We start from the raw sequence: 228,162 nt of genomic DNA on the forward strand, positions 1-228,162 counted from the left end.
GAATAGAAGCAGCAGCCACAGAAGCCAAAAGGGGCCGACGCATTCTTTGGGGCCACTGGGCATTCCCAGACAAAAGACTAAGACGCGGGCCAAGAAAGGGTGGCAGGCGGGAAGGGCGAGTGAGTGAGTGAGAGAGAGAGGGGAAAGGGCTGAATAGAAAAAGAAGAAGAGATGGGGTTTGCTGATCGTAGCAGAGGGAGTGTCTGGGAGGAAGGTGGGCCCCCGTCTCCGTAATAGAACTTTAAATAAAAATGTTTTTTTTTTTTTTTTTTTTTTTGCTTGCCAAGAACATTTGTTTGCTTAGGATTCTCCTGCGTTTTTCTTTCTGCAGATGGGCGGAGAAGGGAGGGGGAACTGTTGTTGTTGTTGCTGCTTTAATTTGGTTTATTTTTTGCTACTTTTAGATGCTGAAAAAATGTTGCTGGCTGCTTCTTTTAAATTTTCTAATTTTGTGGGCAAGTGAATCTGAACCCATAGGAATGATCTGGCAGATATATACTACATATAAAGTTAGAGGTACACACACTTACACACACATACACACAAATGTGTAAATGTATGTATGACTCGCTCACTGGCCGCCTGTCCCGTCGCAGTGCGGTGAGGTACGAGGTGTTCCACGGCAGCAACAACAACAACAACAACGGCATCATCAGCCACCAGCAGACAATTTCAATTTCCATTTTTAATGGTCACAGGGTTGTAGCAATTATGGCCAAAATTCCCCAATGATAGACGCCAAAAAGTAGGCAATAGAAGTAAGTAAAACATTCTTACACACTTAACGCGAAAAGGATTATACTTAAATGGGGATCCTGGCCAACCATATTGGCAACCATGGCGACGGTCCAACCCTGGCTGGGCGAAGCGCCACCATTGCGACATTATCGTACAACGTCGCTGCCAACGTCGACGCTGTCTGCTGCTCTTAGGCTATTTTCGGCCAGTCGCTAGGCTATTTTCGTGTTTGTGTTTTGATCTGAAGGAAGAAGACAGCAGCCAGCAGCATTCATTCCGCCACCCTGTAGTACTCTCGCCTCCCTGTACCCACCCCACTCCATCGCCCCCTAAGCGGCAGCAGCAGCGCCAAAGCATTTGTCGATCGTCGCTCGGTCAGTTGAACTGCCTGCTGAAAATCATACACAGAGCAAAAACTACAACTGAATTTATGAAATGCAAATGCGAATTAGTTTCATTTCATCTATCTAGGCATGGCAAAGGGCAACTGTTGCTACTGTGAGTTGCCTTTGTTGCTGCTGTAACTAACAACAATTGTCCACGACAACTCCATTTTCCATCTAAACTGTGATCCTAGCAACGACTGCTCTTCATGAGATGCCTCCGACATCTTGAAAAAAGCTAGCAACTGTTGATAACCGAGATAATTTGGGACAAATTGTAGTCCTTTCCACCTATGCAATTCATAGAATTATAGATATAGAATAGAATTATAGAATTTATATCCGGATATAGGCAATTTTGCCCCTTAAAGTATGCAACAAAAGGCCAAGAATTAAAACAAATAAAGAAAGGTGTCCAATATTATTAACTTTAAAGTTACAAAAGTAAATGGAAAGGCAAATCAGATACTCCTTTGAGGTGGAAGGTCCTGATCATCAACATTAAGGACATATCCTGATAGTGGAAGCGAATAAAAGAGTCAGTTAGGGGAAAAGAGATTTTAGAATCGCAACATTTTAGTTGTTTTTTTTTTTTTAGTGTAGAAGAAAAGTTAGAGATTTTCCTTGATTTTGTTTTCTCTCTTTGTTGTGTTTGTCAATGTATTGTAGTTGTTGTTGTTATTGTTGGTATTTTTGTCTAAACATCTTTATGTGCTTTTAAATATGCTGCGAAGTGACATTAGCTTTTCTCCTCTAAGCAGACAGATTCGTCGTCGTCGTCGTTGTCGTTGTCTGTTGTCGTCCGTCGACTGTCGTACAGAAATAAAATTTGTCACAGACAGTTAGATCACTCAGTTGTTAATGTATGTGTGTGTGTGTGTGTGTGTGTGTGGATCATCATATGCTAAACATAGAAGCAGCCTCAACAGTCTCAGTCTCTTAGTCCTCCTGGCGGCTCTGATAATGTTGATGTTTTGATTGATAGTCGTCTTGGTCGCTGTCTGTCCATCCGTCTGTTGTCTGTCCGGCGGTGGCGCTCGATGAATCCTCCTGGCAACAGAAGCAACAACCGAGAGAGACAACCTTCCAAAAGCGCTGTAGTAGATGGACAGGTCGGTCTAAGAAGTACAACCACATTCACAGGCTAGATCCACATCCGCCGTCATCTCGTCATCATCATGATGATCATCTTCTTGTAGTCATCATCCACATCATGATCATTATCGTCTTGGTCGGCGTTCTAGTTGCATGTGCAGTTGTTGCTCTCTAAGCTCTTTTTTTCTTCTCCTTCTCGGTCTTTCTTGCTTTCTTTCTTTTTTTTTTGCCTTCCTGTGCATTTATTTTCGAATTATTGTAGACACACACACACACAGGCACACACACACATTGATGCACAGTTCTTCTTGAGTCATTCTTCCGCATTCTTGCATGAAAATGACCGTTGGACTTGGCTAGGGCCCATGGAGAGCCGCAGAGTCGGAGTCGGAGTCGCAGCCACCTTATTTGGCAAAAATTAGCAAAGACTATTCAAAACATAGGCGGATCAGACCAAGTGCGGGGCGCTAGGGGCTGGGGCATTTAATTACACAAATCAGAGAATCGAGTTTTCATGAATTTCCTAAGAGACAGAGAGATCGATCACAATTTTTGTATCCGCTTCCGTTTTGATGCGTACGTCAGAATTTTCCTCTTCAGATGATTCACTGTTATCCCCTGCCCTAATTACATATCCAAATCCGAACCTGGCCCATCTATAGTCTTGGAGGCATTGTATGCAGATGAAGATCGAGGAGACTCTTCAAGTGGAGGTTATATGAATGTGTTTATATGGCACACCCTAAAAAAGGGCCTAGGCATTAGACACACACAGAGAAAGAAAGAGAGAGAGAGAAAAATGAGAGACAGAGAGAAAGAGCTGATAATAAAAGAGCAAGACGGTTACTCCAACTCCCATACTCCCCATACTCCATCCCATTCTCCAACTGCATTCATGGCATACCACAAAAAAGCGATGAGCGACGACAGCAACATAGACTACGACAACGGTGACTTTTTGCATACCCTGCATACAGCATACAGACTGAAAGGGTATATTGAGCATACGTTGCATGTTACTTTAACCAAAAGACATTATTACTTAAACGAAGTGTAAGTAAGTGTCTCACAGCAATTGTAGGGGTCACCATTTGGAGATTAAGCAGACGATTGCTTTTGATACGATAATGTAATAAAATCATGTTCTGCTTGATTCCCGACATATTTTCATAGAGTATTGGCATGTTCGAACCCATATAACTACTTAATCTATGGAATTTTTTGTTCATATTCAAATGCCAATGGTCTGAGGTTTGGGGTCTGGGGCCACACTTAACATAACAACAATGCACAATGCTCCATCTCCATGCGATGCCTTGGAATGGACAGAGATGAAGCTGGTGACTTGGTTGACTAAGACTGCGACTGCGACTGGGACTGGCGTTGGTGATGATCATCATCATGATGTCGCTGCAACTTCAAAAGCTGAGCAAACACACCGGGAAAGACGAGAATGAATTGGGGAAAAATGTACACAATGCTAGGCAAATGCATATAAAGATGCTGAAAATGGGGGAGAACGGGGCGAGAGGCGAGAGGTGTAAAGTCGTAAAATATTTTACAAAATAAATCCATGTAAAGTGAGAAATTCCGGTGTGTCCAAGAGAATGATATTGGCTCTGTAGCTGCAACTAGGATTGCTCTCGATCTCTAATGATGGTGATCACATTGATTCATTCCATTGGATCGATCATTTGAGACTACTTTTTTTGGATTTTCTCTGAAATGTTTTCGTCTGGGAATTATTCTTGAGTTTTCTCAAATCTATTTCACAATTCACATGCAAACCAATTAGTTCCAAAAGGATAACAAAATATTATGACGATCATGAATGGGAATCGCTATGGTTATGAATTGTGACATGGGAATTGGAATGAGAATTCAAAATGTGGGATATACATATATGGGAGCAAGAGCATGAGAATCGACACCCACCCCTAAAGATCTATCTCATTCTTTTAGTTACAACAGAAAATATCTCACGCTCTCAACAAGAAAACACACAGAGACAGACGGACAGACGGACAGACTGATGGGCAGATGGACAAGGGGGACAGGCAGACAGACATAGAGCATTCGACCCAAGAGTATCGATAAAAATTGATTGCATATTTACAGTAATCCCACAGAGAACCTTTCCAGGAAAAACCCAAGTAAAACGAACGTCTTTGATGCCAGACCGAAAACAACAAAATGGAAAAAGAGAGACAGAAAACAGAGTCTTTATGGATAGAAGAGGATCTGTATAGAGGTCAATTCATACCGAAAAATATGTCGCCATTCAAAACGACAAAGGCGTAGTCGGGGTACACATCTTTCAAAAAGGATACCTAGATCTTATAGCAAAATAAGTTTTTAGCAAGGGCTATCTAAGTCAATCAAGGGACAATCTAAGCGAATTACCCTTTTTTCCAAGGTTTCACACCTCATTCATTAGCTGCGCCCTTGAAGGTCTGTTTCGGGTTCTGTTCTGGGTTTCTGTTTGTAATCAACACATTACTTCCCACACAATTGACAGGATCTCCCTTCGAGCACTAATATTGCGGCCTTTCTCCTTTGATATTTGGCACACCCACATGGATATGGAGTAGTGGAGGGATAAGGACGACTAATCGCTTGACATTATTCACTTCACTTCTCCTTCGGTCACAGGAAGTTATTGTCATCAACTAAAAACAGACAAAGACCAAAGAGGGGAAAAAAAACACAAAAACTGATTACATTGTGAAATATTTGTTTTGGATTGGTGGTGGTCCAGCAATAGCAAAACGACAGCTTCCAGGAAAATGCAAGTGACCATCGGAGCTATGTATGTAGATGATGTGATTCTTAAGAAGAGTCTGTGTTTGTGTGTGTGTGTGTGTGTGTTACCCCGCTGCTCCTATTTCAAATGATTGCTGCTCCCTACACATACTATGCACCACTCTCAATGACTTCTACGAATTTTGCAAGCCACCAACACACACGCAGAGCAAAACTCAGCATGATCCCATCCCATCCCATCCCCGTCTCGGTTTTAGTCTCTCTCTCTTATCATCATCCTTGGACCCTCATTCCTCCTTAGCTGGGCGACACAAATATGCCCAATTTGTTTGTTATACATCTTTGTAATGTCCCCCGCCCCCGACCGATCCATCCGTATTCCTCGCCTTTTTTGATATAGACCGCGCCGCCTACAATGCCATTTCATTATTACACACACAGAACCCGGAACACTTGAGAATTTGGACTGATGTCTGGTCTGGTCTGGTCGATGGTCTGGTATTTGGCCATCGATCGCTTTACGTCTAGCGGGTGTCTGTGTGGGTGTGCCTGGATGTGTGTGTGTGGAAATGCATTTGTTGGGAGTTCCCAGTATTTGAATGAATGCACTTAAAACTTGGTGAGAAATGCAGTTTAGATTAAATTCACAACAAAATCTTAAGAAATAGATTATTGAAAAACTATATACAATAAAATTGGTTTAGAGATTCACTGGCTAACATCACCTGAATCTATGTATATCAAGCATGCAAAGTAAAAGGTCCTTTTCATTTTTGTTCCTTTAACAAATTACTCCAATTTACAGACTATTCAAAGGATATTTTCCTAAAGGGCTACTAATGATTCTTGTTCTGTCCTTTCAATGGGAGGTTTCACTGTGTATAATCGTAGTAAATTCTAGGACGAAACTTTCTCCCTCTGCCATCTAAAATAGTTAACAAAAATAAGACTTTTTTGATATGATTACGTTCTTAATCGTTATTACATTATGCTGGGTGTGTGTGCTTGTGTGTGTGTGTAAGTGTGTGTGGAGGTATTTATCTGAAAGTTATGAATAGTATGCCATGCTTATTTGTCTATCTATTGGGTTTTGTTTGTCTGTCTGCCTGCTTGTCTATTTGACTTCAACTCTGTCCATGTGTCCGTTTAGCCCTTGTCCCCCCCTCTAGATCCCACACACCCCCCCTACACACACACACACACACCATAACTCGGCCATCTATTTGAGTTTTGTTTTGTTATGGTTGGCCCATTACTGCATTCCACATGCACAGTGTTTGCCTTGATGTTTTTAGGGTGTTGCTGGTGTTGTTGCTGCTGCTGCTGCTGTTGCTGTTGCTGTTGTTTGTTACAAAATCATTCATCGTAGCAGACATACACAGACATAACGACATACCGACAGACATACCGACATATTGAAATTGTAAAAAGGCAACAATAATAACAGCAACGTAGATAGAAACATATAAAAATTCTTTGCATTCCAATGAATCATGCTGTTGCTGTTGCTGGTTGGTGTTGCTGCCGTTGCTGCGACCACGACGACACCAGCAACTACTTCAACTTGATGTAAACTTTAATTAGGTAACATTGAAGTATGTGTAGGTATTTGTATTTGTATGTATGTATGTATGTATGTATGTGTAGCACACATTTGAATCTGACTTTCTGCCTCGGCAATGTATCGTTTATTTGTCGTTGTTGTTGTTATTGTTGTTATGGTATGCAAGTTTGTTGCCGCTGTTGTTGATGCTGCTGCTGCTGTTGTTGTTGCTGTTGTTGTTATTATTAATGTAGCGACAGCAACTGACTTTGCCTTGTGCCTTGGCAAAAATAAAGTAACACACGTCTTCCCCTTCTCATCCATTGATGACACGCAGCAAACGCATGAAATACCAAAACTAAAACCAAGACCAACTCTATGAGTATCTATGCGATATGCCCAATGTCTTTCTCTCTTTACACTTGAAGAATTCCAAGTAGAAAAGGCCTTTACTTTGGGCTTTGAACTTATAGAAAACATGTGTATATAAAATATCGATGGCTTAGTTTGTTCTTTAAACACTCTTTGCTTCAGCCATCCAGATCAATTTGGACGTACTTTCGTTTTGGGAACTTCATATCTGGATAAATTACAATGGAGCTATAACAATTGAAAGCAACTAAACCCCTTTTTTGTTTCTTTCAGTGCAATATGTTGCCACTTTCAAATAACAATTGGTATCAGAGATCACTGTGTGTGCATGTGTATTTGTTTCTCTCTCTGTATGTATGTGTGTGTGTGTGTGTGTGTGTGTGTGTAGAACAACGTTTGATAACGCCAAGTTTACCTGTTGCCTTGCTTTAAAAGGAATTTGGAATTTGGTTGGCAGAGAATGTAAAATAATGAGTTTACTAGGAGTTAAAAATGAAGCACTATAAAGTGATTAGAAATTAGATGGAAATTAAATTGAAATGGAACTAATTGATCATTTTGTTGACTTTAGCCTAGTTTCACATACACACACAGCCACAACTCGAACAAAATTTGTCCCCCTCCCCCCGTTCACACACACATGCAGACCACCTACCCCACCACCACCTCGCAGTCTGACCCCTCTTAACACGTCAATGGCCCCCACACGCTGACGCTGGCTCCTACCGCTGCACCTCCTCCTATCTTTTGCTCTATCTCTACTCTGGCTGGCTGCAACAGCAGCAACAACAGCAACAACAACAACAACAAAAATTGTGAATGAAATGTCGGCGGCGGAGGTCTAACCTCTTTCGTTTGGAATGTGGTATTGCGACGTGCCACCGCAACTGGTTTGCAATGCCCCCTCCGCCGACATCCGCCGCCACCCGCCATCGCCATCGCCATTGCCATCACCATCACTCTCTCGCATTCTCTAGCTCTATCTCATTCTCTCTGCCCCCACAATTATTGAAGTCGCAGTTGCTGCTCTGCTTTGGGTATGCTCTCTCACTCTCTCTCTCTCTTTCTTGTCCCTCTACCACCCCTTCCCACTCTGCTTCTCGTTTTTTCTCTCTCTCTCTCTCTCTCTCTCTCTTTCTCTGATAGTTTAGTCCATGTGCTGCTGCTGCTGCTGGTAGAGAGAGGAGAAACAGAGGCTCTCTGTCTAGTATTTATTATCGCTTTGCTGGCAAGGGTGGCGTTAGGTATCCCCCACATCCCTCCGCCCTCCCCACCTACCACAATATCACCTTTACCATCACTAAACCAACCTCTACCACCCTTCCTCTCTGCCTCTCTTATATGTATGTATGTATATGTACATGTATGTATGTATGTGTGTTCGCACTATGGGGGGACTCCGCTCCACCCTAACCCCTCACGCCCTGTACAAACCACCCGCTCCCGCTTACAGAACCCCTACCCACTACTCACCCTTCGGCTTCTATGTTGAATCTCACGCTCACATATCGCGCAACACTACGTGATCGGACGTTTGTTAGTGTTGCGATTAGTATTTTTCTTAGTATAAGTGCTTAAATGAAAGAGCGAGCATGTGAGCGAGTGAGAGAGGGAGAGCCAAAGCGCCTATGTGTCTGTGTGTAGGTGATAAATTGGCGCATTTGTGTGCGCCTGTGAGCAATCAATTGGCATAGTTGAGCTCCCATCTATGTGTGCGTGTGTGTCTATGTGTGTGTGTGTGTGTGTGAGAGATGCTTAGCTTTTTGTTAGTTTTGACAATCTTTCAAAGAGAGCGAATGAGCGAGAGAGGGCCTCTGCAGCTTTCGTCGTTTGTCGTTTTATGGACGATTGGGGGCGGTGGGGGAGGGTGTTTGAGAAGTGGGAGGGCTATCGCTTATTTTGTTGTTGCGAAAAACAAAAAAAAAACATAATGGCGTCGATTTTATAGATTTTATTAGAAAAAAACTTAAGAATTGCGTTGTAACAAATTGTTCAAACTTTTAATATAATTTTTCTCTTTGTCGCTTTTAATTTTTATTAATTATGCAAAATAGGCAATTATTACAAATACATTATGATAAATTCCAAGTATCAAATACTTAGCCATAACTACCGATTTTTAACTCCAATGTATGCCTAAATGTTTTCATTTGTCAACCATTTTGATGAAAAGTTATGTGAAAATATGTCATTTAGAAATAAACACAACATTAAACACTTTAACACTCAATTGACAATCGTCAAACCAAAGAACTAAGTGCAGTTTAACCCTGACGAAGTTTAAATACTCTTGCCAATTCTTTTACCACCATGGCGTATACGTAACAACATTGCAAACAAACTTTTTAGTTCTCATCAGACTTCCAATTAAGCCGAACTAACCAAAATTCGTTGTTTGCAACAGATTTGAACAGTAAACAAATCGACAAGGATTACATATGCATCTGCATCGATTGTTCCTATGGGACGAAAGTCCTTCGATCATTGACATTAATCATGGATATTGCTACATGCTTTTAATTCATCTCATCTCATTTCGAAATCTCATTTACTTGATAGTTTCGATACAAGAGAAATGTCTCAAGTTCTGGGTCTTCGATCAGATATTTCATCTGAGAAAATGTCAATGGAAATTCCACACAATCAATGTTATTGACATTTGATACATACATAAATAGAAATGTTGTTGATACTTTTCATGGCTTTAGTTCGGTAGGATATTAACGCTGAATTGCAAAAATAATACGAGTAAATCGTTTGGATTAAGTGGCAAAAGTGGAAATATTTATTTACATTACATTATTGAGTATAATATTAAGTTTTTATGTCAGTTTGGAAACTTCACAGAGTATAGAAGACGCTGACTTGAAAGTCCCCGAAACCGAACAAAATACACAAAATGAAAGGAAAACAAAAGAACGATGCGAAATAAGAAATAAACAACTGAGCCGAACTAAACTGAACTGGTCATTCTGGGCATTCAAAAAACGCATACCATGCAAATTCATTTAGCGCATTAACGATCCCAACGCACTGGAAACGCCAACAACAACGGACAACGGTTAAAAAGGCATAAACAGGATATGGATGGGAGAGTGGGCAAGAAGTAGCGAATGCGAGCAGAGAAAGAGACACCCATAGATGGCGATAAGTAGCAGGAATCGACGTTTTTATACCCTACAAAGAGGCCACGTCAAAAGAGAAAGTCTTAAGTCTTAAGGAACTTACAGGAAGCGAGATTGAAAACCTGCCAAAAATTTGGTTTTTCATTCTCATTTTTCGACAAGGTCCATTGGGATCCTTAAGATAATCCGCCTCATTACATAATGCAAATGACAATTGTAGTTGCTAACTTATTTTATCGACATTCAGGAATCAAGCTACCCCAAGCTAAGCTGTTGCTTGGTTGTTTTTTTGGCCTAGGCCCTAGGGTATAATAATTATGTATGGAATACGTCTGTGTGTATTATAATTAACATTTCTGGGAAAATTCGTATGCGAAGAGATGAGCAACAGGACAAAAGGCGGCCGACAGACGTTGAGTAGCAGCAGCAGCAGCATCAACGGCAAAGACGACGACGACGTAGACGACGGACGACGGAAGACTGACAGGAAAGGCAAGAGGAAGGGAAGGGATTTGCTTTTAGCTCTCACACACACATTTCCCCATTATAAATGAGCCTCCCGATTGCCTGAATTCGCATCCTTTTTGGTGTTGTTGTTGTTTCTCTGTTGTTCTACTGGTTTTTCGAGATTATGTGCGGATTTTTCGCACACCACAAACAACAACCAAACAAAATAATCATAATGAACAATATACATACACACACGCACACACAAAGAAATCCTCGCCAAAAACTCCTCTGACTGAAATTCAAAAGAAAAACAAGAAGAAGGCCGCCCAGCCGACATCATCCTCATTCTCATTCTCAGCCTCAGCCTCAGCCTCTTCTGTCCTCTATCCTTCGTTCGCTTCTTTCGTTCGTGGCTAGTGAGGTGAGAAGATTTTCTCTCTACCCCGTAAGGCAGCATTCCAGGCAACTACTTGGAGGTGAGAGGACAATCAACTCGCCATAAGAACAACAGCAACAGAGCAGCATGCTGTTGATGTCAGCAGCAACAGCTACAGCAACGGCGGCACAGGCAACCATTCTGCTCGCCAAGTTCATTCTGGATTCACCAAACTTCAACTATTTAATTTGGCCTCCTTCCGCCTCCCCTCCCCCCAACCATCACTCTCGGACACTATTCTTCGGCACCCTTCATGACCCTCTCTGCCTGCTGCAGGCGAAAACTCTTGCCTCTTGTCTGTGGCATCTTGTTAACGATCATGGCAACAGGATTCTGCTATTTTGTTCAGAACAAAAAAAAAAAAAAAAAACTAAAATCAAAAAAAAAAGAAAAGAAACTTTATGCACATTCCAGAGGCACAGCCACACACAAACACACACACACACACACACATGCCCACCAGCAGCAGCGGCATCCCAAAAAAGAGAGACACAAACATAAAAAGTGGCAAAGCAAACAGAATAACTAAATGCAATCGAATTGGCGGAGCCTGAGGAGTAGGTGGGTGGTAGCGGTGGTTCAAGTATGCTAGTGGGTAGAAGGTGTTGGGGGGTGGAGAGAACCTGCCTCTTCTGCTGCTGCACCACCCAAGCTCTTTACAATGTTGTTGTCTTGGAATTTGGCTTTCTCTTGTCACCGGCTTTATTAGCCAGGTCTGCACACACACAGACAGCGGAAAGAATACAGTAACAAAAAACAAAAAACCAAAACAGAAATTGGGAGAGAGAAGGAAAAAACAGGACACTGTCTACCAGGGCTGGAAGAGGAAGGCTTCAACCCAGATGAGGGGCGTCAATATTCAAGCTACTTGTTGCCCACAAATGGTAAATCCTTCGCACAGGATAAGGACATATAATTGAAAATATTCAAATGGGTCGAATTTCCAAGCAGTCGACTTCGTGAGATTGAAATTCACGGAGAGCTCTTGGTAATTTGAAAACTCGAGTGGAAGCAAATAAATAAGTAAACTTGGAATATTTTAAGTAGTTTTTGAATCAAGTTAATAGGTTGATGCTTTATCAACTATATGAAATATTTCTCTTAAATCTTACATTAATCTGAAATGTAATTTCGAGGTTTTAGAGGAAATTCCTACGTCCGCTTTCTGAAATAGTTTGATCCTTGATGTATAGATATAAGATAAAGTCGTCTGATCTTGACAATAATTCACCAAACAAAGGATTCAAAATAATTGATGGAATCTGTATTTTTCGCACAATTTTGGTTCTTTTTTTGGGTCCTTTACTCTTCCTACTTTGGTTTAAGGCCGCTCCTGTTTACGAGGGTGATCGATCCTTTCCTGTGCCGTCGCCACCTTCGCCTCCACCCAGCACCTTTACCACCTAAGCACACACACACACACATATATATAGGGAAAGAGAGGGAGAGAGAGAGACAAGTTTGCACCGTTTTTGGCTGCAAAATTCTACAAAGAATTTTAAGTGTATACAATATGAGAATGTCTCGGTCTGGGTCTGGGCCGAGACAGAGGCCGCGACTTTGGCGTTTGAGGCAGTGGCTGTGGCAGAGGCAGAGGCAGAGGCAATGGCAATGGCAGAAGCCGAAGCATAGGCAGAGGCAGAGGCAGGCGCTATGCAACTGTGCAACAACTGCAATCAAACAGCAACACAACAGAAACAACAACAACAAACCTGATGTAGGAGCTCAGGGCAGAAGTCTTGAGTCCGACTTAAAAAAAAAACAAAAAAAAACCTGGATGAAAGACAGAGTGAGCGAGAGATAGACAGAGACACACTGAGAGAGCGAAAGGGAAGATATTAGGTTGGAGGCATCGCGTCGTATCTTGAAATGAAATGCAAAGAAAAAGAAAATAACAAAAACAAAGTTTCTCACGTTCCTCTTCCTAAATTCTTGGAATTGCAATACATTAAAAAGAGGTCTTTGCTTCGTCTGCATATAGTTGAATGTGTGTGTGTATGTGTGTGTGTGCTTGGGCGGACAATCGGACAATTGGACAGCAGTTTTGAGCCGCACGCCGCGCCAACGCCAGGGCAGGCTTCCCGTTCCAACGATGGTTCATATACGATATTCCTTTTCTTCTCATCGATTTTGTTGTTGTTGTTGTTGTTTTTTTGAACCTATAAGTGAATGTGTCGATTGAATGCACTGTGACAAAATTCGTTCATCTCCATCGCATCTAACAATTGTCGCAAAATCGCATTAGGATTAAATCTCTTAACATGAACCCTTTTTAGGACCTATCGAGAGTGAACCTCGATACCCGAAAGTCAAAATTAACTTTTGCTCAGCTTGAAAAGCAAGGGCCCGATCATTTCTTTCAGTGTAATGATGTTTATTGGTGTTGCTGTTGCTGGTCTTGTTGCTGCTGCCGTTGCTGTTGCAGCTACTTTGGCAATATGTTTTCTTATTTCTTTGCTGTACTTCAATTTGGTTTTGGGCTGCGTCCCGGCTGCTTGCCCAATGGTTTAGCCATGCATTCAGTTCAGAGCGAGAAAGAGAGAGAGTGAGATGGGAGGCATTGGTGGGATGGTAATCGGGGGGGGACGAAAGTCGTCGTCGTTGTAGTTGCTGTTGTTGTTGTTGTTGTTGTTAGTGCTGGTGTTGCTGTTGTAGTCGTCGGCGGTTTGATCAAATGAATGAATATTATCATCGATGCCTCTTGAATGTTGAACGAGCTGACTTGATGACCGTAGAGCGAGACCCAACGACGAGAGAGAGAAAGAGAGTGAGGCACAGAGACAGAGAGAGACCAAGAGGTTTGTAAAGAATTCTTTTTATATTGTTGCACCCAGTCTGGGTCTCTGTCCCCCTCTTTCTATCTCTCTATCTGTGGTGGGGTGGGGTTGGGAGGAGATGTAAGAAAAGGGAGTTGGTTGCCAGGAAAATTCATTTTGATCTAATTGGTTCATTGAACGCAATTCTTGGAGGTGATTTCGAGCAAAATAATGAAATGCCATACCATCGAAACACTTTTCACCATCAATGTCAACCCTTTTAGGACCAATAATCTTTCTAGATTTGCCATCAAATATTTCCCCCGGCTTAAACCAATTGCAATTCATTTAGGAGATTAATCATGACTAACAAATAGCTGCAAGTATGTTCAACTAGGCCATTTGATCAACTGATTTAACTAAATACCGACCAATAATTATAAGATATCTATATAGAATCTGAAATGCAAGAACTATGCTGTTTCCTTGCCTGTGATCAGACTGACCAAGGATGGAGAGACAAGACAACACTCACAATACGAAGGAGATGAGGAACAACAACCAATGCGACGACAGACCAAGCGACCAATCGACCGATCGCCCGCCCGACCGACCGACCGTCCAGCCAAAATTCCTGGAATTTAGGATTGGTTTTTCGGGTCGCAGAGCGTCGCACGCTGAGTTGGACTTGGTTTCGGGCATAATTAAGTGGCCTTAAATGCCGCTAAAAGAATTTCTCGCAGGCGACATTATTATCAGTTTTTAAGGGATATAAGCGACAAACGACGATGGAACGATGGGACATACACACACACACACACACACACACACACATTTCAATGATAGGGGCTTAGCAGTTTAGTTTGATATTGATGGCATTTTTTTGGGCATCATCGTTTTATTTCATAGACTTGGGCATTGATTGGCCCAGAGCGCAGAAAGAAGAGCGAGATCAAAGAAATGTAATTAACATCAGAGTGTAGCAAAATCAGACTTGATTTGGGCCATTATTAGCTGTAACTATATACTATATACTTTTGGCATCGAAATTCTGGAAAATTGATTATGTGTTGGATTAGTTTGTTTGGCTTTGTTAATTAGTTGGGCTTAGATATAGATACACATTCCGTATAAGTAATTTAATTGCATAAATGCCAACAGGTTGCACAATCAAGGCATTCGTCATCATCATCATCGTCATCATCATCATCATCATCATTATGGTCATCTAGACACAGACACAGAAATTCCAATCTAGTGAGTTCATATCTCTGTCATTGCGAAAAGTATCTGCAAGTACGAGATATCTGTGTGTACTTGTTCTCAGGCAAGTCAAACCAGTTGCCGTTGCTGCTGCTGCCCCATGACTCACAGAGTTGTTGCAACTTAATTGCATATACATATGCATTTTGCATAATCTTGAAGTAATTACAATAGTTCGATCTCTGACAACCCACTAAACCAGCCCACTCCCCCCGACCACCGTACCATTCCCACCCCTTCAGTTCATCCATCGCATTTGGTCACTCCACCCCACTCCCTCCAACCAACCATTCCACAGCAATCACCCAAGCAGGCAAATGCTGGCAATGTTTGTGGCCATTCATTGATGCAGCCAGCCAGCCAGCCAGCCAGCCAGCCAGCTCCCAGGCCCCGGCATTTGCGTTCATTCATAAAACTTGCTGCTGCCGTCAGTGTCGCTGCTGCTGCTGCTGCTGCTGTTGCTGTTGCTGCTGCTGCTGCTGCTGCCGCTGCCCCTGGTGCTACGGTGATTGTGGACTGGTCTGGCTTATAGCTGTCCGCTGCTGGCACTGGCTGCACATTTCATCACCGCCACTCCACACACACACAAACACACACACACACACACGCATACAATCATACTACAAACACAGTCATTCACGTACTTAGAAGTATTTGCCCCACGTTCTTTTTGGAATACTCTTTATAGAGAAGTTTCTTAACTACCACAAAAAGTACCGAAAGATATAATTAGATGAAAGTCCTCAAAACTTAATCTATTCAGGTTAATTCAGGACTTGAACTCCATTTAAGTTAGTTTCTCCTACTTTAATTCTGAAGCTGGTAAATTGTTAATTGTCCAATTTTGGTTTAGTTTCCCATTGTTTGTTAAAGATCGAAGAGCAGTTTCCTCTGATCTTTTGAATCTTTGAATATGACAAAGGGGAAAGTTGATTCTTCATCTTAAACTGATCTTGAATAGCATTGATCTTATCCTTGTTTCTCAAGCTCATCATCGATTTAGTTCTATCAGCGGTCGGTGCTAAATATTCCTTCTTGTAATCTTGTGATGAATCTATCCCTAAATATTGGCACTTTTTCAGATTCTCCAGAATCGTGGAATCGTACCCAACTGTTTTTTAGGGTTTGCATGACAAGTGTATTATGGAATTCGTTGCAATTAGGTTGAATAGTTTGGTTAGTTGTTGGTTGATTCTCTTGTGTGTTTTGACACCAATGCACTTTGGCTCTTATCGCGCATTTCACATATTTCATATCTATCTATCTGGTTTCTCGCACTGCGTTAATCTCTTGTCCGATGTTGTTGCCGTTGCCGTTGCCTTTGTTGCTGATAAACTCTAGACTCTGGTCTATGGCCCTAGAGTATTAAAAATTAAATGCCTGATGCACTTGCATTTGCCGCTGCTAACCCATACCCCTCGATGCCCTCTCCATGACCATCCCCCTGTGGCACTACCGTGCAGTACCGTACCGTACCGTGCAGCGGCGTGCCCTCCACGCCCCCTATTCACCCAGTTGGCGCCTAATACTTATTGTACTTATTTCTACATATATTTCAATTTATTAATTTTTATATGCATAAATCTTGGGGATGCTTTATTTATTCAATTTGGAGTCTTTGTTGTCTGTGCTCTCTGTGATCACAATGGAAGAAGAAAATGTGATGATAGGTGGCTGGGGAGGGAAGAGGGCAAAAGAAGGAGGCAAGTTGGTGTAGGGGTGTGTACGATGTTGCACTATCGTTTCGAGTGTGTGTGTGTGTGTGTGTGTGTGAGAAAGACAACTCAAAAAAGGCACATTCGATCTTTGACTTATAAATTCTTGGAATGCAGTTAGTGGGGCATTTTAATGGAGACTCTGGCTCTTTGCTGGTCGTTGTCCGATTCCAATGCAAATGCAGGTCCCCAAGAATCGAAATCAAATTGATTGGGCTTGGTGCTGGTGAATGCTGCATGAATGTAAGTCAGGGGAGAGACGGCGGAGGGGGGCAGTTCGTAAGTCGAGTTGCAACAGAATCAATCTATTTGTAATTTAATTGGTTAATTGCTTAATTAGTGACCAGTTAAATGGCCAAATTAATTTGTGTAAATAACTCGACACTAATCGTTTGTGTCCTTCGCCGGCATTTAGCAACATTTCTGTGTCTTGTTTTTGTGTATCCATCCTCTAATAACCAACGGACCAACAATTTCTTGAGGAATACACTCGGCCTTTCACCTGTTAGAGTGAACTTTCATTCGGGCACTGAAACTGTCCCATGACACATCCTTCCTAGGCTAATGTGGACACATTTCTGTGCTATTGGAAACAGTTTCCAGTGCATAGTGAACAAGATCTAAGCAAACGCGTGGAAATCCCTATTAAATTCAAAAGCCAATTTCAATCCGTTTTAGGATTAAGGCTTTATAAAGAGTTGTTGATACTTTCTAGAAAGAAATTACTATGCGAAGCATTAAAGAAAGACACAAACTCCTAATGACCATGAGGCAGGACGATCAAATGGCGTATGACAAGGATAAAATAACGAATATTTGGCAAATATTTTTAATGACGAAACGCAGAAAAAGGCCCATTGTTTGAAAATGAGTAACGAAATATGTATCTGTCTGAAAACTGTTGCGGCCGCCATTTTGTTTTGCTATGTATCCATAATGGCGCTGATAAATGGTTGTTGTTGTTAAGACTATTCAGGACTATTTGAAAAACCAAAGGATTAGCTGATTTCGATAATGGCGAAATAGTTTTATTCAAATTTCAACCACGTCTGCACTATAGCACTGGCGGCCATTTTGTTTTGTATTTTGGCGTATATACGTTGTTGGTTTTTTTTTTTTTGATTGCTTGAGTTTCTCTCAGTAAGAGTGAGCTGACGCTCGCTAATTTTTGTTTGTGTTTTTTTCTTGTAAGGGGGAGGGGTCAAAGAGGAGGGGGAGGGGGTTGAGGTTTCTCTGGCACTCACCCACATACATATATGCATATATGTATACAAATCGTGCATATGTATCGGAGTGAATTTTAGAGAGGAACACGTGATTCCTGTCAAACATGATCATTACCAAAAAAAAAAAAACTGAAAAGGAAGTGAAAAGAATTAAGGATATTGGCAAAGGATCAGTGAACTTTTTTTAGGCAAACAAAATGCTAAAAACAAAAAAAATGTTACCATTTTAGAAAAGAGGAAGAGAGAGAGAGAGAAAAGAGGAGACTTTCGATACGGTGTGTGTGTGTGTACATGTGTGTGTGTGTGTGTGTGTGTGTGTGTGTGTGTGTGTGTGAGAAATGGTCCGAAAAAAGAGGCTATGAATGCTTTTTCACGCTGGTATGGGTGGAATGTACACGCCCCTATGAACAACAACGACGACCACGACCACGACGACGACGACAACAACAACAACAAGAACAACAACGACAACGACGACGACGACGACGATGATGATGACGACCCTTACGTCAGCAGTCAAATAGCACGTGGACGTATTTATTAAGACCTTTTTAATTAAAATGGATATTCCGCATAGAAGCATTTTGTTTTTGGTATAAAATTAATAACAAAAACTGTCGTCTTGGGTTAAATGACAATGACATTTTCCCTTATAGCCCCTTCGCCCGCCTGTCCCCCTGCCCTTTTAGCCATTTCCGTTAACCGTCTTAAAACGTTGAACCAACAATTATTGAGTAAGTAACTTTGTTTTTGGCCAAACTGAAGGAATTATCCTACTTTACATTACATGGTAATTACAAGTAATTGTGTCTTTAATATCAAGTATTTATGTAGATATTTGATTTATTTTTTTTTTGTTTTTGGTTTTCATTTCGAAATTAATTTCAATTTCATGCCTTCTATGAGAAAATGCCCCCATGGCAGTGACACGCACACATATAGAGCCCCCTCTCTCTCTCTCTAGCACACACACACATACACACATGTCACACATGCCCAAAAAATTGAAACCCAAAAACAATAAATGACTCTGCCTAGTATCTGACTGCCTCTGTGTCCGTCGTTGTATGCGTATGCGTATCTCTGTCGCTGCCTCTGCCTCTGCCTCGGTCTCGGTCTTGGCTGTCCCTATGTTGGTATTGGTGTTGGTATCGGTGAGCCCCAACCAACCAACTAACCAACCCACCCGGCGCCTTCCCTGCACCACCGCCCATTGCCCTACTCGAGTCGTCGTCGTAGTCGTCGTCGTCGTTACATATTTCATATGGCACACTGTGGTTCTGCTTTTTTGATTCTTTGTGCGTGTCTGTCCCTGTCCCTGTGCCTGTGCCTGTGCCTTTCCCTCTCATGGTATTGGAAGCCAAATTTAACCAGCAAAAGCAGATCCTCGGGAATTCCGCTGCTTGCTTCGTGCAGATCCGATCCGTTTCGTATATTTGTCTTACGTTTTAGGGCTGCCTTACACTGAGCACAAAATATGCTACTGACAAGCAGCAAATGAATATATTGAAAATTATTAATCATAAATACAAAAATTAAGGGCTTTAATGGATAATTCTCATAAATTATAAAAGTTTCAACCATTTTCTTATCGAGTACAAATTACTTGTTTTCGGAGTACCTGATTGTCAATTTGTTTATTTCAGGATTTATCTGGGAAAAGAGGATTTAAAAGAGTATTTATACTATTCAGTTATGCTATATACATCTGGTTTTGTAACTATCGATCACCAACAATATCTAATTTCAATTGCCTTAAAAGTTGAACAGCTGATTTAACGTTAAGATTCGCGTTTTCTCCATTCAAATTAAACTTCTTTCTCTTCATTCGAAAGATTCCGTCTCAAACTATGTATAATTAATCATATTTCATTTAACACTAATAACTTAAAAACCTCGTTTTATTCTTGACTATTTTTGGCTTCTTTTCATACGAACTGTATCTCAGATCATTTCGAACATTATTTGATTATGTATTGGTGTTATCTATAAGGACTAACGTTCTTACAAGCATCCTGCACAAACACATCATAATAATATTAGCAATTTAAATTCTGCGAATTCTGAAAATGAAAAAATGTATTTCAAAATATTTGTATATTCCTTGCTCATGATTTTACTATAAACCGGAAATGGTATAGCCAATTTCCTTAGTTTGAAGGACTCACTATTGTGATCCTGCCGCGAATTCGTAGTAAATATAATGACTTTCGAAGTTAAATTTGAAAGGTGGAGAAGAAGTATAGCCAAATTAGGCAAATATTTAAATAATTTGTACTCAATATTTCAATTATGGATTAACAGTATTACGGATAATTTTCTTCGAAGAATCGAATGGCGGCCATTTTGCTACGTTTCGTCGATGAAATTTTTCACTGTGCTAAAGCACACGCACGCACACACATAGAGATACCCCAATACAATCGCAAAGCTTTTTTAGAAGCCGCTGCGCAGAGAAAGAGATAGACAGACTCTCCCGCTTGAGTGACAGATTTCTCTCACTGAGAGAGCAGAGCAAGTATCTGTGTGTGTGTTTGTGTGAGCACGCGTATGCGTGTGTTGAGTTTTGCTATTGTTTTCAGCTAAAGTTTATATTTTTTCCACGATGGCGTTAACCATTACATGCAAACTCACACTTATATAGCAGCAGCAGCAGCAGCGGCAGTCGGTTCATTCGTCACATTCATTTCATTCAGTTTAGTCGTACTTGTTGCTTGCTCTTGCTGCTGCTGCTGCTGCCGCTGCTGTTGGTTCCAAGTTAGATTCATTGATACCAAGCAACTCTCAGAGATCTCGTCGTGGTTATGCGTGTGTGTGTGTGTGTGTGTGGGTCTGTCCGTGTGTGTGTGTGTGTATCTGTGTGCGGGAACCTTACCGTTGCCGCCGCAAACTAAAGTTTCGTGAGGCATTTGGTGTTTCAGTTTCAGAACGTCACCGTCAGTGCCAACGTCAAGAAGGAGGAGGCGGTAGAACAGACAGAAAAATAAAAAATAAAAAATTTAAAAAAATAAAAATAATAATAATAATAGAAAACAAAACGAAGAACAACTCACTCAACTCTCATTCTAGCTGCTGCTGCTGCTGCTTTCTCTATCTATCTCTCTCTCTCTTTCTCTCCTGCTCATTCCCTGCCTGGAGTCGGCTTGATCAAAGTGTTTTTTTTTTCTTTTTTTCAATTTTTTTTATCAATTAAGAAATTTTTATCTCTCTTTCTCTTTAAGCGTGTGTACTACATTTGTGTTAAAGTATAAACAATTTTAGTTAAATCCCGAAAAGAAAAAAAAAAAAAACAAAAAAAGTGACAGAACAAAAAACACATTTTTTTTTAACATTTTGCGACGCAAAAAAAAAAACTAGCTCAGTTCGTTTGAAAGCTCAGTTCGCGGCGACTTTTGAGCCCCTTTCCTATTCTAAGCCCCCCTCAGCCACCCCGTCTTTGGCCAATGCTGTTGGAGCAACTGAATAATTAAAATTAGAAGCGGAAAAGTAAATACGAAGAAGAAAAAAAAAAAACCTAAAGAAGAAAAAAAACGAAACGTTTAAATGTATTAGATAGACGTACACAGACATACATACAAATGTAGACAAAAAAAATGGCGCACAAAGAAACTGTGAAACTTATACAATCACAAAAATACAAATATGTATTTGTTCATTCATACATAAATACATTTGTATGTATGTATGTGTGTATATAATATATTTAATTTTTTTTTTTTCTGTGTGTAACAAGAACAAGCATTGCAAGAGCAAAAACAACAACAACAACAACAACAAACAAGAACAATAACAACATTAACAAACTGAACTGAATTTGAACTTTGTACCACAGTGCGACAATGGGCAAAAAATGAAGATGATGATCATAAAGTTGCTGCTGCTGCTGCTGATAAAAATCAATAATAATAATCAACGGAAATTAAACAAATAAAAAAACACACACACACACCCATACAGACAAACACAAACAATCGCACATGAGAAATAAAGCAAACAAGAAACAAAGAAACCTAGAAAAGGTAGTAAAAATGGGAGCAGCATTGAAGACTTCAGTGGAAAAGAAACTAGTTAATTGAAACCGAATGAAAACAGACCCATTGATAATCCCATGGATACTGTTACCTGTTACCGATGTAAATCAGAAATGCATAGGAAGGCAATTGTAAACAATTGGCATATGTGAATGAAAGTAGTCGCTGTAATTGTAGTAACTAGTAGTTGGAGAGAAAGAAAGAGAGAGAGTATAAACAAAAGGACGTACATACACACACACATACACACATACTATGAACTACTAATAGATTGAAAGTTTCAAGTAGAAATTTAGTAAGGAGACCATGCTTGATGCTTGTCTCTTTGCCTACTGATAAGCCTGTCGGTCCACTTCGACGGTGGCGGCGGCGTGCATTGAACCAATTTTCTAGTTGTTGTTGTTGTTGTTGTTATTGCCTTTTATAATACCCCCTCTAGATATTTATTTAAAGCGTAAATGTTTTAGATACGCGGTGGCGGCGGCGACATACAGACAGCATGTTAGAGAGAAGAAAGAGTGAACGAGACAGCGACTAACGGGAGAGCGAAAGCGAACGGTACGTTCCGTAAGGCGTAAGAGAAAGAGAGAGAGTGCGAGAGAGAGAGAGAGAGAGAGAGGCAGCCCCAGCCAGACTGAGGTCGACAAATAACAACAAAGTAAACTACAATAACAAAAACAAAAGCAAACTTGCCTATCTGCTGCCTGTTGCTTGCCAACGCCGCTGTCGACGTAGCTGCCGACGCACGGTATGGCCGTGCGTGTGCTCAGCATTTAACTAAACTAGCACACACGCACACACTCACACAAACACACACACAACAGCCATACAAACACACGCACGCATTGTAGAGCCAGGGCTGGCTGCGGCTGCGGAGACGTCGACGGTTGCCGCTTATATAATCGGTTTCATTTTTGTGTAAGTATTAAACATTTAATTTATTAAACCAAATCCTTACATCCACACACACACACACACAAACACACCTACACATACATATATTTATACAAACATATGCATACATGCAACTGTATATATATGGTTTTTTTAATAAACAGCTGTAAATTGCTAACAACAGTCAGCTGATATCCTTAGAAAAAGCTTTGCACTTTTTGCGCCTTAGAAAATGTTGCGTATACGCAACGAGAGCAAAGAAACCGAAGAGAGAGAGAGATAAAGACCTTGTTGCCTTTTCTCTTATACACGTTCACTTACACAAACGAGCAAGCTCACCCACACGCGCAACAAGTTGTCGTTGCTGTCTCTCTCTCTCTCTCTTGCTCGCTCTTGCACACAGATACACACATCCACACATTGAAATCCGTTAGCCCTAGGCGCGTGTGGGCCTTTGGCGTTACCAGACCATTAAAAACTACCCATAACTTGCCATATTTACTGTTATTATAAAAAGTTCCTTTTCTATGAATGACAAAGAAACCAAAAATTTTAAAATCGAACAAAGAAAAAGAAAACATGATGCGCAAAAAAACGCCTTTTAAGACCTAACAGTTCTTGTATCTAAAATCCTCTAAAGGATTTCCAAAGTCGCGATTTTTTATCATTGATCATTCAACTTCATCTCCATTTCTTCTAAGTCCGTCACTGAAGTGGATAATACATAATAAATTAACCAGGGCGCAAAATGCGCAGCTTCAATATATCGAAATGGACAGACAAAATAAAATAGTTTTTTGGAGGACGGTGAATGGAAGAGGTGATGTGTTCGCGGGGAGAGGGACAGAAGGGTACAGGAGGGTAGTGAAAAAGGGTACAGCATCAATAGTTTTCTCTCTATTCCGCACAATCTGTTTTGGTTGTGTTGTTGTTGTTGTTGGTGTGTAAACTATGTGGCGTTGTTTATAGTTGTTGTAGTTTTTCTATTATATTTAAATGCGCAATTAAGATTGGCACTGGCAAGGCTGAACCAGTTCGAAATGTTACGCATTTATCATTCGCAAAAAACACACACAGACCAATAGACATGTGTGTGTGTATGTATGTATGTACATGCAAACATACAGACAAACATTAATGATTGAAATTGTTTAATTATACAAAATCCGCAACAAAAACATACACAAGCAAAACAAAACGAAAACACAAAAACAAAAAGACAAAACCTTTAACAACTTTGCTTAAAATCCCCAAAATTTAGCTTAGCATAGTTTTGGGCGACTTCATTCAGCCCCAAAATGCGAGGACTAGTCAAAGAGTTTAATGATCAAACTTCAACCATGTCAATTCATGGCTCTTACAGGAGCTTAGGTTAATACAGGACTTCAGTGATAATTAGGAAAACTTTTTCGATACTTTGAGTATTTTGTTATGTTTTTTCAGATGAAATTTCTAATCTCTTTGATAAACGCGTGATGCGTTCTTGATGCTGTGTTACCTAACGATATTTATGAATCTCTCAACCCCACAGTGTCCGACATAATTAAAAGAACTCGCACACACACCGAATTGTTTTTGGTGTACAACGTCATTGGGTTTCGCTTTTAGTATAAATGATCTTAATCTAAAAATGATTACAACAGAGCAAAATAGAGGAAAATAGTAAAATAAGAAGAAGGCCTCCTGGTTATAGTTTTTGTTTTGCTGACGTCAAAATAATTTTCATTTTCATTTCATTCAGTCTTCAATGACGTAGTCAGGTACGTGTACGGGTACGGGCACGGGTGGACCCACCAAACCAACAACAACCACCACCACCCCAATCCTAAACACACACACGCGCGCGCAGAACTGGCTGTGTGTGTGTATATTCTTCTTTACATGGAGGAGCATCATCATCGCCATCAGACAACCTTGTAAAGTTTTTTGTGCGTCATTTGGCTTAACGGACGGAACGGAGCTACAGACAATATGTTGTTTGTTGCCTTGTCCGTTGTTTTTCGTTGCCTTTTTCTTTCTTGTTGTTGTCGTTTTCGCGCCACTTTCTGTTGTAATTTTATCGCTAATGCTGCCGCCACCGCCGCCGCATCTTTCCCATAATAATACCAATATCATCAAATCGTAAAAGTCAAGCCCTATAGAATATATATTGTGTATATATGTATATAGTATCGAACCATTTATTTATATTTACATTTTTGCTAGATAGGATCCAGCACGTGCGTCACAGTATTTTAGTACGTAATGTGTTCTCGAAAACCAACAACAACAACAACAACATTGTGTTCTTCACCGAAGATATAATTTATATTCTTTCTCTGTAAAATGTTAGTTCAAAATGACATTTATAGGCTTTACAATGGATACATGTGTATACCCATCCCCCATTGACTATTGTAATTGGCAATAATAGGCAATCGAAAGTCTTTAGTTCTTTCAGTCATGGCACAATTCTTCGAAATCATTTGAATGACTAACATTTCAGCAGATTTCTCTCAACATTGTAGAGTAGATTTGTCATAGGCTTTTAAAAATGATTCACTGTATGCATAATATACCATTACCCGGAACCATTTCAAAAACTTGATCCCCACTCAGTAGATGAGGAAAGAACAAAGTAAAGTGAATTCGCCTTACTTATTGTTCAGTTTCAAATGACTATTGGACATTTATGAATACATATTGACCATGTATGGACCATTTTCTATTTGAAAGAAAATAATGTGCTTCTTGTTGAAAGCTGTTGGTATTAGGGTTGCATGCCCCTGTACCACATACATATGTACATTCATTTAGTATACATACTTACATATGTTCGAATGATGCATGCAGACTAATCCGTAGTAGTTGAAAAATCAAGAAGGCATTCATGCGACTTATTTAGACATACTCACTCACTCAGTATAAGTAGAAAAAAAAGGCAAAAAGCAAACATGAATGAATGGATGTGGTTGTTGTTCCGCTTACTTCCGTTTTTACTATATGAGACCATAAATGGAAGTTCTCTGTATGTGTGCGTGTGTGTGTGTGTGGGTGCATGTGGGTATTATGTTGTCGTTGGGGATTTTCATTCATTAAATGAGTACACACACACACACACACACAGACCAAGAGTGACTGAGAGGGAGAGGCAGAAGAACTGCTGCGACGAAAACGACACACACACACACACACCGATATATACCTCATGTGTGTGTGTGTCTATATCCATATATGTGCATACATATGTACATATACCGATAATACAGACAGACAGACAGACAGACTTTCATTCATTCATAAATTCATGCATTGCCTTAGCCATCGCCTCCATCTCTACGTTCCGTACGCCTCCACTTCCTCTGTATGTGTGTGTGTGTGTGTGTGTGTGTACATTCGTGTACGTGGTCGTAGCAGTCTCGTGTCATCGCTCCAACAATAACAACAACAACTAAAACGCATTGTGGCTGCTGTTAGTTTCACGACGCCATCGCCAACGCCATCAACGATCCATTGAGACCAGCACCACCTCCACTCCACCACTGAGCTATGCACCATGGCTCGTTTTTTCACTCTCTCTCTCCATCTTTCTCTCTCCCACTCTCTATATACATATGTATGTATGTTTGTTTGCTTGGTTGCATTTTATAGATTTGCTCTAAATTTCAATAAAATTTCATTGAGAACACATGCATATCACACACAAACACACACACACACACTAGTAACAATAACTGATAAGTTCAGAACGAAAGTTTTACCATATCTCTTCGATGATTTTGTCGTCGTCGTCATGGACATCGTTATAGTACCCTTGAATAAAACGAGGTATATTTAGGGGATTATGTACCAGGGAGAAAATTGAAAATGGAACTTTTCGAAACAATTCCTTTATAACCAAAGACTACCATTTGGTTGATCTCAACTAGTTTGTATCACTTGTAAAAGAATTTTCCCTTAGATAACATAACATACATACATACATACATATGTATGTATGTATGTATGTATATGTACATTGACACTAGGCCTGGTTTTTACTGTTGTTGGCATTTCTCTTGTGTTACCTGCAGGAAATCTTAAAGTCGGCGCTCTGATTATAAAAATACAGGGTCGGAGCCAGCCACTCAATATTATGTGTTTACATTTTTGTGTGTTTCGTGTGGATCTGTCGCAATCGCCGCTTGCACACACAGCATAATCTCCTCCACCTCTTCCCACCTTCCACACACTCTCACACACTATATACAGTTCATTCAGTTATGAATGGAGAATAGGGTGTACACACACACAAACACACACACATACGCGATGTATGAATGAAACTCGAGGAGAAGTTGCTTTTTGGTTTGGTTAATACGTACATATATATGTACATACATATGTATGTATGTACATCAAATGTATACATATGTATGTATGTATGTATATGTATATGTATGGTCACAATATTTCCGGTCTTTTTGTCGACTTTTATTTTTAGCGTCGTTGCCCCTTCAAGAAGTCAATTCTTTAGTCAAGGCAAAGGGCAGAGAGGGGCGGGTGGGCGATAGGCATGGCAGAGGGGGGAATGGCATTTCCTCATTAGTCTTATACGCACAGGAAGTAAACGGAAATGCTCTCTCTCGAATTAGTCACTTTTGTTTTCAGTTTGACACTTCCTATACGTACGCACACACACACACACACACAGAAATACATATATGAATTCCCCACTTCCCATCATTCTCACTATGGGTTTCCGTTATATGTATGATAAAATGCACATTCCCGCCATTCGCTCGGTTTGATTTTTTTTTAGTCTGCTATTTATGGCGAAAGTGTTTGCTGTGTGTCTGAGTGTGAGTGTGTGTGTGAGTGTGAGTAGTGTGTTGAGTTCAATAGTGCTTTGAACTTTAGCTCTCTGGCGCTTCTTTCTCTCTTTGTCTCTCTCTCTCTATCTCTCCCGCCTGGGAATGCATCAAAATAGAGCGACACATTGTCTGAAAAGAAAGGGCAAGAAGAGAGCGGAAGACGACAACTTCCGTTGCTTACGCAAAAAAAACAACAACAACGCTGAAATTTATGAATATGAATGAATGAATGGAGATGCAACGAAAGCGAAGAGCAGATGGAAAACCATGTAAGATGTGGAGGAGGAGGATATCCATGTGGAGGTGGGATGTGGATGTGGATGTAGGAGTCGCTCACACATTGCATTTTGTTAGGGGGAAATTGTGAAAACTAGGTCAAATGTCATTAATACATCAGAGATCGACGCTCAACATTAACTTCCCACCAACATCCCACACACACACGCATCCGATAGAGCGCCCAACTGGGTCTGCTTCTTGGATGTGTAATCATTATATGGCACCTCACGTGGGCTCAGAGATCGTCTCCAAAAACTCCATTCTGGCGCTACATTCAATAAGGAGCTTTGCTCGAATGCACTTTCTTCTTTCCAATCGTTACATTGTTTGCTCCACTGTGCGAATATCTTTGCCGGCTTCTAATTCTACTTCCTCTTCAATTGTGTGTGTGTGTGTGTGTGTGTGTGAGTTTTCAGTTCGCAGCTTATCTAACCTGCGGCGGCGGCCGGTTGCACTGTTCATTTTAGTTTTTGTTTTTTTGCCCATGAGTCTCTCAAGCATAAAATTGTACACGACATAATTTTTCATGAAAACGGCTATAGGGGGGACCCCGTCGAGACATCGTCTAACTAACTCTCTCTCGCTCTCTCTCTTCACTACTGGTGCCTTTGGCCAGGTTCGCTGCACTTTTTGCCGGCTGGCTGATCGCTCAAGTAGAAATTATATGCAATTTGTCTACCTAGGGGTCTAGAGGTAAAAAACCATTTTCCTAAACGCAGTGACGGATCCAATGGGGGGACTACTAAAGAAAATCTGTGAGATCTCGTGGGGATTATTCCCTTTGAATAATGTATTTACGATCTGTTTCGAGTTGAAAATAATGAACAGAGATTCTCTATTGAATTAAATGAAGTACTATTCAAGTCCGCCGACACTGTACACTTATTATACATACATTCAAATGTACATATGTATGTATATGTATTAATATGCACATATGATAGTCATAAGGTTTTGATTTTTTTAATGAACGGTCAAGTGGACCTAGTGCACGCCATTATTATCATTAACTTTTGTCGTTAACAATTATAAAGCCATGGAATTGTGGGATCTGTAATCGCTTGACCATGCAATCGATCTGATCGATCGACGACGACATACCAAAGTTTCTACGTCATGGCTAACCCTCTGCTGGCACTTTACCCTTCCGATCATACGTACATTTGTATGTATACAACAATTGTGTTTACACTCTTTGGTTTGTTTAACCGTAAAGGGAAAAACTGATAAGATTTTATTATTAATTATTTTTATGGTCTTGACGTTACTACTCCTCCGGTTGATGTTGTAAATAGTTTCCAGCCAGTTCAAAAGTCCATGTTTATTGGGAAATTTTCAATAAAGAAGAAACCAAAAAAATAAACAAACAAATATTACAATTTCCGTTTTCCCCTTCTGCCACCTTTCTATATCGCTTATTACAGCCGTCCGGATCTAAGACTGTGGAAAAAGGGGTGGCATGGGAGGTTTGCCCTCTTAAGTATGCAATAAACAGTTCAAGAGTATGAGTTTTTAACTCTTTTTTGGCTAAAACAAATGATCCTCGAAGGAAACATTGCTTATAGATTTATAAATTGATTGCATATTGCATACTTTAAGGGGCAAAGTGCCCCTATTTCATAGCACTAGCTGCGCCTATGCGTTAAGCACATGATGTGACTCAAAGTTGAAACATTTTATTGGTATGGTTGAGGGTACAACAATGCCATCACATGTCATTTATAGTATTTCTTATGATAAGCCTTAGATTGAGCGCGTGCTTTATTTATTTATTCATTATTTTTTTGTTTCAATGTCTGGGCAGGTGTGTTCCGTATAGACTTTTCCAAATTCCTGACATTCATACGTCAAGTGGACGCCCCTTGAATCTTATCAATGACCAGCGATCGCCCAGTCTTTCGCAGAACGCAGAGGAATCAGGGCCCAGACCAGAGTAAATGTTGTCAATGAATTGCATTCATATATGTACACAAACTTACATACATACATGTGTTACTATATGGCGCCACAGATATTTAAGATTACACATTACAGTGGAGATTATCGACAAATAAAGATGGCAATTTTGCACGACAAAGTAATGTCTCAAAAGGGAGTGACAAATCGGAAAAGAAGCATTTAAGTGACAAAAACCAACGATAAATTCTTAAAGTCTTCTTCAATTAGTATGGGGGTAGAATCATCGGGAAACTCTTGTCATAAGGTTACATTTAAATACTAAAAATTTCAAATGTAATGTCAAGTTTACATATGGTATGTACATATGTATGTATGTATGTATAAACGAAATGCGCCTTGGGTTAAGTTAGGTACATAAGTTCATAATGTGATGGAATTTAGGGCATAGATCACATTTTTAACCTTAGTTTGATTTGAATAAACTAGCTCAAATTTAGATTTCTCCAAATATAAACTTGAGAGATATCCGAGTTGTTTCCAAATTAGTTGTTGTTGTTGTTGTTTTTCAGCAGTTTTATGTCATTGAATCCACTTAAACTATTTGTGGAACACAAAGCAAAAGCAATAGGCACTATTCATATCCAAATCAATCACTTTCTCCTGGTTAATCACTTGAGTAGTTTTTTGGGATTCTCTCTCTCACACACACAAAACATTTTGGGCATTTGATATTCATACATGCATTTGTATGTATGTATGTATGTATAGGGAGAATTTCGAGTAGGTATTCTATAAATAACGCCCTTTCAAACACAACAACAACAACAACAACAACAACCAAAAAGTAGTAATGCCTTTGGAATTTCCTAAAAATAATTTCATGACGAAAAAAAATACATACATACCTCTTCATATTTGTTTTTGTTGGTTGGTTTTTCTTCTTCTGCTTCCACTGCTTCATTCGTTGTAAATGACCTCGTTCACAAAAAGTTCAGAAATTCCATTTACAAAACTTGTAATTGAAAAAATCCACACACATAGTACACAAAAACAAACGAGAGCAAGTGAGATGGAATGTAATAGTGCGAACGAGAGAGAGAGAGAGAGAGAGAAAGAGAGAGACAGAGATAGAAACACAAAGTCAAACACGTTGGAATTTTGAGTATACATACATATGTAGACATGTGTGTGTGTGTGTTGCTTTTTACCGTTCAATGACGAATTTCAAAGTTGTTTACAGACAAAAAAAAAAAAAAAAGAACGCCACCAGCTACATACATACAAACATTCCACAGAAGACACTTATAAAAACCACAAAAACAAAAATGTATTGTCTTTGGTAGATTACAACATTTTCTCCATACCCTGTATTTTTCAAGAACTGATAGAAATGTACATACGTTTGTATGTAACTGTAACTGTGTTAAAAATCATTTACAAGCAGGTTCAGGGGTTTTTTATAGGGTATGTCAAAGGCCTGGGTCCATAAGTAGCACAGATATAGCAACAAAAAACACAGATACAGATTACTATTGTTGCCGGTATTGAAGAGAGAGGGGGCAGAGGTAGAGATGGTATTTTGTGGAATGCCGTTTTGTAAGTTTCTTATGCATGCGAGTCAACAAACATCATGATCATCATCATCATCATCATCATCATCATAGTTGGAAACTTTCTAGCACACACACACATACACATTTCCACACACAAACATCCACACATGCGCAGAGTTTCACATGGGCGACTTCGGGGCATCGGGTGGTTCGATGTGGCTTCGGGTTTACGGCGAAGTACGGCGAAAAGGCAAAAATTTACGGCGAGAGGGCAAGTATTTACGGCGAAAGCAAGTCAAGTTTTTGTTATTGTTTTTTTTTTGTGCTCTTTTGCTCGATTGGATGGTCGGAGTTCGACTCCGTTGTCGGAGTCTGACTCTTTTGCTCGACAGCGTGGTTGGGTCTGACTCTTTTGCTCGACTGCGGTGTTCGAGTTGGACTCTTTTGTTCGATGTGATTTTGTCTTTCATTGTTTTTGTTTGTCTTTGCTTTTTTTTTGTGTTGTTGTTGTTGTTTTGTTTTCGACGTGAACGGACGTGCGCGGCTGCTGCTTAGAATATTTTTTTTTAATTTTTTTGAAACCAGTGAAAAGAAATTTTTTAAAATTAAAGTTTTTTTATTTTTTTAACAAAATTTCCAAAATGGAATATGAGAAAAAGGAGGAGCACCGACAACATATGTACATACATAAATAAAAGGACAAATAACTCAAAGTCGATCTTAAGTGTCTGTGTGTGAGTGAAAATTGGAATGCGGATCAGTTCTAAGAGAATGCCAAAAAGGAGTCAAAGGACACAAAAACAGGAAGGAAGCGAGGATCTAGATTCTAACCTCCAACTTGGTAAAGGGTCGCCGCGCCACATGGGTAAGAAGACGCACACACACATACACAAGAAAGACAGTTACAAATCTGTCTCTCTGTATGTCTGTCTGTCTGTGTGTGTGTGTGTGGCGTCTATTTAGAAATTCAAATTTTGAAATTTTTTAAGCATGAGTCATAAAAATACAGAAAATTAAAGCGTGGGCTAGTTTTTTTTTTTAACCTAAACTCCATGTGCTTGAATCCCAAATCAACAAAAAAAACAACAAAAAACGAGAAAAAGAAAACAAAAAAAGTTGCATCACTCAGCAGAAGTAAAGGGCAAAGAAGAACCGTTTTAAAGCAAATGTGACAAGACGCGAGAACTAATGGACCGGACCGACTTTGTGATACCCTCTCCAAAAGGGAATTTGAGTATTTCATCTCCTTGCAGAAGTTGTCAATTCATAGTATTAATGTGCACAAAGAGGGGGAGACATTACGTCCATAATGTACATTTGTATTTGTAAACTAACGGTTGCTGCTGCTGACACGGTCTGTTGGCGAAAAAGAACTATCTCGCATCTCTGTCTCTCGCAGCTCAATAGAAAGTTTGTGTGCTAATAAAAATGTTATGACGAGGTAAAGTGAGGGGCAAGTATGTGTGTCGAAATATAACAACAAAAAGGCACACACACACATAACAACAAAAAAGAGTGAATGAAAAAATGTTGACCCTAATTTTATGCTGCCGCAGCCGCCGCACCACATACTTTCCCACACACACTCACACTCACACAGCAGCTTCAGCCACGGCCGTTACTCTTCCCTTTCCCACCAGCGGGAGCAGCAGCGGCATCGCCAGCGCCAGGGCTCCCCAACAATGTCTAAATTAATGATTGTTAAATGAAGATGAAGAGTGGTGGCGGGGGGTGGCCACAGGGAGGGAGAGGGAGGGAAAGAGTGGGAGACACAACAAGCAGCGAGCCGCATTCCTTTAGACAAAAGCAGGGCGCGCCTGCGCAGCAGCAAATGCCAGCCAGAGAAGAGAGACAGAGCGAGAGACTATTTTTAAAAGCTATTAAGGTAAGTTTATATTTAGAGCTCTTGTTCCCCCCCGCTCCCTTTTCATTGTCCCCACCTCTCACGTGTTGCACAAGCTGCAGCAGCTGTGATAAGTTTGAAATATTTTCAGTTCTCTCAGCGCCACTAATTGTCCGTGTACGTGTGAGTGCTAAAAGAAAAAAACAAAAAACCGTAAGATTTTGTTTTAGCGTGTGAAATTATTTGGATTTTTTTTCGTCTTCTCTTTTGCGCTGTAAAGTGTTAACCATCTTTTGACATAGTTCGTAATTATAGTTATTAAATCTGAACCAAGATCGGGGCACGTGCGTGTTATTAAAATATAAGAGTGAAAAATGTGTGCCTCTCCTTCCCCTGCGCGTAGTCGCCCGCCCTCATCTTCATCTACCCTGATGATTTGCTTTTTTTTTCATACATTTTTTGATGATTTGACTACGAAACCGGTTTTCGATTTGGTTTGACTGTTTTTCATACAAGTGAGATCATTTTGAAAGCTGATTTTGTCAATGAATACCACAGAAAAAAAAGAAGAAAAAAAAAATAACGATCATCATCATGCCACATTCCGATGGCTCTGGCTCCTAACGAGATATCGTGTAACAAAGCTTTGAACTAATGCCGACGACGATCAGTAAAGGAGTTGAAGGTAAGTGTGAGAGGGAGAGAGAGGGAAACAGTCCAAGGTGAGTTTTCTTATCTTTTGTGTATATAACCAGAAGATATACATACATTTGAGTTCCATGGCAACTATAGCACTTTGGAGCGATGGCATAGATGTAGCATAGCTTTTATTTCTGTATTCTAAGATCCTCACGAAGAATATTACTATCGAGAGATATTTCTAAACTACTTTTTTCCTAAAGATATGACAGAGAGAGAGAGACGGAGAGAGATAGAAGGGGAAGTGTGTATATAAACTATTTTCCATTTCCCGATAAGATTTTTTACTATGAATGAACACTGAGAGAAAATGATCATTAATGAAAACCTACCACACGATTCAAAAGGAAGCCAATAGGGGTTGTCGGGTCGAAAGGGGGGGACGGCAAAGAAAAGTGGAGCATGAGCATTGAGCATGTGAAAATCTAACGAAAAGTCGTGATAAACATATTTACCAATTGATTATTTTCTAACACAAATACCACAGAGATTCACACACACACACACACACACACACACACAGACACATACACATAGATAGCACATGCCATTGGAATTGGTGTGGTATGGTATGGTATGGTATGGTGTGTGTTATATTATGGGGAGAGCTCACGCCAAGGTGTTAATCAGCATGCCAATGTGATGTGGCCATTGCCATTTGGTTTTTGGATTTCGATTTTTGGGTGACGACTTTCTAAAAGGCACCCCAAGACCAGACAGCCAACTAACGAATCAAAAGAAGTTGCTGCAGCTGTTTTCCATGTGTCTCAAAAAGAATTTCCGGGCAAAGGAAGGAACCACTTGATAGATATCCCAACACAGCAAATTAACCAATACAGGGGGAGAGAAAGAGAAAGAGAGAGAGAGTGGGGAAAACGACAGGCAGAGTTTGAAGAGGGATTGAAAATTGGTATTTCTATAATAGATAAATTGATCCAACTTATGTCTAAGGACAAAACTCAAATATTTCATAAATATGTCAAAATTATTGTTTTTATTTTTAAAAATACAATTTATTTTTCGATTTATAGCATTTACAAAGGATTTGATAGGATTTGCAGTTAATCTTCTCTAGTTTTTGTAATGGAACCCCGTTTTCCATGTAAAGTTGTTGCAATTTTTAGCCCAAAACCACTTAGTAAAGTTTACATTTGAAGGACTGTGAAAATATCTTTATAATTCCTTTTATTTCCTACTAAACAAGATCGTTTCTGGCTTTTGGCTTTTACGGTCTACATGGAGCAGAGAAGTATGCAATTGTTTGCTTAAAATGAAATACTTGTTAACTGTATACATATAACTATATAAAAATATAGGCAAAGTATGTGCAATGTATGTATGTATGTATATGTATTTACATCTGATAAGTTTTAAAATGCAGCACAAGTGGGGCCAAAGTGGTTAAAGAAGAAAGAAAGAAGAGGCAGACAGCCTGCAGACGCAGAGAAATGTGTGGGCCTCCCTGTCCCCGCCACCCATCTCCTTCGTTCTTTCTACGTCTCTCTCTCTCTCTGTCTCTGTTAAAAGAAAACATTTCACAATCCCGGATACGCATCGGAATGCGATGGACTGACTGTCGGCAGCAGCGGCGGCGGCGGCCCATAAAGCTTCGCACATGCAGGCAGGCAGCCAGGCAGCTCACGCACTGAACGAGATACGAGATACTCATTCAGATACAGATACAGATACAGATAGAGATGGAGATACAGATATGCAGAGAGAAAAGATACAAGCAACAAACAAACAAAACCAACAAACAGCACGACAGACGGAAAAACAAAAACAAAGCCATAGCTGGCGTTGCACTTTCTTTAAAGTCTTTTGAACCATTTCCGTTTGGCTTACGAATAAGCATTTGTGGTATTGCAGTTTGGCCTTCACTTGGCCTCACAATTTTGGCCGGCAACTCCAACCAAGAGAGATTTCCCACGTTGATTAAAACTCGAAAGTTGCAGCAACTGAATTTTTGTCAAAAACATTATATTTATCTCGTGGTATATCGAAAATCATATATCGCAAAAAGTTCGCCTAATAAAAATCACTTCTCTTTTCGTTTCCAAATCCAAAGATGGATAGAAAGAAATCTAGAAATACATATGTCACTTAAACTAGTTTTATCGTTGCAACTCTGAAGACTGGATTGATGACAATAGAACTGGACGGTTCTCGAAATAGCCGCCTATGAAAGAGCACGAGGCCTTCTTCGCCTAAAGATTGATGGTCAAAATCGCTTTATCCGATATTTTACATATCAGTTATCTTCTTTGGTATCCTGTTAACGCTTTATCAGTATAGAAAGCCTTCTTCTCCAAGCCATTCTCACTTGAACAACTTGATTCAGGTCCTATTACAACAACTGCTGATAAAGTTTACAAACAATTGGCTTTGCTATATCTATACATATACATATACATATGTATCTGTATGTATGTATGTATATGTCCATGTGTGCTGCCTACCCCTGCCTATGGATGGATAATGGTATTGAATCTTAGAGACAAAGTCTCAGCTTTCCAGTGATCTCATTTCATTTGCTGTTCGTTTTCGTTTTTGTTTCTTGTAGAAGCTTTGAACTTTTTTTAGCCTGGCAACAGGCAAAAAAGACACCAAGAGCCGCCAGCAAGAAGAACACGTGTGTCTTGTTTGTTTAGGCAGAGGGGAGACGAGTAGGCAGGCAGCCACCCTGAACGAACGGCAATGGCAATGGGCAACGGGATCTGGGATCTGTATCTACATATATGTACATACATATGTACATACATATATCGAGTTTGAGTTCGCCCCTCATCAGCCCAATTTTCACACACATTTCACCTTTTTACGAGCTATTGATGGCGGTGAAAATGTGCTTATGAATATGAATAGATTGTCGAGCGACTACCTGGTCTTCGTCTTGGTCTACGTACTACTGAACTACTGCGACTACTACCACTACCTGGTCTCACCCTCAGCCACAATTCTTCTTCGGTTCTCCTTAACTCAGTTCAGTTTGCTTTGATGCGGTGCCCATTGCCATTCCCCCAATCCGAATCTCTCTTTTTTTTTTTTAATGGCAACTTAATAAGTCTGCTGGAGGGACGACAAAAGCGCATTCCCTTACCATAGAAAATTTAATTAGTTGTCTTGTTGCCATTGTTGTTGTTGTTGTCCCTGAAGGTTCCCTATTGAAGGGCTGCTTATTGTTTGTGAATAAAAAGGTGCCGGGAATACACCCCGTTTATGACAACGACAACAACAATGAGGACAAAAAAAAAATAGAAAGCAATTGCCACATCTGCAGGAATAATATCCAAAAGAAACGAGAACATGCTCGAACAAGCAAGCGAAAAGGATCAAAACAAAGAAGGATATAACAAAAAAAAAAAAACTTGCCTCATTTACAGATGCTCATTCGAGGCAAAAGAAAGCTTAGGTAAATCATCCTCAATCACTTTGAATCACAAATGGTCAGATGAAAGTTCCGAATTTAGGCCTCAATTGTATATCTCTGTTTTAAGGATTCGGGGACACCCGTTGGAAGCGCATAAACGATTCTTTTGCTCGGATCAGATTTTGAGCTTACTTGTAGAGTCTTTCGAGGAAGATGGAAAAATCTGGTCTGCGAGTTACGAAATGGAATTCCTATAAAGGCCCATATTGAATCAATCAGTGGGGAAGCTAGAGCTAAAGTCACTCAGCTCATGCTGGGGGGGTAAGTAAAAGCCTGCCGCTGTCTTTCCCCTAGCCAATTTTATCATTCCCATAATTTATGACTATGTTTACTTACATATGTGTGTATGTACATATGTATGTATGGGTGTATATGGATATATCGTATGTCTCTGCCATTCGTCACAGTTTAGATAATTGGCTAATTATATGTATGTACAACGGTTTGGTGCGTTATGAATTTCATTTTCATTTTACCATATCTTTAATTTCAGAAATTGAAAACTTTTGTAAACGAAAATTGAAGACTGACAGAGAGCTCGCCCCCGGACCCAGGCCCAGGCCCAGTCCCAGTTCCAGTCCCAGTCCCAGATGCGGGCTTACACATATTCACATAACTTTGATAAACATTTATATATATGTATGTATGTGTGTGTGTGTGTGCACATATAGCGGCAATGTGGCGGCCCATGTGAAAAAAATAAAGAAGAAAAGTGCAGTCACTCACTTTCACCGGGGTTAGTTTTGTTTTTGTTTTCTTCGTTCCCTCTTTTTGGTTTTTCTCTCGCGTTTTTCCATTTGAACTCACACACCAATTGAAGTACATACATATATTTATTAATTTTTGACTGGACTGGCCCGCGGGTCGAAGTGGAGTTGGAGATGGGAAGATTGTTGTGGAAGAATAAAGCTTTGAGAACTGCAATTCTCGCCTCTCTAACAAAAGACACATTTGAATTATGCAATAAGCATTAATTTCAACAGTTGAGATATCTCCACAATGTTCCCAAAGTCGTCACTAGGTCAGCACTTCAAAAGGTCTCTAGTTTTTCCAAAGGGGACGCGAATAAGATGTGAATTAACTATCCTCAGCCCGACGAAAGAGATTCAAAGAGATCAAGAGCCTGGTTTGGGAGCTAACTCCCCAAGGGCAGATGATTAAGTGGTTTCATCTAATTGAAAATCTAAACCGAATACTCCAAGAATTTGTACACATATAAACCAAGCTTAGAGAAGTTTGATTTCTCAAAAATAACAGTTTTCGAAGCTGCTACAGCAGATCTTCTTCAGAAATCCCTACCAAAAAAGGAGTTTTTGTACTCACTGCAATCTGAAATGGATCAATTATGCGTCTAAAGTTACAAATAATCGCTGATATGACTGGAATTTTTCAGTGTTTACTTGAATTAATATACACTACAAAACTGAAGTGGAAAATTTCAGTTCGTTATTGAAAATTCTAGCCAGATGTAACCCTCGAATGGTGAAGATTAGCTCCTTAATCATTTGTGTAAAGATGGATCTATTGATATATTGGAAAATAGTCGAACTGAAATAAAGGCTTGTGGTGTCCTCATGCGAAACTTGAACTGCAATTTAAACATTCTCATCCTAGCAAGATTGATGAGTCCCCACAAATAATACGCCAAATATTTTCATTGGATGCAAAGATGATTGAATAATAATAATCAAAAGAAGAAACAAAAAGTCGCCAACCCTTTGATAATGTCAACTCACCCCACTACCCTCTTTCGTACCCCAAAAATTGTGGCTTTGATGATTATCGTTCCTCGTCCCACCGCCCTCACAACCTGCCTGTTATTCTATCTTCTCTCGGAACTTCGTACGATTTGCGTTTTGTGTGTATAAACATATTCAGTTCAATTCATAAATCCGCGTCCCAGCTCGATTCGCTGATAATTATTTTTATATAAGAATATACATATGTATGTACATACATACATACATATGTACCTGTATATAGACCAAGTATATAAATAAATAACTGTAAGCATGACACCACGTCCACTTCCACTCGTCGACGACGTCGTCGTCTGTCTCTCTGACTGTGCAAATTATTGTCGCACATAAAAAATATTGCAGGCCAGTGCCATCCAGAGAGTCAGAAAGTCGCTTTGAAGACGGAAGTTCAACTCATTTCCGGTTATGTATATATACAAATACATATTGTATTTGTATGTGTGTATAGTTGGCCTGGCTTGGCCTGCCTCGCCCTAGGTACCGCCCCCTCCAGCGCTCTTTGCCATCGCTCACGACGTCGTCGGCACTCCGAAGGGCAGAATCAGCATTCATTTCATTCATATATTTTCATAATTCATAATTCGAATACTATATACAGACATAGTATATATCCCGGTAATGTTCTAAAACACTTTTTCGCTGTGTTTCCCATTCATTTTGTGGATTGGTCGGTTGGTTGGTCGTCGTCGTCGTCGTCGTCGCCGCCGTTTGTCGCTGCTGCGCAAATACATTCTTAATTAAGTTGTAAATGAAACATAAAAATATCAAAGAAGCTAATGTCGGCAGCGCCGAAGTTGATATACCCTTGCCATCATTTAATATCCTTTTTGGGGGCCAATGTTGGGTCAATCCGGGATACTTAGCACCTGAAAACTAATTTGGGTCAAGACGCTATCTCACTCACACATATGGGCAAATATGGAACCTATGGTCTTGTTGGCCAAATTTGTTCTTGTTAAATTTTTTTTTTTTTAAATCGCAAATGCCACATTTATCAGACATAAAGAAAGGCTTTAAGCAACTTCTCATGCTAAACAATACATACATATGTATGTATAAGGAAAAGTGGGAAACACAATCAATTTTATTATACCCTCTGTAAGGGTATGACAAAGTTCTAATTACGTCGTAGGTTTTTCCTTTTCCCCACTACTTGCTGTCTCTCGCATACATATAAATATTTCAATTTTTGTTGTTGTAGAATTTAGTACATACATACATACGTACATATGTATGTACGTATGTATGTTTGTACATACCATGCACTTCCGCTTATCACTAAAGATTACTTGAAAAGAATTTGGGTCACCTCAGCCAACCACTACAACAACAACCAAACATTTTTTGATATACATAAGCATATATGTACATATATATGTAATTAAAATTTGACTTGTGGATGACATAATATATACAAGCACCAACGTAAAAATTTTACTATGTAAAATGTTTCAGTTTTTGGGTACACCATTTCATTGACAGTTTTTAATTTGAATTTAAGTCTTGGCGCCAGCTTCAGTTGATAACACTTTGATCGATTAGTTTTAGCCTTTTTGGCTAAAGTGGCAGCACTGGTCCACTTGGTGCATCGATAACAATGCCATAGTAGCCAGATTTAATGATTCCGACTGAGAGCTAGGCTGTGACGTCAGCGATGTAACCGCATCAGGTGGGAATATTTCTCTTAGCAGCATTGATGACGCAGCTAGTGGAGAGCAGTGATTTTTACTCTCTTTTGCATAAACAGCGCTCTTTTGTTGCATGTTGGATCGAGCTGCGACATCGAGTTGCGACCCCCCCCAGCGTGTAATATTACTTTAGTTTGAGTTGCCCCTTTAAATGATTATAAAAATACTTTACAATTTCAAAAAAATCTTTATGTAGAAATTTTTTAAAACCAAAATAAGCTTTTTGAAATAAGCTAGATTTCAAGCTATAAGCATTTTAACCACTTTCCAAGCTATTTCTTTTGAAATAATCCAGATCTAGCTTAAAATAAGCCAAAATGGCAACACTGTTCCTGCCCGATAGCGCCGCTTTCTTTTTCAATGAATTTTCCCGATCCGTAATTTCCATTGAATTCAAGTGAAAATCAATCAAAATCAATGAATTTAGCAACCGAAAAGAGAATATTATAGGAAAGACAAAGCGCCCGCATTGAAGTGAGTTACAAAATAATTACCATTTCAATCAAAAACACAATTCAATTGAACAGATGCTGTTGCAACTGAGAGAAGAACAGAAACAGAAAACAACTAAACAAACAAAAAGAGATACGCCAAGAAGGCGAACACAAGGTTTCCACTTGCTTTTAAATATTTAAAAGAAGACATAATCAAAAAAATAAAAACCACCAAAATGAAACTATTAATTATTTAAATTTCGTTGACCGTTACTTATTTTGTCATTTCTTCTCTCGCTCTCTCTCTCTCTCTCACGGCCGCCTTCGGATTGTGTGTGTGCGATTTGTCTCTGTCTCCAAGGACGTTGCCAGATTTGGGAATTGAGGCCATCCATTCGCTGACATCATTTTAGGGCCCCCAATCAAGATGATTCACGTAGGCGACAATTCATGGAATCTAAGGATTTTCATCACCGATTTGTCCCTGGAGCGGCAAATGCGTGTGCGTGGCGATCAGCATTTGGGTGCCATAATGCTGCAGCTGGTCGATCCGGAGAATCCGAAAGATTGGTCAGATCATGCTCTGTGGTGGCCAGCAAGGAACATTTGGTTAACCCGCACGCGTCTCACCCTAGATCAGTATGGCGTGCAGGCGGATAGTTTGCTTCATTTCACTCCGATGCATAAGATTTTGCGCGTCCAGTTGCCAGATTTGCGCTATTTGGACTGCCGTGTCGACTATTCGTTGAAGACTTTCGGCGCAGTGGTCAATCTTTGCAAGCAATTGGATATACGTTATCCCGAGGAGTTGTCTCTGAGCAAGCCCTTGGAAGCGGACCATCTTAAGAGAAACTTTGCCCAGGAGAATCAGCAGCAAAAACGTGGCATCAATGTGGAACCGGCAGCGGATACCAACTCCTTTGTGCCCATCATTGCGGCATCTGATCATCAGCATCAGCATCATGGTGGAGTAGCGGATGGCGGCAGTTCTGGAAGTTTGGATAAGCCCTCGTCGCCAGGCATGTTCTTTTGTGCTCCTTTGTCGCCGCACGAGCAGCGAAGCCAGCGTCAACGTCAACGGCCGCCGCTGACTTCCTCGTCGCCGTCGCCCGGCACCTGGCAGCCTAGCAATTTGGGTTATGCCACCTATGATTCGTCGTCTTCGAGTCTGGGAGATTTTCAAGAGAATCTAGCGTGCTCACCCGCAACTCCTAGCAGAGAGGTTAGAGAGCGACTTCTGAGACCGAAATCACTGGAGGAGAAAGCCCGTCTGAATGTGGCTTGGTTGGATTCATCTTTGTCCCTCATGGAGCAGGGCATTAGGGAGTATGATACGCTTCTGTTACGTTTTAAATACTTTACCTTTTTCGATCTGAATCCCAAATACGATCAGGTGCGAATCAATCAATTGTACGAGCAGGCCAAGTGGTCCATATTGAATGAACAACTCGACTGCACCGAGGAGGAGTCTCTAATGTTTGCTGCCTTGCAATATCAGGTGAATCATTATCATCACATTGACACCATCGACTCGGGCATTGAGGAGACATCGAGTCAAGAGAACGACGATGACGAGATCGATTCAGCCCTGAAGGAGCTAGAGATCACTTTGGAAGGCTCTGATCACTTGAGGAAAACAGCCAATATAACCCATATCCCGGAATTGGCCGATTACCTTCTCTATCTAAAGCCGCAGAGATTCACGTGGAGGGGCTTTAAACGCTATTATTTCATCTATAAGGATCTTCACTTGCTCCTGTACAAGAATGCCGAGGAATCGCGCCTGAATAGTGCCAGTCCCTCATTAAAGATCAATTTACTGGGCTGTGAGATTAAGACGGAAGTTAATCAGGCTCAACACAAGTATGCCATACGGTTGGAGGTCGATCCCGAACAGGGCAACAACAAGTCCAATAGTGAGTTGTGGGTAAAATGCGACAACGATTTGCAATACGCCAAATGGTTGGCCGCCTGTCGTCTGGCCTCGAAGGGTCGCTCCTTAGCCGATAGCTCCTATGAGAGTGAAATCGATCAGATTCTGTCGCTATTGCAAATTCAAAAACCTTTGCCCGGTATTCCAGTCGATATCGATCCGATTTCTGTCGATCCAATGGATTATCTCTCGCCCAAAATGCTACGGAAATTATCCAACAAATCGGTTCAACGCATTCTCGAGGCCCAAGCCAATGTTCGCGAGTTGACAGCCACTGAATCAAAAATGAAATACATCCAAGCCTGGCAATCGTTGCCCGATTTCGGGGTCACCCTGTTTATCATTAAATTTGACGGTCATCGTCGGGAGGAACTTCTCGGAGTGGCTCATAATCGCATTATGCGCATGGATCTCCATAGTGGGGATCATTTGAAGACCTGGCGTTACGACTCCATGAAAGCGTGGAATGTCAATTGGAATATCAAATGCATGATGATCCAATTTCAGAACGAGAATTTAGTGTTTTCTTGCCATTCGGCCGATTGTAAGGTCGTACACGAGTTCATTGGCGGCTATATTTTTATGTCCATGCGTTCAAAGGATAACAATCAGACATTGAATGATGAACTTTTCCACAAATTGACCGGTGGCTGGTCTTAGGACGTCAACTTTCCCCAATTATGTAACTTGTTGATCCTTCTCTATATTTACTTAACTTATTTGTTGACCAGTGGCAACTCTACTGCCCTAACCTCAAAATTAACTCACCACATTAATGCAATTAGCCCCTCTACTTATTATTACTTTTTTTTTTTTTGTGTAAACTAATCTTGTTAATCTTGACTAGCCAAAGGTGAAAATGCCTTACTAACTTTTAAGTATCAATAAAAATAATTAAACCCAATTGCTCACATTAGTTGCATAATGATGATTTTATATTTAATAGGTGGGAAAAAACATGGTTCTGGAACTTTTCCAATATTTTATGATTCTTTCGAATGTAAACAAAACTTTACTAGAACCATTTCTTTGGAAAACTTTCATCTTTATTAGGTTTATTCTCGCTGGTAATTAAAGCTAGACAAATTTGGTATCCAAGTAATTCGTCTAATTAGGAACAAGGACACGAGATTCCATTTTACAAATGGTGCCACTAGTCAAATGTCGAAAATTATTAAGAAAGAAAAAAAAGAATCGCAGGATATGATATATCTGTTGATGAAAATTAAAGCTAATGTTTCATGGTTTGATGTAAAAATATTACTTAAGGCAGCGACCTAATTATGTATAGATGGATGTAGGTTAGGAGTTAATTAATTAGTCTTTGGACATGTATGTAGATACTTACGGTCTAGGTATAGGCCTCTATGGGTATTTGATTTTTCTCCTCCTCATCGAGAAATCTCTTAAAGGCGTTCTTAATGTCATATGATTCCATTTCCAGAATCTTAGTGCACCACGGTTGACGCAGTCCAGTGATCTCGCCGAATAGTAGCGATTTTTGCAATTCGGTTTTGATTACTTCTTGGGTGCCAACCGTCTGAGGAGGATCAGCTTTGGCTTGAGGCATTTTAAAAGCGCTCCTCATTTGATTCGGCGAGGGAACCAGGATATCTATATGCTCGTTGGTGATTTTCCAACGGGAAGCTTTCTTACCAATACCCTGGAAAAACCAATCAGATCAATTAACAAAACATTGAGAAAGAGATTGATATCTTACCAAGCCAGTGGCATCAACTTTAAGTACAAACTGCCTGGAAAAGCCCAAAAAGAAGGGTATTTCTGATTTTTCTGCGATTGGTGAGATATCTTCCATCAAGCCATTGACATAGATAATGGCCGATTTGCCATCCCAATGCATAACATCCGTTTGAAGAGATACAAAATCGAATCGCACAGGGGGGCAATTGCATAAATAAACTGATTATATCATCGCCGCCCACATGATACGCAATGCTGGCACGTGAAAGGTCCGCCAATCTCTTGATGTTGCTCGAATGTGTGGCATATGGGCGAGTGCGTTGGAAAAAATTCTTACGTTTGATCTCACAGGTTAATGTGAACAAGGATTTATCCGTATAATATTTACGAAGACTCTCGCGCGTTGCGTGCGACTCATATTCGGTTAGGAACTTTTTGAGAAAAGTCTCACACAACTCGTAGGCGCCAACATTGCAAAGGAAATTCTTTTGGGTGACAGGCATCACTTTGTCACTCAATTCCACATTATCCAAAATGTTGAGACCAACGAAAACTTCTCGCACAGCTGCCACATACTCGCTGGGCATGGGATACTTCTGGCACAGGGGATTGCCATGGAGCGTTAATGACTTCAAGTGTAGAACCTCCAACGGACGTATAGCCTCCAGATCGTGTATCCAGTTGTGACTCAAATCCAGTGACTTTAGATGTACCATCAGGCGCAAAGTCTTAAGGCAATCTAGACGCATTATCTTATTTTTCGACAATTTCAGTTCGGTGCAATGGTTCATGAATTTACGCGACGCCATGGTTAGGATTTTGGTAACAATCGGCGGCGAACTCAAACTGACCACAACATTCTCCAAGCCAGGAGTGCAACGGAACATATCTAGCTTCAGCACACGATCCTGTACATTGAAGCAGGCATCTAAGCATTTCCCAATGCGGTCATAAGGGTCCACATGACTCGATGGCTTAAACTGACTGACATTCATTCTTAAATAGTAGGGTAATTTGCGTTCCAGATTCACTTCTTTCTCCCCAGTCACAAGCTGGGGTATCTTCAATTCCAAATTGCATATCTGCACCAAGTGGAAGATCTGATCATAACAATTGCGCACTATGAAACTATGCTCGCCGTTTTCAAACTGCAAAGAAAGTGGATCACTGGGTTAAATGGGATGTAGGAGAAGTTAAATACTACGCTTACCTTATAGTAGCAAGGATAGAACTCACTAAGAGAATGATTCACAGTAATGAAGAAGTAATCAAAGAGCATATCCTTAGTCAATGCATGACTAGGATCGGGTATCTGCGAGAAAAGTCAAGTTAAATAGGTAATTTTCGATTCGATTTCCTATTCTTACCTTGCATGCGTGCCAATCCTTGCTATCTTGAAAGGCAGCTAATTCATGTTTATTGGACCAATCAATGCGAACACCGTCGCATTCCAAGTCAATCTCATAGTTAAGCGGCGTGTATGTATCATTGAGCTTATCAATTGCCACACCATCGATCAGTTTGAAGTTTTTCGCTAACGGCTCCATGCACTTGGGATATCTGGGGCTTTTGATAATGGGATTATTGGCAAGTCTTAGCTCTTTGGCACGAAAGCGCTCCAAGTCCGAGCAAAGACGTCGATGTGATTTTATCTGGAAAGAGAAAAGATGGAAAACCTCTCTATCTAGCTCTCTTGCTCTCTTACCTGATTGTTCGACAAATCCAACAAATCATAATCTGTATCTCCGAAAAGATTCAATGGCAGCAGATTCGAGATGCCGTTATTGGCAAAAATAAATCCATTGACCATGTGAAACCGATTATTGTTATGCTGGACATTCTGACACACCTGACGCAAGGTGTTCACATTGGCCAAACTGACCACTACCTGTTTGAAGCGAGGATGTGAACCGAAATTCGAGAGATTTAGTAATCCAGTAACACCATCCTGTTGCTCCAGATTCTCCATAAGCGAATCCACGGCTCTGGCAATCTCAACAGGCGGATTAATGTGCGCGGTATTGGGTTTGGACACATTCAGTATGACAAGTACTTGCAGTTCTGCACTCGTTGATAAAGTGATAGAAAGGCCCTTGGCGAAGAGCTTATCTAATGCCGATTTGCAGTTCCTGGCCAGAAATGTGTCTGCAAAGGGACCACTCTGTTTTGAATGAAATGAACGATGAATAAACATTTTTCGCTTTCCGATTATGATTCTATCCCTACTCACTTGATAGGCCACTGGATAGAGTTCCTCTGAGTCGATGGCATTGAAGAGTCCATCGAGTATTAATTTCTTAGAATCCGCTGCATACTTTAGCTGATTACGATGAACCACCCGAAACTCATGCCAGTTCACGCCGGGCACTTCTTGACCTAATCACAATAAAAACGAAATTCGTAGCTCCATATCCCCTCATAACTGCGCCCCTGCCCAGCGGAGCACCCCCCGGCTACACTACTTACCGTAACTACTGCATTTGGAATATATTTTGTTTCCCCAATAATTCACTTCAATGGGCGCAAAGCCATTGCCAATCTCTACGATGCGTTTCTGTGCTGTAATTTATAATTATGTTAGTTCCAATATACATATATGTTTTGCCAAAAAAATTAATTAAACACTTACGCCGACTTTTATTGCAAGCCATCATGCGAGATGACACTTAAATTAGAAATGACACTTGAAGAAAGCGTAGTTTAACTTCTGTTAAAATAGGGGTTCAAATAGGGGGAGCGGGTAAATTGGATTATGGAATAGGGGGAGCCGGGTAGAAATAGAGGGACCGGATAAAAATAATGGGAAACGGATATCCTTTAAATATATGTATAGCATACTTTTGGGAGATTTCAAAGCCACTGTTTTCAACCGATCGCTCCTATTGGGAGCTATGTAGATGATCTTGATCAAATTTGTTACAGTCATTAAGCGGCTTACAAATCTAACAAATATTTTTGACAATATGCTCATTGAGAAAAGTCGTTGTTAGTGATCACTGAAACAGACAGACGGACATGGCCGGTAAGTCTTGCCCAATACGCAATGGGCAAGTTCGTGTCCTAAGTCATTTGTTTTGGCACCTGCATTTCAAGACTTTTGAATAGGAAATTTTGCTCTTCAGGGGGGCCCAATTAGAGGAAAATACTCCGCATTTTCAACATTGACATTGGCATGCGTTGGTCAGCCAATCTGCCGATCTTTCACTCCCGCTAAAGAAAGCGAAATTGAGAAAAATCAATTAGAAAAAAACATAAAAAAAAAAAAAACAAAACCTAACTGACAAGTGTAACAAATTAATGACGAGCAACCACAAAAGTAAACAAGTGGAGCAGTACGTTAAATATTTATTTATCTAGTCTGCGAATGCCAGTCCTGATCCGTCACTTGATTTATCAATGATCTTCAACAATCATAAGAGCGGCCAGGTGACGTCTACCTGTGTCTGTGTCTCTGTCTCTGTCTCTGTCTGTGTCTTTTGTCGGCATTTAATTAAAACCTGATTTTTGCCCATCGACTTATGGCTGTCAATTAATTAGTTGCCGTGCCAAAAACAAAATGGCCAACGTTTTGTGCGTGGTTGCGACTATATATTACAACTTGATAAGGCCAAAAAAATGAGTCCCATACAACACACATATTTAAGGAAAAGACAAAAGACGTCAACAGCAACTGCAACGAAAAAAGGAAAAGGAAAAGAAGCGCTGACCAACCGCATCACATTGAATTTCACTGCTTTCTAACAAAACGACGACGATTATTGAAATACTCCAAAGGTTTTTCTTTTTCGTTCGTTTTTCTCCGTTTCAGTCCGAGAGCCGCGACAACAAATCATTTGGCATCGACAGCAGCTGCCGCAGAAGCTTTTGACTTTTGTCTCGCAGATAATTGCCCGTAAAACCATTGGAGACATGCTGTCAACCGATTGAAGCTGCTCTCACTCACTCTAACTCTATCTAACATGATAATTGGACATGCGCATGGACATATGAGGATGTCCCATGTCTGCAGGAGGTAGCCCTAGATGCCATCTACCACCAGCTACCATCTGCAATCTGCAATCTACAAGCAGTTGCCATTTGTTGTTATCCGCCATTCGCCTGGAGTTGAAAGTGAAATTGTGTACAGTGCGCACACTGAATAACTAATAAACCACCCCCACCCTTCCCTTTCTTTCGATAAATTTCATAACACACAAAATCCAAAAATTCAAGCTCTTTTATACGAATCTGAAATAATAATTATATATCCATTTATATTTACAAGTCCAAGTGCTTATATGCACTTGTGTTTCTTAGCATTTTTTTCCTTTTTTTTTTTTTTTTGCAACTTTCATTTTGTCACCTCATCAAATGTAGAAACTGTTTAAACAACAAAAAGATTGAACAAAATTAAAAGAGTTCATCAAAATGTTTGTTACTCACTCCCCCACCCCCACCCCTACCTCCCGTTTTGGTAATGGGTTGGGCTTACAGCCTACAACATATAAATAGCATTAGCTTGCAAATTGTTAAAATCAATATTAAAGATAACGACAATTACAAGCATTTTTGGTCATTTGGTCAGTTTTTTTTCAGTTTTTTTTTTTTCTTCTGCCCCACTACAATTCAAAAACCTTAAATAAATATTTAGAAAACTTTCATTTTTATTATTTCTCAATGAGTGAAAATTTGAGGTGGTTTTTGATATTTTGATGGATGGGAAACTTTTAAGGTGCCACAAGAATTTCAAAGTTTATGATGTAAACCTTTTTTTGGCAGTTGCATAAGAAAAATGTGTAAATTAATGATAATTTGATTATGAGGAAACCCAAAAAGTTACTTACGAAAACTTATTGACAATTTAAACTGTTTCAACAAGTCCTTTGAATCTTTCGAAAATGTTTTAACCCGATATCCTTTGATTCAAAGACTGGATTCATGATTCGGCTTTTGGCCAAAGAAACAGACTCAAAATGTTGATGGTAACTAAATTTGCTCTTCACATTCAAATGAAAACTAAACCACATCGAAATGATTGAATATTTCATTGAATCATTTGAATAAGTTGATTTGCATTCATTCAGTGAGAGGGCGTTAGAGAGAAGAGAGAAGAATTCGTGTTTGACGACAAACAACCTCAAGGTCGCCTCGTGGAATAATGAAAATGACAATGAAAATGTATGCAAATTATTGTTAAAGTTTCCAAAGAAATGGACAGAAATCGGTTAACCGAAAAACCGAAAGGGATAAGTGAAAGCTTGGTCAAAGAGGATAAAGGACTTTTCGTCGTCAATGGGAGGAACAGCCTTCAGGACGTCAGATATATGAGATTTCTTGCCTCAATTGCAGGGAAACTTTGTGGCCTTTCACCTAATGATAAGTGGAGGAGAATGCACCACATTATTTGCCTACCCACCTAACTGAATGATAAATTAAACGTTTAGCAAACATTAAACTCTCCTCTCTCCATTCCCCCCTCTCTCTCTTTCATTATTTCTTTCTGTTTGTCTCCTTAGTTGAATGAGCTTGGGCTTACGGTAAATATGTGTGGCCTTGTTAGGCGCATCGGGTCAAAGTTGAATGTCTTGGGTCATGTCTTGGCCATGGCTGCTCTTTGATGACACATTAGGAGAATTCTTGCCATTTCTTGTCTGTGTTATGGAGTGACGCTGGCAATGCGCCTAGCGGACAACTTAATTGATGGCATTTGTTCCAATGCAGGCGAACAACAAAACAATTTTTGCTAAAAAAAAAACCAAAATAAACAAAACGACAGACATTTGGCCTAGCTCTAAGTCTCTCTGAACACTCTTGGCCAGGTTTTTCTCTCCCTCTCTCTCTTTCTCTCTATCGCGCGCTCTCGTCTCTCTGTCTCTCCCACACCAGCAAACACTTGTCTCTGGCTCTCTCGATTGAAAACTTTCCAAGAGCGTTACTAACGCTTTCACATTACTAAACAAAACTTACTCTTAGCCATGGCTTTGAGGTTTTTTGGTATAAAACTTCTTACGTATGCTCGTCATGGCTTAATCTTACCTTGAACTTGGTCGTGTTCAGATCGGGGAACACACACACAAACACAGAAGCACACAAATACAAAACACAAAACGAGAATTTCAATCGTTTTTTTTTTCGAAATCAAATTTATTCTACATCATTTTTTTTTTGTTTGTTTACTGTTAACTATTATTGTATTCGTTGTTGTTATTATTGTGGCTGCCGTTGTTGTTGTTGTTGTTGTGTAGGACGAAAATGGAACAAATCGCCGTTGCTCTTTTATGTGATTGAAAATTAAGTGTTTTTTTATGTTAAATCAAATAATATTGAAAACGCCATAAAACAAAAGAGATTTTGCAGTGAATAAAGAACTAACGGTCTACACACACACACACACACACGCACACACCGACACACACATAAACAGAAAGGAGGACAGTTCGGAATGGCTGATTGGCAGCCAAGTGTTATGGCATTAGCCTTGGGCTGTCTGCTCTATTTAATCGCAGCTCTAAGGCCAACATCTGCCTGGAGCTTACCCATCCTTCAATCCTCCAATCCGATCCAAGTGGCACCTGTTGCCGCCGCTGCTTCAGCCGCTCGACAGCTAAATGGTAAGTTCTTTTGATATTTTTCTCTTTACTTTTAATTGATGATGATTCGGTTACCCCCCTTTGCTGCCACGCCCCGTAAAAAACAAAACAGATTTCTTTTCACTGAGCAAAATGTGGTCACTTGGTTGGTTGGTTGCTTCGTGTTGGCTAGTTGGTGGTGAAGTGGTTGAAAAAAAGTCAAAAAAAAGAAGAAAAAACAAGACACAAAAAATACTGTAAATAAAATACTTTTATTGCAGTGAAATTTTTGCTCATTAAGTTGAATGTGAGAGCCAGAGAGACAGACAGCCTGACAGGCCGACGCAGAGTCTCTAAGTTGGGCCTCTGTCTCTAGATAGTAGCTAGATTTATTAGCAATTATATAATCAGGCGGTCAGTACACCTCACTTTAGTTTGCTTTAAAATAACAACAACAACAGCAAAACAAAAAACGAAAGTCTTTTTTGTTAAAAATATACACAAAAAATAAATTTGTTCATCAAAAAAGCAATTAGTAATTAAAACAAAGCCAAGCTAATCACATAAGAATGGGTTAAATGGTAGGTATTTGTTTCATATAAAACCATAAAGAATTGCAAGTCCACAGAAGAAATAAGTACTTGATATAAGTACTTGTAGTTCTGATTTCAATATTTTCAATACTTCGTAGGTAATTACTTTTAGATGAATGTACTTGCAGTAATTTCAGCATATTTTCTTTAGGCGAAACAAGAAAATTTCACAATTTCGGACAAATATTTGAATAATCTTTCCAAAATCTTTAATATAACTGATGTAATTCTTTTAAGTAGTTAGCTAAGCTAATTTAAACTGTGTACTTCAAATTAGTAAATAATTTAGCCTCGATTCCTTTTGACCAATTGTTTTTTAAAGATTTGTTTTATTCTTCTCACAAAAAAGGATGTGTTCACTTCACACTAGTCAAAATTATACAAACTTCGACGTACTTCAAGTAAAGCTTTCTAGGGAGTTTGTAGAAGAGACAAAGATTGTTCCAAAGGATCAACAATAAATCAATTTAATTAAGAAATCTTCTTTATGGTCGAAGATCTACAGAATAGCTTGAGATCTGTAAACAATTTTCAAATTGAACACTTTGCCAGAAGTCTCAATTAAGATCATACAGAAAGAGGGGGACTCACATGATGATGATGATGATGTTGGTGATGATGGGTGATGGCTGCAGGTGTCGGTTTGTGTGTAGTTACTCTTGAATGTGGCCATCAGTTGTTAGCTCGACACAAATCCCATTTCGGCTGACTTTCATGGGCAATGCAGCAGAACAAAAAGCGGCTAAAAACAGAAAAAGAGAAGAAGGCGAAATAAAAAACGCCTCAGTTATGGGTAGGCTCGTTTTTTTTCGTCTTTTATACTTCTTCTGCAATATCTGAAGAAGGCACATATATATATTTTAACAGGTGACATACTGGCAATTCATTTTGACTCTGTTACGTTATGGAGCGACACTTCTGGCCACCCTTCTTTCCCCCCTCCGGCAACTGTCTCGTTCTGTGTCTTTCTCTGCCACTTGAAGTCTTTGTTCTTTCTGGTTTCTGGAAATGCATGTCGAGCAATTAGCAAAGCGACCGCCTCTTTGCCTGCACTTGTGAAAAAGCAAAAACAAAAACCAAGTCAAGAAGATGGGTATACACTTATTCACATATCGTTTAGCTTCACTCAAATGGGTCATAACTAACTAAACCAGAACCCAGAAGCGAGAGGCGCAACGAAATGAAGGTCTACTTCAAGTACTTACGCATGGAGTAAGTGAGTGACAGCAGCAAGAAGGGGTCCCCATTAAGTGAACGGTAATTGACCATTGAGACCGACAACTGGATACCCTCCACAAGTGATTATCACAAGTTATCGATATTCCATTGCTTTGATTATTACAGAACTTCTCCAGCCTAGAATCGAATGGCAAATGCTTAACTAATTAACCCCCTTCGATGTCAATTATGGTTTTTCGATTTCGTTGCAAGAATTTGTGGTTATTCAGATTAACGGCGATTATGGAAATCGAAAGAGAGAATCGTCGCAAGGTATCAATTAAAGTTTCTAATGAAAGTGAGCAAAGTCACAGAGAATTCTGTTATTCTTGAGGGCTTAGAAACGGTTCGAGTTTATGAAATGAATTTAAGAAAAACAAAAGAAAAGAGTTTTGAAATGTTATGTTATCTTAATAGGAATCCCCCCACCATCTCCAGCCACCGTCTCCCCGCCTACGAAATCCCTTAATGAATAATTCATTGAACCCTTTTCAGAAGAAAGGGCATAGAGATCAACAGCAGCAACCAACAAAGAAATTACTAAGTAAATAGAAACAAGTTGATGTCTTAGTCGTGATAGTGTCAGATTCAATTGTTGTTGTTATTGTTGTTGTGTGTGGTAGTGGTGGTGGCGGGCAACAGGTGGAGGAACAGAGGAGAATGGAGCGTACAAATTGCGCCGACACCAACTTGAAAAATGCTCATAATTGGGTTATAACCGTCATATTTGTCCAACTGTCCGAGCCGTGTCCAACTATCCAAGACCAACAATTTATATATGTCTTTCTGGTTTTTTGGTCTTTTCTGTTGGCCAAAAACAATGCCACTGGAAAACAACATTGGCGACACTTCTTTCTTGGTCTTTTTTTTTTGTACAAAAATGAAAAGTGTCTGTCCAGTGAGTAAGTGAGTCGAGTCGAGCCAAGTCGAGTCGAGTGCCTTTGCTTTTCAATGGAATGGAAATCTAATTTCATTTTTTAATTGCCGCCTGCCCACTGGAATCTGGCCTAGTCCAAACCCAGTTTGGACTTCAGCAACATGGCCAAGAGACGAAACTGGTGCTCGATTTGCTTAGCTTAGCCATGGCCAGTGGATGGCGGCTTCATCAACATTGTCAATATCGGCAACATTTGCAGATGAAATGGCAAAGTTGCCTTTTTACTTGGCCAAATACGAGATCCTCTTCACTGATTTGCTTATGGTTAATCAATATTTCCTTGCCATCTTGTTGCTGTTGTTGCTGTTGTCGTCGTAGTCGGCAGCGGCAACGGCAGCGGCAACGGCATTGGCGTCATCGTCTTCAATTCAAATTCTGTGCCAGATCCGATCCATAGCCAGTGAAAGTTTGATTGAACATTTCTTGTTGTTGTTTGTGTTGGTGTATATTTGGTTTCCAGCTCACATGTTGTTGCTGGTTGCTCTTTGCCTCTATCTCCCTCTCCTCTTACTGTCTCTCCCCTCCCTCTCTCTCTCTCTCTGCATATTGTCAGTGGCGTAACGGTAACATCTAAGCCTATAAAATTCTTCAAAGAAATCTTAAAATGCTTGGCCATGAATTTTAAACAGCAATCATTCTGAATAAACCAAACAACAAATAAATATGTAAGTCATTTAATTGAAAACCTTTGAGGCATTTCATTCAAAGTAATTAGCAAAAGTCTAGACAAGCACTTAGGAAATAATTTGCATGATTTGAAGAATTCTGCAATAAAGTAAAAAATAAAGTTACAAAAACGCTTATAAGGAAACCTCTTTTCACCTTTTCCATTCTGTTAGTTTCCGATCCATTTTCAGTAACTACCAAAGGATTTGCCAACACTGGCGTTAACAGAAGAGTATCCTTAAACGTTAGTCAACACTCTTGTGGAGTTTTCATCCTTAAGTAGATTTAATGACTGGCAAATACGTCAACGTTGCAAAGAAAAAATCGCCCTATCGATGTTGATCCATTTACCTCTTTGTCCTAATTTCCCAGAGGCAGTTTTGAAAGGCAAACATAAAGTATGAGATATATTTATATATACGAGTATAGAAGGCATAAACTTACTGACATGTCAAATCGTTCGGGCATTACTTCATACATATTTCACTTTCAAAATAAATGCCACCTACTAGGCAAATAACTGGCTAACAACTTAATCAAAGTGATGCAGATGCAAAAGGGAGGGGAGGGGAATGGAGCCTGAAAGAGAATTACTAGAATTTTCAGTGATTATGCTAATATTTTATGAGCTACTGTTATGCCTTGCCTATGGCTAATTTATGGCCCACTAGCCGCAACCACGGCACAAGCTAGCCGTAAGCCGCAGGCCCAGTTAGCCCAGTTAACCAGCAGGCCAATACGATAATGTACAGTTGGGTTGGTTGGTTGGGGCGCCCATTGGGGTACATGCAAATTCAACGCTCAATAAACATAAAAAGCATCAAATGCGTTTGCGTTTGCCATCGTTTCGCATCATCAAATCGAAACCACTAACCAGCCACGCGGTGGGCCCAGACTATCAGATGCAATTGCAGTGAAAGTTCATATCAGAAAAGGGAAGAAAATTAGCCAAACGCCAATGAAAAGTGAAAAGGCCCAAACAATACAACAAATAGACTCCGACTAAGGCCAAGACTATAAGTAGTAAGTAGTCAAAATGGTCCCAACTTTGCCTGGGTCGTCTTAATGTGCCACATTTATTAGACACCCAAAACGCAAGACAAAGAGATGCTCGCCATGGAACCCAGTTGGCCAGGTAGCAAGACATCGACATTGGCATTGGCATTGGCATTGGCATTGGCACAGCAGTTGCCAGTTGCAGCTTTCTTTCGCCTTTTGGCATTCTTGTCACAGGTTTTCTCGAGTTTTCTCGTGTGGGCAGGATGCTATCTATTGGCTGTTTGCTGTTTGCTGTTGGCCAAAAAGATGTCACCATGAAGCTAAAAACGAATTTCTCACAGGCATCCTCTAACCTAGCCAAAAGGCTTTCACTTGGCCTGCTGGGTCAAAGTACGAATTTGCCATCGTGTTCACTTAATTGAAAGGAAAATCACATTTAAAGAAAATCCACCACACGAGTTGTCATGGCATCTTGTTCCCTTATTTGGCCCCAGGTCGTATTTCGTTTTTCGTTTTCATTTTCGGTAGTCGAAAGGTGGGGCGGGGAGGAGAGCAATTAAAAGGCGACACAATCATAGCAAGTGAAAATATAAAAGAAAATTGCTCAATTTTCTCTCAAATTATGCTTCATGTCATTAAAGAATGATGCCTGGGAGCAATTTTTCAAGAGGAGTCCGATTCAAAAGTCATGCTGAGAGTTTGTTTCTCATAGTTAGCATGTTTAACTAATGGCTTCAACACCATTTAAAGTTCTTAGTTCTCTTTGATGTAGATTCTGTCAATTGTTCAAATGAATTCAAGCCAAGATCATTTCAGCTGGGACTTGGGTCTAATATGTCTAATGAAAGTTGAAAAAGTCAAAGAATTATAGTTCATACTTGAGAACTGCATAGAAGGGTAGGGAAAAGTCATTGATTGAAACGAGTCAAAGTGGAAAATGAGAATCTCTTGTACTATTCTATTCATACTCTTACTTGGAAATGATATTTCAAAAATTTATTTGAAATTGTTGAAGAAAAAGTGAAACAACTGACTGACTGACTCTGGTCGACAATGAGATCAATCAGGCATTGATTAAAGGCAATTAAACGATTGAAATTGAAATGCAGTTTAATTGCCGTTGAATGCATTTTCACCTTGCGGACAACAACAAGTTAATGATGAGTTGATGGCTTGATGGATCGATGATTGGCGGCAACGCGTGGACAAATGGTTAAATAAATGGAAACATGGCTCGAGCCAATTGGCATTGGTAATGCATTGTCCATTGGCATTTCTCAGGCAGACTAGAGCAGAAAGCCACTCAGTGAGCCACCACACAAGGTGCTGGAGCTGATGGTCTGGTGCTGGATGTGAATGTGGTCAGTGGTCAGTTCCAGTGAGCTTATACTTTCACTCAAATATTTGATGATGGAAAAGTCATAGCCATATAACCATGCAGACCATGACCATGTTAACCACCACCACAGCACCACACGCAAGTGCTATGCCGAGTGTGTGTGTGTGTGTGTTAGCCAACCAAATTAGACCAAATTCCCCTGTTGCTGAAATCTCACTTATGGCCTTTCCGTTTTCAACGAAAGTCCAACGCAACTTGTAACTTGTACTTGCATTCAATCAACATTTATTTACCAATTCTTCTCATTTTGGTATATTTTTTTTTGCAGAAGTCTCCCCGTATTTGGATCTGGCCTTGTGCCCCATACGCGCCGAACCATGGTCATGTGCCCGACAGCAATCGGCAAGGATTTTGGATGTTTGGGATGGTGAACTGAATGTTCAGTGGCAGAAATTGAAAGGTAAGAATTTTGTCTTTTCCAAAGAAGAACCAAAGGAATCGAACAGCATTAACTTGGCTAGATACTTTCAAGTCAGTGAAAACATAATCTTGGGTTGGGGAAATCGATCCGTCGATATGGGGAGGGAGGGATCTCACTTTTAGAGGAAAGGGTAAAGATGCCTTCTAGAACGAATATCATGTATGTTGGCCACGCCTGCTAATTTGCTTGATGTTTCGAAATTCCAATTGTGATTTGCAGAGGCATTAAGCAGGTGTTAATTAGGTTTAAGTGGGGGATGGGGAAAGAAAATAAAAGAAACTTGCAATATGAAGAGATTTGACTTTCAGGCATTGAATGGATAAACAAAAGCTTTCCCACATATGATTTATGTAGGTGAAAATTTTAGTGTAGAAACGAGTGAAAATTCACAGAGTTCACAGAGTTCAAAGCGAAGGAGTAGGAGGAGGAGTAGGAGGAGCAAGTGGGGGCAAAGCCTTCTGGCGTAGTGGGAATAGTGAGAAGTTAACCAAAGAATTCTTCACGGCATGCAATCGAAGCGAATTTACATGAAAAGGCAATTAATACAATGTATTCCTGTTTTTTTTGTGTCTTGCTAGTCGAAGCCGATCGTCAGCTGAACGCAACGATTGAGAGGCGTGGCTATAGCGCCTCCGAGTTGCCAGTTAAGGAGAAGCCATCGTCGATATTGAAGAAAATCGAGATCGGCACGAATTATATGAAAGAATACCTGGCCGAGACTATGGATGGGTAAGTTGAGCAAGCAAATAAACAAACACTTAAGGCCAAAACACGCAAAGTTGTGGCCAAATGCCAGCCAGTTTTTCATTTTTGCATCCCCCTTCCAAATATTTGTTTACTCACTTCCTCCAAACTCCACGATAGTTTCCTTGGCCGCGAATACGAGTATTTGCAGACATCCAAAGCGGCTGCTGCCGAAGATGATAGTGAAAACGATCAGAGCGTCAACAACAATGTGGACTATGAAGATGAAACGGATGGAGCGGAGCCAGAGGAAGATGGCAGTGACACTGGGGAAGAAGACAACGACAACGACAACGACAACGACGACGACGACGATGAAGACGATGCCGCCGAGGAGGAAGAGGAGGAGGAGGATGATGACAATGACAATGACAACGACAACGATGAAGGCGAGGCAGATGAGGATAACTCCAATGGCAACAGCAGCACAGGTGGCAACCATCATGCCGCGGAGGATGAGGAAAATGAAAGTGAGACCAGCCTGAATGTGGCCCAATCTCACGACGATGGCAAGAACACAGTTTTCAGTGAGGACAATGGCTCATCGATTGGTGTAGAGTTCATCGAGCTGGAGGATGAGGCTGGCAAGAAACCAGGCGGAGGGGGAAAACGCAAAAAAAAGAACAAAAACAAGAAACAGAAACGCAAGAAGAAGGGTCAACAGCAACAGCAGCAACCAGCCACATTGGTTGTGGTCCAGGCGGCACCCGAACATCATGAAGTTGACTCTGGCCATGAGAGTGAGCCCACCTTTGTCAGTCATGGCGGAAGCAGCGGCGGCGGAGGACATGGCGGAGGCCATGGCGGAGGTCATGGCGGAGGTGGCCATGGAGGCGGCGGCAAACCTTTTAAGCGTCGCCAAAAGGGCGGCAAAGGCAAACGCAAGCGCAAGGGCCAACAATCGTCTGTGGTGGTCGAAGAGGAGTCCAGCGATCTTTTAGGCGGCTTGGGGCTGCTCGACGAACTGGCCGATGTCGATGATGTCCTTCTAGCCGGCGGCGTCGGTGGAAAACGCAAACATAAGAATCCAACAAAATATGGTAGAAGTAACGGAGGTGTGTGTTGTTTGCTGCGTGTGGTTTTACAATGACTTTAGCGCACCCATTTCCAAGCACAACTTAGTGCCCGCAGAATCCCAAATCTTGCCCTATTCTATTCTACATATCAGTGAATGCAATTACAATGCTTGAAAATGATACCAATCCAAAGATGAGCTTTGATTAGCAAACTAAAATTCATTTTGATTGCAATCTCTGTTTACTTTAAACATACATAAATATATTTAAGTGTCTTGGTGTATGGCTAGATTGGTTATAACTGGTGGAGGCATCTCTCAATATGTATACAAGTTCGTTTCCTCTCTATATCAGAGAAACAACAATTGAGTTTACTTTGGTGAACCAAATTATAATGTTCCAACTTAAAATTTCATCTCTTAGGCAGTATTTAGTCTCTCTAAATCTTTAATGTCCGTTCTAAAGCTAAAAAATGATTGATTCATTACATAACTTCTTCTATTCGAATGAATAATATTTGAAAAATTTGAATTTTGCGTTGCTGCCCAGCTTAACGGTTAACATTGTCGCCACTGTTAAGCATCCCCAAAAGCAGGCAGCAATTTTTCCCTTATAGCAGTCAGCTTTCGTCACGCTCAACGTTCGCTTTGAATTTGAATTTGAATCTGAGCAAAGGAGAAGAAAACTAGCAAATCCAGAATCCAGACAAATGTAAATCTTGTATATATATATATTCTGATGACTGAAGACTGATAGTTTAAGTGTTGCTTGAATGCCTTTTGAATGCTTTTGCTGTGTTTTTTTGTTTTTGTTTTGCTTGCTTGTTTGTTGTTTTTTTTGTTTTCTTGTTAAAATTGTGTTGTTGTTAACGCACTTTTTGGCGCACTGCAGTTCATACTAACGAAACACCACCCTCCCAAGCGATAAAAATTTTATGTTTTAATTATTTGTGTTTTGATTGTGTGTTTTCTGTTTTTGTGTAAGTGTTGGAGGCAATTCATAATATTCATTTGTATTTGTATTTAACTAATGTTCTCTTCTTTTCGCTTCACCTTAGTTACCCGCGGCAAGAAGAAGAAGAAGAAGAAGGCTTTGATGAAATTGGTGTTGCTTGGCTCGTTCTTGAAGGCGAAAATCGAATTATTGCTCAAGATATTGGGCGCCCATTTGCAAATAAAATTCTTTGCCATAGCGTTGATCGGTCTCCTGATCAATATAGCGCGTTTCTGGATTGATGTGAAGCGGGGCGGTTCACCATCTAAGGTAAGTCCTGACACTCTTCCATGTATGTAAAGTCCCCAAACCCCCCAACCCACACCACCCAACACAAAGAACACTCCCCCTGTTTGAACGGGGAGAGTCTTGTTTTTGTTTAATTTCTGTTTAATATTTTTTGTTTTTTACACGCTGCGGTATATGAGACCAAAATCTTTTTTTTTGTTTTTCGTGTTTTGCACATTTTGCAACATTTTGTTTTACATTTACATTGTTTTTTTTTTTTTAGTCTTAAGCTCAAGTACAAATGCTCAAGAACAAAATATTCTGGCAACGGTTTGTTGGCGCCTCACGCCCCCCCTCAAAAGTGATTACAACAACAACAACAACAAATCTATTCTGTCTTTCTCTATCTATCTGAGATACTCTAAACTTTAACTCTCTTCACTCTATTCACAAAAACAAACAAAAAAAACCAACAATTTTGTATATAAAATCTAATGTAAAATGCGTTTTTACCCCATACAGTTTAATGCCCTGTTTCTTGATTTTTTTGGCCACTTTGCCTACTCCAGCTGCGGTTTCCTTCCACCTCTATGTTCCGTTCCTTAATGAGAGTTCATCCACAATCACACACAAAAAAATACAAAATATACCGAAACATTTCAACCGTATGCTAACATATACAGACCTCTTTGGTTTTCAGATATGGTAAAAGCCCTTTGGACCAAAAAAACAAACAAATTACCAACCAAAACAAACAAAACAGTTCCCCTGTTACGGAACACAAGCAACAGACAAACATGAAAACAAAACACAAAAACAAATCTGAATCACAAACACTATAAGCATTATACACTATCTCCCAAGATCAGATCAGCAAGACATAGGTTTACATAGGTTTGCCCCCCTTTCCCCCCGGCCAATCACAACACAAACTGTGTAAGTATAGGGCAATCGACTCAGAGACACTACAGCCCTCTCGAAATCCCAGAAAACAAGTCCACACAGTTTCTGGGAATGCAATCGTCCGATGACCTATAGCTAGGAAGGAACAATTGCAAATGAAATCGCATAAGCATCGAATCTAGGATTGCCCCTTACAGTAGATTGGAAAAGTATTGAACAGAGTGTTTCTTAATTTCTTTTAGCGTTTTCCTAGAAAGCTTATTGCATACTTTCAGGAGTTATATTAAAGTAGCAATTGCCCTGTAAATGGAAACATAAAACTATTTTTTGAAGTGAAAAGTCTATCCAAAGTCTCGTTGGAACAGAAGATTATAGAGAATAGTTTTCGTGTCCATGAAGAATCAAATCAAATTCTAAACTATCAAATAATATGTCCACTAACATTCAACCGATATACAGACAATTCGGTTTCCTTCCACCCTCTCTACCAACTTCTCTCTCTCTACCCGCCGAATAAACAAAATGAAAACAAACAACAAAATACGAAAGAAAACCGAAAACTCACAACTCTTGGGTATCTTTGGTACTTCTCCTCTGGTGTTTCACACTCTTCACGACACACACTTTTTGCATTTGCATTTCTAACTAGGTTGTATACGTTGAACATGCCCATCATCAGCACCATTACGAGGATCATGGCGACGACTGGAGCGAGCCCGGTGGCAGCTATTGGAAGCGATCCCTGCAGACGGATCCCTCAGTGGAGGAGATTGACTCGTCCACCGACAGCTATCAGGTCCGTCCACAGCAGCAGCAGGCCCAAGATGCCCATTACCTGGCCTATCGCAATCAATATCAATGGCAATAATCCGCAATCAACAGATCGAGATCGGGATTCGAGAACGAGATTTTATTTGTTTTGCTTATAAAGGGTTTTTTTTTTCTATATAATTTAATGAATGAATATATATACATATATCGTATAATTTATGATTATTAAATAATCCCCCCACCACCAGCCCCCGTGCAAGGTCCTAGCTCAAAATTAATTTTAGCAAAATGCCAATAAATCAATTTTAGTAATTAGTAGAAATTCGTTTTTAGTGCAATCGAACAAAAAACAAAAGAGAATGAAAAAGAAAACAAAACAAGAGAAAAGCAAAAAAATTCAATACCCTAAATTTTAATTATTTATATGTATGTGTATTTAATTAACTAATCTAATGCAATTGTACATTTTTTTTTTGTTGACAATTGAAATTAGTTGAATTACCTTTTAAGTTATTTATTGCAAATTATTTATTGTGCTTACAAACTTATATGTTATATTTATGCATATTATTAATATGAAAATAAACGAAAAAAAGGAACAAAAAAAAACAACAGCAATTTAAAGTAATGCCTTGTCATTTCCTGTGATCCAAGGGGGACCCAACCCAACCCATCCCAGTCCGACCATTCGACGGCCAGACACTTTACGTAGAATGCGGTCAATTCTCCGCTGAAATTCCATAAAATTTCACCTGACGCCCGTGTATTTTATTCTAATTTTCGTGCACAATTCTAGGCCAACCCAGACGACAACATGTGCCCAAAAAAGAAGGCACACATTTGTCAGAACAACGACTTCAAAATACCCTCTACAGAATCTAAAAGCTTGATTCAACTATCGGAAGGAAACATTTCAAGCCTTAGCATTGACAGCTGGCGGAGTTTAGGTTTTGGTGACCCCGACGAAGTGATGTTTCAAATGGAAGTTTTATAGAGATATCTTCAGATGTTCACCCCTTTTTAGAGCGAGGTATTCAAATGCCAAAAATAGACAAAAAAGCAAATAGTTGGGGTGTCATTGTGTCTGGATTGACATTTGCGCATGCTCGGAGCGCGTCTTGAATGATAAAACCTTTTTATATATTTGGCATGATGGCAAATGAAATTGTATCCACATAAATATTTGTCAATGATTGTAATAAGCAATTAAAACTGTGTTTGACAAACGACCAAACATACAATGGCCATACAATTTATGGCTAATAAATTGGTTATTGATTGACATGGCAGCCACCCAGCCACCGAAGGGAACTAACTCTGTTGATCGGAAAGAAAGTCACCCGAGGAGTTCACCTGATAGAAAAATGATTCTAGTCAGTCGGCCAGACATTCTGACACGTTTAGGTGACTGAATCTGGTCTGATATTGACCTTGTTTCAAATAAAATTAAACAGACTTTGGACTTTAATTGAGGGAAAAAGAGGCAAACACATTGAGAAACAAAAGAAAAAAAGTGGAAAAGAAATGAAAACCTCTTGCCAATTAGCATAAAGAAAAGCGAATTGACATGCCACTCGAGGCACATTATCAAGATTCATACCCCCCTGACCCCCCGTCTTCTGACTGTACGATCGTGCAAAGAAATTCTTATCATTAGCAAAATTAAAATCAATGAAATTGGCCATAAAAATTCAATTGCTCTCCATGCGTGGGAGACCCACGTTGTCATGTCATATGGAGGTGTCTGTCAACGTGTTTCACATAATTGATCATGATGATCATTCGCTGATAGAAGAACAGAAAATAGTTTAGTTTCTTCCACAAACACACACACGCACACACACACAGTACTTTCTAAACGACAGTGGGCGGCTCTGGTGCTGTGGGTGTGGCGATTGGTCATATATCATGCAGATACAATCTGTTCTCGATGGCAGCTGAAAACAAATCAATTGAAATTCCCAATGCGAAAATGTTTGGCAAATCTGTTTGGTTGGGGGGTTGGGGGGGATATGTCGGTGAAATAACGGTTAATGCGCCAAAGACAACGTGCAGCGGTTGCCAAAAATAAAACCACAAAATAAAAATCCAAAATTCAAATAAAAAAACACAATAGCAAACAAGTTGACAAAGGAAGTGTCTTGGATGGGCATCTGCCGAGAAGATCCAGTTCATCGATAGATGATAACAGACCCAAGGTGACAACCCTCCCCCCTCCTCACCAGCATCATATTAAAGATCAGTTCATTGTGAAGGATGGCATAGTCAAGTGGTGAGGAGCCTTGACAGAAACTTGAACAGAACTTTAACAATTTAACGATTGCATTTGAATTGTGTTTGCCTTTATTTGTTTGTTTTGATTGTTTTTTGGACATGTTTGAACGCACTGAAAGAAATGTAATTTGAAATTTAAGTGTCTCACTTAGAAAGCTAATTTCACACAATATCACGTATACGCATCGTACGCTAAAAAGGGGCATTTCCAACAGCGGCCACAACGACGCCCACCCTTCGACTTACTTTGGTTTCTTAATTTTTGGATTTTTTTATTTCAATTTGGAAATTGAAAAGTGCTCATGCATTATGTGGATGATCATGATTTTTCCATTGCATTTCGAAAATGATTTGCATTTTAGAAAGTTGAAATGGCTTTTCGTTGCATTTCAAAATATCAGAGGAAAGGCAAGAGATAGAGTGAGAGAGAGAGGGGGGATGGAGGGTTTATTTTTTAGTGCAATTCCTTAATGCCCGATATCAATAAATGACTAAATGAGTGAGTGGCTGTTGCTACCTCTCTCTCTCTCTCTGTCTCTCTCTCTCTGCTCAGTCTATTATTAAATTTAATAATTTTACAATTCCAGTCAGGTTCTTGCTGATATTGTAGAATTTTTGCTTGCCATTGAGCTTATCTTCTTGGCACGATTCTTCTCTCTTTTCTCTCTCTCTCTCTCTGGTCTGGGCAAACATTTCGCATTAAACTTTACTTTGTTGCCAAGTGCAAGGGAAACAAAATGCATGAAGGTATTTTAATGATAAGCGATAAGTACCTAAAGTGCAATAAATGTTTGCCACTCCATAAGGGCCAAGACCTCTAAATTGTCAGCCATATGCAGGGAATATTGATCGAATTAAAGGTGATGGATGCCCTATGCGAACTATCTAAGTATATGTGTCCATATGCGAGTCAAGAGTCAAGTCTCTAGCAACAGAAAAGAATGATGACTGAGCCGCTTTTAGTAGGAAATTGTTTACCCATTAGCATGCCTTACCAACAATGAATGGGTGTCTCTTCTCGGCCAAAAGAGATTTTCACTCGAAAGATTGTCACATCGACGACGTGAGATTGCGATTTTATGTGTACCAAGATTCAAACAAAGAGCATCATCATCATCATCATCGCCACTTCAGTGACAAGTTTTTAACCGAAAATTCGTTAGGGTTCATTGGCTCTAAGGAAAGGATTATGCAACTGAAATGAAATATCATCATCAAATTAAAGAGACTTATTAGTAATTTCGAATGAGCGATGAGGCCCTTCCTCTGTGGCCCTTTAGCTGGGGGGTTCTATCAAAAATCACGTAGCCAGCAAAAAGCGAAAGCTACTAAGGCCAATGGCTTCGGAAATAATATTAGCCCGAATTGCTCCACAGCTCCATAAGGCAAATGGAGGTGCCCACATGTAAGTAAGTAATAATTTTATATACTTCTTATTAATTATGTAGTTGGCCCTCTCACTCCCACTCCCGCTCCCGCTCCCACTTACCTTTGGCGGTGGCATCAAAGTCACCCGGAGGTGTATACGAACACCATTTCTGGACTATCTGGCGATGTTCATCTTGTAAGCGAACATTGTAGTCTCTTGGCATAACAATGAGCTAGCTAACAACCAAGTTTAAGATCTGCTCTAGACAAGAAGATAACTAATTTAGTTGCTGCCATCTAGTGGAATCCGTTAGCCCAACTTGGACAATCAGTTGCAATCGCAGAATGCAAATGGTTTGCTTGAATTGTAGCTGAGGCTCATTACTTGGCTAACCAATTTCAGAGAACTTTTGAGGGGGAAAATTTCTCATTTTCCCCTGAATCACTAGAAATGGGATAAGTGAGAAAGGATGCATGAATGATAGACGAACTTCATCCTTCCATCTACTTCCAGTGACAGCTTTTAACTGTCTCAAGTTCCACATGATGGGATCCACGAACACAGAAGAAGACAGCGGCACACTTTAAGCGCATGCGCGCCAAAAACAACCTATGTGACACTCACACACGCACACAGAGAGAGAGAGACACTGAGCACATGGACTCTCACACCTTTGCGATTGGCTCTCGCAGTCACGTCTGCGCAGAAGAAGCTACAACAATGAGTATTTTGCCATTGTAATTGTATGTAATTGTTGTTGTCGCCTACATTTCTTCTACCTGGCTTTCATTGTGAAGAGCTCACGCACCTGTCTCTGTGCGTGTGTGTGTGTGTGTGTGGGTGTATGGGTTTTTGGGTTTTCTCTGCCTTTTGCATTCTTAATAAATCAAAAGCGAAGAATATATAAATTGGGCGTCGTTGTGGATTGTCGGTGGTAGTTAGTATTTATCAGCCAACGGTGCCTCACAGGAGGAAGCTCAGTGCGAGTGCAAGCTTTGGCTCTATTTGATATCATTCGACGGATTATAACACACGCTTGGATTAGCCCAACCCTGAACCCAAACCCGAACCATCAACAGGATTAATTTGACATTTATTTTTTTTGGTTTTTGAACAAACAAAAAGAAGAGCGAGCAAAGTGCATCAAAGTGAGACAATTCAAGAAACTTGTGAACTAAAAAAGAAGCTAAAGAACTGAAAACTTAATTGAAAATGTGGAAATCTGTGTGCGTTTTACTCTATCTATGCGCCGTATGCAATGCAGGACCATTAGCCGCCTACCAGGTGAGTTTCCAGCCAGACTGAACATACCGACCCAGACCAAGACCGATTCATTGAATTTGGCGAGCTGGCCTCAACTTCCGATAACGGAAACGTTGGAAACGGACAACGCAGAACGGACAGAGGTGGAAAAGAACTGTTAATGAATTAAGGCATCTTTTGGGGAAGTCGAAGTCCGGTCTCTTTGGTTTATGATTTGCATACCACATACATCTGTATGTACGTCGCACTGTCCCTGTCTCTGTCCCGGTCCCTGTCCCTGTCCCCTGAGTTCTTGACGATATGTTTGCTTATTTGGTATGCCAAACGTTTAGCCTTTTAACGGCTAAATACCAAACGGACTGCAGGTGCAACTCGGTGGAGTGGGAGGTACTTTGGTATTTTTAGTCAACGACAACTAACTGCAGGCTATAAAAGTCTCGAGGGAGGGAATAGCCCTAAAGCCGGTAACAATTTTCCAGCCAGCATAAATTTGCAATGAGACATTTTCTAGGAAATGATAATGGCAAATTAATAGGAAAGAGAAAGAAATGATTACCAATAAAAAAAAAATGTACTTATCGGAAAGTATTTACGATTCAAATCGAAATAATAAATGGAAGAATGCTCAAATGGTAATTCATCTTGTATAATTCACTTCAAACTTCATTCATCTAGATGAAACACACTTTGCTCCATCTAAATAGGACACCATGTTGATAGATTCTTCTAGTATACAACGAAAATGTCCCAGAAATAGATTTCACTCAAAGAAAAATAGGAAAACTTTGGCTATGGAGACTGGAAAATGTGTCTGTTGCTTAGGACGATGGAAAATTTAGTTTGGTAACTTTCAATAAAGTAAAGACTATCTGGTGGACATTGATTGACGATCGTAATTATTGTGTTATTAACTAATCCAAACAGAGAAAGAGCGAGGGAGAGAGAGAGACAGAGAGACCAAATTGCATTTGCGTGATTGAAAGTTGTTTAATTAAAATGCATAAATAAACATATCGAAATATCAAAAATGGTTAAAATTATTATGTGATAATATTTTGGTGAGCGCTTTGAACCATTCGAAAGTTACTTCAATTGCAATGGGCCAGACCCCAAAAAGGGCTGGCAGGTGCCAAGCCAAGTGCACAAAGTCCATCCACGGGGGAGGGGCTAGTGTCGCTTTGTGGTAGTTGCGGGGGGACCAATCAATTTTCACTGAAACGTAGACAAAAACTAGAACACAAGTGAAATTTTTGTTTGTAGATGTCACGCGCTTTGCTTTGTACGCCCATCACGTAGATACTTTTAGCTGAATCAAACTCTATCGACATGGAGCTAATCATAATGTTGTTCGATTCGCTTGCAGAAAAGAAAGATAACTCCTACGATGGCAAGAGAGGATCCAGCGATTGCCGTGGCCCACGCCGAGGAAGTAGAAGTGACCGAAATGGAGGAGTCAGAGCCAAGTCACGTCCAGGAAGCGAAACCCCTCGCCCCGTCCAGCACTCTGACTCTGCCCAGTAATGCGACATCGATTCGCGCTGATATAACCGATAACTTCTCCTGTACCAATAAGACTTATGGCTACTATGCCGATGTGGAGAACGATTGCCAAATTTTCCATGTCTGCTTGCCGGTGACCTATGCCGATGGCAAAGAGAATATCTTCCGTTGGAGTTTCATTTGCCCGGAGGAAACCATATTCAACCAGGTGAGTAACTGAAGTTTTCCAATTGGGTGGAGTTGTAATGGGACACCAAATACTTTTAGGAATCCTTCACCTGCATGCGTCGTGAGGATATGACCATTGAGTGTGAGGACAGCTATCGTTACTATGAGTTGAATGGTAACTTTGGTGCCCCAGTGGAAGAGGAGAAGACCCAGGAGAATGAGGGTGACTCCAAGCCCATTGAAACTGAGCCCATGGAGGAAGTGGCTCCTGCTGAATCAGTTAAGCCGCAGCCTGAGATTGTTAAGCCGGTGAAAGTGGAGAAACCCAAGCGCAAGCCAAGTCAGGGACGCCCCAAGCCAGCAGTGTTCTATAAGCAGCCCGTGCGTAAGACTCCTGAACAGGAAGTTGTCCAAGCCAATGAGCCGGTGACTGCCCCCAAGCCTCAACGAGTTTCTGTGCCCATCAGGGAGAAACCTCTTACCCAGAATCAGGCCCAGTCCCAGTCCCAATCTCAATCTCATCCAACCAGTAAACCAGTGCGAGGAGACTTTTTCTTGTCACAGCGCAAACGTAACAAGCCATCAAGCACAACGACAACCACCACCACTGTGAAGCCACTGAGAGAGGATGCCATTACCGTGTCCTTTGAAGCTGAGCCCACTCTAGAGGTAGAGACCCTTTTCGAAGAACCGCAACCTGTGGTGGTCAAGAGTGAAGAACCTTTGGCCGAGGCTTCTGAGCCAGCAGTTGTTCTTGTGGCACAGCCAGAAGAGATTCACATAGAGGAAGACCAAACGAAGCCTCTTCAAGATGAAGAGACCACCAAACAACAGGAGCAGCAGGATGCGCAACCCATAGAAGCAATCGAAGAAATACCCGCCGTCATAGTGGAGAGTTTTGAAGCTGTTAAGAAACCACAGGTCGACGAGGAGGAAGACACTAAAGAAGAGTTGAAAATAATTGAGAATGAGAAGGAGGATCCCGAGGAGGAGAAAGAGATTGAGGAAGAGAAGGAAGAACCAGCTAAAGTCCTGGAAATCACCAAGGAACCGGAGCAAACGCCCTTGGAACCAGCCATTGAGGAATCCACTAACTCTCAAGAAGAGTCGAGCAATCAAATTGAAGAGCTTGAAGCACAGAAACCACAAAATGCGCCCGAAAGTATGCCAGCAACTGAGGCCATGGAACAGCCCAATCCCTTGGTCGACGAAATTCTGAATACCGACAGCCCCAACAACGAAGCCCAGCAATCTCTGGGTGGTTTCAAGCCAGTAGATCCTGTCATGGCAGCCGAGGCAGAGCAATTGATTACCGACTTTTTGAATACCCTTAAGAAAACGGAAGAGAAAACCGAGACTGAGTTAGCCATGGAGATGGCAGAGACCCTGGATAAAGAGGACAAAGAGAAACCACATGAGGAGCCGGAGGGAGTATCCGTTGAAGAGCTTAAATTGCCAGAACCCGAAATTGTCGATAAGAATGCCTCCGTAGAGGAGCAGCTCCTGGAGGAGGAACAGAAACTAAAACAAGATTCACCCATTATCAACATTATGCAATTGAGTCATCCCGAGGACTATCAAATTCCCGTTCAAATCGTCACGATGGAAAAAGAGCCCATAACCGAGATAGATATCAAGCCACTTGACGACAAAGAAGAACTGCCAGCTGCTGCAGCTGAGGTGGAGCCCCAACAGATTCCCATCCAACACGACGAGAATCAAGAGAGCTTGGTAACAGCTGCATACATGCCACCGATTAGCATTGACGACATAGTTGAACTAGTCAAGGAACGCCTCGATCAAACACCAAAAACTGAACAAATGGCGCCAATGGAGCTAGTCCTCACGCCTGGAGCAGAAGAGCCCATGGCCCTCATTGCAAGCTCAGGACAAAACCAGAACCAGAGCCAAGACGACGACAAGCAGCAGGAGTCCTCTTCCTCTCCGATTGTTCAGAACGAGAACGACAACGAGAAGGAGGACATCATTCTGCCCATCTACAAACGGATTACCAATGCCGATTTAGCCATGGCAAATTTGCAAACTTTGCCAGTTACCTCCAGCAAAGGGGACACGGAAACGAAAACGGAAACGGAACCGGAAAAGGCAATAGAATTCCAGCCAGAGGTGCGTGAACCAAAGTCGAAACTGAAAATGGATGCTCGCAAGCGTCGTTTCCTTTTCCGTGCCGATGCCAGCTAAATGAACTCAACGCCTGTGACTCTCCTCGTTCTCATCCCGCCCATTTATATACATACATATATATATAAATATTTACAGCGCCTGCCCTACAAACAGAATCTCCTATATACAAATCTATCAAATGCGCTGATACCCACACTCATAATTTTATAATACGTTTTGATTCCCTAAAATGTAAGTTTAGTTCTTTTTTTTTTATTTGTTTTCCCCACGAGTTAAACGAGTGGTTTTGTGTGTAAACCACAAAAGAGATAAAAATTGAAAAACAAAAAAATTTAAATAAATTTTGAAAAACATGACATGATCAAAATACTTTTGTGTCAAGGTTGGCTGGCTCCATCGTGCTTAGGTTTGAGTGTCTTTGTTTCTTTTCCCTAATGGCATTCAACCTTGGAGCGATAGAGACGGCCAATCGAGAAGCAGCCTAAATGGTCACCTAACTAGAACAAGTTAAGAATTACAACTCTCCTAGAGAAAGAGAGAGTGCAGATGCAGAGCAGCTCATTCAGGTAAGTAACATGACTGACTGGAAGGTCCTTTGTACTTTCGTATTTCCATTTTTTTTTGGCTTTTATTCTTTAACATTAAACTTTGGGCAAATAGCTGTATGAGGCTACTACCAGGTGTGAGAACTTTACACATATTACGTTACGATTACAAAAAAAAAAAAAAAAAAAAAAACAATATACTGGACGACAACATTACAACATACCCAAAGGGAAATCCCCCCAATTAAACCAATTTACAACGAGGCAAAAAAAAAAAAAAAATAAAAAAAAAAATACTGGCTAAGTAGATTTTTGGCTACGCCTCCGTCTCCTGTTCCAGTTCCCCGGCCTGAATCTCCTCGGGTGTACGCAGATCGATGGCAAACTTTTGCCTAGTCGGTGTTATTGTGTCACTGGGGGAGGAGGCGCTGCCTGCTCTCGTTCCTCCATCTCCATCGCCATCGCCGGAGAACTCTTTGACGCGTCGTGAATAGTCCTGGAAGGCGGCTGACAAGGCGAATGTCAATCTGCGGGCCATCGCCCGACTGTCGCAGACGAAGGCATGCACCTCGAACGGATGTGGATTGGAGTCATCTTTCGCCACGATCATGGCAAAGACACGGGTATACACTAGATCCTGTACGCCATACGAAATGGTGTCAATGGGATAGCTCCAGTTATTTATGCTGGCCTTTGGTGAAATGATTTCCAGTTGCACGCCATCGGTGGACACTTTCAGTTCACAATTGGGCAATACTTTATTGGCTGGCAAATTTTTGGCCACGCCCACCATTTTGTCCACAGGGCGACGTGTATATCTAATGCCCCACAAGCCTCTGGCTACCTCTGAACCAATGTATTTGACCTGCAACAACAACAAAATGTGGAGAGTAGGGATAAAGTGTGATTATTCATTTGCTTCCGCTGCGCATGCGTTGCCCAAACCCAAACCCAGACCCAGACCCAGACCCAGACCGAGACCCAGACCTAGACCGGATGCCTTTCTTTGCCTCCCACCACGTAGAGAGAGAGCCAGCCAAGCGCAACGTGTGCGTGCGTCTGGTCTGTATTTATGCCCTGCAATTATCATTCGATCAGATGGTATATCAGACTAGTCAAATCAGTTCTGCCTGGGTCATGGAGTGTGAGTCGAATCTGGGCAGTGGATGATCATGAAATAGGTAAGAACTTTCCCCCCTAATGTATGCAAAAAGCCATCTTTTCAGCCTATTGCATACTTCAAGGGGCTAAGTTCCCACATATCACGATGTTAGATCCGATTCGAGTGAATATTTTCCAAGTGAGGGGTACGAGAATTCGACCGCTGAACTCTTCTTCTTTTTATCGGGTTTATCTTGGGGGTTTTTGTGTTCGCGGGTGACTTACACACATTTCAGACACACATAAGTTGATTCACATTGGGGCTTACTCACCTTGAAGGTTATAGGCAAATCGCCCACGTCCACTTGGCTATCCAGATCGGCTGAACCGCCGGCATTATCGGTGTTACCAGAGGCCATGTCTGAACTTGACGGTATCTGAAATCGTACAACAGCAAAAGGTTAAAATTATTTTCCTTTTTTAGTTTGACAAACGGGAGTGAGAAATGAAGAAAAGAACCCACTCTGTGTGTGTGTGTGTTCGCTTTGCCTTTTTTTATAAACTTTTTACATGGTTTATTTTTAACTTTTTGCTTTATCAGGGAACTAATCGTTCTGTTTGTTGTTGTTGTTATTTGTTGTATTTGTTGTAGCTGTTACCTTTGCCGGCACACAAACCCGACTAAACCGTCATGAACAACAAAAGGTGTTGTAAGACCTCTCTGTACGCCATTCCCTCTCCCTCTCTCCCTATCTGTCTCACTCTGGCTCAGTCTTTCTCTCTGGGTCTCTGGCATTCTCTAGCTTTATCTCTCCCCATATGTATACACATAACACAAAAGAGAATTAGTTTCCTTTCACGCGCTGTCATAGCAACCAACAAACAAATACAACAACTGAAGCAACAGTTAGTTGCTAATGCTGCTCCAGCATTAGTCGGTTAATAATACTACTACATATACATATATATATATATATGTATTAATTTGCATTATGGTTTAAAACATTTTCAATCTGTTTTGGAGACTTTCAAAGACGTTAAAACATTTCAAGGCAGAAGAAGTTACGCAAGGAGATCTTCGAGAGTGGATTTGAGTTTATCCCATTATGGGATTGACTTTGTTCTGTCAGCCCTAGGAAACGATTGAATAGTGTAGAGTATTCCGAATTCGATTTCCGTTTGTATTCAGAGTATTTCAATTTCGTTGTGGGAATTTGGTGTAATTTTTCTTTTGCCTTAATTATGGTTTTTGGCTTGAAAAGATTTCATTGTTGTTGTTGTTTTTGCTTATTTTTTATTAGCAATGCATTATTAATACATATGAACATATATCCCCACGCAGTTGGGGTGGGTGGTGAAATGGGGGTGGGGAGGGGGATGGGATATAACATTAAACCGGACATAATAATATTAACAAAAAGAGTTGCATGTCTGCAAGTTAATGACCATCGTCAAACGCACACACATAAACAGACAGAGATAGACATAGATAGATAGAGAGAGAATGAAATTAGAGATTAAAGTCAAAAGTGTAACGAAATAATTTCAATGCAGTTGTGACGTCACCAGGTGGAAGTGTGTGAAAAGGGGTGAGGAGAAAACACATAAATGTATTTGAGGTCGAGGGAGGGCAGGGCAGAAGAGTGAGGGGGCAAATATGGTGGGCACAACGACCTGACATCCAAGTGACAATGCCAACTAATTGCAGGTCAGCACTCTTTGTGCCTCTCTCTCTCTCTCTCTGCCCCTCGTTGGCCATTTCGCGGTCATAAACCGGCTTCTCAATGTAGAGCATAACTGAGATCTTCTCTCACGGGCTCAGGGTATCAGGGGCCTCTGGATATACATATGTCCGTGTGCGTTTAGTAATACCAATTTCCAGACCATCTGCTCTTAACTCAACCGTAATGAAGTGCGCAACGCCATTTCAATTTTAAGCTATTTACACAAAAATATTTCACTCCCAGACCCATGCGAAATTGTAATCGTTTCCGATTTTTATTTATTTTCCTTTCAGTTGCAATTTGATGGGGTTTAAGTTATTTTGATACAGTCCATATTAGATAAGGCAAATTGAGATTGAAATGAAACGTTTCGAAATCGAGTAGTAGATCGGATCGAGAGAATTGTCCAATTGTGGACGGCCTTTTCGGTCCGAGGTATTCCACAGGTCTGAATACTTAGTATCAAGCACTCATCCATTTTGCTTAATACTTCGGACTTGTTTGGCTTTCCAGATGAAGTCATTTATGGGTGGGGTAAAACTTTTACCGATTACACTTTAAGAACATTCAACTTGACCATGATGGGATCTAGGCTAATAAATTCACAACAAGTTTGGTGTTTCTTCGGAATTTCCAATACTGAAGACATTCTTCGAGAGGGTACTTGTCTCTCGATTCCCTAAGAACTGACCGATTTTCCCATCCTTAGTCTAGAATGGTTAAGAGAGTACTCAGTCTCAGCTTTAGTCTCCCGGGTATCCGTCAAGTCGAGGCCAATAAGGGTAAACATTGTTTCGCAATTCCGTCTATGTGCAATATTTACTGTAGATTGTGCCACAAGACAAATGAAATGTTTATTTTTATGTTTTATTGTAATTTCTCTCCCCCCACACCGGGTCTCCTCCTCGCTTACTCTCTCTCTTTCTCTTCACGCCACAAAACACGGTGTTGGGGCCTAACTGACTGATTGATCGCTGACCAAAGCCAACCAAGCCATAACCCAATTTTATATAATTTTCCACTGACAAACAGTCCAAGCGGAAGCTGCTCATATAAGCATATCTCCTGTGGACTTTTATCATATCGCATATCACATATTGGTGCGGATGATGGTGGTGAACGGTGGCTGGCGGGCTGCCCGTGCCGGTGCGGTGTGGGGCAGGGGTAAACATATTTATTTATTTTTTTAAATCATTATTATTGTCATTCGAAGCGTTTGTTGTGTGTGTGTGTGTGTTTGTCCACTGAGTCATGTCTTTTGCACTTGCATTCTATGGAATCACTTTACACCGCCGGCGCACATCCTCATCGTCAACCTGAACTGGTTGGCATTATCATCATATAATGATAACAACAACAACACTAACAACAAGAAGCCCCGTCTCTCTCAGCGTCACACGGGGATTTTAATCTTATCTTTTAGTTAATAGTACCTCAAGATAAATTTTCACTCTATTTGGGTTATTTTTTTTTTGTTGTTGTTTTTGTTTTTGCATTTTTCATGCTATTTGTCTATTTGATATGAGCATTTTTGGTTATAAATAGTGATATTTATATTATACTTCTTAGCCGATTTTTAATGTTTCTTAAAAGATAGCGAATTGGCAGCCGCCATATATATATATACATATATATATATATGTATGTAATTACCGATCTTATCGCCGTTTGTGTGTGTCGAGTAATTTATGCCCGCTCGCACACCTGATACCTGTTGATACCAATTCGAGGTTGATTGCGCGACTAATGTTTATATTTCCACCAAGCTTTTAAATTTCGAGCCACAGTCAGCTGTTTGTTTCAAATGTAAGACCTCGCCGCGAATACTCTTCCCGTTGAAGTTCGACGTTGACAAAGTTGTTTGACTTATCGGTTCGGCGATAAGTTATCAAGCGCCGGCGATAAGTTATCGATTGTAGGCGGTAAGTTAGCGGATCTGTTACTTAACAGATGGGAACACTGTTAACACAGTACTAACATGGGCGAATTCAAGTTTCACAGCCTGCTGTAAATATATTAACGGCGCTGCTGTGCGCAATTTATCTCCAAACCACTGTTAACTGCAGAAATACTGGGAGTCGACAAAAATAGTGCCAGTCAGAGATAAATAGTGGAAAAAGTCGTGGCGAAGCCATAAACTTGATCTTTGCCTTCTTTTTGGCTTAAAACGTTTATAAAAAATAGTGCAAAAGGATGTAAAATACAAAAGAAAATCAAAACAAATAAAGGTGCGACTGCCTGCAGCAGCTACTGTGTAAAAAACTAATCGGTGAACAAACTGCGTGCCTGCTCACGTTCCTGGGCATGTCTCCGCCTACGGGGAGACACCCACGAAAAATGGCGGTCGTTTTATAGGAGAAGATGATAATAGAAATAAAAAGAAAAGTGGAAGCAAATCGAAAATAGGATGTGACAACAAATCAAAACGTGCATATGGCGTCGCCACGGACAGCGCAGCCGCAGCCAACAGAAACAACAACAACAACTACAATTGACTTTAGTTGGAATGAAAAGGTAAGTAAGTCTGTTTGCCGGGTTCCGTCCATCCCTTGTATTCGTTTATTTAGACACATTAGATTTAGTTGTTTGATTGCATGCGATTTAGGTATTCAATTGAAAATGATCAAATTAACAATAATTAATAATTGTGTCCACTTTCTTCGTTATGGAAAATCTTGAACTTGAGTTCTGTGGTATCTGTTGTGGTTATGAATAGGTGCATAAATGCTTGAGTGACTGAGTGAGTGAATCTTACTCTATTGAGTGGCATGATGCAGCTGTTTCACTTCTATTCCGCATATTTGGGAACCATCCTGTGCTGTGCCTTTTCATAGAACATTATGCAAAATAATAAATAATCACCACTGGAAGCGTTTTTGGGGGCCAGAGTACAGGCATAGACCATCATTTGACATTGGCCACAGGCAGGACAAGGCGAAGGACAAGAAGATGGTGCGCTCTTCTCTCTACAGTTACCGATTCCAAGCTCCTGTTAAGTGTTGAGTGTGATTAATGAAATGGCCGCAAGCTGTGGGCAAGGGTAAGGCTAGCTGAGAACTTTACAACACAGCCACATCACACACACACACACACACACACACACACCTGATAGGGGAATGTTGTATGTGTGTGTGTGTGTGGGGGACAACTTGTTTTTGGGGTTAAATAGAGTTCAGGACCATAGAGTCGTCGAGTGTGGATGGGCAAATGAGAGAGTGCGAGAAAGAGAGAGTTGCTTCGCTTGATTAATTTCACTGCATGGAATATAATTAATTTGGTATTTACATAGGGTCTTGCCTAGAAAGAGAGACCGAGAGCAAGAAAGAGGGAGAGAAAGAGAGCTTTGTCTTCATCTCTGGGTTTGTTGATAAAAAGTCATTAGCTAGATTGTTCAAAAATTTGGTTCCACGGCGACAGGTGTGTATGTTTCTCTTTCTCTTTTTCTCTAGGTGTGTGTGTGTGTGTGTTCGTGTGCTGTGCTGTGCTTGGGTAGAAAAACACTTTGCTTTCAGTGGGTCATTTAAATTCATTACACAAAAAACAAAAACACTCACACAGAGAGAAAACTTGAAGGAGGCTTGAGGAAAAACCGTTTGGCCCGTTAATTGACCACAAAACTGGGGCTCGTCTCGTCGCGTTGCGTTTCGTCTCGTCCTTAGCGTCCCTTGCGCCCTCCCTCTCTCTCTCCCTAGTCTGGTCTCGTCTCTCTCGGCTTAGCGATGTGGAAAACTTTCATGAATTTTCATTGCTCGCGATGCTTTTGTGGTTGCCCAAAACTTGATGCCTTACGCCACTGGGTTAATGTAATGGACCGATTGTCCGACCGTCCGGACAACGCCCAGCCACCCACCTATCCTGGAGGGGGAGGGAGAGGGAAGGAACTAGGTCCAAGCTGTATGACATTGAAATCCTTTCAGCGTTGCCGCACAGGAGAAACAGGCGTCCAACAACAACAACGACAATGGAAACGCGTTTCTCTCCTCCAAACCCTCTTGCTCAATCCCCAAAAAAGTAGTTTACAATAGTTTCCGTTGTTGTCCGCAAAATGCTGTCCACCTCCTGCGTCTCCTCTTTGTTCATTTATCCCTGCGGGGGTGGGCAATGCTAAGTACTTACGATAAGTGAATACTATGGTGGGCCTCTGTCCAACTCTCCCCCTCCCCGCCATTACGTTTCCCACTACCGTCCTTCCCTCCGGTTACGACTCGTTAGCCACAGCTGTTTGACAAACTATGCTTAAACTTAACAATTTAACTATTTAATTAAGTGAACAAACGAACAACTGATATTCCAACTGATTTCCCATTAAAAGGCAAGATGACACCACAATGAAATAATGTTGGCTTTTATCCCTCTCCGGACGCTTACAAAATAATTGTTTTTTTGATAACGTTAGGCAACTGATGGAAACGCCAGTTGGTTAGATTAGACTACTTACTTGGTAAGCTTTCGACAATTCTTACTTGGCAAGGCCAAAAAGATCTCGAATTGACAACACATTTAGTTAAGGTCACTAACTGTAACTGGATACAGGTGAATAAATCCAACTGTGAATCAAAACCAAATCCATGCGAAACGAATCAGAAATCCAAGTCAAACTTAATTATTAAACATGCTTTGGGAGAAGCATGAGCCGCAGGAGACAGAACCACGATGAAAATTCGATGATGGATGAGCTGACGATTGCTACTGTTGATGGAGAATGACAACACATGCCATGTGTCTGTCGACAGAGCGATGGAGCAATGGAGCGATGGAACGACGGAAGCCTCCCGGTCTCGTAAATCAAAAGCCAAATCAGGCGACATACTGAAGTTTCCCCCGAAAAACCCAACCAACAAACAACAACAAACAGTCCATGATAGCAGGCAAATGTTTGCGAATTTTATGCGAATTACGCCTAATTAGCATTCTCCCCACCATCCAACTGGAGAGATCACAGGGAGCGAGCGAACATGAGTTCACTTTGCTGAGGTCCCCAGCTGATTATAAGCACGATTTCATATGCAAAAATATACGCGCCATACGGTTCACTGTGCCTAGAAAAATGCATCAGGGGAACCTCTGTTGATTCTCTGGCTGCCATCGCCATCGCTAACGTCATAGACTTCCTTGTGTTTGTAGTTGTTGTTGTAGTTGTAGTTGTCGTTCGTTGTTGAAGTCAATGGGAAGCCAATAAAATTATGCGAAATCGGAATGTGTGTGTGTGTGTGCGACCGAGTGGAGTAAATTGTATTTACAAGCAACCAACATGGCACCGAACAGCGCAACAGAGCAGTAGAGGCCAAAAGGGACCAACAAGTCAAAGGCGGGCTGTAACGTAACGCAATGCAACGGAACGCAACGCAGTAGACAACGATAACGATGGCGACGACACGACCCGTGGTTCAATTGCCTACGCTGCTCTGCTTCTGGCTCTGGCTCTACCACTGACTCTGGCTGGATGCTGTTGCTCCTAGGCGCCTACAAGTCATCACCCTAGGGGCCATCACCAAATGTTGCAATGCTGTTGCATTTGCTCTTCCTCTTTCTCTATGGTTAGGCATGTGTTTGCAATTTTTAGTTGCACAGTGTTCAGCCCCAAAAAAGGTATGTTGACTATCTTGAAAAGATAAAACCATCAGCTTGATAAATGAGAAGAAATGAGACTGAAATTATTTCTTTTTTTGTTTCCCTGTCCTAAATCCCTTAAATAGAAAAAGATTTGTCTAAAGCATTGCTGAAGAAGAACTACATATTAATTGACTAATTAGTCTATAAAAACTTCAAAACTGTATCTATATTGAGTATCCAATCAAGATCGCCATAAAGAAGCGTATCTAGAGTTCTGTATAGAGACATACATATGACTGAGAAAGGGAGAAAGGGAAAGAGTTTGTATTTTTAGTCAACCACTCTGTCCATGGCAAATGGAAGACTGACTGGGAAACTAGGCGCAACAGTTCAGTTCGTTTTGTTGAGATGAGTTCAGAGAGATGGGTAGGATGGGGAGGAGAAAGAGTTCTTCTGGGTTTTTGGGCTTGCTAATTGCGGCGGCTGGTGCCAGCAGTAGCAGAAACAGCAGAAAGAACGGACATATCAAAGGGTCCAGAGAACTGCAAAGCAATTGCAATTTCGGATTCTGTGATCTGGGGGCTTAGGCCCCTTTTTATATCTCTGCTTTATATGGCAGCCAAGCGTGGCTCTTATTAATGATTAATTAAAAAAACTGCACGCCGTTTGGAGTTTGACGGGAGGTAGCGACGAGAGGAGATGCTTATGACATATGTAGGATTTAATTGGGCAAACAAAATGCTCCATTCTGCCGGTATTTACTTCAGTCAGAGTGAGAGAAAACGAGAGAGGGAGAGTGCGGAAGTGCAAGAGAGGGAAGATATGAGGCAACGTTTCTTTCCAATGTCACACATTTTGGTTGGAAAACTGTTTGGTGCCTGCCACTCTCTTTAGCAAACTAGTTGCGCCTAACAAACAGAGAATTGCGGAACATTCTGGCAATGAAACAATTCTCTTAAGCAATGAGGCAGGTCGTACCCAAAACGACAGAGCGACCGACCAACCAACCGACCGACCGCCGACCCAACAGGCCAACCGACATCGTATATCGCCGACTCCATCCATTCACGCACACGACGTCGACTCCAAGTCGTCTGATTTGGACGAGCGACAAAGAATACGGCACAAGCAGCGGCAATGTGAACGCCAACGCCAACTTGGCCTAGAACAGAATCAGTCGTCAGTTTGTCCTAAGCGGATTTGGTCGACACGTGGTGCTCTATATATATATATATGTGTGTGTTTGTTGTGTGTTTGTGTGTGTGAGACTGTGTATGGGATTGGGTCGTCGTCGTCGTCCTCGTCGTTGTCTTCATCTACTATTACTTGAAGCACAAGATTAGGAATTTTGAAATTCTTTTCAAAAAGAAAAACCAAAAAACCAAAGTCATAGCGGAGACAGGATCTTATTTGGCGCGTAAATTTAACGCTTGGCCTAGGTCACGTTTCTGCACGTGACACGACCACGAGTCGCAGCACTGTATGTATGATTCTGTTTGTGTGTGTGTGTGTGTGTCTATGTTCTTTTAACTAACCATTTGACTGTTGTTGTTGTTGTTGCTTGGTTTTTTTTTGTTTGTTTTTTTTTTTTTTTTTGATTAAGTGTTTCCTCCAAGTCTATATACATATGTGTCTTGGTGTGCGGTTGACATTCGATTTACTTTCGCCCAAAAAACACCAAAGGGAACATGGCATACTTTTTGGCATAGAAAAGCGCCGCAGCATCTTTTTGCAGCAACAACAACATAGAAAAAGGCGACGTGTGTGATTTTCGCTCGATATTTGCATAAATTAAGTAGAAGAGAAGAACACAGAAAGCAAAAAAAAAAAAAAAACACATACAACGCCGCTCAGAGACTCACTGGCTTAATGAGTTTTTAATACGATGCCGCGTTTTTTGTCTCTCCTATGTGTGTGTTCTTGTGTGTGTGTGTGTGTGCATGTGTCTGAAATCTAGAAACCATTGCCACAGGATTTGTGCTTGACTCCTTCCGCTAATTTATTGAGCTGGCCCCAAAAGAATTTTGGCCACTAAAAAAAAAAAAGAAAATAAAACCAAAAAAAAAAAAAAAAAAATCCAACTAAACTGAAAATGAAACTAAAAGAAAAGAAGACAAAATAAACCACTAATTTGCACTCGAGAAAGCGCCAAAGGAAAGTCAGCGTGCGAAAAGCGGAAAACTTTTTTCCCAGGGTAAGTCACAGTTTAAAGTTTTTAAGAGAGAGAGGAAAAAGGTGTTGCAAACTTTTTTTCAGCTCATCAAATCAAAGTAAAATAACAGATTTACGATAAATGATATCTCTCTTTCTTCTCCCGGGGGTTGGCAATTCTTTGACCGAACATTTAAGTTTGACTCGCGATTCTTTGGGTTCTTGATGGTAAATTGATAAACTTAAAGTACCAGATAACTTTTAGGGAACTAATGATTCTGATGTCCGGAACATGGTTTAAGGTTGCTTGAACACTAAACTTTTAGAGTTTAGTGACATTATTTGTGCTTTGTCATCTGACAGAGAAGATAGCAAATTCTCCATGAAATTTGTAAAATTTTAATTAGTCTGCTTTTTGCTTGATTTATTTAACAATTTCTTGAAATATTCCTCTTCACTAATTCCCATTGAATGTGAATAAACGAATTAGTTGAATTGATATTTGTGCTGAATTCGTTTGGCTTTTGAGCAATTGACTCAATTGCAGGATTTGACTTTTGCTTTGTCTACCAAAAAAACAAAACAAAACACAAAACAAAAAAACATTTGAAACCAAAATAAATGTGCTATTCGAATGTCTAATGCAAAATGTATTGAGCAAATTTCTCCTGTCCTGTCCTGTCCTGTCCTGAATATATACCCAAGGCAATTTGTTTATTGCATTGTCAAAATATTTTGCATGGAAACTGTCAGAAAAATTCACATTTTATATACTCTACGTAGAAGAAGAATTATATATGTACATATACATACATATATGCTATAGTCGAGAGTCATTTTCATTTTCTGCTGCCATTCGAGTGCATATCGACTTATCGTTAATTAGTAGTGACAGCCAAACGACAAAAAGCATTTTCGCTTTGGCCAATTCTCAATTCTGAATTATTAATGCAAACTGATTAGTTTATTTATGCATATACATACATATGTACAGACAAACGTACATAAACCGAAAAGGCAATAGCAATAATATTGATAATAATATTGCAACAACAAACACAATCATTTAAGTGAAAGTGTGAGCCAATTTTCCATGGAAATCTTATTAAGAATTATTAATTAATTAAAATTTTGAACTTATCCCAACGAAACATATTGAATGACAATTAGTAAAGACAACAAATCGAATTAGAAACTAACTTTTACCCTACGACCTTTGGCCCATTGATATCAGATGACCAAATTGAAAGTCTAAAGGAAAAAAAAAACTCTCTTTCATTTTTTCTCTCTCTAAGTGCTTGGTCGAAGTCTCTGGGTTTGTCTGCAGTTGACATTCGATTTACTTTTGCACAAAAACCACAAAAAGGGCCATTGCATACTTTTTGGCTGCATAAGACCTTTTCTGAACCTAAATAAATATTATCCATTGATTATCCTTCAGTATAGGATATTAATGAGAAAAAAAAAACAGCAAAAAAATCCATTTATGCCAATTAATTTGCCTATTGATATATATTCGATGTGTATATTGAAGCGGATATTTACTTACTTATTTATTGTGATGTCATCAACATAAATATTTAGCTAAGCAAAAATAAAATGTAAATACTGTTGAAATTCTAGAACAAATATTAATTAAAACTGTTTGTTGGCATATTCCTCTATATACATGTATATCCACAGATAGATAGATATACATAAATATATATTATGTGTAATTAATTTGCTTTTACATGCAAAATCGAAATGGTTTCATTTCACAATAGACGAAATTTTTCGAAATTCACTTAAAATAAAAGTGAGCATATTCGTTATAAAAAATCTTAAATTCAGTAAACTCGAAGGGTTATCAGTTTAATATTTTGCCTTTTCAACTTATAAAAAAAGTATCGAAATGTCCTGAGCGTAGCAAATAATAATTTTAAATACTTTTCCAGCTTTCCACATACTTTTTGGGGCAAAGTTTTCTCATTTCACAGCTCTAGAATCTAGATCTGCCTAGAGTATGCAGTTGTCGTTCCATTGGATTGGCAGGTGAAAAGTTAGTTTGTTGTTTGCTATATTCGATGTGCGATGCCCACCGAAAATGCGATTAAGTAAATATGTCAAATGCATTTCGAGCTGTGTTTTTTTATTTTTGCTTTTGGTTTTTAAGCTATACAATAATAAGTATTTAAGTTAATTTTAATGTTGTTTGCTTAATGCGTTTTTTATGTGCGGCAACAGCAACGGCAACAACAACAACATCAACGACGACAGCAACAACAGCATCAACAATAGCAACAAATGAGGCATATGCGTGATATGCAGCCATGTTCTCATTCCCTCTGTGTGTTTGTGTGTGTGAGAGTGCGACGGACAAGCATATTCCGCATACAATTAAAAATAATTATTATCAATTTACGACGAACAACAATTTTCAATTTAAGTTTTATTTTATTTATTAAAAGTGCTCAATGCTGGCATTTTTTGCCCTCTCTGTCTCGCTCGCGTGTCCTAATGTCAGGTCGGGTCAACTTCAATTTAAGCTGTCCTATCACTGGCAAATGTCGATGCAGGAAGCTGCTAGGGAAATGCCATTCAATTGTTGCAGTATAAAACAAAAAACAACAAAAGTGAAGTGAACGCAAAAGAGAAAGAAGATCCCTTCTCCATATCCTTTTGTCTATACGTATGCAAAGCAATTAAAATAGCCACAGCGTTGCATTGATTGTGAGCTGCAGTCACACCGCAGCGGCTAGTGGCGAGCTACAGACACATCGTCGAGCTCTGCTGTTGGCCCGCGTTTTTATCATCATTTTCTATGGCGCCACCATTTTTACCTTTTTGCACTGTGTATTTTGTATTTGGCCACCGCCGCTGCAATCGATTCTTTTGAATCATCTAGCAATAAGCCAGCATAAGGGTTATAATGTTTGAACAATGTTTTGAAGTGGCGGTACCTAACCCTCGACAAATGCATGAAACCTTAGACCCCACTATTCTCGAAAATAGAAGTTCAAATCTAATGTACGTTACACTTAATGTAGAATACGCGAAATAAGCGATAAAAGATATAGAGTCCATTGATATTTAATACGTACATCGATAACAAATTGGACCCAAGTACCATAGACTGTTTTTTCAACTAATTGTTGACTTAGTTAAAATGAATAGTCATTCATTATTCACTAGATCAGATGTGACGGTTAGTTATTAGAGGGTCTGGCTCTAAACCCAAATACTCTAACCATACTTTGGGGCTTAAGTCCCTGTTTGGTTTAGATTCGTTGAGAGTATTCAATTTTCGTGACTATCTTTCTCGTTCCGTCTATTCTTATCATTGTTGGATTATTTGCTTTTGTTTCTCTCTCTTTATTTTATTTTTTTGCCTTTGCTTTTCATTTTCCACATTTTGTGGAAATTTCATTGAATTTCAATTAAAATGCGCGCCATGATGCAGTTGCGAAAGAGGAGATTGAGATAACTGAGGGCCAGCAATAACTAGTTTCCCCGCATTGTTTTCACAAAGTTCATTGTCTGCGAGAGTAAAAACTTTATGAATGGATCCATATCCAGGACTAAGCAGTTATATGGCTTTATTTGCCACAAAATAGCTAGTCTCTCCTCCTGCGCACCTTTGGCCCAAGTGAACTTTCGAGTATTCCCATTGAAAAATCACGAAACTGATTGACCTTGATTTCGCTAATTCCCTTTTGTGTAGTAGGCCAAACGTTTTGGCTGTCGATTCTGTTTCTATCATTGGGGGAAAGAAAAGTTAAATTTTATGCGTACATATGTCATTTTGGTTTCACTACATTCACTTCTATTGAAGGTAAAGTGGTTTCTTAAATTCCTTTATATTGGTTAATACCTAAACAACCTACCATATCGATATGAAGTTATAAACGTTTTCGCTCTTCTTTGTATGCCAAGTATACCTAATTGAAACAATTGCGGGAGAAATGTTCATTTGAGAATTCATTGCTCTCACTTCAGAGAGGGTGAGATACGGTGACAGGGAGCACAAGGCAGGGGCATGCCCTTAGATCCGTATGCAAATCGCATTTTAATAAACTTTCCCAACGCTGCTGAGTTGCGTCAATTTTCATTTACAGTTGGTCCACTGGGTGCGCCCAAAAAACAAAAACAAAAAAAAAAAAAAAACCAAAAACAATGCCAGAAAAATCCTAATTAAATTTAAATTAACTTTAAGCATTTTGGGGCTTTGTTTGCTTTGCTCCTCTATCTTTCTCTTTCTCCGTTTCTGTCTCCCGCACCAATCTGTTCTTCTTTCTGTGCGTGTGGGGGTCGCAGGAGAGGTTCCATTTAGGTTTATTATTTTCCGGTTTTTCGTTTTGGCTTTCTTTCATTCCTTATTTATTTTTTTCTTATTTTCTTTTCTTTTTTTTTTTTTTTGATAGCTCATTAAAAATGTGAAATTCCTTTACATGTTGAACGTACGGAAAATTGAATTGAATTTAATATCAGTTTTTCTTCAAAGCATCATCACATGTGGATGATAATCCTAAATGCCCCGCACTCCCCTCTCTCACTCTCTTTCTCGCATGATTCCCCAGTGGAATATGCAAAAGCAAATATGGCGTAAGCAGATAAAACGTTTTCAACATTAAATGCGTTAAGTGATTTTTAAAGTACATTTAACAAGCGACATATAAAATATTTTCTTCGCGAAATTTTTGGAGGGGCAAAAACTGGAAAACGGAAGCATAAATAACAATTTTGCGTGTGCATGTGTGTGTGTGCGTGTGTATATTGACAAATGAGTGGGAAAGGAGGAAAAAAAGTGAAGCAAAAGGCAGTGTGGTAAGTGGGAGTATGTTTTGGGGGAAGGGGAAAACGAGGAGGGCCTGGGTGCCGAGTGTGTCTCTACACATGTTTGGTAATTTCCTTGCTGATTGTTGCCTGTTTTTTTGTTTCTTTCTTTCTCTCTCTCTGTTTCTTGTTCCGCCTTCTTCCATGTCTTTCTTTCTCTCGGTCTCCCCTTGCGCTGCTTGTCGCTTAACGGTTGCTAGTTGCTTAGGACAAATGTGCTACAATTTGCCAAACGAATTGGTCGACTGAGAGCTTCGTATCTTATTTCCACATCTTCACATTTCTCTCTTGTTGGTCTGATGGCAAAGTTCCCATTGCTATCACCTGTTCCTCCAAGTGCTTTATCTCTATCTTCTATGTTTTATCCGCTATGTTTTTTGATTTCAATGCCAGATCGGTTTGTGATCTAAAAGGTTTATTTCTACTGCAGATTAATTTGTTTCCGCCCAAGTGGTTTATAGGTCCTCTTCTACAGTTCTTCTTCCAAGCAAGATGATTCTGTTTTGAATAAAAATATGATTATAAACGATAAATTGATGTTGGGTAAGGTTAGGACAAAATGAGATTTACAATAAGTGTGGTTAAGGTTGAGCTGAAGCCTTAATGGATGTAAAGAAAATATTTTGCAAATTCTAAAATAAAGTATTTCCATGTTAGTTTTCAGCTTTAATCCTTTTAGTATCCTTTCAGATGCTAGTTTCTGCTTGCTTTCAACTTTAACCTTTATTTAAGCATTAACTAATCGTACAACGTATACGCAATACGGCCACATGGAAAGTCTAAATGAAAGAGAGAGAGAGAGAGAGTGAGAGAGAGAAAGGGGTAAAGTGGCGATAAATTAGCTGCCAAATACTTTGATTACTTAATCAGCAAGCAAGGCTAAACGAGTGGGTGTTGCTGTGTGTGTGTGTGTGTGGAGAGGGTGGTTCAGCTGCTTTGTTGCCATCAGATGAAACGAAACGAGCGTTTAAATGAGCTTTAAATGTGCCCCTGAGTCAGCACACACAGAGCCACTGAGAGACACAGAGAGACAGGCTATAGGAGAGCCCAAGTGAGAGGTAGAGGTAGAGGAGAGCAGCATTAGAGTAGAGAACAGAGACACTGCAGGCAAAGCAACTGCAGCAGCAGCAGCAGCACCAGCAACGGCAGCAAATTTAATTGAAATTGAAAGCACTTTAGTGTCCTTTTTGCCCTGCCGCCTTGAAACGAGTTTGAGTTCGACTCCTGCCTGCTTGCCAGCCCCTATCCCTTGCCTGTCTCTAGTTGCATGCAACTAATTTGTGCCACTAATGAATTTATTTGCCACTTGTATGCTGGAAACGTGGGTGCAAAAGCAAAAGACAAGAACAGAACAAAACAGAAATATAAAAATCGGGGCAAAATGAAAGGCAAACGGCGACACTTTGCAGGCATCGCTAAGAAATGCTTGGTGAAAGGATTCAAGGCAACGACAAGTCGCAGCAGCAGCAAACGAAATCGTTTGAAAATTAATTTTCCATTTCACAGGAAAAATGCTGTGTGTGTGTGTGTGTGTGTGCGTGGAAGCTGCCTCTTCCATGTGTCGTTCAGCTACAAGAACGTCGTGTCGAATTACAATTTATTGGCTGCTAAGGGGCTGCCAGACAGTCAAACAGTCAGCCAGCCGAATGCCTTTACACTTTTTATATACCCTAAGATTACCAAGTGAAATGTGAAGCGTTTGGGCATTTAGCAAGTTGAAATTTGATTTTGGCCATGTCAAACAAAGAAAAAGATCTAAGAAAAGTTGCCCTGAATTTTTGCATCAAGCGTTAATCAAATCAACCATAACCAGACTTGATCAATAATTATTGATATTATAATATAGTATATATGTATCTGATCTCAAATTTCTTGGGCTAGAGCTTTGAAAAATTGTTCTTAAAGCATCAACGAAGAAAATTCAACAAAATGCAGAAGGAAAAACCCTAAAGAGCTCAATGGAATTGTGTTGCTCGATTCGAGTTCAGTGTGGCAAATTTGCCATGCCACATATCCTAGGAAAGAAATCACGTTACATGGTCGAAATTTTAGCTGACACTTGGCAAAAAAAAGGGGAAACGAAAATAAAAAGAAAACGAAAACAAAAAGCGAAATGAGGTAAGAAATGTGCAACAAATTGGGTTTAGTGTTTGCTAAAGCAAATCAAACAGAAGCCATGGCAGCAGCTGCTGTTGCAGTTGCAGTTACTTTAATTTTTAATTAAACACCCCGCCGGCCGCTCCCTCTCCATCCAGTGGCAATTAATGAAATGTGGCATAGAGTATAATTTTTGCTCTTTTATTTTGTTTTTTTTTTTTGCTTTCTGTAAGGTGGAGCTATATTTTTAGTTATGGCAGCTAAACATGAGTTGTAATTAGGCTTCATATTCCCTTTTTTTACCATTTTTCGTTCTTGCAATGTAAAGTAAAACAATGGGAAATGGGAAATGGTCAGGTAGGGGCATTCTCTCTTTCTCTTTCTCCATTGTGTTGCCACCCAGTTGCATGTGCACAATGCGGTAGTAAAGAGTGGAGGACCAGGCCAAATTCATATTTGACTGGCACTCGTCATAGGCTCAGGACAGGTGCAGGACTCGACGAACAGGACCAGGCTGGTTTGTTGTTGTTGTTTTTGTAGCAATTTTCATGAGTGGCACTCGAGGAAAATATACTATTTATTTCTGAGAGAGTAAAGTGGAGGAGGTGTAGGCAAACGGGCGGGGCACTAGGTGGGTCAGAGGTTGCCCCAAATGAACCACATTTCTAGCTGGGCAACTTTTTAGCGTATATGAAAATAAAACGCAGATAAGAGGCAAGAGGGAGAGTGAGAGAGAGGAAGGGAGGGAGGAGATAAGGCGGAATTGTTGTTGGTGTTGCACTTCTACACTTTGTTGCCTCGGTCTGTGCTTGTGCCTGTGCCTGTGCCTCTACGTTGAGTGAAAAACGTCGAGTTAAGTATGAGACATACACACACACACACACACAGAGAGCTCACATCTCGAGTGGCACTCATCTTGGCCAGGTGAAAAGAAGAAGAAGAACTTGTGCCCAAAAGTATGCTGCTAACATGCAACATACATTTACCCTTATACTCCCTCTCTGTCTCTATCTCTATCTATATATCTATCTCTATCTCTAGCTATGTCTTTGTGTGTGTATGTGTGCCACATGTTGTAGCAAGTATTTGGTTAGTTTGCGTATTCGTTTTGCTTTCATGTTTCTGCTGCCACACTGCTTTGTGCTGTTGTTTTTTAGTTTTAATGAAATGTAAATGTTTAGTTATACACACACCCAAAGAGTAAAGAGAAATAGAGACAGCGTTAAAGGTAAAGAGAGGTGGCGAGGTTAAGGTGCTTCTTTTGTAGTCATCTTGCTTTACCTGGCCAAATAAAAGTTGCGAAGCTGCGGCTATATATTATATATGATATATGTGAACAACATATGTACGTATGAATGAGCCAAATTGACTCGCACACAAAATGCTGCAGTAAAGTACTTACCTGATATATAAGTTTACCGATTTTATAATATCAGATATTACATAGCATTAATGAAAGATAAGATAGATCTGTTCGACTGATTGCTTCGTCAATATGGACCAATGCGTCTTTTCCGGTGCAGAGTGGACAGAAGTCGGAACGACCTATTGACTTATTTATTTTTAAGCTTCTGGAAATTTCGATATAACCATCATCGTGTTAATATTGCCTTAAAATGTAAAAATTATCCATTGCATCAGAGATCAACTTTCTGTTTTACATTAACGGGTCAAAAGTGGCTGGAATCAGTGTTTTCCTATGCTTAAAATGACCATTAAATTAATCCGCAATCCGCTTTGGGGGCCACTTCGAACTTCTCGTGTCATATGTTTCATTTTTCAATTAGCTTTCCATTTGGCTTTTTAATGCGTGATGAATATCGAAGAGGAAATTTCATTCATATTTGAATTTGACTCACACGCATGTTATAATGAAAACGACGGCCGATGACCTATGTATGTAGGTACGTAGGTATGTAGGGTCCTCTTAATGGCGGCGCCACTCGCTGTCGATGGGGCAATTGGCTAATTGGCTCGTTTTATTGGGTTTCAACATCTTCTGGCCTTAACATCCTCCTGCTTTATTTTCAAACTGTTGTAGTATATGCATTAATGCATGCTGGTCATATGAATTTGCACACACACACATACGCATTCAAATGGGTTTTTGGCCCACTACAAAATGTTTCATTACATTTTCCAGAATTGTTTGGCCAATGCAAGCAATCAGCAGGCAGCAATTTCAATTTCAATAAGCTAAAGTGCGTTTTGTGGCTGCAAAAAAAAAAAATAAAAAAAAATTTCTCCATTTCCCCATAAACAAAAACAAAAATAGAAAACTTGTTGTAGCCAAATACTAACTGCGCTAACTGCAAGGCGGGGCAAAAAGATGGGCGACCGATCCTCCTGCCGCCTCTATTCAAATGAAATTCATTTCATATGAAGCGAGAGCTGAGGAAACAATCACAAAAAAAAAAAAAAAAAAAACAAAAACAGCTCACACACAAAAACTATAACACAACAAAACAAATGAACAAACATTGGGCAATTTGTACACATTGATGATGGACATGACAGAGTGATAAAGAGAGGAAGAGAAGGGTAAATGGAGATAGAGATGGGGCGGGCACTTTGTAAGAGAAAGACAGCAAGAGGCGGGGGAAAACGGAGGCCTGTCAACTTCTGGTCGAACGACCCCGTCGAGGGAAACCGAGTGAAGGGAGAATTGCAACAAAATGGCATTTCCTTTCTGACTCTTCTTCGCGTTCGAGTGGCAAATTTGTCAACGGATTTTGTTTACAGGCCGCGCGCTCGTTCAATGCTCGGCGCAGCATGACAACAAATTGAAAATACCCCAGCTACAAGCATAACAGAAAGGATAATAATAGTAGTCACCCTGTGAACGCGGTGGTTCGTTCGTCCGTCCATTTGTTTGTCTTTTGTGCGTTCGCATTGTTGTCAAATTTATTAAGTTACTCATACGCCCAGTGCAACAAAATAGAAAGAACAACAACAGCAACCGCAAACAACTGACAACTGAGCAGCAGCAGTTTTATCTCCTCCTGCTCTCTATCTATATATCTATCTCTTCTTTTTCAATATATATATATATATACATCTAGATATATCTTTCTCATTCCTTCTCGCTCTCTCTTTATGTTTCTGTGCAAAGACCTCAGGTCACACTCGAAGCGGTATTGCATATCCCTTTGGGCATAGGGACAGCAGACAACCAACATGTTTGGCATATCAATGTTGTTTTCGGTGTGTCAAAATGACACACACACATTCACCCACACACAGGCTTGTTTACCCACATATTCTCACACAATGGCAAACGAAACGAAAAATTCCTTCTGGCTGAACAAAACATTGCATAGATCCAAATGCCACCAAATACACTGATTCAACTGCCACTTAAGAGGAAAAAGAGCATTGGACTCGTTTTGTGAAAAACCTGCAGTTGTTTTTAGGCATCTTTTCGTATTCTACCCGAAAGTAATCAAACCAAAACGAGAAGATAAATCAAGAAAAAAAAATTGGAATAAATATTGTTATGCTAATGGTAACGTAACGTAAAACGTAAAAATAAATGAAATTGTCTAAAATTTATGGACTATGATAAATCGTTGTTTGATGATGTTTTGGAACGATTTAGTTCCACTGTGCTGGCTGGTCCATTTACACTTGGATAACATGTATGCTTATGCAAGCATTTGCCACTTGTCGTACTTACAAGAGGTTAGCTAGCCTAGCTCGCCGGAAATCTGGAATGAGACACATGACCATTCTCTACTCCATAGCACTCCCTTGCCCTGACCGGGCCCCTTCCCTTTCCTCTGTAGCAGTCTATCTCTCTATAAGTAGATCTCATTTCCCGTCACAAGCTTGGCTGGCGTTTTGGGTCGCCAATCTCTAAGAGACATTGTTGCCGGTTGTTTAGATAGATGCTGGTGCCGTTGTCCCGTCAATAAATAGCAGACATTTGGCAATTGGAAGTTTGAACCCACACAAACACACACACACACACATACACATACATACTTCACTTGTTTTTGGTTTTGTTGTTGTTGTTGCTCTTGGCAATAAATATGCGACTCAAAAAGGCAAACGCAGCGGCAGCAGCAACAGCGACAGACCGGGCCATGCCTTAGGCCAAGAAAAATCTGTCTTAATATGGTAGAAGCTGAGTTGTTGCCATGTTGTTGTTGCTCTACGTTTCTTTTGTAGGATTTATGTTTTGGCCAAGTTAGTAGCAACTTAAAGATGCTGCTAAGCAAAGCAGAGAGACAAACGCAAAAAAAAAAAAAACAAAAAAACAACAACAAAAAGAAAATAGCGACGAAAACCGTTTTGTGCCGCACTTGAAGTTGTTTTTTGCTCTTCCTTTAGGGCGTTCAACTTGGTCTTGCTCTTAGTCTTTGTTGTTTGTCTTGGCAACAGTTTTTGTTTGTGTTTTATGGTCAGTTCTAATGTTCTTCGTCTTCCCTCCTAGCACCCCTCCCCCTCAGCAACCATTCTTGCGCAAAGTAGGTGTATGTACGCGCGGGTGCGATTATGGGTGTGTGTGTGTGTGTGCCAAAGTACTTAGTGTTAATAAACTTTTATAAATATTCTCTTTGACACTTTTAGCACGAAATAAAACTGACAAATAAATCTGATTAATCATTGCACTTTGTGCTGCGTAATAGCCATTTTGTTGTCGCATTACTCGTATTTTATTTCTTACCTAACGCAAAATGCCATGAACCTTTTTGCGAGGACATGTGAAATGATGTCACAAGATTATACACTCGACAAAAAATTCGTGCGATAAATTATGTTTGAGTGCGAGTGCGAGTTGATTCATTTAGGTCTTGACTGTTTCTGGCAGTGCCTTCAGTATTTAAAATATTTTTCAATTGGCTTCAAATCATTTGATTTGATGTTATTCGATTCGCCCTTTGCATCACAGTTGGCCAAATTATGGGCCATATTTTCATTGATAACTGCAATTGAAGTGTAAAAACTCTTTTTTCCTGGCTGCTGCACTTCACTCATCAAATCCAATGAAAAACACAAAAAGAATTCACTCTAAATCTCCATGTCCGTTGGACATTGCCCAGGCTGCAACTTTTTTTCTTCCTCTTCTGTTGGTCCATCTCTAGTTCTGCTCATGCCAATTGGAATTCTCGCGTATGAACAATGCGCAGGCAAATACAATTTTCAACGCATCACAACACGCAAACACAATCACCAAACAACGATGCGGCGCAGGAGTAAGAGTAGAGGGGTACAATAGAGTGTCCATAGCAGGCTCTGTATTGCAGTTTCTTTCCTTCACCTCCTCCTCCTCCTTTTCCGTTGTTGCTGCTTTTTTTTTTTCTTCTATCTCGTTTCGTTCTGCTTGGTTTTTGTTGGTCGTGTTTGCTGAGGGTCACACTTAATTTCCGCTTGAAGTTCGCACAATGCAGCGTAGCATACTTTTTTGGCATGGCTGTTGTTGCTGCTGCTACTGCTGCTGCTGCTACTACTGCATCAACAATGACAGCGGCAACCTCTGTCAGTCTCACTGAACTTTCAACTTCCGCACACATTGAAGAGGTTTTTGGTCCTGCTTCTTTTTGTTGTTGTTACTGTGTAACATCTGTTGATTATTTTTGGCGCTGTTGCCTTTTTTTCCTTGCACTTTAACCAACAGCCCTTTCTCTATTGGTGTGTGTGTGTGTGAGTGAGTGCAATAAACAAACCACACACACATATACTCAAACACCCACACACTCGCAGAGACGGAATAAAAAAAGGGTAGTAGGAAAAACTTGAATGTGTTTGTCCATGTGCCGTTCGGCTTCTCCTCCCTCCGTCTTCCCTTTCCTTTCTCCTCTTTCTCTATTTCTTTTTCTCTTTCCCTTTCCATGTCAGCAGCAAAATTGATTATGAAATGATTTATTGGTCTCAAAAAATTGCTTCAATATTGATTAAAGATACATTTTGGGCACATAGGGCGTATGAGTAACCACATTGCCTGTCAGTGTATTTAAATGCCTCGCATTCTGTATGGAAGTTACGACAATTTCATTTATTTATTTATTACCAAATGCTAGAAACCTTAAAAAAAAGTATCAAAACTACTCAAAATGTTGTACGAATTATAAAGAAATGCATAATTGTATATAGAATGCTTTGAAAACTGAAACAAACCCACAGTATTGGTTACACCGCTTGATTTTGGATTGTGAAATGGATTAAGTAATGGAAAATAAACCCCTTCAATCATTATAAAAACTTAAAACACTAACAAATATTTTAAAATTTAGAATTTATTCCACTGTTGGATTACAATTTCGGTTGTTCTGGTTAATTTTTACCTTCGTATGTAGGTATTGCATGGTTTCAATAAGGAATAAATCGCTATGTATAGTAAGTACATATGTATATGTCATTTTCGAATTGCTGTAGACTGGTTTTATCTCCCGTTTTTCGAGTGTCATTTAGTTGGTTATGGTCTTGCTGTTGTTGTCGTTGTTTTTGTTTAGTTTTTAGTGCGAGTGAAAATATTTTTTTTTGTTTTGCAAGTAAGCGTGCGTTTTCTTTTGTTGTATCCCATTTATATATATACATACATATATGTATGTTTTTTATTGTTATTATTTATTGTTGTTGTTGTTTCTCCTGTCAGCAGTTGTCAACGCAAAAAGCAGATGTACCCAGGTGTCGCCTGCTACGGCTGCAGGTGCAGGAGAAAAAAAAGGTGTGTGACTGTGGAATGGAGTTGGGATTGGATATGGAGTGAGTGGTAGGGCAGGGGTCAGGGGTAGAGGCACAGAATTTTATGTCGCCCTGCATTTGGAGCGTTAAATCATTCATGTTGATTTAATTATTTTACGTTGTTGATTCAATAATTTTTTATTTGATTTATTTATTTATTTACACATTTGCACATTCGAGGAGCTTAATGTTGTTATTATTATTTCATGTGCTTTTGAGTGACATCATCAATCCATCAATCAATCAATCAATCAATCAATCACGAAACTCACTGACAGCAAAAACAAAATACAATACACCTTTTCATATACATATACATATGTATATGGTTCCCATGAAATCGGTGCAAAAGGGAGATTATTGCAAATGCAAATTATATTTATATTAAAATTACATTCAAATAAACTTTGATTCCGATCTTTTCGACCATCATAATGACCCCAAAAGATTATGATGTGTCAATATTTTCATTCAATTTGCCAAATTAATTAAAAACCTAAATAATCTCATTCCGTTAAATGTTTGTAAACGGCCATTGTAAACCTCAATTACGTGTTGCCATTGATTTTTTTATCCGTTGATGGGAATTGCCTTTATATACTAAAACTGTCAAATAGTCAATCTTCTGCAGTCTCACAAAGAGTAGTCACAGGCAGGGCAAATTCCGTGTTATATGAACCTATCGCACTTGATTTCCATCAAAAATCCATGGGACTTTGCCTTATATAGAATACTTATTGTTGTAATACTTTACCCATTCGAGTAGTTGAAAGGTAAATTTGTAATACTCTGATTCCATCTAACTCAAACTAACTGTATTACCAAAAAGTTTACCAAAAAAAAAAATCAAGAAAATAATGCCCAAAAAATAGGTATATATGCATATACATATATATATATATATATAAATGGGATCTTGTGTGCGCCGCTGATTAAAAGTGCAAGGCGTGAAATGCAGAGCATAATAAAATTTTTAAATGATTTTCGCTCAAGCAAAACCAAATGGCACTTGACGCGCTCCCATTGTTGTTGTAGTTGCTGCTGTTGTTGTTGTTGTTGTAGTTGCTGTTGGCGCTTTTTGGATTTATTATTATGATTTGAAAGTGCATAAACCACTCGAGGGTGATTCTCTCTTTCTGCTGCTGCAGCTTACTGCTGCTTCTTACCCCGATTCATAGCGCATTTCGTTGCATAATTGGCACAATCAGACGAAAAGTCGAGGGCGACCCAACGACCAACGCCCCGTCCCGGCCCGCCGCATTTGCCGCCCTGTGCCACCAACAAGCCTCTTCAGTCCTTTACCAGACGATTCCATAAAAAGTCCCTTTCTTCTGGCGCACCCATCTCCCATCCTTCGCCACTCATTGCATTCAACTTAAAATGCCCCAGACATGACTTTTATACCTAAGAGTGTTGATTTTTCAACGTTTTAATTAAGTGACAGGGAAGAGGTAATGCTAAGACGAAGAGAGAGGGTGAGAGGATGGGAGAGAGGGGAGCGAGAAAGGTAGCTGAAGATGATGGTCGGGCAGTTGCATTATAATGATGAGAATCGGGAGTTGATTCAACAAACAAATCGCTGGTAAAAAACAAACAGACGAAGAGACAGCTCAGCTCAGCTCAACTCAAGCCAGGCTAGTGCCAGACAGTGCACACAGTGATTGAAAGAAGTCTGCACACGTGCCAGGTGCCAGGCCAACTGGGGCACCATCATCATCATCCGTCTCATCATGGTTGTTGCATCATTAAAATGCAACTGTGTGTGGCCAAAAGGAATTGTGTGCGGCAAACGAACAAGGTAAAAAAGAGAGAAATAAGCAGTTGGAAGAATACCTGGACTCAGCGGGGAGAAGTATAGAAAATATATTTCTCGCTTTATGCAAATTTATAACAAACACACACACACACACACACAAAACTCTTCAAACAAGAAACCAAAACAAAAAGAAGCAAGCAAAAATCGTATCAAAAATGAAAACGAGAATGTGAGACGGAGAGCTATAAAGAGAGAATGCCATAAAAATATAAACTTAAAGAGAACTTATCTTTAAAATTTCATTTACTAGAAATCATATCATTCTCGGCATACACACACAAACACACACCACAGATTTTTGGCTAATTATTGGAAAAGCCGCCGGCCAAACTTAGACAACAGCTTAAGGAAAATTGCAGCCAAATAATTAGCTTTAGCCTTTGCTTTTTTCCATCAATTTCTAAAGCTCCGCAAAAACGACCCGGAGGCAAATTCACTTTTAATACCCTTTCAACTATACAAAGATTGGGTATACGGGTATACTGATCTAAATAAGATAAGTTGTTCCATCTATACTTATAGCTAAATCGAAATTAATGATAGTTTCGGTCAATTAGACATTATCTTTTCTAGCTTTATATGATTTTGGAGGCTTCGAAAGGTACACTCGACACATCCTAGTTATAGGGCATGGTTGAGTCGTTTATGTCAGTTTTAATGCTTGAGTTGGCTAGCAAAAAGTCGAAGGCGAAATGGGCCAAACGCTTAACCAAACATTAAAGGCAAATTGCCGAAAGTTTCCTTGGCTATCATGTTTCCCTTTTCTCAAAAACGAAAGAAAGAAAAAAAAAAAACATAATATAAAATGAAAGAAAATAATATTAAGTATTTTGAAGCGAAAAAGCGAAAGAAAAATGAAAGTGGAAATCATTTAAGAAACCACTTTCCGACAACAGGGAGAGAAAGAGTCGGAGAGGGGAAAAAGTATGGGGGGTGAAAAGGCAGAGGCTAATCAGCACAACAGCTGAGAGTGAGCTGCGTCCGTGTTTAGGTCAGACAAACATCAATAAATTAGAAAATGAATAAATAAATAAGCTCTAAGCATGTCTAAGAGTGTGAGAAAGATAGAGAGAACATTGTGGGTGGTGGGCAATGGGTGTGGTGAGGCGATGGGCGGATTCTGTATGTCGAGAAGGACGGTTAGGTGGCTGGGTAAATAAATCACCACAATAAATCTTTAGGACGCAGTTGTGTGTTAGAACAATTTTTCTGCTCTCTAACTATAAATATATTTATGCATGCATGACATAAGTTTGTCCTACAGATGAAAGAAAGAGAGTGAGATGAGTCAAAGAAGCGATGAGGAGGATGAGCTGCTTCTATATAGTGTCAGACCAGGCCAGTAAAATGTTGGCTAGAAAACTTTAAGCAACCGCAGTCAATAGGGAAAATGGCAAGGAGCAACAGCTTCAGCTTGAGCGAGCATCTCCCATAGAGAGAGAGAGGGAGAGAGGCGAGGACAAATCGCATTAATTTCACAAATTTGACTGGCAAAAGTTTCCTTGCCCCTCCCGTTCGTCACACTTTGCTCACACTCACTCACTCACTGCGGCACTTGAAGTTAAACACCACTTAAAGACAAAGGAGGATACAGTTTGAGCGCTTGAAAACAGAGCAAAACAAAAAGTTGAAAAAGTCGGGTGAGACTAGCTTCGATTGCGTTATGCCGCAAATTCACTACCCTTACACTGCTTCCTTTTTACTGATCTCACAAGAGCCATGAAGATGATCAAGTATATATGCACATAAGTCCGTGTAACAGCTTTCTGCAAGTGTATAGAATAAAAGATGTTGGGGTTATAGGCTCTGTGAGTGTGTGTGTTCTCGCAGAAGTTTCAAGTGGCTTAGCAAAGTGAAGAAAATGCCAGAAAACGGATGCCAAACGACATTGTCGGGTTTTTTTCTTCTTTTCTTGGCCTTTCTTGAGTTGTATTGTGTTTCTGATTATGATTCAGCTGAGCTAATTATTGTCTAGTGAGAAAGTTTAACCCGACATTTTTTTCAAGTTTTATTAACTCATGTTGCAGCTCAATTAATTAAACTTGGCGAAACTTTGCTTGTTATGTGGTGTGGCATCATGGGTTTAGGGGCAGGAGAAATGAACAATTTCCATTATAATCCATATATTCAAACTGCTGTAAAAAAAATAATAAAAATAATTCCAGGCGCATTTAGAACCTACATTTCTTGCTTAATTTAAATGCCTTCAAGAAATTGCAGAAATGGATTTCGGCATCAATATTTCTTGATTAAAATATATCGGAATGCTTTCAATTACCCCATTGTGGCCATCGGGGTTAGAATTATGTTGATCACTTTACAACAAAATAGCTAATAGGAAAACTTTTTTAAAGGTTACATTATTTTTTTTGGTTGTTGTGTGTATTAAACTTTTACATGGCCACAATTTCATTCTGCTGGATAAGTTTTTCGCACTCTCATTAAAATTAGAAGTAGGCATATAAAATTAAGTATATTAATCATACGCACTGTCGACAAACGATGCCAACAACTCCCTGCTCATTCTCCTCTCCCACCACACTCTACGGCTCTGCCTCTCACCCACTCTATTGCACAGTAAATTTTTGTATATATTTTGCTTAGTAGAATATGCACTCAATTGGAATTTATGTGATTTGTGGGCTCGAGGACCTGTTTGGGTTATCAACAAAATGCCAGGCTCTAGCTATGGCTACGGCTCGATGCTTGGGCTTGAGTTTTTGGTCCATGACTTTCAACTTATGGCCTACAGAAGAGAAAGTACGAGGGAGAGAGTGGGGTATAAAGGACCGAGACTATGTTAGGTCTTTTAATTAGCAGCCCAGATTGTGTGCCTAAATATAAGTATATATATACACACACACACACAGACATACACATAGGTGTATGCCTATATAAATTGTCGTCATCATCATCGTCATCGTCGTCATAATAATTGAAATAAAGTGGAAAGAGAATCCTTCAACTCTTTTTCCTGCCTTAAGCCAAGGCGTGACACAATTTTCGCTTATATTTTTTTTGTTTACAAATTTTGTGTGCTACTTTTTCACAACTTTTGGCGTTGTTGCTTTTGTTGTTCCTGTGCTACTTCTCAACCAGAATATATATATAAATGTATATGGTAATAAAAAAAAAAATCCAAAAAAAGTGAGGTGAGAAGTGTGTGTTGCCCTGCGTTTTACCTTTATAAGCGGCTTTGCCCAATTTGTGGCATGAATTTCGGAACGAAGTGTGCGGGGCAAACAGCGACAACGATGTGTGCGTGCCCTGGCCACATGGCTGTGGGTTGTGAGAGTTTCCAATGGGATGGGATGGGCACCTGTCAACGCCTTGCTCTCGTTTTACCCAAAATAACAACAACAACAACACGAAAAAGAACAACAAAAACCCAAAAAAGGGAAGCGGTTTATGTGGTTGCTTGTTATCATTTATGGCTTAAACATTTTAGCTTGTTTCCTAATGAAGTTGACTAATTGCTCAGTAAAAACAATTTACAAGACCCAATAATAAAGTAATTTAGCATTCATTTCACCGGAAATGCTTAACGAAATGATATCACAGAAACCAGCCAACTTGTTAAATGGCTAAAAAATATAGGTACCTATACATTTATATATATTTAATGACCCAAAATGTTAATAGCCCAAACCTCTCATTCCTAGAAAGCCTCAACAAAATCAAATGTATCGGTTCTTCACAAAGTCACTGTAGACATTATTTATACGCTAAATGCGTTGACACCGAATGCCAAATTCGATTTCGATTTGACCCACTAAAGATAGCTGGGCTATCTGGATGGTATGGGTTGGAATTGGGCGAGGAAACCGACCATTAAAAGCAGCGAAAAACGTGCGGACACCGCAAAGTTTTTACGACCCAAAAACAACAAGAAGAAAAAACAAGTCAAGCAAAACTTGGATTTGCATAATACAACTCTCACATACACACACACACTCACTAACTATAAACTCTCTCTGGTGTGTGTGTGTGTGTGGAGTTTTGGCCTCTGTGTGTATGTGATTTTAATAGCTGCAACGACAAACGACACAAAACTCAACTCAAACTGCGGTTATTTAGTAAGCAGAGCAGCGACAGACACGGCGAATGCAAAGCTTTTGATGTACTTTATGTGCAAGCAATGAACTTTTAATGCCAAACAGCAACAACAACAAAAACAGCAACAGGAATAGCTACAGCAACAGAAACAACAACATCACCATCACCAACAAGAAGAAGAATAAGTGATATTTCACAGCTAAGCACCCACCATACGAGACACGCCTACACCACATACCATACCCACCTACACACATACAGACACACACGTGTACATACACATGGGCGTAGTAAAAAGGATAACAGCCTAAAAGGGGCCAAATATCAAACTTATCATTAAGAAGTTTGATAGTGGTAGTGATAAATTACGGAACGGCTAAACGATCATGCTCTAGCTCCAGAACTGGAAGAATTTCGATGTTTTAAAGACAAATGACTAGATTAGTTTAGGCTAAGAAAAGATATATTGAATTGCGAAAGCCCTGCAGCTGTAAGAGTATCGGTTCCTTACAACGCCTGTGTTTGCCACCCATGGACACAAAATACAGTGAATAGATAGTCAAACCAGACACATTAAGTTTTACAGTTCTTCTTTTAGTTACAATTTCACGCATTAGATTTATGGGCGCCGACGTTAGGGAAATTTCAACTAGCATTACGAGGTCTTGTCTCTATTTTTTTGGTTTTCAATCTGTGATAGAAAGTTCAGGCAGCATGCAGAAGGCAACCTGCTACTTAAACCGCAGCTAATGTATAAAAGCATTCGCTTTTGCCAAAGTCTTCTCCAACAGATTCTCCTGCCGCTGTGTGTGAGCGAGTGTTTTGTGGGTGACTCTAATTAATTGCCACCACGTTGAAAATATTATTTTTAATTGTGTGTTTATGTACCTACAACCCAAAAGAAGGGGGGGCAAGACGGAGGTACTACACATTCATGTCGTCGGGTTGCGTTACCACGGAAATGTAAGTACAAGCACATACGAAAAATCCAGCAACTGGCAATGCTTTTTGCGTTGCTTTGCCACAAGCTCTAATATTTATGAAAATTATCCTTACGCTGTGGCTTTTTAAGATGCTCATAATTTATATTTAAGAGAGAACTTGGGCAGAACCCAAATATATATAAGGACATACAAATACATATATATGTGTGTGTGTCGACATACATATGTATGTATGTATGTATGTATGCAAGTTCATGTTTAATGGCGGAAGCTGTTTAGTGTCTAACATAAATCTTTACCCTGTGCGCCAGTGAAAAGAAGAAGATGTGCAAGAAATTGACTAGCGAGCAAGCAAATAAAACCAGCTGAAATCCTTCGCAGCAGCCGCCTCTCACTTAAATATTTGACTATCGGGAACCAGTCACTAGCGCAATCCGGCGACTCTTTGACCAAGCTAAGCCATGAACACTCCCCGACCAGTTCAAACAAATGCAGTGCATCGTTTTACAGTGGTTTCTGAGTGTGGCTCCTCCTTGTATTACTTACACCAAATTTATCATGTTTGTGCCAACTTTGTAAACATAAATTAAGTTTTGGTCACCTCTGTCTCGCTCTTTCTCTCTCGCACACTCTCCATCGATCTCTATTCTATCTGCAATTGAAACCAAGAGCAAAGTGTCAAAGCCCATCGAATAATTGGCTACCATTGTGGTTTTACGGTTCATGCAAATAGGTAGCGAATTTCTATTGCTTTAAACCACAAATATACCGAAAATCTAACTACTAAAATTTAGATTGAATGTCAACTTGATTAACGGAATGTGCGAAAAGTTATCACCACGAAGTTTACATGCCCTTACACGAGATCTTCAAGTTGAACCATCTTTAAATTATTAAGAAAACTCAAAAATGTGAGCAACAGAATTACACATTTTTAGTAAAAGCTATCAAAATTATTAGCTTACAATCTCAGCAACGGAATTGTTACAAATTTTAGCCTCATATTTGATTTTAAAATTAATTTTTATGCAATTTAAGACTAATTGGCAAATTCAATGTGGATTTAAGGGCTTTGATTTGCATGGCCTGTAGTGTTTTGTTACCAGAGAAATTAAGGCCAAGTTTTTGTAGATTGATGAAAGAGTTAAAGCCCATACTCCTTACACACAGCAAACACATCAAATGGACTTTAGGGTAAGCTCAATCGAATTGTACTTGTTAAATGAAATTCAAGCAATCAATGGCTAAGCGGATCAATTCGTGAATAGTCCGAGAGTGAGTATTAAGTGTTTTTTCACCGCTCTCTTAGTTGCTGTTGCTGTTTGTTGTGTTTGTGCCTGACTTTTCTTTAATTTGCATGATGGCCCGAGTAAAGTTTTGCTTAATGAAAACAAGGCAAAAAGCAATCGATGCGATTATGTGGAGATGCCATAGAGTATAGAATTGCTGTTGTTGTTGCTGTTTTGTGTAACTTGAACTAAGTGCCTTTTGTTTGATGTGCCGCAACTCCCGTCCCCTACCTCCTACCACCGCCACTCTTTAACCCTTTATCATCGCCTCCCCCTTCACCGCCTCTCACCGTCATCGTTTCTTCTATGTATTCAACTACCTTTGGCCCAGCGGCTTCATCTGTTGTGTATTTGTTCAAGTGTCGTATTGGTTGGTTGTGGCTGTGGCTTGGTTGGATGCCTCTAAATGAGTGTATGAGTATGAGTATTCATGTGTGAGTCTATATGTGTGGGTTTGTGTTCCTTTTTGAATGTGTGTTTTGTGTGTGTGTGGTCGAAAAACGGCAATTCAATTAATTTTCCCCCGGTTGGCTGTTTAAAGCCGTAATGAGCATTTAAATTGGTTTTGAGTGAGGTTTTTGCGGTATTGAACAATTCGAACAAAAGGCACAAGTCTTTAGTTAAACCATTAAGTGAAATTGCATTGATAAATAAATGAACTTGGAGCGCGAGTGAATCGAGTATGTAAATACACTCACTCTATCAATCAATAATAATATCAGTAACATCTTCATTCGAAATCAGCACTTAGTCAAGGCGATAAAGGAAAAAATAAACAGAAACCCAAATATAAATTTAACACTTAAAACACGCTAGAAAACAAAAATCGCAAATGAACTCACCATCAAAAAGTAGAAAGATTTAAAGCGAAATAAAAGTTTAAGTTGGTATTTGGCCACGTCGAATCAATAAACATTAGTTTAGATATAGAGATTAAATAAAATGAAAACCAGAAACCAGAAATTAGGCTTACATTTAATTGTGAATGAAAGCATTTGGTCATTTTGGTTGCCATCAACTTCATAAATATTCGTATGTATATAAGTATGTATAAAATCTAACCAAAATCGGTTAGCTTGACATTTTATTTCATCAAGTTGTCATAAAAAACATGATTTGAGTTCAACAGGCAGGTAACAAATTGATTTGCTGAGAAGTTGGCCATAAAACACGAATATCTTGCATAATAAATGACATTAAGGTGGGATTTAATCCTTGTCACAAATCAACCAACAGCCACAGCAACAAGAGCAACAATTTCGTTTCACACTCTTGAAACGGTTAAGGTCATAATTACCAAGGAAACGCATAACGGTTGATCAGCATAATCCCCAAACTGACCAACGGACGACAGGCGACACCTGTCAACATGCCACACACACAAACACACATACACACACATACACAGAGGAAAGGAAAAGTGCTGCTGCCGGGTTCAAGATTTATGTGCGTCAAATGGGAAATCCATTAAGTCAAAGCTGCTGTTGCTGGTAAACGCGTTTCTAACCTTTTAACATTTTATTGAAGTTTATTGAGGCGAATGGGTAGCGAAAACGATGGGTCGTCTCTCTACTGCCACTCGCTCTCTTTCTCTAACTCATTTGGTATGCGATGGACACAACAAATGGTCATTACTCAATAGTCAAAGAGAAACAGTGAGTGAGACAGAGAGACAGTAAATGTGCGTGTGAGTGTGTATGTTTGTGTGTATTGTCAACAAATTAATCAATGTTTATTTGCTAAGTAAGTTCGCCCTTAAGGCAGGACTAGGCATTTATCCTATCCACGCGTATTGGGCTAATGTTTTGTTTCCTTTTGCCATTTCCTACTTCCGGCAATGCGTATCAGTCCCGCTCTCTTTCGCTCTCTCTCTCTCTCTCTTTCGCTCTCTCTTTATGTCGTTGTCTCTGTCTCAGACTCTATAGGTGCGTGTATGTGTGTGTATTTATGTGTGGTGGCTTTTGTGTTTTTGTATTTGTGTAACTAATCGCGTTAATAGAGTGGATAATGCGCCTCAGGTATGTGAGAGACTCAGCCGACTGCCTTTGGTCTGGTACGCTTTTGTCTAAGGGCATGTGTGTGTGCGTGTGTGTTTTGTGTGTTGGTAAGTGTCTGATTAGACGCTTACAGCTTTTGTTGTCGTTGTTGTTGTTGTTGTTGTTGTTGGTTGTTGGGACCAAGTTAGTAAGGTTTTAACTGTCTAACGAGGCGTATGTGTAATATTCAATTTAAGCAAATTACAGACCTCCCCCAGATGGACTAGGAAAACTGTATCCCTTTACTTTCAATCATTTAATAATTGACTGTGATTAATACATTTGTGATTGCTATCGATTAATGGGTGTGGCAACAGCTCCTTAAAACTAAAAGTAATCGAAAGGAAAAAAACCTCATCAATAAGTATGCAGAATGAAATGGGGTCAACTCTTTAGGGCGGAAACTGTTACACAATTTTAATCACATAATTTATGTTGTATTTTTCCAGTTCTTCCCTCACACACGCACACAAACAAAAGACTTATTAAGTTAATTATAAGGCTACAAAATAAACGAGTGTAATAATGTAAATATTTTCATTAAAAATGTTCAATAAATTGCCAACTGTTTGGAAATTTCGTTGCCTGATTGCCATAATTGATACATAAACACAATCGTTTAGTTTTATATTTAAAATGATAAATGTTTAATGTGAAAAAATATTTTAAATTGCTGTAGCAATATCGCAATGACATATCGCATATCCATGTTCCACATTTGCCATATTTTTAAATATCTTGGTCAACAATATTTTACTCAGCTCACATACGGTACATATTCGATTAGAGGGAACGTAATGCCAAGTAACCTTTGAATTAAGGTGGCTTACCAGTGTTTGATTGAACCCAATGTTTCTGCACTGCACTCATGTTTCAATCCATATCAAAGTGTATTCCAGCACGACATTTGTCCAGTGTATGTATATAAATTTGATCTGAATCGAGCAATCAAGGTACATCGGAGTCGGAATGCTGAGCACACAAACAGGAAGAAAAACTTGACCATAAAAAGGGTTAACAATTTAATCGTGGACGGCCTTTATTGCTTGCTCTCTGTATCAATGAGTATGAAACGTTGGCAACCTCTGCATGTTGGCTTTGTCAAAACCGCAGAAGAAAAACTAACCGCCAATCACTTGACGTCAGACAACATGGCTGGCACCCTTAAGGTCCTTCCCACATAGTTGCTAGTGGCCTTTTGCTTGCTTCTTGTCTCCTGGTTCTTTTGTGTATGTGTGTGTGTGTCTCTGTAGAAAGCGTGCAAGCGAGCATTGCAAATGGGCATCAAATGACGCAGCAACATTGTCAAAGCAATCGTAACAAATGAAGTTAACAACAACAACAAGAACACTGTGAAAAAGAGCATAGTCGGTTGATGGGGGGCTGGGGAGGGGATACAATATTGTCTACTTCTCCTCTTACGTTTCTGAGTTGGACATTTGATGCAGTGTCTCTCTCTCTTTCTTTCTTGCATTCTGTCTTCCTTTCAGCTTATCGTTTTGTTTGACTGGCTGAAATGCAACGCGTGCAATGTTTTCCCCACAGTTTTTGCCACATTATTAAATATGAGGCGTAGGCGAGATGTGCTGGCTATGACACACGATCCACATGAGTTGGCACCACCATCTCTCTACGGCTCCTCCGGTTGCCTCCAAGTGTGGCAAATAGTGAGCAGGGGTGTTGCAACTTTCTGTGCTGTCAATGGCAGGCGCGTCTCATTAAAAAGAAACCGTTGCTAGAGTCACTGTGGCGCATTACTGCCTCCTCCGTTGACCTAATTTTGGCAAAGTGTCAGTCTCAGTCGCGTCGCGTCACCCTTCGTCACCCCACCCGTGCTCCATCCACAACTCGTACTAATATTTTGATATGCATGCGGCAGTTGTTGCAACTGTTGGGGCGAAAAAAAAAAAAACGAAAAGAAGCGAACATACAAATTGGCTACACATTTTTGCCACAATATTTTTACAACTGTGTTGCAACGAGGCAGAGGAAAGGATTTCTAAATATTTGGCTGGCCCATATAATTTTGTGGTCCATGCGGTTTCAGCTAATTTGTCTATCTCTCTCGCTTTATGTGTGTGTGCTACAAAATGACGCAGCAATATATACACTTTGCCATATATTTAAAAACATATATACTATATAGACATACATATATATTACGTAGAAAGTTTTGGGTTTATTTTAAAAGCAGCATACTTTGTTAAATTATAAATTGAAAAACAAATTATCCACGAAGTTGGTAAAAATTAGTGAGAACTATATTAAAGTCTCTTTGTAAATGTCGCTTTGCTCAAAAGCCAAGTTATGTGGCTGACAATGGGTAATGTTTATTAAAATGACGAAATATGGGTGATATTTTTATTTGAGGTTTCACGAAAAATCAGTAGAGACCAAATTTTTTGATATGATTACCTTGTCTTGGTTTCTCCGTTTTGCTGTCTAGAACCCAAGACTAAAAATAAAAACATTTTCTTGATCCGACTGTTTTGCATGTTAATCTACCGGCTATGACTTAAGCGCCTGCAGGCAATGACCTAATTCTGTCAACCAAATATCAAGAAAACGAGGAAGAAAAAAAGTAGAAGCGAGGCGCCAAGCAAAAACATACATATCTTTGTATACACACATATACCTACATATGTACATATACATACATATCTATGTATGTATGTAGGTATGTGTAGACATAATCAGGGGATATGCCGAGGCTCGTGTGGGATCCCGTTTGCCTCTTGGCAACTAGTCACAAGGCTAAGGGCTAAAAGGCTAGTCACATGCCAGCACCACACGGCACCACTGCTGCCTCGTATCCGTTCCCTTCTTTGCTCCACCCTCTGGCCTGAGTTCCCGGATCCCTGGGCCATTTAACACTTTCCTTGCCGTCGTCGGCAGGTTGTTTACCGCCCTGGCTGGGGGTGCCAGAGACTTTTACTTTACATATACATAATCATATAGGTAGGTACCAATGTACATATATGTATATGTGTTTGTCGGTATGTATTTGTGAACGTGAATATTCGCTACTATATTTTTGCCTCAGGAGCTGCCATATTTGTGTCTCCCCGGGTGCCCATTTTGGTGAAGCTAGCTTGGTGGGTTGAAATGGTGGGTTCGGTGCTCCCTTTGCTTTTTGTTTCGACTTTTGGAACGTGGCAAACAATTTATCAAACAAAATATGCACTTGAAATACACGTAGAGCAAGAGCTAGCTACATTTCTCCCAACCTCTTCTTTGTTATTCCTCTCATTCCACCTAGGTCCTGCAGGTTGAGTGCATTTTTATTCAATTTTTGAGCCACCCCAGGACACTGGCAGTCACCCCCATCCACCCCTTATTTTGCTTTGGTGATAAAGTGCTGTGTGCCAGTGAAATGAATTCGTAAGGAAGCAGGCGGAATTTTTTTGCTTTCAAACACAAAAGCCATGATATTTAAAGCCGTCTTCAGATGAGATGAAATGCAAGTTATGCTCTGCTCTAATTCAATTTCACTATAAGGCATTTCAATTTGTGAAATGTGATCGTTGTTGAATGTTTGCTAGACATGCAATTACCTTGTTTTTGTTTTGTTTTGTTTGATTTAAATTTCCATCTAAAAATATATGTTTTCAGCTTTTAGCTCTCGCTTTAAGTCTCTGGCTTCTCTTCCCTAACCCTCATCGGTTCATTTATCGATTTTTCGCTAATGCAAACCAATAAATCTGCTCAATGAGTCGATTTGTATGTGCGGGAGGTGCCTGTGGCTGTTCCTATCTCTGCTTTTGCCTCTAGCCTCCAATATCCTCCTTCTCTTTTGTTGTTGCCAACGCAGACAACTATAACCATAATGAACTGTTGCTTTTGCTGTATGCCTTTGTTGCTATTGTTGTCTTTGTTATTAGTTTTTATGGGTCTATGTTCTGCTTTCTGTTTTGTTCTGCGTTCTGTTCTCTGCTTTCTGTATTATGGCATATGTAATTTGTCTCCATTTTTATCATTAAAATAACAATTAAAGCGAATTGTGTATTGTGTGTAAATGTGTAGAGCATTTGCGGTCTATCCCATACATACGTATATGTGTGTGTATATAAATAATGGAAGGGTTTTCCTGATAGTTTGCCAAAGGCCTTTGCAGTGTATGAGAAAGCGTGACCGAGAACTTTTTGCGTTACCCTCGCAACGTATATCATTTGTATGTATGTGCGCTTGTGCGGGTTTTATGGCTTGTAAACATTGCCTACTTATTGTTAGTTACAGTCAAATTACAATGTAATTGTTAATCAATATGAGTTAACTTTGATTATGGTTAATAGAAAGAAAAATAAAGACATTTATTAAGCCACAAAAAAAAAAAAAAAAAAAAAAAACGAGCTTCATATTTGGCGTTAAATTGGGGAAACATTTCCCATATTAAGTGGACAGCGTACTTCAAAAATACTTTCAAATGGAAAACGTTTGTATAAACCGATTAAAAAGTAACTCAAAATGCATAAATAAAATAAATGCCAACTTTCATTCAAACCAACTTTCACACTTAAAGGACTCAAAGAGCCCAAGACCGAGAAGTCCAGGCAAAAGTTTGAGCTTGAAGCCCATGAAAGTGGACAAAACATCATTTGCTTTTGGAAACAACATGAAAATGCTTTATGGCAATTAAAAAGGCAATCTACAAAATGAAAAATACGTATATACCTATGTATATATGTATAAAAAGCTCAAAAACATGTACATATATAAATAAATATATAATATATATACGTGTATAGGCAAATATGGAAATACGATAATTGCCTGAATGCGTGTTTCTTCTAATATCTACAAATTGTTTGAATGCCAAAAGACGACATGTGAGAGGAGTAATTGCTGCTGGCATGCCCACAAAATTCAAAAAACGAATAAGAGAAAATACAAACAACGACAAAAAATGAAGAAAAATATATAAAATAGAAATAAAAAAACATTAAATTCATCTATCGAATTATTTTGTTTTAAGTGAGTGAGATCCAGAGAGAGAGAGAGAGACAGAAGTAAAAACATAGGAAAATTTTCCTTTTGGCTCTTACAGAAAATGTCAATTTGTAGGTAAAGGCAATTGGAATTAAATGTCAAACAAAAGCACAAACACACGCACATATGTACATATATACATTCGTATATAGCTACATTTATATATATTCATATAAAAGGGCGCGATTTGCGAAGCTAATGCAACGGGGCATGGGATTGGGCGTCATTTAAGTGCTGTAAATTTTCCATGTACAAAAGTATTTGTGTACTGCAAACGATAAGCTCACTTATTGATCCACTGGCAAATATACAGATGCATATGTATGTATGTACATATGTATGCGGATGGACCAGAGAGAGGTGCTAAACGGAGAGTGTGAGCAAACTGTTTAATATTCCATGCATTCCATCTATGTGTGTGTGAGTTGTTTTTTTGGCAAACTTTTAGCGCATCCCGCGACGACGCCATGTTTGAAAATTTTCATAGACCATTGGACAGCGTCTAAACAAATGAAAAGCGGACATAAGTGGGTGTCTGTGTGTGTGTGTGCTAAATAAATACAATTGCATATATATGTGCATATGTGTAAAAGAAGATGTGGGCTGGGTCGGGTGCTGCAGAACGGGGTTAGTTATATGTGTCTAATACTTTGCATAATTTGACTAACAATATAAAGACCGGTTAAGGGAGGTGTAAGCAGAAGAAAGAGAGAACGAGAGAGAGCGCGGGGTATAGCATATTTAAGGTGTTAAGCATACAATGTATACACCCACACATACACTGGCTTATAGACACATACTTAAACCAACATTAATGAAGCTCCGTAAGTTTTGTTAATTAGTGTTGCCTACTTTACAGAGCAAATATGTCTAAGCATTCGTAAGTACTTAGAAGTACTTACATATTTGCTTTACTGCACACACAATGAAATGCATATGTATGGAGATATACACCTATGAGTTTTGACTAATTTAACTAATTATCATACATTTCGTTCTACTCTTGCAGATATTAATGCCACAAGACAAAGGCCTTAGCCCAAGTAAAAGGTAAATTGTTTTCCCATGATATTTCATTTAGTCAAAATTAAGAAACAATGAATGAATGTTATTGCAATTATTATTTGAAATATACTTTTCAGTCTGTTCGCATAGGCATAAATCAGTACTCACTCAGCCTTAAGTGAACTGTTCTTGTACAAGTCTGAAATGTATCTTACTATTATCTTCTCAATGAATAGTTGTGCTCTAAGAACAATCTTTGCTGATGATGATGATATTGATGCTAAAGGTCGAGTATTGAAAGAAATTGTTTTTCTTTTTCTCAAAGAAAATTGTGAAAGGAAGTTATCATTCTTCTAATGAATTGAAATGAAATGTTAACATGTTGAATACACAATATTTCATTTCGATATTGAAATTTAAGGTCTATGAGAATGAAGACATGCGTGGGGTGGCAAATTGGCAAACAAAGTGGCGTTTCCATTTCAAAATCACAGTTCATATTTTTTTAATTAGATGTTCGATGAAATGTATGGAAATTTATGTGAAATGTTTATATTTTTCTTCCACACACACGCACACAAAAACACACGTAGCAACATAGAGAGAGTGAGAGGAAGAGCATCTTCTCGACTCTGGATTGCAAATTTGCACACAAATATTAACTTGCAATCGAATAAATCATTTTGCAGTCAAGTTGAGCCTTTTTGTTTTAGCATATTTGGCCAGATGCAACAGCAACTGCTGGCAATTTCGAATGGTTTTTACAAATTGGAGGGAGACCAAATAAATGCAGTAGAGCAGATGAAATGGATTGAGAAGAGAGTGTGTGTGTGTCCAAAGAGGGGAAGTCGTGTGCGTAGTATATTGAAGACAAGCATATAAATTCATAGAAATATTTTGTACTATTTGCATTGAACAAATGTGAAATAAATAAAACGCAATGACAAACTGAATCTACAAATTTGTGCTTTTTGAAGCTACCTAAAAAGACTTTAGACACATTTTTGCAAAAAATTATAGCAAATGAAAAGTTTGTTGCTTAATTTTTAATTTATTTTTTTTGTTGTTTTTTTTGTTAATTAAGCGATTCCACAGACAGAAAGCAAAAACATGAAAAAAAAACGAAAGAAAGTAAACCGAAACGAAAGAGAGCAACGGGAAAAAGTGGCAACAAGACTTTGTAATGTAAATCAGAAATACGCAAATGTTGCCCGAGAAAAATATGAAATGAAGCACCATTCTGAATCCCCCGACTTACACCCTCCGTGCACGAGTTGGATATCTCTGTCTCTCTCTTTCTTCATCTCTATTACTTTGAAGGGGTCCCCAAACGCAGTTCACTCTCTTCCTCTATGTGTGTGTGTGTGCGAAAAGGGGTTATGCAAAGTCAAGCAACCTGAAAAAGACACATTTGTGATGCAAATTTTTTTTGCCATCCCACACCTCCTCCATCCAGGAGGACATACTGAAAGTCCTTGCCATGCCAACGTGTAAATCAGGCTAAGTACGTGGTCTTTTGGTCTTTTAGCTGCCTCTGCCACTGCTTTCTCTGTTTCCGCCGCTGCCCCCGCGTTGATTCTGCCAGTGCTTTGTAAGCTGCTCCCCGAAAAATATGCAACAATTTTTGCAAGCTCAACGAAACTTCTTTTTCTTTTGGGGTATATTGAATTCACCGAAATTTTCCTAACTAACGCTCTGCAGAGTAGATTTCGTTGGTACCTTACTTTTAATCGTGTCATTTCGAAAATGAGCCCCGAATTGAGATCTCAAAAATTTCGAAGATCACAATGTCATTACAAATGTGTATGAGATATTGTTAGAATGGTAATGCTATCAGCAGGTTATTGTCAAGAGTATGTAAACTTCATGATAGTAAAATTTAAACTACATATAACCATTTTTTTTTTTTTAGCTACAAGAGATGAAGGTAAATGTTAAAAAGGCGAGTGTGTGTGTGTATGTGTGTGTGTGTGGGTGGGGGATACACTCTGTATTGGGATGGTATTCGTCGCTCTCAAAGCTTGTTTACATGGCACAAACATTTGCTGCTGCTGCTGCTCCTCCTGGAATAATTACATATGCACGACAGAGCTGGCAAAAAGAGCGTGTGGGCGTTACCAATATTCGAGCAATAAACTTTGGGGTTATATTTGTCGCTGCAAGCTATTGAAATTGCGCATACGCCATGAGATACGCAGACGAGATCACGTAGCAAGGGCAGCGACAATGGCAGTGGCGGCAGCAGCGGCTGGCAATGGCAATTGTTGTTTTAAATTAATTAATTTCAGTTTCATTAGCAGCAGCCCCTCTAGTGATGGCGATAGTAGAGGGCAATGCTGTAGGTCGTGATGGGGGGAAAGTTGCTGCCTTTTTATGTTTTTATTTGGCCATTTAAAGCGACTAATTATTATTGAAATTTTGCTGCAAAATAAATGGGATTATTTAAATAAATAAAATTCCGAGTAAAAGGCATCAAATTATACATATATACATACACTGAAAGCAAATACTGATTATCGAAGGTTATTTGGCACAAGAACACTCCAAGACAGCATAATATATTCAGATCAATGACCGTAAGATATTATTTTTTCTAACATTTGAAAATTTACTGTAATTTTTTTCGTTCGTCTTTTCGTTTCAAGTGGAAAAATTTATTTAAGTGTATTAAAGAGGAGACCAATTAACGCCCCGCAAATGTGCATTATTTGATGGATTTTTTTTTTGCTGTTGTTTTTGGTTTTTTGGTTATATTGTTCGCATTTTACTAGAGATAGCTCTGGAGAAGAGGCGAGGAAGTTGAAAGTACAACGCCTATCAAAAGTTTTCCCAGTCAATTGCAATTATTTTTTATCTCTTTTGGCAATTGGCTGTAACTGGCTTTCAGTTTATACGGTTTTCGTTTTGGTTCGTTGTTTATAAACTCATTTTGCCTTTGTAATCCGCCAAATTGGCAAGGCCCTACCTCTTCCCTGTCCTGTTTCGTGAGATTGGGTATGTGGGGTTTTAACTATGTATTCGTGTGTGTGTGTGTGTGTGTGTGTGTGCGTGTGCAACAAAAAAGTGCTAAGCATAGAGGGCGCTGCGTAGGCGAAATTTTGTTGGCAGCAGCAACAAAGTGAAATTTTAATGCAAACTAATGCAAAATTTTGCATCGATATATATGTATGTATGTGCATAGTAAAACGCACACGACATAAATAGAAAATGTGGAGGGAAAATCAGCAAGAACAGCATCAACAACAATATCGCTGAAAATAAATTGAAAAGGAAAACGCAAAGTGCGCGATTGCTGCCTTCGCCTCCGTTTCGTTTCATTTCGTCCTTGGGAGAGCAGCAAGACAAATGAGTCTGCATCAATCTTAATTAATTATTTAAACACAGCGGCAACAGCAGCAGCAGCAGCAACATCAGCAACAACAACAACAGCAGCATTAAAGTATACGTATTATGTTGTATTTCAGTGTATGTGTGTTAAAACGTTCTTCTGACTTTTCCCCATTTGCCTTTTGCTTTGCTCCGTTGCTGCTGCTGCTGTTGATTTTTCTGTTGGTGTTGCTTTTGCTTTTGTCTTGCGCGTAATTAAAACGAAAGCCTTTTGATATTTAAATTATTTTTCATAAATTGCATTGCAACATCAGGAACATCAGCAGCAGGCACCAGCGGCAATAGCAACAAGCATTTGCAAACCCATTTATAATATGCAGAATAAACAATACCCTACAATCGATCTCTATATTAAGATTAGTTTGAGTCAGTTTTATATATAGATCGAACGAGTAATGTGCTTTCGCTTTTCCAACTCCTTTTCGATAAATGTTTCCTAATTATAAATGGACCCGCTCCTATGCTCATGTGGTTAGCCTAAGGACTTTACTCTCTAGAAGTGCGTTTCTGAAAGCGCCTGCCACTCACTTGGCTTTCACTCACTTTACTTTTTGCAACTGCAAACACGAGTGTTGACGTCCTTGTTGTTTGCTTGATTCAAATTCAAAGTCCTGCCTGGATGCCAGTTGCCGGCTGCCTGCTGCCTGGCATTAGGTTAATTTGCTGTGGCTTGTGTTTTAAATTAACTCTCGCGCTGCACTTAAAACCCATGCCAGGCTCACCCCATACTAATAGCTGGATAAAAGATAGGAGGGGGTTTGAGGGTGAGGGAGAGAGAAACATACGACCGCACCCACTAGAAACTGTCAATCAGTTCTGGCTCAAAGTAATGACAAAGGCAATGAGAAGAAAAGAAGCGCCCACAATCAGTTCGCCGGTTAAAAGCATAAGGCCACTTACTGTTTTTACCTATGTATAGGTATACATACGCCGCCTTTCTTTATCTACCCTGCCCGTACACCTACACCGCCTTCTCTTTTACTATGTTTATGGCCTAGTAATTATGATTAATCTCATTTAAATTAAATGGCTTAATTGTATGCCTGAGTCGGAGAGGATGAGATGGGGCAGGACTGGGGCGGCATCTTGTCATTAAATGATTTTTATCAGCTAGGCCACAAAATATAATTTGCTGTCTTTGTTGTTGGTAGTTCGTGACTGTTACAGGAAGGGCGACTGTAAAAGGAGGAGAATCGGGAAAGGCGGAGATAGAAATCAAAGCACCTGCCACACAAATTAGCTCACAGTACAAAAACTAAACGAAAAGTGTACAGACAATGACAATGAACCCACCAAAAAAGTGGACAAGAAATGGCAGCTAGGGCCATTCTAAGCCAACTGTTGCTAATGCGAGGGCAAATCAGTAAGTTTAAACAAAAAAATATTGAGCAAAGACCAATTTTCACCAACCAACGAATTTATCATTTCTATGTTCGCAATTTCTATAAAAAGAGTGGATTTGAACTTTATGAACTTTTAATGCCTGATTATGTTAAACTGTTAAACAAACCCTCGCATTGTTAAGTATAGCAACTAAATGTAAAGCGAAATGACATTTGTAGGGAATTAAATTCATGCTTTTAGCACTTAATCCTTTTATCACTGTCAACGGACAACAGGGATTGGGTCGGAGGACGTCGCTTTTGGCATTCTCACTCCCATGTAAAGGATAAAGCTGGCTGAATGGCTCGCTAGCTCGCTGGCTGGCTGCCTCCGACGAAAACGAGACATAGTCTTACACTTTTGGCTTACTTTCGGTATGAAAATGAAGCCATTAGCAGGGTAAATATTATTTTTATCAAATTAAAATGCAAAATTTTGCAGCATGTCACGTAGACAGACTCTTTCTCTCTCTCCCTAGTTTTCGACCCAGTGGCAAAATCTGTTGCATATTTTTATTGCTGATCACCCCGTTCCCCCCTATCCACTGCCTTAATATAGCCATTTGTTTATGCATATATTAAATGTGTCAGGCTGACTCGAATTTTGTGTTATTTTTTTGTTCGCTTAATTTAATGCAATCGGTTTTGGTTATGCCAAAAATGTTGAAAGGGCGGGTTGAAGGGGCAACAAAGTTTTCGATATACATTTTTTTCAGTATACATTTCTGCCAAAAACACCAACACTAAAAAACGAATAAACGACGAAAAACATATACATACAAACGTATTTGTATATGTATTATAAATGTATATATAGGCTTGTATATATGTACATATACCGGAACCATGCCAACCAAAAATGTTGGCGAACGAACAAAAAAAGAATTACAGTAAATTTCCCAAAAAGGAGGTGGAGAAAATCAATGGCCATGTTGATTGGTTAATACACTTGAAGCTATAAATTATTCAAAATTAAGAGAGCCAACTTATTGCAATAGTCTTTGGTTGAGACTCATACAAATAACCGGCAACAAATCTATACCGGATCGGAATCAGTAAATGTCAACATTCATAGGTCAATGTCTGATAAAAAGTTAACAAGAGTTGCCATACACCTTTACCTATGTATCTCAGTGAATATCAAATTGACGACAGTTTTGAATGTTTTCAAGTTCTTGATCATTCATGTTAGAGTTAAGTACGGCAATTGCATTAACTGGTTAAAGTCTTAATTGACACATATATAGAAACATCTCGGATATATACGCATACATTAATAAAGATAAAATAAAGTTTTGCTGACTATTTCATCTTGGCTGGAGTTAAGAAATATTTCATAGGCAAGTCACGTGCCGTTTTGTTGGTAGTGAAATCATAAAAAGCTGACGACAGCAGCTGCTGCTGTTCCTTTTCTTTTTTTTTTTTTTTGTGACTTTCTGCACCATTCATCCTCCTCTGCATCCCTGTATGTGTGAAGAAAACTAAATATAGTTTCTGGTTCTGCCAAAATCAATTCAATTTGAACTTTAAGCTAACAAGAATCCTTTTCCCACTTTAAAGGGCTATGGTGTTGCGCTTCTTTTGCATGGCAATCTCAACCCAATTAAATAAAAAACTGTGAGAAAAAATTAATTGATGAAAAAATGGCAAGGCACAGGAGGCAGGAGATATACTCTAGTAGTTTGAGTCCTATCAATTTTCCTTGTTCTACTTCAAATTCTAGGGACAGCCATACCATCTACCTCTTGGGGGCATTCATCAGAGTGTAAATATGTTCCAAGCATGCAGTTTTGCCAAGGCAGCTGTTTGCTGCTGTGCAAAGTGAGAAAGAAAAAAAATACAGAAACCTTCAACAATCAAAAGCCAAGTCCATATCCTAACAGATTCCATTTCATTTGCTTCTATACTCCTCTTTCCCGCTCTCTCTGAAGTTAGGTTCAGTCTGGTTTCGACTCTGTTCTGTTCTGTTCTTGGCCACAACCATTTATTAACTGGCAACTGGCAACTATCAGTTTCGTCTAACTGCTACGGTGTAAAATAGTTTTCAGTAAACTTTTCTTCATACTCTTACACACAGCAGAGTCTTTTGGCTATTGCAAGTGATGAATGACCCAAACTTGTATGTCGAAAATTTGGTTTCCAAACATTTAAATTTTCATGCAATATTCTCATTTTTAAGGGTGTAGCTATTTCGGTTTTTTTTTAAAATTCTTTAAACTAACAAAATGTCTGGTGGAACAGAGGTGAACGGTTAGGTCAAAGGGTGGAGTGCTCTGGGAAGGGGAGACAGTCGGGATGGTGCTCCAGTCGCGGGGGTCAGTTGGCGTCTTATGCACTCAACTTTCGCTTGCATGCAACTTTTGCACACTTTCCACTTTTCGCTGTCGTTTGACGGTCAAAAGTCAACTCGAAGTCGAGTTCACTTCAAGTTGAATTTGTTTGCTGCAAGTGGGGGAGTAATGCGAGTGAGAGAGAGGGGGCAGTCTTTCTCTCTGGCTTTGTCTCTGTCCTTGTTTCTCTCTCCATCCTGGTGATTCATTGCTTTGACGCTTTGACTTCAATGCACTTAGTTGCTGTTGCTGCCCTGTGTCCTAGTTGCGTGGTTAGTTTTTGTTCTTTTCTTCGCCTTCATTTTCAATGAATGTTTGGGCATGCCTTCCATCGTTTACTTATTTATATGATGGACAGCTCATTAAATAACTTAAAGTTGCCAAATTATGAGTCAATTTTTTGGTATTTTTATGCCTGCTGCCAAAAAATCCTCCACGCAACACACAACGAGAAATTCTCCAAAAAATATGTTTTAATATAAGTTGCCCGATGACAGCAGCAGCAACAAAAATGGTCGGATATGGGGGTTGGGGGCCAAACTTTTGAGCCAAAACTTCTCTAATATTATTAACCGTATAGCATAAATATTTAAATTTCATTGTCACTCGCACTAAGGCGCCCGCATTTTTATGCAAATATTGCTGCAATTTATTTGCCTTTGTCACGACAAAACGCACACACACCCCACATACACACACCACAGAGCTAAATGATATGTGGCGAGGAAGAGAATGAGAAGGAAAGAGAGAAGTAGGAGACTCAGTGCGAAAGGAGTTGGCCAAAATACGAAAGGCCATCAACTCTCCAGGCCAGGCGGAAATATTAGGCAAATGTAATGTAATATCTATACCCTTTCCATAAGCGACACGGCATTAATGAATTTCGGATTGTGTTTGCAGAACTTGGATTGTTGCTGAGTTTAGTATTTGATTTGTAGATTATAAAATCAACTCTTTGGGAACTTGTTAAATCACTAAATAATAGATGATTCTGATAATTTTTCTCATTATCTTTAGAAATTTTTTAGTCTTTTTTTTTTTCCTTTTGAAAACGAGTTTTAAATTAAAAATTTGGATAAATAAATGTAATGAAGTAGTGTATGACTTTGTTCTAATACAACCTTAGCCATTTTCCTTTCCGCTCCCTGTTCAATTTATGTGCGCTGAAAAACAAAAGCCTGGAGGTTTTTCGGGTAAGTAGTCGGCGTCATTGTGAGCCAAATGAAAACATCGAAATGGCTTGTTTTTTATGTCTTTGCCAGGTGGGGTCGGGTCTAGAACTAGTGTGTCCTGGCCGCTAGTAGTTGTTGTCTTTGCGGTTGTCTGGCTGATAACTTGGCAACTCTTGGCTACTTTTTTGTTTTTGTGTTACTCTGCTGTTTTTGTTGTTGAAGTTGTTCAAATTATGCCGCTAGACGCCGGACACGGGAACAACGACCGCCAAATAGTGTAAAAAAAGCAAAAGGAGAGAATAAAATGGAAAAATGAAAGGAGGTGTAGTTAAGGAGAATGAGGAGGAGAAGGAGGAGGTGGTGAACAATTGCCGAACGTGAGCGTCGCGACATGCCAAAATCGAAAGTAGGCAACGGGCAAACGGCAACGACATCAATAGTAGGCGGCGTCCTGGCCAAATGGTGGCACAAAAAGCAATGAACTGAAATAAATTGTACGTTTCCTGAGCAATTTCCATGCACCCCCGTCTCTGTTTGTGTCTCTATCTCTCTCTCTCTCTCTCTCTCTCTCTCTCTCTCTCTCTCTCTCTCTCTCTCTCTCATTCTCTCGTTCTATTGGCCACAGTTGTCGTTGTGGTTATCGTTGTTGGTGGTGGTGCTGCTGTTGGCAGGACCTTAAATAAAACGTCAGCTACAACAATGCTAAAAGTGCTAGCAATCAAATAAATTCAAACGTGACCAAAAATATCCACATATTATCCACTTTTGTTGGGCAGACAAACGAACAAACGAACGAACGCATCAACAAAAACCAAAAATAGAAGCGAATTACATTTGGGCAGATTTGCGTCGCGTCATAAATATTGCAGACTGCGGCTATATTGTCCACCACATAATGCAGCTTAGGCCATATCCTCATCATTCCCAGCATTATTATCATTATCGTCATCTTCAATGAAGTCTAGACGCAGTCGGACAGTCCGACAAAAGGACAGACAGAGCGACTTATCATAATGGGAATATGTACTCATGTTATGTGGGCTGCTCTGAATAACAGTTATTCAGTTATAGTTACAGTTACAGCTACAGTTTCATATTGAAGTGCACAAGAAGGGAATCGACTGGAAACGGAATGTTTGCGGTTCAAGCACTAATATTGGTGAGAAAAAGACTAACAAAAATCAAATTACATGTGTTGGGAAGAAAGTTCTATCGACTATTAACAGCTTGAAGCGATTTGTCATTCACATGATTTTCATCCAAAACATTTTAACTTTAAAAACAATTTGCCACGTGGGAGTCTGCTTCTACACTCTTCTACACTCTAATAGCGTATCTGTAATAGATTTTTCATTATGTTTCAATATATTATAAAAAATGCTCGCTCAGTTCTTTATCTCATCATTATCATCCTTATTTACAGTAATTGTAATGGCTATTATAGCCTATATTTTTTTTTATGTTTGCTGCGCTTTGGTTTTGCCGTTTTTTTTTTTTGGTTTTTAAATTTTTATGATGTCTCTAGGCATTTTCTATATTTGACCACACACACAAATTGAACAATATTCAATTAATTTTGCAAAACAATTATCATCAATTTTCATTAAATTAAATATTTACAAAAAAGTCGTTAAACAACCTGCAGTCACCTCTCGTCACCAACCTCCCCGCTTCAGCCAACCCCCACAGACCATGGCAATTAGTTGTTAATAAACGTCGCATCGTCGAGTCGTTGACTTTCTATGCCTTTGCTCATAATTAACACGGGAAAATAAATAGCTATTAAAAATGGTTTAAATAACTGCAAAATAATTAAAATCTCAAAAAAAATAGAAACACACACACATATAAAAAAATAAACGTTTAGGCAAAGTAAAAAATGGAAGAAAAAGAGAAAAAAGAAAGGAAGAGAAAAACAAATGCTAACCAACTAAAAAGTGGGTTGGAAGGCAAAAGGTGAAGAGGGGATTCGGGAGGACCATTCATGCGCTCGCACAAACCACAAAAGTCACTCATACAACATAAAAACGCTTTTAAAATGTCAAAGCGCGTAAAAAGAAAGAGAACGAGCGAGCGAGCGAGAGAGAGAGAGAGAGAAAGGAAGTCAAAGGATTGATGGCAAAAGCTTAAATAAGCCAAACTGAACTCTGAGTAGAGGGTTCCATATTGCGTATACGCCGTGTGCCATGCTCCAGGTTCACCTCCTCCGAAACACGGTTCTGGGCCTAATCAAAAATGCTTTGCCTGATGCCGTTTGAAGTTTTATTTATTTTTATTTATTTTTTTTTTTCAAGCAGAGGGCAACCAAAAGAGAGGAAGTGGAAAAGCGGGATAGAGAAAGCGAAGTGACTTCCATTCAAACAAATTCTCACGCTTTGACTTTTTGCTAAACGATTTTGCATGGCTCAGGTGTTGGCCATAATGAAAACGGTGAAACTACGAGGGTTATATGACAAGTACCTCTTGGAGTACCCGCCCAACCACTCAGCTGAGCCAGTGATATGCAAATAAATTCAAAATATTCACTACGTTTAGTAGGGATTTGAAAATCTCAACCGTCCCTCTCATCTCATACATATGTACGTATATGTATGTATATATAGCTTATTCTCTTTCATAATTGTTGAGCATTATTTAAAAGGGGCAAAACAAAATGAGATGAAAAAAGAGCAAGAAATTAAAAGAAGAGAAATGAAAAGAAAAGAAAAGACATTTAACACTTTTTGTCACGCCCTGTCAGAGAAAGGCGACAAATTATTTCACTCTTTATCGTGATGATGACGATGATGCTGATAATGATAATGATAATTATGATGAAGTTGCTGGTCTTCAGTTCTCATCTTCAGTCGCTCTCATTGTGAATAATTTGGGTCACTCCCAGGCAGTTAGTCAGCGAGTCAGTTAGTCAGTCGGCCCGTTCAGCCCAGTCAGCCCAGCCGGTTGCATTGTTGCCAGTTGCTGCTTGGCCTTGTTGGGTTGGTGTTGCGGTCGCATTTTTCATTGTCGGCATTTTTCAGGCATCTCCTCTTGCTCCAGCTCCGGCTCAGGATCCAGCTCCTGCTCCTGCTCCAGCCCACCCTTTTGTGAACCCAACTTAAACGCCTTTAAACTGAAAGACGACATAATTAATTAAGCAAGTCGTTGTGACTGATGTCCTGGCTGCGAGCTGCGGGTTGCATTGTTATGCGTGCCACAACAAAAAAAAAAAAAAAAAAAAAAACAAAATAAAAGGGCCGCGAATATTTAGTGTAATGGTTTAGGAGCTGGGATGGGCTGTGGGCTATGGGTTGAGGGACAAAGAGAAAAGTGGAGTGAAGAGGCGAGTAGTCCATTTTTGTTATAAAATGTATAAATGGTCAGAGACGGAGACTCCCTTGTGGCTCATTTGCAGAGCGGAAACAGAAATTTATGCGGCCCAACAGGCCAAAACTAGAACCAGCTTACATACATATAGTCTTTTTTCTCTCTTTCGCTCTCTGTATTGCCATCTCGCTCACCCTGTTATAATTTAATAAAATGCTCTAACAGCCAACGCTTGATGTAAATGTGAAAAGTTTTCAAAACTCCAGTCCGGAAGTGCTTCCAGCATATTCAGTGATTGCCAACATGTTGTTTAGTATGTCTCTGGTTGTATGTGTGTCTGCCATGTGTGTGTGTGTCTGAATATGTGTGTTAATTTTTAAAAACTGCCCAAAAGCCAAAAACTCAAAAACTCCCCGCACTCGATTTTGTACTCTGCTCAGCTCGCCTCTCCTTGACTCTGTTGAGTTTAGTTCCGACTCGGCAAATGAAATAACACAAAAGCCATTGCTGTGATTACTTTGCCTTGGCCTCACTCGGAAAACTCGCAAAAAGCAACAGCAGCCAGCAACAACAACAGCAGCAGCAGCGAGTTTTTCGTATAGCTAGCGGTTAGAAAAAAACACATCTCGCTACTCTATATGAGAAGCTATTGCAATTTTAATGCAGTTTTCGGCTGCTTAGCTTTTTATGCTTCTCCCAGGGAGCCAACCAAAAACAAGGGCAATGAACTCCAGATCTCGGACTCAGGACATAAGTATATACATATATATGTACGTGAATTCTATGTAATTTTGACTAAACTTCTCATTGAAAAAAGTTTGAATTCCATCGAAGTTTTTTTTCAATGCTCTAATTAGTTTAGACTAATACAAAGTTAGAAATAGATAGATGCTGATTTTACAAGGACAGAGGGATATTCTTTTTTGGGTAGAACTAATAGGTGAGCACTTCTCACGTATTCAATCGGTATTGTGCTGATATATTTTGATAATACCAAGATCAATGAATTTTCTCTCTTATCTGGTGCAGACGTGCGAGTATTTTTGTTATGTCGACTCTTTATATACATATATCGCATGTATGTATAGTAATTTCTTCAGTCCATACAGGAATTAATTAAATTTATTTATTCCATTGCATTATCGTTTCTTGTCTGGGCCTTCATCTGCCTGTTTGCATGGATTGCAGCGCAAATTTCAATGACAGCTCACGAGTTGTCGTCGTCCTTTTGTTTGTCTGTGTGTGTATTTTGTGTTTATAATGTGAGGTGACAGATGACAATAAGAGCGAGAGAGAGAGAAAGGGGAGATGATATATTGGAGTGTATATTAATTGCATAAATTAAGTGAAAATACAGGCAAAAACACACACACAAAAAAAAAAAAAAATGGGAAAAAACAAACAGGTCCTTCAAGTGGCAGCCAGGTGATAATTGATTTCAGGAAGTGCGACAGCGAGAAAGAGAAATAAAGGTTGAGCGGCCGAAAGCGAGATAGAACAACTTTTTAACTGCCAACTTGTAAATGTGCAAATAATTATCAAAATAATTGAAAAGGGATACCAGTAAACAGCAACAACAACGAAGACGAGAAGAGCAGATAGACGGACAGGCAGACAAGCAGAAGAAGTAAAAGTAGAAGTAGGGGTGTCAACAGCTAAAGTGAAAGGCAAGTTAAAAGTCCTGAACTTGGAATCCTCTTTATACGCTGTACACATTAAAAGGGCACAAATGAAATGGGTATACCGGGATTGGCCAACAACTGAAGTTCTTGTCCCATAAAAACTTTAAAAATAACTAAGGATTTTAAACCTATGAATTAAATGAATACTTTGCTGAAGGTATTAAGTGAAGACATTAGTGGATAGAATAGGTTCCACTTTAGAATCACATTATTAAAATTTCATTTAAAATCTTTAGGGTATTTTGGATACGTTGCTTAATGCTGTTGTGCGTTTTGAATTTTTTTTTTTATATTCGTGAAATCCTTTGCGATTTTTACTTTTAATTATATACGACAGCAACAAGAACAACAGCAACAAGAATAACAAGAACAACAACAACAACAACAACAACAATAATAAAAGCAAATAAAGAAGAGGCAGCTGGACACGAATGGCTACTTGGCTCTTGGCTGAATGGTTGGTCCTTCTTGTGTTTTTTTGTCTCACACCTTCTCGATTTGCTCTCATTTCTCTTGTTGTTTTTGTTTGTTCTCTCCCACCTCCTCGACGCCCCTCACCGCCCCTCACCGGCCTTTCACCACCCATTCGCCAATCGCCTTTGTTGTGTCTTTATCTATCTCTGTCGAACATTATTTCATTTTAACTTGTGATCTTCTTGGCCTCGAAAGTTTAAAGTGAAAGCGTGGCCAATCAAGTCTTTCCTTTTTACCTTTGCCTTACCTTTTAACCTGTGACCTCTGCTGCCGTCTGTGCTTTTGGGTTGTGTAAGCCAATTAGTTCTTAATTTGCAATTTGTTTTGCTGCAGTTGCCGAAAAAAAGAAATCCCTAGAGTTTGGGGAGAGCGAAAGACGTGGAAAAAAGGAGTTAAAGGCAAAAAGCCAAAGCAACGAGCAGACGAGCATATTTAAAAACTTTTGTTTTTAACTTTTGTTACTCTATCCTCCTCGTACCCAAAAACCTCGTATCCTTTCCATCACACACCCGATTGTTGTGAGAGTTTTTTCTTCCTTTCTGCCTTGCCTTGCCGTATTTTTATTTTATTTGTATATTTTTTTTTTTGTGTTCTTGTTTAATGTAAAACTTTTAACTGAATTAATTTCTTTTACTGCGCTGCTGCTCCTGTTTATCTTTAAGTACAAAATGAGCAGCAGCGAGGCGTTTAGTTTAATCTTTTAATTTTTCGTTTTTCATTACGTTCTTCATTTCCTCCAATCATGAAATTTTCAAATACTTAACGATTTGGCCAAATGCAATGGCTTACATTATATGTACTCGTATGTTTAGGTATCAAAGAGTCTAAGAAATATATTAGTCTGTATTGCTTTGATTATGCCAATTAAAATATGTTAAGCAATTACCAGAGAGCGTTGCAATAAAATAAGCAATCCATAATCTTGGATTAAAATTTTTGACATAAAAAAAAAAAACTAATTCAATTCCTTAAGTTTGACATTTCACATTTGCAATTTTCCTTGTGCAAAAAATTGTACATTTTGTTTGTGTTTATTTTTTTAAAAGTCATAAATCAAGCAGCGGCACATGCTATAAAAAAGAGAAATTAATATTTCAGTTGAGTCAAGAAAAGGGGCACACACACACACATATGTACACATACGTAGTACGTACATCTCTGAATACCCGTCATAAAGGTAAATGTCATAAAACGACGCATGGGACTCACGCACCAAGGCGTTGGCGGTAGCTGCGTGGTCGGAGGTCAGGAGTTTGGGTGGACAGAGAAAAGGGTGGCGCCTGTACCCTGCGACATGGCGTCTGTTCGTCTCATTGCTCAAGTTTATCAGCAACCCGCCGAGAGTCGAGGCAAAAAAACAGAATAGCAAAAGAAAATATCAAATATCGCAACATTAAGTCACAGTCGCGACAATGGAATACCCTGGACCCATTGAAGAAGGACATTGCCTCCGTTGGACCTAAATTTAATTTCCTAAAAAAAATGTTGTGAGATGTTGATCGAAATGGAAAGCGTGAATGACTTCTGTTACCTGTTATGCCCATTCCCTCGTTCGCATTAGAGGGTATCAAAATGTCAGAAGTAAGTGAAATATTTCCAAACAAATAAAATGAAATGTCCCCCACTCACTCCCCGCTCTCACTGCGCTCACCAATCTGCACTCCCCTTTACTAAGAAGAGGAAAAAGGCGCCAAAAAAAAAAAGGCAAACAGAAGCAGAGCACCACAAAAGTAAAGTGAAATAAAGCGCAAAAGGGAAAAGAGAAATAACCGAAACGTAACATGACATAAACATGACATTTGACTTTGCCTCTGACTCTGCCTCTTTGGATTTAGAGGGGTGTGGAGGTAGTAAGGCGGTGCTTGGTTGGTGACTAGCACGTGACTTGCCGCGCTTAGCAGCTCCTGTTAGCTAGCCTTCCACCCCTCTCTCTCTCTCTGTCTTAACAATCTCTCATACCTCACAGTGGTGCAAATTATATGCACCTTTGTCAAGAAATTATAAGCTCCGACAATGCCCGCTTGGCACGCAAATCAAAAATGCACGAAATGATTGTGCGAAAAATTGGCCAAAATGGGGAAGAAGAAACAAAACTGGTCCGGGTACATGGAATAAGCCAACAAAGTTGTCTAACCAAGATCATAAATCAAACATTTCTCATGTATGTATGTATAGTAGAATTTCAAGGTGAAGTTCAAGTTTCTTCTTAAAGAGCTTACACGTCATCTTCTCCCATTCAGTCATTTCGTTTATGTTTGGAAACAAAAGGAGATGAAATGAAAGGAAATGTTTTAACACTCATAGGTTGCCGACACGTTCTTCTATATTATCAATTGGGTCTTGTCATTGTCATACGTAAGGGTATTTAAGCTGCGACTTGCCTACCCTTTGGGACTTTCTTTCAGCTTTCTTTGGCCTTTTCATTAATTTAAAAGCCTTTAGCCAACAAACAAAAAATAATGTCATGGGCAATTTGCTAAATTGTATAGCCTAAACAAAAACCCCCTTTTCGACAGAAAAAAAGAAAAAATAACAACAAAATAAAATACCAAAAATACCACAAAACAAAGAGAGAGACAGAAAGAACAGGAGAGAGCCAAAAGAAAGTGGAAGTACTACAAACAAGACGTGTGGTTGAGCTGAACAAATTTATGTGAGGTGGAAAAGTTTTCAAACCACAAAATGCAGAAGAAAACGACCAATCAAGGTAATCCCTCCCCTCCCCAACCCAATGCTCTTCACATTATTTTACTTTCCAACTAACCAAATCAATGACCATTGCATTTTGATAAGCAAGAGCAACAAAGTTAAAGTGGGCCAATTGTGGGGCGATTCGGGAATTCGGTAAAGCGGTTAACGGGCGAAAAGCAAATCGACCATCAGCATCGGCAATCGGCCTTCGACAATCGGCAGTTGCCATAATAATTTGCCACATCATTAACAGTTCAGTGCATAAAAAGCAATGGCAATGACTCCCCAAAGGACCCCCGAGATCAAAGGCGGCAGTGACTCAATAATAAACTTCCGCCAAGACGAGTCCGACTCCACGTCTGTTCGTTTTTTTCGTTTCGAATTCAGTACAAATTAAAATAGCGTAAAAATGTGCCCCCTTTGCACATTGGGGGGAAAATGTTGAAAGTGAAAGCCCAAGCCAGCCAGGACATTAGCATTTTTAATTTCCTATAAAAATTCCAAAAAGTAGGCGATAAAAAATTAATAAAGCTGCGATTATACCGAAAAGCAAGAGCAACCAAAGTGAGAGACAAGCGATGGACTGACTGACTAAAGGGCCACAGAGAGATGATACAGGCAGGGGACAAGATAGGATAGGACAGGACACTACAGTGCAGAGTATAGCATAGTATAGTAGAGTAGAGCACAGCAGAGCAGGGCTCAATGTCAGTCAAGTGTTGGGTGTTCGGTGGGAATGGTATGGGAATGCGAGACAGAGACAGAGACAGAGAGAGGAGAGAGAGCTGTGAAAATAATTTGAAATTCAATTTTCGACAATGGCACACAAAGGAATCGCGCAGCGAGTCGGAACAAGATGGTAGCAGAAGAGACAGCAACAGCAGGAGACGAAACGCGAGTTGGAACTGGAGCTGGGGCAGCTGTGTGGCCATGGCTCGTTAGAAAGAGGTTGGGCACCTGCAGCACAACTACTACGCTTGTTGAATATGTCCAACAATTGTGCCATGCCTGCGGCGCAAAATGGAAGGCGTGGCACACACAAAACAGAATGGGGCGTCGCCCAGTACCCAAGCGCATTCACTTGTAACATGGCACGGGGAAATTTACGATTTTATTACTCAATAAATGCAAAAAATGCTTCACCACTAGTAGTAAAAAAAACAAAAAAAAAACATGGAGAAGGAAAAGGCAACCGTTGCACTTCCTGGACCTCCAACCGACTGACTGCCACCCCGCCTGCCCAGCTGTTTACTTGCTTGCCTTTAAGTTTTGGTGAGCTCTGTACGAAATTAAATTTACTGCTGAGAGTAAAATGTCCAAAATGCGAGGGTGTACCGAAAATTACCCAAAAAAGCGATCATAGCTGCCGTTGGCCATTATTCATGAAGTTTTCGACTAACCCTTGTTGTGTGGCAATACCCCGGCTGGCGAGGGGTGGCTTTATATTCTGGGTTAATGTTGGCAGGTGAAAATTTTCCAAATCCCTGGCGATTTTGCGTTGCGCTCGCTTTCCTCTCTCCGTCGCTATGTCTCTTTCTCGGTGTCTAGCTATTGCTATAGAGTTATATAGCTATACCCATTCCGGGTCATGCATAATTTAAAATTAATTTCGTTCTATGTAAAATTTTCTGCAATGCTCTTGATCATCATCGTCATCATCATCAGAATGGGTGTGTGTGTGTGTGTGTGTGTGCATGTAAAGGGGGTGCAGATAACAACAAAGCCATAGCCCACAAAGTGAAATATTATATTTTGCCATTTTTCTACTCTTGCTCCCTACCACACCTTCCCATCTAACTCTCTGTTTCTCGTGTGTGTGTGTGTGTGTGTGTGTGTGTGTGTGTAAGAGCGCGAGAATGTTGATATTAATAGCACAAATTGAATTTTTATGGCCATCTAAAATCAGACATTTATATAGCATACATTTAAGGGCGATTTGATTTATTTTTTCGAAGAAACCAAATTATATATTAGAACTAATACGCTATTCGTTCGATTCTTTATCGGTTGAGAGGTTATTTATCAATTTCCTAATAGAAGACCCTAACAAAAGGTCTTAGCCATAACAGGTAAAACTGTAAGATGCAATTTTCGGGCTAGCACTAAAAGGGGAAATAATTATAAAGTTTTGACTAAAGTTTGCTCAGTACTTTGCCAATGAAATTTCATTGCTAGCTAGTTTCTTTTATGCGATTTTCCATTTCTTCTTTATTTTTTTTTTTTTTTTGGCAAACAAACTGTATTCAAACTCCGGGTGCTGCTCCATAAATTGGCAGTTTCAACGAACATTTTTGGACGAAAATTCAAATGCTTTCGCAGCAGTGTCAAGACTTTTAATTGCAAACAAAATAATTATGGCGCGCCCGTTGGCAAAATGGCTTGAGAGCCAAAAAAAAAAAACTAAAAACGAAGCAAGAACCTAAGAAATAAAGTAGAAGTAAAAACTGTGAGAAGAAAGGCAGTGGAGAAGCAGAAATGGCAAGAAAGACGCTAAGCAGACGGTTTACTGCACTTAAGAAGTTGTTCACTCAAAATTAAAAGCAAATGAAACAATAGCGAAAATAATAGCAACAACAACAATGACGTAAGCAAAGTGCCATAGAATTTTGGTCTTGAATTCGGGTAAGACGTAATGATACTCCCTTAGAGTATAAGCTAATGTGGCACTTAACTTCATGGAATTAAAACGCTTCTCTTGGCTACAAAATATTCATTAAGTTGGATGAAAATATTAAACTTTTACTCAATTATACTTCTCTTGAACTAGTAAAATTTTGAAATATTGTCGGTGTTTTCTTTATATCAGTTCTATATCCAGTTGCAGCCTCAATTACAGGGTATTCGACGCATTGGCAACAACAGATGCTGGCCAAACAAAGAAGCTTCACATAAAAGCACATACATATGTATGTACGTACGTCCCTATTTTGGCCAAGTGCGACCCAAAGACCAAAAGTCTTTCCCCTTGCTGCTTAAAAAAAAAAAAAGGTGGCAAAAGGGTCTAGCAATCAATAGTTGGCCTTTTTGGTGCTAAGCACGAATCGAGTCTCGGGCAATTTTAAGTTTTGCTGCACAGTTTCCTACTCTTAAAGTGAACATTTAACAATTTTTATAGTTCAAACATTTTACAGTTAGTTTGGTTTGGGTTTTTCGGTTGTATTTCCGAATAGTTTTGTTGCTTCTTATTTTATGTTATGCCTTTGATATAGTTTTTATGACTGCGGACTAAAGTTTTCCCTTTTTTTTTTGGTAGGGAAGTAGGGAAGGAAGCGGATTTCACTCGTACGTAAAACAATGGGGCAAGGCCAAGTGTTTTGTTTGGGCTGCGTGACGCATGTGAGTCGAGGAAAATGCACTTCAAAGTTGGTTTGGACTGCAAAGTGTTAGATAAAGTTTCAACACCGCTGCCACCACTTTGTTGACTTGGACCAGACCGAAAATGTGTGTGAGCGTGCGTGTGTGTGTGTGTGTGTGTGTGTGTGTGTGTGTGTGGATGTGTTGTATCCTTGAGGAACTATAAAAGGCAAGGAGAAAGAAAGCGGGCAGAAGGAGGAGCAGCTGAAGCAACAGAAGAGAATGGAACTTGATTTGGGGAATCTAAACTTTGTGCAGAGCTCCACTATTTCTACTTAATTTATTAATTAATTGCAAGTGGATAAATTAATCATAGTTTAATATACAAATATGTCCAACAAAAGAGAGAAAACTTTCACGTTCCATAGAGGAACGTCTCAAATTAAATAAATTACGTGATCTTATTAACCAAAAGTTGGGCAAACACTTGGAAAAATCTCTTGTCAATGTCGATTCTTTTACTTTTCTGTATTAACTAAAAAAAAAACCATAGATGGAAAAGAGAGAATACGCGCTTATATCTGCTATGCTACTAAGTTTTTATTAAGCAATTTGATGTCAATATATTCGCTAATTTTTTTGAGTGTAGGCTAGAGGCTAGACAGAGAGTCTTTTGTTGGTCGGCCAAATATAAGTTTATTTCCCTGACTAAACGTAACTAAGATTAACTGTTGCACCTTTCTTTTACTATCTATTTTTTTCTTTTTTCGTGCTCCGCTCTCCTTTTGTGCCATGCAGCACGTGTGTTTATGCTAAAGTCAGTAGAAAATGGTTAGGGAAGTTGGAAAATTAAGTGCCTAGGTTACCCTTAGCATGGAATTTATATGAAAAACAGTTACGTTGGAGTTGGCGTTGGTCGTTGGTGTGAGGCAGAGCGACAAAAAAGGCAGAAAGCCAGAAATGAGGCCAAAATCGAGCAGTCCATTTGAAAAGGCTTTCACCCCAAGTCTGGTGACTCTGCTCGGGCGCGTGTATAAATCTTGTGCCGGTTTTATTTGGCTTAATGACCAGACGTGCACAGCTCCATAATTTACAGCGAGGAGGGCGGGTGGCATGGCTTGGCTTTGCTTGGCTTGGCATGTAGATGAGCCAACACCACCACCAGCCCATCAGAAGACCACCAGACAAAGTAGGCAAGTGTCTTGTCTGGGACTACTTGAGGCAACATGTTGCGCTTTTAGTGTCCTAAGAGAGTGGATAACGGAGAGGAGAAGAAATCGTGAGATGAGGTAAGTTTGGGTGTTAGCTGCCGGTAGATTGGGAGCTTTTCTCTCCACTTTGTCTTACTTTCGGTCTACTACTTTGTTGCCTGGAAAATCCTTTGGCGTTCACCTGAAAATGCGGACACGCATTTTGGATTATCTCTTTGCTCCTGCTCCCTATTCATCCGTCCTGCTCCTTCTTCATAACGGCAGGGTTTTATGGTAATTATGGTAAAGCGAAAACGGAAAAAATTATGGTTTTCTTCTTCTATCTCTTCTTGTTTTATTTTTTTTTTTTTTGGTAAAGTAAATCTCATAATTTATTTAATTGTATTTTAGTATATGCAATAAATTTCTATTAGTGTCGCGCCAGCCCGCATGTGGCTAACCGCGTTGTCAATAGAACCAACAGAAGAACACCAGACCCCAGAACAGACAGTAGAGCGAGTCAAAGAGGGAGAGGACACGAAATGAGGACATCGAGCGTAACAATAAAGAAAGTGCCAACCCCATGGGCCGATGGCCAAGTGTAGAGTGGCGTGGTGTTGTGTGAGGAGAGTGCGAACAATGACTGACCAAATATTGACATAAATGTCAAACTCAAATTAGAGCTCAGGGTCAAGGGTCGAACAACCACCAAGACCCAAACACACCAACCCGAACCAAACTAAGGGACAGGGTTGAAAGGAAAGAGACAGCACAAAAAAGAAAACTCAAGTCAAACACAATGCCATTGCATGGACGTACATACTAATAGAGCAAGGGGGTTGATGTAGGTACTTTAGATGATTGAGTGACCACTGGAAAACGGCAAATTTAATTGGTGCATTGACCTTACTTACTTTGTCACTAATTCGGACTACGCCCATGTAGAAGTAGTTAAACCTAGCCGGGTCCCTCTAATCCTAAACAAACAGACATCGACAAAGTTGAACAGACACTTCAGCTATTATGCAATAAAACAATGCAAGGGGCCAGCAAAAACGATTGCGAGACAGAGAGGGAGATGCTCACTAAGCATAGGAGATTAAGGTCTATAAGCATATTGAAATTGTTTGATAAACAAATGCCAAACAGACACACAGCAATGCAGAAAACCAGACACTGGGACAGTATACAGTATAAAGTCTGAGGAATAGAAGGACATGGAGATGAAAAAGGAGACAGAGATGATTCAGCTGCAGCGCATTGGCTTAATGTTAAGTACTCCGAGTACTTCGAGTAAAGGAGAGTGAGAGCATTTCGGTTGAATGGTGGGGGAGGGGGCCATAGACGACTGGAAATGAGCAAATTGCACGCTAATGCTAGGCATAATGCCGGGGATCGGATCGTGACTTCCCCCTGTCATCTAGTTTGTGTTTGGAGTGTTTGCATTTGGTGGTGGTGGTTGCTGGTTTTCCTGTTAGCTACCAGCACTACGTTATTTCACCTTTAATCCGCTCTTAGCCCACCCATTGATATCGTACAGATGGCAGGCAACTAAAAGAGCAGCAGCAGCATCTACCTAAACCAAAAACAAAACCCAAATGCAATACATTCCTAATGCATCACGCTGTGTGTTTCCCATTTGTTGTGGTTGTTTTTTTTTTTTTTTTAATACTAAACTCGTAATACTTAAAGTTGTTTAATATTTCACTAAAAATAAGTTCACAATGTGAATCTGTACATGTGCAGACTATTCTCAATCATTTTGACAAGTAAACTGATAATATCTCGTTCCGAATCGTTTTGGAATTGGCAATTCCATTATGTGTTTGTGACTAAAGAAAGAATATTTCCAATTCAGTGCAAAAGGACTTCACAAAAAGTTCTATATTATAAATTCCCAAGAACAAATTTAATTTCTAGAACTTGTACCTTCGCTATGAAGATTTAATAGAATTGAAGGGAATGAATCTCAGATCCGTTGTGTTGTACATTAAAAACAAGAAACTATAATACTCAATGCCCTTTAATATAATTATTTATTCTTCAGAGTTTTAGCCAGTGAGCACAGACGTTCTCTGTATACTTGTTTGGCAAAATATTTTCTCAGCTTTTAGATAGAGACTGGTTTTAGCTGTGATGCGGATTAAGTGGGTGGCATTATTCATTCATTTGCCTCATTTGGCAACTTGTTTAAAAAATGATTTATTAATAACATTCTAAGTGATTACTCGGTAATAGTTTGTGTGCAAATATTATACTCCTATGCATACACACGCTGACATACACATGAGTGAGTGTGTGTACATATCGTAAAGTCAATTGTATTGCCAAGTAACGGAAAGTCATGTAAAGTGAAATAAAGCTAAAGTCATTTGGTTAGTTCATCTGATACTTGTGTGTCAGTGTGTGTGTGTGTGTGTGTGTGTGCGAGAGTGTGTATTCCCTCAAAATAATAGGCATAGCAAATTAATTAAGTTGCATACATAAGGCAGAAACCCCAAATAGCTGGCCAACAGTAATGACAACTACTTCAACTACAACAAAACAGGCGGTAAGTGAATCCAAAATATTTCACAGCCCAGAAACGGCCTTAAACCACAGAAGCACACAGAGAGAAAGTGAAAGGGAGGAAGAGAGAAAGAGAATGCAACGGACAGCGGCTGATAGTTAAATTTAAACTATTAGAATGGGGGTTACCCAATGCAGATACGTTATTATACAATTGGGCTGTCAATTTCTAATATTTTACGATTTCATACATACAAAAAGTTAGAGATCTAATCTCAAATAATAATGCCATATGCATTTGACTATTCTACATTTCTGATCTGATCGGTTTTCCAAAAATCATGACAACTAATAAGTCATTTATATGTAGTTTTAATGAGCAAATCGCTGCAGATATCGGTGAATCAAATTAAATGCAAAGATATCTCGTATTACATCTGTTCATCTAGCCATTTGGGTATTGTGCTCCCCTTCATTTTACCCCAACTTTGAATAGGACATATCAACATCTACTAACAGACATTCTCAATATTGCATACATCTTGTGCATTGTTTGTCCGTGTGGCAAATAATTATGGCATTAATTTTCCTATGCAAATATATGAACATTGCTTTGTTTCTGTCTGCGGGTAGCAGGTAGCATACATTTGATATATTTGGGGAGCTGCTACATTATGGTATGGCAGAGGGAGGACTGCGAAAAGTGGAGAGGCAAGTGCAGTGTGTTCATTAATATAATTATGACCGCATTGAGAAAAGGGTGGGGGGAAGGTTGAATATGGTAGAGATCCCCAGGCTGGACTGGATGACTAGATGGATACAGTGGCAAGCATTTACAACCTGAAAGACCAGCAAACAATTTGGAGCAACCATTAGAAAGAGACAGAACAAGATGAGTTGCTGCTATCATCATCATCATCATTAGCATCATCATCATCGTCGTCATGTGTGAACAGGGGTGGTGTGGAGAGTAGTGGGTTTCTTTTGTTTTGGAAGGGCTTATTTGTTTCTAATTGGTTATTGGATTTCATTCTGATTAGGAGAGATATACAATTTGGAAAGAGGTAGAAATTCAAATTTTGTATTCGAGAAACAAAAATGGATATGGATTCAGATGCAGATATAGAATGCAACTATGTGCAAAAAGGGATAACCTGTTTCTGAGCCCTACACAAAAGCTGCTTAAAAGCTGCAACAAGCTGCCCTCCTTCCTTCCGCAATGTATGAGGCGCATGCATGTGTATAGCCAAAAGGATGCATTTTAATTAGAAATACACACCAGCCTGTTCTTTGGTCCAATTAGAGGCCAATTAGCGTAGTCTTTTGTATTCGCCTAATTCAAATTCCCTGCTCATTGTACTAATTCACCCGTACCCCAAAAACACAAACTAATGAACGAATGTATGTTTGATAATCTAAGAAGCCTTACCCGAATCGGACATAAGCCCCATTTACAAACTACTTGAGATAGTCGAATACGCAATTTAAGCACCTTTCATTATCGATAATAATTGTCGCTATATTTATCGACTCTTTAAGCAAAAGACTCTTTAAAAGCGAGAAAGGAAGAGAGAACGGAAATTTGAGTATTTCGGTTGCTTTGTTACGCGTTGAAGTTGCACTAATCAGGGAGAAAGCAGCACGGCAAGCAACATGCTACATTTTATGGCAAAAATGAGCAAAATGTTTGGCTTACCATGGTCGTAGTCAGGTTGGTTATTCAGGATGGAAAAGTGCTATCATTTAGAAATTTGCACTTTGTATTAAGTCAAATATCAAAATATTTGTGAATAGAATTCGCTTGGAAAACTGTTGGAAATTTTCAAATTTCATCGCCATCTCGTCTTATGTGGCACATTGTAGCAGAGCCCTCTACACCCGTGACCATTTGTGGCTTTTTAGTTTGTGGCTTGCCACATAAACTTGCCGATGCTTCTGCCTGAGATATTGTATATTTTAGCATGCTGTTCTATCTATATCTTCTACTGTTGGGAATATTTAAATCCGTTGTCGATGCTAAGTACGTTCGTGCAAGCGCCATGCCATGCCGCGCCACGCCGAAACGATGCGATGCGACGCGACGCAACGCGACGGGATGTTGAGTGCGTGGGCGGATTCTATGTTCGACGTTGGCTTTTGTCTGCGCATTAATGCAACCGACTCTCATGTTTATTCACACACAAATTTGCAGCAAATACAACGCGAATGCATTTACAGTTAGATACACACTCCTCATCCCATCCTCTTCCTGCACCTCCTCCGGCGACCCTTTGGTAAGCCAAAGCAATCTGCTGCTTAACGCTGGCAAATGCGCTTTACATTTTGCACCAACGCTAATACAATTTAATGGTCGCATTAATTTGGCGCATCTGTTGCATTTGAAAAACACATGGAAGATGGGTAGGCAGGAGCGGAAAATACGGTGTGAGGGGATAAACCAACCGCATTTTCTTCCTTGCAGGGTTAAAACATTTGCCAACTGCAAATAAAGTTGAATGCAACTAAATATTAATACAAGCAGCAGGCAACAAAGACTCGAAACTAATGGCAGGGGCGTGGCAGCAGCACAAACAGCAACAACAAGTACAAATCGTTTGTCCTGGCAAAAGTCCTCGCTGCTGTTTAATAGTTAGCTATTGCTAGGATTGAGCAAGTGGGGTGCGAATAAGAATAAGAGAAGAGGGAAAGAAAAGTGTTGGAAGTAGGGGAGCTGAAGGTAAATGAGATGAAGTGAATGAAAATACTAAGCTTAGTGTTCCGTTAGCTGGATAGAAGTACTTAAATGTTAAAGATATCTTTATCAACCGAAAACCTTGACTGAATTCGTAACCCATAAGGGTTTCTCTGGTCTTTAATAAGGTACAATCAACAAAACCCAGATATCAGGTCAGAGTAAATGCGATTTAACGATTTTGTCGCTGTTAAATCCTTCATCTACATATTTTAACCCCAATCAAGCAACTGTCTATAACACTAAGGTACAGCGATTTGGGGCAATAAAACTTAATTTGTCAAGGTACCTCACTTCACATCTAAATATCTATAATAATATAAAGAAGTGTCCATAGAATACTTCTCTCAAGAAGTATCCATAGAATGATTGAAAATTTGAGTACATATTTCAAAAAGCGAATTGTGCTTATTGCATACTTTACGGGGCAAAGTTCCTGCCAGTGTATCTGACTATAATGAGCCTTTTCTGTTATCGGCTTTATTTTATTGTCTAACATGTCTGATTAATTTCTATATAATTTATACCTGTATGTAAAATTTAAATTGTCCAATCCAATTTCACCGGTTTCGGTTTTCGATCTGGCAGCCAATTAGGCTATATTTTCCTGTACTGTGTTGTGTTTTGTGTTTGCATATTATTTCTGCCCAATTTGCATTAAGTGGTAGTTCGAGATAGAGGGTGGCAGAGCGAGAGGTGGCGCAAAATGGCGCGGAGCGGCTTTTGTCGCCGCCGTCAACTGTTGAAAATGTCAAAAATTTTAATATTAAAAGTGACAGAGCAGCAACAGCAAGAACAACAACAACAATGAGAAGCAGCGAGTCACCTCATCACCGGCACTAGCCCCTCTCCTGTGCAAATGCCAGCCACGTTTTTTGCGTGCCGCCGCGCGGCGCCGCCGATGCCGCACTGGTCATAGTGGCGTTCAGGCGTTGCACTAAGCGGATAAGCGCTTGTTAAATTTTTAATGCATTGCATAATTTTTAGTTTTCGTGTGCATATTTTGCCCGGGCGAAATATTTTAATTCAAATTCATGATGATCTGTTGCGGAGTGTTGTGGCATATGCAACAAAGTTCGGCACGCTGCATTTGAAATGAACTGAAGGAGATGCATTTTCGTCATTTGTTTGTGTATTTTCAGTGTTTTTTTTTTTTTTTTTTTTTTTTTAATATATTAATTTTAATTGTATTTTGTGTTTTCTCATCAATTATCAGCTCTCATCTCTCATTTCGCGTATATAAAACATATATGTACATATGTATTATACAGATTCTCGCTTTTGTAGTTGTTTTCCATCGTTTTTTTTTCTTTTTTTCCTGGAAAGTCCTTGATAAACATTTTTCAATTAATTTTTATTTGCTGCCAACGATGTCGTTTCTGCCTGTGTCGCTGCTGCCGTTGCCGTTGCTGTTGCTGTTGCTGCCATTTCCATCTCCTTTATCTGTTTTTCACGTATTTTCTTTAACGGATTTCCACTTGTCTCACTTTTTGAGAAAACTTGTCGAGAGATGGCACACGCATTGTCAGACACAAACACACACACACACACACACATATATGCAGAGGAAAGTATGAACTGAGCAGTGGGAAGAAGAGGAGCAGCAGTAGCAGCAGCGAAAGCAGCTCCAACAGAGCGTGAAAAATGCCAACAACAAACGCTCTGGAATGAAATGAAAGGATGCATGTAATAAGCAAACTTCGGGGTTAAAATTCCCTACCAAAGAATACGAATTGTCAGGCTCTCTTCCCTTAAGCGTATTTTGAACATCCAAATTGTGATTTACTTTAGTAATCCATTAGCTGTGATCTTTACGGGTGTATTCTAATTTTATTATTCCTGTTCTTAAGAACAGATAGTCATTTAATGATGTTGTTAACTTTTATAGACATGACGATTCTTCCACATTTTGAAGTAGGAATTTTTGGAAAAGGACATTTATGGGTTTTGTTCGCGGTTGCAAATACATACATTGTTCTCTATGTGTTTCAAGTGGCCTTCGTTGAAATTCTATGAAATACTACATTCCATTGAATTACGATTGTATTATGTGTATTTTGGTTAATAACGGTAACATGATTGCTACTTTTTGGTTAAATTTAGCCAGCCACACAGCGAAAAATAAAATAAACTAGACAGAAAAGAATGAGACAGTGAGCTACATATGTGAAATATTTTTAGATCGGAATCTGACGTTTATTTGCCATGGAAATGATGCTCAAAGGTCACTGGGGTTTTTCTATTTTTTTCTTTTTAACCAGCTTGAAAATGTTGATTAATCACTTTTGCCCACACGATGTTAAGTAATTCTTTAAAAACAACAGGTCGTCATTGAAGATGCTTGCTCTTGAAGATATGCGTACATACATATGTATGTATTTATGTATGTATGTATGTATGTAAGGTTGTGTGACAGAGTGTATGTCTGTGCTATATGTAACTGACGCTGAGTGGCAGGCAGTCAGTCGGCATGGAAGGTAGAGTCAGGTTTGGGGTATCCACGCCCACTCTTATCCGCACATACGTAAATTGAATTTAATGCTTTCTGCAGAGGAAAACAAATCAAGAAGAAGAAGAATAAGAATAAGAAAATGGAAGAAGGCAACGAGACAAAAACGTAGAAGGAGTCGGAAGACGAAAGAGTGAGAGAAAGAGACAAAACGAAAGAAAGTGCGAACGAGAAGTCTTCAACGACGATGAGGAAAGGAAATAAAAGCAACGCACAAAATAAATACACAGAAGTACATAAATTTAAATTATTTTTCGTGGTTTCCATCCATCCCGCGCGCCTACCATATCATCCATCCATCCATCCAGCCAGCCATCCAGTCATCCTGGCCTGCGTTTTCATTTATGCTTTTTATTTTATTATGCCCAATGCCTGTTGCCCGCATCCTTAGACATGGCGAGACGGCGATGCGGCACAATTTTGTTTGCTTTTCCTTTTTTTGTCTTGTTTTTTGTTTTTTTTGCAAACTGTAACTGTATCTCAGAATCTGCCAACTATGCGACCACCGCACACACAACACTTCGTTCTCTTTGTCGTTGTCGTTGTCCTTGGTCTCGTTATAAAGCATGTTAACTGGAATTTGACAGCTCGTAAATAATATTTCGCTTGTTTGTTTGGAAGCGGAGCAATGTCTTCCAGCAAGGCCAAAAGCGCGGACCATGGGCATTCTGTATTATTGTTGAATAGAATTTCAATTTCTAAAGCTTTTTAAATATTCAATTTGCAGAAATTTGATTCCTTGAAACGATTATAAGCATTAGAAAAACTTCTTTATCGGATACACAGTATTTGGTGAGGATATTAAGCATCAAAATTACGGAAAGGGGCAGTATAAATTTAAAAGGTCAATTTTTCATATCAAATGATGTATGTAATTGTTAAGACTTTATAGTGCATAATCTCGATATATTTTTTCTGTAAAATTTAATTTACGTGTGTATGTACATATATACCTATTGTTTATTGCATATGTACGTATATTATACCACTGTGCCTCTCTGGTCTCAGCTAACACACACTCCGATTTCCTTCCTTCCCCTCCATCTTCACGCATGTCTTGTGAAAACGAGAAACGCATTTCATTTTTAAGCTTCTGCTGCTTCGTCTCCGCCTCCTTCTCCGTTTTTACCGCCGTCGTCTTCTTCTTGTGCTGCCTTGTTTAACAATCTTTTTACATGACACATGTGGGAGGGGGCGGACGGCAATGGCGAGGGCTAGGGCAACGGGCCAGGAGCGTGGGCGTTCTTTACTCTCATTATACGAAATCTTCCTGCCACCTCATCGTCATCCTGCAGCCATCCCCGAAGTTGTTGTTGTTGGCGGCATCGAGAGTGCCAGGACGCAATGCTTATTAAATTTTCATAAGGCTCAAGCTCTTAAAAATTTCACTTTGTCGCTTTTAAGCGCAAGTGGATTAAGTCAGCGGCAACAGCGAAAGAACTTCAAAAGATGCTTTAATTAAAGCCAACCGAAATGTGCATGAAAACTGCCCACAATTCGATTGCCCGAAATGAAATGATAAAAAACACACACACACACACACACAAAAGAAGAGAAATAACCGAAAAACTGAATTAAAACTTGAGACAAAAGCATAAAACAAAATCTAGAAAAAGGAAAAAAAAAGTAAAACATCACTGAAAGCCACAAGAAGGGAGAAAACGAAAAGAAAGAAAGAAAGACTGAGCAAAACCCGCAGAAGCGCTCAACTGGAAGAAGATGATGGGCAAAAGATAGCGAAGGTCGTGGCTTTGGTAGGAGTAAGCATGGAGCATGGAGCATGGAGGGACATGTCCATAGAGTGGGGCATAGAAGAGGGGGCGATGAGGGGATATGATGTGATATGGATGGCAGATGGGCGTGGCTTCAGGCAATGCTTATGTGAAGCAGCTTGTTCGTGTGCAATGTAAACGAAACGGAGCCGATAAAAATAATATGAGAGGCAATTTCGATTTATTGACAGGTGCTCGACTTTATTGAAACGTTTAACTTGAAAATCGAAACGCGAAACGTAGAGATACACCCACGCACACACACAGACAGACAGACAGACAGACAGACAGAGAGATACAGCGAGAAAATGAAAGAGATGGAGTGTGGGGCCATCGAAAGGCCGTGATTTGTGACATATGCAAAAATTGTGCAAAGCGATAAAAATTATGTGAATTTTTGTTTTGATTTATCGATCGATTTTAGTCAAGATTTATGACCAGGAAAAAGCTCTTGAAATGATTCTCAATAAATTTAATGACGAGGGTCATTGAGAAAGTTTAGCAATTATAAGCCCAAACGAAAAACCTGTTGCCATGCGTAAGACTGAAGCCAACACACATAAATCGAAGAGTATGTATGTATGTTTATTTATTCCCAATGGACCAATGAGTTTTATGTAATTTAGTGACCATCGTGAAATTTTTGCAATAGCCCTCGTTCAGGGTAAGGCCAAGAGATTTATGGCCAGGAAGTTCTTCAGATGATTTTGAACAAATTTAATTACAATTTTACCTTAGCCTTAGTCTACATCCTGTTTCAGTCTTAAGGACACGCACTATTTGCGCAACCACTCAGGGAGAGATCACAGGGCAGGAGTCGAAAGGGGCGTCGTATGTGTGTGTGTGTGTGTGTGTGTGTTTGTACGGCAAGGGTCATAAATTCCTCTGTGCATTTAATTTTATCAAGCGGCACGTACAAACATATGGCAAATAGTTTGTTCCCACCCCCTTGACTCGTCTTGTTCCCGCCTCAGCAGTTCGCTCGCTGGCATTATTTAATAATGAAAATTGAATAGTCCTAATTCAAACTGATGACACACACAGACACAGTTTCACATATGTATGTATGCGTGAGTGTGTGTGTGTGTGCCACGTGCCACACTCTCGCACACTTGCACACCGTTTCACCTCACTCAATTGTGGTTTTCCTTTTGTCGCTTCCGTTTCCGCATAATTTTTGCAAACGGAAAACTTGTGAGCTAACAAAACATTTGTTAAAACGGAAGACGACAAACGCAGACAAAAGGGCAAAAAAGATAGAGCAAGGACACATGCGAAGAAGGACTAACTCTGCTTTTAAGCTTACATAATTTCCCAGCTACCTTAAATATCATCTACAGAGCGCTGCTCACGTACGTGGACACACACACACACACACACACACACACACACACACAAAGAAGGAGAGAGAGAGACGGCTCCGAAAAATGAGAAAAGAAAATGCCCAGAAAGTCTTTTGCCCACTTCATTTTTTCCTCAAAAGGCTGAAAACGAGACGACGACGTCGACGTCGACGGCGAAGAAAAGGTTGGAGCTTCAAAAAGGATATGCTGCTATCATCTGCACCGACCTACCTTCCCCACTGCGCCTGCCCCTACCCATACTGACTATATATTATGGCGTCGGGCGACAGTTACAACAATAAAACATTACGGATGTCTTGTCTTTCGTGGATCCGGCAGAAGCAACCAGCAACCAGCAGCACCTGTAAAAGGGCTGTAATGAACGGCATGCCTGGTATTTTCTTGTTATTTTTTCATGACGGACGCACGACGTACAGACGGCATTATCCTTGTAGTTAATGTACCAGCGTCCTTTTCACGCAGGCAACTCACGCACGCAACCCAAGAGTCGGCACAGTGACATCAAAAATATCGAGCCTACATACTGTAGTAGTACACCTTGACTGAGACTTCACATGAGAAATAGATTTAAACGGAGTATAAACAAAACTCTCTTGATATTACAACTAAACAGACAAACATGCTTAAATCACTACAATTTCTACGCCTCAAATTAACACGCTCCATATCCCTAAGGGCCCCTGTGTTGTCCAAAGATGAGATACATCGATTGTTTCTGGATAAAACTCGTGAGTATCGTATGCGTAATCCGGATGGGAAACCAAGTGAACCGACTCCCGAATATCAGGAGGAAATAAATCAGGAATTCGAACGTTTGGCTAGACACTTTGGCGGCGGTGATGATTGGCAAAATGAGATGATTAAATTTCCAAAATTTGTTATACCCAATGTAACCATTGATCCCATTTCATTGTATGATCAGAAGTAAGCATGATAACACTACCAACTATATAAAACCCAATCTAAGAGACGATAGTCATTGATTAATGCAACTTTTTAAAATTAGGGACATGCAAAAGGAGAAGAAAACGAAATGCGATGAACATCTGGGAGGAGATAAAGCTGCCGAACAGACAGAGACCGAGGCCGCGAAGAAAACAAAAGACGACGACAAGAAAAACGAAACTAAAGAAAAGAAAACAAAAGATGATAAGAAAGAAAAATAATGTGGAAGATTTAAATTTTGCATAAATGAAATCGTTTCAACCACTGTGCAAGTTGCTGTTGGTTTTGGTTGGTTGACATTCTGGTTAACAGGCAGCTGCACACAAAAAGATAATGGCACCACAATGTCCTTTATCCTTCATTTGCCTTGCTGCTGATGCTGCTGCAGGCTTGGCTTGTCTGTTATGTTCTGTTCCGTTTTGGTTTGGTTGGGTCTTGTCTGGTCTTGGCTTTGCTTGGCTTGGTGGTTGACTTGCAAATATCGCCCGCCGTTACGCATACGCACCGTGTGCCGTATGTGTAACAATGGCCGTCGCATTTAAAATTCATTAATTGAACGCATTTCCTCGCTTGCGGCTCTCGACGATCCTTTCTTCCATCCATGGCCATTGTCTGTTTGTGCTGTATTAAGCCTGCTTGCACGTCAGCTTCTCTTCCACATACCCTGTAATGATATACACTAGGATAGTTGGGTAATCGCGCAAATCAAGCAAAAACGATTAACAAATAGGTTAATGCTGCCTAGATTTGTTTTAATAGAGAAATTTTTAACTACCTGTTGAATCGAATGTTGCATTCGCACAAGCTTTAAGTATGTAAGGGGTAATTTAAAGTCGCCACCTCAATCTATCGGGCAGATTTTATCTTTTTTCTCCACATGTGTAATTGTGTGGCCGTTGGAATTGCAGCTGAGCGTTCAGGCTTTCATGCTCATTTTAAAGAAGACCAAAACTTTACATCACACTGCATAAATTAATTGAGTCTACAGACGAAGGGGCACAAGCTCATGTGTGTGTGTGGGTGTATGGGAGCAAGCCATGAAGTCAGAGTCTGCGTGCAACCACACTATCAAAAACTTCTTCAAGTTCTAACTAATGCATTTTTCATGCCCGGGTCGTCTCCAGGACTCGCAGTCGCACTTGCACTCGCACTCGCTCTCACAACTGATGCAATCGAATTAAAATTTATGACAAAACCATTAACAAAGTTGCCAGAACTACGACGAACGACCACATTGGCAGCCAGTCAAGTCCCAAAGTATCCCTCTAGCGTCTCCTCTGATTCTCTGCTGCTGAGTCTCTTCTGATAGACTTGCCGAAGCTAACGAGGTCACATGCAAAACTTTTTTTTACCAGATCTTTTCCAAATTTGAACTTTGCGTCGAGTGCGGGACAAAGTTTTTTATTTCTCTCGTTCCGTCTCTCCCATTTTTTTCTTATTCAAATAAAAGCCTTAAAATTAATCGATGGCCGCAACAATTTAAATGTCGATTGCAATTAGCCTCCAGAAAATGTGTTTCTACATGAAATTGAAATTGAAATTAAAATTAAAAGGAAACGGAAATGAAATTGCATGCAACGATTTGTGGAAATTGCCAGCAGATTTTTTCCAATTATTTCGATAATAAGTTTTGGCCCAAGGAAACATTACATTTTCTTATGATGAATCGATCAATCGATTTCTAATGAAATCAAGGAAAAGCCATTACCGCTGTAACGAAAGTGGTCCATAGTGTAACCGTTATTCATTTCGGTTGCATTCCTACTGCCCATTTTAATGTCCCTCATTGGTTCAAAGCATTTGCTGGGCATACCACAAATGTCTCTGACCTGAACAAAAGTCTAAAGCAAACTCTGTACCATGTGCTGGCATCTCAGACATCTCGATCTGTTCAAAACAAGAGCATCGCCCCAGAAGGTGAGGAAGGGGGCTTTGGCTGTGTGGGCCTCAGCGATAAAATGTTCATTTCTTGCTTTTTTTTATTGGCTGAGCGTAAGGAATTTTTATATTAATTTATTGCTGAAGGACTCCGTCTATGAGGGAGCCAAAGAGGAGAGCCCAAAGGAAGAGATTGTGAAGAGGGGTCTGGTGGAAGGTGGTAAGAGGCGGGCACGGCAATCGGTTGCCTCTTAAATTATGAATTGAATTGGCAATTGGACAGTCGAGGAACTGAAACAGAAACTGGAGTCCCGCAGGTTTGCCAATGTCGATGCCTTTGCGGCTGCTGCTGCTTCCTGTGAAGTTGCAAAAGCGTGGAAAATTCTCATATTTTTCAAAACCCCACAACCCCTCACCTATGTATATACCTTTATAAATATATAGGTATATATTTTTGCGAAGCGTTGCCGGATTCAGTTTTAATGGCTTTTTAAATGCCAACTGATAAATGGACCCAGCTGCATGACAAATGCCGTTTCCGTTTTTGCTTTTGTTGGAATTTCGCTAGCGGATTATTAACTTGTTTTCGGCGTATACTACCACCACATAGACGCCCTCATTTACAAAGTTTCTTCGTCCTTTGCCTGTTCATGAGAGAAAAAGTAAAATTGTTTATAATTGCTATGATAATTCAATTAATTTTGCACAATTTACATAAATTTTGCAATGAAAAAATGTTTTTTTTTTTTTTAAATTAAAACAATTCAAATTATATAAAAAAGTGTCGTTCAGTAACTATGTACATATGTAATGTAGAGTATTTTTTCTATCAAACATTTTTTTTTTAAGAAAATGCATAAATATTCATTTGTTTTCCATGTGAGACTTTGCGGAATAATTTTCAGTATTTTGCAGTCTTTTTCCCAAAGGCCAGACAAAAATTAAATGGCAACTTTTGCCACTCATTTCATACATTCACTTAGTAACTTCCTCCGCCTGCCATTGCCTCCTCATGGCCTATATCCTTGGGACCTTTGTGGCGTCGCCTTGTCGCTTCGATCTGCCTGGAGTAGCAGTGAGAGAGAGAGAGATACAGAGAGAGAGACGCAGAGAGAAGGAGAGAGAGAGAGACAGAGAAAAAAGAGAAGGGCAAACGGCAGAAGCTGATACTACAGCACGAGGAGTGGAAGGACATTAGACAGACAGACACAAACAGACTGAACTTTTCGCGTAATTTCACGTATTTTGTGCAAATACACTCAAATATGCCACACAATAACAACAACAACATGAGCAGGAGTGGCTGGCCAGGACCCTCGCTCAGGATGAGCGACTTGGGCAAACAAACAAACAAAACTGTATTATTTTTTTTTTTTTCCTTCTTTTTTTTTTGTCCGTTTTTCTTGCGCATTTTCTTTGCCTGCCAAGTTAGCATTATTGCTTGGTAGTTGTCAATGTCCCCACAGTGGTCTGAAATTGGCCGCTAGTGGACCTTTGAGATAAGGACAATGATGTCCTTAATTTTTGTCCGATAATTTTTATCGTAAACTCCCTTCTAAGAAGTTTTTCACCGATGATAACAAAAGCAATGCATCCATTAGACTTTATTTTTATAGCAGGGATAATTTTGCATATAGTTCACAGTATTTAAAAATGTTTTCAGGCCACTGTACCTGCGGCTGTCTCTCTTCAGGTTTTCAGTTAAGTAAGTGATAAGGGTAGGACACGCCCTCCGTTTAGCTGGGTGACAATTTCTCAGGTTTTTAAGAAAAATTAAATTTTATTTATTCATACATTATTATTTTTTGATCTGCTTTGTTTCACATAAATTAAATTTTATTTTATAAAACACATCGGAAAAATTTCTGTTGATTTTAATATCTATTTTAATTGGGTCAATCAGCCAATACTGCGACTATTGGCTGGTCGAACGAAGACAAATCACTTCCTTTGGTCATAGAGTAAATACCAAATGCCAAATACTACTTGGCCAAGAGTAAAAAGTGCCATATCATTGCCATTTGTCTGCTAACTTTCAAAAAGAGAAAAAGAAAAGTAAGCAAGTAGCTGACAGAGTGAGAGTAAGCGAGAGAGAGCAATCAATGAAGTTGCACTTTCAATAAGTAGATAACTATGTTTAGACAGGGACAGGGACGCAAGGACGAAGAGTTGGCAGTTAAATGGATTAAAACTGACTAAATGCAACGAGCAATGAAATCGGTAATAAAAGCCAAATGTTTCACTTTGATTAGCAAGCTAAAACTAAGTAAAATAAAAGCTTGTTTTGTTTTAAATTAGAAATTTTATTTTCCCATAGCGAAATCCAAAGTGAAATCAATAAACTTGGATTTAAAGCAAATTACTTTACCTGATCAATACTCTGTTTAATTTCGCCAATCACAAACTTCGTCAAACAGTTTCTCTTTAACAGTTTGTTGAATCTCTTTTCCAACAGAATCGTTCTAAAGACGCCCTTCAATATAGTACCACAGTTGAATCATATTCTATAAGCTGGCAGCGTAACATTTCAATTTGCTACAACAAATGCTCATAATTTATAAATTTTAAATCTGTGTTAACCAAACGACCTGGGCGCACACACACGCACAACTTACCAAAATGGAACAAATGGTTATAAAGGGCAGAACGGGGTGGAAGCACTTTGTGGAATGGTAAAGGTTTACCGGGTAGAAGAAGGTTTTGTCGAATGTTTTGTTGCTGATTTATTGCAGTCACAGTCAGTTTTTCATACCCTGTAGTCCAAGTTGTAAGCATCGAGTATATGTACATAAACATAAGATGCCATGAGATGTAGATGGGTCATAGCAAGTGGCGTGGTCAAACAGTTGCTCAGATTCGGCTTACGGCCAGCTTGAAGACGGTGGAAAAGAAGTGATTACGACGATCAGCGGATGGCGAAGTTCATTCGGCAATGGGTAACTCGAGATCGATGACTTTGATTTAGTATTTTTAGTTATTTTTTTTTTTTGTTTGCTATTGTCGGTCTCATCGATGCTGCTGCTGCTGCCATTGTCTGCATTTTTGGCACTGCTAACCCGATTTTCCACTTTTCGTGGAGCAAGTAGGATAAGGATGAGGATGCGGAATGCATGCATGAGGATGATGATGCTCGAGGATGAGACGGCAGCAGCACAGAAACGGTTGAATGTGTGTTTACGTTGCTATTGGTGCTGTTGCCGCTAATGTGTGGCACGTTCAAGTCGAGTCACGTCACCTTTGGCCTGGGACGTTGCATCTACGACTATCAAGACAATGGCAGCAGGAGCTGGAGCGCTAACAGAGCAGACAGGAGTAGACAGGCATCGTCGCATTGGGAAACGAGATCACGTAGTCCTTGCTCTCCAAAAGAGAGAGATTTTCTTTGCAATTTCATGCGGTGGCTATCGGAAAAACTATCTTTCAATTAAATTCTTTGCGCTTCAATTTCAATCAAAATCTCGTTTCACATTTTTCGCACATACAGCTCCTCCTTGGACTAGCCAAACACAAAAAACCACTTTTTGGCGAACTAATAACTAAATCTTTGCGCTACCACCTAACATTGTGACCTTAATTTATTTAGAAAATTGCATCGCAAATATTTTCATTGCATTGTGCGTGTATCATTTTAAGCTATTTTACATAAATTTTGGCAAGCAATAAACAAAATATTTTTGGTTCACTGAAATTTATCATGACACTGCCCGCCCACAGAGATCGGACTGTGGAAGAGGGAAGAGCATTGCCTTTTGTCGCAGTTTTCAACTTCATTTAATTTAATTTATTTTTCAGCAGCAAAACAAAATTTATGTAACAACTTTTTGTGCCTCGTTGCTCGTTGCGTTGTCATTTAAAACTAATTTGCATAAAATGAGCATCCAGTCAAGTGGTTTTTCGGTTACCTGATGGTAAATTGCTTTCACTCCACCACTCCCCAGCTACCCGCTAGCACATATGTTTCGGTCAAGTTGGCCATAAATTGCCCCTTGATGACTCTTTCTCGCTCAACTCGACAGAATTTCGATTTTGTTACGTTTTTGGTTTCACGTTACACGTCTTTTTCTTCTTTTGTGTTTTATGGCTCCTAAATTATTCAGAGTTTGTGTTCTATATATCGTGAAGTCTATAAAGCTGGGCCAACAGTAGTGACAGTGACCTTGCTCAGATCAGATAAGCGTATTTCTCTTTTGCTCAACTAAATAGACAATTTACCCTTTTATTTTACGCACTGTATTGTGCCCTCCCTACCACGGTCATACATGAAAATCAGTTTAACCATGCCGCAACCGGCGACAGGACTCGACCCGCTCCGGCAGTAGCAGCACAGCACAGCGGCATCTTCTTCGATTCACTCGAGTCCTAGATTTTGTGTGCTGTCAACAATTTTACGACTGAATTGAGAGTCGCTGCCAAATCGTTTGGGCAAGTCCCTTTTCCACAAAACAAAACAAAACAAAACCAAAAACTAAGCAAGAAAAAAAAAGGCAAACGAAAGAAGGAACACACAGAAAAGAAAATAACTATGAAAATAAATAGGGCAAAATGCTGCTGCTTGTCGTTTCAATTTCTATTAAACAGACAATTGACCAATAATGTGGACTTTCTTTCAAATGGGATTCCGCATCATATCATTCGAAATGCGAACTGTTCGATTTATGTACTTTCTACTAATATCAATCATTAATACGAACAGATGGAAATTTCGTTTGATAAACTTTATATTGGTCTTAAATGATAGTGATGTCCCTTGAACTTACTTTTGAATGTTTCGGTCCCATTCGATCTTTGTAATTGTTTCTTAATACACTTGAGGTTTCATGTATTTAGGATTTATTGTGTCTTCTTTCTTCTCATGAGTTCGTGGGCCTACAATTAAACCATATATCAGCCTAACAATAAAAAGTGTTGCCTACATTTCAGCGTTCATTTAGACATTGCAATGGCTGGTTTATGGAATTTACTTGCATTTGGCTTTAAGCTGCGACAAGGCTTATAAATTTGGAAACTAATTGAAAGCAAATGGAAAATTCGATACAAATAAACACCTTAAACATTATTGACCATTTCATTTGCAAGACAAATTTGTTTGTTCACGGCAATGGCAGCAGCAGGACCAAAGCAATGGCATAAATCATTGGCTTAGTTTATTTCGAAAGCAGAACACAAAATTCATACAAACTCAACCACTAACCGAGCCAAATTCATCCATTCAGTTTGGCATTGGCATTGGATTTTATGGCAAAGCATTTCATATTCATCCTCTCGTCGTATATCAAAAACAAATTTCGACAAAATGACCAGAGAGACGGAGAGAGACGGTTTCCCCCAATTCCCTCCACTTGCCTCCCAATACCTCTTTTTTCTGTTTTTGCGGTGGCAAAAGCATAATAAAATGCAGATAACGGCAATCAAATTTACTGGGCCTGGGAGAGAATGGCAGAGAGATGCGATCGGTGTGGCGAATTTGTGGGGCACCTTACGGGGAGGCGATGGAAAAATGGTTTTGCAAAATATATATGCATAGGTATATGTATGTACATCTTCGTCGAGTTTATAATCAAATAAAAATATTTTCAATATTTTGCAAACAAACATTGGGGCAATTAATTAATCAAATAATCCATCTTTTCGTCTCTTTCTCTCTCTTTCCAGGTAGAAATTTTCGGAACCGGAAACCGAAACTCATTTTGATTGGCTACATGTAAGGGAAGAACTTTTTTGTTTCTTAACAATTTCTGGTTATTAATTAATTTTACAGACATTTACAAGAGGTTGAAATACGTTTGGTTTCATTTTCTTTTTTAATTTTTCTTCTTTTTTGCGCTCTTGTATTTATGCTAATCAAACAGAATCCTGACCTCAGGCACAAAATGCTCGGCGAAAATCAGTAAGACAAACACAAAACAAAGCAAACGAACCAAACTGAACGAACTTCAAGACACAAATCGACCAACGAACCAACAGACCTACCAAGCGACCAAACGACCGACCCGCACGGGAAACACAAAAAAATGAAAGAAAACAACAGAGAGAGAGATAGGGGGAAGAAATCTCAGACTACTACTGGCAACGAGGGTTAACTCTAAAGAAGACCCTTGGAAGGCAGTCCAAAAGAAAGGGTCCGGGCATAAGAGTTAAACTCTTGATTGTAACTAGTTTTTGTTTATAGTTTTATAGGAGAATATGTCCCAACTTCGTTATCTGTGTGTTATATGGGGATTTTTATCGGCTTAATTGGATCAAACCAAAACCACGAGCGATGCAAATAATTAGTTCAGTGTATGATTCAGAGGAAGGTTATATTGATCATGGCAATGTGTGGCTCATTAGAAAGATTTGGTGAAGGCTTTAGGGGAGAAACTGAGAACCTTTTTGTTAGCCCTCGTTCTACATATATAGCTAGGGTTGTTCTTGTTGGGGTGGGTCAGAGAGGCAAGGATAAGCTGATACCCTCGGGGTTTCGAATGCCAGACGATAAAGGGAGGGAGCCGTAATGGTAAAGGAGGGGGAGGGAGGCACACCAGAAAGGCCGAGACGCTTGTTTATAAAAATAATTAAGAAATATTTTCATGTTTTATAACTTTTGCGCAGCAAAAACTTTTTAAATAGACAAACTTTTGTTGCCGCTGCTTGTTTACTTATAAAATGTTACGCATCCCGCTACCCCGCCGCTAACAAGCCATCCCCGTTCTCGTTCTTGTCGAAGCCGCTTGCCCTCGCCCGTATCTGATGGATACATTTGGAAAATCTCAAAACAGCTAACAACATACTTCATTATAATATTTTCACTTTTAACTTGGCTGAATTCCGCCTCCGCCGGCGTTTCCCTCTTTACCCATGTATCTCCTTGTCCTTGGCCCTCTTGGAACTCCACCTCCTCCGTCTAGCTTGTTATTGTTGTCCTTTACTGGGCGTCCGAAATGACTGTTCCCTTGACAAAATGTCTAATTTCCGTGCAGGAAAGCAAGAAATTACTTTATGGTTTGTTAATAGCGGGCGGGCGGCCCTTTGTGAAAGCATTCGCTTTTGTCGTTGTTGCTGTTGCTGGGGCAAAACGCAGCTTAAATGTTGTGACATATTTCGGTTTATTTTTTTTTCCAGAGACCCAAACCTAGCCTGCGGCCAGGTGAGAGCCATTTTGCCTATGCGCCGAAAGCTCAGAACGGAGCGCCTTGTTTAATGGAAATTTAAACGGTAACAATTACACTTCAGCCCGAGTTATTGGTAGGAATCTATTGGGATGACAGGCGGTGGGTAGCGATGGCGGTGGGACATTGCCTGTCAAGTCGATGAAACTTTCGCAGCTCTATTGAAATTTTTTGGTGGTCCCGGGGAACACCTGGTATGTGTGCTTTCGCTCGCCCCATTGTTGCACGTGCACGCTGTGGAAAAATCATCTCATGATGCTCAAGAAGGACAAAACTTTTCACTCACCTTCTTTCTGGCCTCCCGTCCCTGCCGTGCCCTAGGCACCACCACTACCGCAGCCAAAAACACTGAAGACGAAAAAGTTAAGCGACAAGAACCGAACCGAAATGATGGTGGCGCCCTGAGGCATTTCAGGAATTTTCATCATGTTGAATGCTTATGTATAAGTATTGCTGGCCCCAGGGTGCTCGGGCTAGCTCGCAGGAGTGAAGAGACTAAACAATAACATGAATATTGTATCTATATAAATTTCATTGGCCTAGACAGGCAAAAAGAGGATTATTTATGCCATTTTATGAAATGGATCCTTGTACACATGAGCCTGAGTTTAAGGCAACATCTGATAAAGCACAAAGAATTGAAATTTAAAAAAAAATACCCACACGAGTAATTGGAAGAAAATGTAGCTATAGAGTTCGTGTTTTTTTCCGGTTAGTGTATTGTTTCATTTATGTTTCTAATTTATTAGGTCATCTGCCATGAATGGATGAAACTTTCAACTGTCAGATATTGAATGATGGGCAAAAAGTGAAACATTTCCAGTTAAGAGGCTAGAAGTTCATGGACACCCTTCTTAACTTATGCTCAGAATCCATTTTCTACGCTCAATCAGAAATTGGGCAAGTCTAGACCCAAAAATAATTCCAAAGCATATGAGACAAAAGGCTATCTTTAAACTAGTAATTTTTTACTTTGCCCACAGATTTCAATAAAAAAGAAATCTGTGTGGGTGTGGCTGCTAAGTGTGTGTGTGGTTGGTCGGGGAAATATGCAAGGAGAAGCAACCGACAAAACGACGACACTCCTCCCACTCCTACCTACTTCTCCTCTCATTCCAATTATCTTTGAAGCCTTTGGCCTAATAGATCCTCTCTCTCTTCCTAACTCATTCCTATTTTTCTTTTAGTTCTATGTTATTTGTGTTATGTCTTGAAGCTGTTTTACGCTGTTGTTGTTATTGTTTTTGTCTGCGACTGTCTGCGGCCTGCATACTTTTTCTGCCCTTTATACCTTCTATCCCTCCACCTACTACACCATTTCTGTGTGTGTGTTTGTTTTTTATGTTTTTTTTTTTTTTTTTTGTATATTGCCAACTTTTTGCATTGCCATACACAAAATTCTTACTCATACACTTACAGCGGGTATTGTCATTTTATAAATAAATTTTGGGCAAACAACGGAAATGATCGATATGAAGATTCCAATCTAATTATGGCGTCTTCTTGCATTTTGCGGTTTTAATGCTTATAAAACCCGTTATCGTAAGGGTATACAATAGTTTGCTTTAGCCGGTACTGCCATCCGGTATGTTATTTTTCTGTTTTGTTTAAGGAATTTCGTTATAGCCTAAACTTGCTTTTGGTCTCCTCCATTTTTGGCCTTTTTTCTTGCTTCCATTTTTCTCCCCGTTTTTCGTCCCATTTTTTTGGTTTTGCATTTGTGTGGAGGACCCTCAAACCGCTATCCGTCCTCCTCATTGCCAATTTGCAGCCCACAACAAGCAACAGCAACGGCACCAGCAGCAACTAGTTTAGGGCCAAGAGCGTAGAAACTAATTTCTTCCCGGGTTTTCCCCCTTCGTTTTTTCTTTTCCCTTTTTTTGCTTTTGTTTCGTGTGTTGCCCGCGGCCAAGTTCGGTTTTGTGCTTTTGTTGTTTTACGGGGTTTTCTCTAGCACGCATTTTCCTACTGTTGCTCCTGTTGTTGTCGTTGTTGTTGTTGGCTTGTTAGCATGCCGCTGCTCAAATGGCATTTCCTGTTACCATTTGCTATTGTGTCGTGTCGTCGTCCTCAACCTCGTTCTCCCCGTCGCAATTTTCTCTTCTGGGCAAATAAGGAAACTTTAAAATCACAGCAAAATTGTATTTATTTAAAGCACTTTGAATCAAATTAAAGTAGCTTAGAGTATTTCTATAGTCGTATACAGATATTATCGTACTGCACCTGATCCTGCGACACCTGGTTACCATTTGCCTCCCATCACATACAATAGATGTATATTAAGATCTTTTCTTTGTTGTGTTGTGCGCGTATGTGTGGGTGTGTGTGTGTGTGTGTGTGCGTGTGGGTAAATTTCTTGTTAATTAGTTGCAGTCTCTGTTTATGCTGTGTAATTTATGGGCATCTGCTTCACTCTACCGTAAAGTTCACAGAGGCATGTGTTGTTGTGCCACGGCCAACGTCCGATCCGAAGAGAAAGTGAGAGAAGGAGAGAGAGAGAGCGTCGGTCGTGTTCAATATACAATTCACATTCAATTTCCATTTCCCAAACTTGCGGCTGTGTGACCCCTCAGGGCGCCACATGTGTTCCGCATCCCAGGCAGCAATCGGCAGTAGCCAGCATTCAGCATTCACGCAGGCAACAGGCAGCCGTAGTGCCGCACTGCCGCCGTCAAATGCAGTCAACGCAATGCATAATCAACCCCGTTGTCGGGGCGAGATGCCGACAACGTCGTCGTGCGACTGCCGTAAACAAAACATTCATCAAAATTTTATACACTCAACATGTGCCGAGGTCTAGGCTGTTGCTGCAGTTTTTTCATTTCATTCTAACCCCCCACCTACTCTACATCACTCTGAAACTGACAATATTGTTTGATACCCATGACTAAAAACAAGTCACAAGGTATGCCATCTCAAGATTACACTGTCCACAAATTTACTTGAAGGGCTGCTAGAAAAGAACGTAAAGGATATCCCCGAGTCGATAAACCGATTTCATTTCACAGTGAAGTCGTACTTTCTGTTTGTTTATTCGACTTTCAATTTCAACTGCGTTTCTTTGAAAAATCACAACTAATTAACATTGCCCCTAGGATCAACTTGAAATTATGACGGGTGTGAGAGGGGGCTGCATAGAACGGGAATCAGAAGGTGGGGAGTCAGTCCCATATTATTGAGAACTGCCAACCAGATGTACCACATGAGCATCGAAAATAGATTAATGCGAGCTAGTAACTTCCTGTTCTATGCGCTAAATGAGGCCCATCAGCAGACTCACCTTTGTGTGGTGATGTGCCTTCGGGTAATTCAAAGAGATTGACGATATGTTTTCTGTCAGATGGGGAAACGTGAATTTTTTTGGTCATAACCAATAATGTCGGCAATAGTGAGCCCCAAAAATGTGTCTTTGTTTCTAGAACCTCTTTGGTTTTTAGTTTACCAATGGAGAAATTCTTATGGAAAACATGTTTTTCTTCTTTCGTTGTTCTTGTTCACCTTATTCGAAAGTTTTCTGGTTCTGATTTTCTTTCCATGTTTCATTTTAAGAGTGTATGAGTGATATGGCAGAGAGGCAAGGAGAGGAAGAGTTAATTTCTTTAGCCTGCAGCTAATGTTTGACAAGTCATAGCAAAGCGGATCCACATCTTTATATTTCGCCATTGTCTAGCAAAAACCGTTTTTTTTTTTTTTTCTCCATCTTCTACCATTCACTATAGAAAGAAAACTTTTGTTTAATTGCCACGACTTGAATACCACCAAGCCAAAGTTGATGATGATAAAAATGAGTAATTTCTGAATTTTTTTACTCTGCAAAGCAGGTGGGCCATATCCGACTTCTCTCCGGGCTGCTCCTTCACACTATTTCGTCGAATATTAAAATCCATATATAATAGGGCTGTGTATGAGTGATAGTTCTATGTCTAGGTGATCCTCTGTTTATAGGGATACACCTGACTATCAAGCATTGACCCTCATTTCGAGATTTTATTCTTGAGAAACAGAAGGGTATAGCGATTTCGTCACTTAACCAACTAACACAGTTCTGTTTCTGTTTTCGTTTTAAGTTTTTCTTTTGTTTTCTTTTTTTGTGCAGTTGTGGTTGCATTTGCATTTGAGTTTTGCGGGCTGCCGTTGATTGTTTCCTGGCGACTGCATTTCATTCATTCATTCAACTGTCGATGAGTAAATTGTTGAAAAGTTTGCACCATTCATTCAGCGGTGGTGTTGGTGGTGGCAGGTGCCACACACACACACACACACACACACACACATACACAAATACATAGACAAACAGACTGACACACTCACACAAAGAAAGTATTTATTAAAACAAACTTGGCTCGACCTCGACTGCATCTGAATCTTCATCTTCATTGGTATTTGCCACAGAACTCATAGCAGAAGGGAGCTTGAATGAGATGGTAGTTTGGAGGGTTGTGGGGGCTGACTGAATGGCTGAAAGTTTGTAACAGTTTGTGGAGTTTGATCTGCCGTCGCCCAGGCGCATAAATGTCACTTACGCGCTTCTTGCTCCATTGTCTGCCGCCAGTCGAAGCAAATTGTAAAAGTGACAATTTCGACAGCCAACCAAAGGACACACATTGTGGTCCCGGAGCCAGAGGGGCCTCAGAGTGTGGAACAGAGAAAGTGGAGGAAGTTGGATGAGGATTGCTGAGCAATGGGTTGAAGTGGGGTGGGGTATGGAAGCAGAGAGTAAGTGCAAATTCAGTTTGTTTTAATTTCGACAGGCTGTGGTCGCTGCAGCATCAACGTCAACGCCATTGACCAAACTCTGTCAACATTGCCAAGTGTCCTGCATACCTCCTCCGGCTCCGTTTTCCTCCTGTTTCCTACTGCCTGCCTCGTGTCTCCTGCTCCTTGTTGATGCCTCTCGACTGCAGCGTCAGCTGCGATCTTTATTAAGTTTTCGCTTACTTTTCGCCAAGTGCGACAGAAAAGTTTTTGCCTTGCTTAAGTTTGCCTTCAAACAATTTTCCCTTGTTTTTCTACATTTCGGCTTTTGTTTTCTGGTAAAGATTTCACTTTACCTACCTACTCCGCCCACATATAAACACACACACACACACACGCCCTCGGCTCTCTTCACATCCAATGGCAACTTTCTTCTGTCTGGCAAGTGTCCGCTCTCTACAAAATTTGTTGTCTATAGCTTTTCGTTTTCCTTAGAATTTCCCCTTTTTCTATTTCTTTTCTCCCCCTTTTGTCTCTCTCTATCGCTCTCTTTCAGATATGCTTTCACACTGCACATTGGTTTAAGAATTTTTACAAAATTACTAAAATATGTATATGAATTTTGTTAAAAATGAAGCGAAAAACTGTTGTTGTTAGGGAGAAATTTGTTTCAAATCTTATCTTTTTGTCTTCTTTAAAGTGTTTTTGTGTCAGAACCTATAATGATAAATTTGGAGGCAAATCTTTTTAATAATTTTGTTATTCTGATCCACTGTGCGTAAGACGTTTTTACTTACTTTTATTTTTTTAGTCTTGCACATGCCAATGGAACTGGTTGGTAACTGGGTTTATTTGTTCTCTGCAGCAAATATGCTCGATTGCATTTGAGTTATTGTTCCTCGAACAGTTGACAGGCTCCGCGCCGCACAGCACTGCACCGAACCACATCACAGACAGTCCGTATAGAGCAGGAACCCCGATCCTGGTTCCAAGTCCTGAATTTCTTTGCATTTCCCTTTGCTGCATATTCAATATTTTGGTATTTATCTTGTACGACAATAAAATAAAACAAAATACACACATTGCCGCCGCTGCAGAAAGAGTGTAAGAGCAGCGCTGGGCTGGGGAACGAAAGGCGGGTGAGATATTTGTACATACGTACAGAGTACATGTGGTGCTAGAAATATGTAGGTCAGTCTCAGTGTCTCCGTCTCCATCTCGGTGTCCGTCACCGTCACCGTTACCGTCTCCGCTTCTGTCTGAGTCTGAGGACCCGCATACATGCCACAGGAATTTACATGTTTGAATTTTCTTTTAAGTCGCCTGTAAGCCGCTTCGATTTTCCATACCCTTCCTTCATCCTATGTAAGGCGAAAAGGCTATATTGGGATATGTGAGTTGTGGAATAAATCTGCTTATGGCCAGCAACTGGCGTCGTGATAGGGTATCCAAAGTCTTGTGACCCGGACTGTATCGGATTTTCCATTTTATTTCTGTCTTTACTTAAAGTTGCAGAAAAGTCTTCGCTTTTCCATTTCTGTCTGTTATTTCCAATTCACAACTATCTCAATATATGTATGTATATATGTATGTATAAGAATATATTTAATTTTTTACGTGAAAATTGTGCTGCTTGCGAATCGATAGGGAAGTGCGCACTATGTCAGCAAATCATAGACTGCAATTGTCCATCAGTTGGTGAGGTAGCAGCTGCCTCCATTGATTGGTGCACCACCAAATAGCTTGACCAATAAAAGGAACAACCCAGAATCGAAAATATTTCCAAGCTCTGGAATCTGTACAAGTCAGATGTCTTTCATTTGTAATTATCGACCAAATGGAATCTATTTATCTGCTGGAGGTAAATTCAGAGAAATATTAATGAAAAAGGATATTGGATATTCAATGTTGCGTTTGTTTAGTCTTTTCGTGTTTATTTTGTTATGTTGCTATTATTTGTGATTTGTTGCAATTTGTTGTTACAATTTGCTGTTGTTATTGCTGTAACTTTTTATCAATTTTTCAGAACGCGTCGCGTTGTGATAAAAACCGCAAATTAAATCGGTTTTTTCCTTTTTTTGGTAGTGGTAGTTTGGTGTGACGGGGGATAGATGTCTGGTGAAATTTATTTCTAGCGCGTGGCCAAAGCCACAAGGTCCCCGCTTTCGCCCCCGTTCTTACTCCCCTACCATATCCACACGGTGGACATCACACACATGTTCCACATATCCTGCGTGTCCTGCTCATAAAAATTGCCAGAGGAAAAAATACAAGCGAGCAGAAAGCGAAATAAATGCACGCCGTTGAAAATTAGAGCCAAAGCCAAATCACAGTCAGAACCAACCAAAACCATCGAGCCAGAGCCCGAGCCCGAGCCAGAGTCAGTGTCGAACCGAAATTATTCTGCGGATTTTGCGGCCTCAGCGGTTGAAAGTGGGTGGGCGGTATACGAGGTGGGAGGGGAGCGGTGGAGCGGTGGTGTGGCATGTTCACACTTTTGGCCATAAATTTCCTAGCGCCTTGTTGGCCAATAAATACACAAGACTTGTGTGCCATAAATTGGCAGCTTCGACGGCGCCTAGTTATAATTAAAGTGCCGACCGCAAAACGAATTAAATTTAATTAAATTACACAAAAATAAAATGAAAATAAAAATGACAAAAAATTAAGCAAATTTTACATTCGTAAAATGTTTGAGTCGTATTTATCACTAACTGGCTGTGATTCTCGTCCAACTCCATCTCAGTCTCTGGCTGAATTTCTTCCTTTTTTATTTTATATTTTGTACAAATTTTATTGCTAGGGAGAAAGTGGGTGAACGTTGGGAACGCTCAAGAGATCGCGCCTGGTTTATGCGTCTGCCAGACGAAGGGCTCGTAAAATCTGTGCGTGCCCCGGCAAATGGAGTACCACGAACGAACCATCAGCAAGGTTTATGTCTCGGAACTAGACGCTCTAAATGTGTGTGTGTGTGTGTTTGTGTTTGTGTGCATTTTTCTCATTATCTCGCGACCAGCAGACAAATAGATAAGCATCCCACTGTGCTCCAACATCGAAAGCCATAAACTTGGCTAACAAGTCAAGTGCAAACAAAATGCTTGCCTTTAAACTTGATTTTTCTCATTCTTTCACTATTTTCCTTTCCCCTACTCAATTGCTTTAGCCATTTTGAGTTGAACGTAAATTTTAATATATTAATTTTTCGACGATAACACGAAAACGCCCTTTAAAGTATGTTACCACCCACACACCGACCCAGCAGCTGGTAGTGAGTTAAACGAAAACTATTGGGTAAAATAAAAAGACTTTAAAACGATAAGACTCTAAAAAAATCCATTTAACGACTTAGCTCGTGGCACTATATACAGTCTACAGTCGTTACTTTGGGGGTTTGGTCAAAGAACTTTATCGTTTTTTGTTTGTTTTTCTTAATTTGAACGATCGTAACATGTTATCCTTCAATTGAACTCATGCAAAGATCTTTTATCTAAAGTCAGTGTATATATTTGACTGATTGTGGACCAACTTATATATTTTTATGACAATTGAAAATATAATTAAATTAAGAAATAAATTTAACTATGTTAACCCAAAGTTCATGCAATTCAAGAGGCCAAGTGGAGCCCTGTTCTCTGTTTTGCAATTGAAATGTTTATCAAAGAGATGCGGAGAGAGATATCCTCTACTCACAGAGAATATAATTATGTGGCAATCTTCTGAAATGACCCTCGTATGCATATTAGATTTAAATATTAATTTCTGTGACATATGCAAAGTGAAATTAGTTGCAATTTTTGACTTTTAATTGTTGATTTATGAAACAAGTTTTAATAATTTATTTAGTTACATTTTGTGTGGGTATGTTTTGTTTAGTGCATCAACTTATTTTTTGCTCTAATGCGCTAACAATTTAACATGGCAGACCGTCTCGATGGAGAAGGATGAGGAGAGAACAGGATGCCAGGATATATGTATACACAGGTTACCCGTATCCAGTTGCCCAGGATGCAGTTAAATATTTTCATTTACTTTGTAGCCACATTTGCAACCACTACAACCACATTTGGCAAACATTTTAAATACCTTTTTACATATTTACCATTAGTTTTTATTTGTTTTGTGGTTGTTATTGTTGTTGCTGTTTTGCTGCTGAAAAAATGGAAATTTTTCTGAAAACTTAGCAACAAAAATTTCAAACTTTTTTTTGTGTCTATTTTTTTGCTTTTGGATTGTTTTTTTTTTCTCCTTTTTTGATTTGTGTTGGTGTTGCGTTTGTTTGTACAGATTTATTTCATTTCATTTCATTTCATTTTTCGCATCCAACTTTTTCCAATTTCGCAGCCGAAAATTTCAATTTAGTTTATTTCATTTGTTGCCACTGCTGTTTGGCGGCATTTTATTTAATCATAAAAATTCTAATTAAATTTTTTATTATTTACGCTTTGATGATGATACCTTTTGTTGTTGCAATTTTATGCATAGTGTTTTGTTGTTTTGGTTTTCACTTCCTGCCAAATGCACAGAAAAACACAAAACACACACGGACACACACACAAACACACACGCACACACACACAAATGGCAAATTGCGGTTGAGATTTCTTCTTTACCATTTTCCCAGAGTTTTTCTCGCGTTTTCGGCAGCCGTCGCTGCCTGCGACCCCGAAAAGCAAATATTAAATATTTACTTATGTGCTCTGTCGCCTTTCAATAAAACAATCAATCCCGTACCCTCTCCCCCGCCCCCTCTTATACTATGGGCTTAAACCCAAAAAGGGAAAAAAAAGGGATCTTCTCCCTGGTCCGGTTGAGATTTGTCCTAGGACCAACCGAAACTTGATTTGCATGTCATTAGCAGACATCAGAGACTGCGGATGAAACCCAATCGAATTTAACTGCAGGCAGCTAAAAATAAGTGCAGCACATTGGCGGCTAGGCTCGGGGTGCGAAGGGTGGGGGAAACGTTGCACGTTGTGTGGTTGTTACTGATGCGGGGGGTGGCTGCAACCTCTGTAAACAAACCGCCACTAAAAATATCACATGTCATGAGCTGACGTAGCCTCTGCTGCAACAGGGTGACAAACTAATTAGTGTCTGTGTGTATATCTGGGTGTGTGTGTGTGAGTGTGTGTGGCATGAGTTGTGTGCCGTGCCTTAGTCTGGGTTATGGATCCTATCTATGGGAAATTCATGCAGTCAATATTTGCTTGCTTCCCCATTGGCTATGCCTCATAAAAATGAAAACAAAAATCAACGAAAAATATCTTCTCGACTTTCGTCTGCATTTCAATTGGATGCTCTTGTGATTTTTTTTTTTTCCCATGGAAATCATGGCATATAATCAAGATTTATGCCTCTTTTCGATAGTCACAATTTTTGTCAACAAAAATAATGGGCTATCTTATTATGGAAATGTATACACATATATCTACATAGATTCCGAATATGTTTTTAAGGTTATTATAAATGTGTTTGATCAAAAGAATATTAAAACGATCTCCAGATAGAGGAGAGACCACCCAAACTAATGGTGCAAGTAGATGGGCAGAAAATAAGGAGTATATCCTTCTATTGTTCCAATTCTACTGACTATAATCCTTTGATGTTATATTTCTCTCGTTATGAGAAACATTCCATTTCTGACCATAAAACAACAGGTGCAATCAGAGTAGCTGAAAACAAAATGTTGAGCATTTTGCTGTTGCTATTTTAGTCTATTTTTCTCGTCATTTTCCCTCTTTTTTTTTTTTTTTGGTTTTAAGGGGGGAATGTGGCGGTGAAAGGAGTTTGCATAGTAAATGCAAACAGAACTGCGAATAGCTAAAAATGGCAAACAACTCAAAGAGCTAGAGGGAAAAGAGGTAACTAAGCTTTAATGGCCATGCCAACTGAGAATGGAGATGGCGATGTAGATGTGGATGGGAATGGCACTGAGAATGGGGGGTCAGGCTATCACCAGCCCAAGTTCAAATCCCAACAAAATTATTAATATGACTTTAGCTGCAGGAGAGCAAATACAAAGTAGCAAATACTTGGAAATGGAAGTGGGAGAAGTCTAAGGATGGCTGTGGTTAACAAGACACTTGAAGTGAACTCACATCTGCTGAAAATGCATTTCACATGCATTGCTATAATCTGGTCTGGGACTAGTCTGGCCTACTTGTAGTGTGTAGAGGCAAAGCATTTGCCAAATTATGCCTAGTCCCAGCTTCATTTCCCCGCTCCATATCCAGGGCAAGGTATTATCTCGACTGTTTTGGCCATGTTCGTATTGGGTATGTTGGCAACAGAAAGTAAATTTTCCTAAACATTATTTAGATGTTAGTTCTTAGAGACTGTCCGTGAGTGCGTGTATTTGGGTGGGGACGGGGGAGGTCTTCTTTGTTTGTTTACTGGCTGTGGTCTCGGATTACGGGCTAGCACTACGCACCGTGGTTTAAGACCTAAGCTAAAGTGTGTGTATGTGTGTATTTCTCTCTCTCCCCTTGCACATCTGTTAACGCCCTGTTCTACCTTTGTTTTTTTTTGTTTTGCTCCCCTCTCTTACTTCTTCTCTACACATTCTCAACAAGTTTATCGCCTCCTCCACTCTCTGACTCTAATTTACATAACCACGCAAATTAGTTTTGCGTCTGCTGCACTTTTTATCAGTGAACAGCAGCGGCAACAACAAATACAACTATCTCCAACTTTGTCACTATTGCCCCCGTCCCGACAGCCCATCCACTTTCCACACAACTCTCTTCGGTTTGCTCGCTTTTTCTATCTATTACCCCATTGCAACTTAAATTTAGTTGCCAAAGTTATTTAAACTTTTTTTAACCGCCATCTCTATGTTGTTTTTTTTTTATCTTCATTTTTATTCTATTTTTACTCTCTACCTTATTTTGCACTTTTCCAAAAATGAATTTTGCAAAACTTTTTTGGCCGCCCCCAACACACATTTTGTGTTTTTTTTTCTGCCATCGGTGGTGTAAGGGGGAAGGAAAGAGCTGCTGCCAGCGGGGTGAGCTTGGCTAGTAGTTAAGACAACAATTCATTTAACATTGAAGCACAGTCTTTGATTTTTTTTGCTCCCCTCTGTTAAAACAAAGTTTTTGCTAATGGCACCCCACCATGCTCCGTTGGCACAGTGGGGCGAATACACTTTGAAATATTAAGAAAGAAACTTTATCTAATAAGTGAAAAATTTGTTTGAACGCAGACATTATTAAGAGGCCCTCGAAATTTTAACAAAGGAGAGTGAATATGGCAAGTGTTAGATTGAATAAAAATAAAGAAATCACTGCTCAGTAAGACATAGTTTGTAGTGGAGAGGTAAAAAAGTAAGCTAAAATAAAATAAATAAATTTATTTTTAATAATTTTGTTTTGTTTTTCATTGTTTTCTTTACCAAGGTATTTACAACATATTATTTTGCCGAGTTGGACCCTTCTTCACATTGTGTTGTGTGTTTGTTGTTGATGTTGCTGTTGTCGGGAGTCATTGTTGTAATGTTTGAGCGAAGTTTGCTTCTCCTTGATTATGTGGGTCTATTAAAGGTTTCTCCGCCTAGTTTGGTAACTGGCTAACTGCTGTCCAGTTGATTGGCAGCTGAGAAAGTTTATATTATTAATGTAGACCGAGAATAACAAGAATTTCTTCTTCGCCTTACCCCTGCACTCACTGTCACGGATGGGCACTATGTCTATATCTCGTCCTTCCGTGTCTGCAACTCTGTCTCTCTATACTCTTCGATGCTTTCATTCAATCAGTTCCGCAAACGGCTTCTGTTTTGGACAGCACGGCTAATTGAGTTTTTTGTAAATTATATAGAAAGTTGATACAAAACTAGAATAGAACAAATTGCGGATAAAAAAAATTGTTGGTTGACTGGGCAATAGAGAAAAACGGACATCGCTCATATATGGGTTTAATTGCACGTTTCGATTGCAAAAGCTGTCACCATTTCGTATTTAGGTTGTGGTGTGTATTGTGCCTATGTTGTAGGTGGTTAGTGCCATTAGCGACGACAAAGCCACTTCAATATTTGGGCCAGACTTCTCTCCACTTTAAATGGAAACGTTTCCTGCAATTTTCAAGTCAAGCAGAAAAATCAGGCAGCAGTAGCAACAAGAACTACGGCGACTGCGATGACTAGGACGAGGTCGTCGGAAGTTATTTTTGGTACGTGCAACGCGGCGGCCACACACAAAAATTTTGCAAATTGAAAGAAAAGTCTGAGTCCGTAGAGCACGACAGTTAGAGGCGCCTCTGACATATCCATATGCTTTGTGCCAGGCTCTTCTCGGTTTCCAGGTTCCCCTCGTAGCCTCGTCAAAGAAAGAGACCCAGCAGCAGCCATGTGCAGGGTGCAAGAGCACTAAGAGTATGTTAAGTATGTACACATCCAATTGAAGGTAGCCTGTATGGATGAACTTGAGGGAAAACTTCAGCTGCAGACCATTTGAAACTACTAGCCAGCTACTAATTAAGTTTTCTTACCGCTGAAACTAGTTGCAAAGTACAACTAAATAAAGTGTTAAAATAAACTAAAACGACTTTTCTGACTGTCCGCTCTTCGAATTACTCTACATGCGAAAAAATGTATACTTTTATTAAGATAATTCGTTGAAGGGGTTTGACTTCTACAATTGATTCTATTAACAGGGTATCGCAAAGTCGTTTTGAATTTGATTACTTACTTTTTTGTTTTGTGTGTGTGTTCTCGCTCATTTTTTTCTTTTTGGGCTTTTGCCTTCTAAGCGATTTTTGTACGATTTTGTAGCAAGTTTTTGCCCCCATCTCCCGCCCACCAAATTCAACTTGAGTGTGTGGCAGTGTGTGTGTGTTTCGTGTGGGGCTTGTACTTAAAGTTGTCTATTTGCTAGTTTCTGTTGTTGCTAGTGTTTTTCTGTTTGTATGCCAAGAGCTGCATTGAAAATGAAAATGTTCGCACAGTTTTCCGCACAGTTGCATTTTCACTATGCAACTCGGCGCGGCTCAGTTACTTGATACAGTTTTTCTCCCCTTTCTCCAACTCTTTTGATTTCTTCTTCTATGTGTGTGTGTGTCGCCCTGTTCAGTGTTTTCACTATTTTCGTTTGGGTTGTTGTTGTTGCAGTCGTTTTCATGCTCTTCTACTCAGTCGTGCGCTTTGTGCTTTCTATCTTAAATGCGCTAGCTAGATTTTTATACCCATCATCCTAACAAGGCAGATGAGGTATATTCGAGTACGCCAAAATGTTCATCCCAAGGCCGTAGGATTTTCATGTAGAAATCGATCAGAACATGGAGTGAATTCAAAAAATACTCTTTCAACTGGCACAGGGTATCCATCAAGTCAGTGATTCAACATAATGTATGGAGCCCCTTTTCATTTGTTTTGTTTTTTGGTTTTTTGAGTCTCTGTGTTCAACTCATGCAGCATTCATTCAGCATGAGAAAAGTTGAAAGTCGAGATTTAAGAATTTTCTATGACCTCGAGGCAAGTTTGGTGAGAACAAAAGCGGGGGGTGTTGGATGCGGTGATCCATGTGGATGGAGAAAAACCTATATACATATGCGAAAGATAATACATTTTGAATGTCTCCTAGAGTGCACTCGATATTAATAGGGGCAAAATAATGATGGCAAATAAGCAAGTAAACGGTATAAGTGAATTGTAATGTGATAAGACTTTTACATGAACTCTCCTCTCCACTTCATTCCTCTGGCTCGCCTCAATTCGTACTATTAGGGCACCAATTAGCAGACAAACATGAAGCTGCATAAATCAGAAAGAGCATCACTGTATAAGTTGCGTCATTTGGAAAGCGCTTTTTAGTCGTTGTCCTCTCAGCATCAGCATCTACTGCTTCTTGTAGTAAGTCGTTGCCATGCCCTCCCAAAACGCCTTAATCCTTAGTGTAGAAGCAGTGGCAGCATCATCGTCACATTTCCATTGGACTATTCATGCAGCTAATTTGATTTTTTTTGTAACTACCCTGGTTATTTCCCTTTCCATGCTCATTCATATTTCCATTTTTTTTTTATCTTTTTTCATTCAGTCGAGTTGCATTTGGAGTCAAGGAGAAGAATATTTTCATTAGACGTTTTGTAAATATGAGCAGCTTGCTCTCTACGGATTTCAAGAAAGAAAAATAAAAATGCTGTCAAGGATTGGTAACAGAATAGACGGAACGACAGAGAGAGAGAGTGAGAGGGAGTTGAAGAAAGAGAGAGAACGAAGAAATTGGATAGAAATAAGCCTGGAAATGAAAATGGCTCGCCATATTAAAGCCAACATTGACAATTGACAGAAGTTCTCAGACTACAAAAATGACTCGGAATTTGTTCTTCTATTTGCAATTATTGTAATGATTTAGCATTTTTAGAGTAGGTACTACTAGAAAATTGCCGTTAAAATTGTTTGTTGAATTAAATACTCATGAAATCAAGCAACTGATAAGTGTAACTCAAACAGTCTTTAGATTTTTATCCTAGGTCACTTATCAAAAGGTCCAAAGGTTCGTTTGAGTTTCTTTTACATTGTTTGCTAGTCATCCTCGAAATCGTTTGCTCTTCTCAATTTATGTTTATGTCCTAACAGTACTACATAATCCAACAATCTAATTTAAGTAAATGTTTTTCTCTCTCTCACTGCTCATTCTCGTTTCAGTTTCAGTTTCGTTTTAACGAGTCCCGTGTGATTTGCGGCAGCAGAGAAGGAGTGAATTCCTGTGAGGAGTGGGCCAAGGGTAAGTTCAAGTTTTGTTTGTTTGTTGACGACTGAAAGATACATTTGTGATTACCCCAGAGCAAATGCAATTGCTTATCGAAGTAAGGCGAGGCAGGCAGCCTCTCCTTGCCTCTTGCCACCACCTTTTTAACCTACCGAAGAATTAAAAGAGTGTCAACATGTTCGAGGGAACACAACTCTTACTTTTAATTATCAAGGGATGGAATGGGGCGATATGAAGAGGCGTTAAGTTGGCGTAAGCCTAACAACAATAAAATGCAAGCTATGAAAGTAGCCCACCCCGCCCCTACATCGCAACCGCCACCCACCTAAGCTTCTCGTCATTTCATTTCATAATTAAATGAGGAAAAATTTTGTTTGTAATTTACCAAGCGTAAATTTTTTGTTAAGAAATCGTTTCGGTCTTTGTGTTTTCTGTGTGAGTGTGTGTGTGTGTTTTTCTTGTTGTTGTTTTCACTTGTTTGTCGTGTGGGAAATTTGGTGAGATTTTGCACATGTTACGCGCTGCGAAGAGTTTCTCGTAAATATTCATTACATTTGCGTATTGTTTTCCAAAGGAATTGGAGTTGTCGGAATCAAAAGTTGAAGATCCTTGTGTATATTTGCATAAAGTTGGCCAACTTTTTCGGAGCGCCGCTGCCGTCGCCGCCAGAGAAAAGAATTCGAATGTAAAATTGTTTTTGTATGCATTGTTTGCTTTTGGAAAACCTGCGGCCTGCTGCTGCATTTTTAATTAGGCCTCAAAAATGACCTTGAGGGATGGATGAAATGGCAATGGAAGCGATGGTGATGATGGGGTCCGATGGAAAGTTTTTTTTTTTTCTTAAGGGCCTGGGAACTGCAGCAGCTGCTATTGCCATTGTCTGTCCAACACACTATTGACTCAATGGCAAAGCAAATCTCTGAGCCTGAGCCTCTGAGCTTCTTTTGAGACAGAAAATCTCATAGAAATAAGTCTTTATATGTATGTATATAAATATATGTATGTATAAAATGGCTTGGGGGCGTGGCATGGCCCTGCTCATCAATGATATTAAGCGAACTTAATCCTTTTACATACTCACGCTCAATGCGCTTCACTTCATTCACTGCCATGACGACGTTCGCCTGCACTTTGCTCTCCTCTTTGCCGCTTCGCCTTCTTGCCCTCCTGTTCGTAGTTCCTTTAGTTTCGTCTCCTTTGCTGCTTTGAAAGAGCTTACATATGCCTTTGTGAGAAACGAGAGAAGAGACGAGTTGTTGCGCGAGGAATGAGGTAGAGAATGAAAAAGAGAGCGTGAGAGGGGGCTAAAGAGCCACTCATAACTTTGGCCATCGTTTGGCGCCGCCTTTGGTGACGGCGAATGCGCTTGAAAAACTTTGTACAACTTTAAGCCGCTTACATTTTTGCGCTCTTAGCACGCCCCACAGGCTATGGTGACCCCAACGTTCTGTCTATCTCTACACGGTCACAGAGTCAGAGTCAGAGCCAGAGACTTCGCGCGTGCATTCCATTGCATTGGTCAAAATTTCCTACTAGTTTTCATTAATTTTATTGAATTGAATTGTTTTTTGCGGTTTTCCCCCCACCCACAATTCGCACACCACCAACAGTTATTCACAGCACGTGACTTGTCGCTGTGAGTAAAGCAAATGTATGAAGATTTTCAATTATGGGAAAGAAAGGTTTTTTTTTTGGTTTTTTTGCTTTTCGTCCCACAATCAATTCCATAAACGACTTAATTTCCGCTTAAAGCGTTGGCAAAATGCAGCTTAATTACCTAACAAAAGTTTCCCGATGGGAAAGCACCCATAAATTGTCCTTGAAGCTCTTCAATGAAAGCAAAACTAACTAAACGCACACCGAAATTACAATACTCTCCTATGTGAAAAGAAAAGTGTTTCCTGGAATAAAAGTTTATAAAGTAAACCTACGTTTGTTAGATGTAAGTGTATTTACCCTTTCAAAGAGTATACAGAAGACGTTTTGGGGGAAAAAACGCCAAACGTTTATTGTGTGCATAACTCTATGACTCTTGCCTTTGTGTGTGTGAGCGTGTGTGGGAGATCCAAAAAGCGAATTCTACACATGCCGCGCATTCGTGAACCCCCCTGCCCACATCACACAGACATACACAACCTTTTTTGCCCCTTTGATTTATTGGCATCCTTGGGCCAACGCCTTAAATATTTTGCTAACCCTAAACCGTGGTGGGGCAGCGGGTAGGATGAGGGGAAGGGCGTTGGACTTCATAGAAGGGAATGGGGTATTGGAGCTGGGGATTTAAGGATTCGACAGTTCGAGGGTTGAGTGTTGTTTGGTTGCTTGACCATTGTTGTTTTTGTTGTTGTCCTGTTGTTTGGCTATCCAAATCACGCTTATTGAATTTCATTTTATATAGATTTATTTTTCTTTTATTATTAATAGCCCACAAAGAAAAAAAAAATCAAAAAAAGAACGAGGAAAAACGAGAAGAAAACACGTTTAAAGCTGACAAACAACGCCACAGCACACACACACACACACACACACACACACACACACAAATACACACGTTTTAAGCTGTCAAAAGAAAATGTTTGAAATAATTTCGGATTTTCGAAATCGCCCCCACACATTTCGTTCTCTGCATCCGCTTTCACCCCAACAGAATGAAATATAAAATAAATAAAATGAGTTCAGCAAAGATGGGTAGCCAGACCAATGCCCTTTTTCAGGCTAAATACGGCGATTTATTATTATTTTCCAATTATTCTTTAGCCAAGTGGGCAAAGTCGATTTCGCTTTCTTGAGCTGATGGCAAGTTCAGCGTTTAGTCGAAAAATATGCATAAGTAATAAGTGACTGTTTTAGCTGCTTGCAACGAAATGTAAAAAGGAAAATTTATTTAACTTGTTTTTGGTAATTAAACGTGACAGCAACAGGTGCAGACTAGCAGGTTAGAGTATTCGTATGTTTGTATGTAGTGCGCATCACGTAGCCTACTTTTGAGGGCGAATGCGTGAGGGTCTACATATATACATACATGAAGCAAATGAGTGAACAACTGAAAAAGCCTTAAGAAAATGATGGTAGACACACGCACAACCAACCAACCACACTATGCTGAAAAGTCATTAAGTACAAATGACGTTAGCCCACACAGATGGCAAAAAGTCAGTTAAAAGGGGCCTCGTCTACACCTTGACTCTGAGCTGCTGCATGGCATACACTGCAGTTTCCTCTTCTTCTCTGTCTCTGTCTATTTCTCTCTACCCTCCCTTCTGAGCTTTCCCTTCTCTTTGGCTGTGTGTGTAATTGTAGCACGTTTGACTTTAGCTAACTGCATATTGAGTAATGCCCGCGAGCAAGTAAGAGGACGAAGGAAATACGTGAAACGACTGGGACAGAGATGATGGGCTTGACATTATTTATGACTTGGTTTCCTTGATATGTTCGTTGGGTTCCATCACAACTGAAATTGGTTCCAGGGCTGCGTAAATTGTACGAATACTTTTGTCAGCAGCTCGTCTTCATAGTTGACTTTGAGCTTCTCTTAGTTGAATTAGTCTAAGTCTTCAGTCACTCCTCGCGTGTGGCATTAATAATCTGTTGCATGCGCGTTTGGCTGAGTGCGCATTCCTTGGGTCTATTACCGTTTTCGGGTACTTTGCATGTTAAACCATAAATATTTAATTTCAATTTTCGAACAAAACACAAGCGAAAATGAATCTTAATGAACCAAATTAACAGCGAAGATTGCAGCCAATTGAGATTGGAGCTTAACATAGGCTTGACACTTGTCGAATTGGTCAATCTCTTCGCTTCGTTTCGCTTCCCTTTCCTTCGATTTGGTGTTGTGCGGTCCCAAAAATCAATTAGGCACCTTTAATGTTAATCGCTTCATATATCAAAAACTCTCAAAGGCCTGTGTAAGCGATAGCCAAAAGTCGCGAAAAAGGTTGAATGACAACAAACCGAGAACCGAGAAAAAAGGGCAAATCATCGCGGCCATCCTTTTTAGCTGCGTGATACCCATGTCATGGGTGGGGAAAAGGAAAGTGGGGAAAAAGGAATTGGGTATTGTGATTGGGGGAAGCTAATGAAAGGAGGCAAAACAAAAGGAAATGGGGAAAAAGGCATTGAAAAGCCATGAGCAAAGTGTTTAAACGCGATAAAAAGATTAAAGTCAAACTAGAGAAAAGTGAGAAACAGAGCGAAAATTGAGATAACACACACACATGACTCGCTCCACGCACAGCAGGGAATACACATCCATTCTAGCCTTCGGCCAACCACCCACCCTCCCTCGACTACTTAACACGCCGTTTCTACAGCCGCCGCCACCGCCACCGCCTGACTGGCAATTGGTAATAGAAAATCGGATCAGATTAGATTTAATGCGGCGACGGCTAATTTTTGGGTGATTTTTCATCGAAATAGCAAAAGTGCTAGGAAGTTTTTTTTTGGCGCCATCTTCAAGCTCTGCCCTTTCTCATCCAGCCAGAATGCCTGCAACCCCCCGGAACCGAAACCCAGAAGCCTGTCAGCGGCAATACGCCGGCAATGACAGCTAAACAAATGACACACAGCCTGATTCGTCCGAAAAAGCGGTAAGGAAGGGAATGGGGGAGACAAGAGGGTTCCCACTCACTCACTCACACACAAAGCGAGAAGCGACTGATATACATAAAAATGGAGGAGGAGTGTGTGTATATATGATAGACGGAGGTTGGGGTTGGGTTGTAGCAGCATCAGCATCATCAACATTTCCGCTTCCGGCTGTTTATGCTAAAAGTATGGCGGCGACATAAGCAAAGTGGAAGCAAAGCTACTGACAGCAACAGCAGCAGCAGTAGGAGAACCATGAGGTTGAGAATGAGCCGGAGCCATAGCCAGAGCTGGAGTCGAGTAGCCCAACAGATCCCTCAGCCCTCCAATCCTCTATTCTTGCATCCCGCAGCGTTGTCAGGCGCCTTTGCTTCTCGGGATGGATACTATACATACATATATTCTTGTTGTTGCTTGATTCATTCTTTTTGTTGGCAAAAGCATCTATCATGTCGCTTATGCTTTAGAGAAACGATGGGCATATGCGACGTGTGCCAACGTAAATGTAAAAGAAATCGAGCAGAAACATACCTGGAATTCCGTTTAGTCTCTATGTTCGTGACGGCTAATTAGAGAAGAAAATCTTCGATCATAGCTGAGTTGTCTGCAATATAGTAGATAGGTCTTATTTTCTTTGTTTTCTAGTCCTTAATGCATTTTTGCCGCCATTTAAAGGTCAAGAGTGCTTAGTTTTTCGGTCAGGGTGGCTTAAGTTTTTTATTTCAACTTGGATTTATTTACATGACGATGAGGATCAAGATGATGATGACATAAAATAGAAGTATGTATAAATAATTACATACACGCACAGAAAGCTGAGCTTTGAGACTAAGGACTGAGCGCCAACAGTCTGGAATTTTTCCTGTTTTCCTTTTTTTTAAATTTTGTTGTTGTTTGTTTTGTTTCGCCGCCCACAAAAACTCACCGAAAGCCCTAAAATTCAAGGTGAACTTCAAATGGAAGCCAGTGAGAAGTGAATAGGAATGGGAATAAAACGGAGTGGCATAAGTAGTGAAACAAGGAGATGGAGATCTTCTTCATGTATTCCGCCCTGCCTTTTTATTATGCCATCTCATAATTTTTACATATTTATGAAGCAAAAGAAATTTGACGGTTGAACGGAAAGAAAACGTGGAAAGAGCGATTCATCCCCTCCATTGCGAACCTATTTATCCAACTTTAATTGAAAACTAAAATGTCAATGGGAATCAAATCAGTGGATATCAGTGGATAAGGGGATTTTCCCTTATCCTCCTTTTTCATATAGACATGGACATGTCATTCACATGTCGCTTTGGGTTATGAAATCTCAGTTTATTTGCTAAAAACAACAATAACAACAAGAAAACTCACGTGCATAATTCATGGGAGGTCGCAAAATCCAACATAAGGGAAACCAAATAGCAAAATAAAGGTGCGTCACATATACATAAGTATTAATGGCATAGTCCAATCAGGTTTGCATCAAACCAAATAAGAAATGCTGTAACTAAAACACTTTGATAAAGCAGTCGAAAGAGAAGATCCTTCTCTTATAAAGTAAATAAAAATAGATTGAAACAATTTTTTTTGGTTTATAACCTAAATAAAAAACATAATTTTATGTGGATTTGCTGTACATAGTTATTTCGTGCAACTTTTGAGGATTCAGAACTGTGCTTCAGTCTATGACTATGTCTCTGATTTTTGGCTCACAGCCTAAACACATAAAACAGGAAAATTGTATCGCCACAGCTCCAGGCAACTAACCAGCAGTTCAACCAGTAGCCATGGACTATGAAGGGCGAGCAAGAAGTACATACAAAGATGCGAGGGCGAGTGCGAGTACATGGAAGCATGAACCAAGGGGGGAAGGAATTTAGTCGCGAAACCTTTCATCCTTTTGCCATCGTTGCCTGCTACTTGTGCCTGCTCTTTGGGTTTGATCCTAATGTGCTGGCTGTCAGAGCCTGTCGACGTCGACGTCGTCAGGGCGGCTATTTCGGGGATTAATGTCAATGTGAAAGGATTTTTTGCCAACTTTCTCTATGTATCTGAACGCTCTCCCAGTACACTTGGAAAAACAAATCTGATACACATATATATACAGTAGTTCAGTATTTTCGAATGATTCTTTTCTTCTAGTTTTCTGTTTGTGTTGTTGCTTTTGATTTTAGTTAAAATTTCACCCACACACTTGTCCAAAGATGGCGAACGAAGAACCTATTATGGATGGTCCCAAGCGCTTGCAGAACGAACTCAAAGAGATGATGGGTCTCACGGTGTTAACTCAATTCCGATGCCTCGAAGTGGAAGCGGATAACATATATAAATGGTATGCCCTCTTGATGCCAGTTAGTTCACCCTACGATAAGGGTGCCTTTAAGCTGGAGATCGATTTTCCAATGCAATACCCATTTAAGCCACCTTGCTTGCATCTCAACACAAAAATCTATCATCCCAATGTCAATGAACGGGGTCAAGTGTGTCTGCCTATACTGGAGATTGAGCACTGGAAGCCTACTTCGAGAATTGAGCATGTGTTGCAGGTGCTTTTAGCCACCATTAATGATCCACAGCCGGAGAACGCGTATCGCGTTGATCTGGCCAATGAATTCCGCAACGATCCCAAGAGATTTTATAAAATGGCCGAAGCTTATGTCCTACGATTCAGTGAGCGTCGACCTACCGATGCCGAGTTGGATAAAATGGCAAAAAAAAAAGAAAAAGGCAGCTCGTTAATATGTGAAATAGTTTCGAATAAAAAAGCAATGCAAGCCTGCGTGTAGGGCCGGCAAGAAAGATATAGAGAGCAAACATTATTTTCTAATTGGCTGGGAAACCCAACTGTGAGGATAAATCATTTGACTGAAGGCCTCAAGCAGTGTCCAAGGAGCGGGCTCTGGCTAGCATTGTCATCCGTCCGCCTTATCATCAGCATCCGCCTTATTCGCGACATTTGCAATGCTCTAACAATAAATGTGTATCATGAGTCTAAAAAGCTTATATAAAAGATGTTACTAGGGTACAGCAACTATGTCACAGAGAAAGTTAAGCGTTTTTTGGATGTTGGCAGTTTCATGGTAGGAGCACAGGGTACACAGTGCGTGTATGTGTCCGTGTTTGTGTTCATCAGGGCCATATAAATTTCTGCAATGAATGAATCAACTTTACGTACTTTAGACATGGCCACATGGTCACATGGTCACATATGCGACTTGCTTTACGGCCTTTCTCTGCTTTCTTCTCATACCAAAACACTTGAGTTTCAGTTTAAGTTGGAATTTTCTGTTTATCTGTGTATGCGTATATGTGTGCCTTTTTACGAGTATCTGCGTGTGGCATGGTCAGTTCACTTGATGCCTTTGCCCCATCTCTCCACCTTATCCCTCGCTCGCCCCCAAATCTTAGAACTTGTCAACTGCAAAGGAAGAAGTGTGGAAACACAGGCACATCGGAGGATGGTGGCAAGACAAGCTCAAGATGATGTGTCTGATCTATCAAAGCCTTAAACCCTGAACCGATTTTTGTTAGTTCCCTAAGCATGTAAATATTCGGTTCCTATTACACTGTTACGAATAAAGGATACCATGATAACTTTCTCTCATTATTCTTTATGACAAGAGAAAGTAATCCGAATGCACTCTGTCCTGTCCCCGTCGTCGAAAACATAAGTGATAAGCTTAATCAATTATTACCTGGCTCGTAAGGGTTTTTAGCAGAAAGATATAAACCCTTTTGAAGGTAAATATTATTCATTCCACTGGATGTTCCATTCGGCGTTCCTTATTTTTAAATAAGTCTATATCTCTATATATGTATGTATACATATGTATACATCTGTATATACATATATATTTCAAATTATTTAAATTCGTCAGATTCTTGGAGTCGTCCTTAAATATGCACAAATATTTCTGCCTTTGGTTTTGTCCTAAGTTAAGCTCTTAAATGCAGGACAATATCTTTGCCTATCCTCTAGTCGAGTTCCTGGAACAGACAGAAATCGCTACGCCCCTGAATATGCTTCAGTATTAGCTACACACTATAATTATAGCAGAGGCCAAAGGCATGTCCATGGTACTGAAAGATATTTGTATCTAGTTTCCGCTTTTATTTTTTTTTTTTTTTTTGTTTTTGGATTTACTGTTAAGCTAGCCCAGTGCCTAGTGCCCAGAGCTGGATTCAAGCTAGCTGCCTGTTGACCAGAGCAACCATTGTGAAGATGGATTACCATGGAGGCGGATGTCGACAGTTTTTCCTTATTTTTGGGTGTGTCTTGTTAAAACTGCCAGCTGATTATTATCACCTTTTGGGCTGGATGGGACGGACTGGCCAGTGAGATGGGTAGGCGGAGTTGGAGTTGGGGACAGATGTAAGAGTAGGGGGAGTGGGGCGTGCGGCAGTCATTGACACCAATGGTTGGAAGCCCCCCTGTGGGGCAATGGCTGAACGAATGAAGCTGCCACTGACAGACGTCATTTGCTTTTTTGCTCTTTATGTGTGTTTGTGTCTGTAGGTGCGTGTGTGTGTATGCGTTGTCTCTACCATTCCATTCAAAAGGCAGCAATGAATCGCAGTTTTTGATTAGCACCAGCAGCAGGAGGTTAGGCGGGACTTAGTCATGGCCCAGGCTCGCTGTTTGAGATGAGACAGGGGGTTGAGTGTGATGGAGGATTCTGCTGCTGCTGGTTACCCCTAGATACTTTTCTTTCCTCTTCTTGTTCTTGCTGCTGGCTTGGCATAATTCATTAGTGCCTAATTACAGTTCGTGGCTGTGTTTTAAATTAGTTTTCAGTGTTTGCGGGCTAAAAAGAAGATATTCAGACAGTTCAGATTTTCCGATTTCACATTTTCTGATTAGACAATTCTTGAAAAGCCTAAAAATTTGTGCTTAACTGGCCAACAAATTCAACACACTAATTAGCTTTCGAATTCGCCCCAAAACTTTACCTCATATTAAAGACACAAGTTTATGCGGGGCCATTAAAATGTTTATTAAGTGTTACTTGTTTTCTGATTTAAGTTTGGCCAAACTACTGTGTATGGCCACGGCCAATGGGAGAAGCGTCTGTATGTATGTGATTGACTCGTAATCATGTTCATCACTAGGAATTTTGATGTTGGCTTTCCGAAAGACATCTGTGTACAGCCAACGCACATTACTCCAAAGTCCTTTGAGTACATCCACCAATCTGAAAATCGTTTGCAAATCGCAACGATCGGGATAGTTCATTATAAGGTTATCCGTTACACCCGTGACAAAATCGTCGTGACATTTTGCCATTTCCTCAATAGTTTGACACTTGGCCATCTGCTGATCACAATTGCGAGCCAGCTTCAGATGTTTTTGTCTAAGACGCGTTAGGTATTCTGCATATTCGTTGAGAATTTGAATTGTGAGATCATACAACTCTGTGAATGTTTTGTGCAAGCAAATTTCACTCTGTTTACCGAGTGGGAAAAGTTTCTCCAATTTCCACTTGCATTGATAAATTTGAAGATTCAAGCAGAAGAACGCATTTAGTTTATATAATTGCTGCTTGGTAATGATGCGATTCATAAATGCGGCCTCATCGCATTTATATTGAAGCTCTAAGAAAGCGATATCTCGGCAAGGTAATACAGGGATAAAGAAATGGGCCAAGTCTTGATTATGACAGCTTACTATCTGGCTGAGATGTTCCACTGCTACAGAGTCAAAAAACTCGCCAAATTCATTTGAAAATCGATCATACTCAAAGAGTAAATACACTGAGCGCAAATGCCGCATATGTTTTTCCAAGTCGAGCTCTTTACTCAGTACATGGACTGCATAAGTGTTGACCAGCAGAGTTCTTTGAGTAAGAGCATGATCCATGGCATTCAAGAGGATTTCAGTAAATGGCACATACATACAACAAGATTTACAGGCTGACAAGATTTCATCACATTTGAAATCACGAACTCTGATATTCGAATCGCCTTCCAATTGCTTATAATATGTATAGAGTAGGCGACGCAGAGGCCCATCGTCAAGTAACTGAGCTTGAGTGAGTATATCGGGAGTAGGAAACATCTTGTCATCCACTGTGAGCATCTGATAGGTCTTTAGTTCGTACAGGAAGGATTCAATTACCTTGATATACAGACTCGACTTTATCACATGTTTATGAATAACACTAAACAAATCAATTCTTCGGTTGTCATAGAGAAATGACACTGCTTTGGACGAATTTTGAATATGCTTCTCAAGTATTTGATAGAGTTCACAATTTTCAACAATGTCCACCATTTCTTTCATACTCCTCATTTTGTAGTCCGAAATGCCATCGATTTTGACAAGTTCAGCTATAAATTCTCCAAGATGGTCTCCAAATTCACCCAAACGATACATGTTGGCCATAAATTGGCAATAGCTTCTCAGGCTCGAAAGTAGGAGGGCAGCAGAGCTAGTTTTAATTGAATGGAAAGGACATTGCTTAGTGGTCGATAGTAGTGTGGCTATGATATGAAAGCTTCTCTCATGTTCTGTAGTAAACTCGGTATCGGGAATGTAGCTGTCCCGGCATAATTCTCCCATCAGATGCAATTTTCGAAAAGGTTCCAAAGCCATGTCGAAGAAACCTTGACTGATTGATTGAGACGCCTCGTTGTCTTCTTTGTTGACGCGTTCAGCCCAATAGATTAGGAATTCCATAACTGGTTTTAGCAACCGATGCATACCCTCAAATAGACTGATCGAAGTGCTAAAACTATTCGCAGTAATCCTCCACGGACAGGCGTACTTTTTTATTAATTTTTGCAGCATATTCATATCCTTTAGAGGTTGCATTAAATTAATTTGTGGGATTAGACATTGAAGCTTGCAAAAGTGTAACTCATCGATTTCTTGAAAATGTATCCAATCTTGAGATGAGAAAAACATTGAAATGTACTCGTACAATAAGCGGCAGTCAGTTTGGCATGGATGGCTTTCCAAATAATCAGCGTATTCATTGCAAAAGTGAAAATCCATAGATACGACTATTTGATGGGGGCATTCGCTCATATCCTCAGGCAGTTTGTTAATTTCAACATTCAACGAGGAAACTGATGAGGAAGATTCCTGGGTGGAGTCGTTGCTATCTGATAAAAGGCATCGAGGTGAGATTGGAAATTTCTCAACAATGTCTCCTTCACCAAACGAATCGGATGATTCTGTGCCCTCAGATAATGATGAAGTAATGATTTCATCAATTTTGGCCAATATGCATTTTCTTTGTTGCTCCATTTCACTGGGGTTTCTTTTAACATTGCGAAAAGCCTCGAAGTTCACCGATAGCATAAAGTCCAGGATACGCCACTTGAAGTTCATCTCCCCGTCATCTACAAACATCGGATGCTTTAACATCATGTTGGCCAGTTTGTCAAAGGTCGCGCCAAACTCATGCAAATGTTCAGAGTTGTAACGCGCAAGAAAGTGATTTAAGTTCCTGGTAACGCATTCCTCGTCACTCTCTGGATATTGCTGGTCCTTCTGTAGCTCACGTCTGGCACATCTCAGGCATTTTTGAAAGACAGCATTGTGTTGCTCCTTTGCAGGTTCCATGCCAAGCAGATTCCCCACTAATTTTGTGAGATTTTGGTCCATTACTTCCTGTCGGTCTTGTTGTCCTTCTCCTTTCTCGACCTGATCCATGCCAAGAAAAACAAAAAAAATTAATTTATTTAAAAATTTATCTAATACTATACTGTATATTGTATATATATATTTATATGTGATACTACAAAGGTGTTGACTCAGTGAAAACCGTTGTTATACTGAAATAAATAGAATCTAAATATTACAAGAAAACAAAAACGAAAGCAAGGCCTGCTCTGATATAAAAACTGGAGCCAAAGAAATTTCAAGGTTCACTTTGATTGGAAGTTCAAATTCAGAAGGAAGGAAACATTTATTTAGAAATAAAAACCCAAAACCTTGATATTAATAGAAGGTTGTGAATTTATAGATGGGTTTTACAAGTCCCACCTGTTGTTTTGTGGCTAAATAAAAATCGGAACTGAAAGATGTGGAAAACTTATGTTTCGAAATAAGTCAAAGATCTGCAATAGAAAAGTTCTGCAGTGCACTCAGTAGTTTGGGATTCATGAGTTCGTTGAGGTGAATGAGAGGTGAATATACAATTTATGACCTGCATTAAATATGCAGCTTATATAAATTGCATAATTTATATATACATACATACATATACATGTGCATATGTATATAAAGGATCTCTGCCTGCAGTGGGTTGACTCTACGTATACACACTCACCTGTGTGTTCTTACATACATATATACAATAAATAAAGGCCCAAAATCAAGCATTGTTAATTCATATGGAACTTCATTTATTGGCTGTGGAATCAGGCCGAAAAGTGCTTACAGGAGTAAATATGAACACAACGAGTAGAAGAGAAAGAGTGTGCGGAGAGAGGAGAGGGACAAAGAGGACAGACAGGAGTGATAACCAAAGAGATAACTGAAGAGAAGAAGAAGCAGCAGCAGCAGCTTAAGCGAGTTGTTGTTGTTGGTCGTTGCTGTGTGCAATGCTTGTAAAACCAATAAAATCAATTAAAAGGCACTCAACATGCAAACAATTATATGCAAATTCATTTATACACGAGCTCACACGCACACAACTGCAGATGGAAAGAGAACGAATGATTAAGAAGGAGTGTTGACTGAAGCGGGAAGTGGCTATAGAGATTGAGATGGAAGAACGCAGGGGAGGTGAAATGAAGTCAAAGCAAGCAGAAAACGATTTTGTATTTGCATAAAGCAGGAAAATAGAAAAGGAAAAATCACAAATAAATAGAGAGGCAAAGGCCGACAACACACACAGTCACACAGTCGCACAGCCATAAAGCACAAAAGGCCAATAGGAAAATTTGTGGAAGAGGGGAAATGCAGGGATAATAGGAAAATAGGAGCATAAACCTGTTGCGCACGACCACCACCACCAACACCACCAACAACAACAACAACAGCAACAGAAGGACAACAAATAAACACACGAACAACAACAGCAACAGCAGCGGCAACTACAAACAAATACAAGTTGAATCTTTAAAAACGGCAATGAAACAGCAGGAGCCCGGGTCAACAGAGCAACCCGAAAGAGAATCGAAACAACACGAGAAATGGGCTGCAAGAGAGCCGATTGAAAGCGAATTGAAAGCAAGAGAAATATGTGGAACTAGCAGCGCCTGCGTTAATTGAAACAAGCAAATACGGTAGCGGTCGCAGGCAACAGCGACTAAGCCAAAAAAAATAGCACATTTTTAAACATTTTTTGTGAAGATATGAATAACAAACACTATTTGTTTCATAAACATGTTGTTTATTGACATTTAAAGCATCGCTATTAAAATTTTGAATTCCATATACATGCATATATATTTCGATCCGTGGCAGCCCATCTGCTCAGGCTGTATGAGAAAAAAGGGTTTTCGGGAAGCACGATGCTGGGTCACAGGATCATACGAACAATATTGCTTCTAAAAGCCAAAAGTATTGAAAAGGTATTACGAATTAAATTTTTGTGAAAAATTTGAAAACGATCGGTCAGTGGTCAAGTGGTTTTCCTGCTAGAGTGCTCACCGACTTGGAAAATGCTGTTCACTGAAGGTCAGTCAGTTAAAGCGCTATATCCTTGTCTGTTTTGTTCCGATTTACTTTAAATTTCTAAATTTTTACACAACGTTCTTCAAATGCTAAAGACTTAAAAAAATTGAAAAAAAAATTGAAAAAACATTTTTTTAAACCATAGCCCCCCTTAAGAGAGTGAGAGAGACACAGATAGAGAGAGAGAGAGAGCGAGCGAGAGCGAAAACGGGAAAGAGAAAACGGGAAACGAAACAAAATGAGATTGAAGCGGAGCTCGCAGTTGATGGCTCAATTTCTTTGCTGCAGCAGCAGTGGGGGTGGTTGTGGGCGTCCGTGGCAGCGCAGCTCGTTAGCATTTCATTCCCATTCGTTTCCAGGCAGCGTATGGACAGCGTACAGTTCATACGATTCTGATTCTGGCGCGTTGTCAGGTTCAGTCGTCGCCTGTGCGTTATCATTAGTCTTCGTTAGGCGGTCTTTGTGTCAACAACGTGTTGCTCTGTCACTCCTTTGCTCCTCATCCAACCAAGCGAGAAGCTAAACGTTGCCTTTGCCCGCTCCGTGTCATGTTCGTTTCGCGTTAATCACAACGTGGATAAACTAACAACAGTGTCTCTTGTAGTGCGAATAATTTTATTTGTATTTGTTTTTTTTTTTTTGCTTGAAAGTTTGAGAAAAAAAAAATAAAACAAAATAACGCAGTAGTGAGAAAAGAAGTTAGTGCAACAAGTCCCAACATTCAAGTGAAACATTAACTGTAACAGCAACAACTAAAATAAAATAAAATAAAATAATAAGCAAAATAATTAATGAATCATCTGTGTTTGTGTGTTAAAACGTGTAAGTCCTGTTTTTTCCATTCATTCATATCTTGAGAGGCAACCGTAAAAAGAGAATTGAAATATTTTTATAGCATACTTTTTAGCTTAGCATATTTCTCATCGTAGGTCAAATATAAAAAGAAATGAAATCAAAAGTTTGGAAATATGCCGGTTAAGAAAATAAGGCTCAACAACAGTCAAATAAATCCTAAATGAAACTTTTCTTCTCTATATATATATTTATATATTAGAGCTCTATATATTGTTTGTGTTGCCAAACAAACAAAGCAAAGTGAAGCAAAACATTAACAAACAAAACAAACTCAAAGAAATCCTCGAAACATTTTTTTTTGCGAGCCTTAAATTCAATAATAAGATGAGAGAAACCAAAAGGACAAAATGTTTTCCTTCTGAATGAGTGAAGAGTCCTTTTCAACTTTCCCTTTCACTTTTTTTGCCACTTTCTTGTTGTATTTGGTTAAATATATGTATGTGGCAAATTTAGTTTTACAAGTCGCAAAACCCCAAATAGAATAAATGCTAAATGGTTTACAAAAATTTGTTTAGCAAATTTAATTTCGGTTTCCTCATGCCTGACAAATTGGTTCTTGAAATAAAATAAAATCAAAGTATTTTGTTGACCCTCGACTCACACTTGAACTCACCATTGATGCAATTTGAATGGCATTGTTGAAAGTAATTCGGTCAGCATCATGCAACAACCTCTTCCGGTAGGCGAGAGGACGGATAATGTTGTTGCATTGAATGCGGCCAGTGGGTCAACAGCTCTTCGATATTATTTAATTCGAAAGGGCTTCGTGAATGAAATGAGTTTCTGCCTCACTTTCTGATGTGATGTGATGTGATGTGAATGTGTAACAGTGTATTAATTTTACTCGACGCCGATGTTATAATTGATTTTTGCTGATTTTCTTTGAGCCGTGGTCGGAAAGATAAACGAATCCAAGGAAGTAGTCAGTCGAGTAATCAATGCTTATGCAAAATGGCCTTAGGGTTTGCGGCATTACACGCGTCATTCTTTTTCTTCTCTCTTGTTTTTTTTAAATGGTTGTGTAATGTGATGGAACAAAAGCTGTGGGCAGTTGATGGACGACCTTTACGTGAAACTTATTAATATGGCTGAGAATCTTGAATTGTGCAAACTAATTTTGGACAGTGGATTTCGGGGATCCATCATTATCGATCGAATGATCGACTAGCTGCTTAGTTGAAGCAAATAAATTCAGGACCTGAAAATGTTTTCAAATAGTTTACTTTCGGTTTATTTTTTTGGGAAAGTTTCATGTGTTGTTAGAAAATAATAAAAATTGAAGCTCTATTTTCCTTTCATTTCAATTTTTCTGCTCTCACTTTTCTTGCAAATTTTGTTTGTCATTTGTTTATTTATTTATGCATGTATTTTGGTTTCCAGCTGCAGTGAGTCAAAAAGCAAATCAAAAACGCAAATAGAACTGAAAGTGGCTCAGCAATTTATATGGCAAATGTAATTTAAGTTCTTCTACTCTAACTGACAAATTGCTTTAAATCAGAAATGAAAATTTTCAACATTAACCTTGGCTCGAAACTCGACCGAAATGATCTCTCTTTCTCTTTCCCACTGTGTCTCTAGTTCTCTCTACTACCATATAATGGACTGACTATGTGGAACCCGAAAACTAAATCACTGTCATTGCGGTTAGAGGATTCGGAACCAAACACAAAGACAGAAAGAGAAAGGAATGAGACGACAGAGAGAGAGAGAGATAGAGAGAGAAAGAGAGAGATATAGAAAAAAAGGGAAACTAAATCACAGTCGGAGCTATTTTTACCCGTTTCCCCCCTTGTTTTTTTTGTTGTTGCTTGTTTTTTGGTAGAAACTGGTAGAGCGAATGGAGCTAAAAACTATTGTTAGGCAATGATTTGCAATTTGTTTGAAAAATGCATTTACAACCGCAAAGACAAACACAGTTTAGAACGATAGAAAGGGAGACAGAGTGATAGAGAGGGAGCAGGGAGAGGGCTCGCTACTGCTCCTACAAATAGAAACCATAAACAAACGCATGAGCTAGAGCCACTGGAAGCATAGATACACATACAGATAGAAATGGAGATACAGGGAGATACAGATACAAAATGCATATAGAGCAATGCGATGCAGCTGTGGCTACAGTTGCGGATTGTGGAATTGCTCCTCGCTAGCTTTAGTTCTAGATGCAGCATCTTTTGACGCCTCCTCCGCACCCTCCTACTATGCCATTTACAGTTACAACTACCGTTCACCGGATGGAACGGATGAACAGCAAAACGCAAAACACAAAATGAAAAAAGCCAGCCAGCCAAAAGCAAAAAGCAGAAAGCGAAAGCTTAAGCAAATCTCTTCAACTTTATATAAAACGCAGCAGCAAATTGCAAGAGAAATGCAAAAATTCAAAATGCAACCGCAAACATCAATTGCTGTCCACCCACCGAGCACTCACCCAGCCACTCCTCCACACACAGAAAGGACGCCCACTTCAGCAGGCAACTGCCTCATCAGCAATCCGCGACAATTCTTGGCAAACTACTTTTACTAGACTCCGCTCCACTTGCGGCCTTAGATTCTTAGATATCCTCATCTCATTCCACAGCTTCATCCGTCAGGTCCTCCATCAAATGCACTTTTGCTGTTGTTGTTTGTCGTATTTACTTGGCTGCTCAGAAGAGTAAGGAAAGAGCGAACCGCAGAGAGAGTGGGAGAGAAAAATAGTGAAAAAGAGAGGGGTACTGAAGGAGAGACTGAGCCGTAGTCAGCCTCATTTCACATCTCATATGCGCAAGTTGCTGCTCGGCTGCTGGTTCTGCTGCACTGAATTGCATACAATTACAAGCAAAAATGCAAAATGTGCAGCAAAGTATCTGACAGATACTTAATAGCAGCAAGCGGCAGGAGCAGCAGCAGCTGCACCAGCAACTACATTCCAAGACGTTGCCACACTTAGCGCTGCCGCTTTTTAAATAGAACTCCCTCCCATTCATAATGCGATAAAACGAAAAACACGTCCAAAGGAGAAATTGCAAATTCTTCATGTCTAAATTATTTTATCTCATTGCTTTTGGTATAATCTACTTGGCCAAGAGTTGACTAGAGAAGAAAAATCACTCGTTAATGCTCAAGTTCCGGAAGTTTAGTAAGAAAAGACTTGATATTTATTAATTCCAAAGATCGAAGCTTTAGTTGCAATAAATTTGCCAAAGAGACTTTTTATTCTCTAGCCATTGGCAAAGTTCAAGTCCAAGACCAAGTGAAACTCCCAATACCATAACAATTCCACTTTTAACCTGACTAACCTCAATTCAATTGAATTGTTGCACAAAGTTTTTGACGTCTTTAGCTTCAGCTTATGCGTAACTTGAACAATGAAGACAAAGGCAAGGCCAATCAATTGAGAGGTGGGAGCGGGCGGCAGTCGAGAGCAGGTGGAAAGCGACTTGGGGTGCGACTAGAGGTCTCAGTCCGGGTTTCGAGCTGATGATGATGATGGGCCCTAAGCTGCCTGCCAATTAACATGTCAATCGTTAGTCGTTTGTGGCCGGAAGTTTTTTGGTTATGTGCGCGAATGGCTTTTCCCCCCTTTGCGCCTTTTGCCCATTCACTTTTCTTGAAAATTGTTCGGAAAACTTTTCTTGCCACGCGATTTGCTGGCAACACATGTTTGCCATTTCCCGATTAGACGATTCGCCGATTCACGCCTTCTTTCTGCCCAGTTCAACTTAAATCAATTAAAATGCTGGCATCTCCTTGACCAGATTTTCCACGGAAATCCGTTTGGAGGCAAATTGTAAGGGAATTGCTCCATACGCTCCATTTGAAATCTAGTAAAGAAATATCTACAAAATCTGAAATGAAATGTCACGCAAGCAAATGAAATGTGAGACAAGAGGAACACCCGAATAACGGAGAAGAGAAGGGGCGGTAGAAATGAATCCTATGACTGCGCCAGGAAGCTATTAAATCTACATAAAATTGTAGAAAAGTTGGCATGTTGAGCAATTACAACTCAATGCCAGAAGGATAAGAGGAGAATGGATAAAAAGAAGGGTGGCGGTGGATGTGCCCAGTTGCTGTAGGGGACGCACCTTTTCAACTGACATGCTCATCTGAATGCAAAGCCGGTCATGTTGTAGTGGTTGCCATATAGTTTTGCTCCTCTTGTTGCAGTTGTCGTTGTCGTCGTTATTGTTGTTGTTGTTGCGGTTGGCGTTGGCTTGGCTTAAGAGCCGTTAGGAAATTGCACTTACCCTGGCCCTATGCCCACTCCCATCCCCTTCCCACACATCATACCGGCTTGTAGCCGCGAAGTGGGCGTGTGAAAAAAGAATTAAAGTCAAGTGAGCGCACTGAGACTGAATTCATAAAACGAGGCAGCAGCTGAGGCAGGAGCAGGAGCAAGAGGAGGAGTGCAAGGAGCAGAGTACCAGCAATAAAATGGCAGTCATCTAGGACCTCAGAGAAGGGGGCGGGTGGGCGTACAAAAGGCGTGGCTGCATGCATAACAACAACAACAACAACAACAGCAGCAACAGCAACGACGTCAACCTAAAGAAAAGCCGGAAAAATGCCCAAGTTGTTTGGCTGGCCCTCAAACCCAACAATACACACACACATAAGGCCACAGCACATGGACAGGATGTGGAGACTGGCAATTTTTTGTATCGTTGTTTTTGTTGTATTTTGTATATAATTTTCGGCGCGACATTTGACGCGACATTTAGTAAATCTTGAAGGTGAAAGACGCCCTCTGTCGCTGTCCTGTTCTGTTTGTCCGAGGTTTTTTTTTCCTTTCTTAAATATGTGTAATTATTTTTGCATACTTCTGGGGGTGGAATCTAGATTGGGAATCAGAACAAGAATTCAAGAGATGGAAACGGTCCCCTGCCTCACCTCAGGGCCACATCAAAGCAGTCTGACCTTTCGTTAACTGGAGGTTTAAGTTTTGGTTAAGTGTTTCTTATATGCTATAGAGTGGTTTATTTAGACCCGATCGATTGGTAAAACTTTGCAATATCCATAAAGAGGATTGTTTACAAGAAATTGTACTAGAAACTTTAATTTTTTTGAGTTTTAAAGACTTTACGTTGGCGCCTTTTTTTGAAATTGAATCGTCGCCATCGTCGCATATTCAATGCGAATAGGATAGAAGAAAATTTTAGTTTAGTAATTGGAAAATAACTTTGCTGACCCTTTTGGTTTTTCTTATGAAAAATTAATTAGCATGAAATACACACAATATGTAAGAGAAGGAGGGAAAGAGAGAGAGAGAGAAAGGGAGGCGAATGTGGAAATATTTAAAATATTTTTGCATAAAAAAGAAGAAAGGCAAGTAAATTGGCAAAACAGACCGTACAAAGAGAAAAGTAGGAAAAAAACCAGACCAGAATAGGGGTCAAAAACAAGAAAACAGGAAAACTGATAAGAAATCTGATGCTTTTTGTTTCTGCCCCTTTTTTTGGTTGTCTTAAAATAGAAAAGCGAAACGAAATGGAGGAAACTGAATTGAATGGCGAATTGAGAATTTCTAGTGAAATTTTAGAGGATTATTTCAATTGGCAATTAATTTTTGAGACCGAAAAACTTCCATTATGATTCCTGGCTTAGACAGGGAACGAGGACAGAGCTATTGGGGGAGAGCGAGTGGGTCCGGGTCCAAAATTAAACCGAGACATCTACGGGTTGGGTTGTGCCCTGAAGGATATCAAATCCTTTCAATTTCCGCAGACGACGAAAACACGAAAACTGCCAGCAAGAAAAAGAGATAGAGCGAACCAAAAAATAAAGAGAGAGAGAGAGCGAACGAGGAAAGCTAACCGTTAGTTTAATTTGTTAGATTAGTAAACAAATGAAAATTAATTGAAGCAAACGAAAAACTTAACCTCAGGCAACAGTCAAAGCGAAAAAGGGAGAAACAGACAGAGAAAGAGTACTACCAAGAGAAATAGAAAATGAGCGCGAAAGAGATGGCGAGCTTGCAAACTTTTTTGCTGCCATAGATAAACGGTTCTTGTTGTCGTCGAGGACCTTTGCGAGGAAAGAGAGTTGGAAGGGGACGAGGAATAAAAGGTAGCAGCAAATTGTTGGCCAAAAGTTTGGTTCGCCAACTCGAAGGGGGTACGCTGGGGGGCATATGTGTAATGTCTTCATTTTAGCTTTTGTTGTTGTCGTATGGCGGCGGAAGATGACTGGAGGGAGGGAAGGCCAAAAAGCGGAAAGCAAAAACAGATTTGATTAACTTAATTGTTTGCCGTAATCTTCGATTTGCTTGGAAACAGTCAACAACTATACCTTTAACAGGAAGTCCTAGTCGAAGTCCTTTCGCCGGCTTATGACACGCGTCGCCGTCGTCATCGTCCTCCTTGGCAGGGTAAATAATGATTAACGCTTAGGTCTAAGCGCCTTTTAATGGCACACACAAAAAGGAAAAAAAGGACGAAAGACAAACACACAAGCACACACATACACATTATGCGGGCAAACTACAGTGAAAGGGAGAGTAAAAAGACTAACCAGCTAAAAGCGCAATGTCAGCTCTAGTGAAGGGAAAGCTGAGGAGAAGCCAAAGGCGTAGCGACCAGACAGCATAATGAAAGGACATGAACACAGAAATGAGGACATGAACGTATAAAAAAGGAGCAAAAAATGCAAAGTAATGGTGGCAGGGGAGGGCGCAGGAGGAGAAGAAAAAAAAAACAAAGCAAAACAATCGAAAATTATAAAATAACAAAAGGCGAAAGCAAATCGATGGCAGAACAAAATCTTTTTTTATGCATGCAAGGATCTGTGCCCCTTCGCCCTTGTCTCTCCACCGAATACCCCTTTCAGAGTGCCTGTGTCCCTTTGTGTCCCTTTCGGTGTACGCGTCACGTATTGTCAATAAAAAAATAATAATAAGACACAATAAATTTTTACCTTTAACGTGAAAAGGCGAGTGCCGCATAAGGGTGAAGCTGAACCTGAGAACCGGTGGAGACGGGAGAGCCGGATGACGAGGCTTAGGGGTAGCAAGGACATGCGTGCCGCTCTGCTCCGCTTTCAGCTGTAAGGACAGGCAGCACCACGCACAATATATAAAAAAGAAAATAAACACGAGAGAACCAACGAGAGCTGAAACAGAGACACACACACAAACACATATAAAGAGAAAAGGATGAGGAGAAGAGGAGGTAGAGGAAGATACAGAAAGAGCAAACAAAGGCAATGACACGAAACGGTCCTAACAACAACAACAACAACAACAACAACAATAACAGCAACAATAAAGACAGCAGCAAAGAGCAAACAAATAAAAGGCGCAACAATTGCAAGAGGCAAAAGCGTACAACAAGAAATGGAGGACACAAAGATGGAGAGATGGAGAAGTTCCACCAGAATCTGGGCTCCTTTTTAGTGCGTATTCTGCTACAATCGAGCAACTTCCATCCTCCTGCTGCTCCACCTCGTCCATCCGGCCCAGCCCCTCTCGTTCGTTCAGTTTTTCCTTTGCCCATTTGCCAAGTGCGTGTGTAATTGAAACTAGGCGTCCTTCTCATCGCCCCACCTTCCAATCTTTTACTCCACTTCCACTTCCCTACGCCCACTTTGGCCTCCATGTTTTTATGGATATGTGTGTGTGTGCTTTTTGCTTATACATGTTGAGGATTTCCCTTGAAGGGCCAGTGAACTGCATAACGAAACGAACAAATCCTGTCAGAGTACAGAGTGGAAGTAACTCAGGAATCAAAGAGATTATGCCCAGTGCTTGCATGTCAAATGGAATCATTAGTCCTTGCAGCGACACAGTTCTAGTCCCGCAACGAGCCCAAAGCCCAACGATAATCGCATTTTGCAAGTCAACAGAACCTTTTCCTACACAAAATTTCAGGTTTTCGTAAATATATAAAAACTAACCGCAAATTCTTGGGAAGCACTGTGGAGCAATCTCTATAGTATTCTTTTTTTTCTTCAAAGAAATTGCTCGCTGGTTAAACAGTCATGGTACACCCGTTTCGGTTACAGGGTATACAAAACCTTTATCTGTAATATAAAAATGTTAAGTATCATTGAAACGAAGTTGATAAAATGGGCAAGCATGATGCCACAGGTCAAGGCACTAAGTTCAAATGGTAATTTAACCCATTCCCCTCAGCATCAGAGCAGACCGGCAGCGCGAGCTGACAACCAGGCTCTTAACTCAACTAAATCCTGGCCTATTCCCCGCACCTCACCTGCCCGGTCCTGTGTCCGCCCACGCTTAACCACTCAGCTTTGGTTTATGCATTTTTAGTCAGCTATTTGCCTGTTTGCTTTACCTAATTCCACAATGTCTAGACTCGAGCGCCAACTTTTTCATCAAGTTTGTCTTTTCGCTGCGCTGCCTTTTGGAAATGGAAAATGAACCGCTTCCCCCGCCATCCACCTCGGACCGCCTTCGACCCTCCCACTGTCCATTACCCTGGCCGCATGTCCAAACCCCAAACAACTTTCGGACGACTGCAACAGAAAGCAGCGGGAAAAATGGAGAAGAAATATGCAAAAAACCATTAAAGAGGCGAGAGGGTAAAGGAAAGAAAGAAAGGAATGAAAATTCGCAATATTTGTAAAAAGGACTACAGACAATTTGCCTTTAAATAGAGCGTGGCACTTCAAACAAGTGAAGGCGGTGGAGAATTGTGTGAAGGGGGCATGAGATGAATGTTGGATGGTTGGGCAAACAAAACAAAACACGTAAAAAAAAGGAAGAAAAGAAAAGAAACGAAATGCAAAAAAAAAAATGAAAGAAAAACATGAGAGAAAGGGAAAGATAGCAACAGCAACAACAACAACAACAACACATCAGAGTAAGAAGAGTGGAAAAAAACGAAGGGAAAAAAATCAAGAAAATGAAAAGAAAATAATATAACGAGCGCATATTAAAGTGGGTTTATTTATTTTGCGCTCAACATTGTTGCCACTTGCTGAAAAGTGAGCCCAACCAACCGCCACCACCACACCACCACCCCACCGCTCCGCTTTGCCAGGACACGGCAAAACGGAAGAAAACGGAACCCGTCGAAAGGGAAGAAGCCAAGCCGAGACCTGGTAATGCGTGTTATGTTCTCTTGTGTTTATTAAAAAATAATTTTCATGCTCAACTTGGCATACAAAGAATATCCTAAGCCTAAACCGGCCAACCAGGGGGGGAAAGGGCCATCCCCACCCCAACCACCATCTACCCACCATCCCCGGATCTTGGGATTCTCATTGCCATCTAAGGCTTGCTGTGCTATCAACAGTTTTGCATACTCAAGTGCCTCTGTTGTGTCCCAGCTTGTTTTTGCCGGCGACAACAAGAAAACATTTGAAACAATAAGCTCTCCGAGCCATACAAATTCAATAATGCGAATTCTTTTCCTTTCCTTTTCCTTTTTGCCAGCAATACCAACAACAACAGCAACGACACTAAATTATTCAGCTGCTTGGGATTGGTGGGTGGGTGGTTGGTGCTAGTCGGTAAAAAGGTGGCTCGATGTTAGCTGTTGGCTGGTAGCTGATGGCTGGATCGGCGGTAGTCCTGATGGAGGGGGACACCAAAAAATGTAAATCTGTGATTTTAATGCGTTTGCCAACTGTAAACATAAACCCAAAAAATATTACAAAACTTATGCAAACAGCAGTAGCATTCGCAGTAGCAGCAGCGGGCAATAAAAAAGAAACACGGGAAACTGCCAGGGAACAACATCAACAACAACAACAGCAACAACAGCAACAAAAGTAACGGCAAAGGAAATGAATACGAAAGCGCGTATGTCAATTTAATGGGCGGAAACTCATCTGGAAAATGCAGAGGTGGGGACTTTCCCGTCCCCTCTCCATCAAGGGCGTAGCCCAGGGCAAACTGAAGCAACTTTATTTGATATTCAAATTTTGGACAAACTTAGTCTCTAGCTAACGATTGAATTGAATTCTGCCTAACATCTATCTTCAGCGACAAAAAAAAAAAACTTCAAAAACTTGATGAAAACGACACAATTCAATAGAAACATATTCATTGGTAACAAAATTGTTTTTATTTGATCCATTTGGCTATTTAAGATTGGCTACATTTTTGATGATTCATTCCGTTCTTAAGTAATTACCAATTCTTAACGATACCAATATGTCACCTATGACAAATAGAGGAAACCTACATAAGTACAAATATTTACAACTAAATTCAATTTTTTCTGTCCTCTACTCTACAAACACACGACACACACACACACACACACATACAGGTCGTTAGTAGGTATATTCGTTTTGGCTACATTTGTTGATTGTTTGGGAATGGTTTATTCAGCACCTCCTATATAGATGCATATATATACTGGCTACGCCCCTGGGTGTGCCTGAGACAGAGTGAAAGTAAGAGACTTGTTGTTGTTGCTGTTGCCTCTGCTGGCTCTCTGATGTTATTTGTGTGCGAGGGGGAAATATTTATATGAAATATTTATATGAACATTTTCATTTATTGTGCGTAACAAATGTGCAGAAACCAGAAAGTGAAACATGGGCCGAAAAGCAAAAAAAAAAAAAAAAACAACAACCGAGACCGAAAATAAAAACGTGAAGGACACACGTCCAGAAGCGAAGCTAGACAGACGGGGTAGACTGCCTGGCTGACTGACTGCGTAGAGGTGAAGAGACTCACCTGTGTTGTGTTTTTGGTTGTGCGTGTAGAATTGCCATCATCATAATCATTGGCAGCAGCGACTATAGGAGCAACAGCAACAGCAACAGCTGCTCCACCCAAGGATCCTATCAAAATGCCTTCAGGACACGCTCTCCGCCACTCGAAACTTTTGTCATAAATACTGGGCCAGAGTTCGTTTTGCTTCCTTTTCTGTTTTTGTTGTTTTTTCTGGATTTTTTTTTGTTTTTTTGTTTTCGCTTTTGCTTTCTTTTGTTCAGCGGGAGGAAAATTATTATATTTTAATTACATATGCGTTTCGTTCGTTCGGCCAGGGCGAAAGCAAACAAACTGTTGCCGGGCAAAGGGAATGGGGTAGAGAATGCGTGGCGATGGGGAGGGGGACAGCCAAAAACAACCGCAAAATGTAAATGAAAATGGCGTGAAAAATCAGTTTCATGGTTTTTATACTCCTGTTTATTGTTGTAAATGAGAATAAGCTGAGAACGAGTGCGGGGGAGTGAGAGAAAGGAGAGAGAAGAAATGAAGAAGGTGGGCTGATGGAGGAGCGAATTGGGTGTGTGTGGGCCATACAGAAGTTGTTATGACCATTTAGCATAGTCGTTTTTAATAGGCAACTGACGACATGAGAAAACATAAGCAGCGGCAGCAGCAGCAAAAAAAACATAAAAAAAATCAATGTCCTCTCAGAAAACGAGCAACGACTTCTGCCTACCCTGTAACAAACACAAATGATGTAAAAATTCGGATCATATTTTAACTCGACGCTTTTCTTGCTCTTCAGCATTTCTTTTTGAATCTCAAAGAAAGTTAGTTTCGATATAGACAAATATTTGGGCTATCCAATATAAAAAGGACACAAAAAATGTTGGCGGAACAAAAATGAAATTTCGTTGCTGCTTTCATTGTGTGTGTGTGTGTTTGTGTGTGCCTGTGTGTGTGTGTTGGCCTGGCCTAATTAATTTTAGTCACTAATGTTTGTTTAGCTCGTAATGGTATGACAGGTGCCGATGACCCATCCAGGTAGAAAAGGAAAAATAAGCAAGTTCATTATGTAATTACATTAACGTTAGCAATTGACAAGTCAAACGAAAGGGAAATGGAGAGTTGGTGGAGATGGCGTAGGGTCTAAAAAAATATTAACTAAAATATATGCATGTAGGTACACAAATATGTATGTATGTATATACATACATGATTCTATTAATGCCAATTAATGATAATTAAAACGTGATATTAATCATTACTTTCTGTTGGTCAAGAGGTGTCAAAGTCGCTTGAGTTAGCATTATCTCATGCGCTCTCTAGAATTATTCCATCCGTTATTGGGATTATTTCCTTATTGCATTCTGAATGATTGATTTTTTGTTATTTTACGAGTTTTACACTTTTAAACAGGGCTTAAGCATATTCAGTTTGCAGTTTGCTTTCAGTTGACATGTGCGACTACATGGTATATGGAGTAAATTGACGACATGCGTTGGCTGAGGGTGGGCAGGGAATTAGGGGGCTTAGGAAAAATGCGCTACGACAAAAAATTGCGTTAATTTCTAGGTAATTGTAGCTCAGGTTAGTACCAGGCACAGAACCAAACCCAACAACACCAGCTCCCAGGACCAGGCTCAGGACATGCGACAACGTAAACTACAACAAAATGGAAGAGAGTGGGAAAGAAAACTATTAACACGTAGAACTGGACAGGGTTAGGTCACGCCCTGGAGGCACACACATATGAGTGTGGGGGTAGTGGGCGTGTATGTGGGTGTCGGCGTTAGTGGTGGGTGCTGACGCGTTATTCAAATAGTTTTATTTTCCACGCGCTACTCATAACATTCAGCAACGCTGAATAGTTACATGCCCATGTGGGCGATGTTGATGGCAATGCCTGATGATGACGATGACGACCTGAAGCAATTCCCCAGCTGCCTACCTGCTCTTTAAATGCCACAGGGCCATGTTCCACACACACTCACAAGTAACTACTACTGTGTGTGTGTGGGGGAGGGTCGCAGTGTAGTTCTATTGTTCGTTTGGCTTAGTATGAAATTAAATAATTGCATTTCGGCTGCGCCTACAAAAAAATAGAAGCAACAACAAGACCATATAAGCGAGGGCTCAAACAATAGTTTCTAGTAGGAACTTTTTACATGTCATCTATGTGTGCTCCCAGCCGACTTTGACGTATAAAGATATTTGAATCATCTTCTTGAAAAATATATATTGTTCTTATAGATAGATAGATTTGATTAAACTGATTAGACTAGACCAACCAACAAAAGTTGGCTGATCAATAAATGTCCTTTTAACTTTACCAGTTAAACAATTCAAACAGTAACATTTCAAGTGAACCCCGAGGATGTTGAATCTACTCCCCCAAACCCCTCCAAGTAGAAAAGTTAGAGCTTTGGCGCCTTCATCGAAATAATGTTGTATGAGTTGTTCTGTGCCTTGCATAAGCTGCAATTATTATAGTTTTCCTGTCCCATTTTGTTTGTTTTTTTTTTTTATTATTTTTTTTTTTTTTATAATCATTCTGGTTAATTATGCCCGCATTATTTGCTCTACACACATATGAGTGTACAAGTGTGTGCGTGTAATGTGAGAGGGGGGTGGTTGCGGATAAACATTTTTATTTGAATATTTAATACGCTTTGCTGATGCTTTTGCTTGATTAGGCAAATGCTGTTGTTGTTTTTTCTTACCTCTACATATGCATATGGCGGGGACATTGAATAACTGTTGATGGAAGGAGGGGGGACTATGTGGGAGTGGAAGGAGGAAACCTCTTCAACTTATGTCAGACAGTTGTCAGGGCATCTAACTGATTGTAGTGGCATGTCAACAACCTTTTGCTGTGGCGGCTGCTAGGGGCAACCGTCAAAAAAAAATCGAATAAGAAAAAAAACTGAAAACGTAGAAAAAAGAATGATACAAACAAAACCACAGATTGGATTCCTTTCCTTTGATTTATCATTTATGTTTAATAAGCAAATGAAAATGTTTGAACTTTCCATTTAGGAAAACAAAGAGGAAAAGAGCAGATTTTACAATCGTTTATTTTGCATGCGAATCGGAAATAGAACTGAAAAAGAAGGGAAAAGGATAAACATTTAATATAATTACGCACAATTTTTAGTTGAAGTTTATGACACACACTCACAGTTAGAAAGATAGGGGGAAGTCGTATGGAGAGTGTAGGGACTCATACGTGACTTTTGACAGCAGCGTAAGGGGTAAGAGGGTCCTGGTAACTGGATCTTGGGTCCTGGCATCTCACTTTTACAGCAAGTTTATGAGCCGCCGCCAAGACAAACATAAACACTTATAGCAATGAGAGTGTGGCAGGGCTAAGGGCAGAGGACAGTGGACAGAGGGGAGAGGAGAGATTGGGCGGGTGGTAGGTGATTTCATAAAGTGTAACAAGCCAAAGCTTTGAGCGGCGACAAATAAGCGACAGCAGCCCTGAAGCAGCTTCGAAACCAAAGCCGAAGCTCAAAGTCGACAATAAAGCGATGCAGAAAACTTTACAAGCTACCGAGGGTTGCCTGCACACACACACACACACAGCAGGATACTCGCAGGATACACACAGAGGACACACCGCTCACTCGCTGCGAGTTAAATATTTGTTTCGCTTGTTTACATTGAAGACCCCAAAAGGAAAGTTGGCATCAAGTTCTCCCCCATCCCTTCACACACACACACTGAGTCCCCTCAAGAATCGCCTAGCCCGCAGCAGCAGCAAGTCGTTATTTCTTAATATTGAGTGCTGCAAATGATGCTGGAGAGGATAGGATGGAGAATGGAAGAAGGAGGTGCAAGCGTCGGCCACAAAATAAGAACACAGAGTGTGGGAGAGAGGCAGAGAGGATGATGATCAGGGCATATGTCAGGCGACTTAACTTTTGAGAGTTCAGCAACGCCCACTACTTGGCCATAAATTGAGTGGCATTTGTCCTCGATGTCTGCTTTTCTTCTGCCCCCCCCTCATTTTGTTGCTGTTAAGTTGCTAAAAACGGAAAATAGGCGATGCCTTCCATAAAGTAACTGCAACGGAATGCATTTGTCCATAACAATCATTCGACAATAAAAATGAGGCGAAGGAACCATTAAAAAACAAACCAGAGGGCCATGATAATCCAATATGCGATCTATGGAAACTTCAAAAACATTATCATCTCGAGTTAAAGCTGCCAGGCCGAGAGAAGGTATGGAAGGGCAAGGATTGCTAATTCAATTAAACTTAATGGGATTCCACAGAGAATCTATGTTAATCGAGAAGTCGTTACTCAACAAGAAGTAAATGTTGTTGCAAAATGTATATTATAGTAGAATCAGTCACTTGTGTGTATTGCCATATCACTTTTCTATCATTCTCTCAAACAGATAATTTCATATTAATTTGTTTTTCTTTCTCTCCTCTTCTTTTTCTTCTTGCAGACCCATCATCCTGTTAGTCAGCAGAAAAGACAAGAATAAAAAAACTAATTCTTCATTGCCGACCCAGGCCCGTACGTGACGAGGCCTTTTTTTGCACTTAATCAAAGGTAAGTGACAAACGGACAGACTCACTGTCAGACAGACAGAGGGTCGTATGGATAACGAATGGGGAAGAGCCGGTGATCAGGGGAGGGTGGTGGCTTAGGTCTTCGAGTTAGAGAGTTAAGTAAGTCTATGTAATTAAGTGTTTGAGCGAGAGTCAAAAGGAGAAAAGTCGAGCAGGTAAAAGCGCATTTGGAATTCACTTTTAAATCGTCAAGCTCTGCTTCAAGCTAGCTTCCCACTTTCCCCACTCTTAAGCCACCAGACAGACAACTGTACATATGTGTAGAATCAGAGGAAGGGGGTGGGTTTCATATGCCATAATGTTTTAAGTAAAATTGTTAAAATATTTGGCAGTCAAGTTGAGAGTTCCAGAGAGTAGACGGCAAATCTTGTGCTGTCGTCTGCTAAGTCAGTATTTATGTTTGCCAGTGATTGTTGTTGTTGTTTGTGTTTCTGTTTGTCTTTTGTGAAAACTGAAAGAATTTATTATATCAGACAGCAACAACAACAACAAAAAAAAAACTCAACTCAAGCATCTCAACGAGCCTGACAAATTTTCACTTTGCAAGAAACTTGCAACGATGAAAATTATTTCGCTCCCATACTCTTCCTCCTCTACTCTCTTCAGTTGCTTCTTGTACTCGTTGAAAGCCAAAAAGGAAAAATCGTAAAGACGACACGACAAAAGGGGCGAAAGAAGAAAAGCCAAGTAGTACTTATCTGCCAGGACAGCCAACACTTTTTGGCCAGGTGCTGCTGCCAATTTGGGCATTAAGGCTTAAGGCTGACTGCTGCATCCCTTGCCCACCCCATTTATAGGCAAATTGTGCAGCAAAAGTTAAAGCTCTTCAGCCCAAAAGCCCAACCCAAGAAATAAGTGGCCGTATATTGGCCAGGCAGGCGGTGAAGACATGAGCGTAGCGTGTAGGATGGAATCAATTCTTCCGAAATTTATTGATATGTACATGCACTAGAAATGTTTATCTAAGAAAGTGCAACTACTTCTATTTTGCTCGCCAATAACTCCCTCTTCATTCACATTTCAAAAAGATTTTCTCTTATTGTCATGAGTATTTGTATTAAAATTTGTTGAACCAGCAACTTGCCCTCCACCAGCATTCCTTCGCTAAATAGATGGCAATTCCACTCTGTCCATGAGCCAAAGTAATTTTAAGTGCAACCGTCGTGGGACGGAGAGACTTGAGGGGATTTTGCATACTATAACTCTTCACTCCCATTTTTTTTTTTTTTTTTTTTTTTTGCTAAACGAAAATATGTGTCAACAATATGGCAATGGCAAAAGACGAGCACGAGCACTTGGATGGGAATGGAGTCCAAGTCGAAGGCAAAAGGAGCAGAAGGCAAAAATGAGCGAAAGTTTTCTTTTGCACTACTTTTCATTTTACTTACTTATTTTTGCTGACAGGTATGCTAAAAGCCAAAAAACGATGAAGGAGCTGTTCAGTTTCACTAGAAGGCAAGGGCAAGGGCAACGACGACAAGGGAAAGAGGCAGCTCCAAGATATGTGCAGATTTTGGCAATAAGTGATGGAGGTGGCAAGGCGGACGAAGGGAGGACAAGAAACTATCAAGGGGGACACCAAGTGACAGCTGGCAATGACTTTTTCGCATGATAATAACAATGGCAAAAGAGTAACAGAAGAGGCAACAAAAAAAGGGTTAAACAAATGGCTGCCAGTAACAAAACTTGGCGCATGTCAAAGTAAATGGCAAGCAATTTATGAAATATTTATGGAGTGTGACATTGGCCTGACAATATGCAAAATACGAAAACAATATATTTAGTGGAAATGTATCCACATAAAGAAGAGTTTTCCCCATATCTCTCTGACAACACACACACTCGGTCTGTTTTTACTTACGCAGCAAACATATGACATTTGGCCTTTTGTTGAAACATCATTTTCTTCAAAAGGGTTACCCAAGTAGGGAAAAGTCCTTAGAAGAATCTTCTCTTGAAGAAGCCCTATGCTAAATGATACTATCTGGCATTGATCTAGTGGAAGAATAGATTTTGGAGAAATTTTTAAATTTAATTTCAGTGATTAATCAATTCAGTTGACAAAGTGTTATCCAAAGAACTAGACTTCTTAAAGAAACATGTATTTAAGTTTTCTCCCATATGAAGAATCATTGCAAAGTGAAACAAATCGAATTGGTTTGGCTTATTTCAATAAAACGTTGCAGAAAGAGTGAGACGGGTAATATCGTGCGTGCGGTGAATGTCATAACTTGGCCTGATTGATGGCCAAGTTTTGTTAGCCATTTTGGGCTTGTCTCATTTGTCAGGCTGGATATCCAGACTCAGGGACACAGAGTCGCAGAGACTGAAAGACTGAGAGTCGTTGTCGTCATCGTCGTGCTTTAGAGTAAAGGTGAGGGGATGCCGGGAAGGGAGTGCAGCCGTTTGACTGAACTGTCCAACTTTTTCGCCACATGTCTCTTTTTATTTGCAGCGTAATAAACTATGGGGAAAATAACGATGGGAAGGGGGGAAAAGGGCATACAGGGAGAAAGAGACTAAGGTAGGAGCCAGCGAAGTTGCTTGTCAGCAAAAGTCCTACCTCACATACAGTCCCTCAGTCTCTCAGTCAGTCAGTCAGTCAGTCAAAGTCAAGCACGTCCGAGCTTAAAGTTATTCACATGAGAGGCAACAAGGAATGATGATAGCGGCGACGACGTTGACGATGCCGGCGAGGACGAACATGAGGAGCAACGGCAGCGGGATGACTATGATGACGACGATGATGATGATAATGATAATGATGGAACCGGGCATGGCCCTGGGAATGTCATAAACAACTACGTCGCTTCCGGCGTACAAACTTATTGTTGACAAAACCTCATGACACACAGACGGGCCGAAAGACAGACAGACTGACAGATGGACCGACGGACGGACAGACAGACAGAGAGGACGGGAAGAGGCAGCAGACATATTGTTAAAGTCCTAGGTCCTTTTGGGTGTCCTGTGCTGGCTGCTGAGTGCTGCCACAGCGGAAGTGTCACCATTTGTCAAATAACGAAAATTGAAAACAATTTCCACACGCAGCAACAGCCGAAGCTCAGGCTGAGACTGAGGCCGAGGCAAAGCCGAAGAGCTGATTTTTCCCTGGCTCTTTTGGCAGCAGTTGCCATTGTTTTCATCTTGCACAATTTCTTTTCAAACGTACCACCCTTCCACTTTCCTTACCACCCCGCAGTCCCCTTGATATCTCCTCTTTATGTTTATATTCAATGCGGGCCGATAAGCAAAGTTTTCTTCTTGCCTTGCCATAACGAGAGAGTCCTGTTCCTGGGCCTTTGCCTTTGCCTTTGCCTCTGCCGTGCTGCTGCTACTGCTGGTTCTTGAGCTTTTTAAAGTTAAGAAATTTCCATTCAAACAGATACTACAATTTATGTTCCAGTGTGCGTGTGTGTTTCTGTGTGTGCGTTGAATGGAAAATTGCTTGCCTTCGCCACATTCAGCTCTGGGCTGACAACTTAGCAGCGGCTTTGCTCCAATTTCCTAGTGGGTCGTCGACAGTTCTGTCACACTTCCACACGAAGAAGGACCTGCTCCTTCTGCTCCTGCTTCTTCAGCACATTATTTGCACGCACACACCTAAAACATATGCTACACCAATCCTCCAGCTCCTTCTTTCTCCTGTCGTGCCTTGACTTGTGTTTGGCTGTGTGTCTGTGCGAAAGTTTAATCGAAATTATAAACAGCAAGACAAATTGCTTCTTGTTGCAATTTTCCCCTACAACATAACAATGTAACAATATGGGGGGAAGAGGAGAGCACAGAATAGGGTATAATGTGTAGAAGGCAAGGCTTTGTTAGAGCAAGCCGCCAGTTTATGTTCCCGGTGCCTTCGAGGATAATTTTCCATGGTGCTGTTTGTCGCCAAGGCTGTTTTTCTCGTCCTTGTTTATATTGATGATGATGATCGGTTCCAGTTAAAACAGAAACCCCTACAACTGATAAAATTATCTAAGTGAACTGTTATGATTTTCACTTTTCATAAAAAGTTAATCACAAAATCAAATAATTCAATAAACTTTTAAGACAAAGGCAACCACTTCATTCTAAGTAAACTTTTGGATACCGGTAACGCACCAGTTAAATTGACCTATTTTTTTTCCGACATTTTAAACATTTTAATTTTTCTTCAATGAGGTACAATTATTTAAAAGATTTTCAATCTCTCACATAAAGTTTAATTTAATCTTGCCTAGATGTAAAGGAATGCAGGCGGAAATGATTTTATTTATAGACTTGGGAAGTCTTTTAGCCAATTTATCAAATTTCTTCTACATTTTGTGAGTTTTTGCTATTGTTCTTGTCGTATTTTTAAGTGTTTCACTGAGTTCAAATTGTAGACTTTACATTTTACGAGCAAACAAAATGTTTTCTTCTTCTACAATATGGAGGTGAGTTATATGTAGTACGTATACATATACATATACATACACATATACAATCACATTCCAATTGTCGGCATTTTTATGACTTTTTATTGCGCTGTGTCTTTCTCAATGTCTTCTGTCCTTCTGTGCTTCTGGTTTTGTTGTGTGACACAGAAAAGTTGTGCTCTCTGTTTTGATAAATGACTTTTGAATACTGTGAGAAAACGCATAAATCATATGATTTATGCATAATCAAGAAATTGATTTTTCATTTGCTTGTAATGCTTGCCACGCCTTGTTTTTGTAACCGCCCTCCGCCCCTAACCTACCCAATCTCTTGACGTTTTCTGTCTAAATCTCTTTCTTTGGACTCTGAGTAATTGGCTGTCAACGGCGATGGCAATGAATATACATACATACATACATAGATACGTGAGGGTGAGTGTGTGTGGAAATTCACTCGCATGAAAATCTAATTACACACATACACAGACATACACCCACCCATACATGCGTACACTTCGAGACAGAGCAAGAATGAGTTTCCCTTGGTCTATATTTTTTGATTTGCTGCTTGACAACACACTTAAAAATTCCAAGTACCATATCTGGAAATATCTTGGCTGTTTCTCTCTTCATCTTCATCTTTATCTACATCTGCTGTGGCTGCTCTTGTGGTTATACGTATAGTGTATACATATATATTCTACTATCTAATATATTTAAGGTAGAGGAAACACTGTGTGTGTGTGCGTTTGTCTGGGGCATTTTAGTTTTTGACTTTGCTTTGATATTCAAATTGAAGTCATCAAGTCTCATCTTCATCGTGCTACTGTCTGGTCGAAAACTTTTCATGTAGATTCCTAAGCACTTAATCCTGCGGTGTGAGCCACATGAAATGCCAGTTGAGCCCTTGAACTTTGTTAAGGACATGCAGCAGTAACAAGAGCTGGATCAAATCAGCAGCAGAAGGGAGGAAAGGAACGCTAAGCTAAGCTTTCTCTCAGCTACACGGAAAACACTTATCATCGTTTTATTTAAAATTTATAACGAAAATCAATGTAATGAAGCATGCCAGAGTCAATAACTCAAATGACTTTCCATCTAATCCCGCCCATCATGCTCCCCTCCACCCATCCTTCTCTTTACTGAATTGAGACAATATTTTATGCAAATCACCGAACGAACGAATGAGTGAGTGAATGAATGAATGCCTGTTTGATAACGACAATAACTCACTTGACAACTGCCAATAACTTATTTACACTTCATTATGCCCATCATTCCATCCAATTCAAGCCAATCCAAGCCAGGTCTGGGCCAATTCAATTCTCATTCAATCCAAAATATGCTTGGTGTCATAAGCCAGTTATTAATTTATTAAAAATTTCAGCATAATTAGAGAGCACTTTTTGCCCAAATGACACTTGAAATGCAAAAACTGAAGGACTCAAACCATCTCCTCTCTCATCTCTTTATCCATCTTCCCCCCCAACTTATCCGGTTCCTGTTTCTATGCCCTTGCTTCTTCTCCTTTTTTGGGCGAATCATGAAGCCATTGCCGTTGAGCGAACAATCAGCGACAGTGTTGCAGTTATTTATGAGCTCAATAAATTTGTTTATAGGGGGGTAAAATCTGAGGGTGAGTCTGGCCCAGGGAAAAAGAAGGACTGGATAAGGGGGATAGCGGCCAGGCGTCAAATGAAAACAGTAAAAAGCCAGCAGGAGGCAAAAATAACAACAGAAAAACCGAAATGCCATGAACTTTTCATCAGCAAAGTAGACCAGAGAGTGGTAATGATGGGGAAGGGAGCCGCGACGGGTCGCCAGCCGGATGAGAAATGTGCAGAAACGAATAAGGGGCCACGCTGCTAGTCGGAGGGTGTTGAGGAAAACCCAAGACGTCGGAGACCGCGAAAATGTGAATTGTGCTAAAGTGAAATATGAGCGCAAAAGTAAAAAGTTAACAACATTAATTAGCATTTTTATGAAGCACTTTAACATTTGATCGAGAATGTAGAGCCCAGAGGGGGGTTAAGCAGATAAAATACGTTATAAAGGAGAATGAAAAGGCGACAATTATGTTGTAATATAAAATATAGAAATATTTTTAAAATATTTTAAGTAATAACACATGGCTTGGAGAACTGTTAAAGCTTTTGAAAAATATTATTATATAGTTTTAGGTAGGTAGATATGGATTGAAAAACTATTTCGATGAAATTTTTAAAACTTTTTTACAATGCACTTACGACCAAAATATTAAAACAACTACGATTAAACCTTAATATTCAGTTATTCAACCGTTTCTTGAAACCACCAGACAAAATCTGTATGGGATTCAGAATGTATAAACGTACTTTGCTGTAACTTTAATGAAAGGCATTGGTGGAGTGGGGGACGGGTGGAATGCGTAGGCTTACTCTCTAGTAGTGCCCACCCTTTACTTGGCAACCACATCAAAGATATCAGAGAAGGAGAAACAGAGACCCGTCAGTGGAGGGAGGAGGGGGGGTAGCCTGAAACTGAAACATGAAACTGAATTTTTGAGTAATTTCCACCTTGGTTTTTATGCCTCGCAACATCCTTTTTTTGGCCGCAACTGTGCGAGATAAACAAATTTTATTGACTGAGTCATTCATGGGTTTTCTGTTCTGTTCTCTCTCTTCCATTTCCAGGACAAGCTTCATTTTTCGAACACATCCACGTTCACGTCCACATTCACATCCACATCCACATCGACATCGACGTCGACATCAGCCATCAAAAATGTTGCCGCATCATCAGCGCCATAAAATGGCGGCTTCTGTTGCCATCTTATTGCTGAGCTGCTCCCTGATGGCGTCGGCGCCAGCGGTGGAGGCCCGCTCCAAGGAGGAGCGTAATCGTAATCGCGGCAATCGTGGCAACAACAACAACATGAATGGAGGTGGCATCGGTGGTGGTGGTGGCACTTCCCCATCGGCAATGACCAACAACAATAATGGGATATATACTTATGGCAGCTCCTCATCGTCGATATCATCGTCGTTGTCGTCATATACCACAGGCAGCACTGGCTATAGCGGTCCAATGGACACGACTGGCTTCTGTACACGTCGTCGTGATATGAAATTAATGTGCTACTGCACACCCGATGAGAATCATGTTCCTGTGCAAAAGGCCGAGTGTTGGGTATTCTCTGAGGGCCTACATGAGAACGATACCACCTGGACACGTTTCTATCAGCAGAAGCGCTTGCGTGAACTTAAATTTGTCATTCAGAATAATGCCCGATTGGATTATATACCCACCACCATAATCGACTCATTGAAGAATCTCAGTAGCATTGTCATCGAGTACTCGCAAGTGGAAATTGTCAAGAGCTACGCCTTCGCCAATTTGCCCTTCTTGGAGCGTATAATACTCAACAATAATCACATAATGGCCCTCGATCAGGATGCATTTGCCAATCATATACGTTTGCGTGAGTTGAATTTGGAGCACAATCAAATATTTGAAATGGATCGTTATGCCTTCCGAAATCTGCCACTGTGTGAGCGACTCTTTCTGAATAACAACAACATTAGCACCCTGCACGAAGGACTCTTCGCCGATATGGGACGCCTGACCTATTTGAATTTGGCCCACAATCAGATCAATGTCTTGACCAGCGAAATATTCCGCGGCTTGGGCAATCTCAATGTGTTGAAACTAACTCGAAATAATCTTAACTTTATTGGCGACACAGTCTTTGCTGAATTGTGGAGTCTCAGCGAATTGGAGCTGGATGATAATCGCATTGAGGTAAGTTCAATTGATAAATGAGTGAATTCCCTTTTTTCCAATCGACAGCGATCTACGTTTAAAAGTTTTAGCCAAACGCACTTAAAATAATAACAAAATCCATAAACATTTTCTGCCCCCCAGATCGATTAAAAATGTCAAGGCTCGGAGCAAGAATTGCTAGTTGAGGCGAAGTTAACGCCCAGTTAAATTTTAAACGAGGATATTGTGGAAACGGGCCTAAATATTTCAATCAGACATGAAGCACATGGCTTAAGCATATTTGTTGTGAGATTTTCATTTTGATTTGGTATCTTTCTCCTCTGCGCTTAAGTGGCCATAAATTGCCGGCACAGTGGCCTCTAAGGACCAGAGGCAACGGGGAGGAGTTAAAGGAGATTCAGAGAAAGGGATGAGTGAAATAGGGTCATAAATGCCACAACATTTTGTTGGTGTCATAAATTCAATTCGAATTGTCCCATGTCCTATTCTTTTGTGGTGATTTAAGTGGCTGGTCAGGAGAAAGGAGAAGCACGATATTCTTGGTCTATTCCAGTCCAAGGGTGCAAATATGATAAATAGATTGGTAAATTATGTTTTCGACTGATGGCCGCAAGACAAACAACAAGAACAACCACAAGATGAAGCCAGGGGCCCTTTTTTCCTTTTGGCGCTTCTTACAGCTTAATTCGCACATTTGCTCTGGGCCCACATGCTGACATTTTTGCTTTACTTCCAGCCAAGTTAATCTACTTACAAAATATTGAATAACAAATCATTGAATAATGGATTTATGGCACTCCTCTTTCTAGCCATCTGATATGCAAGGACCATGTGAAGCTATAAAAATGGCCAAGTCAGTAAATAGGGTAAGGCAGAAGGGAAAAAAAAAGAATTGTTGGCGAGGTGCAGAAGGGTAGCAGGACAGATCGTGTGGTGAGCGGGAGGTGTGGGGGGTAAACAAAGTTATGTCTGTGAGGTTACTAGCGATAAGCGCTATATACCCCGACTTCAGCTTCAGTTACTTACTCTGGTCTTTGCTTTTCATTTTTCCTACTTTTCCATTTTACAAAGTGCTCGCATATCATGTCACACTCAGACATTTCGCATATGTGTCAGGCCAGGCCACTAGGACACACGCACACGGACTTACAAACACATTGGCACACATACATATGTACACACACACACACATATGCATGCACACACACTCAAGTTGTTGGCTCAAGTGTTTTTGGTCGCTGACGCTGACAATGCCTTTCGCCTCCACCCATACTTCCGCTCATAATGATTGGGCTTGTTATCGCCTTTGCCTTTCGCATTGTTTCTCAACTGGATTTTGCTTTTGCCTTCTGTTCTAGTCATATCCTTAGCCATAACCTCCTCCTTTTCTCCCACCCCCTCCCCCAACCCCTCATTTTAGGACATATGTTGCGCCAAAAACTGCCTTGTACTTCTCGTCACTTTCAATAAAAGCAAATTTGCTTAGCTTGGTTCCTTTTTTCCCTCTATCCCTATTCCCCCGTCTCTCTCATTTTTTCTCCTTTTACTTCATAAATCATTTACCCTTAAAAGGTTGCGGGGAGGTAATGCATGGTGTCCCTCGACTTTCTGTTTCTCTCTTTCTCCATCTCTCTGCCTCTTTATCGTCTTACTTTTTTGTCTGGTAAAAAGATAAATAGATAAGCTGATAAGCAGCTAAACGAGTGCATTAAGTGAAAGTGTTGATGGAAAAGTGAGAACATTTTCCCTTCAACCTGAAAAACTTTAAAGGCCAAAAAACAAGCTTCAAAAATTGTACATTGCCCAGCTAAAACAGTTGAATTTTGTTCCTTAAAAAGTTGGATAGTGTAGGGGCTTTGAAATCAGCTACACAAGTAAGTAAAATATCAATAAATGAAGCGGATTAATAGGAGGATTTTAAAAAATGTTATAAAATGGCTAGAAATTGTTACGAAATCGTAATGAAGTCGGAGTCGGAGAAGAAGAGACAAAGCGTGACATCTTTTCTGATACCAAACGAACCAAATGTTTGGGTAATAACCTTTACGGCGTAGCTACTTCTGGCAAATCTCGTTTGTTAACTATGTTTGGTTTTTAATCGGACTTTAAATATCTGGTGGAAAAGAAATCTGTGGCCTTTTTTGACAGAAAATTAAACAGATTTATTGAATATTTGATTTGAGTACTTCGCCCTTTCTTTAATGACACTTTGATTCGCGTTTTAATCTTGTTTACGCAGTCGCCTCGCAATAAATAACTTTTCATTCCTTTCATTGGGCCTGAGTTTTATTTTGTTCGTTTTTTGTGTTGCTGTTGTTGTTGGTTAATAAATTGCTTGCGCCTCATAAAACTAACAAAATATGCCAATAAAATACATGGAGAATATATACATATACAAATTTTTGTATGTCAATCATCTTGACAAACAAATAAACTATATATTATGGACAGGCGAGGAATGAGTAAAAGTTGGTAAAGTCTTCGGTGGGTGGCCCATACCTCTGGGCACACATATCGCACGTAACGCAAATTTTTCAATGCCTCAACCCAAAAGCGCGAAGAATACATGTATGATGGCACATGCCTCTCTTTTCCTTTTGCCATTTTTTTTTGTTCTTTTGGTCTTGGCATTTAATATGCATAATTTTTCCATTTCCCTAGACAAAGCATATTGAATATTAAATAATGGAAGAACACAAAGACTGCCAGCCTGCCAGCCTGCCCCTCCATTTTGCCTTCTTTCTTCTCTTTCGCTCGGCTCACTTTCGTTTTGAGCTCGACAAAATAAACACTTTTTTCCGTATAATAAAATTCAAGACAAACGAATTGGTACATACAAGTTAAAACAACAACCAAAAAAACTCATACATGGATATGTATATGTTTATGTATTTGTATATATATGTATATGTTGTATATATACAATATATATACATAAATAAATACGCAAACAAACAACAATAACAGAAATGGCTGAGAGAAAAGCGAAACTGTTGAAAAACAATGAAAATAATACGCAAAAATGTGGAAAAATGGCAGCAAATATTTTTTTGTTTGCTCGGTTGGCCACGGCAAAAGCTTTGCCCCATAAGCATAACTAAAGTGAGAGAGAGAGAGATACTAGATGATACGGGAAAGATATGTAGATGAGGGTGAAGGCAAACTGAGATGGGTAAAGGAATCACAATTGAAACCTCCCCCAGCAATAAGGAAATTGAGTTGAAATTTTTGTTTGTATCTATTGCAAAACAATTGAATCAGTTTGCTGAATTTCTTGTATCCATTTAGGTTTCTATTCCATATAGTCGCGAAACCCACTGATTAATCAAGAAACTAATCTGACCTGCTACATTATGGGTTAATCTATTCTATATTGAGAATTTGGAAAGTCGTGATGAGAAACGACTTTTTGAACTTGTTTTGCGTTCATTGATTGGTGTAATGGAAAAAAAATCGAGAAAATTGCAATCGACAGCAATTTGCAAAAGATCTATATATTGTTATCAATTTGTGAAATTATATCAAACATATCCACTGATTTGTTTTTGTTTTTTTTCTTTTTGTAACCTATTTTCTGCAGCGAATTTCGGAACGTGCTTTGGATGGCTTAAACAATTTGAAAACTCTGAATTTGCGCAATAATTTGCTAAAGAAAATCGACAATGGACTGTTACGTGGCACTCCGGCGCTGCTGTCCATCAATGTGCAGGCAAATAAATTGGAAACGCTGACATTCTACACGTTCCAGCCAATTATGGACAATTTGGTCAACAGCACCAGTGAACTGTTGGTGTCAGGTGAGTTACGACTTCTCCGTCGTCGGTGAGATCGACTCCGCGTCGTGTCGAGTTGAGTCACAATGCGAACTGCAAAATGCAAACTTTTGACAGCCAGCACATCGAGAGACATCAGGGAAACATGACAGTAGTTGACAAATGCATAAATGAGGCGACTGACAAACTGACTAGCTAGCCAGAGCTGACTTTCCGAATGAGTTTCAACTTCAACTTTTAACTTGAAGTTGTTATAATTACACATACGCCATGATGGTCAACCCCGAAACCCCCCAAGACCGTTTTGGTTTTATGCAGCAAATGAGCTGAGCTAAGGGTAATAAAGTTTTATGCCAGCCGTTGGTTTGATAGAGCCAGCGGGAGGGGGGATACATGTACATATATCCTCTCTCTAGATACATACATACGTACGTGTGAATATGTGGTATCTGTGTGTGTTCGTGTTAGTTGCCTTCATTAAGGAAATGTCGTATCGTCGTTGCTCAAGTGTGCGCTTCCGTTGACGCTCACTTGAATTTAGCTACAGCTGGCCAACAATTGCCCCAAGGCCGTCGTTCTTCTCCTACCCCAGACAGACCCACTGTCATTGCCATTGCCATTGTAGCGGTATCCTGCTGTCTGCTGCCATACACACAAAAACTAAATTAGTCATTAAAGTGCAATTTTGAAAGCGGCCAACTGAAGTACTACATACATACGACCCTCTAACCGACCTCGCACTCACCGCTCTGTTACCAGTAGAGTGCAAAACTCATAACAATAAAATATGTCACAGGCAATGTCCTGCCTGGCCTCTGTTCCACATTCTCCTCCTCTGTCGTACCTCATGTGTCTGTATGTATGTGTGAGTGTGTGTATGTGTGTGTCTGTAATAGCTGCGGCTATTAGCGCGTTGATTAGCTCAATTAAAGGTAAATGAAAATGAAATATTAAGTGCTCAAGTTGTTCGTTCACTCGCTAGTTGGACATTTTAGTTCCAGTCGATGGGAAAAACCATACTGGCCCGGCATGCAATTAGGCTAGGATCACATTCAATTATTCAAAAACTTGATCAATTTGCAAAATAATGCGTTCAAGTGAAATATGTATGTATTTTTCTAATAAATTAGTTAGTCTAAATAACTCACTGACTATTTTGGTATGCGACTCGTTTAGATAGTGCCTCGAGAGGTCTAAACCAAATATAGTTTTGGCCACCTTCAAGTCAGAATAGGTAGTTTTATTTATGGTTCAGACATTGCAATTAGACTTTGACGTAAGCGGCAAGAAATTACGAATACACTTAAATATTTAACAACAGCCTTCAAACAAAAACCAAAAACAAAATCAAATTTCTCTTTCATTTCGCGTCGCTCACACATACACACACACACTCACAAATGCAACTTAATTATCACACACACGTACACGGAGGGAGAAAGTTGCAAATGTGTGTGGAGCAACATTTTTGCTAATGGTTTGCCATTAGCATGACTCATTTAAAAAACAAAAAACCCAAAAAAAAAATAAAAAAAATAAAAATGAAAACCAACGACCAAATGGCTGAGCGCATTGGCAAACAAACACCGAGCACCGTGTGTGTGTGTGTGTATTTGTGTATCTGTGTGTGTGAAAAGTAATTGCATTTGCACATATACATACATAGACATAGTCACTCATTCACTCAGTCACTCATTCCAGACATTTGTAAATTGGCTACAAATGACTTCAAATTGCTTTAAACTACAGCAAAATATTTTCGCATGCCGAAAAACTTTTTAATTCATATGCAGTGATTATGCACACACACACACGCATGCACGTACATGAATTTTTACATATGTGTGCTTCATTAGAAACCTTTTCACAGTGTGCAAAAAAGAAAAAAACACCGAATTATTTAAAAAAAAATTTTAATAATTTCATTTTCGACTTTTTGCCTAATGAACCCAGAAAAAGTTATTTTTTGCTTTCATCCTTCAGTTAGATATGTGTATGTATGTATGTTCATGGCATATCAGACCAATCTGGCTTTCTGTATCTGCAACATTTATAGCTTCGTTATTTACTCGATTCAAGAATTTCAGCTCAATTTATCGTTTGACAAATTTATAATGAGACGCCTAAAAGATGCAACACTTTTTTTCCATCCATCTGCTTTTGCACTATCCACGCTTATTGGCACCAAGTGTTGAGGCGTGAGCAGATAACCTCAAGGGCCAGAAGCGGGGTAAGGCTGCCGTTGCCTCAAGTGCATAAAAGCTTATAAAAATTGCAACAAAATTGCACTCAAAGACATGGACAGACATTAAGAGAAGGAGATAGAGAGCGAGAGAGAGAGAAGAGAGAGAGGGGGAAACATGTTAGAAATGTCGCCTACAACAGACTGCGAAACAGACGTTGACGGGACTAAAAGATAAAGTTGACTCGAAGGCTATAAAACGTGCAGCAACAGCAACAGAGGGAGCACCGCCAGTTAAGACTTTTTGGCCACAGTGACAACCATTTGCGCCAGTGAAAGGCAGAAAGGGGCATGATACGATGGAGTCGAAAAGTTGAAAGTATTTGCCAACTGCCGCATAAACTAATCGAACACCAGGAAGGATGCCAGGGGGATTTGTAGGTGGACGATGAGCAAAAGTATTTGACAAAATGTTATTCAGCAGACACACAGGAGAAGGAAAGTGTCACAGAAGCAGGCTGAGTGGAAATAGTATAAAAGTGTTCAGGATTTCCATTAGCGCCAGGATAAATGATAAACATGAACTTTTCAGGTGCAGTCGAAGGATGTGAGTCTATTTTATTTCTTTAAATAAGCTTAATCGCTCAGTTTTGTAAATGTCCAAAAAGATGTCCTTGAGTTTTGTGAGTGTGTTCCTTGTTGAACACACAAAGTTTTGTTGCCCAGTGCAGAAAAAAAATTAACTAAACAGAGCTGCGCTGAACTGTTGTTACCTAGAGCTGCCCAGGTGACTGCCGAACACAATGGTCCCCAGTTGTCCTTTTGACGGCACTGTTTTGTGTTTGGTGTTTTGTGTGCGGTGTTTGTCCAACGCTCTACCATGGGTCGCTCGGTCCTCGGTCCTCGATCCAAAAGCTCCTGTGCAGCATGTATTTTGTGAAAAATTTATAGGCCTGCCCTGCCCCTCCAATGCTGCCCTCTTGGACTTTCCCTTTGCTCTGCTCGGCTGTGGCATTTGTTTCAATTCCAAAAGGCTGACCAGTAGCAAGCAGCAGCAGCAGCAGCAACCACATGAAAAAGAGAAAGGGTCATCTGTTTTTCCCCTCGTTTCGCTTTCCCTTCCTCTACTTCTTCTCTCCTTTTCTCTCTCACTCACTCACTCTTTTTTGGTATTTTTTTCTTTCGTTTATTTGTATGCCACTCACGTTTTGTTTGTGTCGTCGCGCCTGTGGCCAGGATGTAGGACGTAGGTCCAAAAAGACCCACCATGACCATTTCACCATTTCAAATGCGTTCGGTTCGCTTTAAAAAGGCAATGCGAATTTTTCACATATTTGCCACTCGTGCTGCTGCTTCTACTGCTGCTGCTGGGTGTTGCTAGTCCTAGTGTGGGTAGCAACTGGTAATAAATGCGACAACACCCTCTCCAATTCCGATTCCAACACCAACACCAACACCAACTGAAGGGCCATGTCCGTGTCAAAGTCCAGAGAGTCCAGCTCAATTGGTTCGTTATGCGCTGATGTTGGGCACCAGACCCGACCCAGTCGTTAGATAGAATTGAATGGTTATTGTTTCGAAATATAAATAGGATTTCTAACAGATTTTTCCTTAAAAAAAACAGGATACAAAAATGCAACACACAACAACGGGAAAGCGAAAAACAAACGAAACGAATACGAAAACGAAAAAACCGTCCACCCAAAGCCATAAACATGACTATGACAGCTGGAAAACTACAATTTGATTATTTCTTTTCTGTTTTTCTGTCTCGGTTATTCTGAAATTTTTGCGTCCAGTTTTCTTTTTGCGAGCAAACACTTAATAAACTTTTGCAAGGTTCATAAATTTCAATATCAAAATGGTAGTTAAACGAATCGAAAAAAGAATCCCTCCATGAATTACCCAGAAAGTGTCGACATAATCAAGTAGTCTATATTTTTTTTATGCCATCAACTTTGTCGATTCAATTAAAAATTGTTAGTTCTGGCTATTTAACTAGCGACAATTTAATGGCTTTCGCTTCAAAAGATTTTATTGCGAATTTCCCTCTGACTTACTTAAACTCAAAAGTCCTTCTAATAGAGATGGTCCAGTTGCTTCAACTCTTGTAAGTAAATATACATACAGATAAGTTGATGTACATAGCTACAGATAATACGGTATCTATACTTAGTCTCGAGATAGATTGCCTTTCTGAATGGCATTTCTGGGCCGACACTTCTACCACAATATTTTCAAATAAAAACCAAAACTTTTTGATATTCAGTGACTGCATTCAATTGACAACTTAGTAAAGCTTTTTATCGCTTGTTTGAACAATTGATTTTTGTTGTGGTTTTTTCCTCTTCATATTGCAATTTAAGTTAATTGCAGATATTTTCGGTTAAATTGACCCGAATTCGATGACATTTCATTAAGAGAGAACTTAGGCAACTGAATTAAGCTTGCAAGTTTTGGAAAAAGTTAGTTTAGTTTATTTATAATGCAACTGCCAATAGTTTCTACTGCATCAGCCATAGCAATGATAGTAAGAGCACTAACAATAACAGCAATAAACAGGTATTAGTATGGCCGGAAGCAAGAATTTATTGAAACGCATAAAAGGACGTTTGCGCCTCATTGCCGAAAAATGACCAACAGCAGCAACAGCAACAACAGCAACAGCAACTACAACAACATATGATGTTTTTGGGCCATAAACTGGACAAATGAGCGTGTGGCACGCACTCGAAATTGACTTTCGATAGTCAATGTCAGGCTGAAGAGAACGAGCAGCAGCAGCAGAAGTACAGGATGAAAAGGCAACATGCCAGCAAATCCTGCTGATTGTTTGTAATAAATCTATGGCTCAACATGGTGTAACATGTGTTGCACACCCCCCACACCTTCTCCCGCACATACACACGTACACACACGCACGCATATATAGAATGGCGAAGGCAGATATAGACACAGACTAATAAGTGTTTTGGGCTACAATTTGATTGTCAGCTTTTGGTCTGTGCCACACAAAAACAAATTTCCATATACATAACTACATATGTACGTATGTATGTATGTGAATGTATGTTTGTAAACACATAATATAAATACATGTATTTACGCACATACATATAGAATAGAGAATCATATAGAGTATATTTTGACACACATGCATGCCTAAGTAGTTGGCAAGTATTTCCATTCCATTTGGTTTCATTTGATTGCGTTTCTAACAAATTCCACTAAATCACCTCTCCTTAGCAGTGCCCAGCCCCAAAAAAGTATGCTATAAATATTTTAGAATTCAATTTCCGTTTAGTGGTGGCATTTTGGAGTCCAACGCCCCCCACACCTCATATAAATTAAAGAACCACCCTCCTGCTACCACGGCCCCTCCCCCCTCCCCCCTCTCCCTCATCATAGCTAACTGTCACCATAATTCACGCAAAAGCCATCGCTCATTTCTTCGTTTCTGGGCCCATTGTCTTTTCTATTGTGATGTTTTTCAATTAATTATTGTCTGTGGCCAGGCATCATTTTAATTACGCACCTTTTCCCCACACCACATACCACTCATCCCTACTTACTCCCCCTCAGCGATCATCATCGATGTGGGTAGGCATTCAATTGTATTCAACAAATCTCTGGGGTTGAGTTGGTCTGCCCATCAATTGACCCTCCTCGATCTGATGTTGATGCCGATGCCGATGCTGTTGAAGCTGTTGACCAGAATTTCCTTTCCACTCTTGTCATTAAGTAGTTCAATTAAAACTTAAATGCATCTTATTAATGAGTTTTTATTGTTTAATGCATGCAATTTTCATATGACTAAAAAGGGCACTCCCCATTCTACTTACCACAAATCTGCATATCTTTCTCTCTCTCTCTCTCTCTCTCTTCTCCTTCTCTCTATGTGTGAAAGCGACAAGCCAATGCATATTTTATAACTGGATTTCACATTGTGAAATTCACAACACATACTCACACACACACGCATATTAAATTTGGAAAATGAGGAAAATTTTAAAGCTGGAGAATATTAATTGCCAGCGTATTTCGAAATGAAATTAACCGTTTTCTCTTGAATGTCATTTTAAATTGAAGTTATTATTTAGATCAGACGCAAGTCGTGTGAGAAACTTAAACTAAAACAGACATATCTATTATAGATAAGACATCTTAAACTTAGACTTAGGTTAACTAAATTTCTATTTAATCTCAGCTTGGATCCAAACTAGAAATAAATGAAACGAGTTAATGACGTTCGGTCATTAAATCTAATACCCCGATTTTATATATAGAGAATATTGTTCAGGTTGTACAAATGTCCATGAAATGCTAGCTCACAAATTATACTCAAGAAATTAGGTACATACTTATTATCGATATGGCTTAGATTGCGCTGAGAGAAGAAATTTCATAGCCTAAAGCGGAGCAGCCTGTGCTCTAACTTTTGCACATTAAACAAAACTATTTGGCACAAATTTGTCAATAAAATACAACAATAGCTGCCGCCTCGAAATGCCTCAAACCACCAGAAGCAGATGCTTCTTCTCCTATTTGTCTTTGTTTAGTTGTTGTTACTCATCCATCTATACGGTTTGGTTCACCGAGGGAGTCATTTTGGCTTAGGCAGCAATTAAAGTAACTTTATTTTGCATATGCCGCCTAAGAAGAGATAGCAGCATACAGAAATATATATATAGCTACAGAAAACGCACCAAATTAGTTGGAAGTAATGACAACCAGAGAGAGAACCCTATCCTTGCCCCTTTCCCATTCGTCTGTAAGCCTTTTAGCTTTGTCACTTTAACTGATGGCTGATCATTAACGCGCTTTATTAGTTAAATTTATTATAATCAGCAGTAAGCATAAGCAGCATCAAGAGCATCATCAGCGTCGCCATTGCCATTGCTAGGAAGTTGGGACGGGCTTAGTGGAAAACCACTGCATAGTTTTAGGTGGAGGATGGAAAGTTTTGCAGACATTTCAGCGGTTATATAATGGCGGCTTGTTTTATAATTTATGCATACTTTAAGGTGCCAGGAGGCTGAGACTAAGACAGAATGTGGAAGAAATAAAGAAATAGAGACGGAAACTTCGACTAAGACTAAGAAAGTGAAGGACTAAGAGAGAAAGAAACACACACAACACATTAGGCGTGTTAATTTTCCATGTAAGCCCCTAACGGATTTCCATGGCGGCAAAGTGCGGCGAAGTAAAGTGAAACCAAGTGAAGTGAAGGCGTTGAATGGCGGCTTTAGCTTTGGCGTTGGCTTTGATTTTAATACAAATTCATGACTGTCATTGGAGCACTTGATGTGTGCCTGTACCAGTTTCTGTGTCTGGGTCTGGGCCTGTGTATGAGCATTTGTGGTAATCTATCTTAATATATGCACACACACACACACACACACAGGTAAAGTGGGACAGATATAGATATACCCACATACATACAAAGTACATATGTGCCTCCCCTCTCTCTCTCTCTCTCTCTCACTCTCTTTCTGAATATATGTAGGTACATAAACCGCCTTTAGCTGGTTGTTGTTTACCTCGAATCTCCCACCTGCGCCCACTTTGGTAATAGTTCGTTTTGCACCAAAATGCTTTTACTCTGTTCTTGCTGCCGTTGTTGGAGGAATCATTTGCGGCTGAAAACAACTTCATCAATATTTATTTGGAATATAGAAAATTGACTAAAACATGTCGAGGTTCCCCTATCTCCTACCTGTCATCTCCCAACTCCTCTATTGAGTTATGCCATGAAAATGATCAAATACTTAATAACGAGTCATTATTCGGTCATATTCAAATCTCGCATTCGCATTCAGAATCACATTGGCATTTGAATATTAGACCACAAAATGAAATTTGCATAACAACCATTAGGAAAACAAGGTGCCATGCCGGTGTATACCGCAGGTCATTAACTTGTTTTCTACTCCTCACATCAAACTTTGTTCAATGGCATTCCATCAATGCGATCAAACATTATTTGCCGAATTCCAATTGCTCCTTCTTCATTAAGTTACTAATGATTATTACTTTGAAAGTGGAGAATCTCTTCGAATGAAAATGCAATACAAATTCGAGGGCCTGCAACTTGTTATGTGTTGGTCTAGAAACTCAATCTATACGTGCTGCTGGACAACCATTTGAGGATCCACCTGACGTCTTTAGGCTTAGAAAATCAAATCCAGAAGATTTCTAAAGGAAATTAATGCACAAAAGCTGACAATTTAAAATTATTTTTCGTCATAAATTCTGGAAACCAAATTCAAGTTGTCGAACCTTTAGTCCTGCTTCCTGTTAAGTTAATTTAATTGAGTATTATTTCGAGCCACCCCTCTCTCTTTCTCCCTTCCTGTCTCTTTGCAAAGTCAATAGAATCGGACATAAATTGTCGCATGTAAGTGAGGTGAAACTAACGTTTAATTGAATATTTTGGCCAACTTATTGCCACATTCGATAAAATATATTGAATGTCGCATAACTCAATGTGTGTGTAAAAGGGAGCCATCGATTAGCAAATGCAGCTGGCCATAAATAAATAGATGTCCCTCCGCTCCATCCTTCTCTCTCTTCCGAAAGCCCTGATGCTCTTCAAAGTCTACAATATGTAATAATTTCAATTTGTGTGTGCAACATTCAATATGTATGTATATATTCTATATAGACACTATATGTATATAGAGTATGGCAGCAACTGACTTGGATATCTGCTATGACAGACGAGCCGATGCGGACATGAAAGTGTTGGCATTGATGGATGGTTATGGAATAAACTCGACTATGTGTAAGCGGAGGGGGTAGTTAGTACCCACTGTTACTGCTATCTCCTACAATCCTCCGCCATCTCCGCCGACTGCCCCGTCCTCACCGTTTTGGGCAAACAATTTATGTTGACTGGATAGTTGATATATTGCCTTCGCTATATAGAGAATTCTATTCACCTGCCAAAACCATTTCATTCCATTTCACTTTTAGGCTTAAGGATCTAATGAAGAGTGGAGAGTCCAAATGTACTAAATTGTGGGGTGGGGAGTGAAGAGTGAGCAGGGTTGGTTGCCACTTGACTTGCTAAATCACAGCACAATAACAAAAGACTCATTATTTATTGATACAGTTTTTGTTTTCTTTTGTTTTTTTTTTTTCTGCGTCCTTTTCTTTAATTTTTTTTTTTTTTTTTTTTTTTTTTGTTGGTAATTTCGTAACAACCCTCGCCTTATCCAGGACCCGGGGACAACCCTCGTAAAGCAACAACAAAAACTCGCATATTTTATTAAATACAATTCAATAAGAGCGCAAATATCAAGGGGCTGCTCAGAAGTGGAATTGGGAATGGTGGAAGGGTGGATGGGTGGATGGGTGGATAGCTGAATGTTGGAGGAGGGAGCTGTATAAGGAAGTATTTGGTGATGATGCGATAGCTATTTTAGCAAACATTTAGGCTGGGAATTGGCCAGCAGCACGGGGCGGGCGTTCAAGAGTTGACGAGGTCGTGGTGCGGGGAGAGAGCCAACAAGTTGCTCTTCGGGGGTAGTTGAAACAAGTTGTTATTGTTATTGGGCAAGCAAATACACATATATCTATATCTATCTACATTTTTTATGCGATTTACCATATAACAAACACATTACTAACCCCCCCTCTCCAGTCGCTTCCCCAACCCCCTCCCTCAGCTGTGCAAATATTTTGGCAAAGGAAGAGGAAAAAAAAGAGATTCAGCGAAGGGAGACAGCGGCTTAATATTTGCCTCAAGGGCTAATGTTTTTATGTAGTTCAGCCCGTGTGTGTGTGTGTGTGTGTGTATTTTAACGCGGTTGAGTGGTCATATTTGATCGCCGCCCTTGATTTGTAATTTCCCCACCCCAGCCTACACCCCGTCCCTTTGGTGTCCTTCTGCCTGTGCTGCCCTTGCTTTTTCCTGTTTGCTTTTTTTCGGTGAAAAGTGATTTCTTTTTTTTTTTTTTTGCCGTCTGTGATTCGTCTTTGATTTGTTTATGCGATTTCATAAAATATTTATCCTCGAGCGTAGTTGTTAAATCGCCTGCAATGACTTCATCCCCCGCCCCTATTCCCATCTAACCATCCACCCATCTTGGCCGGGAATGTTTGATCTTATTTCTCCTCTCGATTCGATTCGTTTCGTTTGGTTTTTTTTTGGTCCTTGGCTGACTTATTTGCCTTTACGCTCGATTGCCAAAAATAATTTGATATGAAAGAAATAAACTGTAATTGTTTGCTGATTGAAAATCTTCTTCGTTTTATTTATTGCATTTTCATTCGATTTTCCTTGTTGATAGACAGGAAATTTGCGCACAGAAAAAAAAACAGAAAACACAAAACAAAAAACAAAATTTCCAGCAAAATTTCGCTGGTAATATTATTAAAAACAAAAACAAGTCCAAAACAAAAACAAAACAAAAATATCGACGAAGAAGAAAAGAAAACCTTCCTAGCTGGAAAATCAACACACAAGTGATATATTTTTATGGCTTTTGGCACAAGGAAAATAAAGGAGCAAGGCAAACTTGTAACTAGGGTCCAGCTTACAGGACGAAAGGACGACCCAATGGCAGGACTCTCTCGCAATTCGCATTCATTTGGTTGTCATAAAGAACATTCAATGAGCGAAAAGAAAAAATAATACAGAAATAAAGGAAATTGGCGAGAAAAGCAAAGGCCATTGAAATGAGTTTCAATGGCTTCTTCACCCAACAACAGTCATGAGCTGTTAAGAGGAGGTGATTCGACGCAGGGGAATGGTGATGGAAGAAAAACCATTTGATTTTGAATAAACTAAAATAAAGTGAGAATTGCTGGACCACCAGCACAAGCAAGAGAAAGAAAAAAATAGTAGAGACCCACAGCAGCTGAGGCAACAAAATTAAATATACCCAATGAACATGACCAAAGAATGGCACGAGAGGGGGACAGAGAGAAAGAAAGAAAGGCGGGAACGAGGGGAAATCACACACACAGCAGCTCATTAAAGAAGAAATTCTCCAAAAGATTGCACACTGACAGACGGAATACACTTTCGATGTTGAGAAACTTGTTGAAGGTTAGCTAACATGATCATAGAGAAATAGCCAGGTCCCCGACTCCCGCTCTGCCACCCCCCGCCACCCCATGCACCCCGCACCCACAACCTACACTTATACAAAGCGTAAACTTTCAACTTCATTTGCATACATAGAGCTCTCGAGAAACGTAATAAAAAATGATAAAACTCTCCAGAGAGCTGGCCCCAGTCACCGCATCGCATCGCACCGACATTTCTTCCATCACCGTCCCCTCCTCCTTCTACCCCAACGCCACCCCTCTCTGGTTGTGCGTGTGTTGTCCCCAGCCAGGCAAAGGGACCCAGCCACAAACGAACCAGCTCCCTAGTTGCCTACCCCAACAGAGTTGGCCAGTTCCTAACCCAAAAAAAAAGCACGAAAGTAAAGGAGGATGGAAAAAAAAGGAAAAACTGAGCTGATTTCAAACAAAAAGCTTCCAGTTCGCGTTGTGGCACCGGGAATTGGGGTCCGGCTGAAACACAGTGAAACAAAAGACCAAAAAGAGAGGAACTAGGCCAGCCCAGCAGCTGCGTGGGAAACTTTCGCCAGGCCCCCACTACCTCTTCGTCCCTTCCTTTTCTGTATGCGGTGTGTCTGCGTGTGTGTGTGTTTATATTTCGCAAACATCTCGGACCAAGGCGGTGATTTCTTTGCCGCTTTTCAATATACACAGCCAAGTTTGTTTAATGTTTGAACCTCCAAAAAAGAAAGCAAAATCAAAAAACAAAAAAAAAAAAAAAACAAAGACGAAACAACCCAAGAAAGCCCGGCCAATTAAATAAGAGGGCGGGAAATGCCCCCATTGCCCTTTTTTGCAGAACTAGAAAAGTTTCCATTCGCCCTCCCCTGTGTGTGTGTTTGTGTGTGTTGGTTTGTTTCACTTAAAGTAAATGTTGGCCCAGGCAGTAGCTAATGAAATGCGTTTTAGGTTTGATATATCGGAGGGACCATCCGCCCCTAACACGACTTGGAGAAGGATCTCTTACACTGCTGCCAAGGCAATAATTTGCAACAATCTGAGCTTTCCCTTCGGTCAGCAATCCCCCAGAGCAATTCAGCCAACTCATTTTCGAAACACTTGCAAATTGTTGGCCAAATCTCAAACTACTTAAAACATGTAACATGTTAGCCAAATTATATTAGACGCGATTTGATTTACGAATCGAATAGATGGAAAGTTGGCACACAAATATAGACTTTCGTCCCTTCTACTCCCCGCCACTGTCCTTGCAGGAAATATGAGAAACTGTTTGAAAGGCAGGACAGACATTATAAGGACTATACGTACATATATAAACACGATCAGTGGATACAATATTGGGATTGGGATATAAATGAAATATTTTCGGTGTTTTCCGTTTTTCTCTCCTTTGTTTAAATTTGTTGAGTTGAAAGTTTTTGGGTTTTTTAATCTAGTTCGCCATGGCTGAAAATAGATTTCATTAAAGAACTCAAACAGAAGCAACTACTAACTAATTATGAATATGTTTCGACACATGACTCACAGACACACACACACACCCCCCGCACCCCACACACACACACACAACTACATTTATTGTATACGTGTGTATACTCAAAGAGACATTTGCATTAAAACTGACCAAACAAAGTTCAGCTGAGTCCTAATTTGGCAGCCTGCCTGTTGGCACAGCACACACACACACACATACTGATATTCAAGTACATATGTATGTATGTGCACTTATGCAAATAGTCCTGACCAGAAACTTATGAGCGAATGGAGGTCAGCAGGCGGGTGTGTGGAGGTCGTGAAGGGGCCTGTTGGAATTTGGGTTTCAACGCTATGAAAATGACAATAATAAAATTTAATGTACACATAGACGCATATGCATGCATGTAGTCCTTTATTAGTATATTCAGAGATATCTGTGTCAGTGTGTGTAAATGTCCTTTGCAAACCGTAAAAACGTTTCCTCCTGCCCAACGAAAAAAATGAAAAGGGACAAAGTTGACGAAGAGGGACAAAGTTGAAAGTCATCTAGTTGACTAACAGCAGCAAGAAGACGGCGACGGCGATTGTGAGGCACGGGGAAGGGGGTATAGAGGCGTGGGGGTTTGTCAAAGTTCATTGCATGCAGGAGTTGACGAGGTGGGCGTAAGTATGTGTGTGTGTGTGTGTGTGGAGTGTGTGCAGTAGACCAAAACACTTCCTACCGCTTTGGCCAAGTATCATTAAAAATATAAAAAGTATTTTATGCACACACACACAGAGACAGATAGACTGAAATGTACAGAGAACATGAATAAGGACGAGAGGTGTGGGGGGGGGGGAAGGAACTGCAGAAAAAGATGTGGGGATTCGGGGATATGACAGGAAGTGCGACGACTAGTATCCTTTTCCACTATGAACTGCAAGTCTCATTTTCTTCTTTTTTTTTGTTGCCCTTCCATATTTTTTTAAGCATTTTTTTGTCGTTTTATTTTCCTCTTTTCGAATCATTTTCCTTTCTTTTTTCTCTTTTTCTTTTGGTTGTCTGGCAAGTCATTGTCATTTTGGTCAACTCAAAACAGCTGCCAGTTTTCAGCCCACCCCCTCGCCCTCCCTGTTCTGGTCTCTGGTTCTCTGTTGGATCCTAGCTAGGGCGCACTTCATTATCATGTTAATTTTGTTGTAATTTGCTTGCTAAATGTTGCCAAGTCGTTGCCCATTTTAAACATTTTCCGTAGTGGTGGTCTCTATCGTTCCTATTGCCCCCCCTCTCTCTCACTCTCTCTCCCCCTCTCACTCAGTCACTCGCTGTGTGTGCATATTTAACTTTATTTATGGTTTTTGTATGTTTTCATATGGAAAATTAAAATTTTTCGACTTTATCTTCCTTCCTCCTGGTTCCGCTACTTTGCTCTCTTGCTCTGCCCCTCGGAACACGCTCCCTCTCACATCCTCACTAATTTGCCAAAGTTTCCTTTTGTCGTTTATGTGGGAACTTGTGCTTTGGGTGTAATGAAAAAGTGTCTCCTCGATGTATGCTTATTGTCTAGGATCTCAATTGGCTAAGCAGCCCCGAGAAGCATTTGTGCTCCCTATAATAACAATGTCCACTCCCCCCTCTTCTGGGTGTATGTTTGTGAGTCAAAGACTCAATATTTTCTTGTTTCGTAAAGGATAATTATGCTTATTAGCCATTCAGGACCGTGGGGGTGGGGTAGTCTCTTTTCTAATAATGCTCCAGAGATTCGGCTACATCTAAAGATAGTCTTGACTTAGCATTAGCGGTAAACTAGAAGAAAATTAAGCAAATAAATAGGAAAATTGCTTTCCACTCGAAACGAATCAATCCGATTCGACTGAGCGACAGAGAGAGTAGAAGAGAGAGAGATAGAAATAATTGACGGCAAAGCACTGAAGCACAGGGTGTCCAACTGACGGACGACCAATCCGAGATGGCAGACACTCGAAAGGGACCCAGAGAATGCAGGCCCACCACCACAGGCAACACCAGGAGGATGCAGTCCAAATGTCCGGGGAATGGCGGGCGGGCCATCTCTCCGGCCTGAAGTTTGTGGCGTTGTCTAAATTGGAAATGTCATTGAGGCGTTTAACGTGAAACGACATGGAACTGACTGGAGCTCTCCAGCTGGACAGCAGTCGGACAGTTAGACCAAGGGGGGAACAGACATGGCACAGTCACGATTTAACGGCAAAATCATTTAAAATTCGTCTACGAATCGAAGGTGAACCGGTCGGGCGGGGACGGGGTGCGAGTATTTTGGCCAGCCAAAATGACAGCCAATTGTTGCAGTCTCGGCCACTTAGGAAAAAAGGCAGCAGTAGCAGCAGCAACAGACGGAAATCTCCAGCTCACCTGTGTGACCAAGCAAACACAATCAATTGAGTATTGGGAACAGAGAGGGGTGGGGGCAGGGGGAGACAGAGCGGGGTTGTAGCCATCTCAGACTTCGATTCCGATTTCGACTGCGACGATTTGACAAAAGCAATTTTAGCCCGCACACATTTTCAAGCTGTCAATATCCTTTCGTTTCGTTTTCTCTTCCTCTCTAAATATACCACATACACACACACACACAACCACACTCACATAAATATATGTATATGTATACATGTATGTATTTATCCCCATTTTTTTTCTCTCTATCTCTCCTTTTATCGTCGGCAGACAACAAATTCATTTGCGACTGTCGTCTACAATGGATCTTTGAATTGAAAAATCGCACACGTCATTTGCAGCTGCGTGACTCTCTGGAGGAACTGCTTTGTACACTGCAGGAGCCGAAATTGGCACATTTCGTTGATCCAGTGCCCTCTCATATATTGGATGTGTTGAATATTGGTGGATTCACAGCCATTGGCAGTAACAGCGCCAGCATGGGCGGCATTGGTCACAACAGTTATGCCACGCTCGATGATCTGAGTGGCATGGGCGGCCCTGGCATCACCTCAAGAAAGCACTCTTCGACCAAATCCCGTCAGGGTCTGCGGGGTCAGCGACAGTTTGCCGAGAATGTGGTCGAGACGAAACTGAGAAGGAAGCGACAAATGCCCCTCGTTGCTGCTGAGGGTGTTGGAGGCGTGGCTGCGATCGCTCCCACCAACAAACGCTATGACTACTACGATGAGGCCAGCTCGGGCGGCGTACATATGCCAGGACTGGGCCTAGATCTGGACGACAATCTGAATCTGCACAAGCAAAGCTCCTTCTATGCCCCCAGCACCTCGGTGGCGAATGGACACAACGATGTGGACTTGTCCCATCAGCAGCAGCCCGCGTTGCATGGCGATGCCATCGATCTGATGGCCTCCAAAAATAGCATCAATGTGCGCCTCTTCATGCTGAAACCGGAAATGCTGCCCTGCCACGATGAGCTGAGCGATCCTACCGAACTGCCCCTGTCGCGAGACCTAATGGATGTGCGCTCGAATGTGGGCCAGGATTCGCCATTGAATGGTCAATCCAGTAGTAATCTGATGCACTCTCTGGAACGGACTCTCCTACTGGCCAGTGCTCTGGCCCTCCTTCGACTCCTCCGACTCCAGGGTTGAATGGCCACGACATGGGGGGGAGCCTCGTTCTCCTTTCCCCAACCCCCACCCCAAGGAGAAATTCTGATTCTCTTCAAGTAATTTGAGATTATAGTCTCTCGTTCTCTCTATTTCATTATACTTGTATTTGAATTTTTTTTTTTTTTTTTTGAAACGAGCTTCAAAAGGGAAAATTTATGATAAATTTAACTAAAGTCCTTGTAAATATGTAAAAAAAAAACACAAAACCAAAAAAGAAACACTAAATTGCATACAAATTTGATTAATTGACTATATTTAAACCGAAACAAAACAAAAAAAAAACTTAAAAAACCGAAAAAAAAAATTATAACGTGAAAAAGAAAAACCTAGCTAATAGCTGTAATATTAGTTCTATCTCCGAATATTTCAACTTCAGACTTTAAACAAGAGCAACAACAACAACAACCACTACAAAAAGAGAACCTCCGATCAAACTGGCGTTTCATTTAAAACAAAAACAAAAAATTAATAATACATTAAAAGAGGAAATAATTCAACTCAACTTCAAATCTCAAGCACTCAAAATGCAATATGCAAAACTAATACAAAAAAAAAGTTAATATTTAAAAAACAACAAAACAAAAGATAGTTTAAACATTATATAGCCATAGAGTTTTGCTTTCGTTTCTCGTTTGTCACAACCAAAAATATATATATACATATACATATATCTATATATATGTATGTATGTATATGAATTTTTGGAAAGCGCAAAACGTCTTAGGGCACATTCAGAGCTAAAC

At 40.0% G+C, this 228,162-nt stretch overlaps 9 protein-coding genes across 16 annotated transcripts; 6 read left to right on the forward strand and 3 right to left on the reverse strand.

Annotated features, from left to right (window-relative positions):
* The first annotated feature begins 41,104 nt into the window (after nt 1–41,104).
* LOC137579134 (unc-112-related protein-like) lies at nt 41,105–44,056 on the forward strand. Of its 2 annotated transcripts, none has more exons than XM_068292833.1 (2): nt 41,105–41,247; nt 41,569–44,056. In XM_068292833.1, exon 2 carries the CDS (start codon nt 41,635–41,637, stop codon nt 43,798–43,800), a length of 2,166 nt encoding a protein of 721 aa, XP_068148934.1. In that variant the 5' UTR covers nt 41,105–41,247; nt 41,569–41,634; the 3' UTR covers nt 43,801–44,056. The 2 variants fall into 2 exon arrangements, with proteins under 2 accessions (XP_068148934.1, XP_068148935.1); XM_068292834.1 differs by having other exon boundaries at nt 41,580–44,056.
* Nucleotides 44,057–44,164: 108 nt separating this feature from the next.
* LOC137579133 (nuclear RNA export factor 2-like) lies at nt 44,165–47,519 on the reverse strand. Its single transcript, XM_068292831.1, is given in 10 exon segments — nt 44,165–44,417; nt 44,489–44,803; nt 44,861–45,043; nt 45,045–45,989; nt 46,052–46,153; nt 46,209–46,493; nt 46,547–47,002; nt 47,072–47,217; nt 47,308–47,400; nt 47,471–47,519. Coding segments are annotated over 9 exon segments (2,547 nt in total). The 5' UTR covers nt 47,496–47,519; the 3' UTR covers nt 44,165–44,417; nt 44,489–44,491.
* Nucleotides 47,520–51,282: 3,763 nt separating this feature from the next.
* Nucleotides 51,283–62,374, forward strand: LOC137579292 (uncharacterized). Its single transcript, XM_068293012.1, has 7 exons — nt 51,283–51,431; nt 57,470–57,601; nt 58,201–58,351; nt 58,487–59,139; nt 59,188–59,421; nt 60,440–60,645; nt 62,156–62,374. The coding sequence occupies exons 1-7, from the start codon at nt 51,287–51,289 to the stop codon at nt 62,372–62,374; spliced, it is 1,740 nt and encodes a 579-aa protein (XP_068149113.1). The 5' UTR covers nt 51,283–51,286.
* A 6,193-nt stretch (nt 62,375–68,567) lies between these two features.
* On the forward strand, nt 68,568–71,257 carry LOC137579224 (probable serine/threonine-protein kinase kinX). Its single transcript, XM_068292930.1, has 2 exons — nt 68,568–68,891; nt 68,951–71,257. The coding sequence occupies exons 1-2, from the start codon at nt 68,568–68,570 to the stop codon at nt 71,051–71,053; spliced, it is 2,427 nt and encodes an 808-aa protein (XP_068149031.1). The 3' UTR covers nt 71,054–71,257.
* Nucleotides 71,258–71,590: 333 nt separating this feature from the next.
* LOC137579046 (low density lipoprotein receptor adapter protein 1-B) lies at nt 71,591–76,177 on the reverse strand. 2 transcript variants are annotated; one of them, XM_068292723.1, is made up of 3 exons: nt 76,020–76,177; nt 72,975–73,079; nt 71,591–72,406 (listed from the first exon to the last, which is right to left on the reverse strand). In XM_068292723.1, the coding sequence occupies exons 2-3, from the start codon at nt 73,059–73,061 to the stop codon at nt 71,858–71,860; spliced, it is 636 nt and encodes a 211-aa protein (XP_068148824.1). In that variant the 5' UTR covers nt 73,062–73,079; nt 76,020–76,177; the 3' UTR covers nt 71,591–71,857. The 2 variants fall into 2 exon arrangements, with proteins under 2 accessions (XP_068148824.1, XP_068148825.1); XM_068292724.1 differs by lacking the exon at nt 76,020–76,177 and adding an exon at nt 73,166–73,333.
* A 394-nt stretch (nt 76,178–76,571) lies between these two features.
* On the forward strand, nt 76,572–227,958 carry Con (Connectin). Of its 6 annotated transcripts, none has more exons than XM_068293090.1 (9): nt 81,309–81,403; nt 81,892–82,113; nt 111,806–111,846; nt 152,066–152,114; nt 168,896–168,974; nt 199,079–199,185; nt 206,275–207,382; nt 210,945–211,161; nt 226,515–227,958. In XM_068293090.1, exons 7-9 carry the CDS (start codon nt 206,366–206,368, stop codon nt 227,396–227,398), a joined length of 2,118 nt encoding a protein of 705 aa, XP_068149191.1. In that variant the 5' UTR covers nt 81,309–81,403; nt 81,892–82,113; nt 111,806–111,846; nt 152,066–152,114; nt 168,896–168,974; nt 199,079–199,185; nt 206,275–206,365; the 3' UTR covers nt 227,399–227,958. The 6 variants fall into 6 exon arrangements, with proteins under 6 accessions (XP_068149193.1, XP_068149191.1, XP_068149190.1 ...); XM_068293089.1 differs by having other exon boundaries at nt 81,354–81,399; nt 81,877–82,113; XM_068293092.1 differs by lacking the exons at nt 81,309–81,403; nt 81,892–82,113 and adding an exon at nt 76,572–76,880.
* On the forward strand, nt 144,160–144,757 carry ATPsynCF6L (ATP synthase, coupling factor 6-like). The gene is made up of 2 exons (XM_068293099.1): nt 144,160–144,514; nt 144,597–144,757. The coding sequence occupies exons 1-2, from the start codon at nt 144,210–144,212 to the stop codon at nt 144,754–144,756; spliced, it is 465 nt and encodes a 154-aa protein (XP_068149200.1). The 5' UTR covers nt 144,160–144,209; the 3' UTR covers nt 144,757.
* Nucleotides 175,631–176,526, forward strand: LOC137579335 (ubiquitin-conjugating enzyme E2-18 kDa). Its single transcript, XM_068293065.1, has one exon. It carries the CDS (start codon nt 175,733–175,735, stop codon nt 176,312–176,314), a length of 582 nt encoding a protein of 193 aa, XP_068149166.1. The 5' UTR covers nt 175,631–175,732; the 3' UTR covers nt 176,315–176,526.
* On the reverse strand, nt 178,498–181,319 carry t-Grip128 (testis-specific gamma-tubulin ring protein 128). Its single transcript, XM_068292680.1, has one exon. The coding sequence runs from the start codon at nt 181,183–181,185 to the stop codon at nt 178,531–178,533; it is 2,655 nt and encodes an 884-aa protein (XP_068148781.1). The 5' UTR covers nt 181,186–181,319; the 3' UTR covers nt 178,498–178,530.
* Nucleotides 227,959–228,162: the final 204 nt, after the last annotated feature.

This window comes from Drosophila tropicalis, unplaced genomic scaffold (genome assembly GCF_018151085.1).
Source record: "Drosophila tropicalis isolate 14030-0801.00 unplaced genomic scaffold, ASM1815108v1 contig_694, whole genome shotgun sequence".
NCBI classification, from domain to species: domain Eukaryota; kingdom Metazoa; phylum Arthropoda; class Insecta; order Diptera; family Drosophilidae; genus Drosophila; species Drosophila tropicalis.

Excerpts from the sequence above, each read along its gene's own strand:
- LOC137579134 (XM_068292833.1), top strand. The coding sequence starts at position 41,635 with ATGATTCACGTAGGCGACAATTCATGGAATCTAAGGATTTTCATCACC.
- LOC137579292 (XM_068293012.1), top strand. The coding sequence starts at position 51,287 with ATGGCATTAGCCTTGGGCTGTCTGCTCTATTTAATCGCAGCTCTAAGG. Across the intron at positions 57,602-58,200 it reads TCAGTGGCAGAAATTGAAAG|TCGAAGCCGATCGTCAGCTG; the intron begins GTAAGAATTTTG and ends GTGTCTTGCTAG. Across the intron at positions 59,422-60,439 it reads ATATGGTAGAAGTAACGGAG|TTACCCGCGGCAAGAAGAAG; the intron begins GTGTGTGTTGTT and ends GCTTCACCTTAG.
- LOC137579224 (XM_068292930.1), top strand. The coding sequence starts at position 68,568 with ATGGCAAGAGAGGATCCAGCGATTGCCGTGGCCCACGCCGAGGAAGTA. Across the intron at positions 68,892-68,950 it reads AGGAAACCATATTCAACCAG|GAATCCTTCACCTGCATGCG; the intron begins GTGAGTAACTGA and ends AAATACTTTTAG.
- LOC137579046 (XM_068292723.1), bottom strand. The coding sequence starts at position 73,061 with ATGGCCTCTGGTAACACCGATAATGCCGGCGGTTCAGCCGATCTGGAT. Across the intron at positions 72,407-72,974 it reads ATTTGCCTATAACCTTCAAG|GTCAAATACATTGGTTCAGA; the intron begins GTGAGTAAGCCC and ends TTGTTGTTGCAG.
- ATPsynCF6L (XM_068293099.1), top strand. The coding sequence starts at position 144,210 with ATGCTTAAATCACTACAATTTCTACGCCTCAAATTAACACGCTCCATA. Across the intron at positions 144,515-144,596 it reads ATTTCATTGTATGATCAGAA|GGACATGCAAAAGGAGAAGA; the intron begins GTAAGCATGATA and ends TTTTAAAATTAG.
- LOC137579335 (XM_068293065.1), top strand. The coding sequence starts at position 175,733 with ATGGCGAACGAAGAACCTATTATGGATGGTCCCAAGCGCTTGCAGAAC.
- t-Grip128 (XM_068292680.1), bottom strand. The coding sequence starts at position 181,185 with ATGGATCAGGTCGAGAAAGGAGAAGGACAACAAGACCGACAGGAAGTA.
- Con (XM_068293092.1), top strand. The coding sequence starts at position 206,366 with ATGTTGCCGCATCATCAGCGCCATAAAATGGCGGCTTCTGTTGCCATC. Across the intron at positions 207,383-210,944 it reads TGGATGATAATCGCATTGAG|CGAATTTCGGAACGTGCTTT; the intron begins GTAAGTTCAATT and ends TATTTTCTGCAG. Across the intron at positions 211,162-226,514 it reads CAGTGAACTGTTGGTGTCAG|ACAACAAATTCATTTGCGAC; the intron begins GTGAGTTACGAC and ends TATCGTCGGCAG.